At 37.5% G+C, this 288,358-nt stretch overlaps 12 protein-coding genes across 17 annotated transcripts in view; 8 read left to right on the top strand and 4 right to left on the bottom strand.

The window, feature by feature from the left end:
• Positions 1 to 2,799: 2,799 nt before the first annotated feature.
• Positions 2,800 to 25,039, bottom strand: LOC306867501 (midnolin-like). Of its 3 annotated transcripts, XM_079413176.1 has the most exons (9): positions 24,774 to 25,039; positions 22,306 to 22,537; positions 20,195 to 20,282; positions 20,046 to 20,108; positions 13,672 to 14,121; positions 13,417 to 13,564; positions 12,997 to 13,302; positions 12,608 to 12,709; positions 2,800 to 5,481 (listed from the first exon to the last, which is right to left on the bottom strand). In XM_079413176.1, exons 1-9 carry the CDS (start codon positions 24,847 to 24,849, stop codon positions 5,219 to 5,221), a joined length of 1,728 nt encoding a protein of 575 aa, XP_079269302.1. In that variant the 5' UTR covers positions 24,850 to 25,039; the 3' UTR covers positions 2,800 to 5,218. The 3 variants fall into 3 exon arrangements, with proteins under 3 accessions (XP_079269302.1, XP_079269304.1, XP_079269303.1); XM_079413178.1 differs by lacking the exon at positions 12,608 to 12,709 and having other exon boundaries at positions 13,417 to 13,537; positions 24,774 to 25,032; XM_079413177.1 differs by lacking the exon at positions 12,608 to 12,709 and having other exon boundaries at positions 24,774 to 25,032.
• Positions 25,040 to 32,612: 7,573 nt separating this feature from the next.
• LOC306867417 (ATP synthase subunit delta, mitochondrial-like) lies at positions 32,613 to 38,561 on the bottom strand. Of its 2 annotated transcripts, none has more exons than XM_079413058.1 (5): positions 38,303 to 38,560; positions 36,409 to 36,562; positions 35,218 to 35,306; positions 34,030 to 34,165; positions 32,613 to 33,948 (listed from the first exon to the last, which is right to left on the bottom strand). In XM_079413058.1, the coding sequence occupies exons 1-4, from the start codon at positions 38,414 to 38,416 to the stop codon at positions 34,043 to 34,045; spliced, it is 480 nt and encodes a 159-aa protein (XP_079269184.1). In that variant the 5' UTR covers positions 38,417 to 38,560; the 3' UTR covers positions 32,613 to 33,948; positions 34,030 to 34,042. The 2 variants fall into 2 exon arrangements, with proteins under 2 accessions (XP_079269184.1, XP_079269183.1); XM_079413057.1 differs by having other exon boundaries at positions 33,818 to 33,951; positions 38,303 to 38,561.
• A 4,666-nt stretch (positions 38,562 to 43,227) lies between these two features.
• Positions 43,228 to 61,318, top strand: LOC306867906 (voltage-dependent calcium channel beta subunit-associated regulatory protein-like; the record flags this gene model as incomplete). Its single annotated transcript, XM_079413862.1, has 9 exons — positions 43,228 to 43,278; positions 44,429 to 44,574; positions 47,415 to 47,494; positions 47,714 to 47,876; positions 50,018 to 50,189; positions 54,516 to 54,668; positions 54,827 to 55,061; positions 58,278 to 58,470; positions 59,890 to 61,318. The coding sequence occupies 9 exons, from the start codon at positions 43,228 to 43,230 to the stop codon at positions 61,316 to 61,318; spliced, it is 2,622 nt and encodes an 873-aa protein (XP_079269988.1).
• A 22,981-nt stretch (positions 61,319 to 84,299) lies between these two features.
• Positions 84,300 to 91,457, top strand: LOC306867153 (follistatin-related protein 3-like). Its single transcript, XM_079412706.1, has 5 exons — positions 84,300 to 84,516; positions 85,448 to 85,633; positions 89,024 to 89,239; positions 89,710 to 89,937; positions 90,017 to 91,457. Exons 1-5 carry the CDS (start codon positions 84,441 to 84,443, stop codon positions 90,049 to 90,051), a joined length of 741 nt encoding a protein of 246 aa, XP_079268832.1. The 5' UTR covers positions 84,300 to 84,440; the 3' UTR covers positions 90,052 to 91,457.
• An 8,616-nt stretch (positions 91,458 to 100,073) lies between these two features.
• On the top strand, positions 100,074 to 113,810 carry LOC306867897 (basigin-like). 3 transcript variants are annotated; one of them, XM_079413839.1, is made up of 9 exons: positions 100,135 to 100,318; positions 106,601 to 106,951; positions 107,748 to 107,913; positions 108,270 to 108,358; positions 108,465 to 108,604; positions 109,522 to 109,801; positions 111,974 to 111,998; positions 112,188 to 112,261; positions 112,795 to 113,810. In XM_079413839.1, the coding sequence occupies exons 1-8, from the start codon at positions 100,249 to 100,251 to the stop codon at positions 112,246 to 112,248; spliced, it is 1,182 nt and encodes a 393-aa protein (XP_079269965.1). In that variant the 5' UTR covers positions 100,135 to 100,248; the 3' UTR covers positions 112,249 to 112,261; positions 112,795 to 113,810. The 3 variants fall into 3 exon arrangements, with proteins under 3 accessions (XP_079269964.1, XP_079269965.1, XP_079269963.1); XM_079413838.1 differs by lacking the exon at positions 106,601 to 106,951 and having other exon boundaries at positions 100,074 to 100,318; positions 112,795 to 113,806; XM_079413837.1 differs by lacking the exons at positions 100,135 to 100,318; positions 111,974 to 111,998 and having other exon boundaries at positions 106,606 to 106,951; positions 109,522 to 109,805; positions 112,795 to 113,806.
• A 1,237-nt stretch (positions 113,811 to 115,047) lies between these two features.
• On the top strand, positions 115,048 to 146,165 carry LOC306867499 (potassium/sodium hyperpolarization-activated cyclic nucleotide-gated channel 2-like; the record flags this gene model as incomplete). Its single annotated transcript, XM_079413173.1, has 8 exons — positions 115,048 to 115,769; positions 121,114 to 121,537; positions 125,801 to 125,962; positions 129,655 to 129,873; positions 134,482 to 134,628; positions 134,709 to 134,949; positions 139,983 to 140,147; positions 143,602 to 146,165. 8 exons carry the CDS (start codon positions 115,048 to 115,050, stop codon positions 144,480 to 144,482), a joined length of 2,961 nt encoding a protein of 986 aa, XP_079269299.1. The 3' UTR covers positions 144,483 to 146,165.
• Positions 146,166 to 148,269: 2,104 nt separating this feature from the next.
• On the bottom strand, positions 148,270 to 195,311 carry LOC306867498 (DNA-directed RNA polymerase, mitochondrial-like). Its single transcript, XM_079413172.1, has 20 exons — positions 195,117 to 195,311; positions 194,633 to 194,731; positions 193,017 to 193,846; positions 191,940 to 192,073; positions 185,890 to 186,076; positions 181,878 to 182,027; positions 180,095 to 180,433; positions 179,759 to 179,998; positions 176,501 to 177,292; positions 174,292 to 174,414; positions 174,029 to 174,151; positions 171,305 to 171,484; positions 170,291 to 170,377; positions 168,383 to 168,496; positions 159,544 to 159,596; positions 154,939 to 155,037; positions 153,851 to 153,923; positions 152,990 to 153,081; positions 151,336 to 151,409; positions 148,270 to 150,270 (listed from the first exon to the last, which is right to left on the bottom strand). Exons 1-20 carry the CDS (start codon positions 195,256 to 195,258, stop codon positions 150,221 to 150,223), a joined length of 3,981 nt encoding a protein of 1,326 aa, XP_079269298.1. The 5' UTR covers positions 195,259 to 195,311; the 3' UTR covers positions 148,270 to 150,220.
• Positions 195,312 to 200,215: 4,904 nt separating this feature from the next.
• LOC306867588 (fibroblast growth factor 22-like) lies at positions 200,216 to 235,055 on the top strand. Its single transcript, XM_079413338.1, has 3 exons — positions 200,216 to 201,155; positions 229,176 to 229,279; positions 233,946 to 235,055. The coding sequence occupies exons 1-3, from the start codon at positions 200,819 to 200,821 to the stop codon at positions 234,138 to 234,140; spliced, it is 636 nt and encodes a 211-aa protein (XP_079269464.1). The 5' UTR covers positions 200,216 to 200,818; the 3' UTR covers positions 234,141 to 235,055.
• Positions 235,056 to 242,435: 7,380 nt separating this feature from the next.
• On the top strand, positions 242,436 to 244,252 carry LOC306867416 (granzyme B(G,H)-like). The gene is made up of 5 exons (XM_079413056.1): positions 242,436 to 242,508; positions 242,613 to 242,763; positions 243,407 to 243,548; positions 243,660 to 243,914; positions 244,017 to 244,252. Exons 1-5 carry the CDS (start codon positions 242,451 to 242,453, stop codon positions 244,173 to 244,175), a joined length of 765 nt encoding a protein of 254 aa, XP_079269182.1. The 5' UTR covers positions 242,436 to 242,450; the 3' UTR covers positions 244,176 to 244,252.
• A 1,045-nt stretch (positions 244,253 to 245,297) lies between these two features.
• Positions 245,298 to 252,972, top strand: LOC306867272 (vitamin K-dependent protein C-like; the record flags this gene model as incomplete). Its single annotated transcript, XM_079412872.1, has 5 exons — positions 245,298 to 245,356; positions 245,460 to 245,601; positions 247,370 to 247,477; positions 251,089 to 251,177; positions 252,849 to 252,972. Coding segments are annotated over 5 exons (522 nt in total), but the record flags the coding sequence as incomplete, so codon positions are not given.
• Positions 252,973 to 256,166: 3,194 nt separating this feature from the next.
• LOC306867344 (mast cell protease 1A-like) lies at positions 256,167 to 257,807 on the top strand. The gene is made up of 5 exons (XM_079412949.1): positions 256,167 to 256,228; positions 256,302 to 256,446; positions 256,596 to 256,734; positions 257,247 to 257,501; positions 257,594 to 257,807. The coding sequence occupies exons 1-5, from the start codon at positions 256,171 to 256,173 to the stop codon at positions 257,750 to 257,752; spliced, it is 756 nt and encodes a 251-aa protein (XP_079269075.1). The 5' UTR covers positions 256,167 to 256,170; the 3' UTR covers positions 257,753 to 257,807.
• Positions 257,808 to 274,037: 16,230 nt separating this feature from the next.
• LOC306867199 (uncharacterized protein) overlaps positions 274,038 to 288,358 on the bottom strand; it is a 16,938-nt gene continuing 2,617 nt past the window's right edge. Inside the window, exons 3-9 of the mRNA XM_079412792.1 lie at positions 287,262 to 287,311; positions 284,788 to 284,895; positions 282,385 to 284,140; positions 280,119 to 280,217; positions 277,842 to 277,901; positions 276,750 to 276,812; positions 274,038 to 275,763 (exon numbers count right to left, since the gene is read on the bottom strand). Of these exons, the coding sequence (XP_079268918.1) occupies positions 275,549 to 275,763; positions 276,750 to 276,812; positions 277,842 to 277,901; positions 280,119 to 280,217; positions 282,385 to 284,140; positions 284,788 to 284,895; positions 287,262 to 287,311 (2,351 nt within the window). The 3' untranslated portion in view covers positions 274,038 to 275,548. The remainder of the gene's footprint in view (positions 275,764 to 276,749; positions 276,813 to 277,841; positions 277,902 to 280,118; positions 280,218 to 282,384; positions 284,141 to 284,787; positions 284,896 to 287,261; positions 287,312 to 288,358) is intronic.

Genomic DNA, 288,358 nt, shown 5'->3' on the forward strand with positions numbered 1-288,358 from the left:
CCATACATTACGTACAGTACATTACATACACCACTCTGATTATAAACTAAAAAGGACTGGTAAAAAAAAAACACAAAACAAAAAAACACATAATTACCGTGTTCCTGAACCTAGTGCCCTAATATTAGCATTTGATTTTTTTTTTTTTTGCAAACAAACATTTTAAAGCATCATGCGTGTGTTCTTGAAACAAATTCAATTCCTAAAGTTATGCATTTTAGTTATTCTACCTCATAAGATATCCAATTTTTGCCAAATTAGCATATGCCATTTAGACAACGTTATGTCAGTATTAGTGAAAACATGAATTCAAAAGTAGCTTACTTTTGATTAAAAAAAAAACCATATCATTTAGAACTGAAATGTATAGATAAAGTTATTGAAAATTATTGTACCAAATATTTGTGTGTACAATGCATTTTTATGCTTATTAAGAGTATTGTGCTTTTAGCTTAACAGCACACTAATGTCAAAACATGATATTTTTTGACACCTAGAGAAGCTGCTTATGTAGAGTGGCCCAAATCTCTCTCTTATGATAGCTTTTCATAGTAAGATATATATATATATATATATATACAGTCATGGCCAAAAATATCAATTAATATGATAAATATATCATATTATCCCTTGGTAAATATTATCAAAGAAGGCTATGAAAATTAATCTGCATTGTTAATAGTTTTGATATTTTATTTTAAAAAAATCACAAATATCTAACCTTTCTTTGGATTATAAGAATTTAAAATGGGGGGAAATATCATTATGAAATAAATGTTTTTCTCTAATACACATTGGCCACAATTAACGGCACCCTTTTATTCAATACTTTTTGAAACCTCCATTTGCCAGTTTATCAGCTCTAAATTTTCTCCTATAATGCCTGATGAGGTTAGAGAACACCTGACAAGAGATCAGAGACCATTCCTTCATCCAGAATCACTCCAGACCCTTCAGATTCACAGCTCCATGACGCTGCTTCTTCTCTTCAGTTCACCTCACTCATTTTCTACAGGGTTCAGGTCAGAGGACTGGAATGGTCATAGCAGAAGCTTGGTTTTGTGCCCAGTGACCCATTTTTGTGTTGTTTTTGAGGTTTGTGTTTGGATTATTGTACGGTTGGAAGATCCAAACATGGCCCATTATAAGATTTCTAATAGAATCAGTCACTTATTGATTTTTTATCTGTTGGTATTTGATAGAATCCATGATGCCATGTGTCTGAACAAGATGTCCAGGACCTCCAGCAGAAATATAGGCCCACAACATCAAAAATACAGCAGTATATTTCATTGTACACATGGGGTACTTTGTATCCCTGTGTTCACCAAACCCATCTTGAGTGTTTGCTGCTAAAAAGCTAATTTTTTAGTTTCATCTGACCATAGAAGCCAGTCCCATTTGAAGTTCCAGTTGTGTCTGATAACTGAATATGCTGGAGTTTGTTTTTGGATGAGCTAGGCTAATGTTTCTTGAAACCCTCCCAAACAACATGCGGTGATGTAGGTGCTGTTTGTGAAATTGTTTTAAAGGTTTTCTGACCCCGAGACTCAACAATTTTCTGCAATTCTCCAGCTGTGGTCCTTGGAGAGTCTTTAGCCACTCAAACTCTCCTTCTCACCGTGCATTAGGACGATATAGACACATGTCCTCTTCCAGGCAGCTTCGTAACATTTTCTGTTGATTGTAAATTCTTAATTATTGCCCTGATGTTGGAAATGGGAATTTTCACTGCTCTAGCTCTTTTCTTAAAGCCACTTCACTAATTTGTGAAGCTCAATTATCTTTTGCTGCACATCAGAAATATATTATTTGGTTTTTCTCATTGTGATGGATGATTAAGGGAATTTGGACTTTGTTTTCCCTCCTATTTATATTTCTGCGAAACAGGAAGCCATGGCTGGATAATTTCATGTTCATAATCACCCTGGAGTGCTCAGAATTGTGAATATAAATGGGAATATACTTCACAGATATTTTACTCATAAGAATTTCAAGGGGTGCCAATAATTGTGTCCAACATGTATTTGAGAATTTTTTTTTTTCATAATGAACCCCCCCCCCCCCAAAAAAATTCTTATTATCCAATGAAAGGTTACACTTTTGTGATTTTTTTTTTAAATAAAAGATCAAAAGGATTAACAATGCAGTTTAATTTTTTTTTTATTTTAATTTTTTTTTTTTCACAGCCTTCTTTGATCATATTTACCAAGGGTGCCGATATTTTTGGCCATGACTGTACAACAACTGCCCATGGGATAAAGTAAATGAGTCACACATACACACAAAAAAATATTTTTTCTTTCAATTTATTACCTAAAAAAAGAAAATGTCCTATGACAAGTCACACTGAAATGTATTGCTTAAGAAAAAAATATATTTAGATATTTTCCTTTTTTTGTTTTTTTACTTGATTATTTCCATTATATTCCACAAAAACAAAACAGGGCACAGCACCGCCCTTTTCCGCCTTCTGCCCACTTTAAAAAAAGCACAAAGAAATACATAATTCACAGTTACCATTTTGGTTTCATAAATTAATACAGTCACACATGTGCTACACCGGTCTATAGCTAGAACATTGTAAATTGTTTTTTTTTTTCTCGACTCTTGTAATCAGTTTTCATTGGCTACAAGAAAGAGCAGGCAACTTAAATGATGTGATCAGACAGAACTCCAACAAACTATTGAAAATGCCCCCCGTTCCCTCCCTCCACCCTTATTCAATTACCCTGTCCTAAAACTCAGATCATCTCCTATGCTTTTTTTCAATTTTCACTTTTTTTTTTTTTTTTTTTTACTGTTTTACATATAGGTGAGGCACACACAGAGTATATTTCATACATATATAAAAATTAAATAATGATTTTCTTGGGGGAGAGGGGGAAATCGTCCATTGAAGTAATTTATCTGAGAAGAAGGGAAGTGCATGTTGTCAACGTGTCCTTAAAGGACATCTCAATTGAGAATTAGGGCACTTTGTTGCTATAGCACTGCAGTTGAAACTTCTTTTTTTTTTTCAATTCAATTTGTAAATTTGTTGCTTCTTTGTAGGACAGCAGGGTTCAAGAGACGTAATCAAACAAACAACGGAACACACTGATGGAACCTGTTTGAACTCCAGGTCGTGACTTGTAACAATCAAACCATAAAACAGACAATATTTTACCAGAGCTCCTATAAATTGATAAAAACCTGCATAAATGCAAATAATTTGTTCAGATTTTTTCGTACACACCGAAGGGGCAAAACTTTAAGGCACTGAAGCCTTGACATAATAGAGCCTCCACCTCCTAAACACAAAAATTGCCCCCGAAAAATTTATGCTTTAACAAAAACACAGGACAAAAACAACAAAAACATCCCTATGTTGTCCACCACTCTGCAAGTGTTTCGATAATGAACGTTAAGGCCACTTGAACAGAAAAAAAGGAAAAGACAATGTTCCCCTTCAGGTAGGTAATCTCATTGCAAACTCAGTGAGTGCAACATCGATGTGGTTCAGGACATTTTGACGTTTATTTCCAAGTAGTCATTAGGGGCGAACGTCGGTTTCTAACATCCCTGTTAGTCTGCATCTGGACAAGGTCGATGGGAGTGTTGGGGTTTGCTCTGAGGATCCCTTGAATGTTCCATTGTTCCTTAGTTAGTCCAGGAACGATCCATGTACAGTAGAATTCCAGTCCAGTTTTGGTTTGCGACTGATATGTAACATTACGTTCCTAATTCGAAAATCCCAAGTAGCTGGAGCAAATGTTTTTTTCATTTTTTTCATTTTCACAAATTCATGCTTGTATATCTTTTCTTTTCAGCACCAGTATCTCAGTATTGATATTATTATTATTTTCTATAAAAAGGATCAGGATAATTCACACTTTTGCATGCAAAGAGAAGTCCCATATAGCAGCAGAACCGTCTGTCTGTGGAACGCCTGATAGAATATGTCAGTTCGTCTATGTATGAGGCACTATCAAGAGTGTGAAGACGGGGGATATGCAGATGTTTACGTGGGAATCTGCAATGAGGTCTGGCCAAACAGACAAATAATATCGATAGTCTTGTTAAAACTGTATCACAACTGTAAATGTTTGCGGGGATAAAACCCTTGAATGGTGGTTTGTTTTAGTCAAATGCATACATGAGAGATTCCACTTTGGCAGAGCAAGCCATTATAATGCACAATTGTAAACTATTCCTCTGGCACCCCACCACTCTCTCTATTATACACATTTAGACAGCAACAGGAGAGATACAGTGTGTATTTAAATTATTATATAACATCAGATTCATTTCACCGCTTGACTCGAGCCTTGCTGAGCAACTGCTGTTTTACGTTTGGTTGGTTTGTTTGTTTTCGCGGAGGTAAAAAAAAGAAAAGTCACTTTAAATGTTCTAAAAACAACCGACTTGACAAGCCTCGTGTCTTCAATCAAATCAGCATATTTTCCATTCTTTTCATGTTTTACTTTCCTACTTGAACCGCTGACTCTACACTGAGCTGTTGTTGAGAAGGCGTTTTTTGTATTTTTTTTAATATATATTTATATACTAAACATGCACTGTGCCATCTCTTGGTTATGTTATGATATTTCAAATCACAGGTGTGTGTGCAAATGAACCCTCCTCGTCTACAAGATAAAAAACCTGAATGCTTTGTGGGTAATGCTACATATTTTGTTTCATAAATCATGATTCAAGAAAAACAGGACTTTAAAACAAAGAAGGTAACCCCCTTCAAATGATTCTTGAACTGTGAATGCCCATTTGTAATGAAAAAAGGAGGAAGTAGGATCAGTATTTGATTTTTGTTAGTTCATCGTGCCTGTATTTGGCCTGTATGGATCTTCCCCCGGGGTGAAAAGAAAAACAAAAAAAGGAAAGAGAAAAACAAATCCCAACACCGATGACGTCTGCTATGCTCATTTGTGTTTACTTCTTGGATGTTCTGAGTCCAAATTCTGTCTATTCATCAGTCCAATCCATATCCAAACATCGTCATTTAGAAATTTAGTCTATTCCAAGATCATAGTCTATCAAGGACGTAAGGTAAGTAAAAGTCTGTGAATCTTCCTTTGTGTAAAGTCTTTGTGGTCACAGGATAGACAAGGAGTGAAGCCTACGAGATTCTGTGCGTCGTCGGACACAGTCTTCGGAAATGCTCCTCTCTAAAATGTAAATCCCAGTCTTCCTTGATGAGGATGGCGCAACTGTTGCTGCTTCAGGCCATGATGAATTCTGATTTCATATCAGCTTTAACATCGGGCTTCCACACAGAGTCCTCAAAGTCTAGGTCCAGGGAGCCTTCGCTAGACATACTGCTGTTACTGTTGCTCCGTCCAGCCTTGCGGTTGGAGAGCCAGTGGTATGGGGCACGGGAGTCTCGCCGGGCCTTCCTGCGCAGACGCTTCTGCTGCATGAGCAGCTGCAGTCGCTCTACTTTGCAGCGTGTGGCTCGGTTCTCTGTCTGACGCAATCGGTCACCTGAGGAACCAAAAAGAAAAAGCAAAAACAGTTAAGAGTCGAGCCTTGAATTTTTTGGTTCAGGCTAACTGATACTGATAGTTTAAGCTAGCTAAAGATGCTAAGAATGTGCAAAAATACAAAGTTCTATAATCAAAGATTCATAGGGTTTGCCTAAACAACTATCTGACTTGACTGTAACAGACTAAAACAGAATGCAGTTGTCTTGAAATGGATTATACACCATTTTAAAATTGCAACACTTTTGGGACTCAAAAAACATTGTGTTACAATAGCCAAAGATGCGGCAGCGCTTTAAGGGGTAAGAAACTTGGGGGACTAGTTGACCACTGACTCATCCCTAGCTGACACACCCAGGCGTCCTGGCAAAGCTGGTTGACCAAGAAAGACTTGAAGGTTAAGATGTCTTGTGTGGACAGAATCTGCATTTGAGCATCCCGTGCTAATGACTAGCATCCAAAACACAACATAAGGTGGTGACTATCTATGCTAGCCTTTTCAGCTGAGAAATGCTGGTGCAATACACATATTTGGTCTAGGACAGAATGACTCAGTGCTTTGGATCCCAACTGTTGATTCTGCAGAATGTTATCAAAGGCCCGGGTGTTGGATAAATAAACTCAAGTCTGAGCGGTGATCCTGATGTTCTTAAAAAAAAGCATGCTGCGATTACCCCCACCCCATTGCTCTGTCTCTCTTTAAATTGGTACAGAAATAAGCACTCTCCACTGCTGTCTCATTTCAGAAGAGAACATCCCAGTATATGGCAACAAGTCCTCGCTTCCCTTATCAGAAACAGTTAAAAATGTCTTGGCAGGCATGCCCTTGAGATACGCAAAAGGGAAGAAGTGTGTTCTCACAAAGGACCCCACACTCCCGTGAGGAGACCGACGCCCACGCCCACACCCATGCGTGCATGCGCACATGCATTCCCAAGTGATACGATCTCGACTTTGTTGTTTCTTTAACAGGAAGCAAATACCTCACACTTTCTAATCTCACAAACAATGCTAGGTTTTAGCGGCTAATGTGCCAATTAAGAGGAAAAAACACGAGGGGGTTTTCCACTCCACAGCTCAACCCTAACCCTTTCATTTATAAATATATTCAAGAGAATGGAAGAGAAAAAGAAACCACAATCTATTAGCCAGCTCCATTAGGAACTATCCCGGAATTAAATAATGAAATAGCCGACTAGAATGTCAATAATCCCGAGCATAGACTATCTTTCATCACGTGTGCTCCACCACACATACACACACAGCAACAGCAGCAGTAGCTTTTAACATGGATCGATGGCAAATTAAAAAGACCTATTGATTAAACCTTAGCTCTAGCGCAGCAATCTATCTCCAGGCGAAGACACTGCTATTGGCTTTCAATAGAAAATGCAAGCGAATGGAAATTGTAAGCGAAGTAAGTCAGGCCCTTTTTCCCCCTTTCTTTTCCTGGCCTGAGCTCATTGAGCAAGTAATCACCCACCCAACCTCCCAATACCAAGACCCCGACCCGCATATGCACACACAGTTCACCCCTCCCCAATGCCTCTGGAGAGAAAGAAAGACAAGGAAGTAGAGAGAGAGAGAGAGATAGAGAGAGAAAGACATGCTCTGGAATTCCACCCAGAATGTAATAGAAAAAGAGAGCAGATGCATATTCTCATTCGCTAATCAATTTCATCCACCTCTCCATATCAAAATGAAATCGGGATTTCGTGTGGGCTCAATTTCCCCCTTTACTTAATACCTTTCCATGGTGGGCGGGTTTGAGCCGTCTAGGAAGGATTTGCACTATAAATGAAAGTGGTAGTTTTAATCATTTGGATATTCGTAGAGAAAGAACAGGCTGTAAAAATATCAACAGCAGAGATCTGCCAAACAGTTCCTTCCTAACCTGGTTAGACAAATGAGATTTGGGGCTTGCTCTGGCATTTTAGCATGATTAGAGAGGTTCTGGTCTAATAGGACTTTATGGGTTATGAAGGTCTTTGTTTGACTGCACAAGCTCGACAGATACACTATTCATAAAGGGTCTCTACGCTAATGCTTTTCTCCTTCATCTGCCCTCTTCAAAGAGTCTCCCTGCAACTCTAGGCCTCAAAAGTAGGGCAGCCACCTCACCTTGCAGCCTGCCAGCTCTTCTGTGCATACCAACTGGTGCTGGTGGGAAAAAAAAAAAAAAATTAGCTACATGAGCCTGCGGTGCCCCAAGGGACTGAACTACAGAAATCTGGGAGAAAAAGAGCAGAGGAGCTCATTAACAGCACTGGGCACGGCATGCCACTGTCAAGGTATTGTATGAAGCTCACAATGGTTACAAAGACATTAAGGCAGACCCTTGGCTACTAAGCCAAGTTCCTTTTTGTTCTTTGTGAGAATCTGTGGCCCCTGCCAATGTCCTTTCCCACGTGGTCGCCCTTCCAACCAGATCCACGGACACTGTAAAAACACATCACTGCTACTTTGGCACGGCTTGGGGGCTGTGCTGCAGGGAAAAACGAACTTAACCTGAATGTTTCCAACAACCCCTGCATCATTATCAGGATAAACATGGCTGCCTGAGGGGGAGACTCGATGCACCCGTTTAGAGGATTATTATTAAGCTATGGCGACTGGGCTGTCGTGAGCGCAAAAAGATTGAACGGCTGTGGAGGGGGGCTGGGATACACCAGGAACAAAGGCAGAACAAGCAGTGCAAAAGCTCTCCCTTCTCTGTCCCTTGCTTCCAAGACCCCTCCCTGCGCTAAGGTTTGGACACATACACATACGGGGGGTGGGTGGACAAGAACAGGGAGTTATTTTGCTGCCAGCGACGATTGCAAGTGAACATCATGGACAGAAAAAGCCCCTCCCCCCTGCATTCGCCCTCTCTACCCTTCCCTTCCTCCCCTCATCCTCCTTCGCCCCTACGCCAATGATGCATTGTCTCAGAGCGAGCCGTGTGTGCTGCAGTGTCCTCACAGCACACTCGACATTCTCAGGCCTGCGGCTCAAATTAGGGGGGTAGGGGCAAAAAAGGCTTGTGACGAGCTCCACGAGCCTCAGGAGAAAGGGGGGGGGGGCAAAACAAGCCCAGCCCCGCCTCCTGCCACACAGCTGTACGGGCCCACACATGAGATATACACCTGGCCTTCCTTTCTAACCCCCTCCCCCAGCCCCCGCATCCACCCACACCCCTCCTCCTCAATACGGCCTCATGACGGAGGCCTCGGAGGAACATAGAAAAAGAGAGAAAGAGGCAAATGAGAACAAGCCACAGAGGGTGAAAGAGATACACAAAAAAATCCCCCTGGAATCTAAAAAGTAGCAGCGTACTGGTGAACAAAAGATGGGATGTTGCACTCGGCTCATGCTTTTTGAAGAGAGTGAGCTGATGTATGAGAATGTATTGATTCCCGCATAGAGGAAGAAAGATTCAGACCGAGTGTTGATGGCCACGTGAGAGGGAAAATGGAAAGGAGGAGGATTAAGAATGAGGAGAGAGAGAGTGCAATGGAGGGAGGATTTTAACCCAATCGATGAGGCTGTTGGCCTGTCTGCAGGTATTAGATCAGTTGAGCAGGGTTTTGGGTAAACATTAAGCCCAACCCAATATGTCGGCCCACACTACAGTGATCAGGCAGTCTCTGCAAGCTTCCCTTTTGCCATTGATCCATTAAAGATCAGCTTAATTAACACTTGTCTTTGACTTGTTTGTTTGTTTGCCTTGATAAGTCCTGTGATCTTTTCGAGTCTGGGTGCTGCAATCACTCTGCATCATTGGAGATGTCTTGGCAGCGGAGGAGGAAGTCACACAAAAATATGTCACAGAGTGTCAGACATCAAACTTTGGCATCTAATACTTATTTTTCTTCCAGATCCATTAATTTACCAAAAAATATATTTACAATGTAATTCACATGCACAGTAAGTTATATACACCTTCTCTATGATGAGCATGTTTTTAATTTTGGTATTAAAATGTATTCCGATATATTTTTGGAGGCATATAAGTAAAAACTGTCAAAAAAGAAAAAACTGTCCCAAACTCAAAACATCAAAATTCATAAGTGTTTTTTTTTAATAATTCAGATTGTTAATAATAATAAAATAATTAAATATTGCAACAAAATTACTTAACTGATTATTACATAGTCAAAATTCATGTAGAGTGACTAGGGGTGTGCGCTGTGACGTTTTTTGATCGTGGACGATAAAAATGTCTCCACGATCTGCTTTTGAAGAAATATCGTAGTATCGTGCTACAGCGCACATTATGTCAAATACAGTTCTGGCTCCTCCGTCTCTATATACTGTACAACACGACATACAACAGTAGAGTTATTTATTCACGATCGCAAAATTACATTATTTGCACACAAGCCTTGCTGATTAAATGTTTAATTCGAGCTCGGTACTTCCGCCTACCTCAACCGTGACCTTTTCCACGTAATTGCGTATTACGTGACGTCACGAACGCGCATCACAGAACAGAGCAAGGCGAGCATTTGTGCTTATAAAACTTAAACTTTTTTATTTATTTTTGAAATGACCGATCGTTTCGCTAGATAAGACCCTTATTCATCGTCTGGTATCGTTTAAAGCCCTTTGAAGCTACACTGAAACTGTCATTTGGACCTTGAACCGTTTGGGTCCCAATGAAGTCCATTATATTGAGAAATGTTTTCATCAAAAACCTTAATTTCTTTTCGACTGAAGAAAGAAAGACATGGACATCTTGGATGACATGGGGGTGAGTAAATTATCAGCAAAAGTTTTTTTAAAAGTGAACTAATCCTTTAAAACCAAAATAGTAAAACCAACATGACAAAGAACCATGATAAAATCGTGAATCGTGATATTTCTAAAAAACAAATTGTGATATTATATTTTTTCCATATCGCCCACCCCTAAGTGTGACCAACATGCAGAAAACAAATAAGTTGCAATTAAATTGAAACTTGAGATAGATAGATAGATAGATAGATAGATAGATAGATAGATAGATAGATAGATAGATAGATAGATAGATAGATAAGCCTCTACAATTCTCCTGTTTAGATGTACTCTGTGATCAGTAGGTGCTCCTGTTCTATAAGCCAGCTGTAGCAAACTCCCAAAGAGCTGGGATAGACGCCAGTGTTGCCTCTGGGTTGGGAGGAGCTCAGAGTGGGTGCACAGCACAGGACAGGCATTGTGTTCAGCCATCTGCACCCCTAGCAAGAACTAAACCAGGGGAGCGGTCAAACCCTGACATCTCCATTGCTTTTCTGATACGATGGCATCAATGACCCTGCAGGGAGCTGTGGTCTCAAATGACCACAATTTGCATACTAGGAGCAATAAAAGGCATCGGATATGGCTTGCCACGGCCCCTGCCTGATGAGCAGCTAAGGATAGTCGGCCTGGGGGGTTTCTTACATGCTTGTTGGCAGTGAGCAAGGAGGGGGAATTAATTATTTAACCCCCGGTCTAGCTGGGCAGGTTTGAGCACCGTAGTGACATGGTGAGAGCCCTGGGGCACTTGATCAAGCAATCTGCAGAGAGGCAAAACTGTCTCTTTTGGGTTAGGAAAAGAACTTGGCAGTGTTTAAGCACCAGGGAGGCCAGGACAAAGAGGACTGAGATCTTGACATTTCACATTGCCGCAGTATATACACAGCAGCCGGGAGCGTTTGCTGTCGGTTGGATTAAATGATCGAGGGAAGGAATTTGAGCACCCTTCCTTGTTCTTTCTTTCTCACTCTGCTAAAACACTCTGACGCTCTTGCACAGCCCAAACTAAACTAACCTGAGCTGACAGAATGTTGAGGAGCAAAAGCATTCCTGCACTATTCTCCCCCTCCCAATTTAAGACCTGTTTTGCCCCCCCTTTCCTCCCTTCATTTAGTGCAGTGGCCAGGCAATACCAAATCTAAAGGCAATCCCTAAGTTTTACCCTACAGGCTTTCATTCTTTCACTTCATCTACAAAAGGAAAGGCTGATGTAGTACTGCAGTATTAAAGCACGCTAGGGCAAACAAAGGGTTTGCCTGCAGTGGGCAAAGGGACCCCCATGAGCACAGGAATTTGAGTCAAGAATGGCGACCCTCTTCGTACCCTCAGCTCTCCATCCCCCATCTCCTCCCCAACCTCTCCGCAAATACATACTACAGTCTGTCAAAGTCAAAAGTCTAGAAGAATCCAAGATCAGTGTGCATAGATGGATGTCTAAACAAGTGTGGTGGGGATATCGGGTTCGTTTGGTCTGCAATCACATCAAGTAGACAGCTGCTAAAAGTATGTGACATTTTAAAGGGGTCATGAAAGTCATTGAGGTGTCTGCCCCATGTAGGCAAGTTGGTCACCAGGTGCCAAAGCATATGGGTCTTAAAGAGCTCAAGAGTATTATCTAGCGATCTCACACAAAATACACCCTACACCATGGGTTCACAAACATGTTTACAAATAAGGTGGTTTTGTCCAGAAAATAGCCACTGCACCCTTCCCTTTTCTCCATCTTGCCCAAGAGGAAGCGCCAGTTAATCAGTGGGCAGTCGCTGGCCGGATATAAACAACAATTTTATGAATGGACTCTTGGTTTTTCCCCTCCGCCTCCTCTTGCTGACTTTCAAACACAATGAGCATTCTCTTGGAGCTCATATTTCTTGCGTAAATCTCTATTTAAAGGCTGCTAGGAAAACAAGTGTCCATTGACTAGCCCTGGCGCTGACTGCTGGGATGGTTTTTGCAGACGAGCAAGAGTGGAACCAATAGGATGGCCTATCAATGTGGGGGGGGGGGGGGGGGTATAAAGACCAATGATGGAGCATTATGCAAGCGGAAGAGAGGTTATCACACAGTAAAAGTATGTATCGCCTCAAAAAATGTGTAGGATTCCCTACCCTTTGTGAAAATCGAGTGACCGAAGTTATTCTACCCCAGTAGTTGATGATATGTTTTCATATTGTACGGCGTTAGCTTGGTATGCTTTTAATCTAGTCTAGATTGATAACAGGCCTGTGCTTTGAACAGAGCTAGTTTGATATTTCTTCATTATCTCTGTACTCTCCAACAGTGGTGTTTCATGACAGAGCAGTTCAATTTCCTCCTCAGCGCTGAAGCGAGCTGCCCCAGATAATCAGTTTTTACCAGACAGAGCGGGGTACCTGCCACACGTCTGTGAGTACTATCTTGCTTCGTTATGTCTCTCGCTCTGGCTCTCTGCCTCTTTCCTCTTGGTAACAGAGTAGTCCACCCCCATTCTTTGCCTTTCAGAGGAAAGAGGACACCGTCAGCACAGAGACAAAGCCAGACATGCTGTGGCTGCTGAAGCATGACTACCAGGGCCTGAGAGAACAAGCCTAGTTCTTCCTCCCCCTCTCTAACATCTTCACTTTCTTATCCTTGCACCCTTATCTTGGACCTTCTGAAACTATGTAAACACTGCCTTGGATATGAATCTTGAATCTCTGGGCTAGATCCTAAATACTGGCTACAGTAAATGCTCTAGAAAATGCATCTCTGCATAATTTCTGACAAATGCAATAAAACGTACCAGGAGGCTTGCACATGCGGATCTGACTCTGGCACTGCACCAGTGGGTGGAGGGTGGGTTGGGTCTCAGAGGGCACTGTAGTAGGTAGGCTGCTTAGTCCGGGGGTGTGGGGAGGTGAAGGCGGTGGTGACGGTGTTGGTGAGCTGGGGCTGTTGCACTGGGTCTGGTAACGGAGCTGTGTGAGCGATGGTGGCATGCCCTGGTAATGCCGGGTGGCACTTAAAAGGTCATTCAAGATTTGAAGGATGGTGCCTATGTCTCGCCTGGGACGTCCAGTGCTGTCCTGACAGTTGGGATGCAAAGTGCCTTAGGAAAGAAAAAAACAATATAGAAATTAGACATAAATTACAGATATATAACTATTATAGATATAATTGTTGTATATAGAGTCGTCAAATATTACTTATTGAGAAGTTGTACCTGAAAATGTCCCGGAAAAGACTCCAGGAGCATGGTTCACAAAACTTTCGATGATAGCCCCTGGCTTGCGGGATCGCGAGGGAGTGTTACAATTGCCAGACGTCTTTGCTGGGCAGTTGGCCTGTGCAAGACATGGGCCAGTGGTCAACTGCAAGAATAGTTTGCACATATTACTAATCTAATTGGTAAATGTAATTTATCACCATTATTATAAAAAATTACTTATTGGCTAAGGTAGGGCAAACAGTGACTAACCTCTGGACTGGAAGCTGCAGGGCTAGGACTGCTTGGAGAGGTGGGACAGGCCGAAGATGGCTGCTGGGAGTGAAGAAAACTTCCAGGGAGTTGAGAGGGGTGCGGTGGAGGGCTACAGTGCCCTGAGGCTGAGGTGGGGTACATGGGAGGAACGGATGGGATAGAGGGGGTAGGTGGGAAGGCCGCTGGGTTAGATGGAAGCGTTGTGTTTGGATGATGAGGATGTGGGTGAGGGTTGTGTGAAACCCTTGCCATCCCAGAGGCAGAGCCTGAAGCTGGATGAGACTGTCCTGTTGTGCCCTCTGAACTCCCACGTGATATGAGATGCCTATGCTGTAACTGAGGGCCGCCCGAGTGCTGGGCTGCCAACTGCAGTTGGACAAACATCATATGATCGCCTACTCGCAGAGCCAGGGTTAAAGGAGACCGGCCAGACAGGAAGTCACTGACCTGTGAACAGGAAATGAAGAGGGGGTGGCTTTAGTAATTCCCTTTGCACTGCTCTAAACTGGAAAAGAATTTGGCAACATGACTGAATGCCTTTTTATGAATAAGCAGAAGTATACAAAAGGCACACACACAAAACACTCTGCAATTCAGCACACCCACGAAACGCTAACTTCTGTCTGGCCCCAGGCCTGAAAAATCAGCCATGGAAACAGGATGCAGACCCACTCGCCACACAGTCACATAATAGCTAATTGTTTGAAAGGCTGGACCGGAAAGGCCTGCCCAATTTAGGAGTACCCAGAATGGAAGTTGAGCCATGGGGCTCTCCGACCCCTGGAAAACAAGGCGAGAAATACAAAATGCTTGATTTGACTTTGCTCTCCACACACTTAAAACAACCTCTGCCTAGTTCGATTTCAACCCTGAGACACTCTTTATTGCATCTGCCACATTCTGAGGATGTTTTAACTGTAGCTTCGATAACAATAAATGTGTAAAGATGCAGTATGACTATAATGCACAAGCATAGAATAATTAAATGTATGCCATGAAGATTCCCTCAGGAGATCTATTCAGCATCCGAGTGTGCTTGTGTTGGCTGACCTGTTAACCTTTTGAATCACTGGGGCCTACCCTCCATCGTTTTTTTTTCTCTAGCTCTGATCTATTTTTCCATCAAGGAGCCATTCTCGCAGTCGAGTGACCTTTACTATTCTGTGCATTTAACTAACCAGAAGAGCCAGATATAGAGACCCTTTTCCATCTTTAGTAGAGATGAAGTTTTAAAAAATCCTCTTCATAGGTATGTATGACTAAGAACTAATAAAAATACACAGCATACTCTAGATTGATGGTAAACCCTGTTTAAAGGTCAAGTATGAAATTGGCGGCTCACCCCAGAGTGAGGGTGGATCCCACCCCTGAATGACAGCTGTCACTGAACATCCAAGCACTAATAATTAAAATTATTTGGGCCTGAAAATTGTCAAGTAAAGTGTACCAGACCCCACATTAGCCTTGCAGATCAGTCATCAAGACCAAGCATCTTACTGACTCACTCAAAGCCCAGAATCATCCCACATAATGAGAGAGTGCGTGAACCCCCACAAACCAGTAAAAGTGCCTCTGAAAGGCGAGGACGTGGTCTGCAGAGACATTCCCCACAGCAGCCGTCAGATTGAGTCACAAAGACCTTTGTCAATACATCGGTCAGCCTACACTCTTCTAGTGTAATAACCGAATGACCACAAAGACAAAGACACAGTGGATTAATGGATCTGCAGTCTTACACAGCATCTAAGGAATGTGTGTGCAAGTATACATTGTATAATCTTTCTGTGTTGTTTAAGAGTTCATGACTTGACTGGAAAAACAAAGATAATATATTAACAGACCATTTTGGAAAGTCTTGGTGCTTGTGGAAGAAACCCCATATTTAGTTACCCTCAGAAATCTGCCTATAATCAAGAGTTTCAGAAGACTTGTGGCCAGAAATTCCACACTTCACCTCGCACAGCTATATAGAATCTGTCAGATGTATGGAGCCTGAAGTGTCAACATGCAGTCTATATCACCTAAAATGGATAAGGTACTCGAAAGAGACCGCAAGTGTATGTTTGCACAGGTCTCTTTGTTCACAGGTCACTAACTCACTCTCTCATCAAGGCACAAAGATCAAGTTCTATAACAGTGCGCTCTTGACACTGGTTTGGAAAATCTTTTGAAGGCAGAAGCCTACCTGGATCCACCCTTTCTTCAGTCACTACATGAAAAACGAATAGACTAGAGGTCATATTCTATACAAAACAGCCCTACGTGGAATGTGCAGGCACAGAAAGTTTTCAGCAGAACTGGAACGGCAATAATTCAACATTTTTTACATCCATTTTTATGTATACAACATTTAGGATAATATGCTATCAGTAAAAATGAAGTACAATGCAAATATGGTATTTTGTGAAGGTAAAGTATCCATTCTGTCCATTCAGTCTGCAAATTTCACTCTAAAATCAGTGCCGAAAATGACGATTTTGTTTAGGCAGATTTAAAGTCAACAAAGGCAGATATGTACATCTATGGCAACAAAGTTACCATGTTGAAGAACTATATACTCGGCTAAGCCAACATTGGTTCACCTGCACAGACTAGTGCTACTCTTCCTTTATCTTTACACTTCGTCCATTTTGATTTGTTGGGGAGGCATTTTGCTCTGCAGTGGGCTGCAGTTGCTATGCAGTGAAAAGCGAGTGAAGGAGAGAGAAAGAAAACACGATAAGGGGAGACAGGGGAGGAGGGCTGGGGAGAAACCTTGTAGCGAGAGAGAGAGGGTGGAGGGGTGTGAGGATGCCAGTAGATGCTGATGAAATATTCAGTGAGAGTACGCCTCTAGCTCATTCCGTTTTTTCCCCTCCCTTCCAACTCTATAGCTGACAGTTTTATTTATTGGGGTCCCTGCGGTTCAAGGAACTCATTTGCAGGCGGTTTCTTCTGTAATACAGGAGATGCAGGGCAGGAGCTCGGAACAGCACCAGGCTGACGTTCATCCACAGCCTGAAGACACCCATCTTTGAGGGGTCAAGTAAGAAAACAGGTTCTTTTGATACCAAGCATGACTAAAAGACTACTGGTCACCTATCAAAGGCCCCAGCAAACACGGAAAGTTCAAAACCAGCTTATTAACCCTCACTATCGACTGCTGGGTTTTGAACGCACTAGGGGGCCATCATTATGGTCCTCGCAAAGGGGCATGAAGGGTGTGGATGCAATAACAAGCTCCTTTACAATAATCAATCACTTGCATCTTTCCTTAAACCCTGAAGAAAAGACTACCTTCAAAGATCTCACTCTAGGGGTTTGACCTACTCAAGGTCTACAAGAGATTGAATGGTGAGGATTTAGTGGGTAAAGACTAAATTTGATCAGTCAGAACTTGCAAGGAGCCTCTTTCCATCATGTCTGTTGACCAAAACCGAATACTTAATGGGACAGTTCATCCAAAAATGAAGATGTTGTCATCATTAATGTCATTCCAAACCTATATGACTTCTTTCTTCTTCTGTGGAGAACAAAAGTTGATAAGTTTTTTTCCATACAATGGAGTCTAATTTTTTTTTTTACACAATCAAGAAAGTTCATACAGGTTTAGAAGGAAATTAGGCAAATGATGACACCATTTTCAAGTTTTGTTCCTGTTGTTTCTACCTCATTCTCTGAGTTCCGGGTGACCATCAAAGACATGCACCATGAAAGCGCAACACCTTTTTCCTCAGATGACTGCACCGATTAGTCTGGATAGGCGAGAGACTGAGTCAAAACAGACGTGTCGCACTTGCAGCCAACAGGATTCAAAATATCTACAATCATGGGACTCAGCATTAATGACTTAAAAAAACATGTAGGGAAACACTAAGAAGGAAAAGTATAAGGAACAGTGCTAAAAAAAGAAACGTCTCCGTACAGAAGAGGAGTTTGACCCTAATTAAAAAAGCTGGTGGCTTGGTTATCAGCTAATGAGAAGTTCTCCATAGCCCCCCTCCCTCCTTCTTTTTCAGTTCAGTCACGAAACCGAGCACTTCAATCACAAAGGCGGATGGGAAACAGGAACAGTCACGAATCCGAGTGATTGCCCATGTCAACATAGTCCCTTTTGGATTGGGAGTGCTCTCCGTGCAAACACACATAGGCATGGGCCTGATTGCTGATCAGAGAAACGCAAACTAATCTCTCCTCCCATGTGCCAGCTGTTCCCACAACACACCAACACCCGCATTTCCTATTTCAAATATTTGTCAAATCAAAAAAAATTCATTGTAGAAATGGCAAAAAAGCCATCGGCATCCTGTGGAGCTTTGCCACTCAGCATGACGTGTGATCCCACCGCTTCTATTTTCGTCCTCAGTCTATACCTGGGATTCTGACTCATCACTGTCCTTCCAAGTAATCACAGACCCTCGTCAAGGGTGACGTCACTTTGGCCATCTCTCAGACTTACTTACTCTCCTTCCCTTGCTCTCTCTGGGAAGGGGGTTGGGTGGGTGGAAATGACAAGGGGGTGAGTCGTTCTATATTGTTGGATACCATTATTTGCATCTGTCCATTTCCAGACACAATGACAGGCGCCCCAGCCCCATTCTAAAGTGGGTAGGTGGGTGTCTGGAGGGTGGAGAGTTATGACAGAAAAACATCTCTAGTGTGTAGCACTGAGACTAGTGAAAAGGCACTTGCTTGTGGAAACGAACCGCTATGTTATCCCCCAAGGACAAAGCGAGCAATCTACCTGCCTTTAGAGGCGGGTTAGAACAGAAACCGCTAATTAACAAACTCTGTCGCCTGAAGAATCAGACACCAGTCATTATTTCTACTTGATGGGCAGAGTTACCAGCAACAAAGTGGCGTTTGAATGCAAAAGTGGCGTTTTAATGTTCAAGAGGACAGCTGATCTATCAAGTGGAGTGCAGAAACTGGGCTATATTTTCCCTTGGAACTAAGAAACTCCTTGATGTCATTTCATTCTTCCTCTTTAACAGTGGAGAGGGTAAAACTGGAGACTATGGAGAGACACGCGAAACCACAGCAGCTTTAATTATAGGCCAGAAAAAGCTGTTAGGCCAGAGTAACAAGGGAAATATGCCATTCCAATAATTGCAAGCCTTCCCTTTCCATAAAACAGTCTGGTTACGAGGAGTCTGAGATAGATCTTTCACTGGAAGCAAGCGCCATAGCTCTTGGAATTCTGCTATGTATATATGTGGTTGTCCACTGTAACGACAAATCCAACCTTATCTAGTAAGATGAGAAGCGATCATTGAGCGCAGATCACTTTTTACATTCGTTGTGGCGGCACAATTGTGTTGACTAATTTCAGTTCTGAAAGAATGATATGTCTCAGTTCATGCCTGTAACCATGAAGCTACAAAAAGGACACAAATGATGTCTGAAAATTATGATTTCTAAAAAAGGGCCATTTTGTAAGCGGCCAGATGACACAGTTAGCTGCCTACAAATAGTACATTAGAACAGAGAAAAAGCACAAGTAACGTTTACATGGTACTGCAAAAGGTTTGTTTTTTGATGAGAAATGTCAAACACAGTCACTCTTCACAGTTTGAAAAGCTTTTCAACAGAAACAGGAGACACTGCAGCTGCCGGGAGAAGGTGTATTGAACGATAAGAGCAGTGCACTCCCCTGTCTACCCTTCCCCCTCGTACGCACACAACCACACTCCTCTGTCGTCATTACAGATAGGATCTTTCCTCTCCTACACAAATGCACACCCGTATCACTCACACACAAACAGAATAACACAGGATTTCCAAAAATATCAGCAAGGAGATGCAGTGGAGGCATGTGGCGGACTAATTTCGTGCATATACAAGTGTATTTAAAAAATATTTTTGTCAATATCCAGCAACTGATTGGATGAAAATTGCAATTTAAAAATGTAAACAATAAGTTAAATGAGTTAACTAATAGCTAAGGTTTAACCATTAGATAGAAATAAAAATACAAATTAGAAAGTGGCATAATCATAGTTGGACACGTGAAATAGTAGTTGCAGAGTTTCTTGCACATGAAAGGTGGCATCTCAATGAAGTGGCTTCTAGGTGGGGTTTGCCTCAGCTCACAGATGTTGCCTAGAAACTGGAATGTGCTTCTTAAAATATGCGTAGTAAGTGTGTGGAGGTCCTCAAGTTAAAAGCTTAGGAGGGCATCATCTGTATCCCATTGCCCTATGTGTCAGTGAAACATCTTGCCAAGTAGAGAGTTCAAAATCCTACAAATGATCCTTTAAAAAAAGAGCCAACTGCAGGTGTTCACTCCTGCCCTGGCAATTAGGTTAAGTGTACGCACAACTGTCCAATGTAATGGGCCACTGTGTAATTCAAACATCTACTGGGATGACCTTATTAGAGTGAAACCTTACCTGTGTTTCCGTCAAGCTCTCCAGCGCCTGCATTACTGACTGCTCAGGTCTTGATGCTTGAGACTTTGAGAAGAGAGAAACGACAGGGTAAATATGTGTGACAAAAAGAGTTGGTGGAGCACATGTAATGAAGCTCATGTTATTTTTACCATTAGGCCTGCTTCAACTGTTGGAACCAGCGTTAACTTGCTCCCATCCGTTATTCCCAAATCTTGAAGTTTTCCTGAACTCAGACGTCTAGAAAAAACAAGATGTTAGATTTCAAGATGCTAAATTTTCCAAAACAGATCCATTTTGTAACTTACTGACACATACAATTTTTTTTTGAAGAATGTTGAAACTGAATTTGTCCTAAACAACATTGCACCCCATTGAATTTCATTGTAGACACTTTCCAAAATATCTTCTGTTTTGGTCCACAGAAGAAGGTCTTAAAGGTTTGGAATGACACAAGGGTGAGTAAACGATGAAAGAATCTTAATTTTTTGAGTGAACTCTCTCTTTAATTATACACAAAGCCACCATGGAAATAATATTTTGGCCCAGTTATGATGTATGTTTTCTTTTTTAATCTAGACATACATATTTAGACAAGTATATGAAACAAAGTAAAACAATTCTAGGCTACTACATTTGTAGCCTATACCAGCAGACCAAAAACCACAGCATATATAAATCAGCATGTTTATTCCAAAAACACCACTGCAGAATCCCAATGTTTCAAACACACAGTCTAAATGTATTTTTAACCCACAAATCTCTTAAAACTATCTGTCCTAGTGGCATAAATGTGTACACTTGTGCTCAGGCTAAATGTCACCACCTCCTGCCGAACAAAGGGACTGAGCACTTGGCCTGGAGGCAGCTAAACCAAACAGAAGAGATTAAGCGACTCTCTTCGTTTTAAAAGGATGATGTAATTTGGTGGTGATTACTTGTGAGGGCTTTTCAATCGGCTCAATTCAAAGCACAAACAATGTAACTGTTACGGTCATTTGCAAGTGACAAAAGAGCTTCTCTCTCACCTCCCAGCTCCACCACCCAAGTGCAATTGTTAGGCAATGTGCAAACTGCACTGAAACTAACATTGCCTCTTTTTCTCTTAACGTTCGCTCAGAATATTCTAACACCACAGTGCGAGTCCCACTAGGAATGCTTTATTCCCAGACATCCAGTTTAAAATTACAAACGCCATGCATATTCTAATCAAGCAAAGCAACCAGTTTAATCAAGAGATTAGGAACTTCTATTTATATGCATGCATTGCTGTCAGTTGCACACACCTTTGGGTCCTTTATAAGGCGTTAAACTGACATTGCTTGCATAATGTTTTGAACTAGTTGTACAGTTTCAGGTGTGATGCAGGTTTCTGCACCTTGCACATGGCCTATATTAAACTGACTTCCACAGCACACTGTCAACAGCATAGATCACTTTCACTTCTCTATTGAAGAGGCTGTGGACTGCCACAGCAAAAATATCATGGTAGACTGCAATGTTGTTATATATTAAAAACATGATCCAGGTCCCCATGATGCAGGTGTCTATGACAAGCCATTAAAATATGTATTTTGAACTAGATGCTGACTACCTTTCTTTCTCATAAATACTAGCACTTGACTACTCCGGTAGTGACTACTATCTATAGAGTTAGTCAGCAACTGCTCATTCATCGCATACTAGTGCTTACTGTTTAGCTAGTAGTCAATATCCCAATATTAGTAACCAGAACAGATAACAGTGACTTGATCTGATTGGTTCAAAACTACTAATCAGTACTACAAACCAATGAAGAATTAAACTGGAATAGCTACTTGTAACTACTAGTCAGAAGTGAATAGTTATATATATATATATATATATATATATATATATATATATATATATATATATATATATATATATATATATATATATATATATATATATATATATATATACAAAAGTTGTCATTACTGAGACAAAGACTAGTTAAGGAATAACGTTCTAATGTTTATTGAATAATTACAAGTGATTAATTGAATAGATACTAATCGTATGTAATATTTTCTCATGTATAGATACACTAGTCACTACTGGATTAAAACAAGCACACATAACATAAAATTATAAACCAGCTAGTTAGTTTAAATGAATAAATGTTGAAACGGCTTGTCATCAGAGGTGGCTTAAAATCTCCATTCGGAAGCCCAGCCAAAACCCACCTTCTTAAAAAAACTAACCGTGCAGTCTAACAGGAACACATCAGACTACTACTCACGTTTCTTTGTGTAGCAGAGCGAGTCTTTCTTTGGGTACTTTCAGTCTTTGAGAGAGTCTTCGCTTTAGCCCTTCCACGGTCTCTTCTGCGGGAAGGGAGAGCTCAAAGCGTGTGCCGGTGGTGGAGTGGATGTACAAATTCATGGGGGGCTCGCCGGAGACGCTCTCGCAGGACGGCGCAGCTCCGCGACTGCTGCAGCTCCGGGCGCTCGGATGCTGGTCCATTCGATAGCCTACGATAGAGGAGACAGGGTCGATGGAAGCGGAGGGATAGGGCTGGATCTGTAAAAGCTCTTGGAAAATATTCCCAATGTTTATTCCCGTTTGGTGATCGATCCTGCGGTGATCCTAATAGCTTCTATTTAATTCTATATTTCCGATAGTGCATTAAAATGCATATTCTGTAACTGTAGTCCTTTGTCGTTGACAGTGTACTGCAAAACCAGCGCGACCTTTTTATTTTTAAAGCGCAGCCCTCATCGCGAAGAGAAACTCCAGTGAAACGCATTATAATGCTCGTTGTTTCACCGTATCTCGCTTCCACTGTGCTGCTTTGGTCACACCCACAAAAGCCCTGCCCAATCACATAAGGCGCAAGCAATGACGTCACACATGTAGCCAATGGGGAGATGTGCTGCTCACCCACGTGGAGCGCAAACCCCGCCTCTTTTCTCTCCCCCACATCGCTTTCCTCATTGAGGACAAATCCAATCTGAGTGGGCGAGGAGCTCCAGCCCACTCGTACCAATTCCACACCATTCATGAGGCAAACTGTCAAAGTAACAAGTCACCCAATATAACCTTGAATGTTTAAATAGCAACACCGAACTCTCTGTTTACAAAATACAACAAATTGTCTTTTACATACAGCCAAGAATTATAACCAAGTCTTAGGTTGCATGTTTGTTGCCCACTGTGTCAGTTTTTTAACGTCTTCTTCCACAACCCAAATTGTTTTAGCAATTTTGTGATATATTTGTGATATGCCTATTTTACACATTGATATATTGGTGATTCTTCTTTTTTTTCCAGTTTCCGAAACAAAATTTGCTAACAAGTTAGCTAGAAATTAACTTTTGAATGCATAGTAATAATAATAATAATGTTTCCGAGAACACTGATTTGGCTAATGTTATAAATATATTTGTATTGCGTTCATTTGTATTATAAACTCAGTATAAAAGTTCAAATTCCTTGGTGTGGGACAAGTTCAGTATTAAAAAAAAATTAACATTTGTGACGTCTGTAGATATTCTATAGAATGAGTAGGCTAAGAGGCACATGTTTAAAGCTATAATAATATATTTCAAAGCTAAAATGCATTTTTATGTCATTGCTAGAGGACAGACACTTCCCCTAATTGAAGAATCATCCATATGCAAATATATCATTACCCACGCATGCTCTAAGAGCTTTAATCTTTCTACGTGTGCAGTTTAAAAGCATGCATTACGGTTATCATTATCTCTATTCAAATAGTCCCCCATAAAAGACAGTATGCTCTTAAGGAAACGTCGCGTCCCAGTCAAACTGTATAATAAGCATCTCTTGGGGCGATACACAAATCGACACTTACGTCACTCTCTATCACGATCTCGTGCCAAATGTGCTGAAAGCTACAGTCTGCAGATGGTAGGCCAGCTCTGATATAACACCTTATCTGTACAACACAACTTAAGTTACTGATAAAAATATATTGTTTTGGGTTATATAGCAGATGCGTTTTTACGAATTGCACGCGGATAAAACGCTGTTTGTACCTTACACCGGAATGTACTACTCATTCACGTGGTGCATGAGCACTGATTTACATTAACCTGTGAGAAAAAATATCTATCCATCCAAGTGCAATTTACTTTGTAGTGAAACCTGAGCGCCTACCAGTGGTGTAAGAAGTATGAAGCATAAACATGCAGATCCATAACAACCAATTTTTGTACAAGCAGGAAATAAATATCAGGTGGAAGCTTAGGTTCATATTTTTGCGCAAAATTGAATATTTTGTAATTTACCTATCCTTTTGTTGTTCCAAATGCATTTGACTTTCTTTTTTTTTTTCTCCGTAGAGAACAAAAGGAGACTTTTAGGTAGGATGACAACCTTAGTGACTATTTTAAGAAAAAACAAACATGCAATTGCATGAAAACTGTGGCTGTCGGTTCCTAATAGTTTCCTTTTGTGTTCCACCGAAGACAGAAAGTGACACAAAACAACACGAGGATGAGTAAAATGACAGTATTTTAATTTGGAGGTGAATTAAACCCTAACCCTTTTCAAGTTCAATCAGTCCTAAATCAGTCAGAAACTAGCTTTCAAATGAGATTTTACACAAAATCTTAAAAACAAGTCAACTTAAAAAGTAAAGAACTCACATAATACTGCAAAATTCAAAAACAGTATTAACAGCAACCGAGCTGTTGCTCAAAAACTTCACCATCTTTAATAAAAAATTGCATTTTTGACACTCACCAATTATTGTGGCGAAAATCTCAAAGTTTCGCGACAATGTCTCAGATTCCTCCACAAGGTTGCCTAGTTTTGGCATGTATAGAGGAAATTATAATGCAGTTTAGATTTGTCCACAAAAAATGTCCACTTAGATATGGCTACAACAGCCGGTACACTTGGTTAAATGAATCAGCCGTCCCTGTGCAGATGCCGGGTTAAATCCCAAATCTACTCCAGTGCTCCTGCTCTCCGAAACTACACCGTGTGACAGCATTCGAGCGTTGGAGGAAGTATAACACCTCTTAACAAAGCTGCTCACAGAATGGGTGGAGACTTTGCTTCTTGCGATGTCAGCATGTGATTTAAGGTGGAGGCCCCAAATCACATGCTTTATTTGATTATTTAAGGAGATTTCGGAAAATTGTACGAATTTCTGACTTTAGTTGCACTCAGATGAAATCTAAGGATGTAAACAAGCTTCATTTGGTTAGAAAAACACATGTATAGTCAAACTATAAGAACTGAGCCACCTTAAAAGTTGTTAACGTGGAGTAGCCTTTGATTTAGGAGGGGCTTAACTATGTCCTGACGTCATAAAGATGTTACTGGGCAACCAGTCAAAGAAAACACATTGCTTGGATACAAGAGAAGTCTATGGTAAACAACAAACTTATGTGGAATTCTAATCTTCAGGATAGATTAGAATTAGGATCACTTCAATATAGCAGCAGGAATGTTAAAGATGAGAAATATTGAGGAAATACTGCAATATTTTAAGATTGCCGTGTTATATAAGCATATAATTTAAGAATTAAAAAAAAATACCAGTTTAAACCGGTAAACTCCACCCTATAGAGCAAAGCTAAACAAATATGACAACTATATTTCACTTTAAGTAAATGAGGGCGAGTTTACATGGCCTAGCATAATTTTAAATAGCCAACTGTATTTTTATTTTTTATTTTTTTTTGCACAAAATGTTATTATCAGTTATAAAGATGTTATAACTTACTGAAATATGTGCCATAAACACATCCCCACATTGCTTTGAAAAGGTGATGTTCCCTCATCACCTTTTCAAAGCAATGATGAGGCAAGGTGGAGGCCGTAAAGCTGATTTACAAATTGTAAATTAATAATAAAGTCTTTGTACAGTGCTTCTAATAAGATGACACAATGTGTTAGAAGGTTTATCTGCTTTCCCACCCTAAAGGGAATTAGGTTGAAGAGGTTTTTTGCTCTTGCCAATTAAACAGCATTCAATGAATCAATTAGCCTTATTCGTGCAAGAACGTCTTTAAATGCAAAGGGTGGATGAGAAGGATTTGAAGTGGCACATACAATGAGTATCTTTATGCGCATTCAAATGTGTGAGGCATGTGCGGGACATATGTGGGTGTCTGTGCATGTGTGGGGGAGCAGCATTCCAAACCATCAAAGTCATTCCCGTTCCCATTTTCATGTTTGAGAAATTTTCAACAGTCTGTATCCGTCAGCCCCTTCCCGGTTGTTGTTTACCCTGATTCTTTTGTTGAAAGATAGCATTAGGACACGCCTGTTAGTGCGTAGGGCCGTGGCTCATAGGTCTGTCAACAGGAAGTGGGAATAAACAAGTACTGTGGGAATGCAAAAATTACACAAGAATCCTTTACACCTCCACCTAATTCACACGAAAAGGCTACGAAGCGAGAAGACTTTGCAGGTGTGTTTGCTTTTACAGAGTGTGGGAGATTTTTGACTACCATTCAGAAGTTTGGGCTTCATAAGATTTTTTTATGTTTTTGGTCTCTTATGCTTACCAAGGCTGCATTTAATTTATTTGATCAAAAATACAGTAAAATATATTGCCTTTTAAAATGGCTGTTTTGTACTTCAAATTATTTTACAATAAAATTTATTTATTTTTTATTCCTGTGATTAAAAAAAAAACAGAATTTTCAGCAACCATACTCCAGTCTTGAGTGTCACATGATTTTGGTCATTCGTAATTGTGAAATTGACTTTTAACTGTACACTATCAAGCTTACTCGACCAAATAAAAAAATAGATCGATATGAAATACCTGTATCTTAATGCTTTCACTACAAAGTCCATTATAATGTACAAAACAATTGGCCAAGCAAAAAGACGAACACTGCAACAATAACAGTCTAATATTATTACCTTTATTGCAATTTTTCACTATTGTCAAGATTACTGAGACGCATGATGGTGACATTTGCGTTCGTAAGAAAGAAAAACCAACAACAACAACGTGAGTGCGTGATACGAGAGAAATGAAAGTAGCAACGCGAATAAGAAAATATTTGACCAGTGATCTGTGATTAACCAATAAGTTTTGATCCAGATACCGAGCCACTCGGCCAATCAGAGTTGAGGACCGAAAATAATTGTTGTAGCCTATAAATTATGACATCCTTAACATGGCTGTGCAAATCATCTACGTGATGCAAATAACCAACGCTATCTCACAAACAATTCGTACGTATTTTACGATGTGGCTAATTCGTACGACCTCACTCGTACGATTTTGTACGATTTCTCTAAACCCCAGTGACGAGTAGGTTTAGGGGCATGGTTAGGTGTAGGTCGTTTGTACAAATTCATACGAATTTAGCAAAAATCGTATGAATTTGTTCGAGTGAGGTCGTACGAATTCGTACGAATTAGCCACCTCGTAAAATATGCACGAATTTCCGTGAGACCGGGCTTTTTCATTATTTAAAGCGTTTAATCCTCTGCTAATCATGAGGCCACTGAGGCAGGTATTCTAGATATATAATCACAATATTGCATATTTTGTTCCAGGCATTAGTAGCTTTGTAGGCATATCACATTTGTGTAGTCTTGCATAAGTAGCCACCTGCAGTGTTTGACCACATTATGAAAAAGTTCACGTAAGCACTTCTTTATGGAAACTGAGAGCCAGCACTACAGAATTCACCCAACACATCAGCCAAATTCCAAAGCAAATTAAGTGTGTATTGCTTGTTATTAATAGACATTTCATTTGATATTATACAAGACATCACATGATGAATTAAGACAAAACGGAATTACAGGAGTATCTATGTTCTGCAAGGTTTATTTGTTCTCTGTAAACCCTCGTTATCCACCACCCACTCAAACACACATTCTCCCATGTACTCTCAATGTCCTGCAGGCTTAATCCTGGGTTGGCTCGGATTAGCAACTTCCCACGTTAGGCTAATTTAATCAGAACACAGCCTCTAGAGAAAAGCAATGCACGGGGGCGGTGTGACACACTGACATTTCACCTGTATCCACTGTTTGACTGGTTGCGGTAATCTAATCATTGATATGGAAGGTTATTCTGGCCCTCTGATTCCATCTGTGACGTAGGAAGCTTGGTCAACCCATGTCCAATCAGACTTTAAAAATAGAAGCCTACACTTCAGAAGAATGCTATCATTTCCCATCACTCTTTGAGCTGCAGTCCCCTTTTTTTGGCTAATGTTCCTTATTGCTTACTTCCTTATTTCCCTGTGCTGTTCGAGTTCACCACATAGAGTTGAATTGTGTCTGTTTGGTAAAGCATTTACATGTGGGCCAATGAGCTTTTTTTTTTTACAGCTTCCCACATAGTGACCGAAGGAATCAGTTTATGACCTCTATAAAGTGTTCTTGGAAAAAGCTGTATTATTCTAAATCTAAAACATTGCTGGTTTCCTAGACACAAGGTAATCCTGCTCCTGAACAAGATCGCTCAGTTAATCTTATCTTCTGAATACGGTCCTTATGTTGCTTAATTAGTGACTTTAGAAGTCAGAAAAATGGTTGATAATTATTCAGATTCAAGACTCAAGAGTTGTTGAGGTTTAGCATTAATACAAGATGTATTTTTACATGTATATTAATCATACCTAGTATTACATACTGGAAAAGTTCAAGTTTCAACATTCTTAAATTGCTTGATTTCAAAGGAAATGTCATTTGTTCATGCAAATTAATTCTTTTTTGTGCCTTTCAGTTCCTCATTAGCTGACAGTCAAACAGCTGCAAAGGTATTATGAAGCAGGAATTTGACAACGCAAAACTGACAGAATCTGAATAGAATTACAGTATATTTAGTATGAAATAAATATAACACAAGAAACAGTGCATTTATTGGTTTCATCGCTGGAAGTATATATAATACCTGGAGAAACCTATCCGTCCGCAATCCCAGTCATCTCAATGTCACTTACTCGGCTGGTGTGGAACCCTACAGAAGTATGCATGTGAAATCCGGTGTCTTTGCTCATATGTGCACTTGTTTTTGCAGCCAGCCATATGACTAATCCCTCTAGAGCCACAGCAAAATGACGTGGCCACAGTGCTGATTGGATGCCGAATGTACACACTGTACAATCCCAACCTGTTTACTGGCATTTATCCAGTTGTGATGCGAAAAGCAGCAGAGCAAAGATGAGGTGTTAAATAAATCAATAGTCAATTTTACATGGCTACATTTTACTGGCCATCAATTAAATAATATGGTGTAGTTACAAGCAGCTACCAGCAGGGGCTAATGGACCATGCTAACCAGAAAAACCTGAACCCTTAATTGCATCAAGCATTACTTTGAGATGCTTTACATCACAATGTTTGAAATGATAAAAAATGAAGCGTTAACCGTTGCATAACCCGGGGTTGAAATGACGTTTAGCATAGTGAGAAAAACCTAATATTAGCTAACATCAGAGTATCCAATGTCCAGTGGGAGGAACAGCACTTTCCATTGAATCACAGAAAAAACTCTCAACCTCTATATACTATTAATTTAACAACTCTTAATACGAAGAGGCAAACAGAGACTCATGCAGTCCATGTTTAGTCATTTCTGCATTTAGCAGTTCAGATTATTTGATATGTGCAGCCGCTCTAGTTAATTAGGTGAAGAGGTCTATTTTTGTACTCTTGTTAACCTACCAGGCACTAAGAACGAGAATGTATTTACACACAATGCTATGTTAATGTTATACTAATGTTCCTGAGAACTTACATTAAACTTTCTGAGGTGCATCACTTGTTGGTTGGGTTATGTCTGCAGTGCGTCAGAACACTGAAGGCTCATTAGACGTCTTGTACACTGATATTGCACACTGTCCATGAGGTGTTCTTACTTAAATATCTTAATGCAAAACCACACCAGCAACCTTCTACTTATTACATGTGGAGGCTACCCATAATCTGAGGCCTTATGAATTCTAGGAGGTGATCTATTTGGGGGTTTGTCCTAGATTGAACCCAGTACCTTTTGCCCGTGTAATACCTTATCAGCATTCTGTAACTGCTGTGATAAAATGCATGCTACGTAACACCATGGCTAAACAGTTAAGATGCATTGATCAGTCAGTGATAAGTTACGTAGTAAATCATGTCCTGTTGTTCCTCAGTGCACAAGGGACAGTTTTGCTTCAAGTCACCCAAAAGCTGAAGCATTTGAAAGCTTTTACTATAGCTTGAGTCAGTAAAAGCTTGCTTTAGCATGCACGTTGACTTTCTGGAATGATGACGAGTCGGGAGTTCCTGGGAGCACTGCTTCAGAGAGATTGTCGTAGCATTACTTGGTGGAAGGGCAACAAGGTGGTAAACATAAATAAGGTCACTGTCAAGCATTCGTTTCAGCATATAAGGCTAGGCTATTCGTTTGGATAGTGCAAAACTGCTGTCATTACTTGTCGTCACCATGTCCACCATAAACGTAAGTGACCAATGAGCATCATTGTTTTCCATCGAGCCAGTACAGTCAGTGCATTCCTGACCTCGCCTAACCACCCAACCTTCCCCGCCCCACCACCAGCTGCTAATATCAAGCCAGCTGACGGAATAAGATCAATGGCTGAGCTCATGGTTATGTTTGATCTGCTGTCTGCCAGCACTAGAAGGCGTCACACATTTGCATGCGGGTGTGGGGCCTTGCGCCAAAGTCCGGGACTTGTCCGAAACAGCGTAAGCATGTAAATGGAGCCAAGTCTACTTGGGTAGTGCTGGATGGAAACTAGCTTGATGGCATATTTTCCTAGTGCTTTAGCACAAGGACATGTGATTAGGAAACCAGAAACCAATTGATAGCAGTTCACTTGAAATTTTGCCCCTGCAGTCCTCTGATATTGTTTGAATTCAACTCACTCAATGTTCTTGTCAATCAAGAGTTGCTACTTTGAGAGACCAGATTCATGCACAGACGTGTGAGTTTACTTTTTTAGGGAAATAGTATGCCTATGTGACAACTGGGTTTTCCCCCCGATTGGTTTCCAAGCAGTGCTGCAGGGCTGATTCCGCTAATGTAATGCATTCTAAGGGGCAATGCTTTGCACTTAAGGGGAAAAATCAGAGCTGTTTTCCAGCTGGATACCTTACGTTGGAAAAAGTGATGGGGGCGGCGAAGGAAAGTGTTTCTTGATTGGTAAGTTTAAGACTAGACACTTCTAAGTGACGGAGTCATATGCTGGAGACTGTACAGAAAGTCTTTGGATTCTGGCAAGTTTAGGAGGTTTTGTGTGCTGTCAGTCATTTCTTGATGCGCCTTACAAAGGTAGTTTCACTGCCTCCTCAAAAAGAATGCACCTCGGCTTCTTTGGCTACAGACATTGTTTAAACCTTTACAGTACACAATATGAATGTACATATGAGCAGTCAAACATGGTTTTACTGAAACCCTACTGTAGAGTTTGTGTACAGGGTTTCACTCTGTGAGAGACCCCTGTGCCCACACCTCACCCTCGCTTTCCCAGTCAACTGATTTAACAACCTCACCCTTCTGGAATGTGACACTTTGCTCGGTGGAACGCAAGACCACCACAAACGTCACTGTTAGCCTGAGGGAGATACAAAGAGTTAGCACAACCTTTGCTTTACTGCAGCAGTAACATGGATTATTTGCAAGAAATAATTAAAAAGTGTGTCCTACCTTTCTGACATGGTTTGTGAAGGACTATGTGTGTTTGTGTTCTGAACCAAATGGGTCTATAATAATACAGAAAGTTAGCCGTTAACATTACCATACATCTCCATTGCTAAGCTTTGACTCCTGGATGTAAATGTCAGGTAACTAATCTCTCTGGAAAGATATATGCAGCCAGATGGTCTACTTACGACATTGACTAGCAGGGGCTAACTGGTCAATGATAACCAGCCAAAAAAGACCAAGGTAGTCATTATTTTTGCTATTCTGTTCAGTACCACAAGCAAACAAGAAGTATACTCAATATGATTGTTATGAGAGAGCTACGAGGGGACGCTATCCTAAATGTCCACATATACAATTGATTACTTGAGATGTCAATCAAGATATTTATCACTAGAGTAAAGCTGACAAAGTTCAACCAAAAGGTTTTGAGGTGTGCTGTGGAGCAGGTTTCTCTAGAACGCTTGCTCTATGTTCTGTTTGTAGACACCTATGCATGCGTGGGTGAGAGCGATAAAAAAGGATGTGGTGTAGGGTCTACATCGAGAAACAGCCCTAAATAACTGACCCAAGACCAGCTGCTTTTCTCAGAACTCCATCCTTAGTCAGTTCCAGTAACTGCAGGACTGGTCGCGGATCTGCGCTGGCCCGTATGCCTGTGTAGGCGGGAGCGTCAGGCCTATGCGCCCACTCCCAGCTTGCATGCAGTATATCACAGCCACCTGAGAGTCTGAAGTTGTGCAGACTGCAAGCGAAACAAGGTCAGAGCTTCAAGCAACACTTTCTTACAACTGTCCATCTTCCTACTAACATCTGTAGCATGATTGTTACACCTAAGCAGAAGCAAACTATTTTCTTGCATGAGGGTTCTGATTCACTAGTCACTATAGGTGCTATTGGTAAATAATCAGAAGAATAACAAAGTGCAATACATATTACAACTATTTGCTTTGCAAACCAGTTTGATTATTGTAATAAATTGAAATATAACAATTGACATTGCTGGATCATTTTGTACCAGTCTGAAATACTGTTTCTTCAAACCCCTTTGGTGCCACAAGCTAGGATGAACATCTTGTTCCTAAAGTTGCATATCTGCATACAGAGGTTTATAAAAATTTTATGAAGAGTTATAGCTAGGGCAGGACTTCTGACCTAAAACTGTCCTTTCTCAAGACTGCAGAACAGTAATTAGGACTATCCTGCGGAGGACGTTTAACAATAGAGGCTATACTCACACTCAAGATGTAGGAACAAAATATACATTGTAGGCATATAACATAAATAGAACCTTGTGGTTCCTAAAACCAAAGTAATCTTAAAATCTTATTTCAGTCTTTGCATCAGATTTTTGACACCAGCAGAATGTGAAAAAGCAAACATTTGCCATACATCATCTTTGTTGGCTATGGTTTTCATGCTATTTGGTCAACTATGTAAAAGCATTTCATCACAAATACTCAGTAGACATGCAAGTTATACAGTGCAAGGAACAAGTTAGACAAACTAGTGAGCTCATCACCAAAAAAACTTAACTTCTTGTAGAAAAGAATGACTCTTTTCTTGTTCACTGCCAATTCTGTACATGCACTACTGGAGCAAGCTGCAGCATGCTGCCACGATAGACGTCTGACATTCATAAAGACGCATGTGGTTTAGTCTCGTAAAACTCCAGCCAGCACATGCTTATAGCTCTGGAGCGGCCATGTAAAATTACCCTGTACTTAAGCAAATTCTAGACTTTTACACCACAGTGTAGGATGTTCTTCCTGGTTGCATAGAATAGCTGTATTTCTAACTCTGTAGCCGTCTTGTGAGTGCCAATTGTTTATCAGTTTTTAGGGATCTAGAAAATGCATATGAAGGCAACATGAGTAGACTGACAATTAGCATAATGGCTACAAGACTTGAAAATGCGAAGAAAAAAAAATAGTATATTTTGTACTAAAATGGTGTCATTGACTGAATAAAGATTAATTGATTCACTTGTTTCCTTGGCAAACGGCTTGGAGATCATTTAGGTTTGAACAGTACCATACTGCCTCCTTTCTGTCATGAAAAGTACTGTATTCATCATCAAACAAATTCCTAGGACAGCAAATACAGCTTAAATTAATTTTGTGAAAAGCAAAGAACATTAAAGTGACACAGTGCGTTATTTCAAATAAATTTATTGTTCATTTCATCCACTGTACAAAGCAAGCAGTTAAGTCTTGTGGTTTCTGACTTCACTGGGGTGGGGAACAGACAAAGCCGGAGACCTTTTCACACCGACAGAAAATCCTACTGAGACAAAACGAGAGATTTTACAAACAACATTAATTATACTGTATTTAATGAGCGTGGTCCTGTATGGGTACATACCACCGCAAATCGTTTACTCCAATGCTTTGACAATTGCCTCGTTTGCCTCTATGCTGATCAGAACCTCAGCACGAGCTGCTTCATCTGAAACGCCCCCCAGTTCCGACTGGGCTTTCTCGAGGTTCGCTTTCGCCACCTGCACAAAAAACATGGCACTCCTGACATTTGGTTCACATTCACTGTAATCTTGACACTGATGTATCGGACGAAAATTCAATCTATAACAGCTGACATTATAAAAGGTGCCATCAACTGGAACAAGTGTAGATCCGAGAACTTCAATATCTTGAAGCACCTTATAAGTGAGAAAACTCATCTTTGTGTTAAAAATCAATGCTATTGCTACTTGAGCCACATTCTAGACTAGCGCGGCCGTTCTCTCAACAGTGTGAGCAAATAAACGTGGCCTCTTTCCTGTGAAGGACATTTGTCACAGCGGCGATTACACAGTGTAAAGGCCAAACATTGCTGGGAGTTAAAGGTCTCTCAGTGGGGATTTGACACATCTGCACCACTTCAACGGTGACTGACCTTTCCTTCCTTATTAACCAGCGAGGCCCCCAAGCACAGCTATCTCTAGGAAGAATAAAAAAGCGGCCTATTTATGTGGAATGAACCCGAAAGTGCTCTTTTTTCCGTGTCGGAAAAAGGGCATGTCTGAGAACATCACGTTTGGAATGAGCTCATTTTCGGTGTGTCATTCCGAACATTTGACTTGTTCTGAGAAACGGTGACTAACTGAAAACGAAGACCATTGCATTTCTATTTAATGATGTTTTGTGGAGGATAAATAGCATGAATACAATAAAAGGGTGGCTTGATAGAGTTTCAAATGCTATATTTAAATGATAATCCTATAAATGGGTGCCTATAGAGGCAAATAGACAGATAATAGGGCGTTTCCGAAACAGTTCAAATACAGCACAGCTATACAGATTTAACCTCATTAATCAATCCTCCATTATATTCTAAGCAGTCTGTGTTTTAAAGTTTTATGAAAACTCAAAACACCTGTCCTTTTAATTCTTGAAATGGCACTCGTAACCCATTTTTACTCGAAAATGTGACATTTCTAACTAAAAAAACATCAAGAATGTACTGGATTGTGAAAAGTGGAGAACAAAGCCATGCTTGAATGAGTTTTCCAATTATTCTTTGCGTTGAGATAAGAGCATAGCAGGAACTCACTGCGAGGTCCAGGCTGTCCAGAGGAATGGCCTCCTCCGCCAGCAGCTGCACTGAAGAGTCGGCATTGACGGTGACTGATCCGCTGCTCACTGCAAAACACAATCCACATTTAATCACGGATAAGAGTTCAAGGGTTGTGTCCTATTGTTCGTTGATGCTTGAAAAGGCTCTCATCTGTAGCACAAGCCTGACCCCTTCTGGATGAATTTCTAAAACTAAAAGGTTGTCTACTAAAGGAATCATTGTGTCACAAATGTGACTATGGATCACATTTTAATCTGCTTATTTCGCCACAGAAAATCATATTACAAATCTGAATCACTCCCTTTTGAAGTGTTCTAATGAGGACTAAAATACACTCAAGTCATAGTCATACATCACCTATTTTATATCTCATTGCAAGTGTTTCTTCAGACTTAATTTTAATTAAATAAGGGTCAAATTAGTAAGGGTCTGGTAGTAAAAAGTTCTGAAAATTACCAAAACTAAAATTACTTTTAATATATAATAAGCTAAATACATGACTTCTTAGGTCATTTTAAAATTTAGTAGTTTAATGCGAGTTTAAGAACTGGGTCAAATAAAAAATAAGCATGTTAATAAACATTTAAACAGTAAATAATAAATACAAATTTTGCATGGCACTAGCAACACCAAAGTCATGGGTTCAATTACCAGGGAATGCATCAAATATTAAAATGCAATTTAAGTCACTTTTGATGAAAGTGTCTGCCAATGAGATAAGGGATAAACAACAAAAGAATTTATATACAGAAAGATAAAATTTTATATAAAGTGATATATTTCCTCTTCTGGTTGTTAAAAACCAAAAAAGACTAGTGGAAATCATTTTTCACTTCAAGAAATAAATTAAGATTAATTAATGCTGAAATGATCCTCATGGAAAGTCATTGGTTGGTTGGTTGATTGATTGGTGTTTTAATTGCCTTGACTATTTTCATGGCAAGTAAGTTGAAATACTACAAAAGACCAATTAAAAAACCTATTTCTTTGATTTTGGAAAGTCACGGTCACCACTGTAAATTCTTTTGCTTTGACTCAAATACTGCAATTCATCTCACATTTGGTTGGTTTGGAATTCTCAAAAATCCCCAGGGAGAAAATGGATGGAACCAAAGCCACAAGAAGCGAGCATTATAACGTTTGTTAAAACCGCACTAGAGAACCCACCGAAATACTTAGTAGAGGAACCATCGTCATTGAAGACGGTGACTACACCGGGCCGGAGCACCTGCAGTGTGGGGACGTGGGCTGGGAGGATACCAAAGGCGCCTGTCAGTGTTGGGACATCAATCTGTTTTACATCGGCTTCCTTGAAGAACACCTGCAAAAGGCATAACAAGCTTCACTGCAACAGATGAACACAGTTTGATGTTTAATTTGAAAGCTGGCAACCAAACTATTAAAGGTTTGAACTCCACAAAGGAACAACAAAGCTCAATGCATTAACTACGACCACTGTGCCCTTGAACAAGACATTTGATCAGGTCGCTCTAGGGAAACTTATAGTGACAGTGCACTTCCATAAATTATGAAAAGCATTAGATAAAAATGACATTACTAAATACAAAGCACCTGATCAATTGGGAACAGTTCTGCTAAACTCAGGGTTCCCACACCATCAGAATAATGACAGTAATCACAGGACTGTGATCAGTTGTGATACTAAATAAGGACGTTAAAAATCATTATCATATTTTAATATTGCATTCACAACAAGTAAATAGGGGGATAAAAAAAAAATAATAATAATAATAAACTAAAAATTATATGAATTTGATTTTGAAATTAACTAATGCTTAGAGAAGTATGCAAGATAAAAAAGCTCCTGAAATTTGAAATGTGGAGGCACCAAAAATGCAGTATGGTCATTTCTTCAATTTATTTGCAATCTAACATTTTACATTTTATCATATGCTGACCTGGGGATGGGTTTAACGCTAAGAAATTAAATTACAAAGTGCAGCTGTATTCCTTATGTTCTCTTTGATTGCTTTGTTTTAAAAAAATAAATACAAATATTTCTATATTATTTACTCTGACATTTAATGTTGCTCCGATTTTAAAATTAGCAGCCAACTTTACAGACTGTCGCATAATATTTCTTTGAACTTTAATCTGCAATGTGCTTATTTTACATGCTTGGATTAAGTCCCTGTTAGTCTGACACATTTAATATTCACAAATCACACAGCACATGCCTTTTAATTTATTTTTTAGTAAAAATCCTTTAAAATGAACAAATGTGCACCTGAAAATTTTAAATATTAATTAATTAATTATATTAAGTAAACATAATATATATCATATTAAATACACACACACATATATATATATATATATTTAAAGTTTTTCTGATGCTGATAAGCTATAGAAATAATAATAATACAATTGAAATACTCTTAAATATTTGCAGGTTTTGCATGAATTTGAAAGAAGAAAAAGAAAAACCCTCCAATGCACATTTAAAATAGTAAATGTTGTGTGACAGTTACTTACCCACACACAATAACACTAATATGACAATATTATCCGTGATGTAAAATTGATGGTGAGGGTTAAAACGTCAAACAATAAAATATATATTTCATAAACTGCCCTGAAACATTTAAAAATCTGATATTCACCCTGATCTGTCAAAAATAAGTCAAGGTGATCGGTAGCAATGCTAACAGTCTGCTAAAGTCATTCAAACTACAGTCCATGTTTTGCAAGCCAAAAAAAACAAACAATTATGTTATATTTATGGTGTACACTTTTACAATGTTGCACTAAATTAATTCGCTTCAGATGCAAAAATGATTAATCTAACGTTACACCACCACAATATCTTTATAATTGACAAGTTTAGCCACGAAAGTAGCACGCGCAGCAGCAACGCGCACAAACAAATGAAGCTGCAGCTAGAATAAAGAGTCACGTTATATCCAAGACAACCTGAATGTATATCGTGACATAAATACATATATAACTTATAATGTTAGTAAACGAATCGTAGCCGGTGTTTCTGCTCAGCACTAGCGTGCTAGCAGAGCGAGTAGGCCCGAGCGCGGAGCGTCAGTACCTGTGTCGGCGACGCGAAAGTGAAGGACATCTGAGCGGTGGGCGCGTCGGCGTAACAGCGCGCGTGTCTCAGCGCGGGGACCGCGCGACGAAGGAGAAACCTCGCTGCCATCATCTTTACCACGGAGAAGCGACCCGACCTTTACAGCACGGTGATACACAAGCCTCGGCTTCCCTATCCACACAGACAGACAGTCAGTCAGTCAGACAGTGCGCGGCTGATAGGACAAGGGCACGGGCAGCCTTTCCCGTCAGGCCTTGCGAGGACTGTGGGGATGATGGGACATGTAGTTTTTTTTTATTTATTTTTTTATGCGGAGGTTACTATTTATTCACATAATTATCAGAGGCGGACAGTAGTGAAGTATTTTTAATCTGCTATAAAAGTACATTTTCAAGTGTCTGTACTTTATCTGAGTGTTTTTCTTTAGGACACTTTTACTTCACAACGTTCCAAAGCATAACATTGTATTTCATTTAATACTTAATCACATTAGAAATCTAGTACTTTCTTACTTTTACTCAAGTAAAAGTAATTCAAAGTTTTACTTGAGTACAAGAAAGTAGCCTACTACATTTTTAGTGTTCTTAAGTATTAAAGGTAAAAAGTAAGACATTGTGCTTTGGAATGTAGTGAAGTAAAAGTTTTCCGAAGAAAAATACTTAACTTACTCGAGTAAAGAAAAATACTTCACTTCTCTCCACCTCTGATAATTATACATGTTTTTCAACATTTGTCATGCCATTTTTATATAAATTTGTTGTAGCCTTGTCCAAGATTTAGATTTGAGATTAAAAATATTAAAATCGATCTTAAAATACTAATTATTATCACATGCTTGAAACTAGTATGATGATTAAACAAGGGGAAATAAACAAAACATTTATTTATTTGTTTGTTTGTTTGTGTATGTATACCTAAAGGACTTCATCAAGCATTTTTCCCCCCAAAAACAATACTGTACAAATACCTTTAGAAGAACATTAAAGAGTATTGACAGAACAATAAACAAACAAATAAATATATTATAGTTAAATAAGGTAAATCAACTAACAGTTTAATAAAATAAAACTATACAAAAATAGTAATAAAAATAATTCAGTAAATAAACCAAAATATTAGCAGAGGAAATAATGGGGCAATTAGGATGTATATATAGTAAGAAGAAAACCAAAAAATCAAGGTAATTATCACTTGCGAGCAAAATGTTTTATTGTGCATGTTCGCCGGGGGACATTGTTTATAGATGATGATCAAAACAATGGTTTGATTCTGTTTTTGCTCTGTGATTATTATTATTTATTAACCTTATAATGTTGCTCATATGCCATTAAATAGCTTTTAAGAAGATCCATTGGGATACGTTGTCATAAAATGTCTGTGAACTATATTTGTTTCTGGTCATCGAAATATTCAAATATGTGACCCTTAGCACAAAACCAGTCTTAAGTCGCTGGGGTATATTTGTAGCAATAGCCAAAATACACTGTATGGGTCAAAATGATCAATTTTTCTTTTATGCCAAAAATCATTAGGATATTAAGTAAAGATCATGTTCTATGAAGATATTTGTAAATTTCCTAGCGTAAATATATTAAAACTTAATAATTTATAAGTAATATGCATTGCTAAGCACTTAATTTGGACAACTTTAAAGGTGATTTTCTCAATATTTAGATTTTTTTTGCACCCTCAGATTCCAGATTTTCAAATAGATTTTCAAACCATAAATCAATGGAAAGCGTATTTATTCAGCTTTCAGATGATGTATAAATCTCAACTTCAAAAAATTGACCCTTATGACTGGTTTTGTGGTTCAGTGTCACATGTCGTTTTTTATTTTAGTCTTAGGCTACTTTAGTGTGTTCAGTAGCACAAACTTACTGATAGAAATGACTCACTGAAGTAAAAATGATGATAGGCCTAAGGGTGCGATGGATGGTTCGGCCACGAGGGGGCGCTCAGTAAATATCAATTTAACATTCATCGCACGAATTGAATAGATTCTGATACTCAGTTACTTCAAAGTAAGCATCTTGTGTGGAGCTGAATAATAATTTATCTCAGTATTATCGCCTTCGTCTATTCAGTATGATGTTCTATATGTTACCCAAAACTGCAGAGACCCCAGACCGCATGGGGATGCCCGATACTGAGGGTTTTTCACTGACTCAAATGGGGGATTACCTCATTTCCATAACACCATGAGAGGACGAGGGCGTGATAGACCCTTGTGATCAGCAATGCTGTACCTCACTTTGAAGTCAAGGTCTGCGCTCCTCACTGGGCGATGGGAGAGTGGGTGTGTTTAACGGGGGACTTCATTCATAAATACCAAAAGATTTAAAAGCCCAAATTAAAGAGAAGATCAGGGAATCGTTTTGTCTCATGGACCACGTGAATTATAGTTAGGTGAGTTTTGTCGGCTTGCCATATTCTGCTATTGTCTGAGTGTCTTATTAGAATGACATCGTGCTTTATTATTGGAAATGACGGTAGACTAAAATCTGTTTGGACAACAGACATGGGTTATCTTTTGTTTTAAGCGACTATCAATTTGAAAGAGGCTAATAGCCTGAACTGGTTTGGGAATGAGATTTAAATTCATTTATATGTGTTTGTATCGCCTGTGTGTTTGATCACATCGTTATTATGGCAAGCGGTTTAAACATTTATCCATTTAGACTAACTAGTATCTATTTTTATACTAATGCCGATTTTATAATTACTAGTGAGTAGTCCAATACTGAGTAATCAATCATTAGTAACTATTCATTTAATCCTAATGTAATCTCAATACCTTGTATCTGCTTTTCGAGTACTAGCTTTTCTAGTAGTCTAATCATTTATAGTATTTATGAGACGATTATTTATCACATTTGTTACTAGAAATATGTATTTTTAATCTCACAAGTTGCAATTATTTTTCTTGCATCCAATATTAAATGACCATGCAGAATAGCTACTTTAGTTATAATTTAAGTATTAACAGCACAATTAAGATGTTAATTTAAAACAGTAATACTAGTGTCTAAAAAGATAGCCTACTAGTATCTATTCAGTAGGAAAACTGAAGAACTGTAACTTTTTAAACAGTTACCAGTGTTATCTTAGTAGCATTGAGATACAATTCTAGTTTTTATTCATATTTTGAATTAGTTTTTATTTTTTTTATTTTCTGCTTTCATTTAAATTAAGTTAAAGTTCCTGCCATTGTGTTTTTGTAATTTTTATAATTTTCATTTTTTTAATGTCTATATATTTATTTATTATTTTTTTCAGTTTTAGTCATTTTTGTACATTAACTTAAACTAAAAATGAAGAAAATGTAGCCTTGGCAACTAGCTAGAAATAAAACGAGTGTAAGGATTTTTCTATAATTTAGTTTAGTTCAGTTAGAATGTATTTTATTTTAAGATGCAAAGTTTTTTTTTTATGATTTTAGTTTTAGTTAACCATGATAACCCCAGTAGTACAAGTAACTAAAAATAAGTATTTATAAAAGTAAATACTGGTCTCTAATGAATATTTAGTAAAAAATTGAATAAATACCAGCAACAATTTGAGTACTTGTCTGATTAAATTATATATTTGAGCAAAATAATTAGTACATTTTTCCAACTGAAATACTATTAAATTAGTCACCAGTATGGAGTATTTTCTTATCATTGTTAAAATATCTAATATAACTTAATGGATAATGAGTAGTCATGATAAAACAGATAATTGTTGGTATTGTATTACTTATTAGTTTAATGTAGGAATTCATGTTGAAATGTAAATAATGTATTTAAAAAAAATCTACAAATAATCTATAAGAAATGCTTATGGAGAGATTTTTGAATGTGATACACCTCCGCAGAGCCTGGCAGGCATGACAAGAGCATATGTTGCATAACGTTCACGGTAGTTCGTTGATTGTGTTAGAGACTGTAAAATATGTTTCTTCAGGTAACCTAAAACTAACTAGCACAACCGAATCACTTAAACTACACGAACAAAGGTCGTTTTTAACATGCATTTTATACATTTTCACTTTTTTGTAGTGTATCATAAAGCAAAATATTTATTTACAAACAGAATTGGTGCAAACCAAATAAATCACAAGTGAATTGAAAGTGACAAAGTAATTAAAAAGGAAATCTGGCAGCGCCATTAAATCTGAAAGAACAGTCCGGAACATTTCAAATGGGTCTCTGTTGATTTGTCTAATAACGCAGTACATTAGACATCTCTGTGAACACTACAGCAGCATTATGCATCCGAGACACAAAAAAAACAAGCTTAAATGATCTCAGGAACGCTAAAGACCCTGAGATGGAGAAAGAGAGAGAGAGAAGCTATGAAAACAGGTAGGTGGGCAGAAGCTGGATGAGTATGCAGCAGGAGCCTAAAGCTTTGCAGTCCGAGCCTTCAAACACGCTGCTATCTCTGCATCTAATGCACACAAACACAAGCTGCCTTCAGATAATGGGAGAAAAGGCAGCGTTGCAGCATTAAAGAAGCGAGGACTGCTTGGGAGGTGAGTGCAGGAGTGAGAGAGCGGGGTTTTTTTGCAGTTTATGCAGAAAGCTGTGGCGTTGATGGTTTTAAGGAGAACATATGCTGCCGGGCCTCAGCCACTGGATAAAAGAGGACATTAAAAGGGATTTTTTGGGAGGGAAAGGGGGACATTTTGTCACAGGATTGCGTAAGTGTGTGTTTGTATGTATAAGAGTTGCATTCAAACATATTTGGGAACTATATTTTGGCTTAAAAGCTGAGTATTTCACAATCATTCAAAGGAAACTTCAGGGATGCATTTGTTTTATTTTCCTTGTGAAGGAGGATTAAAATCTTTCTTTAGTGCCATAACCGGCTTCAAAGCAGCTGCCTGACTTCCTGTAATGTCTTCCTCAAGGGGGACACTCTCTCTGGCTTGGACCATGAGCAATGAGTCTGCCATATGGACAAACCAGAACAGAACTTACCCCACCGTAAGTACTTGTGCGTCTCCTTCCTGTGCTGGTTACTTTCATTACACCCATTCCCTTTCTTTGCAGCGCCATCTCCAGACAATGCGAATTGAAAATATCCTGTTCTGTGTCCCTCGTAATTGGATCCACCACAAGATCTAAGCAAATTAGCCCTTGCGAGAGAACTTCGAGTCAGACTGAATCCATCGAGCCCTCAAACGATGTGATCGAGCATCACAACCCAGAGTTACTGTCAGGAACTTCAATTACCGGCATAAGCAGCATCATTAGATTAGATTAGAATAGAGGCATTCATTTAGGAATAGCAACTAATTCCAGGATGTCCTGAGATTTTGGATCTTATAAATATACAGTTTACCCAAAAAATTATTATTATTTATTGTTATTATTTATATATTATTACAGACTCTGTGATAAATAGCTTTCTAGTTTAATGAAGAGAAATCAGTCTTCCAAACTCTTTCATTAACAAAGTAATAGACCTGATCTGAATAAACTCTTTCCAGATCTTCCAGATCCTGAACAATGGCTGGTAATTAGGATGTTCTGCTCCACCAATTGAAACACTGTATAATGTAAGAGTAATTGTAAGGTGCTTCATCTATGGCTCATTCAGGCCTTGTTCTTATGCTCTTATTTAGCATTCTTACCATTGAAGATCTCTTTGGGGACATACACAAAGATGACAGTTAAGCAGGTGGCAGGGCGAGATGTGTTGTATGCCTTTGTGCTTTGATGTCTTTGAGGAAGGAACCTTCTGTGTCTTCCATTCTTGTCTCTGAAAGTCTCCGCCTCTAGATCTTTCTAAACTCGTCTTTGGCGTGGTGAACACTGTACTTAACATCTCAACTCAGACACAAAAGCCCACACACCTGAAGGTCCTCTTCTCCAGAAACTGGGCTTTATGTAATATTACCATAGGGACCAATCTTGAACAAAGGGCTTTTATGCAAAAAAAATGTCTGCGGTTTATGTCTATGTCAGTAAAATGATAACACTTAAGGTTTTTTGGGGGGGGATTAAGACCTGAAAAAGTTGGACAATGGAATTGGAGAAACCTATATAATGTGAAAATTGAAGTCATGCGGTTTTACTCGGAGAAGGAATTTCCATTGTGACTGGTTTGTTTCTTTCTCTGGTGTTTACCCAGGACGTCCCGCTGTCATCAGGGACACAGAATGGCTATGTCCTCCTTCTGGTCCTCTTGTCCACCTTTGTCGGGGGGATGCTGGTCCTGCTCTCTGTCCTTCTGATTGTCTGTCGCCGTTGTTGTGAAGGGGACAGACGCCATGCGTGGTAAGACCAATCCCATGCAACATTTACATTTACAGGCCCCTGAACATACTTGGTTCTGGATGAACATTTCTGTCAATCAATCTATATATCTATCTGTCTGTCTGTCTATCTATCTATATATTAATCTATCTATCTATCTATCTAAATTTAATTTTAGGGATTTTAGTAATATTTCATCCTAGAATTTCCCACTTTGTTCTTTGTCCCCCCAATAAAGTCATGTGGTGCAACCTAATATATTACCTTCATATGCATAATAATTAAAGTTATTAGTAGTCATAGTAATAACAGTAATAGTCAGTAATTGTATTACTAATATTTCTTTAAATCTATAGCATTTATTAATATTTAGAATTATATAAATATATATATATTCAGTTTTAGGTAAATTCAGTAATTTTAGTTTTAGTCATTTTGGTACTATATCAATTTTAGTCAATTATATATATATATATATATATATATATGTATTTTTTTTTTTTTTTTTTTTTAGTAATTTTAGTTTTAGTCATTTTGGTACTTAAACTTCACTTTTAATTTTAGTACTTTAAGGCAACATTTTACATTTTTGTAAGTTTTTAATTTTACATTTATATTTTATTGTATTTTATTTCAGCTTTTTTACTTTTTCAATTTTAGTTTTAATTTCAGTGATATTACACAGATAGTAGTACAGTAAAAGGTTTTTAAAATGAGTTTGTATTTTGTTGATTTAATCGCCAAGGCAAAATGTTAAATTTTCATTTAAGTTAACTACGTAAGTTAATTAAGTAATTAAGCTTTTCATTCAATAATTATTTCAGCTTTATTTCAACTGCCAAAAACAATTTTTAATATTTTATTGATAATAATACATTAAAAGGTTTTTAAAATTAGTTTTTTTGTGTATTCATTTTTATGTATGTATGTATATATATATATATATATATATATATATATATATATTGTATTTATCCTTTCAGAGCAGTTCCTCAGGAGTCTATTTTTATGAAAACACACACACACACACACACACACACACACACATATATAAATAATTTAAAATCCTTAAAATATTTGCAAACTGTAACAGAAGGATCCATGATAGCATATTGTATCAGTGACTGATATTAAGAATAAACATTTTGCATTTTTATTTTATTTCCCGTAATTGGTTGCATTGCGTGACAGATGGTCGCACCAAATGATAAGACTGCATGAGGTTAAGGTTAGGATGCTTTCACACAAGATGTGTTTTTACAATCAGAAGCGTTTTCATCTTAAAACACATCATAAAACCTATTAAATTTATTGCACAATTGCAAAAAAAGCACAGATAAAATGTAGAATATTGAGAATATACATTATGATTGTCGCTTGTAGCATGATGTTTGCATGTTGACAGATGATGCATATGATTACGTTTGACACTAAATTATACATCAAATAAAACCGTAACACAGAGATTCAAATGGAATAAACTGTTCCTGTGGTGAAGCCAAGGACGCTCAGCCCTGAAAATGTTTTCTGTGCACATTCGTCACAGCCTGGCTGTATTTCTCAGTGGCTGCTGAGAGGTGTAGAGTCTGCCTGCTCTCCAGGCAGCCTGGAGGAGTGCAGGCTCACACAAATGACGAGTATAATGAGATCTCATAGCAGCCATCAGCCGCGATAAATCACTCCTGGTGCGGGAGAGAGTGCACTCTAGCCAACACCCACTAAAACACACACACACACTCGCAGTGTGCCACCGTTCACTGTGGTTAGAGGACTGGAAACTCATTTCCAGTTTTTCATTACCCTCAGTGCCTTATGGCGAATGAAACTGTATATTGTCGTAATAAAGCCGGTGTTGTTATTGTGCCTATCATACGGCATTTATTTAGATGTCAACGCAGTTGAATGTGAATGAGTTTTTTTCCACAATTATTCACAGCTGGGACATTTTCGAAATCTGGTTTCATGATTTGGCAGGACATCTCGATTGGTTTTGATTGCATCACAGCCATGAACTGATTTACTACACTTGGTGGAGAAACAATTTTTACTCAGAAATGTGCTAGTATATTTCACATTTAATTACTAGGAAAAAACAAGTAACATAATTAAATATTACATTTTGAAGGTTGCAACGCCACGTTGAGGGGGGGGGGGGGATTCTGATTCTAAACAGCATTTGATTGGACACAAATCTGTGTAGTGCAGGATGACATAATCAGTATCTTTATTCTGTTTTTTAAAGAAAAAGTAATTTAGGTTTTAAATATATACTATATATATATATATATATATATATATATATATATATTATATAGTATATACTGTATAGTTAAGTATACTAGAATATAGAATATTAGCATATAGATTTCCTGAAAACATGGATTAAAAGTCACAAATATCTATCTTGTTTTGATTACTTTTAAATGGAGTACTTTTAAATTTGAGTAAATTTAAATTAATACAGTACATACAGTTTGTTTTAAAGGTAAATTAATAAAATGTTTGTGTAATTTCAAACCTTATTAACACCGACAATAGCAATCAAAACAAAATATAAACATTCTTTTTACATTAAATATATTATTTACTTTTGAATCTATTTGAATCTAATCTAAAAAAGGATAAAGCGACTTTTGATACAAAATTAAAACAATAAAAGTGTGATTAAAACAGTAAAAAGTGTGAAACAATAGAATCGACTATAATGCTGCCTTTTATATGAGGTTTCTTGAGTTTTTTCCATTTATGTCTGAAGTCCAGGAACATGCTTGTCATCATATTCTGAGAATGACCCAGTTCTGCATGTTATGAATGATATGAACATGAATTTGAATTTGACTGGTTACGTGTTTGCATTGAAGGTTCATTGTTTGCCTCAGGGCTAGCGATGACACCGAGAAAAGTAACACCACCTATATTGAGGAGGCCCAGCCAGTGCACGGTAAGAACTTCCCTAAAAAATAAAAAAGTTCAATTCCGTGTTATATGCCAACCTCCTAGTTACACTTATTTATGAAAAGATGTAATGCATTTCCATGTATATTTACATATCGCTTCAGGTAAAGTGTCAAGGTCAAGTTTAAGTCTCACATACATCAACTGAGGGCATCATGCGAAAAACAAACCGGTCCTCTGGTCTAATCTGTCTCTCCCCGCACAGAGATTACGATTCGCGTCGATGAGTCAGATTGCCTGTCGGCAGCCAGCTCCCACGACATGGAGACAGAGCGTTTCCTCACCACGGGCACAACCGGCCGCCGGGTCTCCTTCAACGAAGCAGCGCTCTTCGATCACAGCAAGAAAACACAGGAGAAAGGTCGAAGGTCAGCCGCCCACTCACTCGTACCACCCACTCTAGACACACAGAGCGCTCCTATTCACAGCAGACTGCAGCGTTCATTACTCATTTATATGCGTTTTACATTTACATCTGAGCTTGTCAGATGCATGAGCCGTTGATGAATAACAGGGGCATTAACTTGTTTGTCAACATGAAGATTTTGGGTAAAATTAATGACAGCATGTAAGGGAAAGTTTATATTTTGTACAAAAAAAACTAAACTTGATTATCTGATAATCCTAAGCACCTTTACAAATTCATGTAATTTGATGAATGAATATTTGAAAGTACTTTTTTTATTTGTAAGGTCCTAAAAATGTATGCATAATAAGTAATAAAAAATTATTATTAATATTGTTAAAAATACATATACTGTATATAATACGTTTTATATATATATACTGCTGCTCAAAAATTTGGGATCAGTAAATTTTTTATGTTTTTTAAAGAAATTTCTTCTGCTCATCAAGGCTGTATCTATTTAATCAAAAATACAGAAAAACCCTGTTATTTTGTGAAATATTATTGCAGTTGTCTATAAATTATTTCTGTGATCAAAGCTGAATTTTCAGCATCATTACTCCAGTCTTCAGTGTCACATGATGCTTCAGAAATCATTCTAATACACTGATTTATAATCAATGTTGGAAACTGTTGTGCTGCTTCATATTTTTGGGACCTGTGATATTTTCTCTGATTAATAAAAAGCTAAAAAGAACAGCATTTATTTAGAAAATAAACGTTGTGTTACATACAATGCTATTCAAAAGTTTGGGTTCAGTCCATTCTTTTCTTTCCTTTTTCCTTTTTTTTAAAGAAATTAATACTTTTATTCAGGAGGGATGTGTTAAATGAATAAAAAGTCATAGTAAAGACTTATATTGTTAGAAAAGATTTCTAAATGCTGCTCTTTTTAACTTTGTATGCATCAAAGAATCAAAGAAAAAAGTATCACGTTCCAAAAAACAATATGAAGCAGCAAAACAGTTTCAACACTCATAATAAATCAGCATATTAGAATGATTTCTGAAGGATCTTGTGACACTGAAGACTGGAGTAATGATGCTGAAAATTCAGCTTTGATCACAGGAATAAATTATATTTTAAAGTATATTAAAGTAGGAAACCAATATTAGAAACTGCTATAAGATTTCACAATATTACATTTTTTTTCTGTATTTTTGATCAAATAAATACAGCCTTGAAGAGCAGAAGACACTCCCTTAAAAACATTAAAAAGCTTACTGATCCAAAACCTTTGAGTGGAAGTGTGTGTGTATAAAAAAATGTTAAAGAACTTAATGCATTACATATTTAATTTGATATGTACTTCATCTAAAACTATATTAAAATATGTGCATACATTATTACCTAAAATGGATAATTATTAAATAATGAGGGAAAGAAAAAAATGTTTTAAATATTAATTTGCCAAATTACATTTACATTTACATTTAGTCATTTGGCAGACGCTTTTATCCAAAGCGACTTACAATTACAACTAAAGAATAGGACTAAAGAACTAAAGAATAGTAAAAAATTACAACTAAAGAATAGGACTAAAGAATAGTAAAAAATTACAACTAAAAGAATAGGATTATTAAAATGGTGATACATACATACATATATATATATATATACACACACACACACACACACAAATATACACACCTATATATATATGTGTGTGTGTGTGTGTGTGTATGTGTATGTATGTATATATATACTATTTTGTTTAAAAATCATTTTTATTTAATACCTAAGCATACATTATTGCCTAAAAATAGATAATTACTATATAATTAGAGAATTTGTTTTTTTTTAAATATTAATTTGTCAAATTACATAACTTTTTGATTACAACTAAAAGAATAAGATGATTAAAATGGTGATTTATGTATATATATCAAATTATTATTAAAACAGGAGTTAATCATTAATCTGTTTTTTAAGCAGTATGCAGATAAGACGGTTTCTTTGGTTGACTACTTTTCGCAATACAGTTTGTCTCCTACCACATCTATCTAAATGACACTTTCAACAAACGCTCCCATGATATATTTATGGTGTTAATCTCTAATGAAGTGATAAATCCAGCCAGCATGTGTTTCCACCTCACCTCAGGTACACGCTTACGGAGGGCGACTTCCATCACTTGAAGAACGCACGGCTCACCCACCTCCACCTCCCTCCACCCGCCCTCCAGATACTCACCATCCACGAGTGTGAGTCATCAGAGAACAGTATTGCCATGACAACACGCCCCGTCGCTAAATCCAGCCTCTCAATTTTTCAGGTGACAGCCACATTGCTCTGTTAATAGGAGAATATGATGTCAGTCATAACAAGGGCAGCATGAGATCGTATTTTTCTAGGTCAGTTAAAAGCGCTGAGGTCGTGATGGATTGTCAGTTTCTTAAGTGATGTGGTGTGTAAGGAGACATTTATGCCGTGGAGCACTAGATTTATCTAGATATTGGGGTCATTAATGTTTTAACATTTTAGCTTTTACTTGCACTTTACTTGTCATGATGAAGTGTCAAGTGATAAATCCTACTGTATCTCACAAATTGTAAAAAAAAAATTTTTTAACCTAAGCAACTGTTTTTGATGTGACCCTTGACAAGAAATCGGCTGTGTTCAGAATACTGTACTAACTTAGTATATACAGTACTATAGTGTAAACTGACTACTAATACCATAGTATGTCAAACAGTACATATCATTTATACTAGTAAGAGTTTGTGTTTTGAAAGATATGAATAAGATATTTATCAACAAGAACACAATAAATTGTACAAAAGTTACAGTAAAGATCTATATAATGTTACAAAAGATTTTTATTTTAAAAAATGCTCTTCTTTTGACCTTTGTTAATCGGTTTCCACAAAAAAAATATTAAGCTACACAACTGTTTTTAACATTGATAATAATAAAAAATGTCTCTTGAGCAGCAAATTAGCATATTAGAATGATTTCTGAAGGATCATGTGACACTGAAGACTGCAGTAATGATGCTTTGAATCACAGGAATAAATTACATTTTAAGACATATTCAATTAGAAAACAGTTATTTAAAATTGTTATAATATTTCAGAATTTTTACTGGTTTTACTGTATTTTTAATTAAATAAATGCCTTGATAAGCATAAGAGACTTAAAAAACATTAATAATAGTACACCCTAAAAGTTTGAACAGTAGTGTATTTTCCTAAATGTAATTTCTTTTCTCAATTATTGATTAAAAATAAATCGAAAACTGTGTTTAGAAATGTATTAACTTTTGCTTATATAATCAAATAGCAAGAAAAAAACGGTTAAAATCAGGGGTGCTCCGTTCAGGATTTTTGAGGCCGATCACCGATTACCGATCACAGAAAGCAGTATCTGCCGATCCGATCACCGATACCGATTTTTAGCATTATTTATAGTGATACTCCAATCAGTATTTTTAGACATTTATTCAGGGCCTGAATTTCATTTTTGAAAATTGGGGAATTCCCCCTCTTAGGTGACTCTTGTTAGAAAGGATTTTTTAAATTTGACGGGTGGAGGGGGGCATTTTTTAGACATTTTTTCAAATGTACATTTATCTAACCTAAATGTTTGATCATCTGGTGCATTTTTGTTTTTACAATTGTGCAATTGTTGCAGAAAAGCTTACACACAGCACAAGCCTGATTTCACACAGGAGTCCACTACTGATCCATCTGTTTACCACAAACACAACATTTATCCATTATTTTGATTTCAAATCCAAACATTCTTCCTGAAAATTATTTTTCATTGTGATTCTTTTTTCTTTTACAGTAATACAATCTTTATAGACCTGATTAAATGCAATAAATATAAGAACATTATTCACATTATTCAATACTTTTTACTTTTGCATTTAGGCTATCTAGATTTATAAATTAAGTTGCTCAAGCAAGTGGCAAAACATTTAAACTACTTTTCTTATGTTATCACAAACATTCTAAATTAACTTATGACTGGCAGAAACAGTTAGCTCTACTGGATTTTATTTTGCATTTAAATCTTTATTACAAGCAATCCTGCAGTTTATAAAGAACTTTGCTTTCCATACCTCCATCTATTACTGCCTTGTTTATCTAAAAGTGCTCTTTTCCTTTAAACTTAGCCAAAAAGCCATATGTGTTGACTCTGAAACACAATAGACTTTAATTATATACATTTATAGTGTAATTACTACATTTTAGTGTCAATCCATGTTCATATTATTTATCGCAAACAATGCGCTGTCACTTAAATTCAGTGCGTGCAGTACAGCAAAGATAGACTAGGTGCGAAAACGATCGTGGAACTGTTGCAGACGCATCGCTCCTGGAACGCACTACCGGACCACTACCGCATGCAATATTAATGCTCGGATCCTTTAACATGAGCGTGGAAAAATACGCGCCATACGCACTGCAAATGGAGTAATGTGAACCTGTCATTATGTATGTGCGCTGCGAGTGTGTCCACGGTCTCTAGGAGAGCGCGTGAGCTCTGAATGGTTAATCACTGGCAAGAATAAAAAGAAAAGCAATTTATAAAATTTAGTAACGATGCGACACTGCCTCTATTGTGCAAGTGACAATTCCTGTGTCAACTATGCAGCGTGCAGCTCGCTTATAATGCAGACGCGATGTGATTTGAAGCCATTTGGGAATTTTGAGAGGGAAAGCGCTTGCGGTGATTCACACAGGCTTTTTATGAAATGATGTCTCACAGAAAGTTTCAAATTACTTTATATGTTATTTAATGAATAAATATGAATTGTACCCTCACCTTCAGCACGGTGCTGCTGCATGTCGTGCCAAACTTCTCACGGCATGCGCGTCATCAGCTAGAGATCCGTTTTTTGAGATCGACAATTGATTGGTCGGGTACCGATCATTATCGGCCGATAATCGCTTTGATTGTCGACAATCGAACGATTGTCGACAATCAAAGCGATTATCGGCCGATAATGATCGGTACCCGATCAATCGGAGCACCCCTAGTTAAAATAGTAGCTGGTTCTTTCATCATGCTGGAAAAAGATACAGAAGTTATCCACAGTATTACGAACATTTTGCTATTGCGTCATTCTACGAGGTAGCCCCTCCTACAGTCAAATCTCACTGGTCCAAAATTCTGCTTGAATAGCTATATCCACCTTATTTTTTGTATTTATTGTAAAATTGTAATCTGGTTTGTAGCACAAGTAGTTTTATCATTTACTGTTCTAATTATAATTATTCTGCAAGTTGTTTAACTATAGCAACTAATAAATCGGAAGTCTCAGAAAATAGATGAATAAGGTGGGTAAGAAACATCGGTCACACTTTATTTTAAGGTCCAATTCTTGCTATTAGCAAACAATTAACTACAACTTTTGCCTCAATAAACTAATTACTGCATATTAATAGTTAGTAAGGTAGTTGTTAAGTTTAAGTATTGGGATGTAGAATATGGTCGTGCAGAATATGTGCTTTATAACCTGCCAATATGTTAAAAATTTAAATGCTAATCAGAAACTATAATTAATAGTGAGAATTGGTCCCTATACTGAAGTGTTACAGAAACATCAAATATAACCTGGTTGTTACATTCTAAAAATGTTTAATCTCACCAGGGGTGTGTTTCCCAAAATTATCGTTAGCTATCTATGCTTGCAAGTCCCATCATTACCAACATGGTTTTCCAGAAACCATAGTTCAAACAAACATTCGCAAACAGCGTCGCAAACTTGTGTGTGTCACGCTGCTCGGGGAGCAAGGAGCGAGGAGACAAGGAGAACGTTCAACATTACTTTTAATGACAATCAATCCCGGACATGGGAGACAGGAAGACACAGGGCTAAAGAACACTGGGAAATCAAACGAGGAAGAACAGAAACAGGTGAGGGGTAATTAAACACAGGACTGGGGACAAATTAACTACTAAAGACTCTAAACGAGGAAAGGAACAGGAAGTCCAAATATGGGCACGAGAGGAGGGGGGGGAAACAAGACACAGGACTGACAGGTGGTTGGAATTACAGCTCTCAACATGCAGTACAATCTGTATATTCCATTCTATCTAAATATAAATGCATTTTAATCTATGTATTTTTGCGCGTCCTCAATAAGCAAAGACTGTGCATATGCACAAATACCTAAGGGAACCCACAGTGACTCAAACATCAAATACATTAAAATGACAGGGAACAAAAAATTCTAAATTAGTCATCAGGTGCCATGTTCAATACAGCAGCATCTTAGAGATCTCTAATCAGTTAAATAGCATTAGTTTTACCCCACAACATGCGTGACGTCATTAACAATGGCCCTATATTGTTGAATTAATGTGATTCAAGCGAAGGAGATGCAACCGTTTTCGAGAAATAGTCATGACTAGCTAGTTCGTTTCCACAACAATGCATCATACTATGGTGGTTAATCAGCGAGTTACATCATTGTATGGGAAGCGCACCCCTGATTTGGATTTGATGTTAGAATGCTGCTTCAATAAAGTTATTGAGTCTGAATCTTTAATAAACATTCCTATATCTGTACCAGGCATCATTATGTTTAATAAGGTTTCTTATTACTGCCAAAATAATAACCGCCCATTGTGTTTGTCACGTGCACAGCCACCAATATTTTCACTGCCCCAGACTGTCCTGACCAGCCGGAGTCTCAGTCCCAGTTCTGCCCTTCCTGGCGACGCTCTCAATTCCACTGTGGACACGATGTTCTGTGAGAGCATCACAGCGGCCGGTCCTGAGCCATCCAGCCCGTGTCTAGTGAGTCACACACACTCACCCACTGACACATCACAATACACACAGCAATCCACGCAAACGGACAACTCAAAGTTCATTTGAGTCACAAGCACATGCTGAATGCATACAGTAGATTATCCACTTGTACTGCATTTATGTAATGTTGCGAACACAAACAGATGGAGGTCAGAGGAGGAGTCGGGAGGAGCTCAGGCATCATGGGTAACGGTAGAGAGGGTGCCTCGGTCTCATCCACGGCCCTGTCCTCCTCTGGTGGGGCCCCGCAGGGCCCCATGCTGCAGTTCTTCACCAAGCTCCGCCGACACGCCAGCCTGGAAGGAGCGAGTCCCTACTTCAAACTCAAGAAGTGGAAGTTCGACAGCAGCCAGAGAGCTTCAAGTCTAGACATGAGAGGTCAGTGACACATCCAGGAGCTGGCAGCAGATTAAAGAAAGCATCCGGTGTGAATGTAGGGTGCTAGTTTCATCACGAATAAACAGGCTGTGCTAAGGAAACATGCATTTTATAGCGTTATTGCTATTTTGTGTTGTTTAAAGCTATTTTTTCTTAAATATAAAGCCAACTATATTTCTTAATGGACTATACTGATTAAAACAGTTTAGTTTCCAGATATTTTTTTATATTTTTAGCAGTGCTTTATCTATAATTAGTATTTTAATTTGTTTTTAAAGCAGTGTATTTTTCATATTTAATTATTTTTAATAAAACAATCATAAAAATATAATTTAACATTTAAATATTTCACTTAAATATACAATACTGTTAAAAATTGGGGCTTTTGGGACATTTATTTGATCAAAAGTAAGGCAAAAGCAGTAATATTGTGAAATATTATTACAATTCAATGTTTCTATTTGAATATATTTTAAAGCATAATTTATAAAGCTTAGTAAAGCTGAATTTTTAGCATCATTACTCCAGTCGTCAGTGTCACATGATCCTTCAGAAATCATTCTAATATGCTGAAGAAACATTTCTTATTATTATCAATCCTGAAAACCGTTTTTACTGTTTAATATTCTTGTGGAAACCTTGATTTATTTATTTATTTTCAGGATTTTTGATGAATAGAAAGTTCAAAAGAACAGCATTTTTTTGAAATCTTTTATAAAATAAAAATGTCTTTACTGTCACTTTTAATTAATTTAATGCAGCCTTGCTGAATAAACTAATTATTTTCTTTTAAAAAATCTTATTGACCTTAAACATTTGAACGGTAGTGTATATTAAAAAAGTTTTTGCAGAGCCTAGTGGTTGGCATTTGTTCTTCAAATGTACAAAACAATTGTGTCCATTTAGTGGCAAAAAATTTTACTCGATCTCATTTTCTCTTAATTTTATCACCTTTGCATTATATTAATGCATTTATATGACAAAAATCCTCTGATAGCGCAAGTGTGATTTTATTCTACCTCATGTTTTAAATATGAGAAAAGTGCATGGTGTAGCTGATGGGACTGAATGAATTAATAAACATGAATGAATAGATTAATAAGAATGCTGCTGTTTGATTATATAAGTATTACTGTAAATATCTCTGGATTTATCCTCTCAGGTCTGTCAGCATGAAAGGAAGTGAGATAACACTGCTGTGGAAAGTACAGACAGTGTTATGAACCTGTGAAGCGATCAGTTTCCTAGCCTTAGGGGATGCAAAGCAATATTGAAATGTTTCTTTGCTTTTCATTTAGCCCCTGCATTGTGTATTACCTTGGAAAAATGATTGAAGACCTTAATAGAGTTTTAGTGGTTTCATGTAGCATGGAGCAGAGAAATGGTTCGGCTTTTGTGTGTGTGTGTGTGTGTGTGTAGCAGACTATAGAATATTCTCTCAGCCAAGACGAAGCTGCTGTATTTGAGTGCCAAGACTCACTCTCAAGCAGATGGCCGGTTGACGCAGGGCTCTTACGTTCCAAACTTGTTTTTTTTTTTAAATGAGAGACAGCGAAAATGAGCGTCCCAAACGCTCCAGTAAAACAAGGTTCTTAATCTTTCTTGGTAAAAAAAATAAATAAATGTAAAATAATGATAATAATAAATTTTGAGGCAAAATATATATTTTTTATGATTATTTATGCATTATTTTACAATTATCTTTATATTACTTTTATTTTATATTTTAAAATAAAATAATTATTTTAATTCATGAGCACCCTAGTTATATACCAAAATGGAGCCAGATGAAATGTGAGTTTGCTAAAAGTATCTATTTGACTATCAACTATTTCAGCCACCAGACTGGAGGATTTGGTTCTTATCAAAACTATGAGATAACATAGCGATAGGTGAGAATTAACATATTGAGAATTGAAGAGCAAAGTCACAATTATCAATATTTTCCACTAAAAAATTATTATTTAAACAATATTTCTGTAAAATGAACTGTTATGAATAATTATGTCCCAAATAATTATTTTATAATTTAGCCTTAGTCTTTTTTGTGCGTCGATATATTCATACATAAATTTTTCGATAATTTTACCACAATTAATAAGTTTACGGCTGATTTACAACCAATTGACCCTTCACAAAGACCCGCCCCGCTTAGTTACTGTTGCTATGTCCAACAAGCCATGGCACTCTCATGCCACACACCATGTTCCAAGTAGTGAAAAATAAAGCAAAGGAGCAAAGGGGACACTGACAACACACAGACAAACAAGACAGAGGAGTTTACTACTGGTATGAAAGAAAGTCTTAGCTTTCAAATTTGGTCATTTTGTAAGAAATTTAATCAATAAATACAGTTTTGTGGCCCTTTAATGTGTTGTAATAGATCGCTGTAGCACCTCAGTTCAAGCGGCATGTGAACCAATCATCTCTTTCTCTTTACGAGTTTTAGCGCAAAATAAGTATGAATGAACATCCGAAGGTATCTTGTTTCAACCACGGAAAGACGTCACCGTTTTTGAAGTTAAAGTCCACTAATGTTAATCTACTCTCCTGTCTGGTTTGTTTGTTAGACAAAAATGGAAGACTCTGCATTATGATTGGTCAGATAACCTGTCAATCAAACTCCCTGTGAAGGGTCAGTTTGAAAGTTCAATGCAACTGCAACTAGGGGGCGAAAAGCAGCAATTGTACACAAATATCGGATATAATGGAACGGTGGTTTAAAGTGGTCATGACATTAATTTGTTTTTTTTTTTGCACAAACAAACAAAATAAATATGTGGGAAAATTATAATTTTCATTCTGAACTTCTCCCAGAAACAGGCTGTTTTATGGGCGGGTTCTTTAAAGTGGGGAAATTAGTTTTCTCGTGTCATGATCCCTTTAAGGTGGAAAAGGAAAGTAGTTTGAGAGCAAGAGCAAGTGAGAGATTATAAAAAGTTGTTACCATAATTGGCTAATACCAAACAAGAAACTATTCTTTTAACTACAGGTCTAGAGTTGTAGTACCAACTACAAATCTTTGTGATGCAAATATCTATTGGAAATATGGTTTTGAGAATTCATTGAACTATGTTGGTAATTTGCGACTATAATTGACAAATACAGGGTTATTTTTGGTGGACCAATTATTTGTTAACAGTTAAACCTGAAAAGTGTCAAAAATTGCTTTGTGAGTGTATTGATGATGCCACAAAATTCACATTGTCCACATAGGTTCCCCCAAGCGGAGGCAGTTCCAGCGGCAGCGTGCAGCCAGCGAGAGCATGGACCAGGAGGAGGAGCATGACGGCCATCACATCGACCTCATCCAGTACATCGCTCGCACCAAGGATGTCACCTACTTCCCCACACGACCTAGTCCACGTCTTCTGCCCCCCCCTTCCACACCCCCACCCTCCCTCGGCAGGTATCTTTAATTGCCTCGCCCATGCATTCGCTATAGCAACCATCTGCCTCATCATGCCTCATAAAGCAGACCTCATTCCATGCTGGACTGATCTCAGCGCGCTGATCGCATTGCCTTATCGTGGCATCATCAGCTTACAGTGCAAAAAGCTTTGCTTTAGATTTGGAAGTTGTTTCCTTGAATTTGGGAAAATACCACAGGTGTACCTTTTGGTATTTTTAACCATCAGTTTGCATTTGTTTTGCAAAATGGGCCAAGAAGGACAATTCACGTGTTTATGAACATTAGTATATTTGTTTATATTTGCTTACCTATCACAACTGACTTTCCTGTCTCTGTCGCTGTGACTGGTCTCCTCAAATTAACCATCACAAAGTGAGTCACAACCATCTGTGCGCTAATGGAGACATCTGTTTTAACATTTCTGAATCTGGACTCTAAGCTTTAATGGAAAGGAAAATAAACAAACATAATATATTTGACATACACTACCATTCAAACATTTGGGGTCACTTTTATTCAGTGAAGACGCACTAAAGTGGTCAAAGTGACATTTAATACATTTATAATATACAAAAGATTTCTATTTCAAATAAATGCTGAAGAATCCTGAAAAAAATATAAAAATAAAAATATTAAGCAGCACAACTTTTGACAACTTCGACATAGATAAAGCAGAAATGTTTCTTGCGCATTTTAGAATTATTTCTAAATAATCTTGTGTCACTGAAGACTGGAGTAATGGCTACTGAAAATTCTAGTCACCACAGGAAAAAAATACATTTAAAATGTATTCAAATGCAAAGCCAGTTTTTTGAATTGTTATAATATTTCACAATATTACTGTTTTTTTCCCCTGTATTTTTTGAACAAATTAATGAGAGACTTAAAAATCTTACTGACCCCAAACTGTTGACCAGTAATGTAGACACTGACATAAAACATGATGTTGTGCTATGTTGTGGTATTTTCTAATTAAATAATATAATAGGGATGGTCTACAGTGGTTAACTACTCAGCTAGTTTAGACTATTCAGTTAGTTAGTTTGACTAGTTTACATTGGTTTTCAGTATTGTACAACTAAGATTGTAGCAGTGATACTTATATTGTCATTTTAAAAATTGCTTTGGGTTTTTTACAGTTTTTGGAGCATTGCAATTTTAAGTTTTAAAATTTTAATTTTATAAAAATGTTATCTAAAAATATTAAAAATGTATAAAAGTTAAAACATGTCTGAATGAGGGCTCAAAGATAAACTAAAAATAAACTTAAATTGTATTAAAATAAAATACATTTATTTGACAAACCAACACTGACATAAAATAGATGTTGTGCTACATTGCGGCATTTTCTAAAGAAATACTGACTATATTTAAGATAACAAGCTTGACTGATTTCATATGTGTGCTGTCGTTCAGGTTAGAGGTGGAGGTGATGGTGGAGCCCAGCTGCAGCAGTGTGATGGGTCCCGGGGTGATCGGCCTCACCTCTGAGCCCCCGGAAGAGAGTTTTGGAATGGGCTACCATCAAGAGAGCTTAGAACCTCAGACCTTGTACCGTGATATCTGGACTCTTCGAGCCTCCCTCGAGCGGTATGTCTCATCCGACCAGAGCAGCAACAATGACAAAGACTCTGTCCGTAGTGACGCAGACAGCGTGTGCTCTTTAGGGGGTAAGACCGAGATGGGAGGGCTGCCTAGGTACCCCTCGCAGGATATTGGGGATGAGATGGAGGGGGATGCAGACTTGCCTCTAGATGAGGGATCGGAGAAAGGTCGCAAACAGGATAGTGTAGATTCTGAAAGGGGAAGTGACGGGGAGCCAGGAAACCGCAAGCTGCTCCAAATGGACAGCGGTTATGCCTCGATAGAAGCACCTTCGCGTGCTCCTGAGGAGTTACGACTGTTTGGTAGCAGCAGTAGCAGTAAGGACGGTTCCGCTGTGGAGCGCAGGCACTTCTTCAGTTCTGGGCACAAAGGGACCGTGTGTGAGAGCTTCGACACGGACCTCTTTGACGAAGAACTTGAAGAGGAACCCGCAGGTGCCAGCGGCGGTGTGGACGGAGTGGAAACGGACAAGAACTCCATGTTGTGGTCCCCCTATGGCCAGATGTTCACTCAACGCGACGTTCCCCACATCCTTTCCCGCCGTGACTACAGCATTGATGAAAAAACCGATGCACTTTTCCACGAGTTCTTGCGGCACGACCCGCAGTTCGATCAGCAGGAGTCTCCGCTGCGCTCCAAGCATCGTTCTCGCGTGCACCTGCGTAAGCAGTGGCAGCGCTCCAAACAGTACAGCGACCCCGGCCAGCGCTTCCAATCCTCTTTTGACCGGTACCGCACTCCGCTCCGACGCGGCGAAACTGTCAACTACCCTCTAGAGACTAGCTACCACAGTACGCTCCCACGAATCATTAGTGCACCTGACGAAGAGAGTAGCGAAGGTGCAACCAGTACTCCCGAGACACCCAAGGCAGATCAGGATACCTCTACTGATGTGGTTCCCGACAAAATAAGAACATCTTCCAGCACCGAAAGCAGTGGAACCATCAACGAAAAGGAAGCCCTCGAGGTATCGCAGCCCCCTCCAATGACTGACATTGCTGGAGAGCAATCGGTGGGCTGGGAGAACTCTAGGCAAACAATGCCACTGCCTGAGCCTCCTGATGAACATACACCCAAATGTACAAGCTATGGCCCACAGACAATCACAGAAGAGCTGAGCGACAAGCTAGCGGCAACCCTCGAAGAGCGGCTGTACTCGGATCTCCGCAGGACCAGGGAACCGTCTGAGTGTAGTGCAGTGACTGTGACCTACACATCGCCCGATCACAGTCCAGTGTAGCATGTGGCTCCCTCAATCTCCTCGTGCAAGAACACTTCACGGCAACTACAGGTCCAAAGTTTTGGTCGACATTGGCTCCGATCTGGAACAGGTTTGCTTTGGTCATTTAAATGGCTTTGAAATCATTCTCATTCTGTCCTAGACCAGTGGTGTAGAGACGTTTCTTCCATGCTCAGTGTTAAATAAATGGCAATTAAAGCTCATACCTCATGTTGCTCAACGCACCAAGTCTTAAACAAATTAAATGTCAAAGTCTGTTATTATAGCTCTCCATTTAGCTACTCGTTGACTTCAAAAGCCAATATTTTCTCTGCACTAGGTAATCCACTGTGAAATTGGGTGCTATTAGATTAAAGATTGATTATATTTGTAATTGCATGAATTATATTGCAATGCTGCCTATCCGGATGTCTGTTCATGACCCAAATCAATATTATTTTCTTTTACTTGTTTTTAAATGTACAAGCGAGCCCTCCATTCAGTTATTATGTTTTGTTTCTGAAGTTGTAAAATACTCAATACTACTTATTATTAGCATCTAGGATTTTGTTGTGTGGTTGAACCTGCTTTCAGATTTTAGAAAAAAAATGCTATAAATTATAAATCATAATTGGAATAAACTGCAGAAATGTCCTTGTATGGGTAGACATGTCTAATTATGTCACATAACCTGTATTTCAAAAACAACAGCATATCTGAAACACCATGGCATTGGGCCTGTTCCTAAGCAAACATAAGTCTTTTCCCATTTTAACTTCACAGTGTTTATAATTTGGGTTACATAAAATGGGATTAGTTACATCACTAGCCGTGTTAGTTTGTTCCCCACCGACACGTTTGCAATCCATTATTAAGTGTCCTTGTCATTTAATAGTGTTATTTTACCATTGAAGTACTGAATGGCTAAAACTGCCTCTGTGAGATACTGTAATTTTATGACCATTGAATTATTATTATTATTGTGCTTTTCATCTTTTAAGTGTATCATTTGTTCTGTATCGTTGATCATATCTGTGAGAATGAGAAGCAGACCGAGCGATTTTTGAGTATACAATGCCAAACTGTCGTCAGGTGATTCCAAGATAAAACATTCAAACACTGTAAGCAACAGTTGGGAAAACGGGGAAAGAAAAAACAGTCCTGCAAAATAATGATCACAGATATGCCTCTCTCTAAGGTTTTGAATCAGGTCTGAGACATTTTCATAAATTTCATTGTGAGAAGGACATGCCTTTTCTTGCATATATTTCACGAAATGAGCTCTATGTGTTCGTTAACATTACTTTTATGTGAAAATTACCAGGACAAGAATCCCTAGAGGTGGACACCTGCACATACTGCCTTTGGACAGAAGCGTTATTTTAAATCATTTAAAGCAAATCCCACTGCCCAGCATAAGCAACTGTTGAATCTCGGTACAAATGCCACCATTCACGTTGATTTGAATTATTCCAATAAAATGGGATTCTGGTATTCCTGTCTGTCAGTTCACAGTACGGGTTGCGTTCTGTATTGATCATTATGGGTTTGATCTTCTTGGAAGCATGCAAACAAAAGGTTGTCCTTGGCAGATTCTCAATTTCGATGTGTTGGAAGGTCTATCTTTGTGAAATCTGAGCGAAAAGGCCATTGGTGATAGAGACTCTTGATGTAATGAAGAAAAACCTTGGGTAGCATCCACAGGCCTTGTTTATGAAGGCTCACATTGTTTTGTGGCCTTTTAGGGTGATTGTTTGAGCTGTCGAGTAGTTCTCTAGAAGCTACATGGACTATTTAGGGTGCATCTGAAGTGCACTGTGCAGAATTAAAAGGCTTTCATTATCTAGGTGAATGTCCACGGAGTAATTAACAATGCCAGAGAAAAGAGAGCTTCAGACTAGCTGATATTGTTGATTGATTGTTTCTGGCTAAATTAAACTTACTGACCATCTCACATGATTAACATGGTGCCTTTCTGTGTGTTTAACATTTAATGGGATAGTTCACCCCCCCAAAAAGTCCATACAGGGAAGGTCAGTGGGGTCTAAACATTGTTGTTTGAACACCATTGATTTTCATTGCATGAACAATAACAGTTGAAACAATATTCAAAATATCTTCTTTTGTGTCCAGCACATGAAAGAATGAGGGTGCATAAGTGATGCCAGAATTTCCAATTTTGGATGAACTGTCCCATTAAGTAAGCAATTGTTATGGCCAGATCTCAGTAGAGCACTTATTTTATCTCTTAGTTTGTATATTATTGAATAGGCCAAATTACCGTACAGAGGTTAATAAAAAACAGAAAACAAACAAAAAGCTGTTATTGCATTGCATAAATAGAAATCTGAAATGTGGCACTTGCATTGCATTGTCAAATACATGTACACCTGTGTCAACGATTACAAATCCGGTCCTTGGTTTTGATTAACTGTAATCCATAACATGTCAGGGACAGCCAAATCTGTACAAAGGAAAGTAGAATTGTATATAAGCACAATGAGGTTCCAGAGCAGGCACTAGAATAGTCTGTCTTGGATTTGACATAAACCTAGTTGGGACCTTTTGGTGATACAGTATGTGCACAATCAAATAGCCTGTCGGTTGATGGATTAATGTGTATAGATTTGCATGTGATGACAAATTATTGTTTAGCAGATTCAAAATGAAGCACCAAATGACAGATATTTTTTCTGTGACTCTGAGAATGAAAAGAAGTAGACTTGGTACTAAAATATTGTAAAGTATTTTAAGGAGTCTGTTCTTTTAGAAGTTCTGCTTTACTGATTTGATGAGATTTTTGGACAAAAAGGATTATTTCTATTGCTGACTATATTTCGATGAAAGAGAAAATATATTTATGTGCAAATTTCCATGTAGAAAAGAAATAAATCTGTAAAAATCTGCTTGACTAATTACTCAGTCAAAAAAACAAAAACAACAACAACTAAAAAGAGAAAGCAAGGCGAGCTTTCCGAACGTTTGTTTTGTTTACCTGGATCTCTTTGTTCTAGATCTGCTGAGCCTTGAGGGACCAACCAATCTAAACATTTATTTTCATGTTATGTTTTTCCAACTAGTCAATAAAGAATGATGCATTATGACTTTGCCCGAGTCCTTTTCGTTTTTTCATCTCAAGATCAGGAGATTGTCGGCTCGCTCCGGCAAACTGTTATCAGCACCTGTCTATGTTCCACCCTGCCGTTCTCCATCTTAGGTGCTGAAATATCCCTTTGGGAACATCAAATATTCATATCAGCCAAGCTAATGAATTAAAAATGGATGTACAGTCATTATGATTCTAAATCAATAGCAACCTCAGGTTACCAGGGAGAAAAGGAAAGGGCCTTTATGCTTGTGATAGCGGCTATCAATCATTTGCGCGCCGACACAAACAAAGACCATGACACATCCTATTTATTCATGTCCCTCTGCTGTACTGAATGTTCCTCATCTGAATTGAAGATGACCAACTCTATGGATGGTCACAAGCTTCTGAGCTTCATTTCTCCACTGGGGACCATAAGTTTGATCACAATTTAATTTGACATCAAACCTTGCACATACACAGAATAATTAGTGAGGGAAGATATTTGCCAAACAAAAAAATATTCTTATGTTTTCTTGTCAGAAATTGGACACAAAGCCCTCTCAAGTTTATTTAGATATATAAATAACTATGTAGCCTAATGCATTTTGTATGTATTTCCCATCGCAAAAACAGCATTTATTTAAACTAAGTTCTGCAATCGTCAGAAAGCTGCCTATCTAGATAGCGGAGTGAATGTATACAATGGAGTGGGTATGTTTATATGGTTGTCAAGTAATGGGACACTATATTTTATTCACAATCTGTTGAATTTTGAATAAATATCTTCAAAACATTTTGGCTTTAATAATATTTCCCCAAGACATTGGTAAGAACAAACCTGCCGCACTCAATGATTGTTGTTCTTTCAGGAACTAAGCACTTGAACATAACATATACTTGTAATTGTCCCTTCACAATGACCCACCCCCTTAGTTACTGTTGCTACATCCAACAAGCCATGGTAGTCTCAGGCCACACATCACATTCTCACACAGTGAAAAATACATCGCAGAGCAAAGGGGAAACTGACAACATGCCGACAGACAAGACAGAGCAGATTACTACTGGTATGAAACAAATCCTTAGCTTTCAAATTTTGACATTTTTTTAAAGAAATTTAAATAATAAATACAGTTGTGTGGCTCTTTAACGTGTTGTGACAGATCACTGTAGCACATCAGTTCAAGCGGCATGTGAACCGATCATCCATTCCTCTTTACTAGTTATAGCATGAAATATACATGAATGAACATCAGAAAGTATATTATTGCACCTGTGGAAAGACATCAATACACACCATTTTTCAAGTTTAAGTCCATAGATTTAAACTTGTCAGACAAAATGGTGGATTTGACATTATGACTGGTCAGATTGCCTGTCAATCTAGCTCCCTGCAAAGGGTCAATTGTGATTTTTAGAAGTGGGAAGTAGGAAATTTCTCATAGCACATGAAGGTAACATTAATATTTTAGTTTATGTAAAAAAAAAAAAAAATGAACCATGATACTAGAGAGCATTTGATTGAGCAAAAATCAACATCACAAAAAACGTCACACACCAGTTTGTTCTTCAATTTTACTTTAAGTATATCAGGGCTTTAACAGTTAATTTTCTAAACTTTTTAGTAGAACATTACCTAATAAACATGACCAAAGAGCCACAGCACTCTTTAAATCTTATTTGAGTAGAGTACTTTCTGCGTGGTCACGCATGCAATTTATTGCATTTTAAGCTAATTGAAACCTCATTCAGTACTTCGGAAAGGAAGGCTAAGAGAAGAAAAAGCCTCAGCTAACCCTTAGAAGCTTGGCACTCATTAGGATGACTGTACCCTGTGAAGCGTGCTTGGTGTACATATGCACCACTCGAGGCTACAGAATACGATGTGCTTCTCATCATCATAGTGACAGCACATATGGTTTCAGTGGAAAGCGTCTTTTAACGCAATCATTTCGTAGTGGTCTACTAAGAGCAAACTGTCTAGAGACAAATGGATGGGTTGCCCTTGCAGACCTTTCTGCACATAGTTCATTTATTCCTAAAATGGAAGCATCAACTGTGCCTAGAACCGCTGTGAGAGTCGAAGTCGCATGAACAAATGGTGTCTGAAATATCTCTGCTTTGTGAAACACAATATCCTGTGCAGTCCATTAAGCAGAGATGGCCAGTGAGTCACCAGCAATGCACAAATTAATGGCGATGAAATGTAACTCACTCCCCACCCCATCCCATCAGCAGACAGAATGGTACTTTGCGAGAGCACAGCATCAACATTTCAATCGGCCCATTCCCTTCTGCGAGGGAAAGAGAGCGAGAGATAAAATGTGTGGGAGACACCAGTGACTCAGACTGGATAAGACACACTTTTATCGGAAGGTCACTCAGGCTCTTCTCTCCAATTAAGCTGTGCTGAAAATGTTAAAAACTGTTTACTGGACTTTTTGATGTACTAGTCTTCAGAAGCGTCAGAATATATATGCCAAAAACGATCCGGTTCCCGTAAGTAAAATTACAACTGAGATGTCTTTCATATCTCAAATGTTTCTCCAGTATGCATATGTGCATGTGTGTCTGTGTAAAAAATAAAAAAAATTATATATATATATATATATGTGACCAGTTCACCAGCTCATTCACCATCCCTGTCACAAAACCAGTCATCTCAGCACACACAATTTTCCATCATCCCCTCTGGCTACCACCGATGCGCACTCAACAATCACCACAGCTGTCTGCCATCAGTCTCATCACTCCCTCTATATAAGCCAGCACCAAACATGTGGTTGTCTGGTCTCATCATTCAGTATGGAACTTCTTACCTGTGGATTACTTACCAGTGCATCAAACCTGCACAACAGATAAGACTATCATTCTCATGCCAGTATCATCAAGTCAAGTCACCTTTATTTATATAGCGCTTTTAACAATACAGATTGTGTCACTTAACAGTATCAAATTGGAGGATAGAGTGTCAGTAATGTATAAAAATAAGATTAAACATGCAATTTTCAGTTAAGGCATTTCATTATTGATTTCAGAGATGCCATTGTCTAGATCAGTTTAGTTTAAATAGTATCTGCGAAATCAAACTGACGATAATCACTAGAAATTAAGTGTCCAGACACTCACCTACTAGCCAGAAACTCACCTGCTATCTGCCTGAGTGTAGTTCAATAATCTGTTCATACTATTACCTGTGTTTGCATTCTTCTGTTCCGTGACAATATATATATATATATATATATATATATATATATATATATATATATATATATATATATATATTGTACATTGTAATTTTGTTTGTATATCTAACTATGCACATACTCATATACACTGCTAAAAAAAATTAAAGGAACACTTTTTAATCAGAGTATAGCATCAAGTCAATTAAACTCCTGGGATATCAAGCTGGTCAGTTAAGTAGCAGAGGGGGTTGTTAATCAGTTTCAGCTGCTTTGGTGTTAATGAAATTAACATCATGTGCACTAGATGGGCAACAATGAGACAACCCCCAAAACCGGAATGGTTTTACAGGTGGAGGACACTAACATTGTTTTGCATTTTGCTAGGGTCAGTGTCTCTACTGGTAGCATGAGGCAATATCTGGACCCTACAGAGGTTGCACAGGCGGTCCAAATCCTCCAGGATGGCACATCAATACGTGCCATTGCCAGAAGATTTGCTCCGTCTCCCAGCACAGTCTCAAGAGCATGAAGGATTCCAGGACACATGTAGTTACTCTAGGAGAGCTGGACAAGGCCGTATAAGGTCTTTAACCCATCAGCAGGACCGCTATCTGCTCCTTTGTGCAAGGAGGAACAGGATAAGCACTGACAGAGCCCTACAAAATGACCTCCAGCAGGCCACTGGTGTGAATGTCTCTGATCAAACAATCAGAAACAGACTTCATGAGGGTGGCCTGAGGGCCCGAGGTCCTCTAGTGGGCCCTGTGCTCGCTGCCCAGCACCGTGGAGCTCGATTGGCATTTGCCATTGAACACCAGAATTGGCAAGTCTTCCACTGGCACCCTGTGCTTTTCACAGATGAGAGCAGGTTCAGCCTAACACATGTGACAGACGTGAAAGAGTCTAGTAAAGTAAGTAAAGTAAAGTCGTGACGTATTGTCAAGTATGGTGACCCATACTCGAAATTGGTGCTCTGCGTTTAACCCATCCAAGTGCACACACACAGCAGTGAGTAGTGAACAAATGCACACACACACACACACCGTGAACACACACCCGGAGCAGTGGGCAGCCATGCTGCAGCGCCCGGGGAGCAGTTGGGGGTTCGGTGCCTTGCTCAAGGGCACCTCAGAAGCTTCTAGAGAAGCTGTTGAGAACATTATGCTGCGTGTAACAACGTTCAGCATGACCAGTTTGGTGGTGGGTCAGTGATGGTCTGGGGAGGCATATCCATGGAAGGACGCAGACCTCTATGGGCTAGACTTCCTTCTGGTGCACGACAATGCCCAGCCTCATGTGGTGAGAGTATGTAGGCAGTTCCTGGAGGATGAAGTAACTGATACCATTGAATGGCCCCCGCACTTGCTTGACCTAAATCCAATAGAACACCTCTGGGACATTGTTTCGGTCCATCCGACGCAGCCAGGTTGCACCTCAGACTGTCCAGGAGCTCAGTGATGCCCTGGTCCAGATCTGGAAGGAATTAGATCGTCTCATTAGGAGCATGCCCCGACATTGTCAGGCATGCATACAAGCACGTGGGGGCCATACAAACTACTAAGTACCGTTTTGAGTTGCTGCAATGAAATTTCAGCAAAATGGACTAGCCTGCTGCATCATTTTGATGCACTTTGATTTTCGGAGTGTCTTCAGCCCTCTGTAGGTTGATCATTTTCATTTCTATCAAATGATGTGGCATCCTTTCATTCCTAACACATATCAGTATAGATATCCAGCATGATATCTTTCCCCATTGAGATCTGATGTGTTTTCAAAGTGTTCCTTTTAATTTTTTTGAGCAGTGTATAAAAAGCCTATTTCTATTAATATATATCTATCTATAAATATAAAATATATAATTATTTTACATATATCATATTTTTATCTATATACATAATACAACAATGTTTTACATATTTTTAATATCCATCTTTACATGAGCGCGCACACACACACACACACACACACACACACACACACATATATATATATATATATATATATATATTATGCAATATGTAATTACAATTAAACATTTATTATTAATTTTTTTTTATTTATTCATACTGAATTTATTTGTTATTAATACATTTATTACAATAAATAAATAAATACAAATATTTCTCATTATATACCACCAAGACCAAATTATCAGAGCTTCTTTTTTCTTTCTATAAATTGGCTCTAAATACATTCATATATTTATTGGGTATATTTTGTTTCTCTTAAGTAATTTCATAAGAAAGAGTGAAGACAAGACTGAAAACTAAATGAAACTGAACTGAGTAAAGAAAGAGCAACCTTTATCTTATCTCTGCCTTTCTGTGTTTGTTCTGACGTCACATAAAGAGTATTATCTTCGTTTGAGAATACTTGGAATCAAATAAAGTCGCTGATGGACATCAAATTTCAAACATTCCTGATCATTAGTATGTTTCCTCCTAGTCAGAGGATACTAATGCTTCCTGCCAGGTTATGCCCAACTCTCTTTTACATTCACTATGATGAATGGAAATGGCTGCATAAAGGAAGCAAGATGTGAGGTGGTTTTAGCAGTTGCTTTCCTAAGGGGCCGGGTAGGCAGAGGAAAGTGGGAACTTGTTAAGAGATTGAGCCAGTGCTTATGAATGAGTCATAGGGAGTGTAGCCCACATGAATGGGCAGGTGCCACTGCAATGGAAAAAGAGACATAAAGAAAGAGGGGGATGAGGGGGTGACCGAGAGGTATAGAAAGAGACATAGAGAGAGCGAGTGATCCTGGAAAGCTGATTAGGATCCAGCTCATGCCCACTCATCCACCCACACACTCTCCCTCCTCCGTTTCTCTTCCTCCTCTTATGAGGATGATGAGCGTAGGGTTCCTCTTGTCTGCGTCCACCTCCATAACAGCCCTGTTGCGTCATTCTTCTGTGATTCTTCTTTATCTGTTGCTGTAAAAAACAGCAACATGTGAATGGTCCTAATCTAAAGAAAGCACAACCACAAAAACGTTTAACCAGAGAGCAGTGTTGCCAGATTGGGTGGTTTTGAATTTGTTGAGGGACATGACATGAAACTGCAACTCCAAAATCAGAGCACACTTAAATTATTTAATCAAAATCTATTTATATGGATCCTGTCTTTTATCTTTTAAACGGTCCAGTATATCCTTTAAAGATGCTGGACTTGTGCAAAATTCTATATTATGTTCAATATGAACTTCATGAAAGACACAGTTCTGTGTGAAATTATAGAGCGACTGTAAGCATTATTGTTGTTGGGTTTTTTTTGTCGGATTATCATACAGAATGACACAGTTTTGACTGTCATGGTGTGTGCATGAACGAGTGTGATAACTAATAATCTGGCAACACTGCCAGAGAGGAATGATTCACGTGAAAAGCTTTTCACCCTTTGAATTTTCCTCCATTACTGAGAGCTATTGTATAACTTATACTATATATATATATATATATAAGATTATACTCCTCTTCAAAATGTCCTCCAAGTCGTCTCATTTACACAGTTGCTAATTGCTCGGATGTTCTGTGTGATTTCCAGTTGGTTGCTTACTGACCCAACCAGAAGCTTGAATCATATTCCAGTCTCTAAAGTTTCTTCAATATCACTAAAATCGATCTTTTCATTCATTTTATGAATTACCAGATTCGTAAATGTAATCACATAAAATGTAAACTTTCCTCAACAGGTCACATGATTTGAGATCACTCACTCAGTCTATAACACAAATGAGGTGTTACATGTTATCACAATATCAACTTACTCTAGAAATAGAAACTAATCGAATTGTCATTTTTATGATAATTTCGATTTAAAATGCTCCAGTGCTTTTATTCTGATGTGCTTCTTGCACAATTTAGCCCAAAAATTGTGATTAAATATCAACATGACTATAATTATTTGTAGTATTAAGATATTTTGTAAATTTCCTACCATAAATATCAAAACTTCATTTTTGATTACTAATATGCATTGCTAAGAGCTTCATTTGGACAACCTTAAAGGCGATTTTCTCAATATTACAAATTTTTTTTTTGCACCCTAAGATTCCAGATTGTCAAATAGTTGTATCTCAGCCAAATATTGTCCTAACAAACCATACATCAATGGAAAGCTTATTTATTCAGCTTTTAGATGATGTATAAATCTCAATTTCGAAAAATTTACACTTAAGACCAAAGGTTTTGTGGTCCAGGTCATATAGTAAATGGCTCTCAATTATATCAAGACCATCATAGAATGTTCCACTCTGACAAAACAGTGACATAAGCACTCTTCACATTGGGCAATTTGGCTGTCCCATAATCAGTGGCTGTAAACAACGGGACTGCGATGACAGTAGCACAACAATTGTAAATCTGTGGATGTAACTGAGCAACACTGCTAGCTCTTTATTAATTAATTAAAAAAATTAAATACTTTAGATGCAATGAAGATTCTGGGGAGTTGCTTGATAATGCTGGCCTTGATTTATTAGCTTGTCTGTGTGCTGCCGCTTATTGTGAGCTCATTTAAATGCAATTGACCTCTGCGCCTGTGCTTTATAGGTGATGGAAGTCATTTCCCTCTGTCTGACACCGGAAAACACAAAAGAATGCATACCAAACCCAAGATGTGGCCTTGTTAAAAGAAAGACACAAAGGGGAGCACATTCTGTTGTAGAAGTGTGACTATTCCGCTTGCCGCAGAATGACTCACAGTTGCCATGGCAACTTTACCACTCACCACTTTCTAATCGGCTATTTCAACAGCCCGACAGAGAGAACCAGTGCTGAGTAAAATGCTACATACCGGAAATAATCAACGCATGGTGCTGGACAAAAATGGTGCTGTGACAGAAATTCTAAGTACACTTTTAAAAAGGCAGTGATGTCACAGAATAGCTATTTTGGTTCCCCAAGGAACCTTTTAGTACCCGGGTTTCCATCCAAAGTTGCGAATTTAACTTATTAAAAATTGGAATATTGCATAAAACATTTGCGAACAAGCACCGTTTCCATCCAACGAGCCAAAGAAAACAAAATCATCACTTCCTGATAAGCTGGCACTATAAATCACAAAGAAAAGTAGGAGAAGCTACTGAATATAATAATTTTCATATATAATAAACTACTTGCAAGCAGACGAAACACAATGAATGTGGTTATTGCTTTCGGAGGTGGATGCTGCTGTTTGTGAACAAAGTCATGTAAGACATTTCTGATTTCTACAGTTATACAATTATACAGAAATACTTTAATCACCTGAAGAACCTTTTTCTGCTGTAAAGAACCTTTTGTGCAATGAAAAGTTTCCATTGAACTTAAAGGTTCTACATGGAATCGTATATGCCAATATAGAACCTTTATTTTGAGGAGTGTAAATGAAACAGGTTGACAGGTGTTTGGGTACAAGAACAATGGCATGCCTGTGAAAGTGGGAACACAATGATCTGACTAATCTTAAACAGGTAATATGATTGATGGAGTCAGCAGGTTTTCTGTACGCTCAAGCTGTTATGCAACAGAGTTTGTTTGTCGCCATTCAATTCGAATCCATTTGAAAAAGTAGTTTGAAGCCAAAAATATGTGTTGGTCGAATTTAGGTTTGGACCAAGCAATCGAATGTGTAAAAGCACATTGACATTGTAAGTTTGAACACTCATCTCCTTTGGAATAAAATCAGAACACAATTACCACCTTAATGTACAAACAAAATTATCATTGTTCTTTGATTGCATACAGCCAAGCATTATTCCAACCCAGGGGGTAAGCTTTTAATAATCAAAACAGGACATTGTGAAAGTAATGAGTTCCCAGAAATAAAATGTACTTCTAGGTGTCCCGCTAACATTATGTATTGAGGAACAAATGAACCATTTTAGATTTCTTGCCATTTACTAGGATAATGACACTTCAAAAACTGTATTCTGACTGATAAAGAAAATCAAGCTTAAATTATGAGTTTGGTACACATAATGAAATGTGTAATGGGGTTGGCCCTGTCTGACCTCATTTTAGATTATTAACTGAGAACTACAAATGCACCGGCAAAATTACCTTTTTTTTTCAATTTTGAATGGATGGACTATTGCAGAGGTCTCCAATTTGCAGATCGAGGTCTAGGAAGCAAGATTGGCTACAAATAACCTTGAATTAATTATTTGCACTTCTATACTTGATAAATACACAGGCTTAGTAAGATTATTCTGGCTATTTAGAATTTAATGTTTTAGGGCATATGGCATGACTTTTTTTTTTTTTTTTTTTTCAGATCAGCATTGTTATCGTTGCCTAAAACTAGTCATTTTTTGGTAATTGAAATTAAGTTGTTACTAAAACTAAAACTGAAATTATGTATATAAAAATAAATGAAAGTTAATTAATGTCAACTGTCCTGAAATCATAATACAGGAAAAAAATGATCATTTTAAACCATTTTTGTCACTCATTATATTTTATAGTAACATAAATTGCATTCTGAAACACTACAAGTTACTATTGTTTAAATCTTTGCTAAAAAGCAAATATTAGAGACTTGATTTCATGCACTGTTGCACTAAAACTGAAACTACAACTTCTTGCTAAAGTTACCGTTTGTTTTATCATATATGAGAACCTGTCTGCAGTTAATCTACAGTGAGACACTGCTGGCTATTCATTTTAATATATACAGTGTGCTTGTCCAACTTCTCCTTGTGAGTTTAAAATTGATACCTTTTTCAGTCACAGCAGCATCTACCAGCAATTCGTGCGTCATGACCTCAGAAAAAGTCTTTTAGCCAGCTCTCTGTGTTACACAAACTATGATTAATATTGCTTTTACCTCGGCACCAGGGAATAAAGCTCAATGTGTCGCCAATCAGATGCTACATGTTAAATGATGGAATAATGCTTGTCTGAAATGGCATATGCTTTGGTACAAATCTTAATAAGCAAATGGATACAAGGAAGTCAAAGATCACTGAAAAAAGCTTTTCCGATTCTCCTCAAGGACAAATGACTGTGTGTGTGTGTGTGTGTGTTTAGAAGAGGAGAAAGAAAAAGAGAGGCAGAGAGAAAATTAGATAAATCCAGTGAACATCTATCTATAAAATACATTTTATTTAACGTTCATTTAAGGGTGTGTTTACACTTGTTCTTTGGTTCCCTTGGTTTACTGGGTCTGGAGCAAAAATTAAAATGGTACATTTAGTCCTGGTTCGCTTAGTCTTCACACTGTTATTTTAAACACAAACCTAACAAAACAAAAGGCATATGGATACTGCTACAACCCAATTGGTTTTATGATGTATATTTTGCAAACTTAAACTGCTGTGTGACTTAAATGCATTTGTTGTATGTATGTATGTACATATGGGGGTATTTTTAGCTGTTAATTCAATATAAGAGCTTATAAACTGCGTAAAGGAGTCAAAACAGCACCAGCAATTCCTCCTTTGCACACAGTAATCTACTCTAAGGAGATGGTGGTTCCAACACCTGTACCAAACAATAGCCCCTTTCGCACCGCTTTAGTTCCAGAACTAAAAGTACAGTACTAAAGTACTGGGACGATTTTGCTCGAACTATTTCCCTACAGCTGATGTCCTCGCACCAAAAGTCATTACTTCTGAGGGTGATTTGTCTGAAAGGACAGATTAATCTTGCCCATGGATGAAAATGTTCTTAGGTCCAAGGAGAACAGATTAGCATATTTAGCATGAAAATAAACCGTGAGTCATGTTTTGAAGTATTATCATACCGAGGAACGAGTTAATGAGATTTATTTTTTGAACATATGGTCTCTAACGTCAGCAACAAAAGGGTGCAACTATGTGCACGGAGGGTGTGTATATTTATGTTCCCTAACCATTACCTTGTGACAATAAAAGCGAGAACTTTGCCAGTTTCGCGGTGAGTCATCAAATCTTGCTTAGTCCCAAAAGGATGCAAATACAGAGTAAGGTCAAAGTTTCTTGATGAGGAATTCCAATAACAGCTGATTCACTTTATGAATATGTAAAAGACTACACCTGATCCATGTTAATCATGCAGAATGTAAATTTCAGTCTCACAAATGCACAAACAAGGGATGTTAAGCCATAAAAGTGAAGAAGGATTCAAATGTATTTCAACGCAATTCACTGTGGCCAAAAGAACATAAGAAGAAGTCAGACACATGCTGTGCATGCAATAACTCTGTGCTTAATGCTGCTCCTCAAGACAAGGACGTTTTCTGAAAGAAGTCGTTAAATATGCATGTGTTACAGCATGGTGCCTACATCCTACGGTAAATCCCCTTATCGTTGATATCTGCATGGAGCTGTGCTGTTAATTTTAAAGACCCGTCTGCCCTTTTGGTTGTTTAAATATTTATAAAGTTTCTTCTTCTTTCAACCTTTGGCTCATATCCTGCTTCATGTTGAGTACTGATGTGCCCTGTGATTGAAGAGTAATTTATTTCATAGAAGAGTAAATAACAGCTGCATCCTACCTTATTCTGTATACTTTTAATGATGTTTTAGCACTGAATGAGTGCTAGCGATGTATTAAGGATGGACTGGAAATATTGAATACTAGGACTTTATAATTATTCTGGTTGCTCTTCTTTTGAGGAAGAAATACATTTCGGGGAAAAAAAGATGCAATTCTGTTTGAAAATATTCTAAATGGGATCATTTCAATAAATAATATAAAATATCAAAGAGCAAAAGTTGTATCAAATTTAATAAGATTTCATAAGACACAACAAAATAAGACTTTCCCTCAAAATGGTTCAAAAGCAATACCAGAAAATGGCCTACATTCATTTAGTATGGATGGGAGAAAATCTGTCTCTCACAGACCACTCACCACTAACCTTACAGAAACAGCCGTCAGTCCGCGTTGTAGCTAAAAATAGCGTTTGATCGTTTCGTTGCTTATTTAACAGAAATAAAAACAATGAGCCAATTTCATCTTCTCTTCTGCAATCGCAGTGTTTTTAAAGCTACAAAATATAATAATATAAAAATGTTTATATAGCCTACACATTTCCAGAGCTACATTATAAGTCAGTGCTAAACATTATATGGAAACAACAGATATTTGTGTATTTTCTTAATTCTGTAATTACTCTGATTTACACTACTGGGAGAAACAACAACAACAACAACAACAAAACAGCCTAACCTGGTTAGCTGCTCTTAACTTGTCCAGACTGGCTGGTCCTTTTGCTGGATTTAGAGAGGACATTTATGTAGATGACCAGGCTGGGAGTCAAGCTTAAACCTCCTAAAACTAGCATGGCCAGATTGCAAGACCAGCAAACTTAGTTTAATTCTAATATCTTGCAACACATACAAAAATCATAACTACAGTGCTATCTTCATGCTCATTTTATTATGAAATTATTGCATCAAGCTCCTTATATGGCAAGGTTGGTTATGCTATGACAAAGTTGTTTGCTATTTCAAACATATAATTTGTTTGTTGTTTCAACAATAGAGTGATACTGATTCAACAGACAAATAACGCAGATATTTTTTTTCCTTTTGTTTTGTATTTAGGGTCATTTTCAAGTATGTCATGAGTAAGACTGAATGCTTTGTCGTGATATCCCCTCAGTGTACCACAATAGATCCTGCACCACATTTATTCAACTAAATTAGTCCTCACTGTCATCTATGACTGTCTGTTGTTCAAAAATGAAACAGCACTGCAATAACTCCCGTTAAAACATTCAGTCAGTCTGTAATTACGTTTTAGCAGTGCTGTGTACAATCTGGTGGTGGTTGAGGAGAGACTCCCCCCCCCGCCCCCCCCCCCACACACACACACACACACACACACACACACACACACACACACACATGATTGTAAAGCGCTTTGGGTGTACAGCAATACACAAAGCGCTATATAAATGCATCATTCATTCATACAAATTAGTTGATTTGTCATAGTTATTTAAGCTATCAATTATACATTAGTGTTTGACATAAAAGAAAATAATAAAATAAACATTTGTGCTGATAAAGAACTAGAGCCTGGATCTAAAATGCATTTGCTAACTATCTTTGTCCTCTCCACCTCTCTACTTATGTTGAAACACCTGCTGCCAAGCATCTGAATGCAATCTTAGCGCCTTTTGCTGTAGACCAGTGCTATGATCAGCACATCACGACTCACTCTCATCCTACACCCACTCATTTCAAATGCATAAGCATACAGTAGTTCAGCTTGCCAAGTGTCATAGAAGGTGCTAGTGCCTTAAGAGTGCCACCTACTGTACAGCTGGTAATATGTGGACATAGTATTAATCATGATCATCTTTCGTTTTCAGCACCATACTCCAGAGCTCATCATTACACGCGAATTCACAGTGTGACTCATAAAATGTTCTGTTCATTTGCATACAGTAGCCTTTTAGAGTTGCTAATCAACCAATCCCCTTTTTTGTTCTCGCAAAAACTCCTGAATATTACATGTATCCCCAGCGCCCTAGCGAAAAGTCAATATCAAAGATGGCAATGTCCAAAACACTGGAAAGTTCTCTCAGCTGATAAGGCACGAGTTTATCTGTCATATTTTTAATAACTTGTCTCTTCACATCTCAATGTATTTATATATATCAACTGTGGAAGGCATTCATGTTAGTCCAATCTGATCCCTCAGTCCAAGGGCTATGATATGCTGTCCTACCTGTCTGTAAACACATACCTCTGCGAACATGCTATGTCTTCAGCGAGTTCCATTACTCTATTGGAGACAGCAAGAATGTAAGGCGTTATTATTGCATATTATGAGCCTTGTACTGTAATGTTTTCTTAGCGGTGAATGAGACCTGAGGTAATCTGACAGAGTTGCATTCAACCCTCTAACCAACACTGTCTCCTCGTGTCACTGGTTAGCTTCTGGTCTGCCTTTGTGTGTTCATGTGTTTTGGAGGAGGCATGGCTTTGGAGAGTGATTTGTAGGGAGGGAGGTATCTTATGCTTTTAAAGCTTGCTTGCCATGAATAGCCTCTCCGAAATATCCTACCCTACCTTTAACATATTATCGGTAGGCTATATGACGTGACCGATGAAATTGTACATTACGGCTCTGTTCACACAGCAGGTGTTAGCTTGTTAACATCAGTTATCTGCAATAGAAAATGTAACAATATCACAGCATATTACTGAATGTACAGCGCGATCAACGTAGTCCGATAATGGAGTAGTGATTCAAAGAAGAACCGAGTTATTCTGTAATTGTACTAGTGAAATGTAGGCTATCTAATGACTAATTTCAAAGCAACTTTAAAAAATAATCATTCCTTAAACTATTACCTACTGTAACAAATTAAATCAAAATGTGTATCATGGAGCACAATCATGAAAATGTATATTTTTGTATAGCTCCCTCTACTTTGTCTGTTTCCACCCGGGTTTTAGACTCATTATTACCCTCTACAAATAGATGCTCACTTAATTGTTTACTTTGTGAATTCGATGGCAAACTGTGCATGATGTTTTTGTCCTCTTCACTGGCATAGGCCTGAGCAGACATCAGTGTAGGATGCTTCCCATCGCCCTGAGGCTCCCAGGCTTCCTGCCAGTGTGCTCTCCTTTTAGTCTGTGTTGCGTCAAAGCATGTCCTTTGCAGCAAGATCTACACCCCATGGCGTAGCCGGCTAAGAGGGATTAACTTACCCATCAATGAACAGCAGGAGGGACTTTAAATGGCCATTGAGAAGGAGGCAAGGTGTGTTGGTGTGAGGGGTGAATGAATTAGTCACCTACTTCCTCTTTGGTGGATTTTTCATTCAGAAACACACGAGTGTGACAAAGAAAACTAAAAGGAACTTTGATGCCAAAATCTTTTTACTTCACTTTGTTATTAATGGACGATTACTGTACAATGTTCATGACCAAATTTGACCTTTTTAATGGCATTAGGCATATGCGTCTGTTCCCAGTTGAGCTTTTACTCTGCATCACAGATGTGAATCAAAGCTTTTATCTCATTATGCAACAAAATGAATCGTGTTTATTCTGTTCTGTTAAAATCCCTCAATCAAATCAGCAAACATCATTAGTATCAGCATTATCCAATATAATCATATTAGCAAAACATCTTTATAATTTATGGATTTATTGTTGAACAGAACTAAGAGCATCTACTCCAAAGATTATAAAATAATGAATAACTAGGCCCTGATGATTATGACCATCACATGCATATTTTATTTAAGGTTCATCAAGAAAAAGGCACAGTATTGTCGGGTTACTTCTTTATCAGGTAATGCATTATTGACGAAATCCAAAGCAGCGTATTTGATCACAAGCCGTACACAGTTGACGTGTAATTCATCATTCTTGGTCTGGACAGGAATGAAATATTTAGTCTTGCTTCATACAACCACCAGCAGAGAGCAGCATTGCTAAATATGAAGGCTTAAATCACTAGCGGCAGTCCCACTAAAACTGAATTAGGCAATAGTGAATTTTAGCGATGACCAAACATATTAGTAAACATTAGTTTGGCTTGACATATTACAAATGCCACTGAATTGAATGCCAATTTATTAATTTATGTAATCATAAAATTCCCTGATGTTTCCAGGTAAAAATGCTTTATTTTCTATAGTTATATAGCTTCTTCTTTTTCTTTTTTTTTACGTTAACATATTAGTTTGGTTTAAATAAAGTGTTTAAGCTGCTTGAGTGACATTTTAGTGCATTATTATTATTAAAATATTTGTAAATAATTTATAAAGATTCGACATTAGATTGACTGTTATTGAATAATTTATTATTATTGTTGTTGTTGTATGTACTTGAACCATTTTTATTGAATAAGTTTATATTTATTATATATATATATATATATATATATATATATATATATATTAGTTATATATTTATATTATACATATTATTTATTTATTTATTATTTTATTTTTATAAATTATAATTTATTTTTCTTTTTGTTGTTGTTGTTATTGCTATTTTAATATACAAACAACATACTTGTGTATTATTATTATTATTATTATTATTTTAAATTAAATTTCTGTTCTAAAATTCTCTGAAATTTCCAGGTTTGTTTGTTTTTTAAAGATCTATATATTTTCTATAGCTACTGTATATAGCATTTTATCCTTTACAGCCAAAATATATAACAGTCGTCAAGTCTTACCTTTCCACTGAATAAATGTATGGCAACTGTAAAAGTATTAATAGTTCCCATTCTGTACTTTTCCCCCTCCTTTCTATCAGGATCAGACCATTTTCAGATTCTATCATAGTGGTGCCACAGCCGCAGTGTGTTTTTCATCACTGCAAATCAAAATCAGACATTTTTCAGTAAGTTCTTGCACACACTTTTGCAGCTCATAAATATTGTGATTTTCGATGAGTGAGTGATATTCATGAATAAGTGATAGATGAATAATGGAAAACAGCACTATGTGAGTTTCTGTAGATCCAAACCATGTGAGAAAGTCCTTGAGCAAGTGCTTCCTTCGGCCACCCACCTCAAGGTCAGCATTCACTGGGAATTATTATACATCAACAGAACACCCCCCCTTTTTTTATAAACATAGATCTAGACTGTTCATGTGATACTTTCTTTTTCTTCTCCTCCTCGGAGATCAAAGACCCTCCATTGAGGATCAAGCCATATGGGACGAACCTGCAAAATATTAGCTGGCATGCAGTATCATACCACAGCAATGGGAGGAAGGCAGGGTGTGCCAGTGAAGAAAGCATGCCAGCGCATGACTATGGGAGTTTACATCAGAACCGAAATCGTCAATATGAACCATGTGTTCCACTCTCAAGGAGCTCCTTGTCTTGAACACAACATCTTAATGAGCTCCATGCTCGGCGGATGGTGGTTTTCCACATGGCTGAACGGCCCACAGACATACTAAGTCTCATCTATTTAGCGGTCACGCTGTTGACTTCCAGGCCACGTTTTAATGAAAGTCACGTGCTGATAGGTGACAGTCCACAGATACTGCTGCCAGGCCCCACCGGTGACCGCAGAATTGTTTATCTGAGTGTATCTGGCCACAGGTGTGTCTTATCAGTTATTTAAACTGTATAATAGCTAAAATATTCATTTCAATTAAGCCTAATTTTGCCCTCCAGTTGGAGAAATTCTTGAGGAGACTTCTACAAAACTGACATTTTACCGTATTTTCATTAAAATTAAACCACAAATGATCTTGAATAAAGCCATAGAATCAGCAGACAAAAATTATATATATATATATATATATATATATATACAGGTGCATCTCAATAAATTAGAATGTTGTGGAAAAGTTCATTTATTTCAGTAATTCAACTCAAATTGTGAAACTCGTGTATTAAATAAATTCAATGCACACAGACTGAAGTAGTTTAAGTTTTTGGTTCTTTTAATTTTGATGATTTAGGCTCACATTTAACAAAAACCCACCAATTCACTATCTCAACAAATTAGAATACTTCATAAGACCAATAAAAAAAAAATTTTTAGTGAATTTTTGGCCTTCTGGAAAGTATGTTCATTTACTGTATATGTACTCAATACTTGGTAGGGGCTCCTTTTGCTTTAATTACTGCATCAATGCGGCGTGGCATGGAGTGGAGGCAATCAGCCTGTGGCACTGCTCAGGTGTAATGGAAGACCAGGTTCCTTTGATGGAGGCCTTCAGGTCATCTGCATTGTTGGGTCTGGTGTCTCTCATCTTCCTCTTGACAATACCCCATAGATTCTCTTTTCAGGTCAGACGAGTTTGCTGGCCAATCAAGCACAGTAACACCATGGCCATTGAACCAGCTTTTGGTACCTTTGGCAGTGTGGACAGGTGCCAAGTCCTGCTGGAAAATGAAATCAGCATCTCCACAAAGCTTGTCAGCAGAAGGAAGCATGAAGTGCTCTAAAATTTCCTGGTAGATGGCTGCGTTGACTGTGGACTTCAGAAAACACAGTGGACCAACACCAGCAGATGACATGTCAGCCCAAATCATCACTGACTGTGGAAACTTCACACTGGACTTCAAGCAACATGGATTCTGTGCCTCTCCACTCTTCCTCCAGACTCTGGGACCTTGATTTCAAAATTTACTTTCATCTTTGGACCACTGAGCAACAGTCCAGTTATTTTTCTCCACAGCCCAGGTAAGATGCTTCTGACATTGTCTCTGGTTCAGAAGTGGCTTGGTAGCCCTTTTCCTGAAGACGTCTGAGCATTGTGACTCTTGATGCACTGACTCCAGCTTCAGTCCACTCCTTGTGAAGCTCTCACAAGTGTTTGAATCAGCTTTGCTTGACAGTATTCTCAAGCTTGCGGTCATCACTGTTGCTTGTGCACCTTTTCCTACCCAAATTCTTCTTTCCAGTCTTTCCAGTCAACTTTGCATTTAATATGCTTTGATACAGCACTCTGTAAACAGCCACACCTTTCAGTAATGACCCTCTGTGACTTACCCTCTTTTGTGGATGGCGTTAATGTTCGTCTTCAGCAGTCTTCCCCATTATTATGGTTTCAAAGAACAAGAGATACCCGGAATTTATACTGTAGGGATGGTCATTAATTGAAACTCAAATGTAAATATTCTAATATTTTGAGATACTGATTTTTGACTTTCATGAGCTGTAAGCTGTAATCATCAAAATTAAAACTTTTGAAATGTTTTACTTTACATGTAATGAATATAAAATATATGAAAGTTTCACTTTTTGAAATAACTTACAAGAAAAAATTAACTTTTTCATGATATTCGAATTTATTGAGATGCACCTATATATATATATATGTAACAAATGCTGGGTTAAATACAACTCAGCCAGCGCTGGGTAAGATATGGACGAACCCAGCGATATGGTTCCTGCCCAGAAGGTTGGGTTAAACATTTAACCCAATTGTTGGTTGAAAACAACCCAGCATGTGTTCTGTCCAATATTTACCCAGCACTGTTTTTTTTTTAACCCAGCATTTTTTTGAGTGTGTGTGCGTAAATATTTTATCAAAAAATGATTGACCATTTTCAATTGCCTTTTATTATTCTGCAGCTGATTTTATTTTGTACAAATAGTACGTCCATTAAAATGTGACCACATAGACTTGTGGTTTGAGACATTTTGCACATAAATGTATATTTTTGATTTATTACTTCTGTTATAAATACTACAAGTAAATACTAAAGGAAGCAGGGCTAGCTAGTTGTTACAAGAGATAAATCTCAGTAACTATGAGGTTTTTGGTTCAAACTGCAATTACACAAATTGAGTGTTTTCTCTAGCAGTGGTTTTGTATGTTGGTCAGACAAGATTCAACTCTATAATTAAGCTAGACTTTAACTGAAAGGTGGATATTTTTGCTCAGGACAAGTGCTTTCTTTTTAATTCAAGGGTAATGCTACACTGAGGTAAGCTTACAATAAGTAAACTTTACAAACAAACAATCAACCAATAAATATTAGAATAATAAATATATATATACAATGTATTTTGAATTTGTTTTATTTATTTATTTTGTAAGGCAATAATTCAATATTTGTTGAAAAACTAAACCTACCCAGAGAAATTACTTGCATGTACATTTTCCATTAAAGTTATCTTGGTAAGTTTCTTGGCTAACTGAGTTCAGACGGACCGAGATGAAGTGTGGGAGTTTTTCAGCCTCATATCCGAGAACTGACTCAAGTACACAACTGCATCAGCAACGCAACTGGCTGGAATTATCGCCCATCCCAGAAGCATAATTTACTCGGGACAAAATATTTATACAGAGGCGGACCGAAATCACTTACAACAAGCCCATTCACGAAACCTAGTGGAAACAACCCACTTTAATAGCTCTCTAGACTTCTTACCAGCCTCAACACTTTTAAGGAACGCCGCTGGTTCAAACATCTGTGCAAAGAAGCAGCCGTTTCAACAGCATCATGAACTTTCTGGCTGTACTACATTGTGTGATACTTATTTCAGTTTGTGAAATACTTGAAGATCATCGAACGAACGGTAAGTGAACGACTTTACAATATTTCGCTTTCTTCATTAGTTGCTATAGAAGTTATCAGAACTACTAATCGAGATATTACCATATGAGCGTGAAATAAACACTAATAATGACATTATAAATAACTTACTTGTATAGTGGATGTACCGTTCAATCCTGACAGCGATCGAGCAGCTGTTGCTATGGTTACCTCCTCACGATTTGAACGTTTGTTGTTCGAATAAGCTGTATAAACATATGTATATATACTTTTATGTAAAAATAATTCATACTCTTAAGGCTACCAGACGTTTTCTTTGACCCTCCTTTATGGGTAAGATGATGTTTAATTTTGCAAATGAACTTGGAAAGTCAATGCACTTTAGATTTATTGCATGCTCTGATATATGTGTGACATTACGATAGTTAACCACGTATTCAGAAACTGATGAGCAATAAAACCGAAATAAGGCATCTTTACAAAGACAAGTTAAGGTTGCTCTGTGCCTGCTCACAATTTAGTTTAAAGACTTAGTTAAAAGCCTGCTCTGACCAACCTCACCCCTTAGTATCAAAGCATACAGTTGTTTTTGTATCTGTGTACATACATTTATGCCAACTCTGAGCAGAATTAAACAGTCTATGTAAAGACAGCTCAAATGCCACTTCTGAAGCGCTTCCGTGCCACCTCTGGAATATATATAAAGGTTTTACTTATTAACAAAGATTTGAAATATTTTCACAAAGTGTCAGAGAAAACAATTCCCCTCATAACATGAGATATTTCTCACATGACATATTTTATTGGCTATTATGACATGTCTGAGATCACTTTTGCTTTAGTCATTAAAGTTTCATATGTGCAACTGTGAAGGAATGGAGAAAATGCATCTCAAGTTGGCAATATCTCTGAGATGGATTATGTATGTTTTCATTCTGTATTTGTTTGTCTAGCTGGCATGTGCTGGCTGCAGCAGGGTCCTGAGCACCGCTGTGACATGGTGCTCATGAGAGGCGTGAGCAGGGAAGAGTGCTGTGCGGCCGGCCGTCTGGACACTGCCTGGTCCAATACCAGTCTGCCCATTAATGAAGTCAGCCTGCTGGGATTCCTGGGAATAGTTTCCTGTAAGCCGTGCAAAGGTACAGACTCGTATTTACCCTCCGCTCTAAGATCTCAGCAGGTATACTGGGTTGTCCCGTTCCAACTTGTTGATATCAGTGAGAGCTGAAGTCTTCTTGAACTGGTTACTACACTCTCAGAAAAAAGGAACAAAAGAAGTACCAAAACCTTTGGTACAGAGGTGTATACCACCCCAGTGACAATATTTGTACCCTTTTTTTCTTTTCCTGAGTGTTTACCATTTTAAGCCTTCTACACACATTAGAGAACATTCCTCATTTGCAAATTAGGGCTGATCCCATTTTGGTCGAGGAGATTAAATCTAGTACTGTAGGCCAGATGCTGGTTTGGAGAGTTTTCTTTGCAAATGCAATTCTTCAGCAAGTTTAAAAAGCGTGAATCTACACCAGATGTTTTGCTTAACTTTCCCCGGCTGTTGTGGAAATCATTTACTACTGATCGCCTTGGCCAGGTATGTAGGTTCATATAAGGGCTCCAGACCGCTACTATTATCAGACATTTTAAACACAGAGTGTTATTACTGGAGTAAACAAGTTAGCCGACGTGATAATTAGAAAGAATTTACTCAGCCCAGTAAGCCCATAATTGTGCTCAAAATTGAAGTTTTGTGGCTTTTAGTGCATATCTATTAGATTTTAGGTCATCTGTATGATTATGCACTCTTAAAATCCACTTTTAGCAGGTAATTTTAGCAGATAGATGCGTTTAAAATTTATAGTCATCCTCCTCCAGGGAAACCAAGAAATTGATGAGTCCTGCTCTCACTCATTTCATCCAATCAAATGCTCTCCAGAATGAGAATGTTCCTAAAGTTGTAGTGACATCAGTAAAATTTTGGTGTCCAAAAATGGTCCATTGTCAACAGTGTTGTGAAGTCACATTTAAACCATGCAGCAGGTCAGCGCGACACATCCGCAGAAACAGCTTGACCAACATTGCACATCTGTATGGGGAAATAATTTGCCCTTACACAAAATTCTTGATCACATAGATTCTGACTGAAATTACTCTCTTTCTATCTTTCTTTCTGTCAGCTAAAAACTGTCAAACATACGTAAATGTGACTGCACCTTAATACAACTCGATTCTGATTATCAATAGCAAGTTGCAAATCGAAATTCCAGATTGTGTGGATTCTGCCCTAATGCTAAATTTTCCAGATTGCTTGTGATTATTAGCACATTAAAAAGTGAAATTCCTGATTGCATGGATTTCGCCCTCATACGAAATTCCTGGATTTCTATTGAAGTAACTGGATTTCACTTGCAGAATTTTGCTGAACAATAGTAAATGTGATTGCACATTAATATGACTTACTTCTAATTAGTAATAGCAAGTTGCAAATCACAATTCCAAACTGTGCCGATTTCGCCCTCATCCGAAATTCCTGAATGTGTGGATTTCTATTGATATCACTGGATTACACTTGCAGAAATTCGCTAAACAACGGTAAATGTGACCGCACATTAAAACAACCTACTTCTGATTAGCAACAGCAAGTTGTAAATTCAAATGTCAGATTGTTGGATTTTTCCCTAATGCAAAATTTTCCAGATTGCATGAATTCTTATTTAAATGACTGGATTTTGTCTGAAAAATAGTAAATGTGACTGTACCTTAATATGACCTAAATCTGATCAGCAATAGCACTTTGCAATGCGAGATTCCTGATTGTGTGAATTGTGTCCTCATACGAAATTCACAATTATGTGGATTTCTATTGAAATAACTGGATTTTACTTGCCGAAATTCACTGAACAACGGCAACATGTGACTGCACCTTAATATGACCTACTTCAGATTAGCAATAGCAAATTGCAAATCGAAATTCCATATTATGTGGATTTCGCCCTCACACAAAATTCCTGATTACATAGATCCCTATTGAAATGACTGGATTCCATCCCGCACTTTAATACAGCCCATATCTGAATAGCCAGCCCGATCTCACGGCAATTCGTACATATTTTACAAGGTGGCTAATTCGTACGAATTTGAACGACCTCACTCGTACAAATCATAAAATTTTTGCTAAATCGTACGTATTTTACGAGTTGCCAATTCGTATGAATTTGTACGAATGATCTACACCTAACCCCGCCCCTAAACCTACCCGTCACTGGGGTTTAGACAAAGTGAGTGAGGAAACGTGAACATCATGTTTGTAACATTTTGTTATAATTTATATGTATAATGTTAATTGTTCAATATATACAATTAATAAAAAATAAAAAACAAATAAAAAAAGGTGAGCGAGTGAGGTCGTATGAATTAGCCACCTTGTAAAATATGTACGAATTGGTCGTGAGATAGCGTTGAAATTCTAGATATAAATTTTTTATTTTTCTCTAAATTTTCTCTTAATTCAGCTATATTTCTCATTATGCATAAAAAAAAAAAAAAAATAGTTTGACATAATAGCAACTATATTTCCCCCCTTCTCTCTCCTCCCTCTCTCAGCATTCACTCTTTCCCAATGCTTATTGGAAAGGAGACTTGTTTTGTCTTTTCCTCTCGGAGATGACTGAATTCCAGCACACCGCAAAGAAAAATGTGTGCCACATGCAGGAGAGGTCTGGTCCTCATAAGCCTCAAACACAATCAGCATCATTAGACACTTGGGGTGAGGAGGGTGAAGAAACACTGGAAGTGAAAGTCTGTTATATTGTTTGTTCCATGGCGTTTGCTTTCCATTATCATAAAACTATATGGACTAGCGGACCCTACTGTGTGACCTCCCCATCGTGTTCTCAATGTCAAAACGTTTCAAAGCATTCCTGAAAGCTCAACTCACGCTTAGCGTCTGTCCGGCGCATTTTCTTACGTTTGTTTTTCGGGGGCAGACAAGGCAGTTCGTAAATCATGTGTGATTGCCGGCAGATCTTGAGGAAAAATAACAGGCTTGTGCTGGGATTTCCAGTGGAGGTGGAGGTATCTGATTCGGCCTTGAGTGATTTGGTTGGCTTCACAGGGAAGGGGAGCAACAGGATATTAGAGAATTTGCAGGAATGGGAGCCATAAGCTGGGATAACGGGGCCTGAATCGTAGAAACAGTTTCTGATGTGTTTTCTTTGCTCTGGCTTGAATGGAGTAGAATAGACAATTATTGGATAATGTCAATGGATGACTCATTGATTCAGAATGCCTCAAATTGCAATTGAGTTCAAGAGAGTTGATGTTAGCATGTTGCTAAGCTAACGGCGTGATATGCATAAAAATCCAAATATGAGGTGACAGAACTATTTTATCAACTTTTTTCAGTATTAAATGAATATAAAAATATATAAATAGTTTCCTATTATATAAAATAGAATATAAAAAATATAAGAATATAGAATATAAAAAGGTTTCCTTATAATCAACTTTTGTCCACTAACTTTGTCTGGCAGAGAACTGCGAGGGAGTCAACTGCGGCCCTGGAAAGGTGTGCAGGATGAAGTCTGGACGTCCCCAGTGCGTATGCTCTCCAGACTGTTCCAACATCTCCACTAAACACGCCGTGTGTGGGAGCGATGGGAACTCATACAAGGATGAGTGCGCACTCCTGATGGCTCGCTGCAGAGGTCACCCTGACCTGGAGATTATGTACCAAGGGGAATGCAAAAGTATGCTGCTGATTTTCAGGTTCCACATGCTGAGTCCATTATTTTGGTAAAATGTTTTGCAGACTGACTGAAAAGCTTCAGCTTCAGATTATTACCAGGACTGAATTATTAGTTCATATTTACCAGATAAGCTCCTAATAATATTTACCAGTCTCTTGTGAAAATGTGCACTTGATTGTATTGAATATAATTGACTGCAAACATTACATTGTTTACACTCAAGCCTATTCTTTCTTATTCGTAAAGTACATTATTTCTATACTAAATACTCTTTTTAAACGTATGCTAAAGTGTACTACTTTTTCCACAAGGGATGTCCAAAATTAAGCATTGAAATTGGCTTTGTTTTGTTTTGTTTTTTTGGCTAAATCGTGTAGAAAGTCATATGGACCCTGGTGGTCACTTGCATGTTGCATCTTCTAAACACGATTTTTCCATAATTTTCTTGATTCTTGACACTATTCTTTCAGAGTCCTGCTCAAATGTCGTATGTCCTGGGACGCATACCTGCGTGACGGACCAGACCAACAGTGCTCACTGCGTCATGTGCCGCACTGCACCTTGCCCAATGCCCATGGTCACTGAGCAAACCATCTGCGGCAACGATAACATCACTTACGCCAGTGCCTGCCACCTGCGTAGGGCTACCTGTTTTTTGGGTCAATCCATAGGGGTCCGCCATTATGGACACTGCAGAAGTACGTTTTTACACACCTGCAAGATTCTGATATATCCACATTGGACTTGCTGAACTCATTTTAATGTTGTGTCTTACAGGTAATGAAGGAAGTGAGGAGAATTCACTCTTCTGAGGATGTCAAGAGCAGATTCACTCCCTGTACATATTATGATGGCACATAAGACATGAGAAACCATATAGTCTCACAACACGGTTCTCTGTTCCAAAGAACCACTACTAGTATTTTATACGCATGCAATTCATACTTAAAGAAAATGTGTGGTTTTAACAGGAGAACTGAACTGATGAATTGACAATGTGCATATTGTAAATATACTACAAGCTACTATTTATTGGAGAAAAGTGAGGAATTCAGTGTTATTTATGTGTTAACACCATATATCCGTACATCAGCTGCCTTTATCAAGGTATTTATTGTGGGTTTTGCTTCAGTTTTCATGTACACGTCAAAACTGAATAATGTAAACATGCACATTCCCGTACCTATGAATTTCCTCATGATTACTGGATAAAAATGTCTATTTTTTTTTTTCACAAAGAGCTATTTCTTGTCACTTAAATATTTTAGAACATAACATTTGATGTTTTCTTATATTATTTGATGTTTTTAATATTTTATATTATTTATATGTGTTTTATAATTATATTAACTGTTAATTCCCATGGTTTTCCAGACCTGGAAATGATCATTTTAAAACATTTTCCTAGTTTTCTAAGACAGTGGGAACCTTGACATGAGCACTCTGTATGCCAGAAAAAGTATATCAGCATTGTCAGCCATGAGCTTTTTCACAACTCTACTATGAACAAAGCACATAGAAAATTAACCAGCAAAAACGATGACCAAACACCACTGAAATATCTTCTTGAACAATCCTAAGTACAGCTTTCCCAAAAACATGCCTCTCTGCAAAAGCCATGTGGAGTCAGTTGAAATTCTTATGGACATGGGAGACTACTTACTCCTTGAGATAAAGTGTTGTGCGTGTACTGTTTGTATTCAGAGGGATTACTCAGCCAAAACAGCTACGCTTCCAGGCCACATTCACACTGACGTGAAGACCAAACTGAGCCACCCACCAAGCAATGAAATTACCAGCTACAGTCTGATGGCAGCAGTTTTTTACGAGGATGCTGGGACAGTCAAATAATGTACAGTACATTCTACTGTTGTAATGGTTTTCACATTGTCGGGTTGTGTTTTTGTCGTTTTGTGTGTGTTTGAGATTTATGGTCGCTTGACCTTGTTTTATACTTAAATGGCCATAAGGAGAATTTCAGTGACTAGGTGTTTTATCTGATTCCCAGTAAATGATATTGTGTTATGCAAAAAAGAAGAAAGAAAAAAAACATCATTGTACAAGTTTGTTCCATGCATTCCTTTCAGAAGATATTTAACCTTCCTGTAAATAGAGACCTTTTGCAGTATCTGAATATATACTGTAAAATTCAGTTTATTCAATTGCATATTTTTGTATTGTTTACTTTTTTTTTTTTTATTAAAAGTTGTATGATTCTAATGGTTCTTGCTGATTCATGTTTAAGATTTTGAAGCCCAATTCATGTCATCCAGTTTGACAAATTAAATATACAGGTAAATTAATAAAATAATTTGATAAATTAAAAAAAACTATTATATATATATATATACTGATACATTTAAAAAAAAAATCTATTTTTTAATTAATAATTCCCTATACTGGATTAAAATGTCTAGAAACATATTTCTTGCCAATTAAATATTTTTGAATATTTCTAGTATGTTTCTATGAAATGTAATGTGGTAACTATTTAATATTAGTTTATATATTTTTATTAAAATTATAATAATTATTTACATGGTACATGGAAATCATTTTAAAACATTTCCCTAGTTTTGTATATTTTGTATAAGACCATATTTCAAGCTTACTGCAAATAGAGAGCTTCTGCAGTATCTAAATACATGTAAAACTGAATTTATTCAATTGCATATTCTTGTATTATTCACTTACATTTTTTCATTAAAAACATTTTACTGTGTTAATATGAGTCTCATAAATGATTCATGCTTCAGATTTTGACCCAATTCATGTCATTCAATTTGAGAAATTGTTAATAACAATTAAACAGTCGATTATTTAACTACACAGATATAATAAATACAAAACAATATATATATATATTTTGATTTCAAGTTATTTTAAGTTTCGCAAATGCTAATAATATAAGAAAGTTAAAATTAAATATATTTATTTCTAATATTTCATAATGAAGTGCAAGTTTCAGGTCTCTCCCCAGGTGGCCATTGCAACATCATGGTATTGTGCAAAACATTAAAAAAATCTACAGAAGTTCTTAATTCAAAGAATTTACTCTGAGTAGTCTTTCAAAGTATTTAAAGTTCTAGATTTTTCCCAATTATATAACATTGTTGGGGGAGTTGGAAGGATTAGTCTGCTGTCTTTGAGTCAGCCCCTTAACTAAGAGTGGCAGTAGTGAGAAATATAGGGGTTATTGACTCATTTTCCTGTCTGAAAAAGCTCTCTTGTTTTCCCCCCTCTTCGAGAGGCTCTCCTGAATCCCGACTGCACTCCGCATCTGGTTTAACTTTGAGAGATGTTTATATTCTGATCCGGGGCTCTTTTATTACATTGGAACTGAAATTAATTGTTTGCTCTAGCAGGCCATAACAATTCCATAAAAATGTTTGCAATGCATTGTTACGACGTCTCCCTTTTCTCCTTGTTTAAAAAAGAGCTGTTTCTGTTTGTCTAGAATGTTCCACAGTAATCCTGAAAGCAATTTAAGGGCCTGATTTAATTATCTTGTTATGACAAAAGGAGGTAATCAGGTGTTCAGTGTCTGAAATTATGTTTGCCTTCTGTCCAAATAAGAAACAAAGTTCTGTTTGTTTGGGTGTTCAAGTAAATCCACAATGTACATATAGAAGAAAGGTGATCTTCTTGTTATGTCTAACTTAGAAGGTTTGCCACATCCTGGAATGAATTCATAGCTGATGTGACATTTTTATTCAAAATTCCATCTCTAGAGAATCACCACTTGTGCGTCACTTTTGTTGTCGTACTCATTATGAGTGGCGCCCCTAATTTGTTCATGGTGTGTGTCGTTACAGGCCGGTTTACCGATTCAAAACGTACAGGAAGTGCAAACCAGACGGTATCAAAGCATTAGTAATTACATGTAGTGACACACACAGAGCAGTAAAGTTAAAAGCCGTATGTTGTCAGGATCTACTATTAAGCATTGCAGCTTCCATTTGCTGGATGAATACGGGAAGGGAACCTGATGAAAGACAGCTAAAAGCAGCTTTCGACTGTCTTAACAGACAGATGAGATAACACTTTAGCGGAAAGCAATTAGTTTGTCCACACCAGATGCGACAAGACACGAGACAAAATCAATTAAAAAGTACATATGTAAACTAATTTTTTAAAAATTAAACCATTTTAGCATTAGCCTATTCAAAATACCCAATAATACTTGTGCTCACAGAGTTAAATTTCACAATGTTCGTTTTAGGCTGTTATTTTCAAGACCTGGGGCCAGTTGCATAAACTTCTGTTAAGACTGTGTCTTAAGAACTAGTTTGACCAACTAGCAGTTAACCAAATCAGTCTCATATTTTGAATTCGGTTTAGACTAATCTACATTTTTATGTAACCGAATTTTAACAATTTTGACCAGTCTTAAAGAACAAAATTAGATGACTAACTTTTAAGACTAATCTAAACCTTTTGTGCAACCGGCCCCTGAGGTAAGTTAAGTGTCGTTTGGATTAAAGTCCCGCAAGAATGACATTCGAACTCATTTTAGTATTGTACAAAACACATGGGCCTACTTACCTGAGATGAAAATTGTCAGCTGCGAAGTTGCAGAAATAAAAAATCCTCTGTCACTCGTCGTGGACAAAAACTCATCCAAGAACAAATACTCATCACGTGCCAAATCTGGACACTGCAACGGTCGTGATATATGACGTCAAAAAAAAACGTACATTCAACATAAAAAGAATAGTAAATCCAAAAAGCAAGCAATCCAAAAATATAGCAGTCTGCAGCTTTAAAGCTTGTGTTAATTGAGAGGTCATGATTAATCTTCTTTTGATAGGACTTCACAGGTCAGAGTTTACCAAACTTGAACTTTGCCAAATGCGAAACTTCTTCACATGAGTTTGTGTTTTATTTGTTCTCCAGAATTTGCTTGGGTATTGAATGGAGACTGCCTCTAACACGGAAAAGATACCTTAGCATTTCGCACTCTTAACCCTTAAATGCATAGCCTACCTCATTTTAGCGACCCGGGACATCATTCACTACCCTCTCCTGTTTGATACATGATAACGGGATGATTTACCCATAATTACTGCAGGCATAAAACAAAAGAATATCATCAGTAAAAATTTAACTGGTTTAAATGGCTTTACTGCAAAGCAATTACTACACACAAAGAAATATAAATGTCACAGTGATGGTGGATGTGTTGAATAAGCTGCCAGTGATCAAAATATTGATTTTGAAGTCTTTGAAAATGATAGTTTTGAGAATATGGTTGAGATCACGAATATGAGCCAGACGCTGAATGTACTGTGGAAGAGCGCAATGGTAAAATAATCTGCTCAAACTGAAAAGGTAACGAAATATGCTGTATTTTATTCTTCTGTAATTTGTTCTTAAAATATCATGAGAGATTTTTGCTATTGCAGCAGTTAGAGATCCATCCGTGCTAGATATATAGGTCCGGCTCACTAAAGACCCGAATATTTAATAATGATTGGTAAAACATTCATGCATTTAAGGGTTAAGCAGTGTTGGGAAACTTTCGAAAACACATTTGCTTAAGCATCAAATACGAATGACTTTGGAACACAAACAGAGACATTTAGTAATGAATGGTAACCAAACTTTTGATCATCTGTGGTCCTCCTCATTCACTTTAGATATATGGAAACGAGCAGCTTGGACATTCCGCAAAGCATCTCCTGTTTTGTTTCATGCATTAAAGAAACGATGAAACGATGGAGAGTGAGTAGGCCTAAATGATAACAGAATTGTAGTTTTTGGCTTCACTCTTCCTGTAAATTGACCAAAACCACATGCTTAAGGTTAACGGGTGCATGCAATTGCATTTTGCTTCAAGTAAAGTAGATTAAGACAACAGTATGCATCAGAAGTTATGCAACCACTAAATGTCCCGGTCGAGTGCAATGTACAGTAAAGCAAGCAGAGATTTTATCTGATGACTGCCTGATCTCACTATGTCTCACTGTGTGGTCTAAAACTAAAGATAGGATTTGATTTAAATGATTCTATTGTGTCTCAAATTAAAATAACACTTGCGTCATTGCCTTTTCATACTGAGATTTATTTTCAAATGATAACTAGCTAATTAGCTAAATGATAATTAAATATATATATTTTTATTTTTATTCCACCAAATTTACCTAGAAATTGTCTCATGAAATGAAATCCCATTACTTCTCATCTGCCCATATGGGGTCCATTTTCTCTAATCCAGCCACATAGTTGTCTTATGATACATGATCTGTCTGCAGGACAGACCCTTGAATTGACATCTTTGCCTGTTTTGCATGAGAACCACAAAAACATCCAGATCTATTTCCTCTTATCTGCACCATGAAAGTCATTACTGGTCTGTAATGTAAAGCAACTGTAATGTTTTTAATGCGCTGAGGCCTGACCAAGTCCGGGTACAAGGGTACAAACTATAAATAAAACAGCTCTGTGGAACAGAAAAGCAGATGTTTAACACAATGTCAAAGCTGCTCTTTTCTATTCATTGAAAGTGGATGGTGACCAGGGGCTGTCAAGCTCCAAAAGAGCCAGAAAACTCTCCCTGGTGATTTCTGAAGGTATTAGATAGGAACAGATTGATTTAGGTCGTAATTTACTGCAAATGTATAAGCTTTGGTCACCATTCACTTATACAGAAAAGAGCAGTCTGATCATTCTGCAATAACTCCTTTTGCATTCTTTGGATGAAAGTAGTTGGGTTTCGAAACACATGAGGATGAGTAAATGATGACATTTAAGTTTTTGAAAATAGGCCTTGTTATCAGGAACACAGTGTGTTTCTTCACCTCGTGTGAAGCAATACTCCCAGCTGGTGTGGATCGCTCACATCAACAGTATATTACTGTTCTGTCTGATACATGACGCCTGCAGATGGGTGTTGATGACGGAGTCCAGTTGTTCAAACCTAAACTAGCACATGACTCAGGCACTGAGGAAGTCCCAGTCTAATGTTTTGGCCTGAGGAATAGTATTCTTTCTTTATAGACACGCTCAAAATCAGGGGTCCATGAAACATCGACTCAGATGCAATGAACACCAGAGCTCTTTGGAGCAAGAGACAAGGATACAATGTTCAGATTATACTTATAATGTAAAAGTAGTGTTTGCTAAAATTAGGCCTAAGTATGTTCATAAACAGTGGTGTAGAATGTCAACTATTTCTTTCTCTCATCTTGTCTAATTATCTCACTAAGTAGAAATAGATGCACGCTACAAATCAAAACAGTATATTTTTTATTTCTTTTATTCAGCAAGGACGCATTGAATTTATTGAAAGTGACAGTAAAGGCATTTAAAATTTTACTAGTAAAGGCATTTAAAATGTATTTTAATTAGATTAAAATAAATGCTATTCTTTTTAACTTTCTATTTATCAACCCCCTCCCCCCAAAAGGTATCAGTTAAACCACGTAATATTAAGCCACATAACTGTTTTTGACATTGATGATAATAATTAGAAATATTTCTTAAGCAGCAAATCAGCATATTAGAGATATTTTTCTGAAGGATCCAGTGACAGTGAAGACTGGAGTAATGACTGCTGAGAAACTGTTTAATATACTTAATAAACTTCTTTTAATATACTTAAAGTCACATTTTAAGTATATTAAAACAGAAAGCATGTATAAATGTATATTAAGTAAAATGAAATGGGAAGGAAAAAAAACAGTCAACCAACTACAAACAAACAAATAAATAAATAATAAACACAGAGTATAAACAACAACTAATGCAAACAGGAATTTGTGTAATCCTAAATAGCTGCGGTACTCTTCAGACACAAACAGGGTACTTCAACTGGGACAGACATGGGGGTGTCGCACGAGGATCAGTGGACACAATAGCTGAGTTAATGAGTGCAAACATAGCAGCGTCTGTGCTGTCAGATTCCTCTAGTCATGGCTCCCACACACATCAGATAAAGCTCACCCATGGGCCCGAAGAACTGAAGTCTTCATGAACTGAACAATCTTGTTAACAGAAATAGGACTTCAGCATACTGAGTATTTGGAAGTAAATAATGGGGGTGTTTCCTCATTATTTATCATTCTCATTATCAGTTGCTTTATAAAGCATCATGATTTGGCCCAACCAACAATATAGTGCAGCTAACTATTTTTACTTAATGGCCTACTGAATTTGCTCACTGAAAAAAGAAAACAAGTCGTGCTCTTCATAAATAATTGATTCCCAGTTGTAAAACTAAACAGCTCATGTTTTGCTCCTAGTGTTACTCTAGGTCAGAAATGTGGTGAACGCACCTCCTAAAAATGATGTCTTAAATCGTGGTCAGGCGAGTGGACAGAGAGCCACGATTGGCTGAGGGACAATTATGCGGAAACTCCTACTTTCTCCCTGAGATTCTGATCTGTTTCTATCAACTGGAGGCATTTCAATAAGTAGCGCACAGACCCTGCAGCCACAGGGTTTGAATCGAAATCTTACAGATATGTCTTTACAGGCCATTAAATCATCATTTCTACAGCCCGCATGGGATTGTGCTTAAGGAACTTGGAGAATGAATCCAAGAATGGATTTACTGCCTTTCCCAAAAGCCCCAAGGATTTCTTTTAAATATGATAAAACACTTAAGTAGAGCTTAAAATACAGTTGCAGATCTTGTCCCTTGAAATCCATCACAATGCTAAACTAATAATTTTTTCATCATTTTTCATTTACTGACTGATTTAAAAAAATAAGTAACTAGTGAGAGTGGAATTTGACAGGTTTTATAGGCTTTATTACGAGACCCAGTAAAACGGTATTATGTTGCTCATATATTAATATATATCTGGTTATCTACATAAACTTCTAATCTTATAGAATTGATTTATTATTTGATTTCAATTAATTATTTGTTGAGCACTGCACCCCAGCAAAAGACCAACACTGTTCAAGGCCATATGGTCTTGAAAAACATTTGAGCAATTGTGTCACCTGCTGGTCAGAATATGTAATCAACATTTACTCTGGATTCATAATCCATGGCATAAATCTCAACCTAAATAAACCGCCAGAAAACAACGTCAGAAGCCAAAGACATTAATACATTAAACCTACAAAAATGTACTGTTGTATAAGTGGAAATAAGTGGTAAAGCATTTGTATTTGTACTTTCTGTACTGAATTTCTGTACCTAAATCTGTATTTTCTAGCCTGATCTAATGTGCAGAAACATGGCGTTCCATTGTTGTCATGTTCCAAATAGAAAACTAAAAGACTGGAAGCAGAGTGTTTATGGACAGCCATAGGCCTACATGTTTAAATATTGATGTTTCAGCCACTGGAGGCAGTAAAACAGTTATGTATCAGTCTGTTTCTAGCTTTCTAACAGCATGCATTATGTACATACAGTACACAAATCTGACTGTTGTGGCTGTGATTTATGTTGTAGAACAAAATGTAAAGGGCTCTTCAATGTAAATGTTAACTACAGACTTAATTTTACGCAAAATATAATGAAAACTGCTCATCTAAAAACCATGCTAATGCTAATTGTCACATAGATGGGTTACGTGGGTTTTAGGAGTACGAGTCAGCCTATTGCCATGTTTATATACTTTTGTGTGACCACAGACTTTTGAGAGATAAATGTTATCATTGAGACTTCTACTTGTTTGTGCAAATATTCAATAGTTTGCAAATTGATAGAGATGTAAGTAGCTCAAAATCATTAAGCAGCTTGACCCATGAATGACAATTTGCCTCATTATTTTGTGAAGAAATTATCTTTTTTTTCTGTTTCAAACTGGGGAAATTAAGTTTAAAGAAGCAAATAAAGTCTACACGTCTTTGGCAGGCTACTGAAATGTTAAATAGCTGAATCACACTATACCATTTCTTTGACCTTTTTTATTTAGAATATATATATATATATATATATATATATATATAGGCTATATAATAAATAATTCTATACAAGATTTATACACTTATTTTGAATACTAATTTGATTATTGAAACATCAAAAAAAATAATATTGTAAATTATTAATATCATTTGGTAAGAAGGTTATTTATTTTAGTTGATTGTGTTCTTGTTTATACGGCACCATCACCCTGCGCTTAACCACATCTTTGCAATTCTGTATTATTACAGAATAAGACAAAGTTGTTTTTCTAATGAGTTCCCACTATAAATATCTCCAGATAGATGGAACGTGTATATTTGTCCAAGGAAGGAACAATCCCTATATAATCAACGGAACAATCAAACAATGAGCCCAGTTTGAATCTCTTTGATGAGGATGGATTCAAACTCATGGGGACAGCATTGCCTGCAGCAGTGGGTTTACAAACTCTAGAAACAATAACCATTGTCATGTTAATATTTAAGGAATATTTTATCTAGAAATCTCATTCACTCATTTACTATATGTATTACTCATACTATTTATTATATCTTTATTTGTCTGCGGAAAACAAAGGGAGAAGTTAAGCAGAATCTAAATTTAGTCCTATTTTAATATAGCCTAGTTAAAGTAGCTATATGGGCTGGATGCTTTCTGTAAAGCTTCAAAAAGGACATTAATAAAAGTAATCCAGACGTAAAGTGTTCAAGGTGTGCTGAGGATCAGACTAAAACTAAAAGTTGTTATCATAAGCGTCTCCTTCTTATGAAACAAATTTTAATTTTTGGAGCTAGCCACATCTCAGTCAGTTTTAGGCAACGTATGATGACACAAAACCAAAATCCCGCAACTTAACTTTAGAGTCATATTGAACAATATATTCATGCTTTGCAATAAAACACGAGTGGCTAGTTAAAATGACACAGCCTGTTAATTTCTGAAAACCTAAACACGTCGAAACAATTTAGTGCACTCAGGACGGTGACGACCGGACGTGATGACGCAGGTCCTCGAGTCTGTATACGTGCGCGTTCTCGAGTGAGCTCGGAACAAGTAAAGGACGACGAGGCTTCACTCCAACCTGATTTTGCCTCTGGGACTAGGCCCGATATTTACACTGTTACGTATTTAAAAACATTTAACCATGAGAAGGAAGCTGTTTGGCGTAATTCTCGCCGTTTGTATCGGTTGGTTCCAAGCTGAGGCTCTGACAGGTAAGGCGTCTCGTTTTTCTGTTGATCATGTAGCTCACGAGCTCGTTTTTCACAGGCCGTCTGTTGACACAAACACGACTTAGACGACAGGTCGACTGTATTTACCGTACAATTAAGTAAAATACATTGAATATGAACGTTTTAAATGGCTTGAAATGTTTGAAGGCCGTTTAAATCGTCGTGTAACTGTCGCGCACGGGCCCACGGGGACACAACTCTAGCGCATGGAGCTATAACTTAGCAACAACTGAATAGTTTTTGCTCATAAAAGCTCTTCAAGTCTTCTTAAATCCCAACACATAGGAAATATGTATCCAAAAATAAGAGTTTATATAGTATTGATCAAAAAAAGAGATTATAGCTACGTAAATGATTATCATGGTGTTAAAAGGCAACTATGAGGATTTGCTGTTTTTTCTTGTACAAGAACCTTTAATCCCAACTCAGTGTTGTAACCCAAGTTACACATTTCCCAAAATTGGAGATCTTCTCTCAGAGGATCATGCTTCTTAATTATTACACGAAGGATTCAACCTAACTTTGCTAGTTAAAATATTAATTCCTGTCCTCTTTCCTGGCAGGTCAGTTGCTCCAGTGAATGTCTTGGTAAGCAGCAGGCAGCCATGACAACCGGTGCAGACTAGTTTTCTAGAGGCCTGCTGTTAAGTCTAGTATAACATCAGCTGAGAGTAGCCTATAATCATAAATTGGAAACTGAGGGAGGCAAACATGTTTGTCCAATCATGAAGGAGGCGGCAGTAGGGCAGCAATTTTCATCTTTTAGTCTATCCCTGTTCAGTAAAAGGCTTAGCTTAAGCTCATTATAATGTTCCATCACTGGAAATGGCACAGGAATCCACGCAAACCGAATGAACTTGTAGGTGATCAACCGTTGCTTACTTACATTAATGAAAGTTAGCAGTTTAGTTGGAAATGTCAATCATGTACTCCGAAATTTGTATTTAAATATATTAAATATCCTTTCCACCCTTTTAGATAAATCAGTTGGTTTTCATGATGAATGAAAATGGCAGAGTAATGAAACTGATTTTGAATTATGGTCTGGCACCATCATCATTTTAGTCCCCCAGCAGCTGATGAATAGCAGAGTCCAATAGTAAATAGTAATAGTAAACACTAATAGTAAATCCTAACCTAATCAGCTTCATGCTATCAGTTAGAAATAGAGCGCTAAACACCCTAAGAGGTGCTTTTCTGAACGCAAGCATTGATACTTCCTCAAAACTGAACAATCTGTGTAACAAGTTTACTCATGCTGTTCTTGAGTTGCCACAAAGTACATAGTGCTACAGTTGAACGTCAGGCCGCGTAGCTGGATGGTGGAAATTGTAGCATCTCCAGATCAGAATTAAAATTAGACACCACCCCCCCCCCCCCCCCCCCCCCCCCCCCCAGGTATTTATTGTTTGCATGTGAATAGGCGTGAGAAGATTTTGTTTGTGGTGATATCTTTTTTTTTTTTTTTGCTTTGTGTGCAGCTGGCAGCCATTTTGTACTTGAAGGGTATTTGTCAGCATGCACCCAGCTTGGTTGGTGAGGATAGTCCTGTCCTTCAACTTTTTAATTGTTCTCACTAAGGCTGTAGGGATGTAGGGATATGCTAAACTATAATACAAAACGTGTCACTGGGTTGCCTAAACCACTAGTTGACTAGTCTAAAAATTGGTTTGAAAAAAAATTGTTAATGCTAAGAATCTTATTGGGATGTTTTTATTTTTTTGACCTTGTAAAGTTAAATCTAAATGTCTTATCTTCCAGTGGAAAACATAAATAAACTAATTTTCTGTGACACGTCGGACATCGTGAATCCACAACAGACTACAAGCTTGCATTGATTTTTTTTTTTTTTTTTTTTTTACACCCATACTTCAAAATCTAATCAACAACCGATAAATGTAACTAAAACTCCATCTTAATTTTTTATAAACCGTTACGTTCGCATATACATAATGCATCAGAAAAAGGCGCTACTTTCATCGTGATGAAATGGAGGTAAAAAAGACAAACAAAACTAAGGCAAAATTTGATATTTTGAAATTTGTCACATTTTCTGTCTATTTTGGTGAATGATTGAGTTGAATCTGGGCACATGATGCCTAAATTGAAACTTATTCTATGCAGTGTTTTAGCAAGCTGAATGTCCCGTGTACATTTAGGGTAACAATCATAAAAGCCTTGTGGTTAAACAGTTATGACTTGCAATGTAGATTAATGCCTTTTTATAGAAAATGTTTTATAGGCATTCAATCATGAGATTGAGCCAAGAAAATGTAATGTTGAAACAGTCGACCTTAGGTCAGTATTTCTTCTACCAATTAATCCACATGTCAGCTTGTGAGAAGGTGAACTTATTGACTTGTTTACTAGAACAGTTTTAAGTCAAATCTAGAAGTGGCAGACTTTGTACCGAGTGATTTACTGTTCTCCCTGTTTGGAGTTATTTGTTTAGGCTTGAAATATTGGGTTAATACATCTGCCTTATGGTAACATTAAATCTATACACATATATATATATATATATATATATATATATATATATATATATATATATATATATATATATATATATATATATATACACACAAATATGTGCTTAAATTCCTTCTAGAGCTTGTTTGTGTAGTTTTGAATTTATGGTCCACTTAGTGAATGTCGGAGGTGACCTTTTCTTGATGGTCAAATGAATGAAGCCTGTTCTGCTTTCAAAGGGCACATGTTATTTCAGGCCTAAGGCATGTGTGGAGTTTCATTGCTCTGACTGTAATGTGGATTGTGGACATCTACCATTTTTATCCGTCCCTGGCTAACACACGAAAACATTCCTCCCTCAGCAGCGGACAAAAATGGAGCAGTACCTTACTCTTGTTTCAAAACCAAACGCACTGAAAACATGTGCTACATTGCAGGAAGTAACAACAGGTCTGGGGCTGATCTCAAAGTGTTCTTGTCATGGATGTGAAGGGTTGTTGTTCAAGCCGCTATGCACGTACTTCCATGTCGTTCAGGGTGTGTGTATTGTTCTAAGGTGATCAGAAGAATTTTGCTGAAATTCTCCATGGAGAACATGCTCAGAACCTACATGAATGGCGTCAGAAATGGTTGTTTTTAGGTTCATTTAATCTGTTCATGTCAATTGTGTTTATTCATAATCTTATGACAAGTTTTAAAGGGATAGTTTGCTCAAAAATGAAAATCACCCTCATGTAGTTCCAAACCTGTATGACTTTCTTCTGGTGGAAATCAAAAAATATATTCTGAAAGTGTTTTGAATCCATTGAAACTTGTACAGGTTTGGTATGACATGATGTTGAGTAAATGATGACAGAATTTCCTGCTTTGAGAAGAACTACCCCTTTAAGCTTCATCAGTCATCACCATTACAGTCATCCCTTTATTTCAAGTGAATGTTCAGTTTCATTTTTCATTGCATTTCTTGATATGCTAACCTTTGGTTTAATGCATACAGGTACATCTCAAAAAAAATTGAATATCGGGAAAAAGTTTTCATATATTTTAGATTCATTACATGTAAAGTAAAACATTTCAAAAGTTTTTTTTTAATTAGTTGATTACAGCTTACAGCTCATGAAAGTCAAAAATCTGTATCTCAAAATATTAGAATATTTACATTTGTGTTTCAATTAATGACCATCCCTACAGTATAAATTCCAGGTATCTCTTGTTCTTTGAAACCGCAATAATGGGGAAGACTGTTGACTTGGCAATGATCCAGAAGACTAACATTGACGCCCTCCACAAAGAGGGTAAGTCACAGAGGGTCATTTACTTTTAGTCATTTAGCAGACGCTTTTATCCAAAGCGACTTACAAATAAGAAAAAGTAACTAAAACTAAAAGTTAACACACTGTAAATACTCTATACACACACATTTAAGAAAATACCGAAATTAAATAAAATTGACAAATGCATACAACAACGTTTCAATGGTAAACACAAATGAAAAAAAATAAAAAGCGATACTGATTACTGAAAGGTGTGGCTGTTTACAGAGTGCTGTATCAAAGCATATTAAATGCAAAGTTGACTGGAAGGAAGAATTTGGGTAGGAAAAGGTGCAAAAGCAACAGGGATGACTGCAAGCTTGAGAATACTGTCAAGCAAAGCCGATTCACACACTTGGGAAAGCTTCGCAAGGAGTGGACTGAAGCTGGAGTCAGTGCATCAAGAGTCACCACGCTCAGACGTCTTCAGGAAAAGGGCTACCAAGCCACTTCTGAACCAGAGACAACGTCAGAAGCATCTTACATGGGCTGTGTAGGAAAAGAACTGGACTGTTGCTCAGTGGTCCAAAGTGAATCCTCTTTTCAGATGAAAGTAAATTTTGCATTTCATTTGGAAATCAAGGTCCCAGAGTCTGGAGGAAGAGTGGAGAGGCACAGAATCCATGTTGCTTGAAGTCCAGTGTGAAGTTTCCACAGTCAGTGATGATTTGGGCTGCCATGTCATCTGCTGGTGTTGGTCCACTGTGTTTTCTGAAGTCCACAGTCAACGCAGCCATCTACCATGAAACTTTAGAGCACTTCATGCTTCCTTCTGCTGACAAGCTTTATGGAGATGCTGATTTCATTTTCCAGCAGGACTTGGCACCTGCCCACACGCCAAAGGTACCAAAAGCTGGTTCAATGACCATGGTGTTACTGTGCTTGATTGGCCAGCAAACTCGCCTGACCTGAACCCCATTGAGAATCTATGGGATATTGTCAAGAGGAAAATGAGAGACACCAGACCCAACAATACAGATGACCTGAAGGCCGCTATCAAAGCAACCTGGGCTTCCATTACACCTGAGCAGTGCCACAGGCTGATTGCCTCCATGCCACGCCGCATTGATGCAGTAATTCATGCAAAAGGAGGCCCAACCAAGTATTGAGTGCATAGAAATGAACATGCTTTCCAGAAGCATGACATTTGTTTAAAATATCCTTTTTTTATTGATCTTATGTAATATTCTAATTTTAAGTTTGCATTATCTGTAAGCCACAATCATCAATGTCAAGAAATAAAGGCTTGAAATATTTCACTCTGTGTAATGAATCTATATAATATATGGGTTTCACTTTCTGAAATGAGTGACACAATATATTGACCTTTTTCACAATATTCAAATTTTTTGAGATGTACCTGTACTTCAACTCATTGTCTTTTTAAAATGCTTGCTTCTAATGTTCTTCTGTTGGGTTTTGGTTATGAAGCGTTGAAGTCTTGCATCATGATGCTGAAAGTTAGTGGTCGACCGATATTGTTTTTTTTGGCTGCCAATATGTTGGAAAGCAGGGTGGCCGAAATAAAGCCGATATAATTTGTTATTTTCATTAAAGAAATTTGAAATAATTTGAAAATGAATTAAATGTGTAAAATAAATTTAGATGACATTGTATTTTTCACAAATATTTAATAAAAAGTAAACTGCGACGTTTGTGCGCGTTGGGATTTTTTATTTTTTTTTCAAATAAAGCTAAGGTAACAGTCATTTTACGTACAGCACACAGTGAATATGACAGTAGGCAAATGAATGAAGCGCAGCATAGTTTGAAATCACAAGTTTAAAGTTTGTCATCACTAGTGAAGCTGAACTCTCCTCCTGTCCGCATTCAATTCACACGGACCGACCGTCACGCAGAGAACACGCGATCATTCAGGATACACACGCACACTTCACAAGATCTCAACTAGATTCTACTAAGTTTGTGAAATTGTTCATTAGACATTCTCAGATTTGTTTAAATTATATAAATGCGTATTTGCTTAATGCTGACGGCAAACGTGAAAGTATTATGTTTGCTTTTCTATTAATAATAATATAAAAGCAATCCTTTATAATACTTTTTTGTATACATTTGAATTCCTTTGTTTAATCATTTTATCTGATTATTAGACAGACTTCTATCCGTATTAGACAGAACTGAATGACGACAGTGACCGAGGGAGAATGTGAGCTGTATGTGCTCAGGTGCTGCCATTCTCAGCACCATCAAAATAAGTCTCAAACGCATCTCAAAAACTTATTGGCCGATGCCAATATTTGAAAAATGCCAAATATCGGCTGATATATCATTCGACCACTACTCAAAATCCATTTTGTTTCTTGTGTATGCCGCCTTTGTTTTCCATTCTAACATTTCTCTCTTTTTCTTTTCTCTTCTGCTGTTTCATTTCTTCTATTCCTGCCTGTCTGCTAATCATTATTCATATCTCAATGAACTGTCCACTCTAAACCCAAATCGCTCATCAAACGTCCAGCGGGCTTCATAAAATCGCCCTTGTCTCAGATGAAACTCATAGAAGACAGTGCCAAGCTGGATTGCGAGGTCATAGGGAACCCCATCCCTGAAGTTCAGTGGTGGTTCATTGATGGTGAAGAGCCGATTGAAACGGTCACTCAACTGTTTGACGGCGCGAGAGAGGATCGTGTACGCATCAATGCCACCTATATCAACCACGCCACCAGCACGCTCATCCTCACCAAGCTAACACTCAACGACACGGGTGTTTACGAGTGCCGTGCGTCAAACGACCCTGATCGCAATGACCTCAGGACCCCACCCAAAGTCAAGTGGATTCGCTCGCAAGCGAACGTTATAGTGTTTGAACGTGAGTTACGTTGTGGTATCGCAACGTCTTCACTAGCATAGAGGAGGAAGTCCCGTAGATTCAGACTCTCCCTTGCCTTGCCCCTCCGCCTTCCTTTTTTTTTTTTTTTTTTCGACCAGAGACCAGGTCACATGACTACTTTAGCACCATCTGTTCTTTTATAGTAATCTGATGCCTTCTGAGCATATCACTGTCTAGAGCTTGAGATGAAGTTGAACCTTTTAAAGAAATGGCATTGATTGGTTAACGTTACTACCGGTTAGGTGTTAAACGCACTAATTGACCTTCATTTCTGAAAAAGGGCTCTGATTGTCTCATTAACGTGGCTTGCTTTCACTAAACATCTAAAAAGCTCTTTAGATGTGTGGCTTAACCCTTCTGATGGGCTTGGAGAACTAGTTCTTTTCCACAATAGGTTTTCATAAGCTCATGGTCTCCAAACCAGTTGCTGGTTGGTTGAATTTCGTTCCCTCTTCCCATTGTTTTCCATTACAAACTGCTCACTCAATGTTTCCCAGTAGCCCAAATGTACATTCACTTTTCCTTTGATAGAGCACAATGTGCCTTACAGCACACATTGTGGTGAACATCTGGACAGCAATGTTCCAATCCGTTCCATCATGTGTCCAAAAATGTAATAATTTTTTTTACAGTGCCACATCAAACCCAGAGGTTGGTAGTCATTTTCAGCAGTGAGCCCTTGTTTTGTTTTTTTGTTTTTGTTATTTTCTGTTAGAGTCATAATGTTATGAAAGTTGATGTTTGTGTAACTTTTGATACTTTTATGCCTCGGCAGATGCACTAATCACGACCAAACCAGAGGTGGTGAGCGACCAGAACCAGACCTCTGCAACACTCAGCTGCAACCTTACCAACCCTTCTTTCATCAAAGGCTACTATTGGACCCATAATGGCAAGACCATTAACAAATCTGAGTCTGGAAAAGCTTTCATTGAACTCGAGTATGTTCCTCAACCTTATGTAAATGATTGTATCACTAAAGAAGAGTGAAATATAGCACTCTAATTTCATTCAGCAAAGTATTGTTAGCAGCATTAGCGTGCTTAAGAGCCTGCAGCACTCCCAAGTTCACTGACCCTAATTCCCATTAGAACTGCTGGGTCGGAAAAATATCCATGGGGATGCCTGAGCGGCATACTGGAAAAGCTATTTACTTTTATATTTGATATTTCCTTTACTTGTATTGTCCTCCCCTCCACCTTTATTTCTACGGTGCTGTTGTTATATTGAGGGATCTCAATTGGCATATAAAACTGTGAAATACTTTTTTCATTGCTTGTTGTTCTTTTTGTGGCAGAATTAAAAAGATTGATTACCACTCTGCTGGACTATATGCATGTGTCTTCCAAACAGAACCTGAGGTTAATGCGACCATTGAAGTTAAAGGTAAGGAAGTTTGACTGACAGATTATTGCATCTGTTATCCATCATGCATTACGTGCATGATGAGGTATATTGTGCTCATCTCCCATAATTATACTCTTCCTGTTAGTTCTCCCACATGTAGTGGCCTACAAACACTCTGAAAATGCTAATGAGAAAGACAAGGCTGTTCTAATATGTGTGAGCCATGGATACCCCCTGCCTACTGACTGGAGTTGGTATAAGCTCGGTGAAGATGAAAGTAAAAAGGTAATTAAAGCTTGAGATTGGTACTTGGCCATGCGATTTGAGGGTTGGATAAGGTTGCAAAGGTGTGTTAAATGACACTTGGCATTATGAACATTTATTAACCTAGCTGTAGCGTCTATCCATTTATTGCATGACAAGACTTTTGTAAAACTAAAAGATCAACTTGAAGCTTTCAAGCCTTTCCACTGATGCAGTGGAGACATTATGCGGAGAGAAGAGTTTATCTGAACTTTAATTTAACAACTTAAATATTCATCTGTACCTCAGATTAAACTATGGAACAGCTTCAGAACACTTGAAATATAGTACACTTTATGGTGCTTTATAATGTTTTTGTGCCTTTTGTGGGGCTCAACAATAACACAATAGTATACGCACAATATCGGATTTGGATCGGTCTCGTCTGACCGATACCCGATCTGCCGAAAATGACTATCGGAACCGATACCGATCCTGAGTATCGGATTGATGCATTCCTAATTATAGCACTTCTATTAATAGAATTGTAACATTGTAACTACTAGTATTATTTGGATGTTATAGTAGTATTATATAATGTTAATAGAATATAATATTAAAAGTGATATGTTGTGTTGCTCTTCACATCACCATATTTATCAAGATGATCACAATGTGATTTTATTTTTGTTTTTATTTAGTTTTTTTAAAACTAAATCCTGTAGCCTCAGGCTGATGATACACAGGGCAACTTTTTTTGAGCAATTTTGCTTGAGCATTTTCCCATTGAGAATGGGCATTAAATTTCTATGTGGATATTTTAGATTGTTCATGGGCATTGGGCCCTGTCTCTCACCTGGTTGCCCGTTTCCAGAAGTTGCCTGGCAACATTGCTCAAAAAGTTGCCTTGTGTATCAATCAGCTTTAATAACTAACCGTTTTGCGTTGTCAACACACAGGAGCCCATTTTCAATGGCAGTTTTGACAAGTATGAGATCAAGAGCACCCCCAACAAGACCACGCTGTATGTGAACGATCTGGACATCAATGAGGACATGGGCATGTACCAGTGCCAGGGCACCAATGAAGTAGGATCAGCTAGCGATAAGATTCAGCTGCGTGTGCGTAGCCAACTGGCCGCCCTTTGGCCATTCCTCGGCATTGTTGCTGAGGTCATTATTCTCATCACCATCATCTTCATCTACGAGAAGAGGAGAAAGCCAGACGAGATCAGTGACGGTATGTGATGCTAGTTGTTTCCGTTGTAATCATGTTTCCATTTTCGTGAATGTACAAATGAATGATCAGTGGATGTAATTTTACATTTTTGTTTATGAATTCGTAATGGTGCAAGATCCTATTTCAGTTTGATTTTGTATGTTTATTTTATTTGGCTGAAGTGTGTGGCTGTTCCTTAGCGGAGTCTATTTTTATTATTTACGTTGTTTATTTCTCTGTTCGCTGCTGCTTTTACGTTGTGGTAAGTGCTCAAAACTGCATGTCAGACTGAAGTGGATTTGCTTAAATGGGTGGTTTTGCGTGTTTGAATGCTCTCCCTGATGGGCTGAGAAGTGCAACTCTTTCACTGGCGGTTTGTCTAAAAAAATAAATAAATAAATAAACGAACCAGATTTGTCAGACTTAGGTTCAAGAAAAGCAACTTTTTTTTTTGGTTTTCCCGAAGCCAGTGAAAGCGTTTAGCTGAGTCTGACATATTGCAGTTCAGAATGGGTTTTAAATGGCAAGGTATTATGCATAATAACTAAGATGACATTTCAGACGGATCATGTTATACTGCCTTGCATGCTCTCTGCATCAACTTTTCATTGCATGATGTTTTTCAGCCCTAGATTATAGCAGTGGCTTCCTCTACGTCTTATGGCACAAAGGGTGGCAAAATATATAATCACAACTTTATTACTTAGACAGTTTTTGTCTTTCTGAGTGTGTTTGGACATGCTCTCTGCATGAAAACTTCAGCAAAAGTCTCTTTCAAACTCAGATTCAGCGTTTTGTTTTTTAAAATGTTTGTTGGGTGTCAACTCATCTTATTTACATCTTATCTTACTTTCTGATTGTGTCTGTCTGAAGCACAACCTTGCCAGTAACCGGATAATTTAAAATCTGTTATTAAAATATATATATATATATACACATACACACACACTTGTGACTTCAACCCCCCTTAAATGTGTCTTTTTTTTTTTTCTTTTTTTCCCATTTCAAATCGCCACAAAATGCATATTATGAAATGCTTTAACATAATATATTAATATAAGCTATTTACTTTAGTATTTTATTATTTAACGGCATATAGTGACTTCATACCCCCTCCAAAATGCGTTTTTTTATTTACATATTGTAAATGTATTTAATTATATGCTATTTTATTTGAGCTATCTTTCTAAAATAGTTATAGTGATTAATGCATGTTATTTTTGGGGATTGTGTGTGTGTGTATATAATAATAACAACAACAATAATGAAGAATATCTGTTATACATTTTATTAATGTATAATTTAATTCAAAATGTTTTGTAAATGCATGCAGTTCTGTTGTGGTTTGAATTACAATATTATTATTATTATTATTTTGTTATAAATCTGTATATAATGGTTTTTAATGTGGTCTTTACACAGACATTTTATAGTGACTTTAGTTGCACAAAATAAGTTGCATAAATATTTCATAAAACAATAATTTTAGTATTTGATGTTAAAAAAAATTAAGACATTTGTCTTTTTTGTTGTGATTTTAGGTGTTATTTTCATTTCCATTCAGCCATTGTCATATTCATAGACTTTTCTGCATATGTGCCAGAGGCAGGACATTTTTCAGCGGTTTCTTTTCAGTAGGAAGATTTCTGGGTCATATGCTGACTTCATAAGTCCAGTGCAGGAGTTTACAAATGTGATATAATGCTGTTTGAGAGCCATCATCATGATTGATGCAGAAAAGGAACAATGTTTTTCTCTACTACATCTGTTGGTGAGGTTGTGCTACAAACAAATGATATTTGATTGGAAACGTTTGTTCTTGGGTTGAAAACCAACTAAACATATCCTTTCAATCCAACATCAGACTGCATGGTTAATGTAAATGCATTATTCTGCATGAATCATTATTAGTAGTGCTGTGAAAATGTTGATAGCTGTTTAGTTGGTGTGTGCAGATTTAGAAGTAGAAATAACTGAATTAAGAGTATCAAAAGGTCCAGTCCCCAAATCGCATTACTTATTAGGTGCTCTGCTTTTAAACTTACGGTTCTCACTGTCTTGAGGCTGGCACACTAGATTTTTGACAAGCTACTGTAACCGATCAAATAGACTGTAGTGTTGTACATTTGTCAAAATGAGTGTTTAACTATATATTTTTTTCTTTTTCTTTTCATGTGTTCCTGCTTCCTGTAGATGATGACTCAGGATCTGCACCACTGTAAGTGTGTTGTATTATTTGTGCTGAGATATTGTTGAAGTACAGAAGTTATTTGTGCAGCTTTTTCCTCAAAGGAACTTCAAGGCCATGTTGAAGTCTAGACAGTACCCGTAGATGTGCCTCTAGCTCGCTCAGGAAATTCATATGCACATCAAAGAGGGAACTGATGTGCCACACTGTGTTTTTCAGGAAGAGCAACGCCGCTACAAACCACAAAGACAAAAATGTTCGGCAAAGGAACTCCAACTGAGAAAGGAGAAAAGGTAAAATATTATTCTTTATAATTTGCAAATTGGATATAATTTTTTAAAAATTTAATACACAACCCATTTTGGAACATTAATGTTCTATTTTATACACTTTATATTATTATTATTATTATTATTAATTACTATTACAACTGTTTATTTTTAATGTGCATCTTATATATTGTAGACTTGTGAAAAAAAAAAAAACCTGTAGTGTAAAAATTTGTTCTATGAAAATTATTTTATGCACTTAATATAAACAGTAATGGAATTTGATCATTTAAATATTTAAAAAAAATAAACAATTACAGCTTATAATTCTATAGAATTTTAATTATAAAAAAGTTGATTTGTGTAATTCTATTAAATCATTTTATGCATTTAAATAAACAGCAATGAAATATTTGATAACTTAAATATTACAAAATTGAAAAATATTACATTTATAATAATTCTGTACAATTTCTAATTTAACTTTCTTCTTTTCTTAAGTGTAATTATTTTTTTTTAAAACAACATAACATCAACATCACAACATTTTTTTTCAGGTGTCCTGATGACTACTGTTGAAGAGATGTGGAGAATTGAGTTGCTGAGTAGCACATTATAGTGCAGCCTGCGAGTTCTTAACCTTCTGCTTGAGTGTTAATGTCTTGAGATAATTGGTCTCCTTTTACTTTTATTCCTATCCATGTTGTGCTGCCAGCTGACGTTTTTAAAATGTTTTTTGGGGGGAGGGGGGAACTGCATGGTTGTATTCTTGCTGTATAAGTGCGTGTTTAGTGTGAATCTTAATGTGGGAAGGAATTTTTAATTTTTTTTCCCTGTCTTCCTGGTTTCTTTCACTGTTCCTCAGAAGTGTGTGCACCACAACTTTCTGAAACATCTACCGAGTGTAATTGAATCGCTGTTCAGCCGCATGAGAATTTAACCATGTTCATTGTATACAAATAGATCGTTGAATCAAGTTTCTATGACAGCAGTCGTTTTCCTTTCTGTAAGCCTTAATGTTTAGCCACTTTATTGTACATGCTAGTTTTAATTATCGAAATAATTTAACAACTTTTATGTGCAGTACTTGTGTTGTCGCTGCACATTAAAGTGCTCTATTCCATGTGGATGGTCAAATGCCACTTTGTCAGGCTAACAATTTTCTGTTTAATAATGTCAAACAAGCTTATTTGATAATGTAGTTTCTAATGTTGACTTTTAGGATTCCTCCTGCCTAACACTTAAGGACCAAGTGCTAGTACAGTGTCATCTGCTGTTCACATAATCCGTTATAATTGTTTTGATATGGTTATTAATATTTAGGTAAAGTCAGTGAAGGTGGGGTTTTCCTCAAGGCTTTTGCTTAAATACTCTCCTATAGACCGTCATACTTGCTTTGTAATGCATCGTGAAGTATAGTGTCTGGATGTGTGCCATTTCCAAGTTGAGATGCGTAAAATAAGACCTTGTTAGAAGTGTATAAATTATTTTGCCTTAGCTTCATAGGACATCTAATACACTGTCAACTGTACTGACTTGCACAATCTAAATAAACTTATTTGATTTTAACTTTTTGTCTCGAGTGGTGTTCAATCAAATAAACCATTTGGCTTGTTCTTTAAGCCACCATAAGGGGGCGACATTTACTCATCGCTGTAGGGAGCTGCTCCACGTGACAAACATCAGCGTTATTATGTAGGAAACAAGGAGACACTTCAGTATATGGAGCGTATCATTTAAACCTTTATGGGCATTCAAAATGGTCAACCGTATTACTACACCCAATTTTGTCCATGTGAATATTTGCTTATTGGATAAATTACTTGAGGCCTGTGACATCTTAGGGGTGATTACACATAAAGAGCAGTGCATTTTGAGATCTATAAAGTAACAAAGTCATAAAAATACTTGAGTTAAATTGAAGTTAAATATGGCCGCACCCGTTTAAAATAAGATGGACAAAATGTCTCAAAAGACTGAAATCCTTGTATAAAAATATATTAATTTCATTACATATGGGAAAAAAAAAGTTTTTGGAAAACTTATTGAAAATTTGAAAAAATACAACATTATGGTGTAACCAATATTTTGTCATTTGAGAAAATTATAGCCTAAATTATGACATGAATGTGTACGGTCTTAAAGTTCAAAAATGATGTTAAAATTACTTTTAAATAACACTTTTTTTTAATCAAATGGAGTGGTTAGTATAGGCCTATAAGAACATCTGATATTCGTGCTTCAAACTGATATTTTACTTTAAAAAGTAGACCATGTTTAGAAATTACGATCACGAACCTGATATTTTAGGCATCAAATATTTTTTTATTTTCAAGACGTTTTCAAATTTGCATGAAGCCAACATGTAGGCCTACCTAGCTTAAACAAAGACTGCCAAATTATTTCGTTTCATTCGTTCATTTCAGTTATCCTTATTTACAATATCACCAAGTTAAGAAATGTGCAGCTGATAATCATCTGAATCTTGAATCTCAAACATACAATTACACATCACTAACCTACATTTGCATATTTAACACCAAAACTCGCATAATATAGCGCATCTCCGCCTATTTTCCACTCATTTATCCTTGACATAGTTTAATTCCTGACTCCATTCATTATCTGAACACAAAGCTTATGATGGTTGAGTAGGCTAAAGCAGGTAAGGGAGTGAACGAGTAGCCATAACGCGACTGGTGTAGTTGTCTGGTGACATTGGGACGCGGAGGAAAGGACTGTAGGCAACTGCCCACGTCTGCGCTTTCGCAATCTGGCTGTGCCAGGATCCATCTCAAAGCAACGCCGTCATGGACGAAGCGGAGGATGGCGATGAAGACCACAAAGAGACTCGCAGGGGCGACATCCTTGACTCTTCCTCCAAGATGAAGAATGTAACGCCAGGAGGGGGAGCAACGGCAGCGGCGAGCAGGATCTCCAACAACAAGGACTTCGCCTCCGTCTCCTGTGGACGCAGCACGGAATCCACCGCGCTCCTCTGCCACGGAGATGTTTCCTGGGACAGGAGCGGGTTTGACGGCGAGGATGGCACCGGAATGAGATGCGTAATCAACGGAGACTGCCGAAGAGACGAGAGCTTGTCCTCAACCCTCTCCAAGCAGGAGAAGCAGACAGGTGGAGGCTTCCCAGCATCTGCATGTCACTCCAGCACCTCCAGCATGGACGGCTCGGTCACTCCTGCCCCGACCGCCGCTGCTGCTCCCGCTGAGAAGAAGGACTCCAGAGTTTCCTTCTCCAGCGTTCCACCGGCCCATGGACCGAGCTCGAACCAGCAGCAGCAGCCGGGCAATTCTGTCAGCTTTCCCAAGTCTGAGGATGGCCAGATCACGGCAGATGATGCGGAAGCCAGGGACAATCAAACTTACATGCAGAGGCAGTTTAGCTCCATGCTACAGCCCGGAGTCAACAAATTCTCACTGCGTATGTTTGGGAGTCAAAAGGCAGTGGAGAAGGAACAGGAACGAGTTAAATCCGCTGGCAATTGGATTATTCATCCATACAGTGATTTCAGGTAGGCATGATGGAGTGACACCAGTGGAGACACAACACCTTGTCAAAATGCTCATGTTTGAATACAATAAAAATGAGTGCCTTTTCTGGTAAAAACAAACAAACAAGCTACTTTATTGTAAAATATATTACATTTTGTTAGACAAAGTAAATTGCATTAAAATCACATATCAAGTTTTTTTTAAAAAGTAACAGAGTTGACACTTTAAAATTTGTTTTGCCATTTTTGCCACAAGGTATTTATTATGAAGATACATTAATGCCATCATTCACAAATATTCAGTGTTCAGTAATCAGCTGTTTACTGTACAAAATCATGGTAACGGTTGAGTATCTATTGACTGACAAACATTTTTAGATAAATTAAACTAGGAGGCTCTTACTTATGATACTATTATACTTTTTAAAAAGTAACTAAAACTTTAAATGCCATCTGTTAATTAACTGTACTGTACAAAATCATGGTAAAAGGGTTGACTTTTTATTATCGTCCCCTAGAGACAAATATTGTATGATTTGCAAACAAGGAGGCACACTCTTATTATACCTTTGTCATTAAATAAAGCAACAGAGTTGACATTTTATAGTTTTAGTCAGTGCACTACAAGGTGTTTATTAGAAAGAGAATTTAATGCTGATATTTTTATTCATTTATTTTGCACATATCTAGTGTTCAGTAATTAACTGTACTGTGCAAAATCATGGTAACACGTACCTATTGTCATAAAAAAAACAAAAAAAAAAAACAGAGTTGACATTTTAAAGTTTATTTTAGCCTCTGTGCTCTAGGCTGTACCACTATATGAATTATTAAAAGGAGAATTTAATGCTGATATTTTTATTTTTTAATATATCATGTTTACTGTACAAAATCACAGTAGCAGGGTTGACTATTTCAGATATCCCCTGCTGATAAATGTACATTTTAAAATGAAGTGATTAACAAACAAGGTGGCACATAATTATGACTATTAAAATCAATTTAAGTGAAAGGGGGTGGGGTAACAGAGTTGACAAAATAAATAAACAGAAAATAGAGAATACATACAAAATACAAGTTTTCATTAAAATAATTACAATAAAATTTAATTTAATTTAATAAAAATAAACATGACATTTTTCTTGATGTTTTACAAAAACAACAGCAACACCAGAGTACCAGTTGGCATTAGCTTCGAGTCATTATTCACACGTATGCTGATAAGGGAAACAAAAGGCACCCTTTCCATGGAACAACCCATAGGCCTGAATATCAAACACACACAATGCACAATACTAATTATAATTTGTAACAAGGATTAGGACCTCACATTAATTTGATTTTTAGTAAACTGAGATTAATCATTGATGGCCAGTTTACACCAGCAGCAGCAGCAGGTGTGTGTGCGTAATTTACCAGAACATTTATGGAAATCCTTTTGCGCAAAAGCTGGATAAACGGCAAAGGGAAATTTAGTCAGGACACTTACTTCAAATTTCAGAAATGATCCCCTCACAGTCTCTCAGGACTGTCTGGAATGAAATCCTATCAAAACAGTGGGAATAAAACTTTCCTATGGAGCTTGTTTAGTACTATAGCTCAATGATATAGTTCAATGGTTTGTTTGTTGTTCTCCCAGCAAGCACTTTGAATCCTATAGTCTCCTCTGTGGTCTGTGCTTAATCATCTCCAAGGACACGGAGCCAAGAGGGTGTTCCTCAAATACACTGACAAGCAGGTTAATTTTATATCAAGTAACTTCCCATAAAGGCTGATATACAAGATCGTTTCCTCAATTTAAGCAGTAGCTAATGCACTTTTGATTAAACACAGGCCCATAATTGGTTTGACGAGTGTTTTTCACCATCATTTGGTGGGTCTCCAAAGAATAACACTCAACAGTGTTAGTCCACCATTGCGCATTCAGCAGGAAACAACTCATTTTATGCAAACAATAACTTACGTAAAAGCCATTCATTATGAGAGAACAAGAGTATCAGTCATAAAATAAAACAACAAATACATAAAAACAAAAAAAAATATTAAAAAGTACTGTTTAATATCATAAGTGTTATGAAAAACTAGGTTACTAAATTAAATGATTTTAATTAAAAAAAAATATTGAATACGTAAAAAATATTCTTTGTTAACAACTGTTTATTGAATTTTCTTCTGGGAACGGTAGTATAAAACAAAAGCAGCTGAACAAATTTAGAACCCACCCCAACCCATCCCACCCCCTGGTAGACTTAAAAAAAATTAAAATAATAAATATAAATTAATGAATATTAATAGATAAATAAATAACAATAAAATAATGTTTACAAAGATTTTAGAAAAGATGACAACATTAAAATTTGAATGCCATAAATGTACAGTTTTCACATTAGATTCATGTCAACGAGAAGCTGAGAGTTCCATCGTGATAATGTCCAACAAATACACAGTCCAGGTTCGTCTGTCCATTGTGTGGAGAGAATTCCAACGGTTGACCAGCAAAATAATTAATAATAATAATAATAATAAATATATAACCTTTAAACCCCACAATCATAACATTAAACATCAATACCAAAAATGTATATTTAAAATAACAATCAATATAAAGTATAAAAACTATAAAACAAAATACATAATTAAACGAAACTATATAAAGATTGAATGATTATAAAACAAATTTAAGCAAATGAAAGTACAAAACATACATATGCTTGCTCTCTTGATGGCACACACACACAGTGCCTATAGAAAGTCTTCATACCCCTTCATTTTTTCGCGTTATGTTAAACTGCTTTAAATTACTTTTTTCCCCACATAAATCTACACCGCACTCACCATAATGACAAAGAAAAACTGGATTTATCACAATTTGCCAATTTATTAAAAAGGAAACACGGAAAAAATGACATCGCACAAGTCTTCATGCCCTTTGCTTTGACACTTAAAATTTAGATCAGCAGCATTCCAGCTGCACTGGATCATCTTTGAGATGTTTCTATACTCCGACTGGAGCTAACATGTGAAAGGCACACACACCTGTCTCTATAAAGTTTAACAGCTGAAATGGATGTCAGAGCAAAAACTAAGCCATGAGGTCAAAGGAATGGCCTGCAGAGCTGAGAGACAGGATTGTGTTGAGACAGATCTGGGGAAGACTAGAAAAAAACAATTCTGCTGTGTTGAAGGTTCACAGAAGCATTTGGCCATCATAATCCTTAATGGATGTAGTTTGAAACAATCAGGACTCTTCCTAGATCTAGCCAAACTCCAGCTTCTCCTCAGTAAATATACATGAAACCCTGATTGGAATTTACAAAAAATACACCCAAATAACTCTCAGACTGTATATAAAAAAAGATTCTCTGGTTTGATGAATCTCATCACCTGCATAATACCATACCAACGGTGAAGCACGGTGGCGGCAGCATCATGCATTGGGGGTGTTTTTCAGCTGCAGGGACTGGGGAAGTGATCAGAGAAGACGGAAAGCTGAATGTAGCTAAATACAGAGATATCCTTAATGAAAACCTGGTTCAGAGCACTCAGACTGGGCTGAAAGTTCTCCTTCCAACATAACAATAACTCTACGCACACAGCCAAGACAATGCAGCAGTGGCTTAGGGAACGTCCTCGAGGGGCCCAGCCAGAGCTGGAACCAATCAGACATCTTTGGAGAATATGGCTATAAATGGCTGTCCACCGATGGTCCCCAACCAACCTGACAGAGCTAGAGATGATCTAAAGAGAAGAATGGCAAAAACAAAAAAACAAATGCAGATGTGCAAAGATTGTTGCATCATACCAAAAAAGACCTGAGGCTGCAATTGTAGGCCAAAGTGCTTTTAGCTAAATTTTGACTTAAGGGTATGAAGACTTGTGCGATGTAATTTTTTCAGTTTCCTTTTTAATAAATTCACAAAGTTGTGATAAATCCGGTTTTAGCTTCGTCATTATGGTAAGTGGGGTGTAGATTTATGTGGGAAAAAAATAATTTAAAGCAGTTTAACAGCGCAACATAACAAAATGTGAAAAAATGAAGGGGTATGAAGACTTTCTATAGGCACTGTAGGTTGCTACTGAAATAGATCCATAATAATGTCAACTATAATAATAATTATTATTATAAGAATAAGAAAGCATTCTCTTATTTAAGATACTCAGTTCAAAGTTTAATTAAATATTTTAGATAAAAGCTAAGTAAGAAAGAAAGGATTCCTTTTTCCCCCAAAGATCAGCATCATTATGAGGTTGCGATACCTCATCCATGCTTTTACGCATTCTGGTCACTGTGGTAATGTGCATTCATGCACCTTTGTTCTGTGCATGCATGAAAAAAAAAAAAAAAAAAAAAAAAAAAAAATAATATATATATATATATATATATATATATATATATATATATATATATATATATATATATATATATATATATATATATATATATATTCTGGATTTGGTCAAGCTGGTCTTCTTATTTATTTACAGTCACACATTGCAGTGCAGGCCGGTAATCTATAATTATTTAATATAGAAAAGACGAACTGAGCACTGCATTTAAATGCGAAGAGAGCTTTATGTGATGGAGCTCATATTATTAGAACACAGCAGCTACAGCTACATTGTTTGCTTGAGAAAGCTCAGTTATGATTGCTTCAGAAGTTTTGCTTTCAGTACCAAAGACAGCTCGGCAGTCATGTCGCCATATATAATCAATAATTCACAGATACACCTTAAGAGAAGCTTCTTAGATCTTAATTTGAATGTAAACATTAATTCACCTTCTCAAGATCTCAAAAATAAGCTATCATCCTGCTTTTCCATGAATCTGTTTCTCAACATCCTTGTGATGACCTTGCATAGATTGAGGTAACTATTATTTATTGGTACAATATTTCACAATATTGATCTCAACCAACAGGCACTATATCAAACAGATTCTCTTTTATTACACACATATCGCCTCTCTTCTCGTGCGCGTGCAGCGTGTTTGTAGAGGCTAGGGTTATTTATAGGGAGTATCCCTGTCTCAACGAACGCATGACTGAATCTCATTTTTTTATTTTAAAAAGCATGGTAGACCGACATATTGAAACAAAAATGAGAAGAGTTACAAAAAATCCTCATATTAATATAATAATAAGCTAAATAATTAATTCATGCACACTTACCTTGAGTACTGTGATGTTCTCAAATGTCAATATATTTTATACCACACATTTTGTTTGAGACACTGAAATGCCTATTGTAAGCGTAGTCTGCAAATAAAACAAAAATCATTTATACATTTCTGTGGCCTTTTTGTGCATGCATCCTGTAAATTAATTCACCTACCTATTCCTTCACATTCCTTTCATTCTCCACACAGGTTCTACTGGGATTTCACAATGCTAATGTTTATGGTGGGCAACTTGATTATCATTCCTGTGGGCATCACCTTCTTCAAGGAGGAAACCTCCACCCCTTGGATTCTCTTCAACGTTGTGTCCGACACGTTCTTCCTCATGGACCTGGTACTGAACTTCCGCACAGGCATAGTCTACGAAGAAAATACTGAGATAATACTGGACCCTGAAAAGATCAAGAAGAAGTACCTGAAGTCATGGTTTGTGGTGGACTTTGTCTCATCCATCCCGGTGGATTATATCTTTCTCATCGTAGAGAAAGGCATTGACTCTGAGGTTTACAAGACGGCCAGAGCGTTGCGGATTGTGCGATTCACCAAGATCCTCAGTTTACTACGACTTCTTAGACTATCCAGACTGATTCGTTACATCCATCAATGGGAAGAGGTAAGATGAGTGCCGTAGCTGTTCATCTTCACTGTTGAAGTCAGACAGGACCTTCTGAATTGTGATGCTGGGAAGAAACTGAAACACATTTTTCGGCAAGTAGGTTGTCTGATGGTGGCCGCCATTTCTATACTACTTTTTTTTATCTCGCTGACTTCTCCAATATAAGACATTTTCGTTCATGAGATGACTGAAAATAACATTGGTAACTCAAAAACATTTGATAAATCCAAACCACTAGGTCCAAGCCACGCCAGCGAAACATATTTTGCACACATCATCTTTATCAGAGTACTAAATAATAACTCACGAAATATGCTGAAAATCGCAACTGATGTTATGTTGAACGTTCTTGTAACTAGCAGTGCTAAAGACATTGACTTTAATTGATTTTTATTTCAGATATATGGTTAATTTGTCACACTGAAAATAGAAGTCCAAGCACATTGACTTGTTATAATACTAATGATTTTGACAGATATAGTTGGTCATCCAAATATTCTGTGCAAACAGTAAATTTGCTTACTGTAAAAATACAATATACCACGGCTATATTCTAATTAGTTAGTATGCTATTCCAAACATAGCCCAAATATTTATTTACCTATTGACGTCACTTTTCTTGTTTGTAATTGCAAGTGGCAGAATGTGATCAGTGGTGCTTTTCACTGATTTCCAATGCTGCCTTCTAGGTGTTTTGTTGTGGTTGACTAATTAGGTGCACAGGCTAATTAACGTAGCCTGGAGTAATTAACCATCATAAACGTTAATAACAGCAACTGACTGACCACAATTGTAAAAACAGTTCAGTGCATTACCATTAAAGACGACGACTGGCATTGGGAACATTTCAGATGATAACATAGAGAGCCAGCTTTTCAGAGTGACAGAAATGTGACGGTTTGCCTGTGGTTGAGCCGACTGATGATTCAGTTTTATGTGTTCTTTTCACCACTAAACGGCACAATTATGCTGCTGATTACATAGTGGTAATGTGAGCCAGGCATGGCCCTCAATTACTGAATCAACCTTGAACAGCAGTGCCACATTCACTCCACACTGTTTGGCTCCCTTATAGCTCTTGATTACTCAGGCAGGGACAAAGCATGAGTTAGATATGACCAAGTCGTGAAACCCATTTGTTAGTCAGTATGTTAACCTGATAACATGTAGGTCATGTAAATGCTTAAACTGTGTTCTTTTATCAGGGAAAGGCATAAACTGCTAGAAAAACCCAAACAGCACATTTAGTTTTTGCCCTTTACCCTATTGCACTGCATGTAAACATGTCAAGAAGAAAAGCATTTTATTAGCCACTGTAGCATGATCATAATGTGTCTTAGCTAATCAAAAGCCTTTTATTGTTAACCCTTTATGCTAATAAGCAACTGGTTAATAGCAAGAATTGGTCCCTATACTAAAGTGTTACCAACCATGGTTACTACACTTTTACTATAATAACCAATTCTTGCTATTAACCAGTTGCTTATTAGCATGCCCATTATCAACAATCATATTGGCTGTTTATTAGTACTTATAAAGTACACATTCAGCATTAGCATATTCTACATCGATAATCCTATCCAATACCTAAACTTAACAACTACCTTACAAACTATTAATAAGAAGCAAAAAACAAGTTTATTGAGGGAAAAGTCATAGTTAATGGTTTGTTAATAGCGAGAACTGGATCTTAAAATAAAGTGTGACCCCATGTTTTTTTGCCATATTGATGCTCATTTCTATAACCACAGATTTACTAGAAATACCATGGTGAAACAGTGGTCAGTGTAGTAAACCATGGTTAATTTGTGGTTACAATGGATAACTATAGTATAACCATGTTTTATTTGTAGAAAAACCTTGGTTAATTTTCGCAAGGGTTAACAAGTGGACAATGCTATGTTACGCTATTAGGCCAGTTATTATCTTGCCACACACACACACACACACACACACACACACACACACACACACAAAAACTCAAACAAAGCAAAATGTTTAGATTGACCATTTTTAGTTTTGTTAAAAAATGCTAAGCTATCAGGCTAGTTAGCATTCAAACAGCAATGCAATTAAAAACAAAGCTAGCAAAATGGTTAGTTTACAGGATTAAAAGCTAATAGTGAATGCTTTGCTAAGATATCAGGGCAATCGCAATCTTGCTAAAACACAAAGAAACTACAAACCTAAAGCAAAATGTTTAGATGTTCAGTCTATACTGACAATTTATAATTTAGTGAAACTGTAAATGCTAAGCTGTATGCTTATGCTAACTGTGTGCTAACTAAAACAAAAAGAAATCAAAATGTTTGGTTAAACTTTATTTTGATAGTCTACTTTAGACATTCTACTAACTATAAGTAACTTTGATGTCAACTACATGTCAACTAATTCTCATTAATTTGCAACTACAAATTCTAACTCTCAGAGTAGACTGTTAGGGTGTGTTTATGGTTAGGTTAGTAGAATAAGTTAACATATACTTGCAAAGTTTCTCATAGTCATTATGTTGTATGTTGTGGACCCATCAAAATAAAGTGTTAGCTGATAATAACCAGACAGTCTACTAATACTCTAATGACTGCTAGTTGAAAGTGACGTGACATACGAATTCGTGCTCTGCATTTATCCCATCCAAAGTGCACACACACAGCAGTGAACACACACACACGGTGAACACACAGTGGGCAGCCATTTATGCTGCGGTGCCCGGGGAGCAGTTGCGGGTTCGGTGCCTTGCTCAAGGGCACCTCAGTCGTGGTATTGAGGGTGGAGAGAGTGCTGGACATTCACTCCCCCCACCTACAATCCCTGCCGGCCTGAGACTCAAACCTGCAACCTTTGGATTACGAGTCTGAATCTCTTACCATTAGGCCACGACTCCCCCGTTGACATGCAGTTGCAAAGTTACTTACTGTTAGTAGAATGTCTAAAGTGGACTATTGAAATAACGTGTTACCAAATGTTTAGATTGATATATTAATTGATGCATTTCTATGGTTACAACAACAAATATTCAAAAAATTATATTTCTAGTCGGGCACTGAATAAAATTCCCGAAAGAAATTCAGTCAGCCAAAGTACTTGTCATAATGTGCATACATTAAATTCTGCAGTGGAAAATAAAAGCGTTTACTTTAGAAACTAAATTGTTTCAGACCACCAACCTCACCATGGTACACATGAAAATCACTAAAAACTACTTAAAAATCATGCCTGGCAATCATATTGCACAGACACAAGCAAAGATTGCACAAGCCAGTGTTTTCATGAGGACATTTGTCTGCTGATGTTTGACAGTCCCCTCACACAGGTAATTATGCATGCCAGAATTTGGTATGGATTATCAATTTCAACAAGTTCAAATGGCGGTGCCATGAGACCCATAAGTGCTTCCACATTGCTTTGAGACCAATGACCCTGATCAAAGAGGCTTTCAAGAACTGCACAGCAACAATGATATACTAAACAAACAGCTAAGTAACTACCGACCATTTAAGAACTCCAGGCATGATGTTTGTCTTCAAATATTAGTCTCCAGTCAGTTTTGTGTATTGCATTGTCTCAGATCCCGTTCCATGTGCTGCTGCTTCTCAAGATAGAAAAACAACCCACGCCAGCTAAGAACTTTACAACACAAGCTAGGTAGTGTCTCTGCTTGTCTTCTTCTATTGCTGATTTTGGCCTAGTTGCTATTTGGAGCACTTGGCTTTTCTCAGGTGTGACAAGCCTTGTTTCTGGTATGGGAAGAAAGTGTTGACACGGCAAGGCATTATCCTGGACTGACTCCAGATCGCTCTCCAATAGCTGTCCTCTCCACTTTGTAACCACAAACAAACTTCACACACGGCTGTCTCCAAGAGACATTCTCTGCCCTCCAGTCTTTCTTCCAGTTCCGCCAGGAAGAACATGGTATCAGCTTGGCACATTACTTTCATCATTCACAGACATGTTCTGTATTGAATCTAATCTGACAGGATGAAGTTAGTAGGATGTGCTGTACTCATTGCATAAAGCTTTGGCAAACCTGGTATTAATGCAATATGTGTGCTCGTATACACAAATCTAGAGGTCACAAATAATCTTCAGGTCAAAAGCGTTTTGAAACAGTACCTTGTCAAGGGAATCCCTACAAAAATTAAATATGCGAAGATGAATTACCCGTGTCTCTGTTTCAAAGCCCTAGTAATTTGATCTGGATTGCCCTAGAAAGCCCTTCCCTTCTGCTAAATGTAATGCTTCTCTTATCTTGACTGACAGATCTTTCACATGACCTATGACCTGGCCAGTGCGGTGATGCGCATCTTCAATCTGATTGGCATGATGCTGCTTTTGTGCCACTGGGATGGCTGTCTGCAGTTCTTGGTGCCCATGTTGCAGGACTTCCCTTCTGACTGTTGGGTGTCTCTTAACAAGATGGTGGTAAGTCTTGCCTTCCAACTTGCCTTGGTCCCAAAAACTCTCCTAAATAGCAAGTTTAAGTTTTGTAGGTCAAAGTTTAAGTACCATTATCTACAGTTACACACAAAAGTAGGAATGAGCCATTTGCTGAGTCCAGGAACTGAATTTGGACTCAGCATTTGACACTGTAGAAGGTCAATATGAGTCCTCCAATTATGCTTGAACAATTCCACATTCAATAAGCAAATCACAAAGCCAAAGCTTTCACTGATGTCATCAGTGTTTGACAGTGTTAATCACATGGGCACATTGGGGAGCCAACTCCATCACCTGCTCTTCTCACTTTCCCAAGTCAGCCAGGCACTTTGAATCACCCCTCCCTGACTTCTCACCACCATCCATCTATTCTAGAAGTTCTCCCTGCTGTTTAGTCTAGTCTGAAGATAAGACACTGTTTGGACATTTGCTACACTGATGTATACAGTAAGTGATCGTGAACTCTTGCTCCGTAAAGTGTGTGCAGCGTCAGGCAACTTTGCTGAGAGTATGATTTATACTTGGGTTATCTGGGGATTCACATGTTGGCTGATTGCCACTCTTGACAACCAAAGGGCTGGCTTGTTTCAAACCTTGGTATAAACCACTGGCAACAGCTTGTGAACGGTCGTCAACTAACTGAATTTACCAATGGAAAACTTGTCACACTGAACTCTGATAAATGCTGATTATTTAGGTTTTTCCCTGCCTGTTCGTCCTTTATATATTAATATACACTCTTTATATGCTGTCACTTGTAAGAGATCATGTGACATGGGGACAGGTTTTTCATTGGCTTTTGTTACAACAGTAGTTTTTGTGTACAGTCATTCCAGTCGCTGCCAATGCTTAGCAATCAAGGTCAGCAGCTTTCAAAAGGCAGATTGCTTGAAATGAAAGACACAGCGTTAAACGATCCGTCTCATTATTTCAAGTGTCCGCTTGGTCTCTCAACAGGCCTGTCTTTGTGTGGTAATGAAGCCTGTGAGTCACACTCACTGAGATGTTGTTAAGCTTCAGCAGAGGTGCTATAAAACACTGCAATTTACAAACCTTCCTTCATTTGTTATAATACAATAAAACTTAATGGGCATTATCATTCAGGATACTGAAAAAAGTCTGATGATGTTCCAATCCAAAACAAACTTACACATACTTACCTCCTTCCTGTTTGCAGATAGGGTAAGACCCTAAAACATCTTAAGTCCTAAATAGTGGTTGAAAAAAAAACATTTTTAAAGATCATTAATATCATCTGAGACTCATCAATATCACGTTCACATCAAATTAAAATTCCATTTTGACTTAACATAAGTTACAGATGGTTCAGCCGCATTTCACCTGCCGCTGTGTTTCCCGCCTCTGATAGATCAATGGACTGAAACACACCCTTTGATCCCTTTTGATCCAGCTGTGCCCTGTGATCCATGAGCTAGCATTGTCAAATCCATCCATGCACAGTTAGAATCCCAAATAAAGCACGTGTGATTCACAGGTACATGCTCACGTGTGTTTTTCAAGAGTCTTGCTTATGAGCTCTGCAAGCTTGAGGAGACATTCAAAGTTCACATAAGCATTCCCCAGACTGCACAGACACATACAGATGGACTCAACATGGCCTGTCTTCATCTACACATTCACAGTGAAGGACTCTTACCAAAGTCCTTTTAGCGAAGGTCAGTTCACTGGTGACCATCTTGGTAATGTCCTGCGAAGCTATTTACTGTGGAGGCAGTAAAGTTTAGCTGTTATATAGTAAATGGCTCTTTAAACTGAAAAGGCAGGACTTAAATTCTTACAACTGCATATTTAGCACTATGATTTCTCCCAATAATTTTTCTACAAGTGTTTTGTATCTTCCACCATATACAAATCTTTGCTCTTACACATAGAAATAGTAGATAATTAGCACTCTGTGTGTTTAATAGAAGCACAATTCAGTCATGTTTCCCTCAGCTGAATGTAGATTCAACACAATCCTATGCTCATACATCTCAAAGAAATAAAGCCCCACAGTAATGACAGTCTACTGTGCTAGTCAAGCTCGGCTAAATCAACTTAGCAGCTAAATCTCGTCATCTCCGTGCCAGTGGGGGTGAGTAACACTAGGTTAAATGTGCGCTAAGGGCCCTAGTTAGGCAAATATAACCAAAACACAATTGCTCAAGATAAACTCTAATGTGTGCTAATGTTTCATTTAGCTCATTCCAAATCATCCTAGCAGCGTTACAATGCATGTATGCTAAAAATGATTATGCAGCATTAAACTTTTCCTCTTTTTTTCCTCCATAAATGCAGGGAAAAGGAAATAATTTGTGAATGCCTGTTCCACAGAATGTAGAGCACGTGTTGGGGTGTTGAATGGCGAATGTTTTTAAGCTATGCAATATCTTTCATTGCATTAATTTGCATACTCCTCTCTGAGAAGTATGGCACTGCCAAGTGACAGTTTGTGTTTACTGCTTGTTGGTGTTCACGTAGCAATACAAAAACAGATAAATCAGTCTTGTAGAGTGACTCTGATCCATTTAAGAATGAACATCAACAAGAGAAGTGTTAATTACATTTGTTTCTTTTCCATGCATTTGTCAGGAGGGTTCAAATATATAATGTAGAATTTAAGCTGTTTGTGTTCATTCAATGTTTAATTGTTTGTCTCTGTGCATACCAAGATGTTCCAGTTAACCCAGAAGAAAATTGTTGCTCAGGGTATGCCTGGAAGCCTTGGAAGGCAGACATGTAAAGAAGATGGAAAGCAGACATGAACCAAGCACACAAATCTCCTTGACACACTGCCCACACTGCATGCTTTCTACACTGCCAAGCCTTGCAGTTACTCAAATAAAGGGTTAGACTCCAGACGATGTCTTCTCTGTCTTGTTTGCATCTGCACTTGACAGGATTGTTGGGGTTGCAGCAACACTTTTTTTTAGCCTCAGGACTGTGTGGTTGAGTCTGGGAACACATTTATATTTCTTATTTCTCCATGACACTAGTATTCCATGTGCACTGTAGCCTGTCTTTGCACCCAACCTGCCAGTTGGTGATAGCAGCCAGGTGTGTCCTGACCTCAACAGAGGCTTCCTCCAACCCTAGTAAGCCGCTTCTCGACTCATCTCCACAAAGTAATTCCACTGATTACCCATCACCTTCGTTTTCCATTTTCACCTCCAACACTTCCCCCGCTTCATCATTCAAAGTCACCCGTGGCCTCCTTGACTTTGATTTGGAATTTTCAAAGCCTTGTCTAAACCCTGCTCGAAATTAATGCAAATCAGGGTAACCACATTTCACAGGGACCCATCAGGTCAATCCTGAAAAATCAGTCACTTATGAAGAGAGATGAGGCACCTTAGCGTAGCAGCTGAGGTCTTATGCAGATACTTGCAAGGGGAGCAAAGACATTATAACAAGAGCCCAACTGAAACAATAAACAGCACGGTCCCATTAAATCAGACAGAATAATGGAATAATGAATCTATCACAGGTCCATGGTGCACGTAGCTATTTAAACTACTTGGCAAGATGCCTTTTATGGGGGTTTGTAGAGGTATACCCCTCTTGAGCCAATATTTTGACTTTTTTTATTTTAACACCCAGAGTGTATTTAGCGCAGATGAAATAATCAAAGTCTCTTTCTTTTTCTGTTTATCACTTTCTCACATCCCAATTTGCAGAACGACTCCTGGAGCGAGCTGTACTCCTTTGCCCTATTCAAGGCCATGAGCCATATGCTGTGTATTGGGTACGGACGCCAGGCCCCTGAGAGTATGTCTGATATCTGGTTGACCATGCTGAGTATGATCGTGGGAGCCACCTGCTACGCCATGTTCATTGGCCATGCCACCGCCCTCATACAGTCGCTGGACTCTTCCCGGCGCCAGTATCAGGAGAAGGTGGGTACTATGCTCCAAACACACACACACACACACACACACACACACACACACACACACACACTGAAACACCTGCAGATGACCTTATGTGTCACCGTTTGTTTGATCTTGCCAGATCAAAGTCGGTACCTATCGTCTGTTTGAGAGGATGAAACTGCTCAGGCCAACTATCCCTACGGCTGAGCAATCTGGGTATTCTCCGCAATCTGGTCTCCCTCTCATCTGATCAGTTGTCAGTCCCTCCCTCCCTCTGCTGTAATTTGGTCTTCTTTGATTCCTAATCACGGCATCTGGTGCTTGTTTACACCTGCAACTCTAGCCTGCGACCCGTGTCTTGTCGTCACAAACAATTTGGTCACAAACTTCTTAACTATGCACTGTTTGCATTGAGCAGATCCTTTCTGGAACTTCCTTTTTCCTAAAAATGGAAAATAATTTTGTTATTGCCATGTGCTTTAAAAGAAAAGGATGTTTTGGGAGCCAAAAAGTTGACAAATTTTGGAAAATCCACCTACAAATGGCTTAATTATATTTGTTTCTGCACATCAAGCTGGGATGGGATGATTTTTGAGCACTTTTTAGATCAAGGGGATCTCACTGGTGGAGAGGAAGAAGTGGATTGCTGTGATGGTCACGAGTGTTTACATGTCTAGAATAGCAGGAATGTATTTACACAGAAAAGCCATTACAAAAAGCATAGGAAAGAAAGTTTTTGAGTGTAGTAGAGAATCCCTTTACAGACAAAAACATTTTTCATGCCTTTGCAACCTGATGAACAAACAGCACAATCTCCCTGTGTAGATTCCCCATCGCCCCATCACATGTCCATCTCCCCTGCTATGTAGAAACCAATGGATTGCTAGACAACGACAGATGAACGGGACATTAGCCATTATGTAACAAGCATTACATTGCTAAACATTGACTTTCAAACCCTGCTTAGGTCCAGCCTCTAACAAATGTTCGCATGCAGTAGAATAACACAAGTCTCCGATCAGTTTCTGTCAACTCTCGACATTACTGCACCCCAGGGATTTGTGGTTGTACGTACAGGCCTGCTGAGATGTACAGATCGAGCTGTATCAATCGACCATTACGCACCACGGTCTCTGCTTAGATCAGTATGTTAGAATATTGATCACAGCGTTATCTACAACATGAACTGTACACAAGAAAACATATCGATTGTTGGTAGCATCATGTATTGGAAACCATTTGAATAATATTTTACAGTTCTTAAGTCTTTTTGGCAATAATATACAGAAGAATTACAACCTTACCGTTTTAAGTGGTTCTGATCTTTGTGTAAGGTTGTGGACTACAGGGTTGTAGGGTTCTCGCATCGCATTGGTTATTACCCAATGGTAAACCACCATAATCCTAGTTGCCATTGGATATCTATAGGATAAGTGTATGGACTCAATGTCCATATGGAACGAAAGCTTGATGTACGGTACACGTGACTTAGGCTTTCACCCCCCCCTCCTTGGTGACTACAATGACCTTGATGCTTTGGCAGATGGTCATGGGAAATATATCACCCCTTTATGTCACTGACAGAAGATAAACTGCCTGTCCCGTTAAAAAACTAAAACTGAACTGCCTGAAAATGTGATAGGATTTCATGCAGTTAGCACGTGCGCTAACATTCAGTTCATAATTAATAGCTTGTTTCCACATGCTTACAGGAGCTGTGCGATTTGTAAGCTAGCTTGGGTTAGAATCAATTCTGTACATTGTACATTGCAAGCATACAGCAGTGAGGGAGCTATGGAACTACAATGTTTTTTTCAATTCAACTGTCCCTGAAAGAACTTTGATACCGGTATGTGTCAATCCAGCCATATTGGAAGGACAAAGTTGATTATGTCTACTCTATTACGCAACATTGCATCACTTCTTTGATGACTTCTGTTAGGAAGTTTACACAGGTTAATCTGATCATCTACCGGTCCAGAGGTTTAGTGTAGATCGCCAGATGTGTAGATTATCTTACTGTTTTGTTACAGCCACACAGCTTTCTACTTTTCAGCCTACCTTTCATTCTTGCTTCCTTCATTTATTCTTCTATCCAGACTGATAGCCCAGGGAAGCTGAGTCACAGGAAGTTCAAGAGGGCAGAAAAGAAGCTTAGTAACTGAGTATAAACAGACTACAGTTTCCTGGGCTATAGACTCAGTCTGAGACCTGGTGCAATTAAAACTTCCCTGAAGTGTTTTCAGTGCTAATACACAGACCTTGGCTGTACGGACTCAAACAGGGATTGCAACAAGGTCTAAGTAAATGTCTTCACATTTCAGTTTAACACCTTGTCTTACTTCAAGGCTGATTGAATGAACCAGAGAGGAGAAAATAGACTCCCTTGATCGAAAGGGACAAAGCGTAAATTACAGAGTTTGTCGAGCTTGACGAGACAAGCGGGCACTGTTATTTGGAGGTGGCTAAATGTTGGTGTGCAAGTAAACAGACATTTGTGATACTTTCTCATGAGATCTCAGGTTATTGAGTCAATTAACATTGACAAATCATGGTTTTGTTAATGTTAGACAGTGATTTGCACCACTATTGCATTTTAAACTTTCAGTATTTAAAATAATTCATGTTTTCAGTGCTAACATACCTCCTTTGTATGTAAATTAGGCTCATTACAGATGTTTCTTATTCCCAGTTATTTGCTTGTTGCAATTAGCATTGTGCTATTACTACACGCAGAAAGAAATACAAAGTGGAAAGCAAAAATGGCATGCTGGGACCCCCCCGGTTGTTTCTTTCGGTTGTGTGCAATTGTATAAATCCCTTATCCAATCATAATTAATTAAGATTGAATTAGATTAGGATTTGGGCTGCATTACTGAAACAAAAGGTTTTCATGAAATGGGTTTATGATAGGGATTTCCACCCTGAGCTAATTAAAGTCAGTCACTGCACTTCCCATGATTCCCCACCCACTGCCAAAGGGACGATGAGTAACAGTGTGCATGCTAACACATGCCACATCTGCTGTATAAAGGGCCTGTCTGCATCTGACAGGAATTGTAAGCTTTATTATGAAGCATTTTAAACCTTCAGCTATGTTCCCGAAGATTTAATCAGATCATTCAAGAATGAAAAAACAGAGCAATTTTTGTGGAACATCTTGTCAGAAATGTTGAAGAATATGCTGCAAATGTCATGACAAGATCTATTGGTACATGTCTTTTCTTCTTCTCAACCCCTCTTCACTGGTCTGGCAAAGGTACAGCCACTTAAGAAACAGGTTTATTGCCAACATTTTGGGATGGTTCTAGATTGTCTTGGTTTCTGGGTTCTTTGATTCAAAAATGCACTGCTATGGTTTTCCGCATGCGTGCAGGAAGTTTGCACTTCTACAAATATTGTAGTCATTTACTCACCCTCATGTCGGTCCAAATCTGACTTACTTTCTTCTGTGGAACACAATAGAAGACACTCTGAAGAACTGTTATTGTCCATATAATGAAAGTCAGTGGGGTCCAAAAATCATTGAAAGTGTTTTAAATATCCCAAGCCATTAATATGACCACTAGTAACTGTGATTCTTTCTTTAGCAAACACCAATAATTAGCGAAAACACTTACAAAATCCCTCCATATGATGGCCAGTGAAACAGACAGCACCTGTCGCTAACAAGTGCAACAGACTGCACCCTGTTAGTAGCTCGAAGATTGACCCAAGGCTTGTCAAGCAGAGCATATGTCACTGCGCACATACCGACAAGGTTCAAATTTAGCACACCCCTATACTGTAAATAGCCTCCCTTCTTGGTATTAAGTGTTTGATGGAATGTGAGAGCTTGACTGCTTCAGTGACAAGACATCAAAATAACCATTGCATACATACATACATACCTATCTATCCATCCATGACACAAAACAAACCTCTTCCTTTTTGCAGGACATAAAAGTAATGTTTTTTTCTTAAGTTAATTCAAGATATATTTTCATCTACATTAAATACTGAATTATGCATTTTGAAAAAGAAAATCTAATCAAATGGAGCGCGTGTTAAAAATATTCTAGAGATCATCCTTTTATTAGTTCTAGAGTATAAATGTTGTTAATGAAAAACTAATGGCTGTTCTGCAGTAAGTCTGTGTTTTAAGAATCAATGATATGCTTTTGAATCATTCATAAATATATCATTTATGTAATCTAATTTCTACACAACATACATAGCCAAAACCATTTAATACAATAAATGTACTGTATATTCCTGTAACATAAACCAGAAAGCCATCACAACACAGACGATGACGCAGAGAAGGTTAACTACTATGCTATGAATAGAGCTTATCATCCGATTCATCATACTCTTCCTGCTTTAAGAACATCATATTATCATATACTCTTTAGGCTATGACATTCACTGTAAATAACTTATGCAGGAATGCCCATACAGAAAAACAAGCCTGGATGTTTAAATATTTACTTTAATCTGTATTGATCCCTGTCAGCATATCACATCTCCACAAAAGAGGCCACGTAGGACTGAAATGGGCAACCCACATGTTGGTGGTTGGACATTTTGGGTCAAAAGTGTGTCCTGAAATGTCAGCTTAACATAATTTACCCTTATCTTTTTTCTTCTCAGTACAAGCAAGTTGAGCAGTACATGTCTTTCCACAAACTTCCGGCCGACTTCCGGCAGAAGATCCATGATTACTATGAGCACAGATACCAGGGCAAGATGTTCGACGAGGAAAGCATTTTGGAAGAACTGAACGAGCCGTTACGAGAGGTACCATTAAGCAGCAGAAAACAATACACAACTGACAACCTGCCTTCAAACTGAGAGTAAACTAACTTGTGCATTTCCAGGAAATTGTCAACTTCAACTGCCGGAAGCTGGTGGCGTCCATGCCGCTCTTCGCCAACGCAGATCCCAACTTTGTGACAGCAATGTTAACTAAACTCCGCTTCGAGGTCTTCCAACCAGGAGATTATATCGTTCGAGAAGGAACCATCGGCAAGAAGATGTACTTCATTCAGCATGGCGTAGTCAGCATCCTGACCAAAGGGAATATCGGCATGAAGCTCTCTGACGGCTCCTACTTTGGGGGTAAGAAACACACAGAAAGAAAATCCTATTCATACAGAAACATATCAGTTTTAACATTATAATTACAATATCACTACATACGGCCAAATGGATAAACTGTGCAAAGTTAAACTGTTGTGTTTTGTCATCCTGTTAGCGCATATCAAAATAAAATAAAACCACAGAAAATTATGAAAAAAAAACCCACTAAATAGTACTGAAGAAAATTACGTTAAAATTTTCCAAAGGCAGTAGAAATTCAGTTTTTATGGAATAAAAAGGCCTGTAGGAATTTGAGTTTACCTAAATTATACCTGTCCTGAACAATAATAAAAAAACACAATAAAAATAATAGCAATTAAGTCAACTAAACTACTCATTATATTAAAAAAAATCATAAACTTAATTATATTCGAATAACATTGTAAATTACTTACAGCCAAATGTTTTTTCCAAGGTTAATTTTTTGTAAGGTTACATTTCCAACTGTTGTGACATTTTGGTAACACATTAAAATGCAACTTCCAAGTAAAAGGCCCAAGAAGAAATTATGTATTAAAAAACATACAATTTTAATTTCCAAAGGAAGGCAGGACAACTGTAACAATAAAAGATGAAAGTATTAGTTTTACTATTATACTTGATTATCATAATATTCTAAATTTTTACATTTCCAAATCAAAGAAAATTATAAAATCACTCAAGTCAATTAAATCACTCGTTATCATACCAAACCCATCATACAGCCAAATGTTTTAAGGCTAAACTGTTGTTAGCATATATTTGAATGCAATTTCAAAGTAAAAGTCCCATAAATAAATTATGCAAAAACCAAACACTTTAAAAGTTCCAATTGGAATCCTGCTGTTCACATTCCTTTACAATTTTTGATAAAGATAAAAAGCCTTCATGGTTTGTGTTCAAACTGAAGGCTTTAAAAATAATAGAAATTGAAATAGTTTAAAATCATATTATTGCTCCATCTGAAACCCTAACAGCTCACTTGCACTGGAATACCGTGATAAATACCAATGACATTTGAACATGACTCCTTAGTTTCTCCCTCCAGCAAGCTTTGTCCCATTTAAGATGCTGCCCCCTTTGAGGGGTTTGCGTTGGTGATCCAGAAAAAATACAACGCTTTTTCCCAGAGTCTTTAGGGCACGGTCTAGAAGCAGCAAGGAGCAGAGTTCACCGAGGCTGCGAATATACCAGGAGCCAGAGGCACTGAAGGAGGGCCACAGATAAAGAACAAATGTGGCCAATTAATAACACCTAATTAGTGGAGCAGAACAGCAACGGCAGAGCAATTTATAATGACTAATACAGAGATTCTCTCGCCAAAAACAATTACACTGTACCTTTTACAATGCATGAATGAGAGGGGCTTATACATGATGCCAGACTGATTTGTCATGGTATTCTATATAGATCACAGCATTTCTGCTTTTAACATGCTACAGTAAATTCTGTTCATAGGATTCAAATGCAATTCATTTTTTACATGTTAAGGTCTTAAAGGGATAGTTCACCCAAATATATATTAAGATAACATATATTTTGAAGCATGTTTAAACTGCTTTTGCCCATACAATGAGTCATTTTCAGACGACGGCATTTTTCAGTATATTACTACGATACACTTTTCTTGTGCCTTAAGGTTGAGTTGCACCAAATAACACCCATTAAAGGTGGGGTAAGTGGTTTTTGGTAGCCAGTGTTGATATTTCAGATCACCAAAACAAACACACCCCTATTTTGATAGCTCCACCCCACACATACGTACGCAACCCAGGCAACAATTAGCTCTGTGAAACAAAGCAAAACCAATGTTACTCACCTATCGAGAAGAAACAAAGCAACCTCGCCGTCCAATCACAGGCCTTCCTGCTCCTTGAGTTCTCTCCAGCGCTGGAAAGCTGATCCGATATTTACACGGGTCCTACTTCTTGCCTTATCGTAACACCATGTCTACACCGGAAGCGAGCAGCGTGACAAAATATTATAGAACACATTATAATCAGTGATGCTGTCTACACTGGATGCCGTGGCGCGACACGACAAATTCCCGGCAGTAAACTGCTGCCGCGTTCTATTTATGACGAATTGACAAATTTCAAATGATTTTCAACTGTCGCTTTGTCGTGTCCAGTGTAGGCATACTTTAGCTGTTGAGGCATGGCGCGACACATCACAACAACTGTCGCGTCTGGTGTAGACACGGTGTAAGCCTCCTCTTGTTCCGCAGATGTTTTGCTATTTAGTTTTTTTATCCGCCATCTCGATCTTTCTCTCGTCGCTCGGCTTGGCTAATGTCCATCATGTTTACTGAGCGCTCTCTCCTCAGCATCATGAGTAGACACGCCCCTTACTGCTGATTGTCTACAAGTTTGTTTTGGTACTCGGCCCGACTCAGTTTTCGAAACCGTTTTTGAAAAAATACATACCCCACATTTAACCATAGAAAAAACAAATATAAAAACAAAGTCTCTTACCTTGAAAATAGCATGGCCATTTGATTCGGTTAATAGCATAAGCCATTGTAGATGCTACATACTGTATTCAATTTAAGTGACTACGTGGCTTTTAAAACTGAATTTGGCTACTTTCATAAGAGTGGAACATGGATACATTAAGCACATGGTTCTTAACAGCTTATAGAAATGAGAAATCATCATTAATCTCCTTGGCGGAGCTTTATAGATCATAAATGATTCACTGAATAGAGCATGTAGGTATATGTAGTCAGCGTCCAAAGTTATATGTGAATATCCTCAGTAGCATGCACTTTCAGTTCTTTGTGATATTGCATGTTGTTAATGTAATGACTGTAAACTGGAGCTAAATTTGATCTCCACACTTGTGGTAAAAGAGGCACTTCATCACAGATCTGACAGCTCAGTTTTGCATGCTGGGATACGTCAACCCAAACTGGGCATGTTGTGAAAATGTGATTTTTGGCAGACTGCTGTTTTTGCAGGGTTATTATTAGAGGTACAAATCTGACTTTTTTTGACAGCTAAATTGATTGAATGATACAACTGAACCAGAACTTATGCACTTTCAAACCAGTGCCCTTGTTAGTATACAATTTATGTGTAATAATCAGTTTTTGAGCCCTAGAATTTGAAAGAATGTGACCTCTAGTATTTAACAAGAAGCTGTGCGTGCCAACTTTGCAAATTCTTGTCAAAAAGGCACGTTGCCCCCCCCCCAAAAAAAAGAAAAAAAAAGGAAAAACTTCAAAGACCAAATGAGCCGCAACAGCTGGAGCACTAGAGGAAAATGCAAAGTCCACAAAATTACTTATTTAAATTCTACACATTTTTATGAAGTACAATAACCAGTGCAAAAAAGAACACATTCTTAATCATTATTTTTGTATTTTCCTAATACAAAATATGGAAAATACAAAAATAATGTATCTGTACATTTTAGTAGATCATTGAATAAATAAAAAAAGCCCATCAACAGTTATACATAGGGTAAGATTAATAAATTCTTACTTATTTTACAAAAAATACTTATTTAAATAAATAAATAATTGTAAAACCACTAAAATACATACATTTGCCTACAGAAGATGGTACACTTTAGCGGTAAGATAAAAGCCCACTTTGATTTACCAGTACATGAATATTAATAAATGTCCAACACAGTGTTTGCAAAACCCTACAGTCAACAGTGTGAAAATTCACCATTCAAAGTGCTGCTGTTCTACACTGTAGTGAAGTGTGCAATGGAGTCATGCTGACTGAATCACAGAAGAATCAAATGCTTTTCAACCCCTGCAGACATGCGAATCTAGGACGTTTCTCTTTATAAAGTTTAAGTCTGCTTAAAAAGTCGACAGTTCTGAAATAAAAAACAAATATGACTAAATATTCAGTATTATTAATTGAACAACTGTTTAAGGAACAGAATATTAAGTCTTTATCTCAAAGGTCCTTATTAAGAGGCGCATGCTACGCAGAATTAAAGCTTTATTGATTTTTTATGACAGGCAACAACCACTTGAATCCTCAGTGGAGTTTGATCCACTCTATAGGGATGAGGGCCACAGCAACTTCAATGAGAGTGAGCTGTGCCAACATTCACGTTGAAGTGTGGCCACATTTTCAACTGGGCAGATCCCAAATGCTGAGCATCCTTTTCGATGTGTATGTAGATAGAGCCTTTTCAGTCAATGACAGGATCTTACCTCTTCATAATGCTGAGTTTGACCTTCCTCTCAGAAAGAAGAGATATAGTCAGGAGACAAAGCAAACTGACAGGTGCTCTACAGTTACATTTTCAGGTTTCAGCTAAAGTGGTGCTGTGTTCTTTCAAAAAGAAAGAGAAAAGACAGAAAACTAAATTATGTTGATTATTATGAAACCACTAAAATCAACAATCCGGTCTAGCCTGACATGGCTTGGAAACCAGCTAAGATGAGCAAACCATCTTAAGCCGCGTTTCCACCGAAATTACCTGGAACAATTTGTCCCAGGAAATTTTTCCCCTGAACTTTATCCTGGTTCTTGCAGTGGAAACACACTGAGTACCGGCCCAAAGTTTCTAGTTCCAGGGGAAAGTTCCTGCGGTTGAAACAGGGTTTTAGGCTGTTTTTTTTCCCCATCAGGCCTAGCCAGCCTTCCTTGGTCTTAGTTGGTCACCCAGCTTGACAAGTACTGAAGACCTCTCTAAAACCAACCAAGACCAGCAAACCATTAGGTTGGTTTAAGAAGGTACAGCATGTCGGTGCCAACAGCTATGTGGGCAGCGTGCTGGCATACTGTTGCGCCTCAGGTGTCCCGAGTTCGAATCCAGACCTTTCTTGATCTATGCCCTCTCTCTCTCTCCCACTTCCATTCCTTTCAGCTCTAAAATGTCCTATCATAATAAAGGCAAAAATGCCAAAAAATAAATCTTAAAGAAGATACAACACCAGGTACAGCCATCCTTTGGTTTGCTGGTCTTAGCTAGACTCCAGTACTAAAGTACTAAAGACTCAAATAAAACCAACTAAGAGATATTTGAGACCCACAACCATGATATGTCCTGTTAATTTTCAGAGATCTGCCTGTTGACCCGTGGAAGACGAACCGCCAGTGTGCGGGCAGACACCTACTGCCGACTATATTCGCTCTCTGTGGACAACTTCAATGAAGTACTGGAAGAGTATCCAATGATGAGGAGAGCATTTGAGACAGTAGCCATTGACCGCCTTGATCGAATAGGTAAGTCGCCTAGAGAGTAAAATCAGTAGCATTAATATGTAGCATTGTGCTTATAAGAAAAGAACCATGGCAATACTATAGTACTCCCCCAGTGAATTTTGTGAAGGTGTATTTACCTTGTTAGAGGCATTATATTCTGGTATACAGCCCAGAATCCATGTGTTTGGATATCTATTGGTCACATCTGTGGGCAGATTTGACTCCCCTCCAAAATTTGTTTGTTTTGCCATCTTTGGCTTGTGTCCTGAGCACATAAACACGTAATTTACCAAGAGAGGCAGGCCACCTGCCCTCCTCACCCCTCTCAGCATCCTCTTTCCTTATCTCCCAAGGTCAGTGGGGTGCTGATGTCACTCTCTGTTACATGACCACCTCAGTTGTTTACATATTGGCCATGCAGCCACCCCACTCGCCGCTGTTGCCATGGCAGCCAGATTCCATAAATGATCAGTTCAGCTTATGGAGGAGTTCAGACCACAGATGCTTTGCAGAAGAACATCCGCTACCACAGTCTCACATTCAATGACCTGCTGCAACGTCAATGTTGGCTGTTAATTAAGAACATCAGAAGTGACTCAGTTGTTTATTTACTATGGGAATAGAGAGGTTCAGTTATGACGTCAATTTGTAGGCTTACCAGAAGGCTAATTTGCCATGGGTTTCCTCTGTAATTTCCTATGGGTTTTTAAATAAATATGTTCCGAAATAAGGTTATTTGAAGATAATTTTCTGTTTTGTTCTTAAAACATAAATTAAAAATCATTCATAACTGAATTGTGAAATTTGAAACCATAATGTGCTTAAAATAAGTTGCTACATAACAGCAATACACCTTGTTAGCTCACAATGGTTTCAAAATTCACCTTTGATGTACAGTTTTATGTTGTACAACAGAAAGTAAAAGCCTCTTCGAATAATATGTAACTTTATTTGTACGTATAAATTCTGATATTCCCCACAACATGAAAATGCTAATAATGCTAAAAATGCTCATTCTCCTGGGTTTTAGGACGGCAAACTGAACAGTTCTATTCAACATGACAAAATCGCAGCTCTTAACAAGATGAATGCCATAAATCTGTGCCACACATTGCGTGATATACAGTACGTAGCTGTGGATGTGGAAGACATCTTGGTGAAATTGCATGCTCAAACCACGAGTGATAGTGTTATTTGTATGTGGTACTGGAGACGGAGGTGAGAGAAATTGAAGGCGATGTTGGGGCCCTGCCAGCAGGAGCTGTGCAAAGGATGTCATTTTAGCTGCAAATTGTCTTGCTAGCAGCAGGGTGAAGGTGATAGGCACGCGCCATGTCGCGAGTTCTTGTTAGCGCTGCCGTGACTCAGCACAACAACACTAGTGCCAGACATTATAGCTTCCCTCACACTGGAAATCTCAGCAGGGCTCTGGGGCTTGTTGTTCACACAGAACTGGTTGACCCATCAGTCTGAAAAAGCAGTCATCAGAAAAAAACTACAGGAGTCCACTGAGTAAAGTGCAAACATCCATCTGAACATGTTCAGTCAACACAGTCAAACCAAAAGACAGTACTAGAGGTGTGCAAAACCACATATTTTTTTTAAATAAACAGTATAATTATGCTGGTTTGGGGTTTACCTCACCCCGATTGGACACGTTTCTTAGAGGCCATTTAACTAAGATACGCTCTTGTGTTCAAAAACAACAAGAGGGAGCGCAGTGGATTGGAACATAAAACAGTGATCCTGAGACACATTCTTGGACTATTTTTTACCTTGACAGACCATCTTTTAGACAACCTTGACAATCGGAAGGGAAAGTTAGGACAATACTAAGGGCCCGACTAGGGGCCCAAACGTGATTTCTACTGATGGGGACAAACCCATAACACACCCCACGCCCCCAATATGCTGTTCAGGGGGCCCAGAAACTATAGCGGCTCCCCTGGTCCCATCCTCCTCCTGGACGACCACTTACCTGCAGAATTTAGTTTCAGTTTAGGTTTTTTGGTGGCTCAGATGTGTTTAATTAGGAATACAGCTAAACTTTGCTTGATCCAGGAGGAGGATTCGACACCCCTGGACTAATTGGCTTTTTGACCACTGTAATTTATCCTTTCTCCACATTGTGCAAGTCTAGCAAATTTCCATTACTTTGTAGCACCATATAGTGAAGTGAAGTGAAGTGACATTCAGCCAAGTATGGTGACCCATACTCGGAATTCGTGCTCTGCATTTAACCCATCCAACGTGCACACACACAGCAGTGAACACACACACACCGTGAACATACACCCGGAGCAGTGGGCAGCCATTTTATGCTGCAGCGCCCGGGGAGCAGTTGGGGGTTCGGTGCCTTGCTCAAGGGCACCTCAGTCGTGGTATTGAGGGTGGAGAGAGCGCTGTACATTCACTCCCCCCACCTACAAACCCTGCCGGCCGGAGACTCGAACCCGCAACCTTTGGATTACAAGGCCGACTCACTAACCATTAGGCCACGACTTCCCCATATAATCACTTCACCTGGAAAATGAGACAAAGATTAAATGTATTATGTTGTTTTAGATTGAGCTAGTGCTTCACTGAGTCTGACAATTACTAAATGCACTGAGCCTAATGGAGTAGAGCAGTGGTTCTCAATTCTGGTCATTGCATACCACCGCTTTGCACATTTTGTATGCATCTCTTATCACTTCAGACATTTGTTCTATTTGACTCTAAGTGCCCTGTGAAGTGGACATCATAGGATATACCGCCATGATTCCCCTGTTGAAAAAAACAGCATATGCTGGTTAGGTATGTTTTGAAGCATGGCTGCTGGTTTGAGCTGGTTCTTATCTGGTCATGTGCTGGTCCTGAGCAGGAGCTAATTGCTTAGGACCAGCATAGGACCAGCACATGACCAGCTTAAACCAGCTCAAACCAGCAGCCATGCTTCAATACATACCTAACCAGCATATGCTGTTTTTTTCAACAGGGTCCAGTTCGAAGGGAGCATGTATGTTCCATTCAGAGACGGCATTAAAGTGTGCAAGACATGAATTTAAATTTGATTTATTTCCAGAGGTATATTATGTCACACTTATGTCACAGTTCTCTGTTCAAAGAACAGTTCTCTGTTCCCGTGTTCAGGGAGTAGGGTGCAAAGAACATGTTGTAGGGACCTTGTCAATTGGAACACAGTACATGCATAGAGCTCACTTCTAACGAGCTGGTTATCTGAATCAGGTGTGTTAAATAAGAGAGACATGCAAAATATGCAGAGCGGTGGTACGCTAGGACTGGAAATGAGAACCATTGGAGTAGAGTGTAAAGGGTTCACTGTAATAAGAATGAAATATTTAGGTTTTTGGTAATATTTCTCTTAAGACATCCTTCACTGCAGTATTCCTACCTAGTTAACAGATATTTGTATTCAAGGCTGGCTCTAAAGTGCACAAAAAAGCTATAACTGGCCATCATCTGTATCTTTCAGGCAAGAAGAACTCCATCCTGATGCACAAAGTACAACACGATCTTAACTCTGGCGTCTTCAACAACCATGAGAACGAGATGATCCAGGAGATTGTGAAGTACGATCGGGAAATGGTTAAACTGGTTAAACAAGGGGACATGCAAAGGCCCAGGGCCATGTCCATGACTCCTTCAACTCATGGGAACATGTTTGCACCTTCTAGTCAACCCTCTACAAGTTCTGCCATTGCTAGCCTTCAGCAGGCTGTTGCCATGAGCTTCTGTCCCCAAATGGGCAACCCTCTAGTGGGTTCTGGGGCGGTTCAGTCTCCCCGCATGGTTCGGCGCTTCCAGGTGGTCCAGAGCCAGACGCCCCCAGGCTCCCAATACTCCACCTTAGCCCTCGCCTCTGCACTTGCAAGCACACCTGTCCACAGCCCTCTGGCAAATGCTGGTCGAACGTTCCAGTATGGTTCTAGCCCCCCAGGTGCACCCTCAGGCTCCCAGTTATCCCTTGTACAGCAGCACGTCCCCAGTCCCACACATCGACCACCAGTCCCCAGGAGCACTCCAAGCCAGGATGCCCGAGCCCTATCTGCCTCCCAGCTGTCCTTACCCCATGACACGGTGCAGCCAGTTGCCCCAAGCCCTCCCCAGTCCACCAGAGTCTCCTCCACTTCCATCGGTCCCCCTCAGAACCTCCCAGCCCCTGCTGGTCTTAGAGGAAGTATCCCACCAAGAATGGCACTACCCCATCAAATGTCTGTAGGTGCATTTCCTCCTGCCTCCCTCCCTCAGATGAGACCCAGCTTGGATTCAGGACTGCCCAAGAAGGATTCAATAATCAGTCTACCAGAAACGGAACCACATCACATCAGATCTAGATTATCGTCGAATTTGTGACCACGATAGAGTTGGTGGGCTCTGTCTGGGTCAGGAACGTGTGGACTCTCCTTCACCAAGTACTATTCCCGACCCCCTGTCACACCTTTGAAATTTACTTTCAGAATGTATGTGGTGTGACTGGCTACAAGGGCAAACAAACCCTCGAGACTTGATAGTATAAAATGAACATGTCTGTATCATTCTTACCACGATTGGAACTTTTCCATCTTACCAATGATATAAACATCAATGTAGCTTCCACCCTCACAATTTGCCTCTTTGAAATGGTTTTCTTTATTGTAGCTGTTCACAAAGATTATAAATGTATCACTCCCTTTTATATACTGTAGTTCAAACGATGCAAACTGATGTGTCTGAATACCGGTACTTAGCAGTTTGCTTCTGATCACAATGTAGAAGCTTACTTCCCTCTTCTCAACATGAACCGGCTAGAAAATAGATATTTAACCTATAATACACAATATTAGAATTGTTATAGAAGAAAAATGTATTCAACGGCTCAAGAGTCCCAAATCGGTTTTGAAACGGGATGTATTCTATTAGAACTGCTGTTCAAGTTGGGCCAAAGGAAAATGTTAACATGAGATGACATGTAAAGGTGTGTCAAATGAAATGAAAGGATAAAAACAAATTTCATTGCCTTGATTTTGACTAAATATACTGTGTGTGACCATACGTGTGTTTTTCTTAGCTGTCCCACAACAGAGCACATTTCACTTGATTTAGCTTTGGGACAATTAAATGAATCAACAGTTTCCTAATTAAGGTTCATGGAAGTGAATACCACATACATTTCAAGCTAATTATGCTGCTGAAGTATGAAGTTTATCAACAGGGAGACTCATTTGCCCTTATCTGGTGCATTCAAATGCATCTAAGTCTTAATTACAAAGGACTTAAGTAGCTTTGTTCTAAAAGGTCAGATTTCATAATTAATGAACTATTTATTTCAAAGATTGTGGCTTTGTGCTGTTTGTGGAAATCGTCCTGCCTCACAAATAAAGCGCATGAATATGACTTAATGCTCAAAGCCTAAGCAGTTGAGGGGGACTGCACATTTTAGAAAGCTAGTGAGCGAGCAAGTACATTGACAGTGATTACCCCCTTCTCTGAAATTTGACGAGATCCATCAGGCGACGCTGAATCGCTCCACTATCAGTTGTTTTGGAGCGCTAAATAACTTGCTCGCCATGGCTACCTAATGAGGTCTGATGTCCTCTTGGTCTTTGAATCCTTGAAAACCTATTTATATTCTGCTGTTACTTATCATTTCACAGCTTGGAAGAGACTATAGGCTGCTCCTATTTGTTTTTGGCATCCTGGAGACAAAGCCAAGCGTGAATTGATTGTTTATGACTTCTAAAAAAGAACAAAATGGGCAGATGGTTGAAAATAGCATCAGACTGTTTGTATGCAGGGTGTAAAGTTCATTTTTGATGACTTTGAATAGAATCATGTCTTTCCTTTGTAAAAACAGACTTTTAAATGATTCCATGTGGACTTTGCTGTACACAAACCAGTGTCATCCCATGATTAAAAAAACCTTATAGCTGCTTTTGATATCCTCAGCTTTATGTTGCACCAAAAACAGATGTTGATTTTATCCAATATATGCCAAGTGTTACTTTTTTGCCAAATTCCAAGTAATATTTCAAGCAATAAAGTTTACAATGTGTCCATAAGAAAAGAATATTGGTCTCAGTTGGAGTTATCATTAACAATACACACGTTCCACAAAGTACCACTAAGTTATACTATGATTTATATTAGAGGAAAACATGTTTTATTATGAAACTTTTGTCTGGAGAGCAAGTTAACTTTTACAACTCTTACATTTGATTTATCATCATTTATCCATACCATCTGTGGTTATTTTTTCATGACTATACTGATTAACGAGCCATGTTTTTAGTAGCAGTTTTGTGGTTTTGTTTGAATAAACATTCAAAATATTGTGTGATGAAGCTACTTAAGGTGTTCCATTAATTAGGATGTTACAAGAGCCTGGGGTTGTTTTGCAGCTTTGCATGAAATAATGGGGTATAATGACGGGCCCAGGGTCAAATTTCCTTACTATTTAATTGAACTTAATTGAGTTCATTACATCAGGTCTATAATGTTTGGTCCAGCATATCTGAAATGCAATTTTATCTGCTTAAGATCCTAAATGGAATTAAACCACAGCACAATCTGTCATCACCAGGTATAATCTTCCACAAAAATGTGCAAAAAAAAAAATCTTTGCCCAATTACCCGTTGTGTTTTTGTAGTCATACTTTCCCCTGAGAGCCTGTCTGATGTCTAAGCTGAGTTATTAAGGTTTCCACACAATTTTGCGTTTCTCAGACAAGCCACCATAAAAGGAGCAAACTTTAGACTTTTGCGAAGTGCTCCTGTATGTAAGTTCCTCTCTTGAACTTTCTCTGAGCTGACAGTGTTGTTCAACTTGTGGTCAGTCTACTGAAGATGTGACATGGTGAACCCTTGAGAGGCATCTTTCCCTCAGAAGGCATCTCTGTAACTTCAATCAATCCACTGTTGAACGCACAAATTTTTTTTTATATTTTCTTGGAGAGGTATTGTGCATTAGAAAAAAAAATAAACTAGAAAAAATAAAAATAAATAATTCAAGAAAAACCCCCACAATTCTGAAGTGCATTACAATTATTATTTTTTTCTCTGGCATGCAGAAAACTTTCAGTTCCATTAGTAATGTTTAGGACATAAGGATCAGAAAAAGTAACCACATCAACTGGGAAATAATAATGAATTCATCTAAATGACTGCATTTAAGCCCAGCTGGCTTTTTATCTCTAAGTCATAACTTCTGAGATAGCCACTTCAGTCAATGGGCTAAAAGACATCTGCTCATCTCATGTCCATCCATGTGTGTCTTACAAGGGAAAGTTGTCTATTTTAGACAGCATTACAGGTACCTAATAAAGCAAAAAGCTTTGATTTTATTGTAGGATGCTGTTGAGCATGGCAACAAGCTTCAAAAAGTGGCAACAGAAATATGAAGTTTACTTGTTTTGAAAAATAGGTCATTTTAAATGCTTCAAATGTGGTTCTTCCAATCGATGCAAATATCCGTTGCATAAAATTGTAGGGTATTATGCATTCATTCATCAATTTATATGCAGTAGTCCACATGATGGTTTAGCAAAGTGATTTAAATGATTATAAAAGTGCTGCGTCTTTAAGAAAATTACGTTCTTCTTGTTGGTCATTGCTTTAAGTGACTTCTCAGACAGTTTCTTGAGAGTTTGAGCCATCTTTTGAATGATTAAGTGGAGAGTTTTATCCAATCACAAGATTCAAGAGCAATCTTTTGCAGTGAAATCTGGATAATGACAAGAATATCTGGCTGAAAAACAAACAAAACAAGAAATGACTTGTGGTTCAGTGATTTAGATGATTCAGTACTGGATGGATTCAGCTAAGTGATTCATCAATAGAATCAGTTCATCCGAGTCACTTGTTTGTGAATCATATCACACTGTAATTGTGCTTTAGAAAGACGTGTATCTGAATTACAATGCAAATTCAACTCTGATTAGCAGTACATTGAAACTGGATGCTATTTTTGAGTGATTCATAAAAATAATCAGTTCATAAAAATCAAATTCAAGTACACAAAGCATTTCTTGCTTCATTTCAAGTAAAGCAAGAAATGATTTGCAGTTCAGTGAATCAGAGAATAGGATGATTCATCACTGCTTTGACAGATAGTGATTCATTCCGCTAAGGATTTTCACATTTTTAAGGATTTAAATTTTTTTTTAGCTATGAGTTTAAAAGGTTTAGACAGGGTTTGTGAATATTTTTGAGTGAATCATAGATCACATTACACTGGTGGCTCCCAGCAGGCACACAATGTCATAAGACGTTGATCTTTGGTTAAATTTCGGTTGCGACGTCGGGTGACCAAAATTCAATGTTAATTCCATGTCTAATGTCAATGTTAATTTGATGTCCAATACCGACATCAGCAGATGTTGATATTTGTTGTTTTTAGGTTATGTAACCAAAATCCAACGTTAAGTCATGGTCAAATTGGCGTCAAATACCGACGTCAACCCAAGCTATATGTAACTACAGAAGAGTCAAGTTTTAAATAGGACAAATATCAAAACTCTTTGGTCATTTTTGAGCGAGATGCTAATGGTCTAATCCGATTCAATGATCTATGCTAAAAGTGCTACCGCTAGACCCAGAGATCGGCTGAATGGATTCGAAAACGGTAAAACTCAACTGAAGTTTGAGTTTTTCAAAATGAGCCTATTTCCAAAAAAGGTGGAGTGTTCCTTTAAATGATTTAAACAGGCTTTTATAGCAATTCATTAAAAGAATCGATTTATAAGAGTCACTTGTGAAATTACATTACACTGGTGGTTGTGCTGCAGAAAGACATGTTTATCTAAATCACACTGCAAACACAACTCTGGTAAGTACACAAAACATTTTTCGCAAGAATTGACTGGCGGTTCAATGAATCAGATGATTCTGTAACACTGACAAATTTTATAATTTATTAAGCTAAGGATTCTGTTTGAATTATTGGTTCTTCTGAAGGATTTATTTAAAAGATTTACTTCATAGGAGTCACTTTTTGTGAATCGTATTACACTGGTGGCTGTGCTGTTCAAAAACGTGTTTATCTGATCGCACAGCAAACTCAACTCGGGTAAAATTGAATTTCTTTCTTCTGTAAATTGAGGAAACATTGGCCGCTAAGTGTCTTAAAACATTATGTGGCAGCAAACAGCTTTAAGCCCATGAGCTATTATTATTGTAAGGGCAGCTTCCCACGCAGAGGTTGTTCGAGATGTCAGGAAATGAGCAGGTCTGTTGACGTCAATTCTCGTGTAATCAAGTGTAGCCTTGCATTGGATTGGTTTTGTTTCACATTGCCCTTTGTAATAAAACGCTTTCAAAATCCAGAAAACAGAAAGAAAGCTGCTGACGCAAGCTATTGGGTCTTGAAATTTCAGTAACAATTAACCTTTCGCAGACCCAGAGTGCAAAAATATCGACTTTATTTCTCGCCGAATGCCATGCGTACATTCTCCGACAAGCACCCAACAGATCAAAACGTCTTTGATCATAAAAGACAGTCATTTAAGTGCTCTTGAGTCCTTAAAAAAAGGGAAGCACAAGGTCACACGATATCCAAAGTTTTCCCCAAATACTCCTAAATGTGCTCTATTATCATAAATATCCTCACGTTTCTTTGCTGGCTGTGAATGCAAGAGCCGCCAGCTGTGGAGGGATGCTGGGAGTAAATCATGTCCAAGTGGAAATGTCAGAGAGGGCCTTTCAGACGGGTCTGCCTTAAAATCGATGAGAGCCAGAATCATGTGGTTAATCAGCCCCGTGTTAGCACTCAGGAGTGAAGGAGCGGATCAGAGCCCCGCCGAGAAAGCGTTCTCACTCCATACCGAGAGGAGATCCACGCTCTCGCACCCGCACACAAGGGTGACTCCTGCTGTTCGCCTCTGCCAGAACTCTGCTTCAGTGCTTAAGTGATGTCTTTATGATAATATGACAAGACAGACAGACACACACACACACACAATCGCTCAGGCACACTCACTTATCTACCAGATCAACCAATCCAGTCTCAGTCACGCACACTTTTCGATGTAGTAAAAAGCAGCAATCTGTTTTGATGAGGTCTGTGAAGGGCTCTCAGCCTACTGATGAAAGCTGTCCGTCAGCTTACGATACGCGCCTCAACTGAAGAAATACACTGATTCTTTCACCTTTTCCAGGTCGAAATCACCTACAAGAGAGGAATTACATGATTACGGTCTTTTAGGATGGAATATGTAACAATGAAAACAGAAGAGTTGATTTTAGCTCTCATTATGGAGTCATTTAATCCATCAGTATACACAAGAGCCAGATACCAGAGTACATTCATATGTCCTTGCAAAATATAATTGATTTTCTTAAAATAAAACAAAATATGACCCGGGCATTTTTTGAATGGCTTTCATGGGATTCACCAAAAAGTGCTGCTGTGCACACAAGCAACTGTAATTTTAAAGAAGTGTAGAACCCAAAATCAATGAATACAAAAAAAATTCAGACATCTTAAACAATACCATGCCACTCTATTTAATCAATCCATTCAACTCTAATCAATTGTTCTTGAAAACATGAAACGAATCCCACAGGAGGTATTAATATAGATAAAACACTTCAGCAGCGTCTGACCCATGCAAACAACTGTGGGTGGTCTGCTTGCTTGTGCACAAGATGTCACCTTGTTCTTAAGAACAGGGCAGAGGAAATCAGGCCTATGGGACACACATGGATGGACACACACTCCTCAGGGAGACAATTTCATTAGTGAAAATAAGGAGGAGTCCTGGAAGAATACTGAGCGCAACTCCAGTAATACGCTAGAAATACTGTAATATACCAGAAATAAAATCAGTGCGTGTATCACTGTTACATAGTGAATGAATCATCTTATTGCTTGTTTTTGATGCTGAGCTTTTAAACATGTTAAAAGCTTAAAATATTGTCTCTGCTGAATCAGTGTTTTGATGTGCCAGATGTGTGTGATTCAGCTGTAAATGTGCCCATGTTGTCCAGTGTGTTTCCTTCCGGCCCGTGTTACGTAAACAGATTAACCAGTTGACAGAATTAATTGTCATCAGTTTAATGAAATCTATCTCGCTGATGAACATAAAATCACATGTGCGGTTCTGCGAGACAGTGCTATGTTATGCAACGGTAAAAAGCTGCCTTAAACCTGACAAGCTGTCAATCGGATGAGGTCGAGCCGCCCGTCTGTGTGTCCGAAAGTGATGGCTGTGGCGCTCAGGGTTTAACTCACCTGTTTGAGGAACACTAGCCAAAAGCTGTGCCATCTTATAGTGCTCTTCAAACTTCTTTGGTTTAGATATAACCCTGTGAGAGTGAAAATTGGACTCAATTGAACAAAACCATATTATGACAAAGCATTAGATAATTGAGAAAACATGAAAAGACAACTTTATGCATTTAAATAAAAATGATGATTTGGCCAATTTTGAATATCCATTGGCCAAAATTGGACATTTAATTATTTCCAGAGATTTTTAATTCACTTGTAGCATAAAAAATATATTGATTTTAGCTTTTAATATATACTATTTTCGTCCCTTTTTAGTGAAAGCAGAATAGACTTATATTATCAGCACAGATTTATAATTTTAGCAATCTATCGGTTATCGGTCTTACCTGATTTTTATTTCTAAATTCAAACTATTTATACATATTATTTATACATTTTAGTGTGTATCAGTTTTCTTTAGGTAGTACAGATTTGTAATATCGGCCATTGGTTACTGGCTGAATATTAATATCAGTACTCTAGTAGTTAGTAGTTAGTTAGCGGTTTAGTGGTTAAATATTTTTTTATTTATTAGTATCACCTGATACTGGTTATTTATTGGCTGATATTGGATATTTCATGGTTTCATATTTTTATAAATTCACTTTTAGTTTCCAAAAGTATTACCGGTTATCTGCCTTAATATGGAAATGACCAATTATCTGCCAATATTTGATATTTAATTCTAAACACAAAGTATTTATACACACTGTTTAAGTGTGCATGAATTTTCTTTAAGCACTATAGATTTGTAATATCGGCCATTTATCGGTTATTTGAAATAAAACAGGAAGATACTGTAATTATTGGTATATAGCCAAATTTTCAATATCAGTACTCAGTTAGATCACATTTAAGTGGTTAAATACTTAAAAAAAAATGATGTATCAGTATCACCTGATACTAAATACTTTTCAGTTGACATTGAATATTTAATGTTTTCTGCCTATTACAAATTCACTTTTAGTATACAAGCATTTATCGGTTATCTGCCTTAATGTGGAAATTATCATTTATCTGCCAATATTTGATATTTAATTCTAAACACAAAGTATTTATACACACTGTTTAAGTGTGTATGAATTTTCTTTAAGTACTACAGATTTGTAATATCGACCATGTATCGGTTATTGGCCATAAACAGAAAGATACCGTAATTATTGGTGTATAATGCCACATTTTCAATATCAGTACTCCATTAGTTAGCATTTAAGTGGTTAATTGCTATTTTTTTTTAATGTATCGGTATCACCTGATATTGGATATTTAATGGTTTCTGCCTATTCCATGTTTACTTGTAGCATACAAGCTATTTATTTTAAAAGGAAAACACCATAGACCTTAATGGCCCCTAATTTTCTTTCTTTTTTTTTAAGAAAGTAGCATAATATCAGTCATTTATCTGTTATCAGCCTTAACATGGAAATCATTGTTTATCTCTCAATATTTGATATTTACAGACAATTAAACACAACCTATTTATTATTTATTTTTAGAGCGTATCATTTTTCCTTAAGTACATCCCAAGTAGTTGGCAGTTTAGTATCTAACTACTAATTATATTAGTTAAATACCATTTAGTCGTTAAAAACTGGCAATGTGCAATGGGACTTACGGTGGCCTGCTGCAATATTTCTTTAGAAGAAACCCGGACAGCTCCTCTAGAATGGGCTGACTGTGCAGAGCCACAAACTGCTCACGACACACCTGAGGAGCGACAAAGAGCACTCAGTCAATCATTATGCACACTAATGCGCTGACTTCAATGCTATCTCCCTCTCGAGTCCCCTTTCCCTCAGACGTTTCACTTCTTTTCTTGAACTTTTCTATTTTAAAAGGAATCTATGGTCACAAAGCATGTCAGGGAAAGACTCGCAGACAATAGACCACTCACAGAAGGAGAGAAGGATGGGAAAAGATAAAAGTCCAAAAAGAGTCTCAATTCAGACAGCTGAATATGGTTTAAGAGAATAGATGGAGTTATTAAGCTTCAGAAGTTCATCGCAACTGTCACATGGAGGTTAAGCTTATCTAATGAAGGTGACCGTTAAGTAAGTAAAGCCAGTGAAACAACATGATGGTGAGTAAATGATGACATAACTTTCATTTTTGGGGGAATTATTCCTTTTTTTTTTTAATCAAAGCAAGAGAAAAATTAGTTCTTAAACAGATCTTTGAAATGAATCAGCTGAGGTAAATGAAATTAAACGCTAAAGTAAATAAGCTTTTTTGTATTTGAAAATAAGTCTAGTTAATGGCAGCTTTCCAAAAAATTCTTCAGTTGAGAGGATGAGCGGTATGGCCATTCAATACCAAAATAACCCATGCTGACAGGGTTGGTTATTGAACATATGGTGAACTCAGCATGCAAACATCTGGCCGTATTAAGCTGACATGGTTGGGCCGCTTAGTCATTCCGGTTGAAAGAATATGCATTGAAAAATATTCAGCAGCAAATGCTCTGTTCCTTACAGACCCTGTTCATGATGTCCACCGTCACAGCATGGGTCCAATAACAGTCATGGACGGACACAAACATCAGACCAGCCCTGCATGTTTGAAGAAAACAGGAAAATGTACATACCACATTTAAAAAAAACAAAATCCCTAAAAAACAATGGATATTATTGTTCATATATATATCATATATATATATATATATCAATTACAGATTACATTAAAATTATAAGCAAATTTATCAAAATAAAATCATTATCAAAACCTATACTGATTAATAATAAAAACTGTGTGTTATTGTTAAAGCGAGATTATTATTAATATTTACTATTAACAATAATAATAAATATATGAATTATGAATAATTTACTATTATACAAGATGAATACTACTACTATTATTATTATTATTAACCACTATTGTTAATATAATTGATATTATATATTATTCATATTAATATTAAATATATGCATTGCAAATATTTGTATTTTATGATTATTTACAAAAAAAATAAAAAAAGAAAGTTAATATCTATAATTATTATCATTATTATTATCATCATCAATAACAACAACAACAACATAAAATATTCATTATGCATACATTTCTGGTCTAATAAATATTTTGTGTGTCAATAAGTAATAAAAAACAAACAAACATTAAAATAAGTTCTGCATATTAAACAAAAACACGTAAAAAACTAAAAAATATAATTTGAATCATATCTCTCATAAAATGTAATACTGGTCACTCTCTATTCTTAATCCTGGATAAACAAACTCTTGTTTTTCTGTTTTACATTCTTCAAATCTTGATATTCAGGTCAATGTGCTTATTTGCATGTTTATGAGATATAATATGGACAGAAGAAGTGAAAAAAACAAACAATACAGTCTCTTCATTTCTCCGGTTATGCTGGCCAACACTACAATTTTCATTTTCAAACAAAATACAGTGCATGAAAAACTGTGACTGTACAAAAATTATGAATATTTAATGAGGTAAACTGTTTAGAATATGATTGGTGGTTTGTTGTTAAGTCTAAACAGTGTTAAAAGCCTGTTTGAGTGTGGGATGTAAAAAAAAAAACTACAGTCAGCTCATCACCTGTAACAATGCAGTGATGTCAGCATCATGTGAGTGGAGTCCAGAGAGTGGATGAAATTAGGAGGGAAGGCGTTTTTCTGCTTCATGCTGTCTGGTTTTCTAAAAGGGTCAGAAAGCTCTCAGATTTCATCAAAAATATATTTATTTGTGTTCTGAAGATGAACGAAGGTCTTATGGGTTTGGAACGACATGAGGGTGAGTAATTAATGATAAAATTTTCATTTTTTGATGAACTATCCCTTTAAAGTACACCACATAACATCATACATTCTTATTCGAAAAACTAACTAAACTTTTGAATAGTAATGTATATAGTATACATACTAAGTACTGAAGCTATCAAGAACTATCTATCTACAATCTTTAGGCTTCACAGAGCGGCATTGTGCTGGAGATAATTTCTGGGAATTCAGTGAGGGCTTTAGGTCACTGGCCACAAGAGAGCTGCTGCCACCCTCGTAATTTCATCATTTATTCAAGTCTCCTCATTAATGAGGGTCTATTCAGCCTCTTATTAGAGCATATGAAGGATCTTTGAATCAGTTCGTGGTCTGTGTGAAACTCCGGTCAGGTCTTCTCTTTTAGCTGGTCTCGAACAAGCTTCTTCAGCTGCATCCCACCTGGAAAATGTCCTCTGGGAAATTAAAGCACTTCTTTTGTATAAGGTTGAGATTTCTTTCAGCACCTAGAAGAGTAACTGACATCTGGTACATTGGCATCAGAAGTACCTATCTGAAGAACGGCCCTTCAGCTTGATCTGCATGGACAACCAAGGCCATTTCTCAAAGCCTGAGAGCGACATATAATCACAGTGGCGGCTGTCAGTCTAGCCGCGAGCACTCTTGGCCATCTTAGAGAAACAGGAGATCCCTTTTCAGCACCCTGGCTTCTGCTAATGCGATTCCTGTGATAGTCCATACTTGTATGGTTGTCTATGACAGGCAGAGATAGAGAAATACAAGTGAGGCCCGTCATAAGTGGTTTTTAATCATGTCCTTGTGGCTTTTGGAAGAAGGTCAGCAAGATAACTCCCATCTGAGTCTCCTCCAAGTGGTATTAGCCAAGCTTGGGTAAAGCTGTGCGAGGATTGAAACTGTGAAATGAGGTGATGGTATTAAAACAGCAGATGCTTGCGTACGGATTGAACATTTGGGGTTTCGGTGGGAAGCACAGAAGTGTTTGTTTAATAAAAGATGATTGACTTGGGAACATATGGTAAAGTGGTGGATGATGGTGTGTTTGTTTATGCATGCAATTCTTAGAGATAGAGTCGAATAAGCAAAGATACTGCCGCCACAGTTACCAGTGAGGCTTTAAGGGATATTTCTTGCAAAAATTACAATTCATCATATATTCCCTCTCATGTTGTTTAAAACCATTATGACCTTTGTTTTTCTGTTCAACACAAATTAAGAAATTAAGATTTAGCCCTCATGTAGTATTCCAGTCGTTTTCACCAGAAAGGATTTTTTTTTTTTTTTTTAAAGGCTGGTTAATGTTATCACACTGGACTAAATCTTGGTGACAAAATAAAAAAAGGAAAAAAGAAAAAGAAAAAATAAAGTCTTTCAGGTTTGAAGCGTCATGAGGGTGAACAGACAATCATTTAGAACACATTTCTAACCCAGACAAGCCAAAACATTCTTGGTCTCCGAAGCAAGTACCCATCAAATGATAAAACCAGCAATGGTGTTGATTCATTGTTCATTCCGGGTAGCCCTCCATTCAGTAAATGACATACAGGGTGTGCAGCAGTGACATTTCAACACGAAATGCCACTCTTCTCATCGGAGGGACTTTCTGCTTCTTTCATATCCTCCAGAGGTTTCAGTATATGATAATTAATTCTGGCCATCCACTGACAGGACCAGAATAGTGTCAAACACTTGCGAGACACAGGCGCTGCCTTTAGGTGTTCCTGTTACTTGCAAATTTGCTGTTTAAGCACTCCAATTTAATTGTTTAATATGCACTGTGGAGTACGGTGCAATGATACTCAGGGCTCGCAAAATCGCTAGCCCGACGTTCCGGGGCTATTGTGTTTTCCAGTCGGGCTACCAAAATGTATCACTGCCCTGCCCGACGGGCTACCTTAAATACAGGGCTCCCACGCAGTGTTCCCTCTAAGCTGAGCACGCGCGACCGTGCTCTTCTTCCACCGCGGCCGCGCAGAAGAAATAATGTGCCTCACGCACACAAAAATGAGTTAGGAAGCCATTTGATTGAATGCCGCAGTAAAAGGGGAAGAATAGCAATGCTCGGGCAAACCGCTATAGAGCTGATGTCACGACAGAGTTAGAAACGGTTTCATAGAAAGAGAACGATATACACCAAATGAGTCGCTGTATAAACTGAATACTTCAATGTTGCGGTGCGCTCAACACGAAAGACAACGCAAACGCAGTGACGTGAAATAAAACGTCCTCATGTATTAAAGAAGAGTGGCTTGATTAAGTGCTGGAGATAGCGGAGGATGGGCAAAGAACGGTAACAAAACTCTGAAACATGTACAGTCACACACAAGAGTATTGTACAAACTGTACTTCATAACGATGTTTAGACAGCTATAGAAGAATTCATATGTTCACGGTTTTTATATTTAAATTACAGATCTCAGCTTAAGTTTATTCTATTCTATTCTATTCTATTCTATTCTATTCTATTCTATTCTATTCTATCAGTTTAAATAGTTTGTTTTGATAATATATTATGTTAGGCCTATATTATAAACCTGATAAATAATTGACCTTGTTTTTGAGTCTTTGACTTTGAGTCTCTTGCTCATCAAGGCTGTATTCATTTTAAAAATACAGAAAAAAACTGTTTATTATTGCAAAATATTATTGCAATTTCTAATACTGGTTTCCTATTTTAATACCTATACTTTAAAATAGTATTTATTCCTGTGATCAAAGCTGAATTTTCAGCATCATTACTCCAGTCTTCAGTGTCCCATGATCCTTCAGAAATCATTCTAATATGATGATTTTTTTATCAGTGTTGAAACTGTTCTGCTGCTTAATATTATTTTGGAACCTGTATTACTTTTTTATTTGATTAATAAAAAATTTAAAAGAACAGCATTTATTAAAAAAATATTTTCTAACAATAGAAGTCTTTACTATCAATTTTATCCATTTAACACATCCTTGCTGAATGAAGTTCATTTAACTTTCTTTAAACTTTTTTCAAGTATCTTTTAAAGTATAAAGTATCTATCTAAAAAGAAAGAAACACATTTCTGACCCCAAACTTTTGAATAGTTTATATTGTAACACAAAATCTCTATTTTGACTAAACACTTCTTTTTAACTTTTATTTTTTAAAAATATCACAGGTCCCAAAAAATACAGTATATTATAAAATAAAAAAAATAAAATAAAAAAGCAGTACAACCGTTTCCAACATTGATTAAAAAAAAGCATATTAGAATGATTTCTAAAGGATCATGTGACTCTGAAAATACTACTTTGCTTCACAGGAATTAATTACATTTTAAAGTATATTAAAATAGAAAGTTTATTTTAAATTGCAATAATTTCACAATATTATTTTGTGAAATAATATTCAGTATTTTTTATCAAATAGATACAGCCTTGATGAGCACAAGAAACTTCTTTAAAAAACATTATTGATCCAAATTTTTGAACTGCAGTGTATTGTACAATAAAAATGTTTTCTCAGGTAATTTAGTTTCATCAAGGGTCAAATCAAATATAAATAGCACATTAAAGTTAAAAGTTACACACTTTTTTGTGTGCATGCTGTACATGTCTGGTATAAAGAATGCTTTTGCTCAGGTGCCCGAAATGTCCACCCAATAGAGAAAAGATTTGCTCAGCAAGAAAAAAAATTAGAGGGAACATTGCTCCCACGAGTCCTTAAATTTGATACAACTAAACTGAAGAGTTTTTAAGGCCTTAAACAGATTTAAATCTTAAATGGTATAAGAAATAATTTTTCAAATTGCCTTAAATAGATTTTTAAGAATTCTGCAGATACCTTGTAAATAGTCAAATAAAACTCTTTCCTTGATATTTGCTGATATTTGTGCATTGAAAATGTTTTTGATTGACATTTATGGTCTTTATTTTATTTGGGCTAGTTAAATTAATTTTCGGGCTACCAAAATCTGAAGAGTACCTGCCCGAAGGGCTACCAGGGATTTAGAAATTTTGCGAGCCCTGATACTGTACATAATGAACTAAACAAGAACAAAAATAGTATAGCAAAGACTTTCAAAGATATTTGTTTTCTGCAGCATTATGATGTTGGGATATAGCACCTATCACAATGCAATTTATAAAGCAAACAAAAGTTCAAAGCACAATGTTGTTAAGTCACAACACTATACAGTTCAGCTGCCAAACAACTAAATTAAGTCACAACACCGCTACATTAAGCCACAACGCAAAAGAAATGCTTTTGACCACTAGGAAACAGTGATTGTTAAGTGCTAAAACAAAAATTAAAACAAAATAAAAATATTTTTGTTATCTGAAATGAATCGTAAATATTATACAACGAACAAGAAGCCATGGAAATGTGGGGAAAGGTCAGAGGTCAACGTCAATACAGGGGTCATAGTAAGAGAGAGGTACTTACTCATTGGCATCATGACTTATATGGATGCTCAGGTTCTGCATGCTGCTCTTGAGCTGCGAAAAACAAGAGAAGACAAGAGTCTAAATGGGTGACGAAAGAAACTATGAAATGAAAATCAAACAGCTTCACAGCTCGTCACTGCTTTGAAACTCAAGTATTGCATTGTTTACAGAGGACACCATCATGTAAAAATTGGCTTTAAATGTGTAGCTGTTAAATGTTCCAAGTTTAAATATGATATTCGTTGACCTTTATCCAACTTACCACATTGACCTCTAATATAAACCAATGCATACGAATATTTCAATCAATCTCCTCATCTTTCTGCTCCAGACTGACCTTCAAGTTTCCTATTGATCCTCTTCAAAAACTGATAGAAATTTGAGCGAGTCTCTTAATCTAAGACTGACCAAATGTTCTCAGAAACCCCCACAAACCACTAATATTGACAATGCCATTAAAGAACAGGAGCTTAACCTTAGTAAAGGTTGGCGTCCATCACGCAGACGCTGAGGTCGGGCTATAACCCATGAGTGAGTGACTGCTCTCGGTATAGGAACTGTCAGCATCAGGGGTGCTTCCATCACATTACTTCTCTGATTAGTCTCTACAGTGCCCCAGGAACCCATCCCGATGCGGCTCAATTCAACGGAGAAGTGCAGGATGACAGGGAATGAAGTTTCAGAAAGTGACGGATGGACATAAACAAAAGGAAAATGTATAGAAAGTGCTGACGGGGACAGTGAGGTAAAAGGTTTTGCTGGTAATTGGTGTGCAGGTTCACTGGGACATGAAGGGGGCAAAAGTGGGGAAAAAATGAAGTGAAATGTGTCCATCTTGGATTTCTGATTTGGTGGAATGGGGTACGTCACGTGTCAAAGTCCACTCCTTAATGGCCACTGTCCTGCAGAGTGTAGCTCCAACCAGCTCCAAAACACCTGCCTGGAAGTTTGTAGTAATCCTGAAGACATTGATTAACTGGTTCAGGTGTGTTTAATTAGGCCTGGAGCTAAACTCTGCAGGACAGTGACCTTCCAGGATGTTTGACTCTCATGGTGTACGGAAAAAACGAGACAAGTGGCCTTTCAGTTGCAATGATTTATGAGTCCATTAAGGCTCATTAACAGGAACAACAAAATCGAGGAGACATTGAGGGGCGTGATGGGGATCAGCCAGGCCTTCTGACATGTGAAGGGTCAATGTACATCTTCGAAAGCTCTTGGGGAAAAAAGGACTTGCAATATACTCCTGGTTCTGGTGGTGCAACTAAAACTCGTGATTAGGGAAGACAAGACAAAAGCAAGCCATGTTGTCAAGTTGGCACGATGCCCAGTGGAAAAGGGATTCCTATCTAAAGTACAATGACTCCTGGCTTGGACAGCTGCCTGTGCTTTTCCTGCTCTTGAAAGAAAGCACGTTGCAAAAGAGCAGCTGTATCTCTTTCACTTGTTCTCTAGTGTCTTTTTTTGCAGAATTTAACAAAAGACCTTACATCAAACTAAAATCCAAAATGAAGACTTTTACGCCATTTTATTGGGACTGAAAGTAGAGAGTATGACAGATTATGATGAAGAAAGCAGAGGAATGGGATCGAGACAAGTTACGGTTGGGATTTGACCTGTTTCCTGCATGAGCATCCAATATTGTATGCCAAAAGGGCAGTATATCTAGGGTTCAAGGATTTCAGCTATCCACAAACCTGCCACCTCTTTTATTAAACGCATCCATCTGAGCCTCACAGTAAGACTCTCTAATCTTTCAGCATCCCCAAGAGAGAAGCTTTATACCACCGGTGACCTCTTGCTTGACTTAAGTCCTCTGGGAATACTCTTGAAATATCCACTGTATTCATCAACGCTTCTACAAAAACACCTATTTTGCTGAAGGATCAATTAAAATGGATGAGTCATGCCCTGCCGCCATGCACAGCCCTGATCTTTCTGATATAAAAAAAAAAAATCTTGTGGTGCACATGTTAAAGCACCTCGTTTTTGATATGACTTTCAGACCAGGTGAAACTTCTGCTTTAGCCAATTAGCAGAATGTAGAAGTAAAAAAAGTAGCGTTTGGGTCATAAGAGTTGCAGTGGGGCTTGACATCCTTTTGGGATCAGACTGTAGACAAGGAACACCACAAGAGCCCCAGGGGAAATCACATTTCCCCTTTTTCCAAGGACACCGCAAGTGTTTGGCCATTAAAGCAAAGGCGACAAATGATTCCCCACGGCTTTCATCCCTGCTGGTTGACTGTTTTTCCTCAACTTGACGTATAGCCTGTGAAAGAAACATTTCAGCCTCCAAAAGTGACCCCTAAACCGATTAACACAAAACAATCACATTAGCAAGCTTTACTACTGCATGTCCCAAGTCTGGTTCCCTCCCAAGTGTAATTTCCTTTCCCCTATCAACAGACACAGTGCTGCACAGTGACTGAATAAATACTGCCGATTTCACCCTGGCTTATTTGTTTACTTTGTTACGACGGCATTACACTCCCATTTCCCTGGCATCTAATTAATTCGCCATTTCCCATGTAAAGAAAGATCAAGGGTGGGTTGCAAGAGATTGAATCACAGAGAGGTGACCTCAGATGAAGTGTCTCATTGATGCAGCATGAGAAAACGTTTCCTTGATTACATTTGAAGTAGGGGGTTGAGTACTGATTTGTATTTTGTTCTGAGTTAAGAGTCACACAACAGAAGAAAAACACCCAGATAGGTTACGTGGGAGAAGTTTTATATAACAATGTCAAATAGTTCCAATAGTTCCAAACACCTTTTTTTTTTTTTGGAAAACCAAGCAACTCTTGGAAACAACTCTTTGGCAAAACTTTACAATAAGGTTCATTAGTTAACATTAGTTAACAACATTAGTAAACATTAACTAAGATTAATAAATGCTGTAGAAGTATTTTTCAGTCTTAGTTCATGTTAATTTCTACGGAAGTTCTAAGCGGCCATGCATTATTATAATTTTTCTGTCTTGTTTTCTCGTGATCTCGACATAACGAAAGTTATTCTCTGTGTATTCGGCATGAGAAAATGCTATAGAAGCAGCATCATGGATGATCGCATTCGCTTTTACTTTGATCAGGCATTCACTCAAACTGAAATAGCTCTGTGTCTGTCAGTTATTGACGACTTACACATAAGTGTTCGACACATGAGAAGGAGGCTGTCGGGTCTGCAACTTTATCGTCGAAGACAATATAGCGACCCTGATTTTCTCACGATAGCTACAATTACGTCATGAGAAAACGGTTTTTACGTTGAGATCAACAACTTTCGTTATGTCGAGATCACGAGAAAATGAAGTCGTGATAAAGACAAAACAACTTTCCTTATGTCGAGATCACGAGAAAACAAGACTGAAAAATTATAATAATGCATGGCCGCTTAGAACTTCCGTAAATTTCACCATTTATTAAATGCATTATTAAAATCACAAGTTGTGTTTGTTAACATTAGTTAATGCACTGTGAACTAACATGAATAAACAATGAACAAATGTATTTTCATTAACTAACATTAATAAATAGCGGAATAAACGCATTGTTCATTGTTTGTTCATGTTAGTTAATACATTAACTAATGTTAACAAATGACACCTTATTGTAAAGTGTTACCAACTCTTTTTAATGGTGAATTTTAAAGTCAACTTAAAACAGCTTTCACAGCCTATTTTACTGGGTTGTGGCAGGATATTCAGTGGAAAGAAAACTATCTTTAATTAAAGCCTTCGGGAATTGACTAACTGGTTAAAAAGTGTGTGTAATATACTTGTGTAACATACTAATAATCTGCAGTAAAGATAAAGAACCAAAACACAACCTGTTGGTTGTAATGTAATCGTTCACCCAAAAATTTGAATTTGTCATTTACACATTTGCTCACCCTCGTGTCATTACAAGCATGTACAAAATTCTTTCTTCTCCAAAACAAAGATGTTTAAAGAATTTAAATGAAGATAAAAATTACATTACAATGCATTTTTTATATTGGACCACAGACCACCAGAAGAAGCTATTCTGCCACCTACTGTACTAGAGTGCACCTACTGATTTTACAAGGATTTCACGGTTAAAAGGATAGCCCACCCAAAAATGAAAATTTAGTCATCATTTACCTAACCTTCATGTTGTTCGAAACCTGTATGAGTTTCTTTCTTAGGTTGAACATAAAGATATTTTGAAGAATGCAGGTATTCAAACAGTTGATATCCCCCACTGACTTCCTTAGTATTTCTCTTACTATTATGGAAGTCAATAGGGACCAACAACAGTTTGGTTATTCAAAATTCTTCAACATATCTTCTTTTGTGTTCAACATAAGAAATAAACTTATACAGGTTTGGAACAAGTTATGATTAATCAAGCTATACTCGCATTGACTTAAACCATTATTCACATCCAAACCATTATTCAGTTATTTCATTTTGTGTTCCACGGAAGAACATAAGCCATACATAACTCAAGGGTGAGTAAAAGATAGACCAGTGATGAATATTAAGTAAAAAAGGATTGGTTTTTATTTGATGGTGACTTTGGGGCTCCTGTTCAGAAGGAATAAATAGCCACGATGTTTGATTTCATGTTAATGAAGAAGATCAAGCCTGCAATAGGTCTGCGTGGAGCTTAATGCTCCTCACGTATCAGGTTCTCAGACCTTGTCAAACAGTTGAGCCTCAATCACAGAAAAAAATCCTCATTAGCAAACTGAACTGTGTGCGGAAGACCCAGATACCTTGAAACCATGAAGCTGACGATCTGCCAAGCCTGGCAGACTACTACGGGTTCCCCTCAGACACAAATAACCCAATATGCTAATGAAACGAAAACTATAATAAAAGAGATAACTCATCCTTTACACAACACTATTAAGGGTCATTAAGATCCATCATGGAGGTTCATCTAAGTAGGGGATGGTATGGCGAACAGGTGGAGGTAGAGCTGGGGCTCGGAGGTGATTAATGGTCTTGATGGTGCTACATTAATCTGGTCAGTGTGACATTTACAGGGGAATTGCAAACCCCTGGTGTGACCACCTAACGTGTCTCCACAGCTAGGTGAAATAAATATAGACTCACTTTAATGCTCTAAATGGTGTTGTACATGTCAACCTTTGACCTTGACCTATCAACCGTCTTTTAAGAGTTAAAGGGTGCGCCATTCATGAAGAATGTGTGTAGTAATGGACCTAGTGGCCTACGTAATACATCACAACATGGACCACCTTCAAATGCTGGCATGATACAGCCATGCCTTCATTAAAGTAAAATATGGAAGAAAGATATGCAGGTCTTTGAAGAAAGGGCCGATGCTTTCATGATAAATTTAGCAAGTGAATCATAATTTGAATATTATCGTAATTAAGCTGAACACATAAGCACTGAATACATTAATTATATTGTCATCAAACAGTCAGCATTCACATGAGTCGGATTTTAACTGCTGAATACCGTAAATGGCCTTCACACCTCCTGCTCAGTAAAAGAAAAGGGCTTAAATGGTGAAGAATTTATGAGGCGCTAATGACGACCTTCATTAGAAATTCCATAAAAGTCCAATAAAATGTGATGACCTACATTCGTGGAAGTGGGTCATGATATTTAGGATCAGACCGTACAGTCTGCAGTAGAGATTCAGTCAAATTTCAGGAAAATGTTTACTGAAAATTCTAATGGAAACAGTTTTAACAGTTAAAAAAAACCCCATTATTATTTAAAATATTATTAACATTATTATTATTCCAATTTACACTGACATACACTGTAGGCTTCAACAAATCATATTTTTAAAATAATTGTTTTATTAAAAAAAATAAATAAAATAAAATATTCGGTCATACTTTATTTTAAGGTCCAATTCTTTTGCCTCAATAAACTCTTAATTTGCTGCTTTAGAGTACCCCAGAACGTAATCAACGTAGTTTCCTCTCCAAAATGGCGGAAGACAGTAACTCGGGAGATGAATTGTTGAATAAATTGTTCTTGTTTTCTTTGCGCACAAAAAGTATTCTCGTAGCTTCTTAAAATTACGGTTGAACCACTGATGTCACATAGACTATTTTAACGATGTCCTTACTACCTTTCAGGACCTGGGAACATTGCAGTTGCATTGCTGTCTATGGAGGGTCAGAGGGCTCTCAGATTTCATCAAAAAATTCTTGATTTGTGACCCGAAGACGAACGAAGGTCTTACGGGTTTGGAACGACATGAAAGTGAGTAATTATTGACAGAATTTTCATTTTTGGGTGAACTAACCCTTTAATAGTTAGTAAGGTAGTTGTAATATTTAGGTGTTTGATAGGATTAGGGATGTAGAATATGGTCATGTACAATATGTGCTTTATAAGTGCTAATAAACAGCCAATATGTTAATAGGTATGCTAATAAGCAACTAGTTAATAGAATGAGAATTACTAAAATGCTACCAAATATTCAATAGAACAATTATTTAAAATTGCACTGTGTAATTCTAACAAAATTAATATTAACAACAATAATAATACAAAAAAAAAGACGAAAAAAAGCTATGATATTTGCTTTAGGTGCTGGACTTACATCTTAAAGCATTTAGAAAAGCAAGAGCCAACAAATGGCACCTTTACAACAGCAGAACCCCACTGAGGACAACACAGGCCATTAGGGTGCTATTACACATTATTTCCACGGCCTAGATACGTGGACCAGAGGAATGAAAGCGAAAAGGCCAGGCACGTGACATTACACATATTCCCGGGAGTGAAGGAGGAATCAATGGGTTCAGTTCTCCAAAACTGTACAGGAATGAAGTAGAAAACAGGCACAACCTTGTCATTCAGGTCCAAATGACATCAGCTGTGCCCCGTTGTAAAGTCATGACTTCCAAAGGCAGGGAAATACTAACCAGTGTTTGCATATTCATTTAAACACTGCGGAAAAAAATGTCAGCACATTAGGTATGATATGAACATGAGCGTTACGTCAACTACGAGCGCTTTTGGTCCTGTGCATTTTTAACGAATAAAGTTACAAAATTAATTTACAAAAAAGTGCCCAAAATTGAAGAAACACTCTTTTATGATTATTATAATTTTTATTTATGCAAAACTGCTTGTACCTGACCCTTTAGTATGATAAATTACATTTTAAAATATTTCAACAAAATGCAACTTAGCTTAAACTTCAGGTGTCAAAAAAAAAAAAAAAAAAAAAAAATGCTGTTTAAGAACTAAACGTAGTATTAGGCATTAAGCCACACCCAGCAACAGCAGCAAATGCTCAGCAGCCGCGACACAGACGGGTTGCCAGATGCTCTCTGCTGGATCTCGGCACGCACTACAGGCCACCGCTGTGCCACCTCAGCTCTGTTGCTGATGCTATCTGACAGCAGCTCAAGCCGTCTGCATGCAAAACCTCTGCCGCGTTACTTCATTGTTTCACTCCCAGCTGCACAAGACCTTTTTGACAAGCAATGCTACGGAGATCTAGGCCGTGATGGAGAGTGAGAAAGAGCGTGCCTGCTGGGCGGAGAGAGAGGTCGGACTCCCTGCTGAATTCTGCTGAGGAACTACAATGAAAGACCTCAAGGATGACGAAATGAAAGACTTATTGTGTCTCTCACAAAAGGGAAAATGTCGAATCAATCTAGTACCTGTTCAAGTACAAATTGGCAACTTGCTAATACCAAAATGAGTGAACGGCCTCAAGGTGTGGTCACATTAGCAATATTTTGCAGGCAAAAATGTTAATTTTCTACTATCAATAGTGTAGATATGTATAAAGCACAGCTCACACATGGCAAATTTGCATGGTCAGCTTAAGCTAGTTGTGAAATCTTTCATCCCTAAGCATAATTTGCAATTGAGTGGATTTGTATTTTGTTGGTGAAAATTTGCAACAAAATGGCAAACAGTGAGTCACTTTCACTTTTTTTCACAATTTCATTTGATAACTATTGTTAAGAAACTCAAAGATCTTCATTACAACCTGGCAAAATAAAGTTTGGTTGAAGAATGTGAAGAACTTATGACAGGAATACAAACTGCTATTGTACAGTAGATTTGCAGCACTTTGTTTGGCAAAAATTAAAAGGAAATACTATTTTGATTTTTTGTTTTAAGTCGTGACGTATTGTCAAGTATGGTGACCCATACTCGAAATTGGTGCTCTGCGTTTAACCCATCCAAGTGCACACACACAGCAGTGAGTAGTGAACAAATGCACACACACACACACACACACACACACACACACACACACACACACACACCCGGAGCAGTGGGCAGCCATTTATGCTGCGGCGCCCGGGGAGCAGTTGGGGGTTCGGTGCCTTGCTCAAGGGCACCTCAGTCGTGGTATTGAGATTGGAGAGGGGGGACATTCACTCCCCCCACCTACAATCCCTGCCGGCCGGAGACTCGAACCCGCAACCTTTCGATTACAAGTCCAATTCTCTAACCATTAGGCCACGACTTCCCCCCTTTTTTTATCCATTAATTTGATAATACATTTATATTAAATCTTAAAACCCACAATTCAGAAAAATTAAAACATAGAACACAGAATTTCTGAAAGAATAAAATACGTTTGGGCACTATTATTGTTAAAATTGAAATAAATTATTAGATTTGAATTTTTTTAAATTAAAATGATTAGACATACTATTTAATTATTCAAATTTAATTAAACTATTAAAACGGAATCTCGAAAAATTCAAATAGAAAACATGGAATTTTGGGAAAAAACAAAACAAAACAGGCCCTAATTACGTCATTTAATCACGGAGGCTCATAAGGGGTCAGAGGTCCAACTGTGGGCCAAAATAGTTAAGTTAGCAAGTCAATTTTAAAACCCTTACCGTTTGGTTCTTTATTCGGTGGTAGGGCTGAATGATAGGAAGTCCCAGTGGCGTGACCCATTCCACTGTTCTTCCAGACTTAGCTATTAGCCTAGCGCTCTCCGTCAGCCATTCCTGAGAGAACAAAAAAAGTCAGAAGCGTCAACCAATTGATCCAACTCAGTCTGTATACATTAAGAATTTAGAACCAAACCAAGTAGACAACCTGAAACCAAAACCCCTACCCATAATGCTTTGTCTTCTCCTGAAAAAAAAAAACGCAATAAAGTATTTGCGATAAAGCAGCCTCCGGCTATGCTAGCTGGAAAAATCCAGACGCACAGGTGGGAAGTTGTTGCTGAGATGAAGCGTTTAAAAAACCTGTTGATCTGCAGCAACGGTGCTGGCTGCCACATTCGCAACGTCCCCAGTGCTCTCCTTGAAACGCTTTGTGTGAGATCATCTGGAAGCGGGCCGGGCCTGAAGTGGCTCCATTCATCAGAGCGTTCACCAACAGCCGGGGCCCACATCGCCCCCCAATTTTCCGTTCCTGTATCACCTTCTGCCGGTAACGGGAATGATCAACTACCTGGGCTCAACTGCCACCGCTCTGACCTATTTAGGAAGCTGCTTGTGTCTGTAGGCAAAGTGGGGGATATTTCACATTCGCTCTGCCTGTCTGCTCGTCTCCCCAGGGGGTGCAACAGGAGACAGTGAGCGGCTGGTCCTTGATCTACTGCACCAGGGACGTTCATTCCTTTTCTGTTTCCTGCAGCTGTAATTCATGAGGTGCAGCCAGTTGCATCATGGGAGAACTATATCTGGCTATTCACAAAAATAATCTTTTCATTAACAAAAAAAGCAACAAGGGTTGGGTTTTGTTTAAAAACCATTGATAAATACCACTGTGGGTCATTAGGATTCTTTTGAAAGAAGTCTCTTATATGCTCACCAAAGCTGGATTTATTTGATTAAAATATGGTAAGAATTAGAAATATTGTGAAATATTATTACAATTTAACATACGTTTTTATTGTAATATATTTTCAAATGTATTTTATTCCTCTGATGCAAAGCTGTATTTTCAGCATCATTACTCCAGTCTTCAGTGTCACATGATCCTTCAGAAATCATTCTAATATGCCGATTCGCTGCTCAAGAAACAGTTGTGCTGCTTAATAATTTTGTGCATATTCGATATGCGATTTCAAGATACTTTGACGAACAGCAAGTTTAAAAGAACAGCATTCATTTATAATAGAAATCTAATTATGAAAGTTTTACTGCCACATTTGACATTTGATAACACTAGACAGCCATGAAAAATACATGGCCTCTATTTAAATTTTATAATTCAATACACAAACTTTAGTAATGATAAAAACAAAGCTAAAATTTAACTTCTACTGTATTTGTGCTCTTGTGGGCATTTAGTTTGTAGTTTAATTTTGTTCCTGTTTCCGGGCATACCTTTTTTAGTAGTCATACTATCCCTGTTTTTTTGCTTCCTGGTTTTTAAGTTTCTTGTATTTTTTTAAGATTACTTTAATAAAATACTGCCATTGGATTCTGCTAATTTTTATCTCTAAGTTGACCATTCGTTACAAAACTAAAACCAACAGCCATATTATAATAACAACAAAACAAAACAGAAAAGACAATTTCTGTGAAATAAAAGAAAGGTCCACTGTCTATTGTATGAAGCACAGTTTACACAAAAGTCGCTTTCAAACCAAGCAGCTTTTTGTTGGTCAACAAAACAAATACACATATTGCAAAATCTGCAAGGGGAAATCTTTCACCTTCACACGAAATTCCAAATCAGCTGAATTCCACCTGCGAAAATTCGCTGAACAATGGTAAATGTGACTACACAAGGTAAAAATATAATAGTCCCGAAAGTGTATAAGGGAATGTGATAGTATATACCTGAATTTCTCTCGTCCCTGTGAACATTTCCTTCAAGCTGCTGAACACCTGCTTCACCAGGTAATGTGAAGCATCCCATATGTAGTCCTGTGGATTGAAAATAGCACATTAGGGGCTTTTGCACCACATTCTAAGAACCCAGTTCTAGGTACAAGCCAGCAGGGTCGTTCCTAGAGAACCAATTTCTCCCTTGGGCTGTTTTCCTGGTTGCATTTGCACCGGCAGCAGGAACTCTGAAGCAGCTGACAGCGACGTCTTTATTCGTAGCATTTACAAACATCAACAACCGTAATATATATATATTTTCACCATAGAAGAACCTTTTTTGGTTCCCTAAACAAATTTTCAGCAAACCGTTCTTAAAAGAACCATTTTTGTCTTAGTTTGAAGAAAATTTAAAAAATCTAAAGAACCTTGTGGAATGGAAAAAGTTAATGGTTTAAAATGGAACCAAAAAAGGCCTCAAGGAAAAGACCTCAAAACATGTTTAAGTTCAACAATCAAAAGTTTTGCTTTAGCAAGCAGAATGTGGAGATGAGATCCCTTGGCTCTATTCTTCATTCTCCACAGCTTAGGAGAGATGAGAAGAGCGTCACCTGTTTCTATGGCTGCCCACAGAGGGCCGCACTTGGGGAAATCAAGCCTGACGCAAACGGGGGGAAAATAAATCTTTAGTTCACGTCATCTGCAATGTAAAGCAAGATTACCAAGCTTATCTTCACCTTTAAGTCGAGAAGAAGAAATAACAGATAACAGACGACTTTGTATGGCTAAAGAACTTGAGATGTGGCTGCAAGAACCAGATTGAGGAGTTTTTCCATCAAAAAAGTGTCTATAATCAATCAGGGAGAGTTTCTGCTGTAGGTTCTGGCTGGAAAATATGGATCCGACCACATCCATCCAAACGTCATGCAGGACAAGGTATGTGTCACACGGAAACTCTTGAGTCATTTTTCATCCCATAGTTTGTTACTCCATCTATGATAATTTTTAGCAAAGTGCAACAAGCCTAACCTTAGGGAAATCATCGATTTCCTTCAGTCGCTTTTCGATTTGCAGACGGCCCCCATAACGCGTGACGCCATAGACCACAGTCATCACCGTCTGCTTCACCACCTTCCTGCTGATGAAGCCCTCCAGCACCTGCGCGATCTTCAAACCCTTCTCTGCATCCCGAACCCTGAACTCTTCCACCTATGAGACACAGGACAGCGCAGCTTTCTGAGACTCCATAAATCAATATACTTATTAGTCACGGTTATGTTAGAGATTGGTCACAACTGACAATTTGTTGAACTCGTCCAACAACCGACTAATCATGCAGTTTGACTAGTGTTATTTATTTTATTTCCAGACTCGAGGTCCATTAGCAAAAGACAGACAATACAAACCAAAAAAGTACACATTAAAAAAGACAGTTATGCCAATACTTCCTCATAGAAGACTGATATCGCACTTCAGTAAGCCTAGGATTTGTCAACAACATTATAATATTATGTGAATTGTCCAGCCGACAAATAAATTTATACATCAAATTTCTCATTAAAGCAGGGAATGATTGTACTCTTGCCTTACAGAATAAATCACTTGCACTGCACCATCTTGGTTTTTCAGCAGGATCCTCATACAGTCATTGAACGCAACCTGAAGCTTACATAGGCTCTCTTTCTTAAACTTAACCCACAAAGGAGCAGTATAAAAAGAATTGCAATATGCTCTAAAAAGGTTTATCTTTACCGGATCTGAACACATATACAATTCTCTCATCAACATATTTGCTTGAGCATATAATTTATGACGTTGCCTATACATATCATCATCACTCATTTCATTATTAATGATATGACCTAAATATTTTGCAGTAGTACATACATTCAACACTTGCCCTGATAAATAAAAATCTGGGAAATTCAAATCTCTATGTTCTTTGGTTCTACATATCATGGCAACACTCTTTTTTGTATTGTATTGCACATCATATCTAATCCCATAATCAGAACTTATAAGCAACTGCTGAAAACCAGCACTACTTGGGGGGAAAACAACCAGATCATCAGCATACAAATAGTGATTGACTGTGATATCACCAAGCATACATCCAGTCCTACATTATATTCTTATATGTATTTTTTTATATTTTTAATCATTTTAACAAATAAGTATCTGTAACTTATTTTAAAGACTCCTGAGGGGGAATTCAGAAATAAAAATAACAATAACAGAAATATCCCAATTGTCCCTCACTTAAACTATAAATAATTTAATCTGCATGGAGGGAGGAGCAGGTTCATTAATCACACATGAGATGTGAAAGGTGTTGACTGTCTTACTGGGGCTCTTGAGAGCTTACCTTATGAAATAGAAGGTCTGATGTCAACTACTTAGGAACAATGAGGCTGTTTAGGCCAAACTCTGACTCAGCAGAGCTCATTGAGATGTCTGCTATGTCCCTTTCAGCTAAGGTTAGTACAACCTGATGTTTCTGGCAAGAACGGTACAACACTGTATTTAGAGAGTACACTGTGTTCCCAAAATATAGCCAAATCGATAGGTAGGTCAATATATCTCAGATAGTGTTCTCTAAGAAATACGCAGTCTTCCCAGAACTGAAATCTGGAGCTTTAACCCATAACTTGTGGAGCTGTAACAATTTAAGATGAATATAAAGCTTTGATGGAAAATAAAAAAGGATGTAAAAAGCCTCAGACAAAGTCGGCTTGAAAAAATAAATATAAATTAAAATTAATAAAAATGAAAATAGTAAAGGCTGCTTGTGGATGTAGAGCATTGAGTCCAAAACAGGAAAGATTTTGATTTAATTTATCATTACTTAAAAATAAGATTTGTTTTTTTAATTTCCTGTAGACAGCATGACATGCAAGTTTGTGTGCATGTTATAATATTTTTTATTTTATTTTTTACTTTTAAGTTATTAAATTAAAATATGAATAAAAACTAATTTGAATAATATATAAATATTATATTGAAATATTATTACAAGTTTATTTGTTAGACTATTATAAATCTTATTACCCATAAACAAATTATGAGCACTATAATTATAAAAAGTTCAAAAAAAAAATTATTATAGATAATATAATAAATATGTAACAGTATTATATTTTATATATAAGAAACATAATAAATAACTATATTATAAACATTGTAAACAAACAATACATTTAAATAATTTTGTTTTACATATATTATAATTAAATTATAATACATTTAAATAAGATAGCAAACAAAAAACAATAATATATTTTTATATAGCTATTATTATTTAAATACTTATATATTTTTCAATTAAATACAAAATGTGTTATAACGTTTTAATAGCTAATACATGTATTATTTTTTTAATTATATTTTAAATGCCATAATTATATAACACTTAATTAACCACATTGTACACTATAATATTATATTTAAATCAAAACATTTATAAATTAAATTATTATTTTTATATTATCAAATAAATTAAATTAAATAAATATTATTGTAATAACATTTAATAGAAACAGCAATAATACTAATAATAATAATAAACTTATGAACATAACGAAAATGCTAAATGATATTAATCAGTATAATATGGGTTAAATAAAACACATTTCTGAACCTCTGAACCATACTGATGGAACTGTGGAGTAACTTAGGACAGGAAAAGATTGGGAAACGCTGCTCTGGAGGGCAGTAAGACGCGCTGCCGCCCTCTGGTACCGCAGCGTGACTGACCTGCTGAGCTACACCGCTGTACACATCCTGAGGCAGTTCACAGGGCATGAGGTTCACCGAAGTAGCACCAATCACATCCCGCCCGAGGGCAGCATAGTGCTGGAGGCCGTTGCACGAACCATCCTACGAGAGAGAGATAGAGAGAACACATATTTATCAGTTTAAAGCCACTTTAAAGTCTACAATTTACGTCTGTTTTAAACCGCAATTACGTGTAATACTGTCTATATAGCAAGTGCTGGCAGTTCTTAAAGATTCAGTACCTGATGAACAGGGAAATAAGAGATGAATTTGGTGTGGTCGGGGGAGCGTGAGGCATTTGCCATCTCCATACAGCAAGCCAGTGCCTGCCACGGCTCATCTGCATTCATCCACCATTTGCGACCCTGCAAAATAGAGCTGTGACTCTTTGGGGAATGAGGAATGTGACAATCATTTCAATAAAACACTAAAATATGGCTCAGTCTTAGCTCATAGCCTGCAGTGTGATGCGTTTGGATCTGAATGTACTGAATACATAGAAGGTCTACATGAAGAGTAAACCGAGGTCTGCAATAATAAAACCTGAACACGGTCTGAAAATATATACAATTGTGTGGGCAAATTTTAAGAGCAAACCTGAAGATAAACATTAAAGGACTGAAACAAATCCTGTACTATAAATATAATTTTTAATAGCATATGATGATTGTATTATAATAATATATCTAATGTTGAGTGATATTATAATATACATCTATTCTTTACTGTATATTTTCTGTAACTTATACTATATATATATATGATTCGCTACAATATATAATAAGTGTATAAACTGTATACTGTAGGGTTATGACCCAAAAATGAATCTCAGGTCTGTTTTTATGCCACGGAAAGCTGGAAAATAATGCTAAATGCAAATTAAATGTAATCAAGCATAAAAATGTGCATAGTCAGGAAATTAAATAAGCTTCTTACCACAATAGTTTGTGGTAATATTAATAAACTAAAAGTTGATTTGTTAAATTATTTTCTTTTGTACTATAAGCATTTTGGTGCTATGATAATTTTATTTAATAATTCAACTTAGAGCTATTACTATTATTGTTGTTAATAGCAGTAAATTGAATTGAACATTATTATTACTATTACTAATATTAATAATAATAACTGTTGTTGCCATTAAAGAAAATGTATTATTGTTTTATATTTAAATATTATTTGTTTGTATTTTGTTTGAGTTTAATCTGTTAATTATGAAAGAAAATTGTAAACGTCATAAAGGGCATGGTAATGAATTGGACTGGAGTGGAGTGGGTTAGACAATTTTTTGACCATTTCATATGTTCTTGTTTGTAGAAAATCCCTTTTTTAACGAATTTTGTATCTTAATTTTAATACATACTTTTTGTTGATCAATTATCAAAATCAAATAAACAAGAAGAAAGCAAAATCATATTGTGGATTGAACTGCGTAACAAGACCAAATCCAGTACCATGTTTCCACGGCCTAAAGAAAAGGTCAATAATAATAATAATAATAATAAAATATTAAATACAAATGGTAATATTTAAATTATTATTATCAATAATACTAGGAATAATAACAACAACAATAGTTATTATTAATATCAATAAATGTAATATTTTTTATTATTGTTAACATTATAACCACCTTCAATAAAATATTAAAATTAAAAATTCAGATCATATCAAAACTACTAGTTAGAATTATTAGTATTTTAATTATTCCAATAATAATAATAACGGCAATAATATAATAATTATTATTTATTATATATATAATAAAAATATATTATAATAATAAAAGTTGTTGTTTTGCTGTTGTTATTATTATTATTATGGCTTAATACTCTGGTCAGAAAGTTAGCTAATACTAATAATAACAATAATGTTATGAATCCATTAATCAATGATAATATTAATTACTATGATTTTATTTTATACTTTCATTTAATAAAATTTTATATACATTACAACTAGTGCCGTCAAATGATTAATCGCATCCAAAATAAATGTGTTTGTTTACATAATATATGTATACTGTGTATATTTATTATGCATATATAAATACAAACAAATGCATGTATATATTTAAGAAAAATGTTATGCTTGTATATTAAATACATATAATATAAAATATAAAGTATGAACTATTATTATTATTATTATCATCATTACTATTACTAATAATACTATTACTAATATTACATGTATAAACGTAAATATTTTCTAAATATATACTGTATGTATTTATATATACATAATAAATATACACAGTACACATGCATATATAATGTAAACAAAAACAGCAATTATTTGTGATTAATCGTTTGACAGCACTAATTACAACATATTTAAATAATTATAACTACTAGTATTCTTTCTTTCTTTCATTCATCATCCCTCCTTGCAAACTCAACCAATGAAAGCTCGTTATAGACATTATACATATATAATGTAAATGCTTACGTCAAGAGGATGGTCTGCTGAGTCTAGGATGTCCTCCATGATACTCTCGGCATACTCCAGTCGTCCAGCTAGTGAGCTACGCTTCTTCAACCCTGTGAGGTTCACCAGGTGGATCTTCAACCAGTCGAAGCCTTTGGGCCCGAGAGGTCGTCCCTCGGCAAATAGCAGCAATCCCCTGGTCACGTCACTACCAAGGTGGTTAAAATAAGGCGGCCGGGGGTACGTACGCCCTCGGAAGTCCATATTGTGTGGAAACCAAAAGATCTCATCCCTCATGTGGTTGGCGATGGACAGCTTATACAGTGCGTCCATTCGGAGGCTGTGCATCTCCGCCACCTTCTTCTTGGCTTTGACACCCTCCCGTTTCATGTAGGCCTTCTCGGCCTGAGTGTAGGACGGGTCGTGAGGGTTGAAGCGAGGAACCTCGGGCGCTTCGGACAGCGGTGGAGGGATGCAGAGCTTGTCGTTGCCTTTGTTGTTGAAGATGGAGATGATGATGTCCAACAGGGGCTTGTTGATCTTCCAGGGGCAGTTGCCCACCTGATTGAGGGAGTCCAGCACGGCATGGAGATCCTCATCTCGGCTCTTCTCCAGGAGAAGTTGGTGTTGGATGGCTCCATCGGTGGACCGCATCAGTTTGGTTGGCGTCAACAAGTAAGCGCCGCTCTTCGGGGACGTCCAGGGAACAGGCGGACACAGCATGGGCATGATGTAGGAGTCAAATGTAAGTTTCGTTTCCATCGCAACCCTCTGGATTTGTGTTACTATAGGATGCGGTTTGATGAAGCCAATCTGAGGTGGATGCCAAAGAAGAGAGTGAATGAATATTGAGACTTCCCTTAAAGGCATGTCACAAAAAGGACGTTTAACATGGACAATTAAATGCTTAAATGCCGTGACAGATCTACATTAATAAAAGGCCTGAAACCCACCTCAAATAAACCAGAGATGATTTATGTGTGCTGCTGGTAAAGTGTTTATGGTACACAACAGATGTAACTGTCTTTGATAGACGGATAAATAACTTCTATTCAAAGAGATAGAGAAAGCACATGTACCCACACAACTGGCTACAAAATAGTCCCAGAAACACGATGGATGTGAATGATGAATCATGAAATTCAACTTCAAAATATGAATTTGACGTGATCTGTTTGCATGTTCTTGTAAAAACAAGCAGGGATGGGTATTAATTAAGACTTCGCAATTTGATTCGGAATCTTTGGGGTAATTACAATGATTCAGTATTCAGGGCTGTGTTTCAGACTGATTTGAAGCGGTTACTCATCTTTTTGAAGTATTCATTAAAATAGTTGGTTCATAAGATTCAGTCATGAATCAGACTACAATGTTCGTGCTGTATCATGTGGATTCACTAAAATAATAGACAAATAACTAGAGTTATTTGCTTGTAAATCGAACCACACAGGTCGTGCTGTATGTTTTTGAATCATTAAAAAGAATCAGTTCAAAAGAGTCATTTGTTTCACAAATCAGACAAACCTATTCATGTATGTTGTGGATTTACTAAAAAGAAACGGTTTATTAAAGTAATTTGTTTGCAAATCGAACTCCACTGGTTGAGCTATATGTTTTTGAATCATTAAAAAAAAAAATCACAAAGAATTCACAAAAGTAATTTGTTTCATGACTCGGACTAAAGTACTCATGCTGTATATTTTGGATTCCTAAAAAGATCTAGTTCATAAGAGTCATTTGTTCGTGAATCAAGCTAAACTTGTTGCACTGTATTTTGGATTCATTAAGAAGGAAACATCTTAACATCATAAGAGTCATCTGCTCATGACACACTGGTGGCTCTGTATGTTTTTTGACTCACAAAAAGAACAGGCTTATAAGAGTTATTTCTTCATAAAATATGTCAAAACAAGACAGAAAACTGTATTTGTCAAGCCATTTCACTAGCCTAAACCTCAAAAAGATGGAAATTTTGCTACAAGGTGGCATTTTAAATGTCTCGAAAAAGGAATGTGAATCCACCTGACAGCATTCATGCCACATGAATAATCCACAGACACGCTAAACCAAAAGCTCTTCCCTGCTGCATGGGCCATCTGCAAGCTCAGCGGAGGAAAGGGACTTACGTTTCGGGTCTTTGAAGCCCACAGTGCATGCCGAGAACCAGGGCAGAAACGTTGGGAAAGATTTGAGGACAAAAGGAAACTCTCCCAGTCTTTTTGGGCTCTTCCTCCCCCTTTTTGCAATCCCTCGGCGGTTAATCAAACAGCCAATTAAGAGGACAGTAAAAAAGAGATTAGTTTCACCACAATCCGTCTTCCTCCGCTGGCTCACGATCACTCGCACAGGAAAAATTATTCCATAATTCATGAAAACATGCATGTCCATGAGAGCTTTTAGATGGGGAACGGACGGTTTATGACATGACTTTTAATGGACAGTCATTTGACTGTCTAGCCATGAACAGCCTTCTGTATGGAAGCAAAAACACTTCAGGGACGTGCAGAATTTTAACTAGTACGACTTCGGGCCGTATTTTAATGACCTAAGCGCATGTTCTGAAGCGCAAGGAGCAGGTGCACTTTGGGCGTGTCCGAATCCACTTTTGCTAGTTTAACAACAGGAAAAACGGTTGGCGCGCCCGGCACACGGTCTAAAAGGGTTGTCTCTATTCTCTTAATGAGTAATGGATGTGTTTTGGGCATAACGTGCAATAAACCAATCAGAGTCTCCCATTCCCTTTAAGAGCCAGTTGCGCTCGCGCCATGGCGGATTCGCTATTTACACGGCAGAATTTGCAAGCGCAAAGACCGAACATGTCTCCAGAGAGGAAACGGAGCTGTTCGCGCGTGAGCAAATAGATAGGCTAATTCTGATACATGCAACCCTGTGTGTATAATAAGCAGAGTGAAAGGACGTTGTAGACCCACCTACAGGCGCATATTACTAACGCACTCTTTAAATAAAAATAAATACTGCGCCATTAACTTTAGACCAGGTTTTAGTTGGTCAACGGTACAGTCTATTTCACTTGCCTCAAAAGAGCAATGCACCTGAACACACCTCATTTTCAGAACAGCATGCCAATGGGTGCACAAATGGGCACAATAAATGCATTTAGTAAATGCATTTACTATTTAAACACCGTGGCGCAGGACATGAAAATGATCATTGCGTCGGGCTGAAACTAGTAAAAAACTCTTGCGTCGTGCCTGGCGCCGCATTGCACTGGGTGTATGATGATAGGGCCCTAGAGTCTAGCTGGTCTCCACCTCTTACCTTATGATTGCTGCGGAATGTGTACATGTGGTAAAGGACAGAGATGAGCTTCTTCTCTTGAGCGTGATTGAGGATGTTGCTCCAAATTTTGAGCTCACGAACCATCAGGTCAACCAGGAAGCTGCCTAGCTGCACCATCAGAACCATCGGCCAAGGGGTGTCGTCACTTAAAAGAGAGGGGCCGCTGCACCTCTGCATCTCAAGACTCACCCAACACTCCCGTGGCAGCATGCCGTTGGTCTGTGATGAAACAGGAGGTGATATATAATGTAAAAGCCAATTTGAACATTTGATTCTAAACTGAAGGTGTTAGATCTGGTCAACCAAAGCTTGTACCTCAGTGTCGTTCGCCAGGAGCTCAGAATACGAGTTGTAGATACTCCCAAGCTTCTCGATCATCTCACTGTGGCTCTTCTGCCGGATGGAGTACAAGTTGTAGACACGGTTTCCCATCTCCTCCGCCATGATAAGCAAAGATTCACCGCTGGGTGACAGTTTGTCTAAACCCTGAAGCATGATGTTCACGTAATCCTGATCATCCAGGATACACAGGTATGGGTATATGCAAGTACTCCAGGACTTCTGGCTGTTGCTGGATAATATCCGTTTCTTTTCCTTCAGTGTCTGGAGGAGAACTTTCTCCCAGTGTTTGCGCTGTGTTGCTAGTAATTCTCTCTATAAAAATATAAATGTATTTGGTCACATTTTAAGGTCCAATTCTCACTATTAACAAACTATTAGCCACAACTCAATAAACTCCTAATTTACTGCTTATTAATAGTTAGTAAGGTAGTTTAACTAAGTTTAGGTAGGATTAGGGATGTAGAATATGGTCATGCAAAATATATGCTTTATAAGTACTAAATGAACAGCAAATCTGTTAATAAAAGGCATGCTAGTGAGAAGTGGTCCTTATATTAAAGTGTTACCATGCATTTTTTTTTTCTTTCAGAACTCAATATGTGCAACAATATAGCAATGGCGATGAAGACAATACATTTACTTCAATGAAGAGGCCAAATTTACTTCAGCACAACAAAAATCATGATGGACACTAACAGTTATACAGTTTTATATACTTTTGTTAAGGCTTTTTTCCCACCCAAAAAATACTATAAAATACTGAAATATTAACTTAAAATCTCATGGGGACTTAGTAAATATTTTAGGAGTTTAGCTGACAAAAAAGTTTGGGAATCCCTGATATAATACACTACTTTTCCCCATTACAGTAACATACTGAGAATTTGGGGAGAGGATGTGCTTAATTGTCATGAAAATAAAGTATCTTAATGCTCCTAAAATAGGCTTCATTATCATTTCATTACAGGCTTCAAATTACAAATTATATATTTTTTCCTTTGGATTTTAGGATGAAATGTGACATTTCTGGACAGTGTTCATGAGATTCACTCAGCTACCATTTGTGGCCTTTACGTCACGTCACATTCTCCTCTCAAGCAGCCTGTGGCTTTAAAAAAATAAAATCTCATATAAATGTAGATGTGAATTTTTTGCATGACACAAATCGGGTTCGGGAACACAGACAGTGGTGCAAATGGATTTAGCCAATGGATCATAGCTTAGGTGCAAATCTGGATCCTAAAAAAATATAACGTGTTAACTATTGATAGGAAAAATCACCTACACGCGTGTATGTGATTTTGAAAGTCCTCTTTATGGTAGTTTGCTATGTTTGGGGATTCCCACTGTGCTTGTTTCAGAGAAACCAGTCATAGCAATATTAATTCTGGCCCATAAACAGACATAAATAATTTGGAGTAGGGGAAAGTGGGGTGAGCTTTGCCACTTTTGATTTATGCTGCCCTCTACGCCAAGAGCAATAAAGTAAAAACTAATATTCCTTATAAAAAACTTGTTTCCAACTAGGAGAAAGTTCAATCATTGTGGAATACGAGAAAACAATCTACATTCCATTCAAATTCCCATCCCATATTTTATAGCATATTATTCAATTTTACATAAAGATGTAATTTTAACATTGTGAGGACATTTAATTACATTATTTACTCTATCTGTACCATTTCTCAGCACTGACACATCTTACCCCGAAGCTGGATTTTTAAAAAATCAAATCAGACAGGTTGTGGTTTCATACCATTTTGGCCATATTTTCGGTGACAGGCTTTAAGGTCTCCACAGAGTCAATAGTGATGGTAGTGGCCTTCTCCATACCCAGCTGAAGACTGAACCTGTCACGCAGTTCTTTCAGGCTGAAGTCCAGTTTAGGATATGTGGCACCTTCCCTCTGAAACACACAAGATGGGAATCAAGTCAGTAAAACCATAAATTAAATGCAAATCAAATGCACTTTGCTGCTTAGTTTATTAAAAAGAGAATTACTATCTGATATTCAAATATGTCTCTATTACCTTTTACTTTATTTATTTATTTATTAGTAACTATTTTATTAGTATATTTTATTTATGCTGAATTTCCAATGTAAAAGTTTAATTAATTTTAAACTTCTACGTTTTTAACATTTTTTAAATTGTCCTAAATTGAACTGACAGTTCTACTTTTAACAATAACTGATTGCATAACATTATAACATTTGCTTTGCTATTTTTATATTTATTAGTAACAACTGTATTAGTATAATTTATAATTGCTGACTTTACAATGCATAACTTAATTTTTTTGACAGTTTCTTAATTAATTGTACTAAATTACTGTTGTAAACTGACAGCCTTAATAATATTAACATACTAAGCATTATCCTTTCCTTCAAATGCAAACGAGTAATTTTTATAACATATTTTTAGGATTAACTAATAAATAAATGTGTTAAACCAACAATCCTATTATATTAAGCAATTGCATAATATTATAACATCCTGACACAATCCTTATGTGTGTACAATATCATAAGAGAGCTCAAGACGACCCGCTAAATAATGAGCCATGAGAATCTCTCATCGCCGGAGGCTCTAAGTTGAATATTGCTGGCTCCTTATAACTGGATATGAAGGCTGAGAGGGTTTAAATCTCATTAGGATAAACATAAAAAACAACCATTCATTTGACTGCCAATTATGGAGACTATTTACCTCACAGGCTGCAGACTTTGTTATGAGGCCCGATCGAAAGAAGCCACTGCACTTTATGGCCCAATTAAAGAACCAAACATCATTACACTTATGTGCACTTATATATTTAAAAGAACCAAGAAAACAAGCCATCTAAAATAACCATACGAATATGGTCAAATGTATTTATTCTGTCTCGTAACTTCCACGTACGGCCAATTAAAATCCAATGAGGTTGAACAGTACCACTCTTGTGGGTCTGGCCGGCAGCCAAATGTGCGACTGCATAAAATACGAACTGTAAATACGGCATATATTATAGCAACAGCTTACTAAGTGGTGCAGAGACCGTGTTAATGTGGGCTGTACGTTGACGTGCAGTCATTTATTATTCGAAGGGAGGCATTGGTGGCCAGCACAGATATCTGGGAATTATCGCCAAACACATCATGGAAGGGCTAGGACAGAACAAGTCAACCGGAGCGTTAATACTCGCAAGGAGAGAGCTAAATCTGTCCTCAACAGAGATCACATGGACACCGGCCAAAGCAAGCACAAAGGTTGTGGAGGGATAAATCATGCCCACGGCGATGACTACTACAGCCCGGCCAGGCAGAACACAAGATGCAGTGTTGTGTACGGCTCGGCAGAGGCTCATATTTCCACAAAGCCACAAGCCTGACAAGGAGAAGCACGTGTGGTGACCTCGGTGTTAGGGATGTGTCGTCCCAGTCTTCAATACTTTATTGAGGTTGTGCGAATAAAGGATGCATTGGGAGGCAAGAAATGCCATTTATGGCAATGAGGCAACATCTCAAACTATCTAAACTTAGTGCACAAAACATGACTTTGAAGTCAAAGACATATTTCGAGAATCGTAAAAAGAGGTAAACGGGATGAATTGGTGGCATTTCCTCACTTACTACTCAATGACGGCCAATTAATTGCCTTGATGAAACTTTGTGACTTTTGATGGCGACAGTGGCCATTATTTTTTTTCTCAAGGCAAAACTTTTTTTTAGAATATTTGCTTGCCATGAGCTAATCTGACCATGAACTGAAATTTGTCACTGGTCAACATTGTCAATCATTAAAATAGTGCTCTAAATTCTAAAATAAACAAATAATCACAAAAAAAACCCCCTAATAATAATAAAAAAAAAAAAAACAATTACAAAAAACAAAAGCAACACACACACACACAATAAAATAAAATGTCAGAAAACTTCTGCAAAAAGTATATTTAAACATAAATTTAGCTATGACCTCGTTTTTTGTTAGCAGTGTCAATCATTACAATAGTACTATGAATATCGTATGGTCTGGAGTGAGATCACAGTTTTGTTTTCGCTTTTATCAGGACAATAATCATAAATAAAATAAGAATAAGATAAAATAACATAACTACAAAACATAAATAAAAACAAACAAACAAAAAAACAATAAAACAAAGCACAAGAAAGCAAAACAAAGCAAACAAACAAAACAATTCTAACAAAAAGCTAAGCTAAGCTAATATTGTTTTGTTTTGACAGTTTTGTTTTGGCTTTTATCAGGACAACAATCATAAATGAAAAAGGAATAAAAATAACTACAGAAAATAGGCCTAAATAAATAAAAAACAAACAAAACACAATAAAACAAAGCAAATAATAATTTTAAAAAAAGCTAAGTAAAACAAAAAGCAAATTCTAACAAACGCTAAGCAAAAAAACAAACACATCACACAAGAAAACTTCTGCCAGCAACATGTTTAGAAGTAAATCTAGTCTGTTGGGCATCTCTGAAAAGTTGCTAACAGAGTTTCTTTACTCCTTTGTGCTGTGAGTTGCAGCATTTTCATCTCGCATTTCGACCTTCACATGACACAGTTCTTCTATATTTTCCAGGAAAGTTTCCATTCAAGGTGTTAGGCAGCGGGGTGTGGGTTACAAATGGGCTCATGTGCACCTGCGGTAATGAATCAGTTGGGGAAAAAGAGGGGATGGCGGGGAATTGGTTTTGGGGCAGACTGGCCCAATAACACCCCCCCCAGTGTGGCCAAAAATAGAGCGGGCACCTCTGTTTGAAGGAATTATATAGCAGATTACAGCTGACATGGTAGTGAAACTCGTCATTTTGACACACAAGACAAGTTCAGGCAGGTCTTTTAATGCTGACAGAGAAGACAGGTATATAGTTTTATGAAAAGCACCACCTGTTTTATGGTACCAACCTCCACTTCAAATCCAATTTAGCAGTGCAATTAACCTGTTTTACAACCAGTTCACTAACAATTCGCAATGAAGGTTTAATGCAAATGGTCATATCTATATTTGAAAAACCCAAACGTGAAGAAAAAGGACAACAAAGTCTTTTATGGGTAGTAAAATATGTATAGTCAAGGGTGTTGTAACAGCATAAACACTGTATAGCTCCGTTCAAAAAATTCAGAACATAAATTTAAAAACTGAATGAATAAAAATGACAAAAAGTGATAAAGCCTAATAATACAATATAATAAAGTAAATATGATTATAAAAAGTATAAATATGATATATAACATGATGAGGACTGTGAATTAAAAAATACATGTATTTTTATAGTATCTTTCAAAAGTTTGGTATTTTTTTTTATTAATATATGTTTATGTAGCAAGGAAACATTAAATTGATCAAAAGCAAAATATCTATTCCTATTTCATATAAATGCAGTTACATTTTTAATTTTTTATTTTAACTTTCTACTCAAATCCTGAAAAAAACAACATAAAATTGTTTTCAACATTGATAATCACATTAAATGGTTCTTGAGCAGCAAATCGGCATATTAAAATGATTTCTGAAGGATCATGTGACACTGAAGACTGAAAATTCAGCTTTGCCATCACAGGAATAAATTACATTTCAAAATATATTCAAATACAAAATATGTTAAATTGTAATAATCTCACAAGTTTCACAATATCACTGTTTTTATCATATTTTGATTAAATAAATGCAGGCATGGTGAGAATAAGGTATATTTTTTAAAAACATAAATACTACTTATCCCAAACTTTTGAAGAGTAATATAACGTAACGTAATGTAATGTAATGGTACCTCAGCATAAAACTGTTTCACCAATGGCAGGGAACAGACAGGCTGATCTTTGGATTCACTGGGTTGGTATTCAGGAAGTACCAAACGGACGGCCCTCAGAACCATTTCTCTTTCGTCCTTTTTAAACACACACTGTCTGAACACATCATCCACGGACAGGCCGTCCACTTCCATCTGCTGCAGACACCTGTGTGGAACAGAAAAGAGATGATTATATTTCACAATAACATCTAATACCAGATAAATATGGTCTTGTTTGTTCAAGTTCATTGCAATTGTGGACTAAATTCCCAGATGAAATAGTTTTTTTTTAAATTAATGCAAAGGTGGATGGGAAAGGCCTTATAATGAGAAAACTTCCACGACCGCAGCACCTGGGCTCATAGCGCTGAGACTGGGTGTCGGAGTGGAATATCAAATATTTGCATTGACACGGAGCGCCTTCGAACAGAACGTTCTGCTCCCTCTGGAAGTGGGTGTCAGATAGGCCACTGCCATATGTCCAAGAATTACAAGGCCGTGTTTATTCGAACAGAAAAAGTGTGAATAAAGTCAGAGCCCTACGCAGCTGGACTGCTCACTGTTGATGTAGAGTTTTTTTTCCTGTCGTGGACAGAATACAAATTACAGCACTGTGGAAGAGAGAATGAGAGTCTGTGCCAGAGAGAATAAGGAAGGAATAGTTGACGACAGACTACCAAAATAATTGAAAAAAAAAAAAAAGTTCAATTTGCTGAACATTTACTCACCTTTAGGCCATCTGAGATATAGATGAGTTTGTTTCTTCATCAGAACAGATTTGTAGAAATTTAGCATTACATCACTTGGATCAGCTCACCAATGGATCCTCTGCAGTGAATGGGTGCCGTCAAAATGAGAGCCCAAACAGCTGATAAAAAAGTAATCCATACAACTTGAATTAACTTGTGAAGTGAAAATCCATCATTAAGGAGCTTTAACTTCAAACTATCGCTTCTGACAGAAATATGAGTTTATAATCCATAATAACGTTTCCTCAAGTGAAAAGGTCCATCATCTGTTGTCCTCTCATATCAAAATCCACCAACACACTTGTTTAGAACTGTTTTTGCTTATAAATTGTAGTTGATCTGTGCATATTTCTCTCCTGATTCAGACGAGACGACTCTTACTCTAGAGGAAGCAATATTATGGATTATGGACTTCTGGCCGGTAGCAACAGTTTGAAGTAAAAGATGACTTAATGATAGATTTTTATTAAAGACATTCATCATTTTGCTTCACAAGATGGTAACTGATGGACTGGAGTTGTGTGGATTACTTGTGGATTATTGTGATGTTTTTATCAGCTGTTTGGACCAGAGTATGTGAGCGGAGCGGTGGGATTTTGACTGGAGCGAGGAGCGGATTTTTTCAAAGTCGGAGCATCGTGGTTTTCACTCGGTCCAAGAGCGCTCCACCACCACACTCCATCACGAGTACAATTCATGCCAACGGCCTGTAGTTTAACTGCATATTTAGCAAGAATTCACATGTTAAACATATTTAGCTAGCTTGATAGCGAAGGATCACTCAAATCAGAAAGAATGTGAAGGCTATGATGACGGCAACGGACATGAGCAGGAAATTAGTTCTCAAAGAATTTGTTTGTTCTTTCTAGATACTGAATATTTTCAGCTGAAAGCATGATTTAAACAAGTACTACAACACATATTCACATGCAATCGCTCTCTCAATAATACAATCAAACCAATGTACTCTTACAGTGCTACTTCATCTGTATCCGATTTGGAATGAGCAGAAATATCTAAGAAATGCATCTATCTGTAGGTAAAATAACTGACGAAAACGTAGTTATTTTCAACACAAACAAAAAGTAGCAGTTATACCTTTAAATGCTGACAACCATGTTGTTAGCTTGTTATGTGGTTGGAAAAAAGTTTGCACACTAGTGTTCCAATAAGTCACTTTGAAACTCTGCTGTTATTTTATTTATTAATATATGTTATGAACAGAACTGTGAGATTTCAAACATACTGAAATACATTAGACACAGAGCGGCGTTTCTGATATCAGTGAGCGAGGCGTGGAGCGGGAGCAGGAAATGGTGAACCCGGAGCGGAGCTGGAGCGGAGTGATTATTGAATGCGTGGAGCGCGGAGGAGAAATTGTTGACGCTCCTCTCCGCTCACATACTCTGGTTTGGACTCTCATTCTGACGGCACCCATTCACTGTAAGAGGATTCATTGGTGAGCAAGTGATGTAATGCTAAATTTCTCCAAATCTGTTCTGGTGAAGAAAAAAAAATCATCTACATCTGGGATGGCCTGAGGGCGAGTAAATTTTCAGCAAATTCTCATTACTGGGTGAACTATTCCTTTAAGCAACAGCCCAAGCACCTATTAAATACATAATTCAGAACTGTAATGCAAACCTGGAACTACTTATTCAACATTAACGACACCTTAGAAAGTCTATCAACCAATCAGAATCATGAATTCAACAGTGCTGTGGTTTAAGCACATTTATTCTGTAAGGTCTGCAACCGGCTGAGATATTGTACATGGCCAGGAGGCTGCAGGACAGACTGGGTTATTCCTAAAGAATGCAGTGATGGTTTCCAAAGCAACAGGCTTCTTTAGGAGTGAAGTGCATAGATGATGCATCATCAGTGCCCTCTAGTGGGAGCACAGTGAGTAGATGAAGCCACAGAGGGCAACGTGAGGCCTTGAGAAAGACAGGCCTTTACCCTTTTCTTGTGCGTGACAGAGTAGCAATTGCATCATTACCTCCTGAGGGTTGCATTCAATACTCTTAAATGTTAAACCCTCAGCTGATGCAAATACAATTAGGAGAGGCGGAAAAATCTATATCAGGGTAATCCTGAAGCATTCTTTTAAGGCTTATCTCTTTTTGGGGACAAAAAAAGCTGATAAATATAGAGGTTGGTGAGAGTTGGGCTTTCTGTACAGTGTTCAAAGTGCTGCTTTCGTTCCATTTGCCAAACGAATGTATATGCATTTGGCCGAGAACTAAGTGGAGTAAACCTTACAATAGGCAGCATATTTAATTTAATTTCAAATTGCTCAAAAATATCAGCACCAATAACTGTTTGATATTGAATATAATAAACATTCAATATCGACCAACTATATAAATATATATTTAATTGTATATGTTCATTTCCAGATTTTTGCATTTATCTAACACTCATTCGAAGTTTATCATTAAAACACTAATAATTTAATAACACTTAAATGTATTAAATGTAATCCTTAGCAAATATCAAAATCGATATACATTTTTCATACATTTGGTGTTCTTTTAGTATTATTTATGTATTATTAATATTCTGTATTGGCTATTTTAGTTTAGTTTTCATTTTAAGATCAATATACGCTTTAGTCATTTTTATGTGGTTGTCATAAGTTTTGTTTTTACTTTTTCAAAAAAAAAATTTTGTACAGTATTTCAGTTTTAGGCAATATTTTCTAAGTTTCATTTTTCATTGTAACTATATATTTTATTTCAGCTTTATTTCAATGAAAGAAAATTGTTTTAATAATTTTAATCATTTCGTTAACAACAACAACATTGCTGGTACCTTATCATTTTGTAATGCCTATATGCACTTGTAGCACTTAAAACCAATTCACTTTAGTTTTTACCGTTTTGTTTTTCATTTCAGCAAAATTTTACTGAATTTTAACAGCCATTTATAGGTTGAATGTTTACAAACCAACTCCAAACACATGCGGTGTGAATTCAGATTCAAATGCTTTCAGTGTGAATGGTCAGATTAGGTTTGTGATTCGGGCAAAACACAATGTTTTCATTTTTGCAAACTCCTTCCTACAGTAAACTATGTAACATTCATCGTAATAAAGTGAACGAGTCAGCAATTTCAGACCAATGCCCCTTGTGAGGTCAAGATGTCAAATTTTCCAGGTTTCAATCTATTCCTTCCACACTGAAAGCTCTTAGGATCATGTTGATGCTTACATCACCGGATACTGACTACACTGTTATAGCAATCAAAACAATAGTGTGAACGGCTGGTCCTAAATATCGTGACTTGAAACCAAATGTGCAAAGAGGACGACAATCTTGGACTGCAGTGAAAGATGCAACAACCGTGCCGCATGAGAGCTGAAAGACAAATTGAAACTGTGGCAAGGAGAACAAAGAGAGACAGATGGGTAAAAAATAGGTTCCTCTGGGGTTTGTAGAAAGAAGACTTCCACTGCACAACAGTGTGTTTGTCATCAGCTTACAGTGATCGATCACCCAACCAGCTGCCACAAGCCACCCTGCACCTGTCCCTCTGTGCTATCATTGGGCGGCACCATTTTTGCCTCCGCAGTCACCTTTAGCACTAATCAAATGCAGATGCTTTGCATTAGGCTTCACAGATGCACTTAAAACAGTTACAGTGTGGTAACAAACAAACTGCTAAAGATGGAGCACAAAGGGCACAACTGTCTGATGGATTTAAAACCAACGTGAATCTCATCATTTTAAGATGTTTAGCAGTTGCGTCCCAAATTAAAATATACACTACCGCTCAAAAACATTTTGCAACCATGGGTGATTTATGTTTTTAAAAGAAGCATCTTAAACTTACCAAGTGCATTTATTTGATCAAAAATACAGTAAATCATTTTACAATTTAGCATAGCTATTTTATATTTGATGTATTTTAAAATGTAATTTATTCCTGTGATTTGAAAAGCTGGATTTTTATAAGTTAACTTATGCGCAATAAATATTTATTAGTATTAATAATAATGTTGAAAACAGTTGTGCTGCTTAATATTTCTGTGGAAAATGTGATGCATGTTTTTCAGGATTCTTTGACGAACAAAAACATAAAAAACGTTTGATCCATTTAATACATCTTTGGTCAATAAAAGTATGAATTTCTTTCAAAAAGAACAGCAGTGTAGATATTTTGAAGAATTTTGCCACAGTTTTTGTCTATATACAAGGAAAGTCAATGGGGTCCAAATCAACATCTGAGATATTTTGAGCATTTTGAAACACTAAGACAGGTTTCAAAATATCTTCTTTTGTGTTCCATAGTAGAATGAATTTAAAATCGTATTAATTACTGACTAATTAATCAAATTAATCACAGTTGCATTTGGATTATAAATGTTTGCTGAGAAAACACTCCAAATGAAGACAATTTAATTCAAAGATATTTGATATATATTCTAATATATATTAAAACATACAAAATGTTTAATTAAATATTTTATTATATAATTATATTCAATTAAAAAGGGACAGCCCTAATGACAATTTAATATATGTGACAATGTAAAAGTGAGGCAAGAAACAAAAAAAAAAACAAACACACACACACACACACGAAAATAACAGTTTTTTTGATCTGGCCTCATTCTGTCAAGGAGCCCCTCGTATAAATGCAAGTGAGGAGGTGTTCATCTGCTAAATTCTTCCACCCGGAGATGAGCAGCACACAAAACAAATAGATGACCAGAGAGAAAATGGCGGTCCACTGAGTTAATTCTCTTTCATTTCTATTTTTGGGCACGGTCAAGGCAGGCTCAGAATAATTCTATAGTGCTATGGATGAATAGATCAACTCATGGACGATGAAAAAATATAAAAGCATATATATGAGCGTCATTACGAATTCGCATGTTTATCAATTTAATTTGGATGCTTATAGGGAATCTAAAGAGAATGCAGGAGTCTTTGTTACACATGAATTACTGCATACTGCAACACTGACATCTAGAGAAACAGTCTGGAACTGTCAATCTATTAAACAATGTGACAGTCATATTGTTATTGAATATTTTAACACTCTACAACTGAATGATCGTGTCACCATTGTACATTTCTAACTGTTCCAAAAGCCCTTCTGGGTCATATTTCACCCTCCCCCAAAAAAAAAAAAAAATTTTTTTTTTTATCTTGGAGCAAAAAATTACCACTTAAGAAACCTCCTCCTTGCAACCTAGAGATGCAACATCTGTTGGATTCACCTACTGTATGTGATTGGAATACACTGAAGTACATAAATTAAGCAAGTGTTTACCTTTTAATAATCCATGTTTGACACTCAGGCATGCGGCCCATGCACTCCAGAGCAGCGCTGTAAGACGCAACGTTGGGTTTCAGACCTGCTTCTTCAATCAGAACGAACAAGCGACGAATATGACTGAAGGAACCCTGCAAAGCACAGTTAAAAATGGCTTTAAATAGAGCATTACAGAACAATACCGCAAAAGTATAAACTGGAACAAGCAAGAAAAACACTCAAATAAATGCTAAAACAATTTTTAAATGTAAAATTATAAAACATGTAAAACTGAAGGGAAAGGAACAAGCAAAATACTGAAAAATCCTAAAAAAAAATTAAATACTTAAATTTAAGACTAAAAAAGGTAATAGAAAAATCAGTACACTAAAAATTATTGAGCAACTATAATAATAATAATAATAAAGTAAAAGGAAAAATATAAAATTTAAGACAAAAAAAAAAGAACAGGCAAAATGTAAAAAAATGAAAAGTACCTTTTTGTTAAATATTTGAATACAATATGTTTAAGAGATACTGGACTCTGACATAAATAGCATTCAAAAGTTTGGAATGATTTTTTTTTGTATATATATATATAAATTAACACTTTCATGACAGTTACGAATTATAAATGCTGTTCTTTTGAAATTTCTATTCATCACATAATTAAAAAAAAAAAGAAAAAAAGTCACACTTCATGAAAACATTAAGCAGCACAACTGTTTTTAAGATTGAGAATAAGAAGAAATGTCTCCAAATATCAGAATGAATTCGGAAGGATCATGTAGCACTGAAGACTAAAGTAATGTCTGCTGAAAATTTAGCATTGCTACTACAGGAATAAATGATATTTTATAATTTATTTAAAAAAACAGCTATTTAAATGTGTAATATTTCTGCAGTATTACTTTTTTAAATATTTTTTATCAAAAATGTGTAAAAAGAGATGCAAATGGATCATCATTACGATGTTGTATGCACTGACAGTTTCATTTGTTTACTATATTTTAATTTATTTAGTTTTATTTGTTTACTATATTTTTGATTAAAAAATCTTAATATAATGCAAAAAGAGAGATGCTTAATACATACTCTTTTGGCCCACATCCTCATCACAATGTTGTAGGCGCCGATAGACAAGTGAATTCGTTTGGATAATTGACGGTGATGAGAAAGTAGGCAGCTCTGAGCTCTAGGTACATCGTCGATGAAAACACATGCCTCCAAGTAACAGCGGATTCTGAGCTGAAGATCTCCATAGCGGTTTCCTTCCTTATCCTCCAGAAGCTGTTCAGCTTTCATTACGTTGTCTACATCAAGCTCCTCTGCCTCATCAAATTCTTTATCTGCCAGTTTCTCTTGTGTAGACATCTCAGAAACAGAGTCAACTTCACTGCTGGAGATCTTCTGCACTCCTGGAAACCTGGCGGCTAAACTTTCTGAGACTCTTGATAGCTTCTTTTTAGGCTTTTTTTGCACAGCACTGACTTTGGAGGACTTTGTGGTAGATGCAGAGGCTTTGGAGTCTTCTTTTTTAGTCTTTGTCTCACTTATTTTGCCTGTTGTGATGGTCTTTGTAGATGTACCAGGACGCATGGAACTCCCTTTGCTGTTTTTACCCACGACTGTCTTGTCGTGGATTCTATGTGAAGTTTGTTTTTTGGGATTAATCCACTTTTCACGCTTGAGTTTCTCCATCCAGCGACTTGCGTGAGTTGTGAAAGGCGTGACACCTTCAGCTCCACCTTTTTTTGCAGATGGCCCACTTTTAAGCATTTCTGCTTTTTCTCCCGGCAAGTTCTTTTGACTATTCCCAGATGATGTTTTCTGTATTTTCTGTTGCATTTTGATGATTTGCACCTTTGAATGTTTGATGTCTACAACGGCGTCAGATCGCAGCTGTTCGATTCTGGCCTCCAGAACTGTGAAAATAGAGAAAACTGTAGTGCACATGACAGTATTATACACCTTTATTTTACTTAAAGAATTTCTATTAATGCATATGCATATTAAGTTAAATAATTTTAAGTTAAATTTTTATACGCATCTCACCTGTTTGATTGTTTATATCAGCACATACTGTAAACTACACTATCACCCAGTAATATTTTTAAAGTTGGATATACAAGCACATTCAACTTCACCCACATAAAGCATAAACATCAAAGATGAAAAGGATTTTTCAATCATCAAAGCAATAAAAGTGTAATAGTTTTAAAATTACATTAGCATGTTTCCTTTTGGTTTTGTTTTTAACTCTAAACTACACACTTTACTTACATATATTATGCTTTCTACATATATATAATAAGTTGTAAATTTAATTTGAGTACAGTAAGTATACAATTTCATCTGCATATACATAGCAAATCTTTACATCATTGTAAAATATAAACTATAATATTGTCCAGCTCTAATTTGCTAAATGTGACTATACTGTAGGGCATGAAGATATTAATATAAAATAAACATTATAAAAATTTGTTTTTTCTGTAAAGCTGCTTTGAAAGAGTCTGTTTTGTGAAAAGTGCTGCGTAAATAAAACCGACTTAACTTGCAAGTAAAATCGAAATAAATATTATCCAACCAAAAATCATCCAGCCAATTTGTTCTTCAAAAAAAAAAAAAAAATAATAATAATCAGTTGTTCTCTTATAACATCAATGATTAACATTAGATACACAATCATGAGTGAAAATATACCACACCATCCAACAACTGAGACTGTTCGCAGAATCTTTTCTTCCCGTCTTCCTTCTTAGGGATGGCTGAATAGTGTCGCTGGTAAATTGAAGCCCATGTTTTGTCTGAAAAATGACAGATAAAACGGTGAAAGTTCACCAACTCTACAGTTTGTATTTGGTGCTGGAATACAAAACAAGACATAATATCTAATACAACAAAGAATCCACACAGACATAATCGATCTAGATTAGATATACATCAAAGAAACACCGAAAATGTGCATAAAGAAGTAACAATCATCAAATTGTTTGAAAAGTTGTTCATGTCAGACTGTTATTTATTAAAGCCTCATTAAACATTGAGACAACAAGCCAATGCCTGACTTTTTTCGCAGTGAACATTTCAACGAAATATCCCTGATACAAAAGAAATGACAGACTTAATGTGATTTGAAGGACAAGACAGATGACAGCACGACAGTAAAACTGTTTCATTCCGTTAAGTTACCTTGTATTTGTCTCTCTCCATTACTCCGTATTCTGAGACACTGGTGGCAATAATCGCCATTCAGAAATCTCTGAACACGTCTGTCAACCGCAAAACTGCGAGTTAAAGCCGCTGAATAGGCACACAGTCTCAAAAGTGACATGTTGTTATGATAGTTTTGAAACACCGCGTTATCCGGTGCAGAAGGCCGCCATTTTGTTCAGACCTGACTAGTTGATAGACGATACGAGGAGTTCAGACATCAAAGAGCGACGAGCAGATCGATCAAATTTCATTTTAGGATGAAAATACCTGCTAGTACTGTGCATCACATGTAAGCTGTATTTCATGTAAGATTTAGGAAACAAGGGGAAAATAGGGGCAAGTTGACTTTTTAATATAACTTTAATATAAGCTACAAAACCTTGTTATAGAGTTGTCTTCAGCCTAAATCCACTTGTTAAATCTCTTAATTTTACTAAGTATACTTGTTTAGTATAATAAAATGATGCACTAAAGTAGCATTTTTCTATTGGTGAAGGCTCAGTTTAACAGCTTTTGTTTGTATAATAATATTTATAATATATAAAAATTAAGTTAATGAAATTAAACGATTTATTTGATATCAAATAATATGTGATTTTAAAATGCCTGTATTGGTTGGAAACTGAACAGTAGATGGCGAACTTTGCCAAGTTAGCAAGGGTACACAAATGCTTCAGTTTTTCACTTTTCGACTTTAAGCGCCGTCTTTCTTTGCTTTGTGAAGCATGAAACTTGATATTTGTTGGTAAATATGCTATTTTCTGTGTGGTTGAGTGATTTAGGCCTTGGTAATTTGTATTAATATTTGAATGCATTAAATACACCTGTGGATGCTGTCAAGCTGTCCTTACTTCTGTTAGATGTTTGGCTGACTGAACTTGTCACTAATTAAATATTTGGATCATATTGTTAAATGAAAAATGAAAACGGATGATTAGAGTAACAGATAAAATTGGGATCACTAAGATTAAAAAAATAAAAAATAATACTTTCATTCAGCAAGCATAAAATTGATCAAAGGTAACAGTAAAGACTTATATTTGCTATAAAAATATATATTTCAAATCAACACTGTTCTTCTCAACTTTCTATTTTTCAAAGAATCCTTCCACTTAAAAAATATTACCACTATTGTCAAAACTGATAATAATAATGTTTCTTGAGCACCCTGATCCAGTGCTTATTAGAATAATTTCTGCAATGATCATGTGACACGGAAACACGCCATCACAGGAATAAATTACTGTTTACGGTATTTTTAATCAAATAACTGCATTCAAAAATCTTATTGACCCCAATTAGGCTATTTAACATAATTTAATGAGGCTCTCTGAAATGTATCTAAATTCTGAAATAAGTCAGTAAAGCACATTTATATCGACAGTTTGATGGTAGTCATCAAAGCAAGTTGTGTGTATGTGGAGATCAGACGTTGTTTGTCGCTACGGTTCACAGGGTCACCTTTCTGACAGGACCATTTTATGTTTCAAGCTCTGGTGTGACAGTCATTACTGGGTGAATGGCTGTCAACAAAAGGGGAGAAGAGAGCCATTCAAGACCCTGAAAATAACTGCAGCTTGGACAAGGCTGCCATTCTCTCGGACTCTGATATTCAGACTTCTTTGCACACCTATTTGAAGGGTGTGTTTCTTTGTTTTTATAAGTAGGAGCTGCTTTTAAAATGTTCACTTGATTAGCCAATGCTTCATGCAAGCATGAGTTGAGGTTTTGGAAAAAGGACAGTAAAAAATTCTGGAAAGAGAAAAATTCTCGCTCTGATTTCAGTCTGCTAAACATACCAATGCTAGGTGTATTTTACAACCACATTGAGAGGGTTAGCATACCCTCATGCGACACATTTAGGAAAATCTCTCCACACCTGTCAATACTAATAATTCAGAGTCAATGCTTAAAATACATAAAAATAATATCCTCATGGCATTTTAAGGCAGATTTGTTTGAGTTTCTACAATTAGTACCAAATATCTCCCACATCTGAGGCGCATCTCTCTTTGATTATCGCTAATGATGAAAGTCCACCAATCATATCCGCAATCTTTTTTCTTTAAAAAGTAACAGTCCATGTTATCACGCGTAGATCTCTGTTAACTATCCCGAGAGGACGAAGACTCTCAGGAGCTGTTGATCAGATAGACTGCTCACTTATCACTGGTTTCGGCTACAATGGACAATGATCACGAAGCAGGAAATGCAAATAGGCTTGTTGTAGATTGATCTTCAGTTGTGGCGGCAGTGGACAGATCCTGAATTAGAAACGGATGTTTATGCAGGCGACTGCACAGTGTGGCACTCTGGTTATCTCGGCCACCTGCGTCGGAGGAATCTAGCAGGAAGTCTGTGGTTGTCATGAGAGTTTCATAGTACATTGCCTAACTGCAGTGTGATAGTGTGATTCACCACAATCTTATTTCAAAATAAGCCATTAATGTGGGAGTGGCAAAATAACTAGACCATGGAATAAGTGTTTTGAAAAATTAAACAAAATGTAGTTTTTTTTTAGGCTGATGCCATTTATCGTTAGATATCAATGTCAACTGAGGTAATCTGAAGTGAAATGGAGACCGAGTTCGTGTTGGCAGTGGAGGTGGGTGATGGAGGGGGACTGGAAGACACTCCGTATGTTAGCAGGAGAGAGAAAACAATTAATAATGGGAGCTATTAGGGGGAGCTCGTCGGCGCAAAGAGGGAGGTCGGGTTTCAGGCCCTTTTGGAGGACTTTGATGGTACAAAACAGGCCTCATTACTGAGATATTATCTCCATTCATACACTTCCAGAGTTGATGGGAGCCCTGCTGGGAAAGATTAGGTTCCTTTCGCCAGTGAACATCCCACATGGCCGAACAGATTTTCTCAGCTCAGGGCGCAACCGGCATAGCATGGCATCATGGGAGCTAAGCAGAGGCCTATTGACAGCCAACGATGTGTGGAATTAGAGATAGTTACCTTTTCTCTGAGGTCATGTCAATCAAGATTAAGTTTCATATGTTTTTCTTTTGCTTGTTTGTTTTCCAGTACATTAAATACACAGTTTTTCAGTATCTGTAAAATATTTGACATTTAAAAATCTCTTAAGCATACAAGTAATAAAACAGTAATATTGTCAAATATTCTTATAATCGAAAATATCTATATAAAGATAGTTTAAAATGTAATTAATTTCTGTGATGGCAAAGCTGAATTTTCAGCTGTCAGATAATCCAGTCTGCAGAGTCACGTGATCCTTCAGAAATCATTCTACGATTCACCGCCAGCCATGTTTAAGATTTCTTGAAATGTTTAGATCATGGCAGTTGTGCTGCTGTGTCCTGAATGAAAGAGCTGTGTTGTGGACATTCATTTAGCTGAGGGACTAGCATCAACATCCCCGTATGGGGACAGAACTTTGTTCTTGAGCTTCTAAGTGCAACATCTTAGATTTCACCTAAAATAAACTAATTACCATCAATTTCCAAGGAAGCGGGAGCTGATTTTATGGACTTCCGGGGTCATTGAGTTTGCTGGAGGGTCATCTGTAATAACATCTGTAAAATAGACAACAAGCAAGTCAAAAAAGAAAGAACAAAGCAGAAGTTATTTAAGTTTAGCTACAAAATTTTGTCTATATTGTCAGTGTTCACTTGGAATATGTTATTTGGTGACTTTCCTGTTTCTGAACTCTTTTTTCTGGTATGAAATCTGGTATGAGTTCGAAAATTAGCATTATTTGGAGTTTCTTTTTGAGACTTCAAAGATTTGAAATTATCTGAAGAAAATGGCGCTGATGCTTTGCTGTCCAAAACTTAGCAAGTGCTAGGTTTTTGGGGGTTGTTCAGGGCATTACTATCTGGTTCCTAAGATGTTCTGAGTAGTTTTAAGAGCATTATTATGTGGTTACTGCAGTGTTTTTGGTCATTTTTTTGTGGTCAAAGTCAAAATAGCACATCTCCAAGTTTCTATCTGTGAATTTTCCAGTCCTTAGATACAGCTGCAGGTAATCCAGCAATCATAAATCACATGTCTCATTGTTTGAAAAGTAATACCTCTCCTGAATTAACTTCTGATCTGAGGTATTACACTTCTGTAGAATTAACAGAGCAGGATGAGCTCAAAGTTAATACTTACAGTTAAGGGTTTGTTCAAAACCCTAATCTTAAGTACGAGCAAGTAATAGTTATTCGTGCCTTAGAAAGCTTCACTAATTAAATTTGCATCCACTTTTACAGCTTTCTCTCAGACCATAACCAGCTGTAGAAGCACGCACCGTGACAGTGATAGGTACTTTTCTGTGCCATCCATTTTTTTGAGGTGCATAAACATTGGTGGGGAGGAGAGAAATAGAAGAGGTAGGGGTCCACTTCAGTTAGGTTTAATTGGGGATGAAGGACTAAGATGTATGAGACTATAAAAAAAAGACTAGGCTTTGAAGTACAGTAGCAAGGAACCCAAAGGCCGATATGCCCAAGGAGAAGGGAATGACTGCGGGGAGCTGAAATAGGCTGCAGACTTCTGTCTCCATAGGCTTTTATAGGCTAAATATGAGTGCTAAAGCTTCAGAGACCTATTAGTTAACTAGCTACAAAGTGTGAAGTGACTGACTCTTCCTGGTAAAACACACCTTCAAGATCATTTTCACCCTCTGCCCCTGGGCTGCACACTTCATTGAAACCAGGAAGATATGAAAAGTATGTTAGGGTGTACTCACACTAGGCATTTTGAACAGCGCCCGAGCCACTTTTAAAGTAGTTATAAAGACCTTAACTTTACTTCTGTACATACTAAATTGAGTGTATTTATTACCTGTCATTTACCTGATGATTAACTTCCAGATGCTGTAAATCACTTGTGATGGCAACAGTTTATTTTGGTTCAGGGCGGGATGTAAGGTGATATGGCACATCTGAGGATGATCAGTTTCCTGAAGGGAAATGAATGACAGTACAATAAAAGGTAAACAATTTTGAGAGTGACATTCCCTTAAAGTGATTATGAATAATCGAGGCCCCACCCATCTCCTCTCAGTCCCCCAGATGCAAGCCCTGCCCTGAATAAAATGCAGGAAAGGACTGAGCCACCCCACCAAAGAGCAGGCAGACAGCAAGGCACAGAGAGTGAGAGAGAGACACCCATTTACAGCTTTACTGCCTTGTTGAGTCCGTCAGACTTACTCTCACTGCCACCTCTGTCTTATCCTCTCCCTCTCTTTCTCTTGGTAGTCTTTTTGAATCTTTCTCTTACACAGACATACAGGCAATCATTTAAATACACTCATTCAACTCACAGGCACGGGTCAGGCAGTCTCACATTTCACCTTGCTCTGCCCCTGGCTGAGAGGAGAGAGCCCTGCAAGGTGCAGCCATCACACAGGACACAGGATCCCGCAACTCTTATCAGCTTGGACTGAGGGACCTGGATGCTCCAGGACAATCTAACAAGATCAAGACATTTATTTGGGATGGAATTGCAAAGTTCTCATTCGTCATTCTGAAGAGCAAGACCAACAGATAGCTGGTTAAAAGACTAAAGTTATACACTTGAGTTTGAAATTGGTCACTCTGGATTTTTTTTACTCTCTCTTCCCATGTTCCTGCTTACGGTTTCTGCGTGAGGCAGAGTGCCCTGCGAAGACCAGCATCATGCCGACTACTTGTGCAAGGTGCACCTTGGGAGTCTGACCCATCATGTGCAAATGGACACCTACTACCGCTGGTCTCCACTCCGACCTCACCTTTGCCGGCTCAGCCCTCCCTTCTTATCCTTTTCCCTTTTTATGCCTGTCCCTGCTCTTTCTGGCTTGCTCTTCTCTTGGAGGTTGCCCACCTGCACTGGGGCATGACCCCCTTCATGCGCTGGCACAGGGCACAAACTGCTCGTGGACACTAGAGCGGCACACGCGCAGCTACAACCACCTCGAGGGTGACGTCCGCCTTCGACGCCTCTATTCCGCCAACAAGTTCTTTCTCTGCATCGACAAGACAGGCAAGGTGGATGGCACCCGTCGTAAGAATTACCCTGACAGTGAGTAGACGCCCCGTGTTTGTCTCCATTCATGTGTCCCTGCAGAAAGGGAGTGGGGCTCATTTGGTTTTTATGATCTTCCATCGACTCTCTTATCACTTGTGGTTTATGGCTCTTTTATTCTTTTGCTCGTAGGGTCAGACTTTTATAAGTATGTACAAAAGTGTTTCTTGGTAGGATTTGTAATATGCAAAACACAAATAATGCCTCAAAAAAAAAAAAAAAACATAAAAAGTAATAATTGATACTTTATCTCCCATAATTGCAACTTTATATCTCCTAATTGCAACTTCATATCTTATAATTGCGACTTCATATCTCACAATGTGACTATTTTTTGTTACTTGTGACTTCTTGTTATTGTGACTTTATGTCCCACTTTGTCGATTGCTTGTTTTATTTTTTACTCAGAGGTAGAAACTGACTTCTTTATTGAAATTAGGGTTAAGCAGTGGAATTTAACTTAAAACTAAAAAGCAAATCCTTCAGTTTTAATCAGAAAATATAAACACAACTATAAATTTAATCAGCAGTTAAGTTTCAAATTCTCATGCAAGTTCAACATGTATTCAACATAGAATCTTAAAATGCTCTGTACACTGTCAGAAAAGTTATACCTTTAGGGGTATAACAGCTTGTCACTGGTTCGGTACCATTAAAGGGATGATGACGTTTTACTTCTATAAGGTGTAAATTTGTAGTTCAGAGTATAAATGTACCTTTAAGGTTCTACTATGAACTGTTTATGAATAAATAAGGTACAAAGATGTCCCTTTAAGGGTAGTGCCTCAGTGGAGAACTGTTGTGCCCATAAAGGTATAACTTTTTCACATTTTTTCTTAGAGTGTTTTTATATAATTTGATGCTTTAATATTTTAGCCTGGATATTTGATTAGCATTTAATTTTGAAATAGCAGGTGCATTTGTTCTTTAGAAACCCTACAGTGATAAATCAACAAGATGTTTCTTACAAATCACTTTTCCCCTGCCTCCCAGTTTGATCCCACTTTTCCAGCTGGAGTTTTACTCTATGTCATCCTGTGTCAGGGTTCAGCAGGACTTTCTGTTTGTTTGAATTTGGGATTTAACTGGTCTGGGTCATGGAGATCACAGTGGGTTGACCAAGGCTGTTGTGTAAGTGTGTGTTATTGCAAAAGAGTGTGAGTCAGACTTTTTTCCAGGCAAGTTGGTTTAACTGCTCTGCCACTGTGCAGATCGTAACTGTTGCATTACATTTGTTTACAAGTTTCTGCTCTCCACGGCTGTCTCAGGTCAGCTTTGATGCTTGTGCTTGGTACAGCTGGGTGAAATTGTACAACTCTCAGAAGCAATTTGCTTGCACATTTACTTACCATCCTCTTATTTCCTTTCCCTGAATTAAGGTCCTTTTTTAGCAAAGAGGGTCCCCTTTACAGAAAGGTATCCTGCATTTATTAGCCTTGCAGAATTTCCCAGTTTTGCCTTTCCTTGCCTTCTTTTTCCCTCCAGGGTTCACATTAGTAGAGGAAATTTTAGATTTTCACAAAAAGGCCTTTTTCATAATTCAGCAAATTCAGAATCAGAACAGTTTTTTTGCATTGATTTTGTTAGTGTTGCTTTGCTGCTGTCCACCTTGTCCTCTGCATAGCCCTCAGCGTCCATCAACACTGCTGCGTTGCCCAAACAGCCCTGCACTGACTCTCCCTCTCACTTTTTCCAACTCCCGCTCCCAAACTCTCAGGTGCAAAAACAGTTAGAATTAGTCAACGGGTCCTTGGCTAATTGAGGTAGGAAAATATTGTATCAATCCCAGTGAACTGAAGACCGGAACAGCTGAGAGAAGAGGCTTCGATCCAAAGGACTGAAAAAGAGATTGAGAGGTAAAAGTATGTTGGGAACATTATTGCATTTGTGCAAGTGCCTATAAAATTGGAAATTAAATTTAAATGCATATTCAGCAGTAAAATGAACTAATATTACCAACAGTAACATCTATAAAAGGTTAACATTAGTGCTGTCTACCATTCAATTTTTTTTTTTTTCACATTTCATATTTTTCTGTAATTAATTAAAAAGAATGTGACTAAACGCATATTAATATATTTGTGTTGTCTCATTTTCACACTGAACTTCCAAATTAATATAGAAACAACATAAAGATGGTATATTTTAAATATGTGTTTAATGGCATCTTTTTAATAGCCTATTATTAATGAAGTATCATTGATAAAAATAATGTTACTGTTGTCTCTATTAAAGCCATTTGTTCCCTTTAATTTTAGCCATTAATTATAGCCATTTAATATTACAGTATAATTGAAATGTTATGATACTATTTTTAACATTTAAAAGGCTTTGAAAAATATAACAACTTTTCTAAGTGAGCTTATAACAATCTTCAGCTAAACTATAAATTGTATGCATAAGCGATATTGATTATACTTTATTCGAGCTACAAAAGTTAATCAGCAAGCAGAGCAGTCAAGTGATTTCTCTTTTTCTTTAGTTCTTTGATTTACATCAATCACAGACTGCAGCAGGTTTCACATTAAAAGCAGCGCTGTTTCTTTAATAAAACCTGATGCACATGACGCGGATGTGACACATATCCAATTTTATTCCAACTCTTTACGGTCATGTAGGATTTTATAACTAATTTAAGACCGTGTTTATGAGGTAACTCGCGTTAAAAACACGTATTTTTACATCATTGTATGTGGTTTTGTTTGAAGCGGCTCAGTTTATGAGTACAGCCAAACGCGCAGATTTTCAAACTATACTTCCTGCTTTGATAAAAATCTTTGTCCAGTGTCGGTGCTATTTCTCGCCAGAGGTTATGACCGATAACCAGTGTTGTGCAAGTTACTTCCAAACTGTAATACATTACAGATTACTTGTTACTGTTATTTAAAAGTAATTCCTTACCTTACAATATTACTGTCTCAGAATTGTAATGCGTTACATGACTCCTGTATTACTTTTGAGTTACTTTCACCAAAATATCTACAGAAGTAGAACTAAACATTCTAAAATGACAAAATGTACTAGAGCCCTGCCCTAATGGCAAAGTGTTTATATTTCGTTCTGGCTTTTCATTAAGTTCATTCAGAAAAAACGTTTGGAGCATTTTTTGTTCATTAAATAAGTTTTTTCTTTCTTAAAGTAACGACAAAGCGTCAGACCGGCAGGCTGATCATAGCTTGTTTGATCAATTTAGCCTTCTCAAATCATCACGACTTACCATTTTTTTTCAATGGAAACAATTTACGCTGTAATTTTTCCTCGTAAAGGTAAGAGTAATACATCATTCGTAACTGTAAAGGGTCTACTTTTATTTGTGTGCACTAACAATATCAACAAAACGTCGTGCTTTTATCTTGAACAGGAGCGCTTCACAAAGATGAACCGAAATACAGCGAATACATGCCTCACAGACATGATAAATATATCTATAGAAAGCTTTAAATTATTACTTAACGAAATAAATAAAAACGAAAACAAAAACTCTTTAATATAATCGTTATCCGTGAAGATGCACTTCTCTCTAAAGGCGCAGCTAACGAGGAAATGGCGAATTCTTACTATTTCCCCCGGACACATTCATGGTAGTTTTGCTTTATTGCGTGTATTTGAATGCAGATCTCTTCAGCTGTGCTGACGGCTCGCTGCTACGGGACACTAAACACAGTCGAGCCGCTCTTGACAGTCACGGCAGCACGGACTCATGTTATTTCCATAAATAAAAAATAAATAAAAAATTGGGCTAAAAGTGTGTTGTAATGCAAGCATTACTGAACATGTACAGAGTAAAATATTACTGAAAATTGATTAGTAATGCCTTACACTACTGCGTTACAGCAAAAAGTAATCCGTTACTGTAATGCATTACTTTTGTAATGCATTACTCCCAACACTGCCGATAACACTGTCTTTAAACTTGTTTAAACTAACGTTAGAATTGTGGATATCTCTTAATCTGGTCTCTGGTAGATTGTTATTGCGTCTCTCCCTTTTCTTTTTGGCCGGTCCGGGCCAGTGTTGCCACCTTGTGGACAAACTAATTAGTGCAAGAACAATTCAAGGCATACTTTTCCTCGGTCCGGATGAAGATGATTGGCGGGCCGGATTGGGCCCGCGGGCCGCCAATTGAATAGCCCTGCTCTATAGAGAAATGAGCATGTTTGGAAGAATGCTCAAGTTTTATTTGTTAGCAAAATAATTTTAGATAGCACTGCTTGAGCCAGGATAAAATTAAGTACCCTGACCTGGAGGAAATGGCTTGCATAATTGTGCAAGTGATTTCAGAGCGTAATCGGCCACAAACTAGCCTTGCTTTGGCTCCTATTCCGGAAACTTGTTTTTGACCAGGTACTGAATAGAACGCAGCACTTTGAGGTTTCAGGATTCAAAGTAGATCGATGTCAATCAGCTACAATAAGATTCTCATCGTTCACAGTTAGTGGCCGCATAATGCAAACTAGGCAAGCTTATTTGACTATAATTTCGCAGTTGGAGGTGAGTGCAAATGGAGGGTTGTAGTAGTGCCTGGCAGCGCTGGCAGGTCCTGACAAGGCTTACTGGCTGATGGCACTACAAAAACAGACACAATCCCCATCCCTTAACTAGCAACTATTCTGCTGTTGCATGAGCTTGACATTGAAGGGAGCAGTCAAGAAAAAAATATATATTAAAAGTCAATTTCATGGTTTAACAAGCCTCTCAAAAAAATTTGGTTAGTGGCAAATCATCTACATCAGTGCTTCTCAAAGTCCGGACTCCGGTCCGGATCCGGATCCGGACCCGGAGGGAATTCAATCCGGACCCGCTTCTATTTCATATTTCAAGAACACTAATAATTATATTTCCTACTTTGATAAACGCACGTTAAACTTGTAAATCCTTTGTTTATTTATTCTTATTTTTTTATGTGTTTTTGGAGAAGGTCCGAAATTGCAGGCGAGATATTGAAACTTTTCCTTCATTTGTTGTCATCGTGACATCCAGTGAGCGTATGACGTTTGACATAATCGGGCGACATTTCACCGCTAATATCTTTATTTTTTTGTTTTGTTTTGCTATCACTTATATTATGGCAATTTGTCTTATAGCAGTGCCCAGTGTATACATTTATTTGTGGTGGCTTGTCACAATATCAAAACTGACCGCTACAAATAGATTTTCCAAAAGGCTTATACTTCGTTGAATAAACTGAGCACTGCGCGTTTCAAAAATAAAATGCTGCGTGGGTGTTTTTATATGAATGTATCTTTTAAAAGAACCGTCCGTTTTCTTCAGAAAAGCTTTGATGCCAATTTTCATTTGGTCTTTCCTGTAATGGCTGATAAAGTAGCGCTTATTTGATTACAGTCGTTACCGGGGAAACAGCTATATATCACGCTCCAACAGCGCCTCCTGCTGGCAGAGAATCAACTTGCATTTGCTAGTCTGCGGGAAACACTGGTGTCTGTCAGCAAACATAAACAAAAAAGCATGCTTCAGAACTGTTTTGAGAAGGTGCTTAAGTTTTGAGCCATGTATTATTACTATGAATTAGGCTACTACTACTACTCTTACTATCTTGTGCCCTGCAATAACCATTTACGCAAACTCTCTTTTGATATAAAAGGAAAAAAAGAGAAAATCGGCCCAAAAAATCAGCATCATATATCGGCCATAGGCTGCCCTGATTTCTAAATATCGGCATTGGCCAGAGAAAAAAACATTATAGGTCGACTTCTACTGCTGACACTTAAATTAATTGTTTTGCCACTTTTGCACTTGTTATTAAAGTATTTTGAATGCAAAGGAACCTTTTTTTTTAAATGAGTGTTTATTTGTTATATGTTATGTATGTTTATTAAAAACATGTTTTGTAATAACCAATTGTTCCGGACCTTTGACACTGATGAAAATTCAGATTTGGACCTTTGAATGTCGACTTTGAGAACCCCTGATCTACATTAACGTTTACAATTTATATCTTGCTTGAATCTCCCATGAATGGACATTTGCTTTGCTCACATAATGGTGTAGTTTCAGCATTTATCAGCAAGGACTAACAAGCTAACCAACCAAACTTTGTGGAGACCCATGTGAGAACCGAACCTTATGAGATCCACCTGCTATAAATATTTGCCTTCAATTTAACATCTAAGCCTGTTTTGCTATAGTGAAGCTGTCCATGAACTCAATGTCAGTTTTCTTCAAATATGTTTTTCTAACAAGTAACAAATGTAGTAATGTAGTCTTACAAGTAAAACTAGTACTTTAACACATTAGAAAAATATAAATCTCATAATTCCAAGGTAAAGACTGTAACCATTAACCACCACTTGATGGGTGGTGAGTGAGAAAGTATACAAATCTTAACCCAATGTTTCTGTCTATACTTATCTTAGCTAAGGTTGTTTTCTTTAACAGTTTTTGAATTGTAGGTGCTTCTAAAATATTGCTGGCTGACAAAACCAGCTTAGTTCTTTTTTCCCCTTAACATTTGGCTTTAAAAAGAGCACTGTTGAAGTCTACGGCGTATGTGGTTGAGGACATCAAATGCTTGACTTGAGTCCAGGCAACAACACTGCGCTTAAGGAAATAAAGTCATGCAACAGGCATAATCAGAAAAGTCACTTTTGCTAAAATATGGCCATTTTGCAGTTTGCCAGGCCTTTTCCTCCATCTCCCATTTTCTCTCGCTCTCCTTCTTCCATTTCAGCTGTATTTACAAGAGTTGTGTCATGCTTACCAAGTTTCCCCTCACTTTTCTGCATCTTGCTTTAGATGTTACCGTTTTCCCTTGCCGTGATTTCATAGGTGTGTTGAGCTTGGACCCGAGTCACGGGAAGAAAATCATCCACCCGTTCTGAATATATTGTGGAATTATTTAAAACATATTTCAAAAAGAAAGACTGTCAGTTCATAGACACCTAGAGGCCACAGAAGAGAGATTGTGCACGACTGAATGCTGGTGCATAAATTCCTGTAGAATCATGGGAGGTTAAAATAAATTCACAGTGTAATATTTATCATTGTATCAGATCGGCATATGTGTTATAATTTACGGTCAAATATTTTACAGTGTGAGAATTTCGAAGAATTATCAACAGCTGAATTTAGAAAATGGATTAACAGTCCTCCAGAAGTATCGAAATTATATGCGACAGTAAAGTACATAAGGAATGTACTCTACTAAGGACCTTTCATAAGTGTAGTAGTGAAGTAGTAGTGAAGCACCTGGTCTGTGACAATTTTAAGTGGTAAGGGCACATGGGTGCTAGGTGATTCCAGACGCTTCTGGAAAGTCTGGGAACGTTGCTTACATTTAGCCTGTGGGGGCCTCTTGGAGATTTTGGTGCCAGGAAAAAAAAAAGAAAATGCTACAAATCCTGCCTTTTTAATCCTTCCGATGGACTGAGAAAATGCTTGAAATCCCTCTCTTGCCAGGTGTTTTTGTCCCTGAGAAGGTGAAAAGAAAAAAAAAACAGAAACAGAAACTGACACACACTCTGAGAGTTGCAGAGCTAAAATGTCCCAATTTTTCTAACCTATTCTTTTTCCAAAGGCCAGTTTTGATGTCATGAATGGATGAAAAGACGCACCATAACTAGTTGTGTGCAGCTAGGTGCAAAGAAGAGCTGAGTAAAACTAAAAGCCTTTGCCAACTAATGTATTACAAGTGTTAATCTACAACTAAAACATCTACCTGCCTTTTAGCAAATCAGGTAGGCCTGGCGAACATTACTTAAAAGCTTATAATGTTCATGCTAGTCATCATGTACATTTGCAATTTACCGTTGTTCACCAAATTTTTGCTGGGAATCCATGCGATCATGAATTTTATATGAGGCTGAAAGATTTCTCCATGCAGATTTTGTAACAAAACAGTCGAATTGGCAATACTGACCTACAGAAACCTGCTTGGTTTGAAAGTGGCTTCTGTGTAAGCTGTATATATCATTACACTACTGACAATAGACCTTAGACAATAGACCTAAAATTTTGCACCTTTACAACAGGTTTTTGTGAAGTCAATCCGTCTAAATGTACATGACAACATGTATTCAAATATTTGAGGATTAAATATCCCCTTCTTTCATGCGCACCACTCCAAGGTCACCTGTAGTCTGATTAATGTTTATAGAGTCTAGACGAAGATGAGCTTTGCATTATCCCAACTTCGCAAAATCCAACTGGCATAATTTAATTTACATTGAAACACTTATGTGACATTTTAAAATGACTAATTATTTATTTTGCCTGACAGAAATCAAACTTTTATAGCACATAACTTATTTATTGAGTCACACAGAATGTCAGTTTGAATCTAGTGATCTCTGATGATCACAAAAACGGCTAACGATAACAACATAAAAATGTGCCTACTCTTGCGATGACTCAACTAATGCAATATATATTTACATTTAAAGGTTGATCGCTCTATATACCCAGTGGTGCAATTACTGACAGGCAGTCTCACAGTTCAGAAGGTATTGCTCATATTCTCTCATTTTCGCTAGCCAAACGGTAAAACGTGCCCGAGGCCATTTTTTCCTGAATGAGAAGTCATTAGCACTGTTATTATTATTATAACTTTTTGTGAGGGATGTAAAACAAGTATTAATTAGATCAGTTGGGAACCCCACAGCTTGGCTAACTCATGCAGTACCATATGCTGACTAACATCTGCCAAAGCCAACACAGTCCACCTCTCTTGGCTCTGGGGCGAAATTAAACAGACAGACAGACTTGGTCTCATTGTGACTGGGTTCAGGCACTAGGCAACGGTGAATTAAAACACCCTCTTGGGATTGTAGTCGCTCTGAATTGACCTTTTGATTAAAGCTGTTCACCTTCGAGCATATGCTAACCCAGAGAGTGTATCTTAGAGACTCTGAGCGACTACTGTGGGATTCCCTTGCATGCATTAATCACAATTTGAGATTTACACATTCTTCGCCTGTCATGTTATATTATGGTAACATTAATATCTAAAACTGCCATTTTGGGATAAATATCAGTGGTCGAAATGCAGGCTTATTAAACTGATTTCTCTTAGTCTGAAATGGTAAACAGGAATGCTGGCTTCTGCTGTACACCTCCCACTGGGTTTTCTTCTTGACCTAAATTGATACTAATTTGTCTATTTATAATGATACATCAATAATTCAAAGTGAACAGGATAGTCCCTTAAGTGTTACGAGCTCAAGTTTCTAATCAGGCCTAAAATCTTAGGAAACTCCTTATAAAATATATTTTGATAAGAATGTGACACACCCAGTGCACGCCTTTATGCTCTTATACAGCTGACTTGTAAAAAAAAAAAAAAAAGTAATAAAATAAGGCTGAGTCACAAAAACAGGGCCATAGGATTCATATGACTACCGTTGAAAGGCTTTTATCACATAATCTAAAGTACTTTCTAACATAGATGCTTCATTTTTTATTGTGCTTTGCAGGTAGTAATGTGACAACAGATTTGGCAACTTTTGGTTTATAAAACCCCATCATATAAAATTTTATTTAAATATGAAACTATGATCAGGTTTGTAATGTCTTATGTTTGGAAGGGTGTAGCAAAATTTGCAACCGGCATAATCATAGCTATAAACCGATTTACGTATGTAAAACAACAATATAAAACAGTATAAAGCAAACATCCATATCACCATAGTAGCATAGTTTAACACCACCGTTCAAAAGTTTGAGATTAGTAAAAATATTTTTTAAAGGAATTGTGAAAAAGAAACTTTTTCAGCAAGGATGCATTAAATTGATTAAAAGTGACAATAAATACATTTATAATGTTACAAAATATTTATATTTCAAATAAACTTTGTATTTATCAAATATTTCTGAAAAAAGTATCACAGTTAACAAAAATATTAAGCAGCACAGTTTTCCACATTGATAATAATAAGAAATGTTTCTTGAGCTCCAAATCAGCATATTAGAATGATTTCTGAAGCTTTGCCATCATAGAAATAAATTCACATTTTATATAGTATATTCAAACAGAAAAGTTATTTCAAATTATTATAAATATAATTATATTTCACAATATGATCATGTTTTAGTCTATTTTTGATCAAATAAATTCAACCTTGTTGAGCATAAGACTTTGTTTTTGAAACTTTTCTTTCAAAAACTTTATGAAAATCCTACGGACCCTATACATTTGAACAATAGTGTGTATTGCAGTAATACATTAAGGCTTATCAGCTTTCTTTTATGTGATTAAACAGTACAATTCTCTGCTCAGCTTTCAATCAGAACCAGATGATTCAGAAATTCTTTCCATACCTTATCATAAGTTAGCTTGTTTGCACGAAATCAGACATAGGACAACAACAAAAGACAGGCCTCTGCGAAGGCCAACTATATGTGCTGAATGGGCAAACAGCTTTATCTCGTCACCCAAACCAAAGACATAAAGTAATTATGATGTGCTGAAATGTGCTGTCCTAAACTGGCATATAAGGTCCATTCAGTCCATTCAGCACAATGAGTCATAAGCACATATAGGAACTGTCCCAACTGGATGTATGTGTATGTTTGTTCACTAGGTAGCTGTTAATAATGACAAGTTATATAGCCTCTATGATTTGATTTGGCTATTAAAACTTGAATCAGTTTTCAGGAGCAAGTGAAGTGATAATAAAGATTTACAAAACATCACAGTTGGCTTCTTCGTTGCTGGTTCACTCTAACTTCCACCAACCTTTGGCAAGCAGCCTACATCTGTAACCACTACGCCACTAGGCATAATCATTAAGAAGCTGTCAGGATTGATACATTATGTCAATTTCCTGACGTATTTTTCTTTTTGTCTTACCCCATCACCCCAGTTGTGATTTACATATACTTAACTTTAAAAGGGCCGCAAATTTTCCCACACACTCTTCAAGATCTGTTTAGTTTCCTGTGTGGCCAATTAGCTGAAACAACATTTTCAGGATGTATGTTGTCTGTAAATTTTGTGATCCTTCATCCGCAGGTTTACACATAGCAGAGCATACTGTATGTTTATGCATTTATTCTTCTTTATGCATGTCTAATCATAGCCAGACCTCATCTTATGAATCAGTTCTGTACAAAAATGCTTTACTTTTCTGTTTGACCTAAATGTTATTGCAACCAACTAAATACAGGGCAACCAGTGTAGTCCGATTCATGAACAAATGACTGACTTCACTAAAGAGTTGATCGTACCAGTTACTGAATCAGTATTTGACTTACTTACTGAACTGCAAGTTTAATGGTTTTCAGTGATCGAATTTAGGTTTCATCACCTTTATATAAAGGTAGTGTGATCCAGCAATGGAGAAGCCAACTGCGAGGTCTAATTTGTATCATAAATTTTAATAGACAAATCAAATACATATAGTGTATATATTTATAATGTCTACATTTCACTGCAGTACACTGATAAAAAAATGGTCTTGAAACTATTTTCACTCAGAAATTTGTAGTAAATTTCAAAGAAAGTAGAAAGACTGAATATAATATATACTATATTCTTGTAATATATACTCCAAAAATGTACTTTCAAAAAATATTTTTAGAGTGTAGATATAAAATATCAAATCAAGTGGCATATGCAAACAAATGATGCTATAGATTTTCTTAGCACTAACTTAGATTTTGTGAGCTTTTTTAAATCTTAACCACGGATGTTTAAAGTTAGTTCCTCTCAAGTTCACACAGGTGTCCTAGCACAAAAATACCAATGTAGTTATTAATTATATTAATATTAAACATATTCCACAAAGTTTGACAGCCAGAAAAACTTTTTGTCTGAATTTTAAACAATACATTTACATTTTATATTCTCATTTTGTGGTTTGATTTTATTTGAAAATAATGTCATATATAGAACTTAACATCAACTGTTAAAAGTCTGCAGCACTGTAACACATGGGGAGATGTCTTCACTCTCTATGTTGCTGATTTCAGTTGCACAGTTTCAGGTCAGCTCCGATCAGAAAGTACCAGACCAAGGTTGAGTGGGCATGGGCCAAAAATCCCCCATGGAGGATAGTGTTAAGGTCAAGGCCTCTCTCACTAGCTGAGTGATTTGACAGATCTGACAAGAAGCTGATGGCCCCTTTGTGCTGCCTGTCAGCTTCCAGTTCAGTCCGTCTCATTTCAGTGCTTTGAAACACAGAGCGAGCTCCAGCCATGGAAAACATCCTGCTCCGGATTGACCTAGTGGAACTCCTTGGGCCAGATTAACTAAACAGGGGAATTTAGTGTGAGACCACAATCCCATAAACGCACAGATGGAAGTGGAAAGTTCTGAGGGAGATCTATTGACAATGCGCAAATTAAAGAACACATATGCAGACAGCACATTTCTATAATGAACAATGCAAGCAACCAAGAGCAGCGCAAATTAGTGTAGGGTCGCAAACAAGCATATTACAAAACACAAGTGCAAATTGGGTAAAGACATGCTTTTGGGGTGTTAAATTATGCCACAAATATCAGTATACTGTCTACCACAAGCCATTTCATTTAAATACTCTCCTCCCATAAATTTAGCGTCTGATAGGGAAACTACTACAAATGCATGTCAGCCGCAAAAATATCTAATCTCATCGCTAGTTTCACTGCGTGTCTTTAGTAAATCCTGACAAGTTTTTTAATGCCAAAAGAGGGTTTGCGCTGGTGTAAATCTGGCCCTTTTTCTAGGCTTGGACAGCCATTTTTCAAGTACTACCTTCTCTTCTGTTGTCACCACAGCACAACCTTTGTAATTCCATTGCTATTTTTAGGTTAAGTACTTTGTCTAATGAGAGTAAAACGGGTGATGTAATTGATTTGTGTGCTAGATTATGGTAATTGTTCTGTGTGACAGCAAGTATTAAACCCTGTGGACTCGCACAGTTTCTGGAGAAGTTCAACCACAGCTTTGTTTGAATGAACCATGCATGTATTTTCAACGATGAGGTAGTATGCTCTCGTCCCCAAGCTTGTTTTTAGTCAGGACAATTGCATCTGCATTTTGGCAGGCGGACGGTTCTCCTCTCATGCAACTTCGTGCAATTAACCACATTTCAACAATGACCTCAGCCTTAATCCTGGGCCTTTTGATAGTGCTGGCTGCAGAAAACAACAGAAGCCTTGAGTCACAAAATAGCCCTTGAATCTGCTTGTAACTATCCGAACAGGCCATTGATGGCTACCCGCTTGCTGGCAAAGGAAGTAATGCATGATTTGGAGGCATTGCTGCACACCCTCTCCTTGATTAAAGAAAAGCCCATTTATAGGGGTCTGCTTTCTTTCCGTGCCACCTCGCGCCTTTTAGTACCTCATAAGACCAGACACACCAGACCATGTCTTCGTTAACCTCTTGCGCCTTCACAGTCCTCACGACAGAGGAACCGCTTGCCCTCCGGCATGCTAAAACTCTTAGTGGGTGGGTGATTGTCTGCTAGTTTTTCCAATGAGGAAAAATGCTAGCAAGGGAACCATCCTGAGGGTTCAGTTTCACATACGAACGAAGCCAGATATGTACTATTCAGCTTTTAGGAGCAATAGAAATCAGTCTTGTTGAAGGTCTGGCCACTAGTTTGCGACCACAAGTTTACAGCAACCTTACAGCGAAACAAGGTAAATAGAAGGAAACCTGCATAATATATTAAGACATATTCAGAGAATGTATCTTTAATATGAGTAAATTTGATCTTATTGCACTGGCAAATTTGTTCTTCTTGTTTTAAGTGTAAACCAGCTAAAAACAAGTGAAATCTGCCAGTGCAGAAAGACAAAATACACTCTAAAAAACAAGCCTATAGGCCTGTTCACACTAAGATGAATGTCCCGTGCAAAAATCTGATGCGATAAACATTTTAATTTGAACTTATGTTAATAAATCTGCTCAGACCAACACAATCATTTGCAAGGTATAGGGCCAGTTTTACTAACAGCTTGCGCCAGCACAAACCGTCTTTTGGTGTTAAAATAGAATAGTCATGTTTTACTAAAGATGCGCAGTGACGAATTAGCACTGAAAAGGCGTGGACACAGTTATTTTGCGCCTGACCTTATTGAATATGCATTTGTAGGAGTTTCCCTTTCAGATGCAAAATTTATGGGAGGAAAGTATTCAAATGAATCACACAATGAGATTTACAGACGTTTGCACTTGTATGCGCCATTATTTAACGCCCCAAAAAAGTATGTCTTAAACTATTTTGCGCTTGAAATGGCTGCAATTATTGTTGCTAAGACTAGGCACCGCAGAGAGTGCGTGGTAGAAGGGAGAGGAATTTTTCCACACGTATTAATTTATTTGGAATGCCAGCAGAACACATTATCCGAACATATACTTTGCCAAGCCATGTTATTTTTAATTTGCTTCAGGAAATAAAAGATGACTTGGAACCCTCAACTAGGAGTCACGCAATACCAGGTCTATCAAAACTTCATGCAACCCTTTATTTTTTGGCCTCCGGTTCTTTTCAACGTTCTGTGGCTTCTTTATTTCTTAATTCTTTATTTTTGACTACGCTAATTTGTGCTGCACTTGGTATATTGCTTTGGACGATATATAAATGACATGTTGCGACTGTGTTCTTTATTTTGCGCATTGTTAGTAAATCACCCGGAGAAATTCCCACACCCATCGGCGCTGTTTTGGAAATGCGCTCTCGCGCTAATTTGCCCTGTCTATAAAGCTGGCCCATAATGTATTACACATTGCGAAGAAAATGGCTTAACCAATAAGATGTGCTGAAAAATCTGAATGGTTCTTTGAAATTATCTAAAATTTTTGACAAGGAAAGTTGCACTTGTGTACTGGGGTAACCAGAGTATTTCTGCTTGTTTAGTTAAAAACAACAACAACACATTTTTGATTATTGGCCATTATAATTATTGTCTTATCTGTCTTACTCAGAGTTTGTAATATTGATGCATATAGTGCCGCCAATATACAGATTTTAAAATAAATTGAAGATAGCAACAACTACTGTACATTAACACCTTTTTGTCTTACAAGAAACACCTTAGAAAAAAAAACCTCCAAGTGCATTGGATCCTCTTTTTTTTACAACTTTATTGGTATAAGCATCAACTTCACAGCTAATTTTGTGGTGAGCAGATTAAATAAACTGCCATACTTGAAGTGTCTCGGTTTACCCTTTGTGGGTCATACAAGGAATACATTGTACAATCTGGGACATTCTTGTTTTAGGGGTTGATGATGTAATTTGGCCTCTGACCCTGTATCCATTGACTCTGGAAGTGGGCTCCTTATCTGGGACAGTAATTGACTAATGAAAGACTTCCTCTGCCTTGTGAGAATCTCTTATCGCAGTGCCGAAAGCAAGGTCTCATTTCTAAATCTTGATAGCATTGTTTTAAACACAATTATACCATACACAAAACAATTAGCTGTTCGTCTCTGATCAGTTGATGAATATATGTATACAGACTTAAAATGTGCAACTGCAAATGTAACTGTAAAATGTTGAATTTGAGTAAAATAAGGCCATGCAATTTGACTACAAATCCAAGATCAATATGCACCAATGTGCTCAGTATTTTAACATGTGTCTTTTTTATGTGTCTTTCAACCTTTTAGTCAAGAACTTCAAGGGTTTCCAAACATGAAACCCTTCTACATATCAGGAGAACCGGTCAGTGATAGAAAGTGTCGTCTGTAAATTTAGACAAGGCAGACGAATTGACAGAAAGAGACTTGGGGCCCTGGCTAAGTCTTTCATTGTCCCCTGCTCTCCTTCCTGGCCTCTGTGCCTCTCACCTAGGCCGTCTCTCTGTGTGCGGGGGGTAATGGGATACCTGTCACTGGCTCTAATGGCCTTTGAAGGACCTGGCTAATCCCCAGAGCTTGCATTCAGCGAGCCATAAAAGCGAAACGAGGCCAAGGGCAGGCCCCTGAAACTGTAACAGCTCTGAATTGTGCGAGAGGGAACATCACCCAAGTGTGCAACCCTGGCAAATGAGTGTGATAATGGACTCTCAACTGAGTTCAAGTGCCTTGATGGCTGTGGTTCAAATTTGCACGACCTCACTTGCTGGCAAAATAACATCTGAATGGCTTCCGTGTTGGTGCCACCAAGGGATGTACATTAATTTGGTTCTGTATCGGTTATCGACCGATATTAAAGACTTGTTGATCACTATCGGTCCATATTGGATGTTTAATTTGGCATATTTAGAACCCTATTTTTTTATATTTGGATTACTTTTGCAGTCATCTAGTGTTCACTTAAAGTTCATCTTTACAAACAATAATAATTTTAATAAAAACAGTTCTAATGTTTAGCAAATCTCATCAATGAAAATCCATTTTATATTCATATTCATTGGTATAATTTTGTATAATTTACCATTAAATAGTTGATTTTAGTATTTACTCATTAAAACAAAATAGTATAGAATATTAATTTGGGCAATTTATCGTATATCAGCTATATCATGAAAAATTATCGGCTTATCAGTATTAGTCTGTATTTGTCATATCGGCATCCCTAGTGCCTCTAATTATACAGATTTTAAAATAAAAATATAAAATGAAAATAGCACCTTTTAATTAAACCTTTTATTCTTACCAAAACAACTTAGAAAAAGAAATAAACTTCCAAATGCATTAAATCTGTATTTTGTATCCTTTGTGTTGGAACAACTGTATTGGTATAAGTATATATATTTATTGGTATTGGTATAAGTATCAACTTCAGGCTAAGTGTTCTGCTTGGCATTTGGGGTAAAATTCTGCAGATCAGTTTCAGTATTAAGGATAAATGACGTTTTCCAACCATGACAACTCTGGTGCATAGAATAGAATATTGTTTTCAAGTTTCCAGCTTGAGTGAAAATGACATGCTCTTATTATACTAGAGCCCTATGAAACACATGGCGAGAAGTAAAGAGCAAGTCTGAAACAGATGTTTCACATTAAAGCCAATGGACATTTATGAGACTGGACAGTAAATGCTTGGCAGAGTTATTTAACTTCAACTTGTGTGACACGGTCAAAAATCTTTTCATTTGATTTTATTTTTAAAACATGGTGCAGATTTCATCACCTTTTATATGAACTATAATAGTTCCCATTTGCTTTTGTTCATACTGTCTGAAATATGTCAATATTACAATCCATATTATAAATCAATAAATAAGTGCATGTATATCATCTATTATATAGCAACATTTTAACCTTTTAATTTATCTGTATCACTAATATTGGTTACATACTCATTTACTTGAAGTAAATAAAAAAAAACACCAATAATTCGAAATTTAATAGCACTGTTAAATTTAATCTTTAGCACATATCTAAATGAACCTTCATTATTTTTAATTATAAGTATTTTATTACTTGTGATCCCAAAATCCACTTTTGATCCACGATTGATTTCAGTGTTTTATTTCAGATTTATTTAGACTACATAGAAAAGACTTTGACTATAGACTGTATAGAAAACTTCTTAAGGAGGTCTAATTATTTTGGAAAAAAAGTGTTTATAAATTGGAAAAAAAGCATTGGTGATGGTTCTCTGCTCTTGTGTAGCAACTGTACCAAGGCTGCAGTGCATCTTGTTCAGGCTTATTATTTCTGAAGAATCTATTTAACGACCAATTTAATTGTGAAAAAGAGCATGTTTACCTCACACGCAGGCCTCTGGTGCAATGGATAGCAGACTAATAGGATGAGAAAGACTGATGTTATCAAAGCCAGCGTAGTTTAACACACACCACCCCACCCCCTGGAGATGGCAAGAATGTGGGAACGAAGAGAGAAATCAGGCCAGGCAAAGAATTGCCCCAGCCACGTCCTTTCTTTGCACTCATGTTGTTTCTTTCATCCCTTTCTTTTTACTACTTTCACAGTCCGGACGGACCCAAATGCAAGCGAGTACATCTGAACAAACATTGTCCTGCTTATAAATGGAAAAAAAAAACGGTGTATTTTTCATTATATTTTATGTGCTGCTTGCGTTTCTTCATCCACCCAAAACAATATTTTATTTTATTTTTATACACTCCAGGCAAGACATTTCAAACTATTTTGATATTCTGTAACTAATAACAGGACATTCAGACATTTCTAAGTGTGACTAAAATGTCCAAGCCATATATTTTAGGTGCCACCATATATATTACATATAGCTAAGGCCAACCAAGGGGCCATATGTGTCTCAAAATAACTAGTTTGTTTGAACTTAAAATTGCTTGTGAATTAATCAGCACTGTGTAACATTCAGTTTAATAGTTAAAATCAATGGACATGCAGATGGACTCTGTTTAGTGCCGAAATGTCTTGCTTTTTTCTACACATTCAGCTTAGACGGAGCATTGGAAACTGGTATAATAAACAGCTCAGCTGTACACATTTATTACATCAATAACAACCATAAGTTACGTTTATGGCTGTGTAGGGTGTCATGGGATCTAAATAAGACAGGAGAATCATTACTATAGGCTGAAACGCCTAGACAGACTTACGTAATTTGAATAATATACAGGAATATGAAGCCAAGGTGGAAAGTTGCACTAAATATTGGAGCATAGACAGCTATATTAGTATACTAGGACAGAACTACTGAGGTTACAGGGTCATTTTCACAGTCCGACATTATATGTAGTGTATATGTGCAGTGTGTAGGTATAGGTGGTATGTTTTAGAATTTAGAAGAGGTTTATGTGTGTAGAGAAGATGTGTGTCATAGCTTGTAGCCTTTGGAGACTTCATAGAATTATGAAGCATGTCCAGAAACTCATGCTGGAACTCCTCTGCTGCTCTCTGGAATATTTTCAGGATCATTCAGCTGTTAATTAGCTCATAAATTAAACGACCCATGCACAAGCCATTCATGCATACAAGTGAAGTCGTTTGACCACACCTATGGTCAATGTGAAGCTGCATCTCAGTCATGCCAGGAGTTGTAAAATGGTAGTTATTGCCATTAACATTAATTTTTGCATTAAATCCATTATGAAATGAGCCGAGCCCAACAGAACACCCAAAAACATTCTTAGACTTACATCCCAAGAGGGCACAAAATTATACAGTGAACAAAATATTAAACAATTATTAAATTGCATAAAAAACATTTCCATTTAAATAAATGTTGCTCTTTTGAACTTTTTTTTCATCAAAGAATCCTGATAAAAATGTATAATTGTTTCCAATAAAATATTAAGCAGCACAACTGTTTTCAGCATTGATAATAAAAAATACAAATCCATTTTGAGCATAAATCAGCATATTAGAATGATTTCTGAAGGATCATGTAAAACTACTGAAAATTGGGATTTTCCATCACAAGAATAAACAATATTCTTAACTATATATTAGAACAGCTATTTGAAATCACAATAATATTGTACAATTTTCCTGTTTTTACAGATTTTTTGATCCATTATTCAATAATTAATATATTATTGCATAATGGACTTCTTTCAAAAACATTTTTAAAAAATGACATCAAACTTCTGAGCGGTAGCATATATAATTTTTTATATATAATTCTACACATCTGCCACCATTTGTGGAATTTAATTTAATTTTTTATTATAGTTATGTAATCCGATTACTTTTTCAAGTAACTAGTAAAGTAACACATTACTTTTAAATTTACAAGTTTACTTTTATTTGAGTTACTTTTTCAAATAAGTAATGCAGGTTGATTTGTTTTCTCGTTTATTCACTGACAGCTCTCCTGTCCCGTGTTGAGATAAATTGGGAATGAGGTTAAAGGTAGAGGCACTTTCTTGTTTGAGGCTTATTAGTTTCACTTTTGGTGTGAAAGGGCTTTTACAGTTGCCAAAAAGTAACTTCCCCAAGACTGACCATCAGATGATAACCTTTTTCCCCAGGGCACCAGCGTACTGTGAAAATACGATTTTGAGTGTAACACGGTCCAAATGTAGGGCAGAGAGGTTTCCCGCACACTTGAAACTCAAGCTGTTTAAAGCAGCTGTGACTGGGGTGGGCTCACGGCCTGTATGCTCATCCCACACACATAGGCCTCGAGTTCATTCGGCTCAAGAGCACCTAGGAGGAGGCTGATCTGATCAAAGGTGCTGGTCACGGCCATTAGGCGCAGCAATAAGGACCCAGCATGAAAAGGTTGTGATCTGAAAAGGGTTAGGAAAGAAAAGGAGAAAAAACAACATCAGGACCCTCTAAAGGAAGAAAGCAAACTGTGAAAAAATTGAAAAGGTACGTCAATCAACTACAAGCACCCAGTTGGACACAAGAGATTCCCAGGCTTTCACCCGAAAGGGCGACAGGCCAGAGAGGGCTGCTGGAGGGGGCAACCTGGGAAATTAAAGACCCTCTTTAAAAAGCACGTAAGGGAGGGGGTTTGCCAGAGAAACTTAGCTCCATCTTTCACCCTGTCGACCCCCTCCTTCTCTTTTAATTGATGTGGGTAGAACTTTGCTCTATGTGACAAAAGCCGGGTCATTAATGAGACCTTGTCAGCTTCCAAATCTCAGGTAGGTAACAAAGGCCTATTGGGAGCAAAGGGCCAGTTGAAGGAAACATAATTTTAGGAACCTCCTGACCTCCGCCCTGGCTTTCCTTATTACCAGCATCTACATCCCGCGTTCTCCACCAACTCCTCCTTCTGCTCCTCTCACCCGACGATAATTCTGACAAAGGAATTGCTTTGAGAGCTCCTTCCTGCTTTTTTTTTTCTTAAATGATTTGCTTTCAACGTCAAAAAGGACTGAATGATCTGAAGATGGGCTCACTTCCAGAAAGTAAAGGGTGGGAGATTAAGGCAAAAGTGAAAGAGTAAAAAGGCTGTTCAAAGGGCTTTCAGAAGTTACATGTGAGATGGGAAGAATGGGTAGTCTACACTTGACTAAGTCTGTAGAAATGAGGATTTTGCTTGTAATGGTTCAAGCAGCTTATTGCCAGCTCCGGGCCAAAACATGTCAAAGGTCAAGAGAGTTTGCCGAAGATGTGATGAAAACAAACTCGATGCAGTTTCTTCGAAATTATTTTCACCTATCAAACTCATTGTCATCCCTAATAATTCGTTCATTAACTCTTGTTCTTTGTTGAAAATCCTTTACCTAATTTGGTGTTCCTCGTCAAAAACGATCTCAGTTTTTGAGTGGAAAATGTTCAGAGGTCAGTTCAATGAGGCCTACAATCAGTCAGTTCTAAATAGAAATACAAAACTTGTGCTAACTGAATAAAAACAAGATGATTTAAACAAATATTTATGAATAGTATAGCATAATGAGAGATTTACAATATTTTTTTTGTATACTGGTCCTGGAACACCAAAAATGTCACATGGTGGGGACAAAAAAATATATATTTTTTTCCCACAGGTTTTCAGTTGCCTTGTGTGAGCAATGTTTTAGTCCAATGTGATAACATAAACTAGCCTTTTTGGAGAAAAGAAAATCTTCTGGTATTCAAATGATGGTAGAATGGGATTTTTTTCTATTTCTTTTTTAGAAAGATATGGTTTTAGCGCATTAAATAAAGCACTAATACCAGTTCTTTATTCAGGAGGTCTTAATGACTTTCACAGCTAAATTGGTCATGACTCACACCTTTGAGCAGCTAATAATGAAAATTAGAAGTAAAAGCACTTACTTCAGACACCGGTGTTTTTCATTTGACTGGACCGTTCCTCATAAACTCAATGTGAGCTCCAATCATCTTGGAGACTGGCCGGATGTCTTATAAGCTGTTTGCACGCGTCCGTCACCAAAGCTACCTTGCTAGTAAACACGACAAGTACATAACATTGGCTTTCAAAGGAAAGACATTAGAGATTGAGGTCGCAGCTGTATACCTGAGAGAACTATCAGCGCGTCTTCATGATGAAGGGCTACATTATCCACTTAATTTTATGAAGAAAGACATTACTTAATTTACATATGTACTGTTACAAGAAAAAGTAACATGTCACTTTCTTTTGCCTGTCAGCTGTTGCCCTATTATTGTTTCCTTTATATTAATTTAAAAATTGTAATATATTATTTTAGTCTTTTTTTAATTACTTTTACTGCATTTTCTAGGTTGCAATACATTTAAATTTAATTTATGCATATGACAGATGCCTTTTAAAGTATATTTATTGAATGTATTGTTAGTTGATTTGGAAAAATGCATCTGCCAAATGCATAAATGTATTGTAAATGTAATTACATATTTTAAAATAAAAAATAAATAAAAAAGCCAGAAGAATAATAAATAGGGTAAACATAGCTATTAAGCTCACCAAAATCTACATTGAGACAGTTTTAGTGCACAAGATGTTGGCTTCAGTACAAAAAGTTATGTTAAAATAAAATATTAATCTCTCACACAAAAATATAAAATTTTATTTTAAATGACAAAAGCATTTCAATTAAGATATACATCATTAAATTCAAAAAGTCTGGCTGTGCTTAATGTGTACATTTTTGTACCCTTTAAGCACACCCCTGCTCCCATTAAGCTCACATCATGTTTTATTAAAACATCTTGTTTATTTTAAGAAATTTTTTAAAGAATAATTGTAAAATTATATATTTTTGAAGGTACAAAGTTAATCACAAAAAAACAGAACACTAGAATCAAGCAACAAGGCATTCAAGTCGATCAGTTATATATTCATAATGAAGTGTCATTTAAGCACATTGCAACATCTAGACTAGTCCACGTTCAGCTAAGTAACACATTCAAAAACCAAATAAAACAAATCAATAAAACATTTAATTCATGGGGATGAACAAAGAAATTAGCCTCATTATGAAATGAAACTAGCCTCTATAGTCTCTTAAGGCTGGAAATCACTACACGATTTTCCCCCCGATTTTCCACCAATTTACAGTCTGGAAAAGTTGATGCTAGTTGGCAAAGATCAGAGCCAGTCTGCAGATTTGAGTTGACTGAATCCATAGAAAATCGATTAACTTAACTTAAAGTGACAACCATCAGTTTATATGTAAAGTCTGTTTATGAAGAATTTACATAGACGTTCAATGTGGAAGAGCTTAAAGAGAGCACACTGAGCTTAATTGGAGCAGCAACTATTTTTTATAAATTTCATGTAATATCTATTAAAATGCCAGGATTTTCTTAAATAGTCTAGGTCAGTGGTTCCCAACGTTTTTTTCAGGGGACCGCTATTTTAACAATACATTTTTTCACCGATTTTTCTCTTTGCGTTTTGTTGTTTTATTAACGTTAAAGGAATAGTTCCCCCAAAAATAAAAATTCTGTCATCTGTCTGTCAATTCTGTCATGATGATTTATTTTTATACCATCATTTACTCAAAAGTTGTTTTAAACCTGAGTTTATTTCTTCTGCTGAACATATTTTGAAGAACATGCTATTTTGAAGAACGTGGAAAACCAAACAGTTGCTGGTCCACAGTGACTTCCATATGATTTTTTCCTACTATCAAATTCAATGTGGACCAGCAACTGTTTGATTACCCTCATTCTTCAAAATATCTTCTTTTGTGTTCAGCACAAGAAATTAATAGAGGTTTGGGACAACATGTGAGTGAGTAAATAATGACACATGGAGACTCAGATGTCAGTGTGGTTGACTTGAAATTACAGGAGGTATATAGTAACAAACATCAATTGGTTAAGACATCAAGTAGGATAATAAATATTTTTTTCTTTTTATAATCTGATCTCATAAATGGAAGTGTGCTTAATGGTTACGTGAGCTTAATAGGTACGTTTACCCTATATTATAAAAAGCATTTAAATAAATAAATAAAATGAGAGTTAACCACAAAATACATATGAACAATAATGAATGATAGAAGTTTTTTATATAGTGATATTAAATTTCTGCAGTATTTTCTGTTTTATCAGTTACAGTGATTTAATTTCCAATTTCCATCAGAAATAGCTTACACCCAGGGATGTTATTCTATGCTATTCTGTTGTCCAAGTCTTTCTGATAGAACACAGTATTTTTTATCATAATAAAACGTGTAATTCAACAAGTACATTAATCCCAGGAAGTGTCACAAAGTTACAGACGATAATTAGTCTATGAGTTTAAACTGGAAGAGATGGCTGTTGAGAAATAGCTACACCTGCTCAAACCTGACCGCGAGGGTTTACTCAGTCACAGCTGAAAAGCTTTAACCAGAATCCCAAACCCAAGTTCTTCGGTCTGCCACCTGCAACACATGTGTTCAACAAATCTGCCTTCCTGTGTTTTTTTGTGTTCATTTCCCAACTGGCACTAGGTCAACATCTCATTCAGCACCTCAATGTGCTACAGTGTTTACAGTCCTTGTCCAAAGCCAACAGCTGATTTGTCTGCACCATTTCCCCTTGCAGTATTATAGAGAGGCACCCAGCTGACAGCAAATGGTTTGCAGCGTTTTGTCTTTTTTTCTTTTAAGCTGCTTTTTATGAGCCTTAAAACTCATGGATACTCTCAACAGATAACATCAGACAATATGAAGTATGTTATGTAATGGCGAGGAATGCTCTCAAAAAGCAATCAATTTTTTTTTCACAGGACAGTCTCAGGTCATCTCCAAAACAATCTGCTCTATTGTCATGACAATGGTCCAGCCTCCATTTTAGAGCAAAAACAGCAATAGAAGTATCTAGCATGATGGATATCCAAACATAATCAATCTGAAACCAAACTACCAGATCATTAGAAAAATGTATTAAAAAAAATTAAGAGTCGAATAGGTGAAATGCATTTTTGACTATTGATTTCATTGATTCATTCTTGGTATATTCCAGAACATGGAACACTCCTGACTTAATTAAGCGTTGGGAAACGTTACTTTTCATAAATATTGCATTATAAAAACAAAATTACATTACATTAAATTGATATGTATATGGTAAGTACATTTTCTCATTGTTAGCTGATTTAAGGGCCAAAACATGCAAGGCAGAGGAGAGGAATGGAAAAAACAACAACTTAAGATCACAAGATTTCTTCTTGTAGGCAACACAGTTTCACAAAAAATTCTGACCATTTTTGTGCTTAAGGGTTAGGAGTAAAGTTTAATACTTATTTTCTTTCATACAAATCTCATGAATTACATCGTACGAATGTGTGAATGTGTACAAAATTCCACACTTGTAAAATAGGTATTTGTCGAGACATTGGGTTGAAAATATCATTATTGTGTACAACCACCAGAAACGTCTCTGTTGCATAGGTAACCCTCGTTCCCTGAAGGAGGGAACGGAGACGTACGTCGGACTGACCGACGAATAGGAATCTCGCTAGAGAGGCCAATCTGCTTCGAGTGTAACTAAAACGAGCCAATGCCACAAGCGGGACCAAGGGGACCATAGGCGTACCCGCAGTGGGGCAGCGAGGTGGAACGCAGGGACGTGGAACGCCTCTCTTTGGGAGGCGGCCCGTAGCGGGGTCTGTGTGTGCTGTGCAACACTAACCTGGTTCCACGATCGGACAGGGGGTGCAGGAGAGACTTGGGTGCCCATCTCGAACTGTGTGCTGCTGTCCGCTGGCGACAGAAGAGGTGGATGAGAGTGGAGAGGTTTTGCTCCTCCCACTACTCTCCGAGCCCTCTTCGGACCCGGAGATGATAGAAACTGCTCTTTTATTGAAAATTTGGGTACCGCTGGCTGTTGGACCAGCGGCGGAACAGAAAGAAAAGGGAACAAAGGATTTACCACCCGGCCCTCCTCCGGGGGAAGGAGTGGTGCAGTCACCATCTCCAGAAGAGCAGTCCCAACCATCTCCGGGTCGCCCGTCCTAGGGCCTCTTGCTCTTGGCTTTGCCGCCCCTCTTGGCGGGGGCCTGGACGGGCTGGGGACCCCGCTTACGACTGGCTCCACGGCACCGCTTGGGTGGAGGCTGCTGCTGTGGCGTGGGAGCGGGGGCAGCCGCAGGGAGTCGCCCTTGGCGATGAGCAAGCTGAGGTGCTGCCAGCGGTGGAGTGAATGCAGCAGCAGACCGCCGTGGCAGGATGTGACTGATCGCCTCAGACTGCTTCTGTACAGCCGAGAACTGCTGGGCGAAGTTCTCAACCGCGTCACCGAAGAGGCCGGTCTGGGACACGGGGGAATTAAGGAACCTGACTTTGTCGGTATCCCTCATGTCGGCCAGACACAGCCAGAGATGGCGTTCCTGGACCACCAAAGTGGACATCGCACGACCCACTGACCGCGCCGTAACCTTCGTCACCCGAAGCGCGAGGTCCGTCGCGGCACAAAGTTCCTGAAGAACTTGCGGGTCATGACCACCCTCGTGCAGGCCCCTCAGTGCCTTGGCCTGATGGACCTGCAACAACGCCATAGCGTGTAAGGCGGAAGCGGCTTCCCCACAGGCCTGGTAAGCCTTGCCGGTAAGGTCTGACGAGTGCTTACAGGCCCGGGAAGGGAGAGATGGCTCCCCCCGCCAGATGGCGTTAGGGCACAGCTGCATAGCAACAGCCTGCTCCACAGGGGGGGATGCGTATGTAACCCTTCGCCGCACCGCCATCAAGGGTGGTGAGGGAGGAGGACCCACCGGCACGGTTTCAGGCAGTAAAAGGTGCCTTCCATGTACCCGTGAGCTCTTCATGCACACCCGGGAAGAAAGGAACTGGGGTGGGAGGCTGAGAACCTGCTCGTTCCATCCCCAGGAACCAGTCGTCCAGCCTCGAGGGCTTGGGACATGGTGGAGGATTCCACACGAGCCCGACCCTGTTGGCGGCCCGGGAAAGCATAGCCATCATTTCCTGATCCATATCGGGCACAGCTACCGTACACGAAGGAAGCAACTGCTCCGACGCGTCATCTCCAGAAAAGTCTGACTCACCCTCTGATGCAGCTATCGACATCCAGTCATCGGGAGGAGCGCCGAAGGACACGGATGGTGCACCCCTTTGAGATGGCCCACCGCGCTCCCCCGGCAGCTCTACTGGCTGCAGAGTGCAGGAGGAATGAGGGTTCCTAGGGGGTTGGTTCCCTGAAGGAAGCGCGCTCACTGTAATCCTCAGATCACCAGTGCCACCACTCGTAGCAACTGAGGAGGATTGGAATGAGGCAGCGGCACTGGGACTTTGCACTGGAGTCTCGACCGCAACTCCAAGATGGTCATCTTCCCACAATGAGTACATGACTCATCCACAAACGCTGCCTCAGCGTGCTCTAAGCCTAGACACGCGATGCAGTGCTCGTGACCATCCCCCGGTGCCAGGTAACGACCGCATCCAGAAACACACAAGTAGAATGTCATCTTTAAAAAGACGCAAGCTCTGCTTGTGTAAGCTCTTTTAGGGACTTTGCTCTTTTAATCTGTGCTGAAGCACGCAGGGGAACGGCTGTGGCAACACAGACAGGGATTGTGCAGCCTGTCGTGTGCTCTGTCTCTCGAAGACACGTGCTCTCTTACCAGCTGTAAAACAGCTTTTACGCGCTCTTTAAGCGCACCGTTTACCAGCAGTGAGAACAGCTTTTCAGCTCTTTCTGCTCCAAAAGGCAAAAAAAAGAGAAGAAAAACAGAGAGAATTCGACCCCGCTCCTGTGCTGTATGCCCGCACTACACACAAAAGAGATCGTCCTGCAGAAACTCTTTTAGATCACTTCCCGCAGAGAACAACTGTTCGGCTGACAGTTGCATCGATTGACACAAAAGAGAAGAAATTGTTGAATAAAGTTATTTTTGTTTTCTCTGTGCAAAAAAGCTCTCGGATTTCATCAGAAATATCTTAATTTGTGTCCTGAAGATGAACAAAGGTCTTACAGGTTTGAAACGACATGAGGGAGTAATAAATGACAGAATTAACATTTTTGGGTGAATTATCCCTTTATGTAATGCATTGTTTTCATAACTTTAAAGTTGTATCCCCAACATTGTCCATAATATCAATGCAGCATATTGTCATTTTCTACACTTTCGTTCATTATGCCATAAGTGCCACATGAGTTCCAAAGAAAATCATGTCTGGAAATCTAGGGTGTCCTGTTTTTTCTTGTCCTGGGAGTAAAAAAAACATCCCTTGAGCATATAGATGCCTGGTTTTCTAATCAGCAATGATAGAGTGGCTTTTGATGGAGAAACTCGCCCTTTCTAAACCAGACTTCTGTTCCTTTTTTCCCCTCCTCAGGTCTGATGGAAATCCGATCTGTTAGTGTGGGAGTTGTCGCCATCAAATCTGTCAGCACCGGCCTGTACTTAGCTATGTCCAAAAAGGGAACGCTCTTCGGATCGGTAGGTACATCACAATATTTTATAGTATCATCTTATAGTATTAATATTTTGCAAATTAAAGAAACAAAAATGTGTAAATCTGGGTCATCTAATACATATCCTGGAACTGACATTTGGTCTTTTATCGGAACGTCCCAAATCTTTGGACACTTTTTTTGTGAATTTAGTGCGTGCCACCAGACAGTTGTTTGTGACTTGTTTAATGAAGACGCCCCATTGCATGCGCTTTAACTGCTCTCTGAGAAATCTCACCCTGGCAATCTGTCACCCAGCCATGATAAGATGGCTTACAGATGGCTATATCTGTCCTCCGATCCCCAGAGTAAACATGACAAACCTTGGGAATCACTCGAGGCCTAAGCACCCTTCTTTTCTTACCCTTTTGAATAATTATTAGTCGCATTCACTCATTCCACAGTGATCTTATCGGACTGTAGGCTAAAGGTGCCTTGACCAGGACTCTTAAATGTTATTGTCATAATCCTTTTTGTCCCTTTTCAAGTTAATATCTTTATCCAGATGTGGCAGAATGGCAGAGCTCTCTTGGCTTCGTCAGCCAGGTTTTTGAGCCTATATGCGAGACGGTGGCGGATAATTTACAATGACAGGCTGGTAGAGATAAATACAAATGCGTAATGGGTACACAATAGGATGTTTGGAACATAATTCACTCCCAGATTTCTGATGCTGTTTTTCACCACATGGTTCAGTGAGCTTGGTAAGACTGTATTGTTTAATATGCCGAACACTGAAAGGAAAACCACATATTTTGGACTTGGAGTGATGCATATGTAATTATTTAAGAAAATTACCACTGGAAAAACAAAATAGCTGACATCTAATCTGATTATTGGGGGCTTAAAGCTCAAAATCTGCTGTTTAAAAAAAAGTAAATTTCTGTGTCATCTTGTGTAGCCAGAATTTTGCCTTTTGGTAATAAACTTTGCAGCTTACCCTTAGATTTTAATATATATTTGAATAAACTTAAGTCATTAAAAAAAAAACTAAACATTTAAATCTAAGCACTATTATATTTTTTGGTAAAAGCAAAATGCATTTAAGATCAGAAATGTATTTTCATGCCATTTGAGATACATTTGGCAATGTTTTTGTCATTTGAAGGTGTAGATGAACTATATTTTCACTATTTGATATATTTGATATATTTCCATTAAGTTGCTCTATATACAACATATATTTAGCATATATTTGAAGTGTATTTTGGCCAGATAAATACATATATATATTTTGTCATATTGACAACTAAAGGTCATTGCACACTGAGTCCGAAATTTTCACACGTTGAAAAATAAATATGTTGTGTCAATCACATTTACACACTGCCTCCGAAACTTTCGTCTGTCATAAAGAAAATCGGATCAGGCTCGATTTTCTGCGTTTTTGCATCCGTAACAAGCATTTTGATAGGAAAGGATGACGAATACGAAAAAACTGAAAAACGCATACGAAAATTTCGGACTCAGTGTGCAATGCTCTTTACAACCCTCTACGAGTAAATCACTCGAATATGCGACTAAATCTTCGCTCTGTGCGACTAAATGATGTCTAATAGCCACTGGCTAATAAATTCTCAGATTTTACTCCACAGTGTGTGTGTTGGAGGTTAAGTATAAGTTTAGCACAGATATATTTTCACTCTCCGAACACACTGACTGAGCGTTTCAGAGTTTCACTCTCCGTCAAGCGATCTATGCTATTTTTCGACTCATATCAATGGATGCGCAGCGCACCTGTTTTTAACGTACCGTAAACTCTAATGTGAAGGCGCATATCTCGTCGTCGCTTTGTCTCACACACGCAGAGAGAGAGCAAGCGAGCGAGAGAGTCTTACTGTACATAACATGCAGAACTGACGCGCTAACGATATTCTTTATTGTATTTTCCTGTCAAAATAACGGAGTGCCTTTGGAATTCTTCAGCTTTTAAGAACTGCCGTTTTCTCTGTTAGTGGGCGGAACTAATGCGCAAAGGACAATCTCATTGGCTGGCGCTGACCTATTATCGTCCCTGTTTTGATTTCAGCAAATCAGTTCGAGCGAATGCGCACAACCTGATTAATATTCATGAATCCATCAGATCGTTAATCCTTAATCCTTAATCATTAATCTTTAATCCGTTTTATATAGTATAGAGAATGGGAATCTACGTCACGCTGCGTCGGATTCCGCCATGTTTTAGGTCAAGCTCAGGTGCGCACAGTGTAAACACACGCAAATCACCACAGAAAAAAGCCGACCGTTTACTATTAATATTTTTTGAAAAACATCTTACATACTCTTAGAATAAAACAGACTAATATGTAAATCTCTTTAAATAAAAAGAATCGCTCTGTGGTTTGTCTGAGAGGCTGCAAATATTCATTATTCAGTCTCCTTCACTGCAGTGGTACTGATACAGGCTAACTGCTAAAACACTTTGGTAGCAAGTTGAGTAGCAAAACCATGGCTATTTATTTATTAGGACAGTTGATAAGGCAGAAGTAAAAGATTAAAAGCTATTATTTAGTTGCAGATCCCTTGCGCACAATCACAGCAGTGAGTCTGTGACCCATAGACATCACCAGAGTCTTGGTCTCATCCTTTGAAATGCAGCCAATTCCAACTATTGCTTGTTTTGGGGAGTTTCTGCCTTTACTCTCCTCTTCAGCTGGTGAAATTCATGTTAAATCGGATTTAAATCTGGAGATTGACTTGGGCAATCTAAGACTTTTCATTTCTTTGCCTTTATAAATTCCTTGACTGAACTGGCAGGGTGTTTAGGGTCATTGTCCTGATGCAATATGAAGCACTTCTCAGTGAATCTGGTGGCATTTTCTTGAATATTGGTAGGCAAGATGGTTTTGTACCCTTCCAAATTCATTCTGCTACTGTCATCATACATTAAGTCATCAGTAAAGTTGAGAGGGCCTGTTCCAGAGGCAGCCATGCATGCCCATGCCATGACACCACCTCCACCATGCTTTACACTTTTCACTTAGATAAAGGTTCATCTTTGTCTCATCGGTCCATAAACACAGTTCCAAAACTCTTCTGGCTCACCTTTGTGCTTTTTTGCAAACTCTAATCTTGCCTTTCTATTTTTGGTGCTGGTCAGAGGTTTGCATCTTGCTGTGTAGCAGCTGTAATTCTGTGTCAAAGTCTCCTGAGGACAGTAGATTGTCAGAGCATCACCCCAGCTTTCAGGAAGTTGTTGGTGATTTTACAGACACGTCTTTTAGGACCCATTTTCACAGCTTTTGTGATTTGTCTGTTATCAACTACTGTTGTTTTCTCAGTTGATCAGGTCGATGTTGGTTGCTTGTGTCGCTGGTGGTTTCCAAACTCTTGATTTCTCCATGCCCTTTTTTTTTGCTTTAGCTCTAATTGACTTACTCTTTTCCTTTAGCATCCAAATTGCTTGCTTTTCTCTCAAAGTTAGCTCCTTCATCTTCATCCTGGTTTGTGTGTCATCATTGAATGCAAGATTCAGAATACAGAAGTAATGGATATAACTGATACGACACATTCCCTGCTTTTAATATCTGAAGAATTAATGCAACAGGACACATCTGATCACTTAGAAAGACCTGTGAGGCAACTGTTCCAATACTTATGCTCACATCAGATAGAGGGATGAAACTCTAAGTGCTGAACTTCTTAGCTGATAAAACACATGTGTTGAATCACCCAATAATAAAATGTGACATTCTGTAGTTTTGTCTCATATTCATCTTTTAATCATATTTGTAAATGTCTTGACGCCACAGCCAACAGAGCAATTTTGTCTTTACTGTTCCAATACTTTTGGAGGGCACTGTATATATCAGTCTGGTGAGTAAAAAAAAAAAGACTAGCCAATGGTGATTCAACTGCCAACACAGCAAAATCCCCAGAGTTAAATCAATTCTGCTCAGAGTACATATTGTCCCAATCTACAGAGTGTTAAAGTAACACTGAAGTAGAGTTACCACTGTTGAGGATTATGAGATAAATGTTCATGTCTAAAAGCCAGAGCAATAGTTGTTCATCTTCAACATTGTTAACAACGGGTTTTCTTTTCTAATGCTCACTCATCACTTAATGAATCGCTTAATTATCCCATTAAATTTAACTCTGCTTCAGTGTTACTTTAACACTCTGTAGATTGGGACAATATGTACTCTGAGTAGAGTTGATTTAACTCTGGGGATTTTGCTGTGAAGGTGTCCGTAGAGGGTTGCTTTAAAAAGGATGTCTTGTTTACTTGCTACTAAAACTGTTAGGAAATACAACTACTATCAAGTCAAGAGTGGATCTGGTCATTTGAGTCAGCTCTTAGTAGTTATTTATTTTCAATCATCATATCAGTAAACGGACTCATAATGTTGCTAACAGAATTACTGTTAAAATTGTTTTTGAATTATGAAAGCAAACACGAAGACAGTACACATAATGCTGTCATGTCAACTAAAATTTTACTTTCATCAATTAATTCTGAAGCCATTTTAGTTATCTAGATGAAAACTGAATTTAAATTAATGTATTTGACAATGAAATACTGACTAAAATTAAAGAATATTTCTGTCAAAGAACACTACATGTACTAAACTACTGAAAATGTTTTGATGTTACCAACAACACAGTTCGAGTAGTGACTGAAGCTGCACTCTTCATTTGACTCGTTGCAGGTCAGATACAGCCCCAGCTGCAAGTTCAAAGAGCGCATCGAAGAGAACGGCTATAACACCTACGCCTCCCTGCGCTGGAAGCATAGGGGGAGGCAGATGTTCGTGTCGCTGAATGGCCGAGGAAAACCCCGCAGAGGCCACAAAGCTAGACGGAGACACCCATCTACTCATTTCCTCCCTATGCTGGCCACATAGCTGGACTCTTCCTCATGAGCAATGCTATGCCATCTGCATTTGATGGGGACTTATTAAATGTTGTTAAGGTCTGGTTTGTCTGTTTTTTTCCATGAGTACTGTCGCACAGTATATTAACTTATTACTCTGTCTTCTGGCTCAGCTTAAGACCCAGTACAGTTTTAAGCAAGGGTGTTAATATGATGTATATAGAGGTTACATATTAATGTTATTGTTGACTTAACTAGGCATTTATCTGTTATCTGCATCTATCTGTTATCCTGTTATGGCAGATTTCTGACTGACATCACCAACCTAGTCTCATTATAAAAAACATTTGTTCTGGTGAAAACTAAACGCAGCATTTCGCTTGGGAACAGCAGTGATACATGTAAAAGCCAACGCAATATCATTTTAAAAACTGCCGCCATGGACATGAGACTGGGCTGGACATCACAGTTGGTGACTGGTCATTTTTCAAAAGCAACTACAGAAAGTGGTTTGACCCCCCCCCGTCCCCCGTCCCCCGTCCCCCCAAAAAACATCCAAAACAAACTGTTGCATCTTGAAATACGAACTTGGCAGCTACAGTATCAGTATGAAAGCCATTTAAGTACAGAAAAAAATCCCAATTTATTTTCTTGTAATTGGAATGGTGTAACAAGAAGATTCTCACATATTACCCTGCCAACATGCACTGTAAAGACCAATAATGCAAATTGGAAAAAAGAAGAACATACAACATCACAGATAGACAAAAAGTCAGGCAAATGCAAATAGATTAAGTACTCAGATCAACTTTTAGCATAACAGACTTCTTGTAACACTCTGAAAAGGTGTTTTATACCCATGTGTTCTTACTGTCACATTAACATGTTTTCTTTTCACAACTTGTTGTAAGTTAGAACATTTAATATATTTCAACCTTTTGAACTCTACTGTTTGGTTGTGATGTTATTGTCTATGCTTTGTCCTTCGCTACCACAGTCTGCTCCATGTATCGGTGAGAATCTGGCTCCCTCCACGTGCCACCGACCACAACTGCATGTTCTGCCTACTAATGATCAGCATCACCTGCTGAGTGGTTAGCCGTGGCAAAAAGTCCAAAGATGCTGTCCAAAAAGGCGGAATTCTAGCCGCGCTAATGGAAGCTTCATCTGTTTGAGTCAAAACAGGGGTCTGCTTTCACCTGTTGCTGGCAGTCGCTAAAAAGCTCCGGAGACTTCTATGCCCATCTCGCCTGTTAGTCAAAAAGTAAAAGGATTTTATTCACTGTGTGAAATGTTGGTTGACATTTTGTGTAGTTATATGTGTTTGAACAAGGCAATGAAACTAATGGGGTATGCTGAAGTAAGTGCATATAATATTATATTACAAGAGTGCTGTGGTTTATTAGCCTCATTGATTCTCATCTTATTTGTAGGTTTAATGACAACTAAATTTTTTAATGCTACTACTTTTGACATAATGATCCAACAAAAACTTCATGATATGGTCACACTTGGGCTGCAAAGCTTGGAAGATTGTAGAAAAGCTCTATTCAGAAGGAAAATAACACAAAATAGAAGGCCAAGGCATCTAAAAGGGTTTTTAGCCTGATACGTTTGCACAAAGAATATTTATTCTCTCGTTCTTATAAAACATATATATTCAGAAACCAATATGCTCATCAAGAACCTACAGTAGGTCAACTCTAGAGTCTTAAACAGCCACAAATGGTTCTTGAAATGAGAATTCTTTGTTGGACCTACAATGTAAAAATAAAAGGACAATTAACTGCAGCACTAGAGGAACCTTTAGGAGAACATGTAAGAATCCGCTTGAAGGTCCCTCAAAACTCAAATATCCCATTTTGTGCTCAAGGAACTTCAAAATATAATTCAAGTATACCTCAAAACCTTTCCCTTATGATGGGATTCCTAGAAGAACCCTTGATGTCTTCAAAAGTCTTGGAGGAAGATATGGGTTCCTACATGATCTTCCAAAACTGCCCTTTATTTTAAGCCCTGCAGATACATTTTAAGAACATGCTTTTTAAAAAAAAGAGGATTCACTTTAAGAGACCATTTATTATTAATGTACATGAGAGCAAAGCTGAATAGAGACACTTATCATGCAGAAACACTATATTCTCTTTTAATCTATACTCTTCATTGTCTAAAGAGTAAAAGCACTTTAGTTTTTCTTTTTTCTCTCTCTCTCCCTGCGCTACAGGCCAGGAATTCAGGCTGTAGAGCAGAGTGTCTGTTTATGCCATTTTTTTGTTTTTTGCTTGAAAGACACAGAAAGAAACATAAAGAGGAGCCTGTAATTATCATTGTTGGTCTACTGTCCTGTCAGTTCGCTCGCCAGAGAGACCAGAGTGATCTTTTGGCAGCACTAGGACGAAAGATCAAAGCTGTGGACCTTTGATCAATGCTAAAACAGCCCGCAAAACGTCTCTGTGGAAAATCAGGATGGAATGCCTGAGAAAATAGAGGACAAGACCCTGGAAAGCTTGGTGAAGACATCTTCTGTCTTCTTCCATTTTTAGACAGTGGTGGCAGTTTGATTGTTCAGATTTCAAAGACAGTGAGCTTCCCTGTATTACATTTTATATACATTATATTAATTATAAAAAAATAAAAAAAAGCTTCTACCAGACAGCTGCAGAGGGACCATGTTAACCACCCCCTTGGCCAAGCTTCACCAAAAATGGTTTTCAACATGTTTTGTCAACACTCTACCCATCTGCCACCAATTATTTATTCAAATTGCACCATTACACTCTTGTACAACTGAAATAAACAGCTGTATTTTCGTTCTCTCCTCTTTTCTTGCTCCCCTCTTCTCTTTCTTGATGTTTTTTCCATCTGTTTCATTTATAATCGAGCTAAAGGCCAACAAAAAAAAAATATCTGCACAATCAACATTTGCAACTAATAACCAGTGAACCTGTTCAAGTGTTTTCAATGTAAATAAAGTTCGCCTCACGAACAGCTCACTGATTTAGAGACAGGAATGAACCGAACCTAAATTCTCCTCAATTTGTTGGGGCAACTCTCAGGGTTGCTTTGAAATCGATCCAGTTTCGTAGGCAATTCAATATTTCTTTTCTGCATTTGATTTTGTCCATCCTCTACTTACTTTGAGGCCAATATGTTCATTAAATATAGCATGATAGCTTTTTCAAGTGTGTCAAAGAGCCTGGCGTAACAGCATTGCATCTGTGTGAGACAGTTTAGGATGGCAGTTAAAATTATTTGTTGCATGACTCTCAGACTGAAAAAACACGACTTTCAGAAACCCCTCGTCCTTCTTGCAGTCGCCCTCTTTCTCTCAACCTTGGCAGTCATGACAAGATTCATCACAGCATCGATTGTCATCACGTCAAGGATTAGTGTGTGTTGTCTGAAGCGACTGGACGCACATGAATCCTGGAGTGGTGCGAGCGCCTCGTGGCCCTCATGAACCCCGCCATGCCACTGTCGCGGTATGTGCCGCCACCACAAAGTCTCCACAGACTTCTGCACCATTTTGGCATTCCCAGAATGCCTGCGGGCAAGCCAAACGCTGGCGAGTGGGTTAAGCAGGCTGCCATGAGGAGGGGTTGCTGTCCATTGTTATAGGTTTTGGCCAGTTGAAACAGGCCTTATATTGGCTGCCATCCCAGTCAGCATCATAAAGTTGTCAGTATTACAGTATAACAGTATTAATTTTCAATGAACAACAAAAACAACAAAACAGTCCAGGATCCTGACAACCACATTGGGGAAAAACTACTAATCATATTTAAAACCTTAGTTAAAGGGATATTTCACCCAAAATAGAAAATTCCAAACCTTGAACAACTTGAGAGTGAGTAAATGATTACAGAATTATCATTTTTGGGTGAACTATCCTTTAAGTAAAAGTATTATCTTGCATACTCTAATATAATTAAGGTATTGAGAGTAAAAGTAAAGGTACAGTATTGTTCTGAAAAATAATTTGTCAGGATGGTTTGGCATTAATATTACTGCTGCACTACTGTGTATGTTGCATTTGACTTAAGAATATGTTCAGTGTTGTTAAATTTAAAGTTGCCTACTACTTCATATACTGTTGGGCAGTTTCATCTACAAAAATGCATCAAAAGACCATATGTTTATAGTGCTGCTGTCCTGTGAAAAAAACATAGTAACCTACTTCACAATTGTACTGAATACTTAACGAATGTGCTTCGTTACAGTCCACCACTGGTCATTTTGAAAATTAAACTAACATTTATTGTCAGAATGTTAACAAATTGTTGCTAACTGCAGCTGCAACCCATATCAAATGCTGCACCTGAAGGACTCGGAGCGGCCATACAGAGCACTGTTAAGCTGTCACAGCTGCCACTGAACAATGCATAATTTGTTTTTTATTCACAGTTTTATTTTTATGTTTACTTAGTTGCCTAAAATCAGGGCTGCAAACCTTTCTAAATATGTTCACCATGGTCAAGACAATAAACTAATATAAAATCACACCTTGGTAACATATCAGTCAGCATTTGAACTGCTATATATGTGTGTGCATGATTTTGTATTTTTTCATATGTATCATTACATTATTCAAGTCAGTGCAAATGCAATGCCTGCATTTTAAATTGTAATCCGGCAAGGACGCAGCAAAACAATACAATTTACCCGGCCACGGTCTTGGCTAAGCCTGAGGAACATCACCCGGCACCGCCGGGAGTGAAGCATTCCCACCATCTCCTCCAGTAAAATATAAAATATAAAAACAAATATGAGAAACGCTGGCTACATAACTTTTTAAACGACCTGTCAGGATGGCAGCTGTCATCTCGCACCGTTGCTACATGACAGGAGCGGCAATCGGGAACACCTGATGGCGCAAATAGGAAATCCTGTGAAGGCAGAGTGTCTCATGCACTTCTGAGGGTCCTTCGTGCACTTCGGAGGCGTGTGTACACTTAACTTTGGTACACAGCTACAGATTGTTACACTATACCCTGGACTACATTTCCCATCATCCATTGCACTGATTACACACACACACAGCTGAATGCACTGATTACACACACGCATACACAGCTGAATCCAATCAGACATGCTTTATAAGCCTTGGACTTCCTCTTTCAGATCACTGAGCATTGTTTAGCGCAGTGGTTCCCAAACCTGTCCTGAAGGACCCCCTGCCCTGCACATTTTGTATGTCTCCCTAATCAGACACACCAAATTTAGTTCTTGCAGTCTCTACTAACGAGCTGATGAGTGGAATCAGGTGTGTTAGATGAGGGAGACATACAAAAGGTGCAGGGCAGGGGGGCCTCCAGGACAGGTTTGGGAACCACTGGTTTAGCGTATATCTTCTAGTGATGCAAAGTCTGATTCATTTCCGCGAACCGGTTCTTGTCGGAAAGTTTGGCTCATTGAACCGGTTCAAAAAACCAATTCATCGCTTCCTGAGGTTATCAAGCAATGATGTCACTATGCATTTATTTTTTAACAACTCTGTGCCATGTTGAATCAAAACATTCGAATAAAGTCATTTGTGTCAACTCATATTGAAACATTCAAATAAAGTTATTTTTGTGAATGTATATTGCTGATTATTGCCTTTCATTCACTTAAGTTAATAATGTTTGTATTTTTGTAATTATGTCACAGTTTCATTCACAAATCCTTTATGGCAGATATTACTTACTAATATTGATTAGCCTACAATATGATTCCTAAAGGTTTCGCACCTACAGCACACAATACAGACACTGATGCACAAATGCGGATATGTTCTACATATCCTAAGTATAAAGAAAGAATAAACCAATCTGATAAACTCATTGATTTAAGTTAAACAACTTAAAACATGATCTGCATGCACAATAAACCGCAACTCCATTTTTCCAAGTTTTAATAAAAACTCAGCTTTTCAATAAAAAAATAAAGCATATGAAGTGAAGAAGTGAAGTGACATTCAGCCAAGTATGGTGACCCATACTCGGAATTCGTGCTCTGCATTTAACCCATCCAACGTGCACACACACAGCAGTGAACACACACACACTGTGAACATACACCCGGAGCAGTGGGCAGCCATTTATGCTGCAGCGCCCGGGGAGCAGTTGGGGGTTCGGTGCCTTGCTCAAGGGCACCTCAGTCGTGGTATTGAGGGTGGAGAGAGCACTGGACATTCACTCCCCCCACCTACAATTCCTGCCGGCCGGAGACTCGAACCCGCAACCTTCGGATTACAAGTCCGACTCTCTAACCATTAGGCCACGACTTCCCCTATCCTACGTTTTGTTTGTTATAAAGAAACTTTGAGCATCAGGCTCGTTCAAGTCTGCGGTGATACACACGCAGTGTCAGCAACTCACTCATCAGAATCTTCGGTAATCTCTGCAAACTTCGCCATGGCTCATTTGGTTCTTGTTGAGTCCTCGGTAATCCTTGGCATACTTCAACAGTTGGTTTAACCGGCTCATTCAGTTCTTTTTGAGTTGGACGTGCTACTTCGGCTGTGCGTCTTGCGTCAAGCAACTTTCAGATGCCATCTTTATTTTTTTAGCTCAACCGTCACGAAATGGAACACACATGATATCAAAGGCAGGGAAGGATACATCTATGCTGCCTTCAAAAATTTATCAGATGAAGGTATCACATGAGACAGGAAGTCAAGCTAACTTTGGATTCGGACGTGCCTTGATGCCTTCCTACCTCCGAAGGCAGCATTTTTCAGCTTTTGGATGCAGCCAATGTATAACAAACTGGCCAAACATGAGGGAGAAAGAGCACAGTATAAAGCAGGGGTGTCAAACTCAGTTCCTGGAGGGCCACAACCCTGCTCCTGTATACAAACCATCTAGTTTTCAAATAAGCCTGAATGACTTAATTAGCTGGATCAGGTGTTTTTAATTAGGGTTGCATCTAAATTCTACACGGCTCCAGCCCTCCAGGAACTGAGATCGACACCCCTGGTATAAAGGGAGCTGAGAACATGAGGAACAGGTGACAACACTCAGACAAACAAGGACTCAACAAAGACTAAGGGGACATGGTAATTGGAGGCAAGGAGGCTGGATGAGAGGAGCACATGTCCTGTAAATTTCCAACCGGCTTCAGCTCACCTGCCTCTGTATTTTTAAAAGATCTGGAGGTCTGTTTCATAAATTACGCTAAGAAAAACTGAGATTAAAGTCCACAACCTGACTTGAAATAACCTAACAAATCAATCAGGGCTAAAGTGGTTCCATAAATGTAAATTTAAGTTAATGCAATTTCACTAATTTGATCCAGGTTCAATAAGTGGAGTTAATTTGATGTGCACCATTATTCCTAAGCATCCCTTAATCTCGATCATGGATCAAATTGACCCACCAAAGCATGTGTTTTCCTCTGTGCATAAGTGACATGTCACAGGTATATTCTCGGTCTATAAATGTTAGAAAGTCATGCAAATATATCCATTTTGCTGTCAGGAGTGAGCGAGGCTTAGGCAAGTGAACGAGGGCTGCTGCACGCTTGCATGCTAAACAGCCGGCGCACAATAGAATAATAGCACAATCATTCTGAGTTAAATATACATTTTGCTAAAATAGTTGTTGTTGGACATTAAATGTACCTCATGTAGAATTTAAAATCTACATATAAGTGTATTTGTATGGTAACTATCTAAAGGGACTGTAATGAGTAAATCTTAAAACAATGTCATTAAATCCTGGGCACAATACATTAAATACAGTCGGTTGTAGCCTATATTTTTATTTGATTTATTATTTAAATAGCATTTTCTGAATATTTTTTATTTTTGGGTGGGATTAGGATGGTGGGATGAGGTCCCCAAGAGCAGAATTGAAGAGTACACAGGTTGTGAAGTGTGTTCAGTGCGCCCTCTAGTGGTTTTGACTCTAAAAAAATAAATAAAACATGAGCATGATGGTTGCTTTTCAGTAAGTTCAAACTGTTGAGAGCAATGTAGTGATGGAGAAAACAACCCAAAGTCTAATTTAGCATCCCTTAAATTGATGTTCAGTAATGTCTTTCATGCAGTACTAGAAAAACATGTCAAGCTTTACATGCTGTTTCTTTGAGCTCAAGGCTCTGTGCATTGTCTGCAAGTTAATGGCTTCAAATTAATCAGATGGCACAAATCTTTGTGGAATGACAAATGAAGCCTTCAACCGAAGCCTCATCAAGCCACAAGTATTATCAAATATTATTATCTACTGATTACCATACTGAGTTACTGTTACCACAAACAGTAACAAGTTACGGGAAGCTCAGTTTCTCCTCCCTCCTTTGTATTATATTTATATCAAATAGCCATCAAGAACTCATTGATTCACTGATTGTCTTCATCATGACCATCTTCTCTCTGCTCCTGCTGGCCTCTCTGCTGCCACACCTGACCTTCACTGGTGAGATTGATTAAACTAAATATTAATAACACAAGTTTTATAGCACATATACAGTAAGACAGTGAGGAGGAACTATAATAACCAACACTATCTTTCTCTCTCAGCTCGTGCAAATGTGGGAATAGTGAACGGCAGAGATGCAAAACCCCACTCCAGACCTTACATGGTGTCTGTTCAAACAAAGGAGCATCATGTCTGTGGTGGATTCCTCATCTCTGATAGATTTGTCATGACTGCTGCACATTGCCAAGACAAGTAAGACAAATAATAATTTAGCTAATTATATATTTTTGATACTATAAAGTAATTAGTAAAGTAACTTCATTTTGTCCACTTTTTAGACATTCTATTAACCATAAGTAACTTTGCAACTTTAACCCTAGTCTAACAGTCTACTAATACTCTAATGAGAGTTACTGTAGTTGACATATAGTTGCAAACTCGTAGCATGTCTAAAGTTAACTACTTTTAATATTATTATTAGTTAGTAATTATATTTTAGATGATATAATAAATTTAAATATTTAAATTGCTTAAAATAACTAAATACAAAATATATTATAATTAATATAATATTATAATTTAGGTAATATATTACTAATTTATTAAATAATTTAAAATAAATAAATACTAAATACATCACTATTTACTATTCCTCAATAAAATACACAAAATATAATAATATTAATAATTTAATATTATTATTAAGCCATATATTGTATACAAATACATAAATAATATTTACATTTAATGAAAATGACTTGTACAACCATATACTGTACTGTAAAATACTCATCATGACTTTGGATACCAAATCAACACACTTCCAGAACATACTTATGAATATAGCAGACTGTGAAAAAAAGTTATTGCTAAATAAAACTTGTCTTTTTATCAGTGCTCCAGTTCTGACGGTTGTGCTAGGTGCACATGACCTACGGAAAAAGAGTGAGAATTCAGTTCGATTCACAGTGGATTCATACCATCAGCATCCAGACTACACCGACCAATCCTTTCATAATGACATCCTGCTTTTGAAGGTAACAAACTGCACTTATTTTAGTTAACTTCAGTAAACGTTTCATTCAGAATAACAGCCAATAAGATAATCAAACCTTTTTAATAATGATGCTGCCGTTTTTGGTTTACAGTTAGAAAAAAATGTACAACTAAACAACAATATCAGGTGGATATCCATACCAGCGGAAGAAGGCGATATCGAAGAGGGTTCTGTTTGCAGTATTGCAGGATGGGGACTTTTAGAAACTAAAGGCAAGAGAAGCGATCACCTCATGGAGACAAACGTGACGGTCATGAATAACAAGAAATGTGAAAGCAAATGGGGGAAGGAAGACTTTTCAACTTCACAGATGATATGTGTATTTGGAGATGGAGGAAGCTGCGATGTATGTAAAAAATATTTGATTCACCAAATCTTATTGTTTAAACAAGTGTTAGTTATGAATTATGACAGCATGTGACTGAAGTGTTGATCTGTTTCATAACAGGGGGATTCAGGAGGTCCTTTGGTCTGTGGAGGCACTGCAGTTGGTGTCACTTCCTTTGGTGACCCTGAGATCTGCAATTCACTTGAGCTACCTGAAGTTTATACTAAGATTTCAGCATATATTCCATGGATAAAGAACATAATTGGAAATGTCAATTGAAAATGGGTTGAATTTTGTTTTTTTTGGTTGAGTTGATTTTCCTCCCAAATCGTCTTTTAATAAAATGGCATAAATTGATATATAATGTCTAGAGATTTTAATGAATCAGAAATGGTATTTTAAACCAGATATGAAACTGCAGACAGACAGTTTGATATTTGAAGACAACCATCATAAACATTTACAGAATGCTTTTGAAAATAAAAGTTTGGGGCCGGTAAGAAATGCTGTACTTTTAAACTCTCTATTTATAAAAAATCCTTAAATGTATCAGTTTTCACAAAAATATTAAGCATCACAATATTTTTTTAACACTGACAATAATCCGAAATTTTTCTTAAGCAGCAAATCAGCATTTTAGAATGATTTCTGAATGACCACGTGGCACTGAAGACTGGAATAACGGCTGCTGAAAATTCAGCTTTGCCATCTCAGGAATAAATTACAGTGGAAAATGTATTACAATAAAAAAACAGTTATTTTAAATTGTAATAATATTTCACAGTATCATGTCATTACAGTATCCTTTACTGTATCTTTGATCAAATACATACAGCATAAAATCTTACAAACATTTTAACCGTAAATATATTTAGTGCAAAAAGCCATAAATTAAAATAGTGTTTGTAGGAATTTAAGAACAAAACACATTAAAATGAACATTGCAATCAGGGGGGGAAGTTGCTATTTTACACACTAGGTTCATTCTGAGTATTTCTTCCTAGTAAAACCTCTCTCTCTCTTTTTTACTCATTTTAACATGATAGTAGATTTGATAAAATTTCTGATAACAAAGCTGTTTCCTGTTGAAATCATGCACCGCCCATGTTTACCACGTTAGGTTGGTAGTCTGATTATAGATTTTCTGCCAGATGTGTTGTTTTCAATACAATCATTAAGGTATGTTAATTGTCTTAGGTTAATTTAAAAACACTCTTGCCTTGATCACAGGTGAGAATATTTGATGTTTTCCCCATTTACTGTTTTTATCCCTGGACAGAGCTTATGAGCTCAACTGCAGTTCTGGTTGCATGACTGTTATTGTCCAACCACATCCACCCTGGCCATGTTCGACATTTCTCAGAGCAAACTATCGTTTGATGTCATCAAAATGAACATACTTGTGGTGGATTCCTCATTTCCGATGAGTTTGTCTTGACAGCCGCACATTGTCGAAAAAAGTGGAGTGTATTGTTTGGAAATGTCCATCGTGGAATTTGACATTCTATAGTCTAAAAGACAAAACTGAATGTTAATATGTTAAAATATATTAGATTTGAACAGTTCAGATACTCTGACAGTCGTGGTTGGTGCACACGACCTAAAAAATAAGACTGAAGATTCTGTCTGCATCGGAGTGAAGTCCTACCACCAGCATCCAAACTTTACTGAGGAACCTGTCATGAATGACATTATGCTTTTGAGGGTAACAATCTGCACTAATTTCAGTTTAAAATCACATCTGATAAGGCCAAAAATATCTACATGACACATTTTTTCTAAAAAATAATAAATAATTATTTGTAAGCAAGATAAAATGTAGGCTACAGTCGGTCATTGTTATAGCAAAATAAACTGGACAACTAGAGGCTAAAATCCTGAAACCTTTTCTATGATGGCGAGATTAGGTACTTTTGTATGTATGTAAGTGATTTTGCTTTGTTCTCCAGACTCTTTGTAATAAGTGAGTTAAAGTGTTACAGCTGTGTGTATAGTGTTGGGTTTTTCTTGTGCATCAGCAAAAAGCATTTTTGCATATTTGTTTTAGAGATTGTTTTGTCAATAAATGTACTGGGTTTTCATTTTGTGTTTGTGTTGATTGTAACTTGGTAATTGATTGGTAAAAGATTGTAACTAGGTACATTTTTTACAAAAATTTTAAATAGCCCATACTAAATTTCTATTTTTTTTTTTTTTTTTTTTTTTTTTTAAATTACTAAATTACCCATACTAAATTTCAACTTCATTGCCAGAGATATATAACATTGAAGTACATTGAAATGACATTGAAGTATATTTTAGTTCACATTAATTGCTTATTGAGAAGTACATATTTACCATATTTCAAAGTACATATAAAATATACTAAAGTCCCACTTAAGTGGTTCAAAAATATCACTCAACAGTTCAACTAATTGCATTTAATGTAATTTTAAAGTGCAATGTATTTGCAATCAATTACAAATAAGATGCATTTAGGTGGTCGAAAATATTACATTTAATTCATGCTTAAGTGTATTATTAACTGACATTAAAGTATATTTTAGTTAACATTAATTGCTTGTTAGTACATTAGTAGTACACTTTATCCATATTTTAAAGACACTAGAAACAATTATGAAAGTACATATAAAGATGTACTAAAAAGTACCACTTAAGTGGTTTAAGAAAATCGATCAAAAGTTCAACTTATTGCATTTAATATCACTTTAAAATGGGATATATTTGAAGTTAATTACAATAACAATGTATTTAAGCGTTGAAAATAACATTTAATTTGCACTTATGTGTATTCTTTTAAAGTATATTATTTCTGCAATAAGTACACTTTATAAAAGTATGTTAAAGTGCACTTATTTTTCACAAGGGTGGTTAGCCTACAGATAGGGTTAAGGTCTCAAAATATCCAGTAACATTTATAAATACATTTAAGGAGTTATACAGATGTTTGAATTTCTAAAGCTTTACTAACGTTGTTTTTTACTAATGTTTTTTTTTTTATACTGTACATCAAACATACTATCCAATCGTACAAAATTCAGGCTGGACCAGAAAACTAACCAGACAGACATACTTAAATCTCAACTTCAGGGAAATTACCTAAAAATAGGTTGCGTAAAATAAATAATTTGCTAAGTAAATAAAAATAAAATAAGTTATATTTTGTACAGCTAAAGAAAAAAGTCACACCAAAAAGTCAACTGGACATCTATACCAATAAAAGAAGAGGAGATTGAAGTGCATTCTGTCTGCAGCGTTTACAGGCTGCAGGCTGCATAATGGCTCCCTTAGCAATCGTCTCATAGAAACATGTGAAGATCCTTAATAACAAAATATGAAAATAAGTGGGGAGAAGATGACTTCACAGATGATGTGTACATATGGCAATACGTTGCACTGTAAGTAAAAGATCATCTGTCAGATTGATTGATATAAGACCCCAAAAGGTGAATCTGTGTTTACATTGTTAACAGGGGGATTCAGGAGGTCCTTTGGTTTGTGGGAAAACTGCAGTTGGTGTCACATCTTTTGGTGACCCTGATCTCTGTAATTCCTCTGAGCTACCTGAAGTTTATATGAAGGTTTCAGCATATCTGTTATGGATACATGAGTTTATTGGAAATGTTTATTGACTTTTGAACTTGATTTTGACTTGAATTTAATAAATGTGTCATAAGTCACTCACCTATGAGTGCTTATTTCTTTACCCAGTCCAAGACTGCAAATATGAAGGCCTATTTTATGTTTTACAGGTACATCTAAAAAAATAGAATATCGTGTTAAAACTTGTAACTTTTTTCAAGAAGTGAAACTTTCATATATTTTAGATTCATTACATGTAAAGTAAAACATTTCAAAAGTTTATTTATTTTTGATTTTGATGATTACAGCTTACAGCTCATGAAAGTCAAAAATCAGTATCTCAAAATATTAGAATATTTACATTTGAGTTTTAATTAATGACCATCCCTACAGTATAAATTCCGGATATCTCTTGTTCTTTGAAACCACAATAATGGAGAAGACTGCTGACTTGGCAATGATCCAGAAGACGAACATTGACGCCCTCCACAAAGAGGGTAAGTCACAGAGGGTCATTACTGAAAGGTGTGACTGTTTACAGAGTTCTGTATCAAAACATATTAAATGCAAAGTTGACTGGAAGGAAGAATTTGGGTAGGAAAAGGCGCACAAGCAACAGGAATGACTGCAAGCTTGAGAATACTGTCAAGCAAAGCTGATTCAAACACTTGGGAGAGCTTCACAAGGAGTGGACTGAAGCTGGAGTCAGTGCATCAAGAGTCACCACGCTCAGACGTCTTCAGGAAAAGGGCTACCAAGCCACTTATGAACCAGAGACAACATCAGAAGCATCTTACCTGGGCTGTGGAGAAAAATAACTGGACTGTTGCTCAGTGGTCCACAGTCCTCTTTTCAGATTAAAGTAAATTTTGCATTTCTTTTGGAAATCAAGGTCCCAGAGTCTTGAGGAAGTGTGGAGAGGCACAGAATCCATGTTGCTTGAAGTCCAGTGTGAAGTATCCACAGTCAGTGATGATTTGGGCTGCCATGTCATCTGCTGGTGTTGGTCCACTGTGTTTTCTGAAGTCCACAGTCAACGCAGCCAAAAGCCATTTTAGAGCACTTCATGCTTCCTTCTGCTGACAAGCTTTGTGGAGATGCTGATTTCATTTTCCAGCAGGACTTGGCACCTGTCCACACGCCAAAGGTACCAAAAGCTGGTTCAATGACCATGGTGTTATTGTGCTTGATTGGCCAGCAAACTTGCCTGACCTGAACCCCTTTGAGAATCTATGGGATATTGTCAAGAGGAAGATGAAAGACACCAGACCCAACAATGCAGATGACCTGAAGGCCGCTATCAAAGCAACCTGGGCTTCCATTACACCTGAGCAGTGCCACAGGCTGATTGCCTCCATGCCACGCCGCATTGATGCAGTAATTCATGCAAAAGGAGGCCCAACCAAGTATTGAGTGCATAGAAATGAACATACTTTTCTGAAGCCTGACATTTCTGTTTAAAATATCCTTTTTTATTGATCTTATGTAATATTAAAATTTTCTGAGACGCTGAATTTTGGGATTTCATTATCTGTAAGCCATAATCATCAAAATTTCAATAAATAAAGGCTTGAAATATTTCACTCTATGTGTAATGAATCTATATAATATATGGGTTTCACTTTCTGAAATGAGTGACAAACAATATTGACCTTTTTCACGATATTAAATTTTTTTGAGATGTACCTGTATGTAAACTTTTTCAAAAAGGATGGTATATTCTGATAGGCATAGACATCTGATAGTCACTTGCAGACAAGAAGATGTTTTTACCACATTGATTCAGGAGATAGTATATTTCCTGTTCACAAGTCATTGGGTAAAAGTGTATTGTACTGCAAAAACGCTAGCTTAACTGCTAAAAACTTTTAGGTAAACCTGACAGAAGGAACTAAGTATTTAAATGTTTGATTTGAATACGCATGAAGTATACGCATATTGAATACGCATGAAGAAAAAAAGTAGCAAGTACTTTCAGAAGGACCTTGATTACAGTGTAAAAAAATTACTGCAACTCACCACCAGATGTCATAACATGTTGAGGCCATTACATATTAGAGGCGCTGTATGTGATTTTTTTGACTGTGCTAAAGCATGACTATTCCATAATATGTTCGCAGATATTTAGAGAACATGCTACATTCACATTATTGTAACAAAAAACCAGTGTTACTGGATGTTATTCTATTTCAGAAATGTGTGTTTTGTGTCAGAATGCCTGTTTTTGTTTAGGTCTGTTTGATTCCACCCATTGCTATAGGATTTCAACACTCCGGGTTGCCAGTTGTTGGAAAAGACAGCATACTGCAGCCATGAATGCCAGCAAATGAACTGGGCCAGAGATTGCAGATTCTACCTGACCTACAAAGCCTCAGCATCCATCTAAAAAGCTTTGTGACCAAAGGCTTTTTAAAACACAGATAAATCAACCCACCAGTTTACAGTGTAAGGCTTGTCGCTTTCTATTGTCAGTTGTGCTTAATCCTGTTGCATGTCCTCAATCTGACAACCCACGCCCGAGCGTCGAGTCTAAGGAAGAAGGTTGTGGGAGAAACACTATTATGAATTTAGACTGCAGTACCCATTTCAACATCTAGATGTCAATATTACATGCTGCACTTTTAACTCATGGGAACATAATACGTTGTGGCCCCAAGATCATTTTATCGAGATAACATCCTTATGTCATGGCCATGAGATATGACGTTGTGGCATAGAGATCCTATGTTGATACTTTGTCTTGGTTCAAAATAAAATGTTAATAATCACAGTAAAGCGAACAAAATCTGTCCTTTTCCAGTCACCATAACATTCAAGAGAATGAGGAACATGTGGTGACCAAGCTGCAAGCCATTTACATTATACATAGTGGAAACTTCTAGCAAGACCACAAACATTGCACCTTCATTATCTTTGCTTCCAAATCCAACACCCTAACACAGGACAGTTGTGGTCATCAGCTCAGATGTGGTTTTAAAAGCATTACTATGAAGTTTTACGAAACCTAACTTGAAGATTGTGAAACTGCTCTGTTTTTGCAACACAAATCATCTTTGATTGGGACAGAATTGTAAAGCAAGTACAAATATATTGAATAAAAATAAAAAGTAGAAAATAAATTACTGCATTTTTTGTATGAATTAAGAACAATATAGTCTCACTGGAAATATGTGCCTCTAAATACATTTCTGCAAAATTGAGGAAAAAAAACAACAAACAAACAAAAAAAAAAACATGCCTATATACATACGAAACGCTACAGTTTCCAGTTGAAAGAAACACTAGAGACAGTAAAATTCAGATAATTTTTATTCCTTTTCACACAAAGTATGATTTGCAGGTCCACAGTTTCGATTAATAAAGCCTAATTTTCACAGTTACTTGAAGAATTATCATATTTTGAATTCAAAGCAATTTTAACATGCTGCAACATTTGAAAACCGATACATTTGAATGTTAGAGTCACATATACAGCTTAATATTGTTACAGAAGCACACTCAGAACACAGAGATGACATTACACAGGAGTTTATTGACTTTAATGTGAGCAGACTGGAGGATAAGACTGGAGTAGAGGAGACGTGGAATATAGCAAGTTTCTATCTTACAGGACCAGGAGCACGTAGATGAGAGGACATCCAGAGGCACAGAGATGATGGATGACCTGGACGAGGGGAACACGCTGGAGAATCACACGAAGTAAGTACAGGACAAACACTGAAGCAGTTGTATAGGGAACCGCGTAGGAACAACTGTGTATTAGTCCTTTACATGTAAACAAGACCAGACACTGGAGTGAGGTGATGAGTGTGCTTTTAAAGCTTTAAAATACTGTTGGTTTATCTGAACTGCTATTAACTATTCAGAGTTTAGTGATTTAAAGCCATTTTCACATTTTATGCAGACTTACAATCAGATAATTGTCTCAATCCCCGTTTAAAGTATATTTATACATTGTTTGTCAGTGAGAGCTGACTGATTGTCTTCATGATGACCATCATCTCTCTGCTCCTGCTGGCCTCTCTGCTGCCACACCTGACCTTCGCTGGTGAGACTGATTGTCTAAACTGCATATTGATCAATCTGGTGAACACAATAGCTAACAGTGCTATCTCTTTCAGCTCATGTGGGTATAGTGAACAGCACAGAAGCAAAACCCCACTCCAGACCTTACATGGTTTCTATTCAGATTTTTGGAATCATAACTCTTTATAATTAATTATAATATTTGGATAAGTTAATAGAATTAGCTTGATAAAGCAGAATTTACAGTACAATCAATTGATCAGGTGAACGCTAAATTATGTTTTATTAACAAGGTTCGGGAGGAGCACGATCAGATAATCAGTCTGGCCAGGTGCAGCTCGTCAGCTAATCACCTTAACAATCAGGTGTATATATACACAGCCAACTCACCTCTGTTTTATTACAGTTTTCCAGCATCCCGCCTCCACCCCAACTCCGCACTCCAATCTAAATTTCATCCCATTCTTGGGATGAGGGGGGTTCTCTGGGTTCGGGCTCCATCCCGAGCTCGGAGCCCTCCCTCCTGACAGCACGCCAAATATGCTTACTAACTGCTCAATCATATTATATGTTAGTGCGAACTTGTTAATCAGGTAATCGTCTAGTGAACGCTCAGTATTGATTATTTATGAATTCAAAGAAATCTTAATTGCTAGGGTGAGAGAAATACCCTTTTTAAGGTAAAGTACTACTCAGAGCATGTAACAAGATCGGAATCGTTAAATTGACTTTGTTGCAAGCAGGGAAGCAGAAACAAATACTCATATGTATTGTGCACAAAGTTTTATCAACTAAATCACAAACACATAACTAGACTAAACAAACACATACATACATATATATATATATACACACACACACACATACATGGGAAGGGTAAGTGAGACTGGATGAATGAAACCGGACAGAAACAGGGGAAATGAGGCTGAGTTGACCATCTGAAAGAACCATCAGTCTCTAATTCAAAGCACAGTATACGGTAGCTTACAACAAACCTCTGTGTGGTGAAAGGAACGATACTTGCATTTGGATACTTGCAACGAGAACAAGATTCCCATGAAACTTCTGAATATGGTCTGGATGGTTCCATTCGATGGCCGAAGTTGCAATCTCTTGAAACTCCGAGGTTGTTCTTGACTCTGTTGGGGTTGAGAGAGTCCTCTCTCCTAAGTAAGCAAATGGCTGGGTGTAAAATGGGAACTGCAGGCCGCAATCCATAGATGAAGATGCAGAGACTGCTGGGAGCAGGGAGAGAGAAATGTCTGAGTGAGTGCATTCCCATGATGGTGAATTCCAGGGTTGAGTGAAGATGAACTCCAGTGGTATTAGTCTGATTCTTTGTAGTCAAGAGCCATCTCCTCAGTCTGGGGAGACCGCACACGGCTCTATGTTGGGGCCTGCGGGCGCGCCCGCACCGGCTCAGGCGCTCCATGAGTCCAACCACACAGGCAGCAATCGGAAGATTTAGCAGAAGAAGCGAGGCGGACCTGTGCGTGAGCCCTTTAAAGTCAGGGAAGAGTCACACCTTTCAGGATGGGCTTGACCAATGAGAAAGGCTGAATTTCCTAGCGGGAGGCTGGAAATACTGGGGGGTTTTATGACCCTTTGTCTGGGAGCATGGTTCAAAAGGCTCTGGCAGTCTATACTTTGATTAAATTACACACACACCTGGCCTTTTATGAGAAGGTGGTGTACACCAAAGTGTGCGTCATCAAATGAGCATTAATTTGGTAGGAGACACGATATAGGTGGGGTTACATTAACTAGTACTTCACTTATAAAGCATGCATAAAACAAAATACAATGCAAGAGACACTATACAAGATAGTTAAAATCGTACAAACAATGTCCTGGGATGCATGTTTATCTGTAGAAAGGTTTGTCTTTGAGTGACAAGGAGGAAAGTTTTGTTTGTATGGGCATTGCGTGTGTTTAAGAAGGGTCCGTTCTTACGGCACGTTACATTTCACATACTTTTGAGCAATAAAACAGTCTTATCAGATGGTTGCCCTGGTAACTGAGCCCTTTAGGGGGGAAGGGTCCATAGACCCTCACAGATTGTTTGTTGAATGAGAGGGTTTACTGGATGATTTATTAAATATAATGAATAAATGCGTGTCTGATTGGTCCAAATGCTACAAAATGTTAAGTGACTTCATGAAAGATACAAAAGGAAGAAATGCTTTTTATTGAATTCTTCCATAAAGCTTCTTTCAATAAAAGTTAGAATATCAAAATATAAACTGTTTTGGAACAGTTCACAGTAAGCAGGTGAATTGGTGAGGGCATCATGTTTAGGTATAAAATAAACATTTCAGTCTTTGGAAGTAAAACTGTGCCACCTTTGTGCCAAATGTCATGAGAGAAGTGTCAAACAAATCACATTTGAGAACTGAAGTCTTTCACCAGCTACCTACCATACACAATATTGTGAAAAGATCCAGGGAATCCATAGAAATCTCAGTCTGTGTAGGGCAAAGCAGGAAACCTCAGTTGAATGTGCATGACCTTTGAGCCCTCAAATGGCATCTCATAAGGAACTATCATGCTGCGGTATTAAATATAGTCACATGAGCTCAGGAGTTAAATCTCTCTTACTCTAGGAGAAAGCTATACATCAGTTCTATGCAGTGATGCCACCCATGATTCTCTGGGCCAGAGCTCATCTTAGACGGTCAAAAGGACAGCAGATGAGTCCACATTTCAACTTGTATCTGGGAAAAATGGACGCTGAGTTCTCAGTCCCAAAGACTAAACGAACCATCCAGACTTTCATCAGACATCATCACAGACTGCTGAGCATCTGAAGTCTTGCATCAAGAGAGACTAGACAAAAGTTTTGCTTGCAAAGCTTCAACAATTAGCATCTTCAAGTTTCAAACGATTAAGCATTGTAATTAAAAGGAAAGTTGATGTGACCCAGTTTTAAACATGCCTCTGTCCCAACTTTTTTTGGAGTGTGTCGCCACCATCGAAATAAAAATTTGTTTATATTTACAAAATGAAATAAAGTTGGCCAGTGAAAGCATTGGAATTTTTTTCTTTGTACTTTAGTCAATTAAACAAAGGTTAAAGAGAATGAGCAAATGACATATTCTTGATTTTATAGCATTTCACAAAACGTCCCAACATTTCTGGAATTGGGGTTGTATGTTATGCTTTGGCAGACAGAGCCACGTGTCAGTCACCACTGAAGGTGCCAAAACATACTGCATCATGTTCTGCAATTTTCAGCAGCATATGCCACAAGCCACAGGCTGCTAGACATGCCTGTGCAATGCCACTTACCGCTGGGAATCGGAGCATACAGCTCTAAATGTTTTTATGGTGCATGGGAGTGTCAATGTTTACATTTTTAGGGGAGATAAACCCATGAATGCCAAATTTATAGTGGTCAATTGAAGGATCTAGGGATTGCGTGTATTGCATCAAGAGCGCAATGACTGAACAATGTGGGACCCTGGACCACAAAACCAGTGTTAAGTCGCTGGGGGTATATTTGTAGCAATAGCCAGAAATAACATTGGGTCTCTTGCACAAATTTTTGTGTGAAATGTGCGTACGGACGTTTTCACAAATAAATCATGATTCATCAAAAACTTTCGTACTAAAATTTATTCTAAATGTACAAAAAAATTCAAGAACAAATTATACCACACGTATGCAATAATCATGTACGCCCGGGGCCTTATAAGCATTTATAAAGAACCCCACATATAATTAGATATGTTATTTACAGGTTGGGTGAAAAGTATCTAGACATTAAAAATGATAATAAAGTATAATTAGAGATCCAAACAACAAATCACCTGATCTATCCTTATATAAACGGTGATTATTGTATCTCACCTTGTGTTTGGAGGCATAGCACACTTGGTACTGCTTGAAGACATTGCGGCGCGTGCTCTAAGGAGAGAGCGCGTCTTTAGAGAGCGCACAGATATGTTTGCTGAGAGTGACGAATGGCTCTTCAGTCGCTTTTAAATAGCACATTTTTTTCTGGCGTCCACCTCCAACAGCAAAACCTCACGTTCATTATCGTTAAAGTTCTTTTTCTTTGTCTTTTGTTTCGGTGCCATAATTGTCTTTCTCTGGACCAGTGCCGCTTTGCAGAAAGCCCTTATATGGAGCTGGTTTGGGCGTGTATTATGCTAATTACTAACCTCGTGCACGCAGGCGCTCATTTATAAGAATTCAAATTCACTAACAGAAGAACGAGTTTAAGAACAAGCTCATGTGCGTAAGGTTTTTCTATGAATTAATTAGAGAAGAGTCCATTTTTATGGCATAATGTCTCTTTCCTAAGGGGAAATGAAGTGAGTTGCTCTGCCCGCATTCCTTTGAGCAATAAAACAAGTGTTATCAGATGGGATGCCATGGAACCAGAGGCCTGTTCTGCCTTCTTGTTAGATGCATTTCGGGGGAAGGGTCCACAGACCTTCATAGTTGGCCTTTTGGATTAGGTGAGGGGGCATAAGAGATTTTTTGTTAAATATAACAAATAGTTGTGTGTATGATTGGTCCAAATGTTACAAATATCTTCTTACTATCAGTGTTACTGCACACCACAAGCTGAGAAAAAAAGGCTTAGAGGCAGCTTAATGTCTCCACCCATCCTTCTAATTATATATAGTGTTTTTCCAGCAAGAGCTCATTGATTGTCTCCATGATGATCATCTCTCTGCTCCTGCTGGCCTCTCTGCTGCCACACCTGACCTTCGCTGGTGAGACTGATTGTCTAAACTGCATACTGATCAGTCGGGTTAATAAGACAACTAACAGTGCTATCTCTTTCAGCTCATGTGGGTATAGTGAACGGCAGGGAAGCAAAACCCCACTCCAGACCTTATATGGTTTCTCTTCAGATTTTTGGGCAACACAAGTGTGGTGGATTTCTAATCTCTAATAAATTTGTCTTGACTGCTGCACATTGCTGGAATGGGTAAGAGTTTTGTTTAGTCTAAACTGAAAGTTGGATTAAAACCACGTTTAATTTACAAAAGGACTGTAATGAAACCATACAATGTACCATTTTCATAATTGAGCATCTTGACTCATTAAATCAATCATTTCAATATACTCTTTCAACAGATGTCAGATTCTGACGGTTGTGGTTGGTGCTCATGACTTAAGCAACAGTAAAATTTCATACCGCATCGGAGTGAAGAACTACATCCCACATCCAGACTACAAAACCAGTCCTGTTCGGAATGACATAATGCTTTTGAAGGTAACAACCTGTAATACATTTAGCTGTTAAAAATAACATCTGATCAGAAATTCTAGCATAAACCGGACTCAAACTACAAGAATTATTATCATTTTTTAAAATAATTTTTTTATTTCTTTTTGACAATGTAAAATATTTAATTAAGATGTCTTCTAGACAACAACAGCTGAAATTATTAGAACATTTTTGTTATACTCAGGAGAACAAATCAATAATGTAGAAAGCAGAGTATTTTTAAAAGGTACTTTAAAATGAAAAACTGTAAAAATAAACCTTGTCTATGAGGGCTTTTGTACTAACCTCAGTGGTAACATACATCTTTGGATGCTTCTCCTTCAGTCACTTTGCAATGACTGGAGTCTTTGCAAAATGACTGAAGGAGAAGCATCCAAATATGTTGTCTATGAGAGCTTTTGTACTAACCTCAAAAATAGAAGTATAATCAACTGCGGTTCAGTCTTATAAAAGATTATACAATCTCTGTTAATAATAATAGTGTTTTTGAATTACAGCTACAGGAAAGGGTCAAACTAAACAACTTTGTGAACTGGATATCATTACCAAAGGATGGAGAAGATGTTAATGCAAATACTGTCTGTAGTGTTGCCGGCTGGGGACAACTGTGGACTGATGGCCCATTGAGCAGTTGTCTAATGGAGGCAAACGTGTGTTTAATGAATGACAAAGAATGTTACGAGAGGTGGGGAGACATTGACTTCTCAGTCTCACAGATGATGTGTACACACGGCCACGGTGGATTCTGCAATGTACGTACAAAATATGATCTTTTTAAAGTCATGAACTGGTTTTAACTGATATATTGCACTTCAGTCATGTGTTGATCTGTGCTTTTTAACAGGGAGATTCTGGGGGTCCTTTGGTTTGTGGAGACACTGCAGTTGGTATTGTATCATTTCGTCACATTGATCTCTGCAATTCACCCGAGTATCCAAATGTGTACACCAAGATTTCAGCATATCTTCCATGGATTCACCAAATCATTAGAAATCTTAAGTGACTTTTTCTTGGATTTTTCCATATACTTCTTTCAATAAAAGTATCACATGGCAAGCATTGAAGTGTCATCATTGTCACCACCATATAATAATTACAATTTTACATGGAGTGCACATTCATAGTCATTTCACATTAGTTCACTTAGTTGCCATTTCTTTAATTTCTAGTCATGCATGTATAGTTCATATCTACTGACAATGAATGAAGGAAAAATAAAGGAAAATAAAATAAAAATAATAAAAACAACAATCAACTTCAGCAATTTCCTAAACTCACCACTAGAGATTAGTTGTCAGTTTCCTCTCTGTTTTTTTAACGGAGTGTCTATTTACACTAAGTGCAAATAGCCCATCTTGTTGGCAAAGGCTATTTACACTAACTCCGCCCACTAACGTGTGATTGGGTTAGTCAATAATAAAATAAGAAGTTAGTTTAACATCAGTTTCAGTGGCGTAGATGGTAAGGCGCATGCTTTTTGACGCGATCGACCCGAGTTCGAGCCCACCTTTTGCCAAACATTTTTTTTCTCCCTTTTCAAATCTCATATCGCATCAGAAAGGCATTTATTTTCAATAAAAATGAAGGAAATAATCAAAAAGTTGAAAATAAAGTATCGGGTAGGGTTAGGGTAGGTGTAGGGAGGGCTTTATTGTCCCAATAAGGTGGCATCCATTTAATAAATTTGAATTAAAATTATAATTTACACTCAGTACGTTATTATTGCGTACTGTTTTATAATGTACTACAATACTGAGGTGCAGATAATTGCCACTATTTGCAATAAGTAGTGTAAATAGCAGAAAATCTTGCTATTTTAACAGTGTAAATAGAATCTATAGCTATTTGCACTTAGTGTAAATAGCATCTGTCACTAAAACAAATATGCTATTTGCACTTAGTGTAAATAGCGTCTATCGCTATTTACACAGTGTAAATAGCATCTATTGATATTTGCACTTAGTGTCAATAGAATCAATCGCTATTTGCACTTAGTGTAAATAGCATCTGTCACTAAAACAAATATGCTATTTGCACTTAGTGTAAATAGCGTCTATCGCTATTTACACAGTGTAAATAGCATCTATTGATATTTGCACTTAGTGTCAATAGAATCAATCGCTATTTGCACTTAGTGTAAATAGCATCTGTCACTAAAACAAATATGCTATTTGCACTTAGTGTAAATAGCGTCTATCGCTATTTACACAGTGTAAATAGCATCTATTGATATTTGCACTTAGTGTCAATAGAATCAATCGCTATTTGCACTTAGTGTAAATAGCATCTGTCACAAAAAAAATATGCTATTTGCACTTAGTGTAAATAGCGTCTATCGCTATTTACACAGTGTAAATAGCATCTATTGATATTTGCACTTAGTGTCAATAGAATCAATCGCTATTTACACTTAGTGCAAATAGCCGCTGCCTTTTTTTTAATGGCCTACTACAGCATCAAAAATAAAGCTTAGGTTGTTTGTAAGAATTACATTCAGCTACCTGCTCTACATGCAAGAGAAAAGAGGAAGATGTCTTTGGTGGCTTTAAGCTGCAAGCCTTTTACATCACACGTAAAAGGAATTTGTAGAAACTTACCAAACCACAAAAAATTGTTTCTAACTGAAACCCTGGTAAATGAAGAACGCTTACTGACTTTTGAAGTTCAATTAATGATTTCTGAACTTTAAACAAAAACTGTAACTTCATTTTGTATCTCAGTCTTAAATAACAAAAAGCCAGTAAGGAGTAGACTTATTTAATTTATAACAACATTCTCAGTATTTCTTGGAGGGCAGGCTTTAAGTATAACTCGTTTGAAGTTATTGTGCTGTGTATAACATTATCTAGAGAAACACGTGTTAGTGATAAATCCCCTGTGATGTTTGTACTGGCTACTGTATACAGGCCACCACACAGACTTTATTAAAGAATTTGCTGATTTTCTATATGAGTTAGTACTGGCTGCAGATAAAGTCTTAATTGTTGGCGATTTTAATATCCATGTTGATAATGAAAAAGATGCATTAGGATCAGCATTCATAGACATTCTGAACTCTATTGGGGTTAGACAACACGTTTCCGGACCTACTCATTGTCGAAATCATAATCTAGATTTAATACTGTCACATGGAATTGATGTTAGTGGTGTTGAAATTCTGCAGCAAAGCGACGATATCTCAGATCATTATCTAGTCTTGTGTAAACTCCATATAGCTAAAACTGTAAATTCTACTCCTTGTTACAAGTATGGTAGAACCATCACCTTGTTTTCTCTTTAAACTTTTTCAAAGTATCTTTAAAAAAGAAAGAAAAAAATTTCTGACCCCAAACTTTTGAATAGTTTATATTGTAACACAAAATCTCTATTCTGACTAAACACTGTTCTTTTTCTCTTTTTATTTTTTTTTAAGTATCACAGGTAGCAAAAAATACAGTATAAAAAATAAAACTAAATATAAAAGCAGTTTCCAACATTGATTAAAAATCAGCATATTAAAATGACTTCTAAAGGATCATGTGACTCTGAAAATACTGCTCTGCTTCACATGAATTAATTAAATTTTAAAGTGTATTAAAATAGAAAGTTTATTTTAAATTGCAATAATATTTCACAATATTATTTTGTGAAATAATATTCAGTATTTTTTATCAAATAGATACAGCCTTGATGAGCATAAGAAACCGCTTTAAAAAACTTTATTGATCCAAACTTTTGAACTGCAGTGTATTGTACAGTAAAAATGTTTTCTCAGGTAGCCTAAAATGTACATAATTTAGTTACATCAAGGGTCAAATCAAATATAAATAGCACATTAAAGTTAAAAGTTACACACTTTTTTGTGTGCATGCTGTACAGGTCTGGTATAAAGAATGCTTTTGCTCAGGTGCCCGAAATGTCCACCCAATAGAGAAAAGTTTTGCTCAGCAAAAAAAAAAAAATTAGAGGGAACATTGCTCCCACGGGTCCTTAAATTTGATACAACTAAACTGAAGAGTTTTTAAGGCCTTATACCATTTAACGTATTTAAAACTAAGAAATAATTTTTCAAATTGCCTTAAATAGATTAAGAATTCTACAGATACCTTGTAAATAGTCAAATAAAACTCTTTCCTTGATATTCATTGATATTTGTGTATTGAAAATGTTTTTGATTGACATTTATGGTCTTTATTTTATTTGGGCTAGTTAAATTAATTTCCGGGCTACCAAAATCTGAAGAGTACCTGTCCGAAGGGCTACCAGGGATTTAGAAATTTTGCGAGCCCTGCTACAGAAAAGCATTAAAAACTGCTAGATCAGATTACTTTTCGTCTCCTCTAGAAGAAAACAAACATAACCCCCGGTATTTATTCAATACAGTCACTAAATTAACGAAAAATAAAGCATCAACAGGTGATGGCATTTCCCAAAAGCACAGGAGTAATGACTTTATGAACTACTTTACTTCCAAGATTGATTCTATCTGAGATAAAATTGTAACCATGCAGCCGTCAGCTACAATATCGCATCAGATAGTGCACTATAGATCCCCTGAGGAACAATTCCACTCATTCTCTTCTATAGGAGAGGAAGAATTGTATAAATTTGTTAAATCATCTAAACCAACAACATGTATGTTAGACCCTATTCCATCTAAACTACTAAAAGAGCTGCTTCCAGAAGTCATAGATCCTCTTTTGGCTATTATTAATTCATCACTGTCATTAGGATATGTCCCCAAAACCTTCAAATTGGCTGTTATTAAGCCTCTCATTAAAAAAACACAACTTGACCCCAAATATTTAGCTAATTACAGACCAATCTCAAATCTCCCTTTTCTGTCAAAGATACTAGAAAAGGTAGTATCCTCGCAATTATATTCCTTCTTAGAGAAAAATAGTATTTGTTAGGAATTCCAGTCAAGATTTAGAACGGCTCAGTACTAGGGCCATAACTTTTCACACTTTACATGTTACCCTTGGGAGATATTATCAGGAGACATGGTGTTAGCTTTCACTGTTATGCTGATGATACTCAGCTCTATATTTCTTCGAGGCCCAGTGAAACACACCAAATTGAGAAACTAACGGAATGCATAGTCAATATGAAAAACTGGATGACGAGTAACTTCTTGCTGCTAAATTCTGAAAAAACAGAGGTGTTAATTATCAGATCTAAAAACCCCACATGTAATAACCTATAACACTATCTAACACTTGACGGCTGCTCTGTCAATTCTTCTTCATCAGTTAGGAACCTAGGTGTGCTGTTTGATAGCAATCTTTCATTTGAAAGCCATGTTTCTAGCATCTGTAAAACTGTGTTTTTCCATCTCAAAAACATATCTAAATTGCGACCTATGCTCTCAACGTCAAATGCAGAAATGCTAATTCATGCGTTTATGACCTCAAGTTTAGACTATTGTAATGCTTTATTGGGTGGTTGTTCTGCACGCTTGATCAACAAATTACAGTTGGTCCAAAATGCAGCAGAGTCCTTACTAGAACCAGGAAGTACGACCATATTAGCCCGGTTCTGTCAACACTGCATTGGCTCCCCATCAAACATCGTATAGATTTTAAAATCGTGTTAATTACTTATAAAGCCCTGAATGGCTTAGCTCTTCAGTACTTGAGCGAGCTCTTATCACATTATAGTCCTCCACGTCTGCTGCGTTCTCAAAACTCTGGCCATTTGATAATAACTAGAATATTAAAATCGACTGTGGGCGGTGGATCCTTTTCCTATTTAGCACCCAAACTCTGGAACAATCTACCTAATACTGTTCGGGAGGCAGACACACTCTGTCAGTTTAAATCTAGACTAAAGACACATTTCTTTAACCTGGCTTACACATAACACACTAATACACTTCTATTATTCAAATGGGAAGTCGTGGCCTAATGTTTAGATGGGTTAAATGCAGAGCACGAATTCTGAGTATGGGTCACCATACTTGGCAGTATGTCACTTTAAATCCATTAAAGGATTATTAGGCTGCATTAATCAGATCAACCGGAACCAGGAACAGTCCCCATAACACATGATGCACTCGTTACATCAAAAGAAGAATGGCATCTATGCTAATATTTGTCTGTTTCTATTCTGTTTCTCAGTCTGTGTCCGGATCAGACGGTGGATCGATTCCTTGCCGCTGTCGCCTCTGGCTTGCTTAGTTGGGGACACTTCATTTCCAGCGATATCGTCGACCTGACTTCAAAGACACTATTTAAACTGAACTGAGCTGGATGATAACATCACTGAATTGAATAATGAAATGCCTTCAACTGAAAATCTTTTTTTTTATCTTTTCATTTTACATTATTGACACATTATTTTCCTTTTTTGATATTATGCAGTTGCTTTGACACAATTTACATGGTTAAAAGCGCTATATAAATAGGTGACTTGACTTAATGTAAACTATGACTCACATCATCTTCAATACATTGTACATTACTTTCAAATATATAAGCTGTCTAAACCAGAGTTAATGTGTACAAAAACCATTAGGCTTCTCCATACCGCAAGGTTTTATATCTATCTTGTGTCCTGCTGTTATTGCAGAGTGCTTATGTCAGTCCTGTAGTTCTATGGATTTTGGACTGAGTAGATTAGTTGAAGAAAATGTTGAAATATATAAAAATATATCAGAGGGAGAAAATGTCTGTTTATCAGTAATCCTATCCAAATATTTCTTGTGAAAGCCGATTAACATTTTATGTAAAAAATATGCAAGATTATTTCATGGAGACATACAATCCACCAAACTGTACAAATGACCCATCTACAACCCTAATTCCAGATTTTTTAGTTTTGTAAAATGCAATAAAAACAAGAATCAAGTTTGATTTGTTCATTCCCTTTAACTTTTATTTAATTGACAAAAGTACACAGAAAAGTTTTCCAAAGTTTTTATTAAAAATGTACGACCAGTCATGAAAAAGAAAATCAGACAACGATGAGCACAGACTGCTGAGCATCTGAAGTCTTGTATCAAGTGAGATTGAACAAAACTTTTGCCTGCAAAACTTTAACATTTAGTATCCTGAAATCTCAAAATATTAAGCATTGTAATTAAAGGAAATTTTATGTGGCAGTGTCACTTACCCCCACTGGTGATCTGAGTACAACTCTAAATGTTTTGATGGTGCCTGGGAGCCTCAATGTTTGCATTTTTAGAGGAGATTAACCCATGAATGCCAGACTTATAGTAGTCAATGAACAATAAAGGTTAAGGTTTGAGAAAATGTATTTTGATAATATATATATATATATATATATATATATATATATATATATATTAAAAAATACTTAACCTTTAACTTGATTTACAGTAAAATGTGACGTCAAGTGCTCCTGTCAAGCCAGTCGCCACGAAAATAGGTGTATATGTTCCAGATTGTTCTTAGAAAGATACTTGACAACTTCCTAATAACTGCACTTAGGAACCTTCTGATTAACTTCTTAGTTCTCTCTATAATTCTTTAAGATATTCATGAATCTGACCCCTGTTCAGAGGGCAGCTGTGGTCATCAGCTCATCTGTGGTTCCAGCAGTTTGACTGTAATGTTCTACCACATCCATCTTGAACGTTATGAAACTGCTCTGCTTTTGCAACACACACCATCATCAAGAAATAATTGTAAAGCAAATAAAAATATAGGCCAACCGAGTAAAAAATAAACAACTTAAGTACTTCACAGGTCATCAGAACTTAAAAAAATATATATTTAGACATATGATCTATACAAGACCTCAGAAAAAGCTGAGCTCAGTCAACAACATAATATTGACTAAACAAAAATGAATTGCCACTTTGGACTTTAAAGACAAAAGGCACCCAATCTGTTAATGTTAAAATACTCAGAAAAAAAATGCATGCAGATGACAAGTAGTAACTTAAATATCTTCTTACTATCAGTGTTACTGGCACCACAAACTGAGAAAAAAGGTTAAGCAGGCATCTCAGGGTCACCACTCATCCATATATTTATAGTGTTTTGTCAGTGAGAGCTCACTGATTGTTTCTTCATCATGACCATCATCTCTCTGCTACAGCTGGTCTCTCTGCTGCCACACCAAAAACAAAATCCAAACCCACATGGCCCTGTGTGAAAAAGTGCTTGCCCCCTAAACCTGGTTGGGCCACCCTTAGCAGCAACAACTGCAATCAAGCATTTGCTATAACTTTCAATGAGTCTGTTACAGCGCTGTGGAGGAATTTTGGCCCACTCATCTTGGCAGAATTGTTGTAATTCAGCCACATTGGAGGGTTTTTGAGCATGAACCGCCTTTTTAAGGTCATGCCACAGCATCTCAATAGGATTCAGGTCAGGACTTTGACTAAGCCACTCCAAAGTCTTCATTTTGTTTTTCTTCAGCCATTCAGAGGTGGATTTGCTGGTGTGTTTTGGATCATTGTCCTGCTGCAGAACCCAAGTTCGCTTCAGCTTGAGGTCACGAACAGATGGCCGGACATTGTCCTTCAGGATTTTTTGATAGTCAGCTAAATTCATGGTTCCATTTATCACAGCAAGTCTTCTAGGTCCTGAAGCAGCAAAACAGCCCCAGACCATCACACTACCACCACCATATTTTACTGTTAGTATGATGTTCTTTTTCTGAAATGCTGTGTTACTTTTATGCCAGATGTAATGGGACACACGCCTTCCAAAAAGTTAAACTTTTTCAGTTCAAACACTTTTTCACACAGGGCCATGTGGGTTTGGATTTTGTTTTCCCTTCATAAAAAAACTGCATGTTGTGTTTACTTGTGTTATCTTTAAATAATATTTAAATTTGTTTGATGATCTGAAACATTTAAGTGTGACAAACATGCAATAAAAAAACATACCACTGTATGTATATGTATATATATATATATATATATATATATATATATTTTTTTTTTTTTTTTTTTATGCACATGCACAATTCAAAGTGCAGCACCACACGTGCTCTGCAACACTCAACATCAAGCAGCATCAACAAATTAACAAAACATTGGCGAGCAAATCAAGGTGCGTTCTCTGCCTTTTCAGATGCAACTAATTAAGCTTCAGTGTGATTCAGAACTAAAACACAAGTTCAGGTCCCTTCCTTTGACAGACTTCTACAAATATGTCCCAGCAAACAGGTACTCAAAGATGTGCAAACAGGCACAAGTGATGCTGTCCTACCTCTGTGAGCAGACTGATAAACTTGAACTTGAAGTGTAAACTGAGAAGCAAACTAACCTACTCTCACCTACATAATATCTCGGCTTTGTCTGTACGTCAGCTACAGCCCAATCTGGAAAATAATACAAGACTGAAAAATAAGCACCAGCTTCATGTCTCTTATTAGAGGTCACTGACATTGCAACCACATGTTTTTTTTTTTATTGCTAATAGCTTGATTAGTGTAGTCAGCATTGAACTCCATTGTATTATTAAAGGTACTGTTTATGTTTTTATTGTAATAAGTTCATTGAACTATAAATCTTTAAAAATAAAAACTGAAATAGTTAATCAAATTAAATAGTAATGTTTTGGTGACACTTTATTTTAAGGTGTCCTTGTTACACATATTACATGTACTTACTATTACAATAACAGTTAATTATGCATAATTACATGCAAGTAACCCTAAGCCAAACCATAATCATAACCCTGACCATATAGTAAGTAAATGTAGTTAATTAATATTGAAAAAATTCGCAAAACAGTACTAAATGGATTCTTCAAGCATTGAGGATGATTTTGACTCACTGTGATCAAGACTCACTGTGTTGGACGGGTAAGCATCACCAAGCGTGGGACTTGAAAAGGTAAGGTTGTCTGGCTGGGAGGCTCTTGCCGACGTCCGACTGGAGATCAAGACTCACTGTGTCGGATGGGTAAGCCTCGCTGGCCGTAGGTTGGAAAAGGTAAGGTTGTCTGGCTGGGAGCCTCTCAACGACATCCGACGGGAGATCAAGACTCACTGTGTCGGACGGGTAAGCCTCGCCAAGTGTGGGATTTTAAAAGGTAAGGTTGTCTGGCCGGGAGGCTCTCACGGCATCCAACGGGAGTTCAATACTCACTGCATCGGATGGTTAAGCCTTGCCGGTAGATTGACTGAAAGGCCAAGATTGCTTGACCAGAAGGCTGTTGTAGCGTTTGACGAGAGTTCAATACTCACGGCACGAGTGGGTAAGCATAACCGGTAGTTGAAAGAAAAACATATTCAGAAGGTTCTTGCCGCGTTCGACGGGAGTTCAAAACTCACTGTATCGGATGGTTAAGCCTCACCGGTAGATTGACTGAAAGGCCAAGATTGCTTGACCGGAAGGCTGTTGTAACGTTTGACGAGAGTTCAATACTTACTGCATTGGATGGTTAAGCCTCGCCGGTAGACGGACGGAAAAGCAAGGTTTTCTCGAACCGGGAGGCTCTCACTGGCACCTGACGGGAGATCAATACTCACGGCATCGGATGGGTGAGTCTCGCTGGTAGTCGGCAGAGAAACATATTTCTCCACCGGGAGCGCTCTTGCAGCATCTGACAGGGAGTTCAATACTCAAGATAATTTGAGTCGTCTAGAAGGGGTAGATGCTATGATGATTACTTGCATGATTGTAAGACAAATCCAATAAGCTGCTTCTGATAACGTGTCCGAAAATCTAGGTGCTGCTTGCATCCGAAAGTTAAGCGTATGAGGAAAATGAATTTCCTGTGTTAGCGTACCCCAAATAAGTGCCATGAATTTGGATGGATAGGCATGGCTTTGGAAGATGAGGTGATTTCAACTTTTGCCAGCCAGGTGCTAAGACCCATGATTCTATCACATGGATTGCATGATCAATGTCCTACCATTGAGAATTCGTCGAGGGGAATCAAGGTTTTTATGCTTGAAACGGAGAGTTATGCAGAGCTGACAGATCGATTAGAAGGCGTTTCTCACCCCAGAATTTTCCTAGCAGTCACTCCAATAGTCTAATACTGAGATGGCGGTCATCGAAAGGCCTAATTGTGAACCCTCGTTTAATTTGCGCCTATAGGGGAAAAGATGATCAGATTATTTCAGTGAAACGGCTGAACGTAATGAAGAACTCCGAAAAATGGCAACTTTTAAATGTCCACATACAATAATTTACGATTATTGCGGCCTTTCTGTCGTAAAGAAATGGCCAACTATTAAAGATTAAGTGGACATTTGAATTAAATGTTAAGCCGAACGAGGATTAGATCGCACGGTGAAATGTAGACAATTGTCGGGCCATTGGAGCCCTCTGTTGGCTTTTGATGTAATGCGTATGTACATTATATTGTTTAATACATTATATTACGTTTTCAACAGAACCATGTTACTTTTTTTGATACTTTATACGAATGATTATTATGGCCTATTGTGGCCTGCAATGCATCTTGCAATGCAATACTCATTAGTGACGGCCTTAGATGAGGGGTCTATGTCTGCACCTACCAGGATCCGTGCTCGGATGTTGTAAGCCACTAGCGGTGGCTCAGAGGCAACAGCTTTTGGTGGGATGAGCAGTGATGTTGCTGTAAAAGAGGATCTTGTGACTTTAAATGGATTAGAGAGCTGTGAGGGAGAGGATCAGGGGCTGCAATTTCCAGTGGAGGCAGCCTCACGCTTAATATCAGCCTCTGGGGCTTGAGGTGGGAAACTGATAGAAGCGTAAGAGAAAAAGGTGTAAAAGAAAGAGATGTGTGGGTCTGTGTTGTGAGTGGAGGCAGCCTCGCGCTTGCTTCGTAAACGAGTGAGGCTTTGCTGTGGTGAGAACTGGGGCGTGGCCCAGGCTTGCTTAAGGCCTGTTGCTGTGACCCGACGCTCGTGGAGAGCCGGGTCTTGCGCGGGACAATTGTGGTGTCGAGCGAGTCGAGTTCAAGGCTTTCCTCGATCTATTGGCCGCCTTGGCGGCTGGAGTGGATTTAGGAGTGAGATTGGGTTTGCGGTGTAGCATTTGTACCAATCAGACACACAACTATTTGTTATATTTAACAAACAATCTCTAATGCCCCCCTCACCCAACCAAAGGGCCAACTCTTAGGGTCTGTGGACTCGTCCCCCGAAATGCTTCTAACACCTCAGAAAGACAGAACAGGCCTCTGGTTCTATGGCAACTGATCTGATAACACTGGTTTTATTTCTCAAAGGAATGCGGGCAGAGCAACTCACTTCATTTCCCCTCAGGAAAGAGACATTATGCCATAAAAATGGACTCTTCTCTAATTAATTCATAGAAAAACCTTTCTTTGAATGAACATTGTTTATATTATTACTGCTCTTGTATATGTTTTTGTGTATTGTATACTGTTTTATGCATGCTTATGATAGATCACTAGTTAATATCACTTTAACCTGTTAACGTTTGCTAGCACTGAAGCGTTTTTTTTCCCCACTAGTTTAATGTTTATGAATGAATTTAACATGAAAGAATATCATTAATCTTGACAAACTATATATCATTCTGAAGGTCTAAGCCTCAAGCATCGACGACAGATCGCTGTTTTTCGATGGAAAGCTTATAAGGAATGTATTTGCTACATTTGCGTAAGCAGTACACATCAAAACATGCAGAATAAAAAAGCAGTACGTACCAGATTCATTGTAATAACGAGTAACAAACGTGTCCACTGCTGAAATCCCAGTTTAGTTAGACAGGTAAGGGTCCACAGAACAACATCCCAGCGAGCACTTTTAGTCCAACGAAACAATAACGTTGTAATAAGGATGAATATTCCTTTGTTTACATTTAATTTCTTCGGGAGAGTTATTGTTCGCGTCCGTTATGGAATAAATTACGCTCAAAAACAGCGTCTTGGTGGTAAAAAAACAACACGGTGTTGTAGCATACAGTTTTACAAACAGAATGAGACCGTCCACGGAAAAAAAAGTCTCAGAAAAGCGGAATATAGATTATTTGAATTTGGCGCTCTCTCCTGAAAGCGTGACGCATGCTGTGACGCAGCTGTCATCTGAGCGGGGCGTAACTTAGCGAACTGCTTTATCCATAAAAAACTGTTTTTTTTTCTTCTACATTTTTTATGTGTGTGTGGGGAATGTGGCCGTATCTGCATGATTATCATATGTATGGACGCACATCAGCGTGTTTATTACCGACTCTATGACGGCTATCATTGTGATTCAATGATCAGCTATTATTGATTATATGGCCCATCTGTATGATTATCATATGTATGGAAGTACATCAGCGTGTGATTACTGACTGTATGACCATGTCTGCCAATATCAGTTTATGTCTGGCAATCAGAATATATACATACATACTATATACAAAGCATTTTTTTCCTTTTTGTTCCCTTTTTTATTACTCAAATAATTATTTTTGTATTTTTTAGTGCTCAAATAAATCACTTATGATGTCTAAAATTCTGTCTATTATTTTATAATTGAAAAGCTATGCAGGAATATGTATAATGACTAAAATATTTTGTATAATTCTGCAATCCATTTGCAATCCAATATAATTCTGGTTATTTTTCCTCAAACGGGGGTGGGAGGACTATAAATAGTTTCAGAAAAAATATTGTAGGAATCTAATTTTCCATGGTATCTTCTTCAAATTTGAAATATAAACTCATGAAACACGTGGTTTTCAATCCATTACTTTTCTGGATTGCTCCAAGACTTATTTCATGTATTTGTATATGAAATAAAAAAAACATTCAGTGTGGAAAAATATTTTTCAAGGCACGTCAATGTCTATAACGTTTTATCTTTTTGAGCATTATCAACTCTGGGTGATGGATAGTAAAGCCTAGAGTGTCTTCTTTCCAAAGATACCTAATTTGTTTGTGTAGCACACTTTGTCAGGAACTGTTACCGTTTTAATTTAGGTAGGTTATTTTCACCTGTGAGGCCCAAAATGGGGTGCGAAGGTTAACAGGTTAACTGTACCATGTTTGGTCTCTATCAATTAATCTTCGGATGATCTAATTGAGAGTGAATATTACATGTAGATACCTATGCAACATATTAGTGTCCTAAGAATCTTTAGTAGTTTGTGCATTAACCCAGGCAAATTACCTATGCAAATTACAGATGTTCAGAGACAAAGAGTCGTAAAACTTTCCCTCCAAAAATTCAGGACACCATTGGCTCTTTGACACTCTTTGATGTGTGACCTCTATAGCAGATAAAGCTCTCACATCAGTGACACCCCTCAGTCTGTGGATCTTTTAGATTCTGAGAAGATGAGGATGTGAGCTAGGACTCTTCTGGACCCTTAAGGTTTTGTGCCAGGCCTTGCGGCCTTGACTTTGCATTCAACCAAGGATCCTCGGATCTCAGCAGATCTCTTTCTTAGCACTTTTTCCCTTTCTACCTGGGAAGAAACTCCCAATTACCACCGAGCCAGAATAACATCTTTTGGAGTTCATCACCCTTCATGTGTGTTAGCGTTTAGTTAATAAAAGTTGTGTGCACAAATTACATGAGTTTCTGGTTCTGCCTTGCAAATTAAATGTCTCTTTACGATTTTGACCCTTGCTACATGCTCTAATGCATTAATAGGAAAGTATTTTCTGTGGCCAAGGAAATATCCTTTTTTAGAGTTGATATGAACTTACACTGAATGTTCGCCTGGACGGACAGATCAGTTGATGGCAATTTAATTCTGCTACAGTTATTACCGTCAGCTGATATAAATAATTGTAATTAATCATAATTAATTGTAATTATTTATATAAAATTCCCTTTTGAGCTAATTTGCTACAGCGGGGTGACGAATAGATCATGCAAATACGCTTTGTTTACCCTCCGCGAGGACAGTGCGTCGGAATTAATCAGCGTTTGCCTCAGGCTTAAATATGATCCCCTTTCCGATCAGAGGAATTGTTAGCACGGATGATATCCGTGCATTCGAATGATAAGAGGATTGAAGTGACGCTGGTGGATGCGAGGTAAAAGCCTCGGCGTCATTCATAATGGTATTTATGGTTATGAAGTGTAAAGTATTCAACTACCCAAATGTACGCTGACCCACTTAATACTTTTAGGCCAAACTATCCGTGGCCTGACAATGAGACCACAAAGATTAAAACAATAGCAGTGACTCATCATTGTGCCACATATACCACAAACTGAAGAAAAAGGGCTAACAAGCAGCTCAGGGTCTCCACCCATCCTTATATTTATACAGTGTTTTGTCAGTGAGAGCTGACTGATTGTCTTCATCATGACCATCATCTCTCTGCACCTGCTGGCCTCTCTGCTGCCACACCTGACCTTTACTGGTGAGACTGACTCACTAAACTGCATATTAATTAATCATTAAAAGATGTATTAATCACAACTAAAATGTAAGCAGGGTTTCTGCATTTTTGCTGATTCCTTATTAAGGTGTTTCTTGTGCGGTGAATAAGTCGACTAATGGTCTCTCTCTCAGCTCATGTGAATGTGGGTATAGTGAACGGCGAGGAAGCAACACCCCACTCCAGACCTTACATGGTGTAAAAATGAGCTCTTATTTCATTATCTTAATTTTAGGGAAATCGAATCGTATGGATTCAATATCGACTTGATTAATTAAATTAATCAAAAACGTCTAATTTATACTTTATCAACGATACCTCATTAACGACTCGTCCAGCAAGCATTAAAACCAGTATATCTTAACAATTCTATTCATTTAGTGGCCACAATAATAATACAGAATTGTTTGAATTTCTGAGCACAGGTAGCAGGCACTAAGCAACAGAGTGTCCGTTAAAGAAGCATCTTTGACGAAGTTTGACGAAGTGACTGTTTCTCAATTCCAAGAACGCAAAGAACGGACTTGCGTTCTCTTGGAAGAACGAACTCGGAAGGACGCGAGGACACAGAATGCATCCTTATGAGAATTGAGATGTACTGTGTTCTTGCTTAACTGACCACATAGTCTCAGCATAAGCAGCGTCCAATGAACAATACATATAACATAACCTTACAAAATGTCATAACTTATTAAAACATTTCATACTATTATAGATATTATTTTCATATAATTGTATTGTGTTTTATTTTACAGCATTATGTGTTTAACTGTTAAGATTCATTTTAATATGCCAATAATAATGCAGACTTTCTCCGGGTCTTATAACTTTAATAAAATTAAGCAAAGCAAAACTATATGTGGCGGAGGGGAATCTGTCACCGCCTTGTGGGGGATACTTTGCACTTAATCGAATGAAGACTGAGTGAGAAACAGGATCTTAGTGCCCCCCACCCAATGCTTTTAGTCTTGGTCATGCTCAGTGTCACTTGTTGTGCCTATTGTGTTACAATATGTGAATACTCAAGATGTGGTGAGGTGGGATTCAGGATTCATTTAGTACACGGCCGCCACCTGAAGTGCGTTTGTGTGCAGAAACTCAGGAATAAATGTAACTGTCTGCAAAAACCACACTCCCCAGATCTAACAGGACAGGTAAGACGCCCCCACTCCTTAGTATAAGTGACTCAAAGCAACAAACACTTTCAACGTAACTAATAACATGTTTATGTAAACTGAATGAATGTAAATTGGTTTTGTTGTTTTCTGTTACAAAAGGAGAATCAATTACAAGTTCAATCAACTCTGAATGAAATGTGGGGGGGGGGGGTACAAAATCAACAAATCTGTGTCTTTTTCAGTTCAGTCTCAACCAACAAAAGGCAATCAGTGTCTCGTTTTTAACCACACAGTTCCACAGTAAATTTATGTTGAAATTTCAAAGTAGGTTCACTTCAAAGTTCACTTCAGTTCTGTTCAAAAAGTTCAAAGTCCAATTGAAAAAAGAAATCCAGGAAAGAGGAGGAAAAAAGTTAGACTCGGTCCATTCTCGTGCTCTGGTATCAAAATGTTCACAAATGCACACAGAAGAAAGTCTATGATGAACCCCTTTCGAGGAAAGTTCACTACTCACAGTTCCATGAACGATAGTTATATTATTCAACAGTTCAGTTCTGATTACTCCACGTAATAGGAAACAACGGTCTCCTCATTAGACGCGCCTTCAGAGAGAAATGCATGGATTACGATTTTGATTATAATGAAAGAGTATTTGTTTTCGATTTGTTTTATTTCGTTAAGTAGTAATTTAAAGTAAAGCTTTCTATAGCCTAGATATGTTTATCATGTCTGGGAGGCATGTATTCGCTAGTTTTGGTTCATTTTTGTGAAGCGCTCCGGTTTAAGACGAGACGGCAGTATAAAAGCACATAATTTTTGTTGATATTGTGAGTGCACAAATAAAAGTAGACTTCACTTGTGTTACGCCCGGTCTAGGGGTAAAGGACGCAACATGAAATGAGAGAGTGGAAGCGGGGATTCTTTTGAGGGTTTTAATGAAACCAAACAAAAATACAATAGTCAAATAAATAAATAGGGAACTTTTCTTCGGGAGTTGACCTGGCCAAAATAACAAACAAAACTTTCTTACTTTAAGACCTCTTTCCTAAACCCTAACCAAAAGAAAGTAAAATAAAAGTACAATCTATTAACCTAACTTCCTAGCCAAAAACAGAGATCAAAAAGGGTTACAATAAACAATAATGGCATCAAACTCCTTACTTTCCCAAACCCTCAGATTTACAATGATATACAAACTATTTACAAGCTCAAGCAAACAGTGTTAAAAGGGAAATCCAAATCAGTGTCAGTAACGGTCAATAGGGTCAAAATACCAAACAGTCTCCTACTTACTATCTGTAGCTCTTTTCAGAGAACAAACAATGTTCACTCTTAACAGTCAAAATTTATCTAATCTCTCTCTCTCTCACACACACACACACACACACACACACACACACACACACACACACACACACACACACACACACACACACACACACACACACACATACTTGTTTTTGTTACTTTGTGGGGACTCATGACTAGAAGGTTACACATGGGGACCGTAATTTCTAAATACAATAAAGCAATAATTTTAAGTCAGAGGTGTCAGGAATAATTTTTGATCCCCAAAAAACATATTTATTATCAAAAAAACTTAAGTTTAAAAAGCTTCATTTTTGTCAGGTTTTTCTATTCTGGCGGGGACGTCACTATTGTGTCTTACCACAAACCACCATTGGGTGTCACTATTATAAATTATCTATAGATTATCTATTTTATAAGAATAATAAACCATTATAAGATTAACAACAAAGTTTAAGTTTAGACAATCATTAAAGAGTTGTTTAAAAGGGATAAATGTGTCTGTATTTATATATTTTATCTTGCCTTTCAGTAATTAACCATCAACTGTATTTCAATAGACCATTTCTGGGGATGTAAACAGTGGAAAAAAGCCTTACCTCACTTCCTGTTTAACACATCTAATTTTCTTCAGTTTTGAAAATCTGAAAAGGTCCAAATGATAACCAAGACAAGTCATGTTTTATGACAAGCAGGATATGTTCATGGAGCATTGACACCATGGGTATCATGGTCTTTGCTAAATAATAATGATCTGTGTATACTGGAATCCACTCTGAATTAAAACACCACATGCCTGGCATTCATAATGCTATATATTTCTATCAATATTAGGCTTGTAACAGCACACAAAACTCTGGAGAAGATGAACAGATCAAATGCATCACTCTTTTATTCAGTATTTAACACTACTTGCACAATATGCAACAGGCTGCGTAAGAATAAAATTGTGTCATTTCAGCTTGGTGATTGTTTACATTAACTGCATTTGTGAAACTAAAAACTCTCTAAAACACTTCACTTGAAAGTACTCTTAACGTACTGAAATTTGTTTTCTAAGTAACAAACACAAACTTGTTGCCTTCAACAGGAAAAAACATCCAGATAAAGGCCCTTTCCCCTTTTCTGTTACATTTTTTGCTTTAAAGAATCAATACGATTCTTAACATAAAATTTGACGCCCTCCCAACTTCTCCCTTGAAGTGCTGCTGGAGAGTGTTCAATACACTCCATACACTGAGCTTTACCAGGAACCTGTCCAGACCTGATGCTGTCCATCAGAGTCTTCTCCACAGCCTCAATCTCCTCTGGAGACCACTTTCTCCGGGGGTTCTGTGACAGTCCTGAATAAAACAAGAGTAATTAGTAATTGTGATTAGTTAAAAGTGACTCAAAACATCGACACATTTTTTGCTAAAATCATGGTTGAAAATCTGTCAATTCTGGCACGTTTACATGCATGTCACCAAGTAACAATGGGAAACAAAACTGCTGGTAATTCAGTCAATATCTAAGATAAGGACAAAAATGACTAAACATTTCCTTTATTCAGTTTTATTGGTCTTAATCTTAAATTACTGCATGGGAAATTGGTGACGGGAACTTTGTACTGGACAAGCCTTCCCTTTCTTTTCATGTTTAAGCCTTCAGTAGACACTGGTCTGAAATAGGTTTTTGCTAATTAAAAGCTGCACATATGCTTGAATCATATTGGCCCAGGGTGACCAACAGCAACACATCTAAAAATCTAATAAGAGCTTTTGTAAATGTTTTTATCCAATTCTGACATCTCTAGTTGCACTGCAGTCTACAGGAGTTTTGTTGATACTTTAATTAGACCCATTCACATTGCAATCATACAGTGTTTCCTTCTTGACAAATTATGATTTCCAGGATGCAGAAAACAGACAAAAATCACAGAATCCAGTCATATTTTGGATGGATACATCAAACGTAGGTCAGTACAATTAAATCAAAATGCGATATGGACTATTGTCTATGAATATTAAGCCGCAAAAATGCAGTGTTTTATTGGACAAAACTGTCTAAGAAGAAACCACTGAAATGAACACTTTGTCCATTTTGGATCTATCTGCCATGCTGCTGTAACAAATCTCCATCAATGCAGATCACTGAGAAATACACACTTTCTATATGGTCGTGTCAAACCTCTCCAAATTTCAGCTCCACATGAAAATCAAGGGAATTCTGTTGTCATCAAAATGTTTTTTTTATGCAGATTCCTATTGAAATGACTTGATTTTGACTGAACTTTCACAGAAAAATGGAAAGTGTGACCTATTTCATAAGACATTTGAAAATAGCTTACTCTTCGTTGTGTGTGGTTCCTCCAAGTCCTTGCCTTTCGGCTGCAGTTGTTTATCAGTCTTGCCTGTTATAAACAAATGAGCAAAACTGAAAAGACTTTCAATATATGCAATATTCAGTAATGGCATAGAATACTGACTAAATGGTTACCAGTAACTGTGTCACACATGTATTTAACAAAGATTAACAGGTGAAACAACAACAAAAACATCTTTTCACTTCTCTTCTCAGGATATACAAATATAATATAGCATGTATAGGATATAAAAATAATAAAAGCACTGTACGGAATTGAACTCTTTTTACAAGTACAACAATATCAGATGTAGGGCTGGATTTAATCGATTAATTCAAATTTATTTTATTTTTTAGAAATCAAGGATTCACAATTTTTGAATAAAAATATTACCAAACGTGTGACGCGCTCATATCGCAAGGCGCCATTCACATAGAATGCACTTGTGTTGATAAAGATGCGACGCGTGCAGAGGAATAGGAGAAACATGCAAGAATATGGAAGTGAATGTCTTTTAAGTTGAGCGCTGTTTAGAATGAGCAGCTGATGCGAGCGCAACAGTTAAACACATCCATGGTTACACAGAAAAAAACAACAATGGAAACCTGTAACTACTGTATGTCTCATATTTCATGTGACAGACTGAAAGATGCATTTATACATAATAATAATCTACTGGTGTTTTATCTTCAGTCATTTTGAATTTTAATTACCTTGACTTTTGAGATTTATTTTAAAGCATTTTCCTCCTATTATATCTGAACATAATAAGACAAGTTTGAACAAGATGTAGTTGTAGTTCATGCATCTTTTCTGTAAAAGATACTTTAACATTTACATCATGTTGACAACTTCATGTGGTGCACCTGGATTAGAGTTTGCTTTAAATAGAGGATTAATAAAGAAAACGATCATTTGAATCATGTTGTAGTTACATTTTTTAAGTTGACTAGTTAAAAATCGTAAAAAAAATCTAGAATTGGTCAAATGGTCTAAAAAAAAAATTGAGATATTAATTATTTTCTAAATTGCCCAGCTCTAATCAGAAGTTTTCTTAATGTTTTTAAATCACATTACCTTTGGGTGGTTCTTTATTTTTGTGTTGTCCAACTCCAGCAGAGGACTTCTTTGATTTATCTGGACACATAAAAGATTATTCAATAACAACTCCTAAATATCAGCAAGCACACTCAATGTTTTTCTTCCAGTAATATTTAGCCTTTTCTAGCTTTCCCATCGTTCCCTTTCAGACTGTTGTGAATTAAATTAGATTAGTAATAGTGAGAAAGTCTAATTGTTCTCCAATAATGCCAGCAGTAACAGTTTAAATACTCATTTATTGTCCTGTACACGTTCAGAATATGTTGCCCATAATGCGTTTCTAGACTGAGAGCATGCTGGACGGATGAATAATGAACGACGCGTGCGCACTGCACTTCTTGTATAGACATGTTTCTGAACGTTTAGAACGATGCTTTATATTTCCGGTCTCTGTTTCTACTCACATTTACATATTTTCCGAGCTGATATAATATAATGTGAAACCTATTCAAATGATTTTAAAATCACGTGGCGCCGTTTTTCATCACTTTACAGTGTCTTTGCAGTAAAGCACCTGTCATAGTTTAATGAGTGGGAAGATGACATGAAGCGACGCGAGGTTAGCTGCATTGAAAACACATCTGTAGTGAACAACAGTGGACAAAGGTTTGCAACATTTTGATTGGATCTTGGTGGACTAACATAAGCAAACTGTCCAACGCCATCAGATAAAGATGCCAGGACAACGGCCAGACACCTCTTAGAGGGCAAGAAGAAGTTCTTCCATCATGTTTGGACTTAATGTGTTCGTAACATTGCCAAAGGTATTCTGGTTGTGGTTTGGTAAGTGAATAATGCATTGGAAAAAGCTTTAGTGACATTTTTCTGAATGTGAGTTTGGACAATGCAAATACGGTTCACAGGAGGAAAGAAGGCCTCTGATGGAAACAGCCAATCACAGCCTGGAAATGGAGAAGCGCCAGATTGCAATCTCCTTCTCATCAGAAAGAGATAAAGGTACCTTCCCAAAAGACACTCCATGTTCTGAGTCTCCAGCCTGTTACAGGGAAGGCAGCAACAGAAACAAGCGATCTGAGTCTCCAGCCTGCGGGGTAGGAGATAGAAACAGAAACATCCATGTTCTGAGTCTGAGTCCCATAAGGGAAGAGACACTAACAGATACCAAGTCCTGAGTCTCCAGCTTTGAGGCAGCAACAGATACGACCACATTCTGAGCCTCCAGCCTGCGAGGAAAGAGATACTCTACGTTTAGACTTCAGAGTCTTCATCCAGCGAGACAACAGATGCAGCACGTCCTGAGTCTCCATCCTAGAGAGCCAAAACGGATCGACCAAATTCTGGGTCTCTAGCCCAGACGGGCAGAAGACACACAGACATCTGCAACAAGGTTAAGCTCCGGCGTGCAAACCTTCACTTCAAGGTACCTTTGCTTGTGTGTTCCAGGCTAAGGATCTTCTGCACCTACTCCACGGCCACACCTGCATGTTCCAGATTTTAGGACCCTTTGGTGCTCCAGGAGATCAGCATCCTCCAGCACTTCATGTTCAAGGCTGTCGAAACGGATTCCTGCTCCTTCTCCACTGCATTATTACCAGCACAAGCAGTGGATGAAATCCCCACCACCGGACTGCTCACTCAGCCACAGAGCACATAACTATCACCTATCCAAACCTCTTCCAGAGACCTTGGCAGTGTTGTGTATCAGTATAGGATTTTTCTCATTTACATTAAATAGCTGATATAGCTGATTGCAGTAGATGACAAATAATGTTCCACGTATTTGTTAGATGCATAATAAGGTTGTGAATGTACAGCTCCTGATCGGGGTGAGGGTCACAGGATTTTGTCCACAGAATGATAAGAGCAAACATTATTTTAACATTTTATTATTTAACACCCAGTATTTTAACTTAAGCGCTGCATACAGCTCCGGACATGACAGGTTTTCTGGAACGCAAAACAAGTGCTTTAAAGGAATTCCTTAGTTTATTACGTTACTGTGGCAGCCAACAACAGCACAGCTTAACCCTCCGCACATTTTTATATTTATATTGAAAAAGTTTCAATTCAGTCAATCTTTTTATCGTGTTTTAACGGATTTCTATGGAGACCGGAAAACGAGAGCATCCAAACGGAAGTTAGAATCCATCATGGCGCCGCTCACTGGTTACTCAGGATAAAGGTCTATAACACTGCACAAAACCACAATAAACAGCTCTTTTGTTTTTAATTCAAGTCGTCACTGGTCATTATTGCCTACTGAGCAAAGAAGGCACGACACACACTACATACCTGCTGAATCTGAAGGTGAAGGTGAAGGTGAAGCATCATTTTCGGTCGCTTCTTTCTCGTCCTCAGACTCTGATCCATCACTGTCCATCAGGACTCTCTCTAGAAAATACAGCAATCACATAGACAAAATAATCAGGTAGTAAACTAAACATTTTTTAAACCGCTACATTCAACAAATGTCTATAATCGACAGTGGTGTTCCTGCTGATCGTAACATGGTATTTGAGATTTTTCAATCAGCTTTATTTTTACATTGGCATCTGCCAAAATAAAACTATGGAGGAAAATGTGTAAATTAGGGCTGGGAATATTTAGGCACTTCACGATCCGAGCCGATTCTGGGTCATGATCTGATTCCAAAACAATTCTCGATCTACATTTTTTTCCAAATTAATTCTCCTACTGTGCAAATACATCTTTACAACTTTACATTTTAACCAAAATTGGAGTTTCTATGGTTTTTGTTTATAGTTGGAATCTCTGTGACAGTACTGCCATCTTAAAGGGATACTCCACCCAAAAATGAAAATTTTGGCATTAATCACTTACCCCCATGTCGTTCCAGATGTGTAAAAGCTTTGTTCGTCCTCGGAACACAATTTAAGATGTTTTAGAATAAATCCGGGAGGCTTGTAACTAGGGATGCTCCGATCAGGATTTTTGCAGATACGAGTACCGATTTCTTGTCATGGTGATCGGCCGATACCAATGCCGATTCTAATGCTTCAAGCTTTATATAACATATGTAATAAAATTATATAAATCATAAAAATTATTCCTTATACAGTGAACATTTTAATATTCCTTTAAAATGGTGTTTATGCATAACATTATGTATATCAGGGATACTAAATATAAGACAAAAATAAATGCAAACAAAATGTCTGATGCAACCCAAGGCAGAGATGGGCTCGGACTCGAGTCGCAGTTTTATAGCCTTCAGACTTGACTTGACCTGAAATGACTCCAGACTTTATTCGACTCGAGGAAAAGGACTTGTGAATATTTTAAAAGCAACTCGAGTCTTTTATCCTTAAATACTTCTATAAGTGCATCCATCCGGACTGCGAGCCGTAACAGCAGCACCATTTTAAGTGAGCGGCGCATCAAAACAGCGGAGCGGATCACATTACAAGTGCTCCAGGTCGTTTATGGTAAATATCTTTCAGTGCTATATCCTCTTATTTTTATCTAAAGCTAAACACGCTTTATTCAAGCCCTTTCAGCTCGGTGCGCTTTCTCTCTCCGGATGCGCGCCGGTGCCAAGTTCAAGAGCTGCCGTGGTTATTTTAACAACAACAGAAACACGGTGAGAGGCAAAATTATAGATTACTTTCACTAAAATACAGCAGAAAAAAACAATGCTGCAAATACAATCATTTTTCTATTTATCTATCTATAACTTATGACTCAAACCAGATGTAACAAGACGTTTCTGATCTACATTTAGCTATATATATATATATATATATATATATATATATATATAAATAATTGTTGTTAGATGGCTAGGTTGGAATTTAAACTTTGAAACTGTTATTCTCAAGATGAGAACGTTTTGATTATCCAATGTATTGACGTCATCAAATTGTGATCGGTACATGAGATCGGCCAAATGTATGAGTACCGATCGAGCCATAAAATGTGAATATCGGCCGATACCGATCTCCGGCCGATCGATCGGAGCATCCCTACTTGTAACTGTTCCATTGACTGCCTGATAAATTACACGGTCAAGGTCCAGAAAAGTATGAAATACATCATCAGAGTACTCGATCTGCCATCAGTGGTTCAATCACAATGTTATGAAGCAACGAGAATACTTTTTGTACAGAAAGAAAACAAAAATAACGTTGTTATTCAACATTTCGGCAGCGTAACATCACCTTAGCGCCATTTTGGAGAGCACCCGCTTGACGCACATAGCGTGCGCTGCTCTGTGTCAGCTGCAATGCAACGAGACGTCTTCTACACGTATTTACGCTTTGATTTGAACGCAAACAGCGTATCGTTCCATTGCAGCTTTTACAGCTCTGGAACGGCATGGGGTAAGTGATTAATGCCAAAATTTTCATTTTGGGGTGGAGTAACCCTTTAAAATTAGGGGTGCGAATTGGCACTGGTTTCACTATTTGTTTCGATTAAGATTATCATGTCAACGCTTCAATTCAATTCAAAATCACCATGCATCAGAATGCAACACATCCTCATTTTTTCTCCCACCACTAGTGTAAATGAGTTTACTTATTTATTCATGCCTGTTTACCTTGTGGATCAATCTGGATCTCATCTAGGTTCTTTCCTTTAAAGTCAGACAACTGTCCTCGTTCCATGGCCATAAGTATTTCGCTGATCTTCGCCAGCTGTAATGTTCCTTCGGGCAGGCGATAATACTGGCGATGGACCCTGATGTCGTGTCCTAGGAAGTCAGCGAGGTCGTCCATTTCATTGTCCTTTAAGTTGAGGACCTTGGACATGGTGGCCATGTGCTTCCTCAGTTTGGTGGAGGATAATGCAGTTGGGTGTTTTGCTCCACAGCTTTGAGCGATCTGACGAATAACATCCGATCCTCTGAAGTGACTGAGTGCTTGTGGTCTTCCAAACATGAACACATTCTCATCGAGCACATCACAGTTGCGGCGAGTCTTCACAAGCAACTCCATCGATGTCACCATATCTGGTGTGAGAAGAATGGGGACCTTTCGTCCACGTTTGCCTCTTATTTCAATTCTCTGGAAGTGCTTGCAAAGTGACTTCTCAAGGTCTGATAAAGCAAGCTCTACATCTGGATGAGTCGATGAGGTGTCTCTCAATATAAAAGCATTGAGGGGCATCTTGGACACCTCTCCTTCCCGTCTACGATTGAACATTATTGCCTGACAGAGTGTCACCTTTGCCAGTTCTGACCAGTTCTTGATGCTTGGTTGTTCTTCGAGTTTTGTCTGATACTTCTTACTCTGGCTGTCAAGATACTGGTGCATTTTTTTCACATCATCAGCAAAGGGAAGAAGTTGTGGAGAGTTCCATTTTGCTTCACTCAAATTTCGGAGGGCCTGGGACGACACACACTCACTCCATTTAGTGTCGCAGATTTGTTTGAAGGCCTGCACATTGCTAAGGGCATTCTTATCACCGGACATCATTGCCTCACATTCAATAACGTCAGCCATCTTCTTGAGGTTGTGCCCTAACTTCAGGGCTGCCACACTGTGAACCGCTTCAATGACATGAGGGAAATTAGCCGGGATGAAGAAATCTGACACCTCCTTCAATTTGCTGTTCTTTCCTCCTTGGAGGACCAGGCGCCCTGTCTCACGCATCTTTTGTCTGATATATTCATGTTTTGTGACATCATGGCCATGCTTATTAAACAGATGCTGTCCTAATTTTAATATGATTTGCTCTTTGCGGACCATATTTGTTATCTCATCCTCATGCATTTCATGCACCATTTTCCAAAATCGTGCATTCACACCATCTGGAACTGGTTCAGCATACGTGCAAAGCGACTGAACTCGAGTTTTTCCTGGCTTCATTCCTTTGACTTTCTGGCTTAGGTGGCATCTCTGCATGTGTCTCCACATTGATTTCCTTTTCAGGTACGCCGCACAGTTTATGCAGTGCAAGTAGTCACTTGGTTTTACTGGTGCAACAGATTGCTGTCGGGGGATTACAAATCCTTTTTCTGTAACTTCAGAATTATGAGGTGAAGAGGACCTGCTTTCAGGTTCAGATAAGGAGGATTCTCCGGTATTGTTTTTGTCCGATGAAGAGGATTCTTTGCTTCCACTCTTAGACAAAGAACAAGAACGTGTCAGACGCCTCCTTTTCAGTGGTCGAGATCTTGATTTTTTTGACATTATCTTTCCTTGACTTTTCTTGTTTCTTGCTTTCTTTTTTGCTGAACCACTCTCTTCCTCTGCTGAAGTGTTACTTTCAGATTCTTCCTCTGTCTCTGGTATATATTCTTCCTCACTCAGTTCTGAACTGGACAGATATTCTCCAAGCATTTTTCTGTTAAGCTGTGAATAAAAGCCACGAGTTAGAGGTCTTGATCAAAAATGCCATGGCCGACAACATATTAAAGGAACAAGCCACTATTTTTGAAAATAGGCTCATTCTCCAATTCCCCAAGAGTTAAACAGTTAGTAAACATTCAGCCGATCTCCGGGTCTGGCGGTAGCACTTTTAGCATAGCTTAGCATAGATCATTGAATCGGATTAGACCATTAGCATCGCACTCAAAAATGACCAAAGAGTTTTGATATTTTTCCTATTTAAGACTTGACTCTTCTGTAGTTACATCGTGTACTAAGACTGACGGAAAATGAAAAGTTATATTTTCTGTGCCGATATGGCTAGGAACTATCCTCTCATTCCAGCGTAATAATCAAGGGACTGTGCTGCCGTACCATGTGTGCAGCAGGAGCAGTGATATTACACAGAGCCTGTGGAAATAGCTTGCAAGACACGCTCCCTGTGCAAGCAGTTGGTCACATTGGATATGTTGACGGAAGTTATCCTATTATCATTACGCCTGCTGCACTCGTGGTACAGCAGCACAGTTCCTTGATTATTACACCGTTATTATAGATTATTATTGTTTCATATGTGCAGGAAAAAGGGACACTTTTCATATAAATATGTTAAGATGTTGAAATAAACTTACGACTACGCTGTCAGTTTTTAGGAGCTCAGGTACAGTGTCCGTGTCCTTGTCTGGAGTGGGGTCAAGGGTCACGGTACAATCACTACCGTCGGAGCACTGATGTCTTTCCTGAAAAATGATCCGAAAAATACACTCAAATGCACATTTTTAATGGCAATTCATTTTTAGCTCGGAAAGCTGTTTTAGCTGTGCTTCAGTTAGTACAATGTTAGCCAAAAATGATCTCCTTTCACCTTGTACAACACAGATTGCATCAACATTCTTGAAAACAGACGGTTACCAGAACTCCCCAACATTTCTTTAATCAGAACAAGTAAAAGAGTAAAAATCACCAGGCTTTATTAAAGCTTTATTTTGGGCGTCCCGTGGCTCACCGTCTAGGGTACCTACTATGTCTGAATCTAACACAGACCCTCTAATGCAAGCTAACATGTTAACAATTTGTGGACCAACCGCTGACTAGAGAGACCTGCTAACTGAAAACGATAAGTTTGATGTTATGATAACTCAAAATTAACTTTTTAACAAACATAAGACTGACCTAGCAAATGAAGCCATACAAAAGACTTAATACAACTAACCTTTGTTTTCATGCTCTGATATAAATATAAAGTCATTTACAGTTTTTGTGTACGCCTTCATGTATCGTTCTTCACAAGCATTGTGATGCGCTCTAAGTTTCTGGAGGCGACTCAAGTGATGCTTCTGAAACTACAAGACAAAAAAACTACGTTTTAAAGTTTTTTTGGAAGCTTTTCTTTTGCTATTTATGCTACCTTCAGAACTGAACCTTTAAATAAGGACTTATTGTTGACAGCAGACACAGAGGTGAGCCACAGGAGATTCCCTATATTACACTAAACAACTCGTTAAGAGTCAAATTAGAAATGGATACAGTATCCTGCAACACAACTGTGTTTGACTGTAGGGTTCAGGTGCTTGCCTGACACAAACGTCTGCATGCTTGCTGGTGCAGATGGGCTTTTGCAATGGCTTGTAGGGCTGTGCGATTTGGGGAAAATATCTAATTGCAAATTGTTTTTTTTGACAGATATTGCGATTGCAATTTGATTTGTGATTTTAAATTTGCTAAAAATCTTCTGCTCCTCTCTAAAAAGATTCTAAAGTCAAGCCTCAGCTCAATGTTGCCAATAATGTGCAGCACAGTATGAGTATCGTTACCCTGCTGAAAAACAAAACTATAGAAACCATCACAGATATTCTTATAGTTTCCCTAAAAAACATTACAAAATTCCTTTTTGTTTTGGGCATTATTCCAATGGGAATTACTGTTGTTCTATTGGTTGCCATCTGCTAGATTACATCCCATCAATAGAATGCATCAAATACCAGCAGACACCATTATAGTTTACATTAAAACCAGTACAATTCCCATCATAACCCTTAAATCCATTACATTTTCTATTGTGTTTTGGGAGGGGGTCTACTGGCTTGTTTTTCTGCAGGGAAGATTATAATGGCATTACTACTTTTACAGAATTACTGAATTTCACAGGAAAAATTTGTTTATTTTTTACAAAAGAACTGTATCTGTAGTCAGTTATTAAAGTATTACATGGGCTGATTTATTCATTTTTAAGTATTTGAGATTTTAAGAACAAGTGGGAAATGTGCTGAATGTTTTATTTCATCCAAGTGAAATTAGCAAGCAGTTAGACTTAATTTACATTTGTTTTAAACGCGGAGCCAGGCGCGAGTGGACACAGGTTGTGCGCATGCGTCAGGCCTCGTCCATATTACCAGATGCGCTTGTGAGAGACTTGCGGAGCAGAACCGGACGCGAGACCGCGAGTATAAAGAGCATTACGAGACAGGCTGCGTGTAAACGGCTCGTCCGTGAGACGTGTGAGACGCGTAGCGTGGGGCAGAGCGGAGCGAGTATGAGAAGCATTCAGAGACACGGCTGTGTGCGCGCTCTTCTGAATTAGCCAACATGCAGTATAAACTTACTTCAAATTAATCTGTTGGGGAGATAAAATGTGTAAGATAATGTTCATGTAGCCTACTAATAAAAACATCTAAAAATGTGTATCTTTTATTCTCCAGTACTGAAAGCAGAACCGATAAGGGAGCTCTTGATATGCGTTGTGACGCAGCTCTTGCAAATTACCTTTTTTGTTAGTTTTCTGTCATTTCGAGGCTGTAGTTACATACGTTTCTCTTTAGTTTTAATTTGCCTAACTTTCGATCTGACCCTTTTTAGATGGTGGATGTTTAATCAGTTGGCTAGAGCAGTGCTGATCGGGGAGAACGGAGGTCACTCTATTGGTCAGTAAGACTGTCACTCAAGGCTGGTGGTCATGCATATGCTCTGGAACGGAGGAATAGCACGTCCACATCGCAGGCTTTGCAATTAGCAAATTGCAACGTCTCAAATCGCGATTACGATTCTATTTCGATTAATCGCACAGCCCTAATGGCTTGGGAGAGTTTAGGTGTTGAATAATCCAGACCTGTGAATCAGTAATGATCTTCTTTTCAGGACCGTCTGCCACATCATCCGCTGTAATTCACAGAAGACAAAAGGTTGTTTAGGTTCACAAAGAACAATGCCAGGCTGTTCAAACGTTAGTAAAATATTAGAGAAGACACTAGAAGTTCATTTTCACCAACAATGAATGCATGTAAAAATAAAAATGTATTATTTCAGAAAGGTATTTTTCACAATAACATAATCATATGTCTAGTCCTTTTAAACTGATTAATGCTACCACACCAAATAGTATGTCATTTGAAAGCATTTCAAATATTTAACAAAAAAAGTACACATATTGAATTGGTTTTTGAAATTAAATTTTTTTTAACTAAAAGCAGCAGATATAATTAACTACTTGGTTTACTTTCTACAGATGATCTCTTCTCTTTTTAAATAAACCCGTAAAGAAAATTTATAATCATTATAACAAAAAAATGCAGGTTTCGATTCCAAATTAATGCAGGTTTCGATTCCAAATTAAAGGCATAGTTCACCCAAAAATGAAAATCAGCCTGTCTTTTACTCACCTTCGAAGGTGTAGGTGACTTTCTTCTTTCAGACGAATGCAGTCGGAGTTATATTAAACAATGTTTTTGATCTCCAAGCATTAGAATGAAGCATACGACTGTTATTCCAGAGGATGTTTCATCCATCATAAATCATGGGTCACACGTAGCGATCCCGTACATTGTTGTAATAACAATATCCATATTTAAGAACTTATGAACACTTTTCTCTCACTTCCTCTAACCATAGCCGTATGCCTCTAACAGTCGAACCGGAGACCGGAGTCCGCTGGAGCGACACGCTCTTGTGAACGCGTGTATGACCGTCACAGGAACTGACAGCAAGTGCTTCAAACTTCTTAAATATGGATATTGTTATTACAACAACTAGGGGTGGGCGATATGGCAAAAATATCATATCACGTTTTTAGAAATATCACGATTTCACAATTTTATCACGATTCTTTGTCATGTTGCTTTGACTATTTTGTCTGAGCAGCCTAAATAATTTCCTATTATAAAGACAAAGCCTTTTAAGGTAACAAAATATAAAAAGAATGGTGGATAT

The sequence above is a fragment of the Barbus barbus genome (assembly GCF_936440315.1).
Source record: "Barbus barbus genome assembly, chromosome: 49".
NCBI lineage: Eukaryota > Metazoa > Chordata > Actinopteri > Cypriniformes > Cyprinidae > Barbus > Barbus barbus.

Excerpts from the sequence above, each read along its gene's own strand:
- LOC306867897 (XM_079413839.1), top strand. The coding sequence starts at position 100,249 with ATGAGAAGGAAGCTGTTTGGCGTAATTCTCGCCGTTTGTATCGGTTGG. Across the intron at positions 107,914-108,269 it reads AAAGCTTTCATTGAACTCGA|AATTAAAAAGATTGATTACC; the intron begins GTATGTTCCTCA and ends TTTTTGTGGCAG. Across the intron at positions 109,802-111,973 it reads GCCAGACGAGATCAGTGACG|ATGATGACTCAGGATCTGCA; the intron begins GTATGTGATGCT and ends TGCTTCCTGTAG.
- LOC306867153 (XM_079412706.1), top strand. The coding sequence starts at position 84,441 with ATGAACTTTCTGGCTGTACTACATTGTGTGATACTTATTTCAGTTTGT. Across the intron at positions 84,517-85,447 it reads TGAAGATCATCGAACGAACG|CTGGCATGTGCTGGCTGCAG; the intron begins GTAAGTGAACGA and ends TTGTTTGTCTAG. Across the intron at positions 89,938-90,016 it reads CCATTATGGACACTGCAGAA|GTAATGAAGGAAGTGAGGAG; the intron begins GTACGTTTTTAC and ends TGTGTCTTACAG.
- LOC306867416 (XM_079413056.1), top strand. The coding sequence starts at position 242,451 with ATGACCATCTTCTCTCTGCTCCTGCTGGCCTCTCTGCTGCCACACCTG. Across the intron at positions 242,764-243,406 it reads GCTGCACATTGCCAAGACAA|TGCTCCAGTTCTGACGGTTG; the intron begins GTAAGACAAATA and ends TCTTTTTATCAG. Across the intron at positions 243,549-243,659 it reads ATGACATCCTGCTTTTGAAG|TTAGAAAAAAATGTACAACT; the intron begins GTAACAAACTGC and ends TTTGGTTTACAG.
- LOC306867501 (XM_079413176.1), bottom strand. The coding sequence starts at position 24,849 with ATGCCAAAACTAGGCAACCTTGTGGAGGAATCTGAGACATTGTCGCGA. Across the intron at positions 20,283-22,305 it reads GCTCTGCTACACAAAGAAAC|ACGTCTGAGTTCAGGAAAAC; the intron begins GTGAGTAGTAGT and ends TGTTTTTTCTAG. Across the intron at positions 5,482-12,607 it reads TACTCACAGACGTGTGGCAG|GTGACCGATTGCGTCAGACA; the intron begins GTACCCCGCTCT and ends TTGGTTCCTCAG.
- LOC306867498 (XM_079413172.1), bottom strand. The coding sequence starts at position 195,258 with ATGTCACTTTTGAGACTGTGTGCCTATTCAGCGGCTTTAACTCGCAGT. Across the intron at positions 174,415-176,500 it reads CAGCAGACCATCCTCTTGAC|GGTCGCAAATGGTGGATGAA; the intron begins GTAAGCATTTAC and ends TCTATTTTGCAG. Across the intron at positions 153,924-154,938 it reads ACATCACTGCATTGTTACAG|GGCTGGTCTGATGTTTGTGT; the intron begins GTGATGAGCTGA and ends TCAAACATGCAG.
- LOC306867344 (XM_079412949.1), top strand. The coding sequence starts at position 256,171 with ATGATGATCATCTCTCTGCTCCTGCTGGCCTCTCTGCTGCCACACCTG. Across the intron at positions 256,229-256,301 it reads GCCACACCTGACCTTCGCTG|CTCATGTGGGTATAGTGAAC; the intron begins GTGAGACTGATT and ends TATCTCTTTCAG. Across the intron at positions 256,447-256,595 it reads GCTGCACATTGCTGGAATGG|ATGTCAGATTCTGACGGTTG; the intron begins GTAAGAGTTTTG and ends CTCTTTCAACAG.
- LOC306867417 (XM_079413058.1), bottom strand. The coding sequence starts at position 38,416 with ATGATGGCAGCGAGGTTTCTCCTTCGTCGCGCGGTCCCCGCGCTGAGA. Across the intron at positions 36,563-38,302 it reads CTTTCGCGTCGCCGACACAG|GTGTTCTTCAAGGAAGCCGA; the intron begins GTACTGACGCTC and ends TGCCTTTTGCAG. Across the intron at positions 35,307-36,408 it reads TTCCTCTACTAAGTATTTCG|TGAGCAGCGGATCAGTCACC; the intron begins GTGGGTTCTCTA and ends TGTGTTTTGCAG.
- LOC306867588 (XM_079413338.1), top strand. The coding sequence starts at position 200,819 with ATGTGCAAATGGACACCTACTACCGCTGGTCTCCACTCCGACCTCACC. Across the intron at positions 201,156-229,175 it reads TCGTAAGAATTACCCTGACA|GTCTGATGGAAATCCGATCT; the intron begins GTGAGTAGACGC and ends TCCCCTCCTCAG. Across the intron at positions 229,280-233,945 it reads AGGGAACGCTCTTCGGATCG|GTCAGATACAGCCCCAGCTG; the intron begins GTAGGTACATCA and ends GACTCGTTGCAG.